We start from the raw sequence: 256,128 nt of genomic DNA on the forward strand, positions 1-256,128 counted from the left end.
CTTGTAGAGATGAAAATAGTGATAGAGTGATTATATTAATAAACCTGATTGATAGTGGTGCTGATACAATTTTCAAAAACTGGTCACAACGATACGCATGAACACACTCATTCCATTATTCTGAGACGTTCGTGTATCGTTCGCGCGTGGAGCCGCCTGGCGTATTTTGACAGCCGCTTTCAATTTTTTGGGTTGAGTTGTTTGTAAAGGGACTATACATCCATGAAACTGTATAGTGTATACTCAATTGCGTAGCTGTCCCGGTCAGATACTAGCGTCACACGGGCTGTAGGCATGGATATGCATATGTATACGCTACGCGGCAAACTCACTGATTCAATATAGTAATTATGTCTCTTGAATCACGGTTCAAATGTAGCAGCGTACGAAATTGCATTGGTGTCGGAGACGCGTGGCGAACGTTAGCTATAATAATCTAATATAATTTAATTTCTAAAATGGTTTCCTGGAAATTCTGCAGGAAAACTGTGCGAAACAAACCAAGCTTTGGTGTACAGACATTTTCCATTCTCGTTCTTACTTATGGGAAATTGGGAATGAACTGTGACTTGATATGAACTGAACTTACATGAGATCTATGATACAGTGATTCTATATATTTTCTTGATTTTCATCCACTGTTGAAATGAATTATGTGTATTATTGACGGCTCCCGTCGACAGTGCTATCTATATTATATTAGAAGTTGTTGACATTCTATATAATATTGTCATATTCACTTAGAAGAATACCGTATCATGCAAGTTGTCTTGTCACTCAATGAGTCAATATCTTTTAACAAGTCACATGTCACCTTTTTTACAGAATTACCACTTATGAATTAATGTAAATATTACCGCAGACTAACAGACCTCTCGAAAGATGGCACATCCTTACCACTACGGGATGATGCAGGGGGGCATGCAGATGATGGGCCCTCCGATGGGAATGCGGCCCCCCGGGATGCCCCAACAAGTCCCTACCGCTCCACCCCCTATGGGTGGTTTGTCTGAAGAAAAATTGCAGGTAAATAAAAGCAATGATGAATCTGGTCTGGTGTATACTTTCCAGGGTTGTAACCGAGTCGCAAGGCTCCAAGTCACAAGTCAATCGTGCTTTTTAAGTTTTGACTCGAGTCGAGTCGCTTTGAATTCAACACCGAGTCAAGTCCGAGTCACAGTACATGTATGTGGACTCTAATCCGAATTCAAGTCATAGGGTTCGCTGTTTATTATTGAGTTCAGCTTCAACTCACTTTTCACACCCTGATTTGATTGCCTCGCATTGGTAATATACGCAGTTGATGCTCATGCTGTTGTGGACAAAGTCTACACTGGACCTGACATTTCTGATCATAATCTGTGTCAGACGCCTTTCTGATTTGTGCTTACAGGAAAAAGCTCGCAAGTGGCAGCAGCTGCAGTCCAAACGTTACTCCGAAAAGAGAAAGTTTGGTTTTGTCGACGCTCAGAAGGAAGACATGCCTCCTGAGCACGTGAGGAAAATTGTGAAGGACCACGGTGACATGACCAACAGGAAATTCAGGCACGACAAAAGAGTCTATCTCGGGTATGATGCAGGAAAAATGTCTTGTCCTTACCTTGTGGCCTTCATATCAGCGGTTCTCCATCGCCAGTCCGTGCCGACCACATTTTTAATTCTCAATTGAAAAATGATACTATTTGGTTGTCCATTAATTAGAGCAAAATGAAACATCAAGCATTATCTCAAGCTAAAAATACTTTTCAAACCACATGACTGTTGATATGCAATGCTCTTGCAGACTATTACCCGTGACGAGTTATATTGATGTTGAAGTGAACCTGAAAATTCCTGGCCGACACTCGTCAGGGGTAATCGTCAGCGATTAGGAGAGAATTGAACAACAAAGTTTTTGAAATTTTATTTTCCCCAAGCTGAGAAGGTTGAGAACCACTGCTCAGGGTTTATAACCCACTGGCTCTGATAGTGGTTTTTTAGCGAGATTTTTCATTACTTGAACGTTGAAATCATAATAATAATCGGCTGCTGCATTATTTGTTTGACAGAGCTCTGAAATACATGCCGCACGCCGTGCTGAAACTGCTGGAGAACATGCCAATGCCTTGGGAGCAGATCCGTGACGTGTCTGTCATCTACCATATCACGGGAGCCATCACGTTCGTTAACGAGATACCGTGGGTGATAGAGCCGGCCTACATCGCGCAGTGGGGGTAAGTTGAATGGTCTTCTATAGAGCCCGACCCAAATCGATTTTTAGAATTGATACCGATAAAACCCGATATTGTCAGCCAATATTGAAAAAATATGGCGTCACGATTAAGGCACATTTCCAAAACTTCGGATCATTTATTTGATCATCATTACGGCGTGCGGCCATCGCTGTGCTTCGACATGAAATAAACTAGAAAGGCTGCATCTGGAAACCTTCAAGCACAGGTGTTCAGGAATAGTATGTCTACTTTACGTATTACTACTCAAAGTACTCAAGTAGGTTTTGCCTACATACACCAATTGCTCAGTTGCTACGATTTTAGGCTACATATATATTCATTTTTCTCACTCTGAACATGTTTATTCAAACAGATGAAGACAGTTTCTAGGCCTGATATACGAGTCTTGAATAAGTCGAATAGAATGTGTCGAGTCTTATGACCCGGTCCAGTCATGAGCAATTACTCGAGTACAAGGTCGAGTCATTTTCCATTTTTAAGAAAATGACTCGAGTCAAATGAAAAATTTCTACTCGAGTCGAGTCATTACAAGTTTACAACCCTGACTCGAGTCAAAGACATATTGCGTCTCTGAGTCTCTCTCGAGCTGAGTCATCACGAGAGTCATTACAACCCTGACCAGTACATAAGAAAATGAATCGAGTCAAGTTGAGTCAACTAAAAATTGCGACTCATTTTGAGTCAACCCTGGAAATCGACTCGATATTATCGCATAATGTATCTGGCTCTAGTCTTTGATTGGCTCGGTTTGTCGGAGACATTATTTGTTGCTCTGTTTCAGAACAATGTGGATTATGATGCGTCGCGAGAAGCGCGATCGTCGGCACTTCAAAAGGATGAGGTTTCCTCCTTTTGACGACGAGGAGCCTCCTTTGGATTATGCCGACAACGTACTGGACGTGGAACCTCTCGAGTCCGTTCAGTTGGATCTGGACCCGGAGGAAGATTCCGCGGTCTTGGAATGGTTTTATGACAATAAACCGCTACAGGATAATTCAAAGTAAGGGTATTGAGCATAACTGGACATTTACAAAATTTTCAGCTTTTCCAAATTAGATTACAATGATAGGTATTACAATCATTGAATTCGCGAAAACTTTGAAATTAAATTTATTTCAGAATCAGAAACAAATGCAGCAAAAATGAACTTTAGTTCATATCAAATCAGAGTTTCTTTCTCATCATCACGAGAATATCAAATGTCGGTACAGTAGGGCTGTTCAAAAATAACCTTTTTACCTGAATCTTGTTGGCTATGTGATTGAATCGTTAGGTTGCCTTAAAAAACGACGCACACCAAATTTGAATTTTCAACCAATATTCGCGGATTTCGTACAGTTTGAAAATTTTAAATTTGCCAAAAAATGCAAAAAAATTTTTTTTTTCAAATTTCACTGCCAACCCCATGAAATTGTTGCGCTGTCTTCAAAAACGATGCAAAACAAGTTTGACTCAATTCCAAGCCGTAGAAGTGGAGTTATTTCAGTTTTTCTTTCACAATTCTGGGATTATCCTTGATCGGTGGATCATCTCAGAATTATCATCGAAAAACTTGAATAATTCCGCTTCTACAGCTTGGAATTGAGTCATATTTGTTTTGCATAGTTTTTTGAAGATGGGGTTGGCAGGAAAATTTGAAAAAAAATTTTTTTGCATTTTCGGGCAAATTCAAAATTTTCAAACTGTACAAAATCCGCGAATATTGGTTGGAATGAATTCAAATTTCGTGTGCGTCGTTTTTCAAGGCAACATAACGATTAAATCACGTAGCCAGCAAGATTCAGGAAAAAAGGTCATTTTTGAACAGCCCTACTGTACAGCAAGCTTGGCTTGTTTCGCACTATACAGTTCTGCTGTAGCATTTTCAGGAAAACCAGACATTCGATTAGATTTGAAACGATAGCATAAAACATTACACAAATCAATTAGAATAGAATTAGCGCGCTGTCCAAGTCTAATTTTGAGTTTCATTATGTATCAGGTCGTAGCTGTAATCCATTTCTGCTCAAAAATTGATACAAAATGTATTCGAACGATAGCCGCCTTTGTTTTTCAGATATGTGAACGGGACGTCTTACAGAAAATGGCACCTGTCCCTGCCGATCGTGTCCACGTTGTATCGTTTGGCTAACCAGCTTCTCACGGACCTTGTCGACGACAACTATTTTTACCTCTTCGACCTGAAGGCCTTTTTCACCTCGAAAGCTCTGAATCAGGCCATTCCCGGAGGACCGAAGTTTGAGCCTCTGGTCAGAGATTCGACCATGCAGTGAGTATGAATTAGATCTGTTTGTGTTTTCTGTTTGTGACAGCGTTTCTAGCTTTTAGATTGATGATTCCCAACTTTTTTACAACGTGGTCCGTTGAGAATTTTGAAAATTCTATCGCCCCTCCCCTATATTTTTCAGCCTATCGGAAAAATTATGCTGACGAGTGTCAGCCGGAAATATTTGGGTTTCTTTCAATATCAATATAGTATTCATTTATATCGTCGCTGGAAAACCAAACTGTGCTGTGTCCATTTTCAGAAATTTTGAGTTTGACCATATAATTTGGACATGAACCAGTTATGTTTTCAATTTACCTTGAAAATTCGAGTTCATACGTCCACTAGAAATTCATAGTTGACAAGCTGGTTTATACAGTAAACAGCAATACAATAAAATTAATAAACATGATAGTCATTACATATTCAGTTATTGTGATAGCTGAGATTGTTTTTGCTCTGACAACGTATTTATTGTTGGTTTGGTGTTGGAAGACAGAAAGTTAACTCAGGAAATGACTTATCGCTGTACTAGTATTCATTTTTAGTTTACTTTTAGTTTATTTTTATTGTAGTAGAGATAGTAGAAAAAAATCCATGGCCCCCAGGTTGGGATCACACTTTTCTAGATAGTTGGGATTCATATCATTGATACGCAGGAACTTTGACGCAATTACTTTACAGAGATGAGGATTGGAACGAATTCAACGACATTAACAAGATCATCATCCGTCAGCAGATTCGAACCGAGTACAAGATCGCTTTCCCGTACCTTTACAATAACCTGCCTAAGTTTGTGCATCTGGCTTGGTGAGTTGAATCACATTATATGAAAAAGTTTTAATTCTCGGATTACGTGTGCTGCTTAGGCCTACTCAATTGGTCAGGAATGGTTTTTCGGAGCACTTCCGTTCATATTCAAAGAGCGGTATAGCATCATCAATCCTTGCTCCTGTTTCAGGTACCACACCCCGAACGTGGTCTTCATCAAGACCGAGGACCCCGATCTCCCGGCGTTCTACTTTGACCCCCTCATCAACCCCATCTCGCATCGGCACAACATCAAGATGTCGGAAATCGAGGGCGAGGAAGATCTGGAAGCTTTCGAGCTGCCGGAATTTGTGCAGCCGTTCCTGCAAGAGAGCCCTCTGTACACGGACAACACGGCTAACGGGATCGCTCTGCTGTGGGCGCCGAGGCCTTTCAACTTGAGGTCTTCTAGGACGAGGAGAGCTGTGGATGTCCCGCTTGTGAAAGCATGGTGAGATATTGGATTCGCGCAAACGTAGGCCTACCAGAAACGAATTTTCTTTGTGATGAGAAGAACACAATTACAAATTGGTATTTCTTTGTGGGCCGCATCATTTTCCTCTGTTGCTCGCATCTGTACTGTTGGGCTGAGATTACAAAGGACACTACTATATTTAAAATCGAAAACCAACCCTCGTTGAAACGCGACTAATTTAAACCTCTCATTAATTAGGGAGTCAATTCCTAAATACAATTGGCATATTGACGGCCGCCAACTCATCCTATTCGAATTGAGTGTCGACGGCCGCATAATTTCTCCACGTAAAGCTTGGTCTTTTGGGAGCCCGAAATGGTTTTTAAGCGTCTCGGTCTTGGCAGTGGTGGGTCATTGCACGTCAAGGCAATATGTCTATTCATATCGGCACATTCTTCTTCTGTGGAATGATATTACCATTGCCGAAGCCGTATAAGCTAGTGAAGAATAGTGATATTGGGCACAGGAGTATATAGCTTACTTGAACAACAACAGCAATATGTTTGAACTGAAATCAATTTCAGCATTTCAACATGCTTTACTGAGCGTTCTTCCCAAATTTCAAATCAGGGGTCGCGTGTTGGTGACCCCTACTATAAGTGTAGGAATGTGTACTCTTAGAGGGGCTACAAAGTCAACAATGACAGCTACACAATTTGGTGATCAGCAATATGCCATAGCGACCATAGGCGCCGACTTCCGAGGCTACGAGGTGGCCCAGCCACCTCGTGACCAAATTTACGCCCAAGTGATTTGTGACCAGTAATTAGTAATCAGGCGAATCGATGCGACCTCGTTAGAGATGTCTTCGATTTCGATACACGTGTGTGCCAGGCGCGTAGCCACGGGCGTTTCGGGGGTCGAACATCCCTATTTGAAACGCGAAACCCCGTCATTTTGAAATGATCGTTAACTCTAATATTCAGTTGCAATTCAATAATGGTGTAATCAGTGTTCCGCGCAGCGGATTTGCCAGAAACGTCTTGTCAATTAGCGAGAAGAATCTGTGATGATATCCCGCTGACATGGTCGCGAAATTAGGTCATTCATTCCCGTGCGCGTGGCAATGTCGCTAGCCTGATTTACCGCGTCTCGATCAAGCCTGGTGGCGCAGGCTTCAACAATCGCAGCTGCAATAGGCCCAGTTCACACTATATCATCGCTTAACTGCGCAATCGCATCTACATTGGCGGCTTCGGCCTGGAGTGCACGATATCATCGCTAGCTATAGCTTCGTGATAGGTAATCGGAGCGCGAAATTGGAGGGATTCATTTGTGCGCAGATTTGTTTCTCTAACATGGCTTTGCCAGTGACATTAATCGGGAAATGTAGCAATACAGCTTAAACACTGATATAATGAGAAAACACCGATATTATGAGAAAACAATTGTCGCGACGAAAGTTACTCAAATATGGTGTCATATTCAAAACCGATTCGAATTGTTTGAACAGGGAACCTTCTACATTCCGATAAACTTGATTGCTGGATGTACTCGTATCGAGAACAGCATTATCGAATATTAAACTATTAGGCATTAGATAGACAGTGGTTTTCTATTGGTAAGATCGCGGCATGCGTCCGGAAGTGGAATTAATTCTAGCCCAGGGGTGGCCAACCCGCGCCCTTAGAAGGAAATTTGTGCGGCCGTCAACACGTAATTCAATTAGTATGCGTTGGCGGCCATCGACATGCAGATTGAATTTACGAATTGACCGATGTACTCCCGAAATGCTTCGCGAACGTAAATCGGGAAATGCATAATGTTTTAATCATCAAACAATTGCCGCGATGCGAGTTGGTCAACGCGAAGCAAGAAACCGCAATTGACAATTGCTGATTGGCTGCGCGATTTCGCGTTTGCAATCATCATGATTGTCTGCTTGAAGCATTCGAGAGTGTTACTTGCAAGGTCAGTGCGTAGTGTATTTCGTTACTCACGCGGGGCATTGCGCGTGAATAATATTGATGCAACTGCAGATTCCGTCGTACGGACTGGTAACGCAAGTCGCAGATACACTTCAAATGATCGTACCGTTTTAAGATTTCATTAAATAACTCGATTGCATGGTTCGATATTAATGAGTGCAGGGCCGATATTAAAACGTCACGCGAATGGTTTAACTCTGCACGCACACCAGCGGCATGCAGTAAAGTGCGTTTTCGTGCGACGATGACGTCATCGTCATAAGACTTCGCCACCTCGTAAAAAAATAAAAGTCGGCGCCTATGATAGCGACCCTCGGCAATATTGCAGCTCAATCAGTGTTATACACCGGGGTTGTAACCGAGTCACAAGTCAATCTCACTTCTATAGTTTGACTCGATTCAGGTCGAGTCATTTTCAGTTCATCACCGAGTCAAGTCCAAGTCAGTGAGTAGAGGGTCGAGTCCGAGTCATAGTGTTGCGTTCACTGTTCCATTTTGAGTTCAATCCATTTCAACCCACTTTTTCAACGCTGTTCGAGTGATTTAGAATGGTTCGCATTCATAATATCATCATTTTCCTCAGTTCTTACAGTTTCTGGCTCTATTTTCCAAGTCCTCGTCCTAGTCTCGAGTCATATGAGGTGGTCCGAGTCATGCACAATAGGGCTCTTCAAAAATGACTTTTTTTCTTAAATCGCACTGGTTACTTGATAAAATTGTTAGGTTACCTAATTTAAGCCTACACACACTAAATTTGGTTCAATTCAAACCAGTAGCCGCATTGCTACAGGAGAAGAAAGTTTCTATTATACAAAAATAAATAACAAAAAATTTGAAACTTTTCTGTTGACGCCGTGAAAGTGTTAGGTTGTCTATAGAAACGATGCTCACCAAATTTGGTTCAATTCCAACCAGTGGAAGCGGAGTTATTGCCGTCGAAAAATTTGGATTGTGAATAAAATAGTATTTACGGTGACCAATTCTTTAGTTATTTATTTATTATAGTTTTGCTCACCGTAAATACTATTTTATTCAAATCAAAATTTTTCGACGGCAATAACTCCGCTTCCACTGGTTGGAATTGAACCAAATTTTGTGTGTAGGCTTAAATTAGGTAACCTAACAATTTTATCAAGTAGCCAGTGCGATTTAAGAAAAAAAGTCATTTTTGAAGAGCCCTAATGCACAATGACACGAGTAGGCCTACAAGTCGAGTCTATACACAAAATGACTCGAGTCGAGTCATTTAACAGATTTGAAAAAATGACTCCAGTCGAGTGGAGTCGCCAAAAAATCATGACTCGAGTCATTACAACCGTGCTATACACAGGAGTGTCGTTTTCATGAACGCAGGTAGCCTTGTCCCACATACAACTTGTATTTGGTGGGGTGACGCAGGCGATCACGCTTGATTTTATTACATTGTAGGAAAACTATCGCTAATGCGGAAACTTTTTTCAGGTACCGAGAACATTGTCCCGCCGGACAACCTGTCAAGGTGCGCGTGTCGTACCAAAAGCTGCTCAAATGCTACGTGCTCAACGCTCTGAAACACAGACCCCCGAAAGCGCAGAAAAAGCGGTGAGCTTGTAAAATGTCTTCTGTTTTTCCTAAATTTTGACTCGTTGTTGTGGTTGCCGTAGATATTTGTTCCGCTCGTTCAAGGCTACCAAGTTCTTCCAATCGACCAAGCTTGACTGGGTGGAAGTAGGCCTTCAAGTGGCCAGACAGGTTAGTTGAAAAGATTTCCTATTTTGTGGTCTACTTGCCGGGTAACTCCGTTTCAAATGAGCAAATTTTTATCAGACTTGCACACAAGTGATGGGTTTCTATCATGGTTGTAACCAAGTCACAAGGTTCTGAGTCGCAAGTCAGTCTCTCTTTTAGTTTTGATTCTAGTCATTTTCAATTCACCGTCGGGTAAAGTCCGAGTCAGCTGGTACCAGGTCGAGTCCGAGTCGTACTGCTTTGACTCCGAGTCCAAGTCATTATATGTTCACTATCTAGTTTTCAGTTCAATCCACTCTTTTCAACTCTGCACTAGTGATATGTAATGGCTCGCATTCATGATATATAGTAATACACATGAAGACAGTTTCTAGCCCTATTTTCAAGTATGAGGACTGACAGACGAAATACAAATCATGTGGTGACTTTACCATTCTTCGAAATTACAATAAAATGTCTGTCTCGGCTGTCCTGGTCTCGAGTCATATGTCTTGCTTCGAGTCGTGCACAATGAGTACAAGTCGAGTCAATACAAAAAATGACTCAAGTAAAGTCGAGTCATGTCTCGAGTCATTACAACCCTGGTTTCTGTAGAACTTGGCACGTCTTCTTTTATTTGAATAGTATATTCATATTGAAATGAACCCGAATATTTTCGGCTGACACTCGCCAGGGGTGATCGTCTTCAACTAGTAGAGAATTGGAGAGAACATTGTATATCGACAATCGTATCACAAAATATGACGTTACCAGCATGAAATTAGATCTCAAATAAGAGAGCGTTCAATATGAATATACTATTCAATTGTATATTGAAGTTCTATAGCTCCAAGAAGCTCTTCTTTTATCTGTATGGAGAACTTCAAAATGTATTTTCAAATTCGCCCTGACCACTGAATTATTCCCTCAAAATTGTGTTTCTAGATGTTAATATTCTGTGGTGATTTTCATAAAATCCGCATTGTTAACTACGTGAAGTCCTATGTCCTCTTACTGTACTGGGACATTCAAAATATGCGCTTCCGTTTCTCGGAAGCTGAAATTTAACGATACCTCCACAATGGGCCAAACTTTTATTGTATTTCAGGGCTACAACATGCTGAACCTGTTGATTCACCGAAAGAACCTCAACTACCTGCATTTGGATTACAATTTCAACTTGAAACCGGTCAAGACGTTGACCACCAAGGAACGTAAGAAGTCCCGTTTCGGAAACGCGTTCCATCTGTGCAGGGAGGTTCTGCGTTTGACAAAGCTGATCGTGGACAGCCACGTTCAGTTCAGGCTCGGAAACGTGGATTGCTATCAGGTTGGTGGGCTGGGACTGATTCAGGCTAGATTGTTATCTCCAGACCAGAGGCTGGTAGCAACAAAGGAATTTTGAAAGTACTCAAGTATATTTTGCGATCTTACACTACTTAAGCGTCTGTGTTTTTAGGCCATGTTTTATATTTCGTAAATTATATTATAAATTGAATTAAAAATGATAGTTTAAATCATTTTTTTTAATTACAAAAAATTTCAATCGAACCCTAAAACTTGAATTAATAAGAATAGAATTGAAGATAAATTAAATTTCGATGAACCAAATCAATTTTTGAAGGTAATAGGAAGGAATTGAATTTTAGTACTGAAGTATCTTTTTGGCTTCTTGCACTACCTGAGTGGCTGTGTTTGCAAACTACTTCCATGTCTACTTTAAGAGACAATTTTTTGTAAACAAAGCTAATTACTTGTAACATATATTTTGTATAGTAGAACTTATGTCTATGTTTTGGAAACTGTCAGACTTCATATTCCACTTCCGCCTGAAATAGTTTGAATGTTGTTTCATATTGAATATTTTCGGCTGACACTCAGGGGTGGGCCCTAAGTTCTGTGCCTCCAGGAAGCTCTTGAAATAGTTTATGTTTGCAACAGTTAAAAATGATGCCGTTAATTGTACTCGAGCACCAACGCTAACTATTTGACTACCTCTGTTTTCATGATACATTCCTACTCTGTACGTGACGCTGCATCTCCTTTTTTTTAGCTCGCCGACGGCTTGCAGTACATTTTCGCCCACGTCGGACAGCTCACGGGGATGTACCGATACAAGTACAAGCTGATGCGACAGATTCGAATGTGCAAGGACTTGAAACACGTCATCTATTATCGATTTAACACGGTGGGGGAGACGTGCGTAGATTGTTTAGAATGGATGTATTTATTTGGTACTAGGACACAATACCAGCCAGTCCCTCCCTAATTCCCAGATTCATTTGGATTTGAATGTCTTTTTAATGAATGGAACAATTAATATCTGGTTGCAATCCTGATTTGGTTTGTAATAAATACTAATCTGTGCTGAAAATCCAGAATTGGGGAGGGGCCGGTTAGTTCTGTGGCGTGCTTGAGTTTTTTTTTACGATTGTGTATTGTCGCTATGGAATCATTGTAGCTTATGTCCAATTTACATATTTTGAAAGAATTAACTTTATGTCGAATAAAGTTTATGTAAAGTTTTCATTTTCTCTCGGTAATATGTAGGGTTTAGAGCAATGTGACAAATACAAACATGGCTAGATATGGAAATACGAAAACTTTACGAAAACTCACTTTTCTATCAATTTACAATTCGTTAGTATGTTCACATTGAAATGAACCCTGACGGCTGATACTCGTCAGGGGTAATTGTCATCAACTAGTAGAGAATGGGAAAGAACATTGTATATCAACAATTGTATCAGAAAATATGACGTGACTGACTTGCTGGCTTTTACTTTCGGAACAATCGAGGCGAAGAGAGCGCTTAAGCTCATTGTAACCTACTATTTTTAGACGACACACTTCCATCCTTATTAATTGTTTTTCGCGAGACGAGATGTAATTTCTCTTTATCTTATGGCAGGGGCCTGTCGGAAAAGGGCCGGGGTGCGGTATTTGGGCCCCAGGCTGGAGAGTGTGGATCTTCTTTCTCCGCGGAATCACTCCGCTCTTGGAGCGATGGCTCGGAAACCTGCTGGCGAGACAGTTCGAAGGTCGTCACACAAAGGTGAGGGAATTGACTTTCATACAAGTTTTTGCGATTTCAGTCTTATTTTAATCTGGGTTTTGAAAATCTAATTTTGAACATAGCTATAACCCGAATTCAAAAACTATGTGCGGTTATTCTAATTCTGATCTAATTTAAAGAAGTATGTTGCTATAATTCTAATTCTAATGTAATTTTAAGAAACTCTAGCAATATAATTCCAATCTAATTTTGAAAAAAGCTGTGTAGCTATCATTCTAATCCCAATTAAATTTTGAAAAAAAATAATCGTAGTTGAGCAACTGTGCTATGTATACAGCGTCACTGACTCGAATATTCTTTTCAGGGCGTTGCCAAAACAGTCACCAAGCAGCGAGTCGAGTCGCATTTCGACCTGGAACTGCGAGCGTCGGTCATGCACGACATCATCGACATGATGCCCGAGGGCATCAAGCAGAACAAGGCCCGCGCCATACTGCAGCATCTCAGCGAGGCCTGGCGCTGCTGGAAGGCCAACATTCCGTGGAAAGTCCCGGGGCTGCCCACCCCGATCGAGAACATGATCTTGCGCTACGTCAAGGCAAAGGCGGACTGGTGGACCAACACGGCGCATTACAACAGGGAGAGAATCAGACGTGGCGCCACCGTGGACAAGACGGTTTGTAAGAAGAACTTGGGACGGCTGACCAGGCTTTATTTGAAGGCGGAACAGGAGAGGCAGCATAATTACTTGAAGGTGGGTGAAGTACAAGTTGATTTTAGGGGGCGAATGGTTATTCTGTCTTTATGTATCTTTAAACGTCATTTGTTTGTGTTTTGATCGAGATTTATACATTCATATTTTTTCAAATTTTGAGATCCATTTTTCAAATGTATAAAAAACAATTTTGTCGAATTTTCCTTTTTTTTCAGCAATATCCTGGCCATGTATATGTTTGTCACATTGTTTCGAAGTTGAACACGGCCAAGATATAATTGACATAAAAATTGATTTTCTCAAAATGTGTAAAATAATCCCGCAGAGACGATATGCTTGTTATTCTCATGCTGATAAGATAGACTGCAGATTCTCTATGAACTGTTCAAACTTCGTTTTTGTTGAATTTCTTTGCAAATTCAGTGATTCTAATTCTAATAAATTTTAGGAAAAACTATGCACGGTAAATATAAATCTAATTATAATCCAATTAGGAAAAGCTAAAAATTTTTGGAAAAGTGTTCAAACTTAGTTTCTGTTGTATTTCTTTTGCGAATTCAGTGATTCTAATTCTAACCCAAATTGGAAAAGCTGAACATTTTCTAGTTCCAGTACTTATTGTATTATGCTACATTCAATGTTGACCGTTCTATCTTCAAATGTACGCTATATAAATCCTTCAATACATCTTTGTCTTTAACCCTACTCCCGCGGTCGGCCTCGAGTCCAAATTTTAGCGCTCTTACGAAAAAGATCATAAAATCCGAACTGTGGGACTTGAATCAACACCCAATATATCGTTGCAAGCAGGAAACAGCTGCCTAACCCACTGAGCTACTTGGATTGATCAGTCGAGAGAGCTGATACCGCTATTGGAAGAAGTGTTTCAGGTTTTGAAAAATTAGAAGAGAATTTTGTTACTGAATTTCCCACTACGTCATACACAGACGCTCTCGGGGTGAAATCATCGCCTGACTGATTTCACAGCAATATCACCTTTCTAAAATGTCCTGAGTGAGCTTCACACCGTAACACAGTCGAGTGTGAAGGCCGTTTATGTAACACGTGCTCAACGTCGCGCATCTTGCAAACTAGGCTCATACACGCGGCGCGCGTTGTTTTGATAGTCTGGCCGTCACAATATCATTGTATGTAATCGGTAATCGCCTATCAATCAGTTGTACGGTTTATTGCTATGCGTTGAAATAAACCTTGCTCTTTGAACAACAACAGATGAATCCATGGTGGTTGAATTGACAGGTAGTGATAACCTGCAACACCTACCTACATGCTTCCTCAGGCACAGCTATGCCGTCAATATGGTTTATTGTGTATCGCATGCGCATCGCAGCATATATATTCAAGTAAAACGATATATTTACGCTTGGCACAATACAATATATTTCAATCACAAGTGGAATATTGACAAACTACACTGCTCAAGGATAGAATGAAGGCTTCGTATGGAAGGATGTGAAACATTGACGTCTTATATTGTTACAGAGATAGACCCCGCATACACTGCAATAAAATTTTGTCAATTTTGTTGCCAGAGTGACACCAACTTTTTTCGCCTCTTGTAGACGAACATAGCAATAGTGACACCTTCTTCTCATAGCTGCTGTGCATATCGGCATGTGCGGTAAAGACATATCGAGCCTCATTTCATTAGGACCTATCTGTGGTGGCAGGCTCCTTCTGGGTCTGATTGCTTGTGATTGGTGCGATGTAACCAGGGCATTGATCAGATTCAGCCGAAATTTGATACCATCTGATTTGGTGGCACTGACATTTTCAAACATTACGCGGGCGTTGTGGACAGAAACCTCGAGCAGATACGAAAATAGTTTACGGTACCAGACTCGTGATTTTCGGCCTACGCCGTAATATTTTCGCATCTGGTCGAATCCGTCCACGCCGCCCATGAATTTGTTATAATCTTTTATTACTTGTGGACATGGCACCTCCACCGATTGCCTTCCCGCCCCACGTCTCTTTACATTTGCCATTTCCCCTCCCGCCCCATGAATGGTAGACATAACATAGACGGGCCGATTGTCACACCAGGCATAACACAATATGCCTTCGTCTGACAATCGCCAGTCTAAGTCCCCCCTTTTTGCCTTTCTAGGGCCGGTTTTTTGCATTAGAATTTCCTTGGGAAATCCTTTACGGGATGATCGCACCGTTCCACATGCATAAACTCCCTTTTCTTTCAGGAGTTTCAATAGGGCAGGACTCGTATAGTAATTGTCCATATAGAGGTGTTTCCCTACGTGGAGGAATTCATCCATGAGGGCGAGAACTACAGCACCAGAAAGCCCATACTCTGCCGAAACGGGAGCGGAAATCGGGTCTTTACCGACATACACTTGAAAATTAGACACATAAGAAGTTGAAGACTCTGCCAATACCCAAACCTTTATTCCAAATCTAGTTCTTTTAGCCGGAAGGAATTGGCGAAAACCTACACGGCCTTTGAATGCTATCATAGATTCGTCGACTGACATATCTTGTCCAGGATTATATTTACGGAGACAGTTGTATCTAATCATCTCCATAAATGGCCGAATCTTTTTCAATTTATCGGTTTGGGTGCGGGCAGAACCTTCTCTTGCCGTCGTCTGTGCCGACGAGCAAGGGCCTTGGTCAGGTGAGGGATCGGGATCAGAGAAGTACAGATGGCGGTAAATTTGGAAAAAACGGTCACGGGACATTGTTCTTCCGAAATTCGGGCAACTTATCAAGAAGCAGGCATCGCTCCAATACATTTCCATATCGGGAAGTTTCAATATGCCCATTGCAAGTACCATTCCGATGAAACACTTCACCTCGGTAATATTGACATCTTTCCATGCTACCATATGGCTTTTTTTAGCAGGGGGCTCCCCACTGGCCGATCTCTTTCTTTGTCGCAGTGTTTCTTTCCGACGGTAGTTCTGATTTGTTTTATCCGTTATATGACGAAATACCTCTTCAGAAAATATTTCCAAAAAACACTCAATTTCAGTTGGATTTTGCCTCAACCTGCGACTCGCTACCGAAGCTGTACCAGTAAACTGTTGCCTGTTTACGGAAGGTACTGGTGAGGGCTGTCTCCAAGTAAACTGCTGTTGTTGTCTACGGGTGTTGGAATCTCGAGAAGTCCCGGGACGCGACTCCGTCCGCTGTCTAGCCGTTTGTTGCGAGGAAATAGGGTCAGGTGACGTGGCTTGAGTTGGTATGTCCTGAAGGAGTGTGGGCGTTGGCTGTCGGTCGCTCGCCTCTGAATCGTCAAGAGTGTCACCTTCAAAATCGGCACCTCTCTCCATGTCTTCAATACGCATCTCCTCTCGACTCAAAACAACATCTTCAACTCGTTCACTGTCATTTTCACCGTCACTGTCATATTCGATAACAGTGTCGTCACTTTCGGCATTCAGAACTCTATCCAACAATTCAAGCGCTGTAATATTTCTTTTTGTCATGACGCCGAATCTTTCACATCTCAGTCTACTATGAATGACACTTCGCAGATCAGGTAAAATACATCTGTTTGGATCCGCCACTCACCTGGCAAACTGCCTAAAACTATGTGTATTCGACTTGATTGATACCAGCTGCACGCGTAATTAGGCTGCAACAGGCCGATCGCAGGCTAGTTGGGTGTAATCAACAACTATTCGTGGAAAACCGCGATGTCTACAACGGCGATACAAGATTTATGTCACGGGCGTTCATTCTCGTGAACGGCACAGATTTTTCTGAACTTCACAAGCATTTTAATCGAACAATGCGATAGTGAAATATGTTATCTATAGCTCATTGTATGCGCATTGACAATACCTATTCATAAATTGCAATTGTGACCCTTTATGGCCACTAAAACGCAAGATATCTTCATATGATTGATGCGTGTTTGTAAAAAACTGAGCATGGATCCTATAGGATCCACCCGCGGCCAAAGGGTTAAAGACCACAACTATACAAGTATACAATAACAGTGTATCTCTACTAATATTCAATACTTTTGTGAACCGCATTTCGCGTGCTGCGTCTAATCAATTATTTTTGGGGGTGTGAATAAATTGTGTCTCTGTCCAGGACGGCCCATACATCACAGCGGAAGAGGCTGTCGCAGTTTACACGACCACCGTCCATTGGCTCGAGAGCCGAAGGTTTTCGCCGATACCTTTCCCGCCGCTGAGTTACAAACACGACACCAAGCTGCTCATTCTGGCTTTGGAGCGTTTGAAGGAAGCTTACAGGTGAGACCGTCTTGAATTTTTGTGACGATGAAATTCTGGACTGTCCCACTTTTCAGCGTGAAGAGTCGTCTCAACCAATCGCAACGCGAGGAACTGGGCTTGATCGAACAGGCCTACGACAATCCGCACGAAGCCTTGTCCAGAATCAAACGTCATTTGCTGACGCAAAGAGCATTCAAAGAGGTAAGGAGAAGGGATGAACAGAGCCTATAATATCGGGTCATTATTACACTTTTTTCTAATCAATTTTAAAATGCTGAAATAAATGGTCTGGAGTTTTGGAAATGTGCCTTGAAGCTAGATGCCGCATCTTTTGACTATCGGCCAAATATATCGACGATTTTAGTCAAGGTGCTAGTTATTGGCTGTATTTATGAATAGTGTCTTCTGTTATTTTAATTTTTGATTCCTATTTAAGTGCGGGATCGAATTCATGGACCTGTACAGTCATCTGGTGCCTGTCTACGATGTGGAACCACTGGAGAAAATCACAGACGCTTACCTGGACCAGTATCTGTGGTACGAATCGGACAAGCGACGGCTGTTCCCACCTTGGATCAAGCCCGCCGATACAGAACCTCCTCCGTTGTTGACATATAAGTGGTGCCAAGGTGCGGATTTTGATTCGATTAGGAACGTGTCAAATGGAAATTTTGGTCAATTTTTTATTGCTTAGAGGTGGCTAGATGCAGCCTTTCTGGGTTATTTCATCTCCAAGAGTAGCAATGATTATAAAAGCTGTCCAAATAAATGCTCTGAAGTTTTAGAAATGTGCCTTAAGCTAGATGCCATAAGTTTTGAATATCGACTGAATATATGGCTTTAAAAATAAAGTCAATCCTAGGATCTATATATAGTTATTTTGGTACAGGGACAATTTCAATCGTAAAATTGAAATTCATTGAAATGAATTCAATCCTCGGAATTATTAGAGCTTCCTGTATGTTAATCTAAATACCTAGCTGTTAGGAACAAGTTTTAGTATGCAGACTGCACTGTAGAAATTGCTGAATTAGTTGTACCTGGCCCAAGATAACTTAGTTATTGTAGCCTTGTAGGCTTCGGTTGTACCTTATATTCGTAGTACTGCTTGCCGTGTGACACCGGTTATGATTATATTTTTCATTTTCCAGGAATCAACAATCTGCAAGATGTCTGGGAAACGGGTGAAGGCGAATGCAACGTCATGATGGAGACGAGATTTGAGAAGCTGTACGAAAAGATTGACTTGACGCTGCTGAACAGGTTCGAATGAAAATAGGAATCTTTTAGATTGTTGGCGATCCTTCATTTTCAAAATATAGTCCCTGATTCTGAATTCTGATTGTGATTAGACTTTGGACCTTGGTTTCATTTATTAGGACTTCATAACAGTATGGATGATGTGGAGTAGTATCATGTACAAAGCTTCTTGGAAGTGCAGAACTTCAATACACAATTGATGATATCATATTCCCTCTGTGACAGTGTTATAGCCTTGAAATAATTTCCTTTTTCAGACTGTTGCGTTTGATTGTGGATCACAACATCGCCGATTACATGACTGCCAAGAACAACATCGTCATCAATTATAAAGACATGAATCACACCAACTCGTACGGGATCATCAGGGGATTGCAATTTTCTTCCTTCATCGTGCAGTATTACGGACTGGTGTTGGATTTACTGGTGCTGGGATTGCAGGTAGAATTTATAACTAGGCCTAGACCAATTCCTGTTTTAAATTACTTTACAAACACTATTTTTGATTGAGTCGGAATTTATGACTTGCTCTTCAACTTTAGTACTGTAATAAATATGTATACAATATTGAATTGTATTATGAGGTTCTGTACCGAAAATAAAATATGGAATTGAACAAATTCACTGTTTTGGAGAGGAATGTGTCTACGTGCTTGAAAATTTCTTCCTTTTGCAGCGAGCCAGCGAGATCGCCGGCCCCCCGCAAATGCCAAACGACTTCCTCACATTCCAAAGTACGGCGACGGAATCGAGCCATCCGATACGCCTCTATTCCAGATACGTCGACAAAATACACATGTTTTTCAGGTGAGTGAATTTCCCATTTTTTCAGCCAATTTTATTTCAGGTTTTATCACCCTATTTTCATTAAGATCTTTTTTGTCCCATTTTTGTTCCGGTTTTTAACCCCCCCATTTTCATTTCAGGTTTTCGGCGGAAGAAGCCCGGGACTTGATCCAGCGTTATCTGACGGAGCACCCGGACCCCAACAACGAGAACATTGTCGGCTATAACAACAAGAAATGCTGGCCCCGGGACGCCAGGATGAGACTGATGAAGCACGACGTCAATCTGTGAGCGCGATGAAACAGATTATATTTTTTTTTATCAACTAATTGACAATTGCTACAAGAAAGAATATGAAAATATTTGAAATTGAAATAATTAAAAGTTAGTATAATTCATTTTATCCTTGTTCAGGGGCCGGGCCGTATTTTGGGACATCAAAAACCGACTGCCGCGCTCTGTCACGACGGTGACGTGGGAGGGTTCGTTTGTGTCTGTGTACAGCAAAGACAACCCCAACCTGCTGTTCAACATGTGCGGGTTCGAATGCAGGATCCTGCCAAAGTGCAGGACCACGTTTGAGGAGTTCACCCATCGGTGGGTGGAGATTAGATGGTCATATAGTTAGATACTCTAATTAGACGCAATGATTCGCGTTGAGTAGTGACAGACTATTTTCAAGTTTTTTTAGCGAATATGGTGACTTTAAACTAATTTGGAATAAAACATTAAATAAAATTGTATTTTTGTTGAGTTTGAGAAAAGCTGGAAATTTTCTAGCCGTCTGCAAGAAACGTATAATTTCAGTAAGCCTACTCCAGAAAAACATTTCTAACTACTCTACCTAAATCATTGTACAATGTGAAAAGAAACTATCGGTTTCAATTTTGGTTACAACCCAGCCTCTATCGCGGCAAATATTGAATTTGCGCGAATTACAGCGACGGCATCTGGAATCTCCAAAACGAAATCACAAAGGAAAGAACGGCGCAGTGCTTTTTGAGAGTGGACGACGAGTCGATGCAGAGATTCCACAACAGAGTCCGGCAGATTCTCATGGCTTCCGGGTCGACCACGTTCACCAAGGTACGTGGGGGGTCGCATATTCGCTTTAAAATAATAAGAGACCTTCCGATTTCTATATACATAAAATGCGTATGATGATACTTTCAGGAAAGGTACTTTTGTTGCTGTTTCTCATTAGTCTACAGTTAATATTTGCACATGACCGATGCACGATAATTGACGTCGCTTTGCACTAAAATTGGGGGGAGGTCCGTGAAGACAAAAAGGTTGAGAACCACTGTAATAGAGGCTGTAGCAAACGTCAAAGTTGCATTTCTTTCGAACGATACCCAGCAATCGCTGTTAATGGTCCATAACAGGACTTTGCGAGCTTCGCCCTGCAGTAACTTCAATAGAGCATGAAGGCAACATGAAATGAAGTTTCCGCTATGACATTGTAGCTGCGTACATTCGTGGTAATGAAATTTAGGGTTAATTCTGAGTTATGAAGATTCAATGGTCCGCAATATTTGTTTTTAAATGGTTGAGAATCACTGGCGTAAGGCACATGCCAAACGAAAACCTCTCCGTTTTCCCCCGCAGATCGTGAACAAATGGAACACGGCGTTGATCGGTCTGATGACGTATTTCCGCGAGGCCGTCGTCAACACGCAGGAGCTCCTGGACCTGCTCGTGAAATGCGAGAACAAAATCCAGACCAGAATCAAGATCGGACTCAACTCTAAAATGCCGAGTCGATTCCCGCCCGTGGTGTTTTACACCCCGAAAGAACTGGGCGGGCTCGGCATGCTGTCCATGGGACACGTGCTCATACCTCAGTCCGATTTGAGGTGGGATGCTTTTTCCGAGCGCTCGTAGATTTAGACAGGGTTGTGACCAAGTCGGAAGGCTCCGAGTCACAAGTCAATCTCACTTTTATAGTTTTGACTCAAGTCAAGTCGAGTCATTTTCAATTCAAGTCCGAGTCAGCTAGCAGAGGGTCGAGTCCAAGTCATTGTGCAGACTGCTCAGTTTCCAGTTGAAGTCTTGTTAAACCCACTTTTTATAACTCTGTTTGGTGATATCGAATGGTTCGCATTTATAATGTGCTAATTTCCATCACATTTAGAAGTTTCTGGTCGCATTTTCAAGTACCAGTACCAATAGACCAAATCCCACTAGGGTGGTTACTTTACTAGTCTTCAAAATTACAATGATATGTCGGTCTTGCCCGTCTGAGTCTCGAGTCCTATGACTTGATTCGAGTCCAAATCGAGTCAATACGCAGATTGACTCGAGTCGGGTCATTTCCGTATTTTGAGAAAATGACTCGGGTCAAGTTGAGTCATCAGAAAATCGCGACTCGTGTCATTACAATCTTGGATTTAGACTACTTTGAGCACCTCTGTGGTCAGTAACGAGGTGCTTCAGCTTTTTCAGAGTAATTTTTATTCTATTTAACAGTTTTTTTTTTCTGTATTCGCATTACTAACTCCAGTGGTCATGATTTTAGATTATATCCACTTTTGTGCAAAACTAGACCCAGAACCACAATTGCACAAACTATCAATCTAGTTAGATGATGTTCCACAAACCAATGGTAGTTCTAGTTGTGAGACTTGAAAATCTAGTAGTTTGTACGAGTCTGCTCAGATTCCTTACCTTTTTCTTGGAAATGGCTACTTTTACTGGACAATTTTCGCATTTTTAGGCAAAACTCGTCCCAGAATACTTAACCGTTTCGCTAACTTGAAAATGGCTACTGCTACTTGGAGCAGAAGAAAAATGTCACAAATTCTGCGATCTACATAGTCCCAAAAGCGATATTCAAGTTCTGGAAGTCACCTGTTCAATAAACATTTTTCTTCAGATGGTCAAAACAGACCGACGTAGGAATCACCCATTTCCGGTCCGGAATGAGCCACGACGAAGACCAGCTCATCCCCAATCTCTACCGCTACGTCATGCCCTGGGAGAGCGAATTTATCGACTCTCAGAGAGTCTGGGCGGAATACGCGCTCAAGAGACAAGAGGCTAACGCACAAAACAGGCGTTTGACGCTGGAAGATTTGGAGGACTCTTGGGACCGCGGTATTCCGAGGATTAACACTCTGTTTCAGAAGGATAGGCACACGCTCGCTTATGATAAAGGATGGAGGGTCAGGACTGACTTTAAACAATATCAGGTGCGTGTTGAATGCTAGTTGAAAAACCGGAAAATATCAATATATATCAATAGGCTCTTGAAATTCAGTATACAATTGAATGATATATTGATTTTGAGTTATCAGGTCTGCATTGTGTAGCTTATAGGTGAGCGTTTATTTTTCACCAGGGGCCGATCAAAAAATGGGAAAATTTTGTGGCGGGCTAAAAATTTAGAACATTGATTTTTTGACTCATCACCCCCCAATTAGAAATTACAAGTCGTTGACTTGAATTGCTATGGCATTCTTTGCTATTTTAGTTTTATTTTGAATATAGATAAAGCTTATAGACATACGTAGGCTGAACAGTCTTCAATGGAAACGCATTTCTGGTTTCTTCTCTGCAGAGATGGCTTTAGTCTGCGCAGTGGCATTTGAAAATAGGTTTCCTCTTCTATGCCAAACTGTGATCTCGATTTGGCCTAGGTCCGGTGTAGTTGATGAATTGCCGTGTTTTTTTAACAGGTCTTGAAGCAGAATCCGTTCTGGTGGACCCATCAGCGTCACGACGGGAAATTATGGAATTTGAACAACTACAGGACGGACATGATTCAGGCGCTGGGCGGTGTTGAAGGAATATTGGAACATACTTTGTTTAGAGGTTGGTTATGAGCCAAGTTTTGGGTTTGAAAATGTTAAAAATACACTGTAGGCCTACTCAGGTTGGGGTGAGCTTGTTGACTGCTATAATGCCTACAATACCCTAACCTTTACCGACTTATAAACACGTGATCTCCGACTTGCATGTAGCAGGGTTGTGACCAAGTCAAGCCACAAGTTATTTTCAATTCACCACCGAGTCAAGTCCGAGTCCATAAGGTGGAGTGAAAAAAAGAAGAATTGGAAATTCAAAAAGTACCTTTGATATTTGGTCCCAAATCTCAAATGAACTACTTCTACCATGATTTCAGGTTCTTGCAGCCTCTAGCGGCCGTGCAATTTCACCGAACGGGCCGAAAATTGTTAATTTTACCATATCTAGAGAACCGCTTATGCTAGAAAGTCAGTTTTGGGCTTGATATCTGCGGAAGCAACACGTTTCTATCTCCCTTCCATAGAACTTTGTCTTGAAAATGTATAGACAAAAGTTGCAAGCAAATTATTGATTTTTCAAGTAAATGTGTAATGATCGATCTTGTGATTGTGAACCACAGTCGTCACTTACAACTGCTTTTAAAAATATACTCAACCAAATGAAGTCCCCTTTTTAGTAAGAATATAGCTGAGCTTTCTAATAGTTAGAACTGCATGTTAAAGTGATCTCTCGATCTCGATTCAACCATCAATAGACATGAGCCAATAGACTTCTTACCAGCATGTTGTGGGGTTTGTATTCACACAACTCCATATTGAAAGCACAAACCTACAATTCCATGCGTGTGTGAAACCTTGTCCACGTAGAGAAGTGCTCCCAATGACCATCGATAATCATGGCTCGCCATGATTGTGTGATCACGTGAAACATTTACGTTTTGACATGCGCATGGGAAACGCAGTTTGTGATGTTGGTGGGAAAGCGCATCGGTTTGGATTGGAAAATACTACAGAATCAGGGGCGTATTTAGGGGGGGGTAATGGGGGTCCGGTACCCCCCCGTTTCCAAGCTCGAATGTACCCCTTCCTAAATCTATTTCTATTGATCTAATATTTCTTATGGATAATCCCCGTATTGCCGCGCGGCATCAGCACGCCATCGATCGAGCAAACAATGCAGTGAGGTGATGCTTTTTTCTCGTATTGTTCTCTCGTCTACGGAAGCCCGAGAAGCGCATCGTCACATGGCTCTCTCGTCTCATCTGAATGCTATTATCAAGTTACAATAACACTCGCAGTAGACGCCATGAAATTTCGATACTGCGCGAGTTCATTATCAACAAACGTTTAGAACAAGCGTGCTAGGCTTGTATCATTAGAGATAGCAGATCCCTACAGTACCAAAACAGATTGTACCAATCAAATGTCCTATAAGAAATCTACCATGTATTGATCAAATTTGTGGTGCTTTAGTTCGGTTGCTGTCCTGTTTTAACGCGCTTGGTCAGTAGTAAAAACATTGGAGGCTAGGCCGCTCCGTGATTTGCGGCGCGTTATAGTTCTACATCAATGTGCAACGCAGGGGCGTAGCCAGCCGAGATAAAAAGGGGGTAGAACTGAATAAAGGGGGCAGAATGAGCCTCTATGCGTCATACCTTTAGCGATAGCGACTTCTGTATTCCGTACGCTTTTGAAAGCGTAACTAATTGGCGGATCTAATTACTGAAAGCAAGTTAGCAATCAACAACTTGCACGGGGATCATGTTACGATGCGCACGCGCTCATCCCGTGACAGTGTAGATCTTATTTGTATTCAAATAAGTAATCGACCTTGAAACAATACCAGAACAACATTTCACGACGAACAATCTATATCTTCATGAATTTTGACACGATTCAATTCGCATGTAAGAGTAACGTCTTCTCGGCGTTTTAATTCCATTCATTTCGAACATGGCGCATATACTAATTGTACCGGCTTGTGAATAATGACTTATTCGCAAAGCGAGGGAATCTCAAACAAGTTTCGGCGCGGCTATTGAAGGCTGAATGCGTCCCGGTGGGATACCGATCACGAAAGGCATAATCTAGTATGACGTATACATGGTCATTGAGGTCAAGACAATGCACAACAATGGCGTCAAAAATAAAATGCGAATCGAATGTATTGTGTCTTCACGCTGTTTTGGGGAACAGGCTTGAGTTCGGCAAAGCACGAATCAGATGCGATTGGTTTAAAACATGATTTCATTCAGTTATAAGTTATTATTTTCATGTTATTAATGTTCGTTATCGTTTACAATGAACTGTTGATGAGAAAACAACGCGTGAACGACGCGACAAATGTTATTATTGCTCGACGACTGCATTCAGAATAAAGGGATTAAGCTGATCGCTAACCCTCGCCAAGAGAAAAATGTAACAATGCCCCTTTCACGCTTGCACAGACGCGCTTCCATAGACGAGAGATCGACGAGAAAAAGGCATGTAATCAGCGTCGGCGATCGGCGTCGCTCGCAGCAAATTGAAATTAGGCGATAACGTGAAGAAATGTTGTTATAGCAGTAGCGTTGACTTGGGATTTTCGGGATAGAATCGAGCCTGGAAGGGGGTAGAACGTTCTTCAATTCTACCCCCCTGTCTACGCCCCTGGACTGCAACGTAATGTTGTAATAACGCGAAACTATAGTCTTTGTCTCGACAATTCGCAATTGTCACTTTTGAACCGCAAACGCATTTAGGAATGCATTTTGAATGCGAGCCTAAGCCTGCGCCGGGCCACTGTTATTCACGTGATGCAATCGCACAAGCTCAATCGTTAATTGGTCTTTAACATCTCCACACACCAAAATATTTGCAGGCAGTAGATATCATATTGATTTAGAATGAAATTATTCCAGATCGTGTGCAAAAGCAGGCTGAACAATTGATACAAACGAAAACATTCATTTGCGTATCTTCACTGTTCGAGTGTTCGTATGAGCGCAAAATGGGGAGTTCTCCCGATGTGCTGTAATATGATCTGCTCGCACTTTCCTGATAACATCCTCACTTTGGTAATTAAGGTCAAGATACCTCGCAGTCTCTCTTTATACTGTTATCTTCGCTTACGGGTTACAATGTTATGTTTAGTTGTACTTAGTTTTGTATATGCGAAAGAGGCAGTCACAAAAACGAGTGAGATTATCTGACCGTGGTAATATCTGCATTTCTGCATACATTGAAGCTGATCAATCGGTTAGAACTAGGAAAACACTCTCCTTTTAAAAACACCCCCCTATTCTAAAGGTACCCCCCCTTTTTTTTCGGCTAGATACGCCCCTGTCCAGAATCCTTTAGTCCAGCTGGTTTGACTTGACTGACGTCGGCTTTGTTCCGTAGGTACCTATTTCCCGACGTGGGAGGGACTGTTCTGGGAGAAGGCCAGCGGTTTCGAAGAGTCGATGAAATACAAAAAGCTGACCAACGCCCAGCGGTCCGGTCTCAACCAGATCCCCAACAGAAGGTTCACGCTGTGGTGGTCGCCCACCATTAACAGAGCCAACGTAAGTTCTTGCTCACAGCCCTCGTGCTCACTGATGAACTAGGCAATTCTAATCTAATTTCTGGTGTATAGCGCAAACGAGCCAAGCTTGGTGTGCAGACAGTTGCTAGACTCTTATGCTTATGTGATTTGATATGAAGTGAAATTAATTTTTGTTGTCTATCCAATTTGGAAGGGAATTCAATTTTCAATTTTAAGCGCATTCAATTCAAATCTAGTTTTGTAAAAAATTTAGCCGCAATTCTGATCTAATTTTGAATGAACTGCGTAGCTATCAGTCTAATTCTAGTCTGATTTGGATAACTGTATGTCTGTAATACTAATTCTAATCTAATTCGGAATATGCTAGCTGTCATTTTAAATCTAATATAATTTAGAAAAACTACCTGTAATTCTGATTCTAGTCTGATTTTGAAAAATTGTGTAGCTATCATTCTAATTTAGAATAAAAGTAGCTGTAATTCTAATCCAATTTTGGTATCTAATCCTCTCTGCAGGTGTACGTCGGCTTTCAAGTGCAGCTGGACTTGACGGGTATTTTCATGCACGGAAAAATTCCCACCCTGAAAATCTCGCTGATTCAGATCTTCAGAGCTCACTTGTGGCAGAAAATTCACGAGAGCGTCGTCATGGATCTCTGTCAGGTATGTCGATTTCCACGGAGAAGAATTAAATGGTGTATTGATATTGGAATGAACCCGAACCCGAAAATCTATTTTTTGCAAATTAAAGTTTCTGTTGCTGAAAATGTCGCCGCTCTCAGGTGTTTGATCAAGAACTGGACGCTTTGGAGATTGAAACCGTGCAGAAGGAGACAATTCATCCTCGTAAATCGTACAAGATGAACAGCTCTTGTGCGGATATCCTGCTTTTCGCCGCTTACAAATGGAACGTCTCCAAACCTTCGCTGCTCGCCGATTCCAAGTATGTTAGGGCTGTTAAAAATGATTTTTTTTTTCAAATTTACTGGCTACTTGATAAGATAGTTAGATTACCTAAAAAAAATGATGCACACCAATTTTTGCTGAATTCCGACCAGTGGAAGCATTCTATTTGTAATCTGATTTGAAAGGAACTGCGGAGGTATCATTCTAGTTCTAGTCTAATTTGTAAAAAACTGAAGTTATAATTCTAATCTAGTATGGAAAACCCAGGGTTGTAACCAAGTCGCTAGGCCCCGAGTCACAAGTCGATCTCCATTTTATAGTTTTGACTCGAGTCATTTTCAATTCACCACCGAGTCAAGTCCAAGTCTTCGGGCAAAGGGTCGCGTTTGAGTCATGGTATTATGACTCGAGTCCTAGTCTTGTGTTGACTGCTCAGTTTACCGTTAAATTGTTGTTCAACCCTCTTTTTATAACTCTGTTTGCTGATATCCAGTGGTTCGCATTTATAATATACTAATTTTTATCAGTTTCTGGTCTCATTTTCAAGTATCAGTACCGATGGACGATATCCCAATAGTTTGGTTACTTCACTATTCTTCGAAATTACGATGAAATGTCGGTGTTGGCCGTCTGAGTCTCGAGTTATATGACTTGGTGCAAGTCATGCGCAATGACTCGAGTCCAAGTCAAGTCATTTCCGTATTTTGAGGCAATGACTCGAGTCGTGACTCTAATCATTTCAACCCTGTCGTTTATGCATCGGCGCGTTGGGTACAATAAAGCCCTATTCTCCTCGCCCAGGGACATGATGGACAGCACGTCCACGCAAAAGTACTGGATCGACGTACAGCTTCGTTGGGGAGATTACGACAGTCACGACGTGGAACGGTACGCCCGTGCAAAGTTTCTGGACTACACGACGGACAACATGAGTATTTATCCGTCTCCCACCGGCGTGCTCATCGCTATCGATCTGGCCTACAATCTGCACAGCGCTTACGGCAACTGGTTTCCGGGTTGGTTTGGTTTTCATAAACTATATTTTTGTTACTGGTCAATAGGATTGTTCAAAAATAACATTTTCTTCAGGTTTGCGGGAATTCACTGAATAAATTGTTAGGTTGCCCATAAAAACGGTGCACACCAAATTTGGCTCGATTCCAACTGATGCGAACGCACACAAATTTGAAAATTTTGAATTTATTATGAAAATATTCAAAAATAGTTCAAATTTTGCTGTCAACCTCATGAAATTGCTGAGTTGTCTACAAAAACGATGCAATAATTATTCGATGCAATTCCGACCGGTAGAAGCTAAGTTATTTGAGTTTTTCTTTGGTAATTCTGGGATTACGCGCTGTCTAGGGTATTTTTGCGAATCCCAAATTTTCAGCTGCAATAATTTCGCTTTTGTCATTTTGAAGTAAGCAAAAATTGGGAAGCATTGTTCTCTTAGACAACTCAAACAGTTTCATGGAATTGACAGTCAAATTATTGTAAATTCAAGATTTTCAAACTCCAAACCAGTTGCAATCGACCCAAATTTGGGGTCCGATGTCACTTCTACGTAACATTGTTAAGTTTTTAGGCAAAAAGAGGCCTGTCATATTTACCTCTGCTTGTTAGAAGCCGTAAAATTCTATAACCTACGATTCCGTTTCCCAGGCAGCAAGCCTCTCATCCAGCAGGCCATGGGCAAGATCATGAAGGCCAACCCCGCGCTCTACGTGTTGCGGGAGAGAATCCGCAAAGGTCTGCAGCTGTACTCCAGCGAGCCCACCGAGCCGTATCTCTCCTCTCAGAACTACGGAGAACTGTTCAGCAATCAGATTATTTGGTTTGTGGACGACACTAATGTCTACCGGGTCACGATTCACAAGGTGAGACTTCTTTCATAGTTGTTGGCTTTGCAGGCCAGAGATGGGTAACTAGGAAATATATCTTTTCGAAATTGGATAAAATTAGAATAGAATTATAGCTACATACTTTTTCTGAATTATATTAGAACTAGAATGATAGCCACACCGTTTTTTTTCCAAATTAGATTAGTATTAGAATTGGAAATTGAATTCAATTACGAATTGGAAAGAAATACTGCAAAACACAATGTTCATTTCTCATTGTACTACACATAGGGCTATATTATGTAGCATATATATTTGCAATTATGCATATTATATAGATTTCTATTGTCATTATTATAATTATTATAGCATTAAACTCTTCTAAATGACATTCATATATATTTCTACTCTAGCATACAAGCCTCTATATATGTGTGTTATATATTCACAATTATGTTTATTACATATATGCCTATATAGTATCATCATTATATGATGAGCCCAGCTGACTTGGTAACCTAACGATTCTATGGTTGGCTACTATCGCACAGAAAAGTGTCTCTCGTTTCTTTGAAATTAGCTATTATCTGTGTTCTGGATAGTTCAATTGTTTCTGTGAAACGACTTTTTCAGACCTTTGAAGGCAACCTGACGACGAAACCGATCAACGGCGCCATTTTCATTTTCAACCCGAGGACCGGGCAGCTCTTCCTGAAGATCATCCACACGTCCGTGTGGGCCGGGCAGAAGCGTCTCGGACAGTTGGCCAAATGGAAAACGGGTGTGTTGGTTTAAAAAAGTTCAAACTTTAATCGCTTCGCTTCCCAGGTTAAAATTGAGCCAAACAGCCGACCTAACAATTTTATCGAATAGCCATTAAAGTTTGAAGGAAAAAATTACTTTTGAACAACCGCTAATGAGCGGTGAAAAATTACCTGGAGCACTGTGAAAAAGTTTTATGTGCTTTGATGCTCGCCGTCTGAATGAAATGCGGAAGTGCTGAAATGAGATTTTGAATTTCAGCCGAGGAGGTCGCGGCTTTGATCCGATCGTTGCCGGTCGAGGAACAGCCGAAACAGATCATTGTGACCCGTAAAGGCATGTTGGACCCTCTGGAGGTCCATCTGCTGGATTTTCCGAACATTGTCATCAAGGGGTCGGAACTGCAGCTGCCTTTCCAGGCTTGTCTTAAAGTGAGTGTCGTTCTACTGCTAGGCAAAACAGGCTTAAAATACTTGAAACTAGGCCTGGAATACTTGATTTTTAATTGCCTTGAAATTCCTACTTTTACTTGTTCTTAAGTAGAAATTTGCAACGTTGCTTCCTTGTATTCTGTTTTAAGACAAAACCAGGCCTATAAGCTATAACAATTTCTTCTTTACTTATAAATCACGATTTCAATTTACTTGGAGCAGCTCTGGGTTTTCAAAAGCCTCGGGAACATTGCATTGGTTTCGCATTGCTAAATTGTTTGTTACCAGGTGGAGAAACTCGGGGATCTGATTCTGAAAGCCACCGAACCGCAGATGGTTCTCTTCAACCTCTACGACGATTGGCTCAAGACAATCTCCTCCTACACCGTGAGTCTATTTTTTCTCTTTCTTTGTGCGGCAGACTTTTTGCAGTTAACTGTGTGTTCAAAATGCGCCACTTCAACTAGAACAGCTGACTAACGAACTCATATATTTTTACGTTTTTGGAATCGGAATCGCTTTCTAGACGAATGGCGGTACAAGTTTGAAATGGAATTTATCAACTAGCTTGTAGAATTTGAAGAAAATGGTGTTTTTTTAACCAGCCTATTGTACAAATGATCTAGTCAGCTGATCGTTACCGAACTACTGGTTTCTTGAGTAGTTCTAGTTCTAATTGTTGTGCTTTTAAAATGAAATAAATGGGTGTATTATTAGTTATGTTTTAGTTATTTGCGAGATCTGTTGTACAAGTCTGCTCTCTGCGGACTAATGTCGGGTGTATTGTTATTCGGCAGGCCTTTTCTCGGCTCATCCTCATCTTGCGAGCGCTGCACGTGAACCCGGACCGGACCAAAGTGATTTTGAAGCCGGACAAGACCACCATCACCGAGCCGCATCACATGTGGCCCTCGCTGGGCTTTGACGAATGGATCAAGGTGGAAGTCGCGTTGAAAGACTTGATTCTGGCTGATTACGGGAAGAAAAACAAGTGGGTTTTGAAGGTCGTGTGTTAGTGTCGGGATGACTCGAGTCAGATTTGTGTCGACACTTTTGCGTGACTTGACTATCATGTATCACTTCCAAAATTTAAGTGACACGTCCAAATATCACATGAATTGATTTGAATTAGCTCCAAAAATGGATTGGATTGACTTGACTCGTGCCACCCCAGAAATCGAGGAAATTGACTCGACTCGAGTCGCCTGCAAAAATAAAAATGGAATGACTTGAGTCGTGATTTTTTTGGTGACTCGACTCGAGTCAATTTTTGTATTGACTTGACTTGTACTCGAGTCATTGTGCATGACTCGAGACTAGGACGGCCAAGACAAACATTTCATGGTAACTTCGTCGAATAGTAAAGTCACCAGATCATTGGTATTTCGTCTGTCATTCCTGATACTCGGAAAATAGGGCCAGAAAGTGTTCGGACTGAGGAAACTAACTATAATATGAATGCGAGCCATTATATATCACTCGAGCAGAGTTGAAAAATTGGGTTGAACCGGATTGAACTCAAACTTAAACAGTGTAACTCGAACTCAACCCTCTACTCACTGACTTAGACTCGTTCTTGACTTGTTGGTAAATTAAAAATGATTCGACTTGACTCGGGTCAAAACTATAATAGTGAGATTGACTCGTGACTCAGAACCTTTTGACTTGGTTACAACCCTGGTGACTTGACTCGTTTTGCCCGCCAAAATTCAATGGCTTTGCTCGCGTGACTTGGCCGTGTCAATACACAAATTGACTCGAGTCAAATAATTTTCCACTTTTAAGAAAATGCCCCGAATCATTAAAACCTTGCTAAATGCACAATGGTTCGTATTTTCAGCGTAAACGTGGCGTCCCTGACCCAGTCCGAAATCCGCGACATTATCCTGGGTATGGAGATCAGCGCCCCGTCCCAGCAGCGGCAGCAGATAGCCGAAATCGAGAAGCAGACCAAGGAACAGTCCCAGCTCACGGCCACGCAGACCCGCACGGTCAACAAGCATGGAGACGAGATCATAACCTCGACCACTTCCAACTACGAGACGCAGACCTTTTCCAGTAAAACGGAATGGCGCGTCAGGGCGATTTCGGCGACAAACTTGCACCTGAGGACCAATCATATCTACGTGTCTTCGGACGATATCAGGGAGACGGGATTCACGTATATTCTGCCCAAGAACGTGTTGAAGAAGTTTATTTGCATTTCGGATTTGAGAGCACAGGTTTGTGGTTTTCGCGCTGTTTTTGAAATACATCAATTTCTGCTGGATTTTATGTAAAAGTATTGATGTGCAAGACATGTTAAAGCTACTTTCACTGAAAGCTCAAACAGAGATGTGCTACTGCAAGATATTCAGATTTTGCGAATTAGATTAGAATTAGTGAATCCGCAAAACTTGGTAATTGACTTCGATTTCGTGTGAGAATGGCAAATGTCTGCGCGTCGAGCTTGGCTCGTTTCGCGTTATGCAGATATCCTGTAGCATTTTCAGGAAAGTCTGACATCGCAAAACTACTTGCTGTAAAATGTAAGGTTTAGTTCTTGAAATCTGCCGAGTAGAAATGAAAGTTGTCTCAGAACGCAACCGATTGAGCAAATGGTATAGGGAGGCAAACTGTACTTGTAGTGCTCGAATAAGAATTACTTCTTTTCATCTTCGCCTCTAATTTCAGATATCCGGTTACTTGTACGGTGTCAGCCCGGCCGATAATCCACAAGTGAAAGAGATCAGATGTATTGTGATGGTGCCGCAGTGGGGCACCCATCAGACGGTTCATCTGCCAAATCAGTTGCCTCAGCACGAATATCTCAAGTATGTATGCGTTTGCGATTCTACACATTATATATCAGATTTTTCTCAGCGATACAGTATGAATATTGACGATATCATATTTGTATGAGAAGTACAAGCAGTGACAAATTTGCGTAACAGAGACCTGGAGCCACTGGGATGGGTCCACACGCAACCCAACGAATCGCCCCAACTGTCCCCGCAGGACGTCACCACGCACGCGAAGATCATGGCCGACAACGTGACTTGGGACGGAGAGAAGACGATCATCATCACTTGCAGGTGAGAATTGTGAGATTCGTCTTTGAGACTGACGTAAAATGATAAATGACGCTACTAATATGGGTGCGATCTTCGAAAAGGCATTCAGCTGCCGCGATACATGGCTGTCTCATGCTGTACTTATGACAATTTTGCACAAAAGTGTGTAAACTTGTCCCGAAGCACTTTCTGCTCTCAAAATGTAGAGCAGGTGATTTTCTTCCGAACCAGCTATGTAGTTATCGGTATCGAGTGGGTTTTGATTATTTGCCCTACACGCTCGACCGGTTTTGATCTTAGACTTTTCGCAATTCAGGATTTTCTGTTTTTAGGCATAACAAGGCCTGGAATACTTACTTTTACTTATAATTGCTACTTCTACTTAATAAGAAATGCAAGACATTGCGTCTACTTCTACTTAACTAGCAACTACTGCCACTTTGACCACTCTTTGATGCTGACCACTTTGATACCAATGCGCGAGATATAACCGCTCTGTGTTTTTTTAGTTTCACCCCGGGCTCCTGCTCTCTGACCGCGTACAAGCTGACCCCGAGCGGGTACGAGTGGGGCCGTCAGAACACGGACAAGGGTAACAACCCGAAAGGGTATCTGCCGTCGCATTACGAACGGGTTCAGATGCTGCTTTCCGACCGATTTCTTGGGTTTTTCATGGTGCCGGCGCAGGGGTCTTGGAATTACAACTTCATGGGTGAGCAACGCGTCTATTTTTATTACTACCGAGTGAGTATCACTCCTATTTACATGCTGTGGGCCAAGGTAGGCGTTAATTTTCGGCTTGTTCTAATTCTTGACAACGCACGTTTCTCAGGTGTCCGACACGACGCCAACATGAAGTACGAACTGCAGCTGGCCAATCCCAAGGAGTTCTATCACGAAGTGCACCGGCCCTCGCACTTCCTCAATTTTGCCGCGGCTGAAGACGGGGGCTGGTCCGCCATGATGGCGGATCGCGAAAATATGTTTGAATGAGAATCGCTGTCGCGCGTTTGACTTTTGCACGCCGGCTCGAACGCCTCAAACTTCGAAACTGGGACGGTTGTCTTTTATTTGATACTTGATACAAACTGAACGGAGATGATGAATAAATTTTGTACAGTGTACCGGTCTTGTAACATAGTGTGATGGAGTCAATGTCAGCTTTTTACCAGCATAGCAACACGCCGTTATGAACAGCATAATCGACGGCAAATCAGAGCTGTAATTGTTTCGAGGCAGTTAGACCCGACTTGTAACCGAGTAATTGCGCATGACTCGACACATCATATCTGACTTATATTCAAGTCTCGTAAGTCAGGACCAGAGATGGTCACAGTCCCGTTCTGGAGCCGGAGCTGGATTACATCGATTTTCAACGTAGCCGGACTGGATCTGGATTTTAAATTTGTCTTGGGGTTCGAATATTAGTCGGATTTTCTGCTGGCAAATGAAAAATTAGCAGTTTGCCCTGATTTTTTCCACGGTTGTAATGACTGGAGTCACGATTTTCTGATGACTCGACTTGACTTGAGTCATTTTCTCAAAATATGGAAATGACTCGACTCTAGTCAATCTGTGTATGGACTCGAGTCATTATGCGCATGACTCGGGCGGCCAGGACCAATATTTCATTGTAATTTCGTAGAATTGTAAAGTAACAACCCCATTGAGATTTCATCTATTGGTACTGGACTGGTACTTGAGAATGCGACCAGAAACTGCTAAAAGCGAGGGAAATTAGTATATTATAAATGCAAAACATGCGATATCACCAAACAGAGTTCTAAAAGCGAGTTAAACAAGAATTTAACTGGAAACTGAGCAGTCAACCTAACCGTTAATATCGCTGGTCAGCCCGTTTCCAACACAGATAATGCCAAATATCTCGGAGTTTTACTGGACTCGAACATGTCCTGGAAGAGTCATATTCAGTCCCTAGAAACTAAATTATCACCGAAGTGCGGCCTGTTCTACAGCCTTGGGCGCTTCATGCCAGCATGGGTTCTTCTGATACTCTTTAAATCCTTAATCCAATCGAAGTTACATTATGGCATCCTCTGTTGGGGGGCTGCCAGTAAAACTGCACTCAAGCCACTGCAGAAACTACAGCATAAAGTACTCCGAATCATAGCTAGGGCCCCAAAGGGGCCTGGCTGCCCATCCAATAAGTCGCTGCTGAAGAGATTCGGCGTCCTAAACATAGAAGATATGCGGAAACTAGAAATCGCCAAGTTTATGTATCAGTTTCACTGCGGTCGTTGCCCCGAATATTTCAATGACTTCTTTACCTCTGAATCAAAAGCGCACAAGTACAGCACACGCGCGTCCACGTCGTCCAAATATCATATGATCGACCGAAAAGATCATCGCTCCATCAAATATGCCGGACCTGATGTGTGGAACAGTATCCCGCCGGCCATCCGACAGTCGACGAGCATGTCCACATTCAAGTCGAAATACAAGCAATTATTACTAAATAAATACAGTCCATCCTCAAGATTACCGGACCACGACTGACCTATCGATCTCGCTTCCCATGACATGCCGCCCTATTTCTTGTCGCATTCTTTTTTCTATACTATCTTCTCTACTTTCATTCAGTGTGCATGCCTCCTCTTTACATCGCCTAGGCCAAGGTGGGTGTCAGATTCCATAGACTACTCCTTGTCGCTTCGACATCTTCCTGTCTTTTCATTGTATCGCATTTTTTGTGGTGTATTGAACTGATAAAATTGCTAATAAACCAATGATGATAATGATGATGACTTGGACTCGAGTCATAATGCCATGACTCGGACTCGACCCTCTGCTCGATGACTTGGACTCGGACTTGACTCGGTGGTGAATTGAAAAGGACTCGACTTGACTCGAGTCAAAACTATAAAAGTGAGATTGACTTGTGACTCGGAGCCTTGCGACTTGGTTACAACCCTGATTTTTTCGGACTCCGATTTGGAGATTAACCCGTCGGATTTTTTCAAACTCTGATTTTAAATTTCTAGACGGCTAGATTTGGATCCCGAAATTTGGGAATCTGATCATCTCTGGTTAGGACTGATTATTGAAAAATGGACCCAGAAACTGTTATTTTAAAACTAATGTTTAGGAGCAGGAGTGTCAAAAATACTGCCCGCGGGCCCAATCCGCACCGCTGCATACGGCACTCGCGATTGTGCTCTCGCCTAATTATTTGCAGTCAATGATGACCAGGACACCGGTGACGTGTGTTTGTTTGTTTGTTTTGGGGTATTCATGGCGTTTGTCGACTACTATGGTCATTTACACCAGGCCGATATTCTTCTTATTTTCCGTGTCTTGACCGGGGAACATCTGGGAGTTCTGCTCTACGCTACGGTGGAAATAACCGAAATACACGATTTTCGTGTATGGCAGCGGTTCCCCACTTTCAATTCAGTACCATCCTCCTTCGGTATACATCGTTTTGGAATGCCGATTGCATCTCTAATAGCCTATTTCTTACCGCATTTGAAATTCAGTAATTCACACATGAGTATAGTGAGTACCGCCCATCAGCGAGAATCGTCGGAACAGCGACACGCAATCTCGTGCTGAAATCCTTAAACATTTGTAGGCTACCCGAAATGGAGAGATTTGGCATCTAATGTCGAGTAGAAATCGTCAGCGGCCCGTGCTATCCTATCTGCCACGATTGTGGTACCATACTGCTTCAAGACTGGCGACCTTATAATCATGTAGAATAAAAATAACTCAGTTAAGTTTATTAATAATTATATCATTTAAATACCACAAGATTGCGATACAACGAAAAGATGAGAATGTGTGGAAACGGCTTGTAATTTATAGTCTTTCAATCGAATACCCACTTTGGCCTGCTGACATCAATAGAAGAGCATGAAATAAGAGGTGTCATCATTTTGCGATATAATGAAAAGATAGGAGGGTGCCGAAACCACTTGGAGTACAGGCTAGTCTTTTAATCAGACACCCACCCTGGCCCACAGCATGTAAATTAGAGGCGTACACACAGGATAACAGAAAGGATAACATAAAGTAAGCGACGATATTATTTAATTGTATATTGAAGTTCGGTACCTCAAATAAAATCTTCCTGTCTTCTATCACTTATTTATTTATTAAATGTAAGAAAGGATAATGTAAAAGGAAGCGACGAAGGCACGCACACTATATTTATAATATAAAAGGACAGGCAATGAAAATATAAAGTGCCATGTGTCGGTAGGCAAAATCGATATCTCAGAACCTGCCTGTATTTTGAGAGGAACGGACAAGATCCTTATACCTTGTATGATTAAAACACTAAATATTTTGAGTTGTGTTCTATTGGTCGCTAATCCAGACCCTTTACATGTCTCAGCGATGATAAGTAGAGCATATTGTAGTTTTGCAGAGGCCAAAGAGTCTATTCTTGTGGTTAGCAAGACCGACTGTGCAGTGTGCAGTGTGCAACTGTGCAATAGCGTTTTAAAGAGTTCATCAGACAGTGGCACAGTGGTTTATGATTTACAGATTACGAATATCTATATATTGTTATAGATTCACTACCGGTATTATCGATAAAATCACAGCAGTAGACTTATTATGCAACACCAGACTATAGTAAATAGATTGTTATTAGCGACATCATAGTGTCCTAATTATGGTGTAGGTGTGGAGTGTGGACTGTGGAGTGGACACAAGCAAATCTCACGGGTCAGTGAAATTGGTCTACGTCACACTTTCCATTTGGTCGAAGGCAATTTGACGGGAATTTTTGACCGGCTTGCCGAGCATTAAATATGATATAACGGGTATCAATCGAAAGCTACCGCTGATTGCGTTGCGAAAATATAAATTTTATTCTGCTCGTGGTCCTAGAACCCCCAAAATCAGCCTCGAATGTTCCATTGTAACGGAGTTTGGTATTGTGACGCAGCGATGCCGTATGGGAGCAGCTCAGGAGCAGCGCAAAACACAAACGTATTGGCCATTGTTGCGCAACCGATTGAGCATTCACACTCTCACTCGTGTGCGCACTTGCTCCTGAGCTGCTCAGACGGCATCGCTGCGTCACAATACCAAACTCCGTTACAATGTAACATTGGAGGCTGATTTTGAGCGGTTCCAGGACCACAACCGGAAGAAAATTTATATTTTTGTAATCAGTATACACTATACAGTAGGGTGGAGTGAAAATGACTTTTTTTTTTCAAATCAAAAAAGGCCTTCCTCAATCCTGACAAATGACCTAAAACTTCAATGAAAAGTGACGTCAGGCTGTTGCCCCCATTTTCCAGCCGGCAACCCCCCAATTTCTGCGCGTGGGGGGTAAAATGGCCCATCTCGGCAACCGCTGGTCGTAGAGTCATGATATATAGCTCAAAATCTGCGGAAGCATCATGTTTCTATCTGTCTTCTGAAGAAAGTTTTCTCTATTGTGAACACAAAATGAGTTATAGCCAAAAAACTATATATACGCACATTTTTGTTGAAATTCAGCATTTATTCTGACGAATTGTGATCTGTCATTAGTTTTTTTTTAAAGTAAAGTAACACACTGGCAATACCGAATATTGGGCCCATATTACAAATATATTCACAACACAGTTCTTTTAAAATCGGTTCAAAACATCATAATGAAACACTCACATTTAACGACTTATATTAAAAATGTATTCTTTTGTCAAGTTTTTTCATCAGTTTAAGAGACTTAATTTTTCGGCGAATGAGGCCATCTCGTCTTTGTAATCCCGAAACTTGCCCTGATGCTTCTGTTACGAGCTTTACATGATGTTCCATGCACTGTTTGATTGCGGCAAGGATGAAACAAAATCAGAGGCTTCTCGCGGCATTCTTCTAACTCTGCATCAGTTGAGTGCTCAATCGCTGGAGAAAGTTGTTGATATAAGGTTCAATATCAACCGACTCGTGGTATACCTTTACTTCCAAGTTCAACTTTGAGACGCAGAATAAACGAACAGGACCGCAGTTCAATTGGTTGGAACCGCTATGACTCTCAATGTCCAGTAGTGAATTTTATTCAGCGGCATGTTTTCGAATCGCCAGCACCTTGGTCACACCCAATTGAAAAAAACTACGTGGAAGTGTATCTTGTTGGCCAGTTACTCAATTCAAAAAGCTCTCGCCACCACTTATGGCCTTTCAAAAGCTCCCATAGGAAATTGTTAGTGACTTAAGTAAGGACCAGTTATATGCTTATAAATGTGCTGGGCAATTATTCAAGGAAATGCTGATGATGACCTGGCTTACTTGGAGATTGGACCACCGGTTGCGCATTCAAGATGGCTAACTTTAGGATGCAGTGCAGAGTTTTACGGTATTATGTAACAGTTAATGAACCGCCTTTAAACCTGGAGATTCTGGTTCGTTTTTGCCTTGAAGTATATTTTCCGACTTAGTTTGAGATCAAGGGAAACAAACATATAACACATGGACCCAGAAACATCTTCAACTTGATTAAACAGGTTTTGAATTTCTCTGACCGAAACGTTCGAAAAATTGCTCCGAATGTGGTGATAAGAAACGGTTATTCCGCACACCCCGAAAATATGATTGCAATGCTGGTAGATGATAATGAAGACATACTAAATAAGGGTGTGACCTAGGTGCTTGCGTTTCGAAAACATGCCGCTGAATAAAATTCACTTGTGGACATTGAAAGTCATAGCAGTTCCAACCAATTGGACTAGGGTCCTATTCGTTTATTCTGTGTCCCAAAGCCAAGGCATACTACGAATTGGTTGATATTGAACCTTTATCAACAACTTCCTCCAACGATTGAGCACTTAACTGATGCAGAGTTAGAAGAATGCCGCGAGAAGCCTCTGATTTTGTTTCATCCATGCCACAATCAGACAGTGGAACGACATGTAAAGCTCGTAACAGAAGCATCAGCACAAGTTTCGGGATTTCAAAGACGAGAAGGCCTCATTCGCCGGAAAATTAAGTCTCGTAAACTGATGAAAAAACTTGACAAAAGAATGCATTTTTAATATAAGTCGTTAAATGTGAGCGTTTCATTATGATGTTTTGAACCGATTTTAAAAGGACTGTGTTGTGAATATATTTGTAACATGGGCCCAATATTCGGTATTGCCACTGTGTTACTTTACCTTTAAAAAAAAACTAATGACAGATCACAATTCGTCAGAATAAATGCTGAATTTCAACAAAAATATGCCTATATATAGTTTTTTGGCTATAACTCATTTTGTGTTCACAATAGAGAAAACTTTCTTCAGAAGACAGATAGAAACATGATGCTTCCGCAGATTTTGAGCTATATATCATGACTCTACGACCAGCGGTTGCCGAGATGGGCCATTTTACCCCCCCCCACGCGCAGAAATTGGGGGGTTGCCGGCTGGAAAATGGGGGCAACACCCTGAAGTCACTTTTCATTGAAGTTTTAGGTCATTTGTCAGGATTGAGGAAGGCCTTTTTTGATTTGAAAAAAAAAGTCATTTTCACTCCACCCTACTATACAGCGGTAGCTTTCGATTGATACCCGTTTTATGAATAGTAATGCTCGGCAAGCCGGTCAAAAAATACCGTCAAATTGCATTTGACCAAATGGAAAGTGTGACGTAGACCAATTTCACCGAGCCGTGAGGCTCTGGCACTGGCGCGAATCGGAAAACAGCGGGAAACAGGACTATTTGGCGTCATCCGGACGGGAACTGATCTCAAACCACACAGAGAAAGCGCTTTCTCGGCATATCCAAAACGCACTGAAACTAGTGAGTGAGTGAGTAACAGTACCACCGACACCATTACAGTGACTATGTAGCAAATACAGCTGGCTACGCTAAAGTTATCTATACTACGGAGTACGGATAGATATGCAACACATGACTGCACGGTCGGGCAACTAGGCCGTAGCAATCGGCCTCATATTGCACAGCTGCTGTTGTTAGAAACAATGCCAATATACGACTTTAACCGACAATTTTGGGGTAGTCACAGTACCCTGTCCCGGTTATAATTCATATTTTCGGAATCAGCGCGACAGTAGCTTTCATTGAAGATTAATCGTTTTAAATATTGCGCTCAGGTGTAAGATCATAGTGTGCTAGAATTGGCGTGGAATTAAAAACAAATCTCACGGCTCACTGCGATTGGTCCAAGTCACACTTTTCATTTAGCTAAAGGCAATTTCACAGCAATTTTTGACCAGCTTGCCCAGTGCGATTTGATTAAATTGGTAAAAATCGAAAGCTACCGCGGTACTGATTGCGAAAATATATGTTTTATTCTGCTCGTGATCCTGGAACCCCCCAAAATCCGCCTCGAATGCTGCATTGTAACGGAGTTTGGTATTGTGACGCAACCCTGCGGTCTGGAAGCAGCGCAAACCGCAATCGTATTGACCATTGTTGCACAAGCGATTGAGCATTCACGCTCTCACTCTCGTGCGCACTTGCTCCGAGTTGCGCCGTATTATTCCAAACGGCAATTTACTGTACCGGTACCATATGTTCACGGAGACACCATAAATTGCTGTTAAGCCTCGTTGCCCAACCGTGATGTCACATGTCAACTTTTTATGTTTGACGAAGCAATAAATGTCTGTCTGTCTGTCTGTCTGTCTGTTTCGCATTTATCAGTAGCTTAGTTATCTATAGCTACATTATCCACTTCTCAGTAAATCCGCCAAACTAGGAGGCCCGGACGCTGCCGGCTGTGGCTCTGCGTCGGCCGAATTGGAAGAGTATAATATTTGAGATTGGTCCCTATTAAATCCGCCTGACTGTTGACTTTGCGAGCTAGGCGACGAAACCCCGCTGTTTTGCAGACTAGGTGGGGAAAAGAAGCTGCTTTGAGTAACAGTTCCACGATTGAAATTGTTCGGAGGCTGTGTAGGCTGACGGCTGTTCTGACTTATGACAGCGGTCGTTTTATCGCAGCCGCATACAGGCGAACGCTGATCTCTATGCACGACCAGTCTGCAGTCCTTGTCGCACAGTTTAGTGTGTCCCAGCAAGCACTTGTGATAGGTGCCGTACTCGTACAAACGTCCGTCCGATTCGCCGGCTGTTTTTATCCATACGTTCCCGTCGTGTACGGACAGAGATTCTTTCTGCAGGCATCTGGCTCGCTGGGTTATTTTATTGCGAAATATGGCGAGCGCTTCTTGTACCGTACGCAGTTTGACTTCTTTGACGGTCGGACGCCGTTTTGGAGGTGCTGTGACCACTGACAGCGGTACGCGGCCTGTGGGTAGAGAAAATGTACAGGATAAGGATTTTGGATTATAGCCGGGTTAGACAAATATCGACGACCAGATATGGTGAAGTAGTCGCTGGTGATACGGTAAAAGTGAAAGTATAGCGTCATAAATTTTCAAGTACTAGTCGAAGCAGCAACTTCAAAGTAAGCTGTTTAAAATTACAACCTCTTGAGTACACAGAAAAGTACTTCGTCCCTACCTGTCGGTTGCAAGGGATCGTTGTAATGAGTCTGTCTGTTTCCGCTCATAGAGTTCGACGGTTGGTAATTCTGCGGCTGGTGTTGCGGTACGCTGCCGGCTTGCGCGTAGCCTGTGTTCTGGCCGCCACCGTTTCGCATCTCATTCATCCATTTGTTGTACTCTTCAGGATTTTCTTGTTGATTCGGCGGCTGCCTGGGAACTGACACCACAGGATTGTTGATTTGGGGAGTTCTCATAGGTGGGGGCTGGTGGTTGTTTTGCGGCGGTGGGTCGAAGTTTGGGCTCCATCTTTTCTGTCGCAGTGATGATCTTGTTCCCCATGACCAGCCTGGAGGTAGACCCTGTAACAAAATCGATTTTATGAGCCCTGCTTGTAATTTGAGACGTTTCATTTTGTACTTCTACTCGAAGAAGTTTTGACACGTCTTGCGAATAGCTACTTTTACTTGTAATTGAGTATTCGTTTTGGACGTAACTTCTGCGTCTACTTGAGCAGAAATTGACAATTTTACTTCTATTTCTGCTTCTACAAATCAAGATCAGCAAATAGGAAGACCCTACACAACAAAACCACTGTTATGAATATCGTCTGTAAGCCGAGATAAAGTTTCTTATTACCGCTAACATCCTGGGAGGGTCGAACATGCATTCCTGTATCGACGAGACGCTTTGTCGTGAGAACAGGCCTCCGTTTCTGCTCGTGTCTGTGATATAGTGAAGGCCAGTGAGGCAGTGCAGCCTGCGAGCCATCACGTTCGTGAACGACGCGTTGAAGAAATGTCCGGTGTTGATCGCGAATCCTGTAATGCGAGTGACAGGGATTGAATGAGATTCTTGCTTTGTATTGGTTGCGGATCATATGTAGAGATCGTGGCAGAGCGACGATGTTGTCGAGTCGACATATGACTCCATTCGATTCGATTGTTCAGTTGGCGGCTACTTGCTTCATGTCACATTACCGGTTTACCACTCTTCCTACGCAGGCCACGTAAAAAAGCCTCTACATATCTGCTATTGAAGGTATAGGTATGGATGGAAAATACATATTAGCAACAGCAGCAAGGTAATGTATTCCCTTTGCACTAATACATGTTGGCCAGGGATTTCCCTGATGTTGGCCGTCGAAACTCATCGATTCATACAATCATACTACGCCGTCGGTTTACGCGTTGCGCATTGTTTAACTCTATATAATTTCACTGCGCTGCGATTGTCGGATCGTTACTTCTTAACAATCAATCAGTGCGGCAAATTCATCTGTGCCTCGCCCGGTCATTTGTTTCTCTGCGACGTTAATAACGTAACAATGTCGAATGTAAAATTCCTTTGCGATTTTGAAGGGTTCTGGCACTGCTGACATTATTAATATTTGGATTTTCGTAATCAGTGTGACAGTAGCATTCGATAAATATCAGTTATTATAAATTATGAGCTGTTTATGATGAATTGCGCTATCACAGATAGGGCTAGACTCGTCTGTGCCTCACCTCTCCGTTCGCGCTAAACAGTACAGGATCTAAATGGATCGCAACTCGATAATCCCCTAATTTCTCTACTTCGAACTGACGTGCAGATTAACTTCCATGACCACTACCACTCCAGTGACCACTAACCAGCCATGATTTATACTCAGAAGCTTTTATTGGTCAGCAACGAAGCACTGATGGTACTTTTGGGAATTAATATGCGCTGGTTCTACTTGTACTTCAATGGAAATGTACGTCATCACTTCTAAATAATGACTCTGTCCCCATCTGTTTATAGTACCTAGCGGAAGATGCCAAAGCAACATGTGGAAATTCGATTGATGCCTTTAAGTTTTCGTGGCTCCCGGTGGAGACTAGAATTCACATTCTAATCAGACTTGGTTGCGAAACATCTGGTGTCTGCCGGATATAGCGACGTAGGTAACATGTAATTTTTCTCGATGGCGGCAACAGCTCAATGATTGCTCTAGTTTCGAACCTTCTAACCGAAAAACCACACGATGAGCCGAACAGGAGGATCCTTGTCATGTTCGTATGACAAGTCGATAATATATTTTTATGGCCCGCATCAGCGTTTGTTTATCATATGACACGAAGGTTGATGGATGGCCTTTCTTGTTGAACAGGAACAGATGAGTTTATAAATATAATCAATTCTAATACAAATAATGAACGTCTACTGTGATGAATAAAATATGTACAACTGGGTTGTAGGGTGTGTACAGAAACATGCGTTGCTACAATTAAAGTCCAGGCGAAACCGGACCCACCAGTTACCGAACCTTATTACTACCGTATGACACTTTTGTAGACGGATTTCGTCTCTTATTGTTTCTATATACATGTACTCTTTTATCGTATGGAATAGTGTGAATTTCACTTTGTACTACAATAATAATTATCGTGTCGTAATTATGCGCTCGAGACAAGCAAATTATAATGCGATGTATTACGAACAGCGATCTAACATCCAACGCTGTCTACTAGAATTAGTTGTATTAATGTATAATGTAACAGCGCTCTCAATCTTTATATAACTATATCTCTATATTCTATATAATTGAATAGTATATTCGTATTGAAATAAACCCGAATATTCGATTATATAAACCCGAATATTCGGGTTTATTTCAATAAGAATATTATTTCAATTGCATACTGAAGTTTTTCATGTCCAATAGTCTCTTCATATAACTATAACCATATATACACTGCTGCACTATGTCTTTAAAATGTGAGCTAGGCCTATACGCATTGAGCGATTACATATAGAAATTTTAGTACAAAATCGAATGGCTTTATAGCATGAATTCGATTTATGTTGGCGGTACAAAATGACTTGACGAAGCTCAAACTCGCCTCTCAATCCGTCCAGCCTGAGAAGCGACTTCGCCATCTTTTCCATATTCGCTCGGACTCGCAAATAAGCTGCATTGCCCGCGTCGACATATACCCACGATCTCCCCATAACCCTGAAGAAAGAGCAATTGTAATAAAGACTTGGACAACTAGATAATTCTAGTTATCTCATTAAACTAATTAGAGCGAAATGCCGGTAATCTAATTCTAATCTGATTTGTGAAATGTTTGTATACTCTAATTTTAATTTTTAAGTTCTGGTTTCCTTATAATGCTACAGGAGAACTGTATACTGCCGGTCATCCGACAGTCGACGAGCATGTCCACATTCAGTCGAAATACAAGCAATTACTACTAAATAAATACAGTCCATCCTCAAGATTACCGGACCACGACTGACCTATCGATCTCGTTTCCCATGACATGCCGCCCTATTTCTTGTCGCTTCCTTTTTCTATACTATCTTCTTTACTTTCATTCAGTGTGCATGCCTCCTCTTTACATCGCCTAGGCCAAGGTGGGTGTCAGGTTCCACAGACTACTCCTTGTCGCTTCGACATCTTCCTGTCTTTTCATTGTATTGCATTTTTTGTGGTGTATTGAACTGATAAAATTGCTAATAAACCAATGATGATGATGATGATGTACAGTGCGTAACGATCCAAGCTTGGCGTTCGATTCTGAACTTAAATTCTAATTGAAATCCAATTTTGGAAAAATTGTGCAGCTATAAGGCTAATACCGATGTAATCTGGAAAAGCTGAGCACGTTCTAGGTCACTAGGTGTCCGACTTTGCATGGAAAGAGTATACTATTTGACTTACTTGATAATTCTTTGCGCCCGTTGATAAAACTGTTCTTTATACTTGTCGTTGAGCCAACCGTACTGCATATTGGACGTGTCGTAGCTGAACATAAGCAGGTCTGGTTCCAATACTACAACGGCAGGGATAGGAGATAGATATTTGAGGAAGGCGTTCAACTTTTTGTCGTAATCTTCCCAAGAATCGACGAGAGAACCAGGTTTGTAATGATTCCATAATTGTCCGTTGCCTGATAGTTTCATTCCTTCGGTAGGACGCATATTAATTACTATGAGTGGGGTTTTACCGTTGCACGCATCGACACGTATCATCGCAACAGTTGCCTTGTCTTCCACTTCATCTCCTGTAAGCCAGTACGCAGATTTTTGATATGTGTCACCACCATACGTTCCTACAATGCGTGTGGAGATTGTAGCTATTCCTAGAATCGCAGAGTACATGGCAGGGTCATTGTAAGTCCCAAACGATGGCTCAGTTCCGTTTATGATGGAATCGCACATCAGCATAGCTTTTTTGGGACTGGTTGGTCCGTCCGCTGACTCGATGGGCGGCTCTTCCGTCGTAGCAGCGGCTCCATCGTCGCCGCCGAAACCTTGCATTTTGAACGACACAAAAACGATGACACCAATAACGGCGCAGACGATCAAGCCCATGCTAAACACGAAGCATTTCTTCGACATTGCCATGATTTATATTAAATATTGGCATAAGCAGATCTAATGAGTTGGAATACAGAGGTTAAAGACATCATAAGTACCGGTAACGTTGTAGTAAATACTGAATATTCCAAGTCAGGGCTACTCATAACTATCGGACTTTCACATTCAGTGTTGAATCCGGACCTTAACCACGTTATAACCAAGTTTTATAGAACTAAGCAAATTTGCAACTTTTGTTACTGGTCTTTTGCTAAAAATAGTTGATTAGCTCTGTTCTAGCGATTCGACGATAATTGGATATCATCCTATTTTTCCTCATAAGATCTACTTAGTTTGAATACAGAAAAGACCAGCATGGCCTACTAAAAACGTTTTAGTGGGCCATGAAAGGACACAGGTAATGTAATGAACACTGAATATTCTACGCGATTAGCTGATATTTTTGGATCATCTTATTTTTGCCTCGGGAGATAAATCGTTATGAAGATATCGTCCACACACCCATGGCTTTATGCAGCAACTGGTTATGCACGAGCGATGCGATCCAATCAAGAACAACGAACACAACTACACAATTTCGAAGTTGGGATTCCGTAAAATACCCCCGATAAAGCTGACATACCGGGTCATTTATGATCATAATGTGCTTTATAGTTTTATAAGCGCGAGCCGGTAATGACTCGCGTCCATTTAAACTCTCGTAAAACCATAAATACACAGAATTTACCGGTTTTATCTCACTTAATCACAAAAATAACTACAATCAACTGGCGCATCAAGACCGGTTACCTATAACGAATACGCGTTCTCAAATTGTGAAATTGTATAGTCGGTTTTAAATCAATCCTCACGTAATTGTTCACAAAATATCAGATGATCTCATAATCCTGGAAAGATCTGCTTCAGAATTGCTATAACGCACTCTGTACACATCCAGCTCGAAGTACAGTTGCGCATATTTCTCGACCTTGATGCTGGCAATGATGGCGATAAAAATTGTTAACCGCTCTTTGACGACTCGCGTACATCTTTCTATTGAAATACGCCAGCGGACATCATTAATTCCCTCCAATCCTACAATATGCGACATCCAACTTCATGGATTCTGTAACCGTGTAGAGAAATGGTGACTTTGTGCGACCATTCATTTTTGCAGGCACGCAATTCATTTGTGCAATGATCTAGGCGTAGTAGTATTCCGTCATCAGCAAATTCACGCTATACCGCCTAAACCACATCCTTCTATTTCGCCTTCATATTATCGTTAATAAACCGGCATAAACAGAACATTTTGAGCTTTTCCGAATTAAATTAGAATTAAAGCTTCAGTTAATTGGATTAGAATTGGGAATACTGAATTCACAAAAGCTCGGACATTGAATTATATCCCGAAATACAACTAAAACCAAGTTCACTTTCTATCAGATCAGATTTGATGCTCATAAGCATTAGAATGGAAAATGTCTGACCACCAAGCTGTACTCGTTCCGCACTATACAGTTCTCCTGAAGCATTTTCAGGAAAACCCGAAATTAAATTAGAATAAAAGCATAGAAACATTTCATAAGTTAACTTAAGAATTAGATTATCGGCTCTAATTAGTCATATTAGACGACTAGAATTATGTATAGTTGTCAAAGACTGGCAACACAATTATACGTGGGTGAGAGACAACTGACACATAGGCTTGATACGTTTCATGATCATTCTTATATGATCGATTGTCTTCCCTGGCAAATTACGTTGCGACCCTTGTTGAGCGAATTGAAGTTCGACGTATAGTATTGGTATCGATCTACACTTCAGTTGATTGATAGTTACGTCGTCAATCAGGCTGAGATGATTGAATTGATAACGTGACAGTGGGGAGAGAGAGAAAGAGTCTTTATTTTCCTCCAACCAGAATACATAACGCATAGCAGTGATGGTGGAACAGAAAATATGCTTGCACAGTATTCGGCATTAGATAGGAATGATCGATAAGACCGTGAAGGTCATCTAGTCTGATCACACCAGCATCAAACAGGTACACTTGACTTTAAACATTCTGACTGTAAAAAATGTCAGTTAAAAAAGGAAAATATAAGAAAAATTAAACGATGGTAGCAAATGATCAATGAAGCAATGTCTAGGCGAGGTAGGGCAACATATCTTTCCTTAGCGCGATACGCTGCAGCATTTGTGTCTTGATATTACACACACAAGGAGCTAGCTTCGTGTGATAGCAACAGCTACTTATCTATACCAATGTTATCACCAGAACTGCTTCTTAACCTGCACTAACCTAGTGCGAACCCTTACGCTAATTTGCAAGCCTTTGGCGAACCCCTAAATTTTCGCCTATAGTCACAAAAACATGAATCTACTACGTTACACATCTAATACTACACATTACTACATAATGATGGCGCACAAAATGAACTGTGCACTGTGCAGTGCATCAACAACAGCGAAGAACACAACAACAGTGATTTTCACCCAACGCCGAAAGAATATAACAAATATAGACTGGATATCAGACCAGTGAGACTGGCTCAGTCAAACCAATTATGGGGTTCGTTTGATCCCCGAAAAGAACCACTGCCCTAGACGCAGTGGATATTCGGAGATAATTCGAGCTAATAAGTAATTTAATGATAATATCACAGCCAAGGTATAGCTCAGCAAAATCTTCGAATAATTATATCAAGTGCAGCTTCCGGTACGAAGTAGAGTATATAGAGAACATCTTTTAGATCATTATTATTTTCATGTTTGGAATTTAACCGCTGTGCCGTCCACCGATCGTCTACTTTCGTTAAAACTACGTAAGGCTACCCTAAGACTTGTCGATATTTGTTTTTGCAATGTTCTAATCCACTTAGTCCCATAAACCTTGATATACGCCTAACATACTGGACAGCTTTCGTGATACTGATTCAACCAAACGTTAAGCCTAATATTAGTGTAATAATTATTTGCCCGAGGCAAAATATAAATCCAGTTCAGCCATACGTTCAACGCATGCCGATGCGTTTATAGATTTGCATCTAAAGTGTTTTGGCTGGAAAAACTAGTTTCGTAGAATTTTAGTGTAGCTTGTGTTTTCATATGGATATTAAAATTAACACGTTCAATCATCAGACCAACAGGTCATATAAATATCACGACTTTATGGTATGCACATTGCACATGTGCACACAGTGTACGTACACTGTACAGATCGCTTGTGGCCGTGGGTATATCATGAGTCGACGTATATCCCGCAAAAACATTAAGGACAGAAATATATCAAGCCCAATATCGTCCTACGTACTGTAATTACGTTTTTGGAGATCATTCACATTGTTCGCCGGCTTAGCAAAACTACAGTCAGAGTGGCCAATTAGTTAAACAAGTGTCTAATTTCTCAACATGACAATCAATGGGTGCTGTATAACTCCAGCGGAGAAGCCTTTTGCGTGAATATTTGGTTACAGTTCATATCTAAAACCGATTCAGCAGGTTAAACCTAGCATAACTCAACACAAGAGCGACAATGTCGTTCAATGAATTTAGTTCCTGTGTTTGCCCATTAACGCCAACCCTATAACTGACTGACATAATTGTAATCCGCATGTACGTAGCGTTAATCTCCCCCTACAAAACGGAATTGAGTAGGATTATCGCGACTTTGCTCTTTTGAACAAATGGTCAAAGCCTCTTATGAGTCGAGTTTACCAAATGAAACACCCGTGACTCATCTAATGCCGAGTAATTCTGGAATTAGACGAGTCTCGTGTTTATAATACTTTAAATTTAAATCGACGTGTATTAAACATCTGTATCAGCTGCTTGAAATCATGCAAAGTTGTTAGAAATCATCTCAGCCTAGCGCTATTGCACCACACTAAAGCTGCTGGCCACGAAAATTTTCAATATTTCGAAAATTGATTAGAACTAGAACTATAGCTACATCGTTTCATTTTTTAAAAATTGGACCAGTGTTAGAATTATAACTACCAAGTTTTTTCCAAATTAGATCAGAATTATAGCTACATCGTTTCATTTTTCTAAATTGGACCAGTATTAAAACTATAACTACAAAGTTTTTTTTCCAAATTAGATCAGAATTATAGCTGGATAGTTTTCTCAATTACATTAACATTTGAATTACTTCATTTGCGAAAACTTGGGAATTGAATTAAGTTTAGTTCATATCAAAGCAGAGCTCATTCTCGTAAGCTTGGTAATGACAAAGGTCCGTACAGAAAGCTTTACTCGTTTCGCACTACACAGCTCACCTGTAGCATATTCGGTAAACCCATAAATTAGATTAAAATTACAGCGTAGAAACAGCTCACAAATTGGATTACCGGCATTTCGCTCTATAATTAGCCTAATCAGACAGCCATAATTATCTAGTTGTCCAAGTCTGCTCCAGACACATGAGCATAGTATGCAGTAGATGTTGTAAAAGTATTATGCAATTTCAGCCATTTTAATAATAAGGAGCATAAACCACCGAAAACGATACAATATGATTCCAGTCGCGAAGATGAAATTCGACGGCAGTTTCGTTTGTCGCGAACTGGATTTTCAACTGAAATTCGATATTGCAAATTGCGAACATTATGTAAGTCGCGCGTGTCAGGTTCGTGGCTCTCGTGAGCAAATTATGCGAGCATCGATGGAATGCGCGTGACGAAGAGAAAACGAGCTTCTCTCGTAATGGAAACAGCTGCTCCACCGATATCAAATCTTAGAGAGAGATTGAAAGTGCTGATACGGTGTCAGGACAATACCGAGAAAACCATTACCGAGAATGCCATTACCGAGAATGGACACCACCGAGAATGGACATTACCGAGAATGGACACCACAGAGAATGGACATTACCGAGAATGGACACCACCGAGAATGGACATTACCGAGAATGCAATATATGCAGCAATGCAGGCATGTTATGCATATGCACAGGTCGTGGGAGTGCATCACGGCGTTGCCACATTGGGTATCGATGCTCAGGTATACATTTCTCGGCAACATCAGTCCCAGTAAGCTATATTCTTGACATTGGCCATTCTCGGTAATGTCCATTCTCGGTGATGTCCATTCTCGGTAATGACCATTCTCGGTAATGTCCGTTCTCGGTAATGTCAATTTTCGGTAATGGCATTCTCGGTAACGTCCATTCTCGGTAATGGTTTTCTCGGTATTGGTATAGAACCTGCTGATACAAAGCCTGGCACCGTGAAGGTCGGTTTTGCCCATCAACGTGAACTCTGCAATCGAAGACACAGGGAAAACTGCACATGAGCACAATTTTATGATAGGTTGTTGGGCATGGGATAGACACAGAGTTAAATGAATCAAATTCCATCGTCCGCGTTTACAGATCTCTTGTATTTACGATTGCATTTCAAATATATGCTGTTTTAAAACACTTTGTTGAAAACATGTTTTAGAGTGTTTCAAAAATGCCTTGTAAAGAAAACCAATTATTTCCCAAAGGTTGTATAATTTTGCCGTGATTGTGCAAATATATTCGGCTACTAATAAATTTACTGCATCCACCAGTCGTATAGTCTATAGTCTATACGGACGTTTAATACTTTGTATTATTTATGCATTCTAAAGAAATAATTAATGGACCGCGTTAGCAAGTTTGTATATAGTTGCTGTTACTTCTGTGAATATGTTATCTTCCAGTGACGCAAGCAGGGCTGTGGAGTCGGAGTCGGTGGAGTCGGAGTCGGGGTAATTTTCGCTTGATGGAGTCGGAGTCGTGAAAACTATAATAGCTGGAGTCGGAGTCGGTGGGAAAATACTGACTGGAGTCGGAATCGGAGTTTGTGAGAATGACTATGACTTCGACTACAACTTCTCTATCATGAAAATATTTGCTTTCAAAGAATTTTCAATAGAATTTTTATGTACCACCAACCCCTGTTATTACTAACCCAACCATACAGATCAGGTGCGGCCAGCCCGTGGCACGCAGGACAAATTTGGTACACGAGAAGGTTAGGTGTGGCCTGCGAGAGAATTCTCGAAATTATATATGACATCAGGTACAATTGCAAGGCCAACCAAAATTTGATTAGCATGACCGCGAAATTTGATGATGACTAAAACAACAGTTCTGACGCATTGACGTATCCAGGGGTCAGCCACATATATCCCAGATCTTCGTATATGACCATGAAGTAGAATATTTCATAGCAGATTTATTTGACTTGAAATTTTTCTCGGTACTTCGCATAATTCATTTTCACTAGATTTCTTGCATTCAGTATTTGAGCCCCCTTCTGAAAATTATAAATACATATTATTCACAGAATTGAGTCTAACTATTTTCGCAATTAGGAGATACGGCTTCGCTTGTGCACTCGCAGCGAGATCGTCGACAAAACATATTTGTACAAAATGATAGAGGCATGTTCACTGATACCGTCGATTTTGCTATGTCTAAACGTCGAATAATCCTGTCCTTGCCAAACGACCCCAGTGGTATACAGATGCGACCCCCAATGTATGTTAGCGACATATTTATTGATATAGCTATAGTCTTGCAAAAAAATTTCGCGCTTCGCGCGACCAGGGCCTGATTGCGCACTGCACAGTTGCATGACATATTGCTATCAATTTTAGAGCGTATTAATATAAGTCTTGTTTGCAATGTTACCTAATTCGGTTCGCTCCCATCGACGACTAAAAAAGGGTTATCAACATTCCAGTTGCCCACGCAATGGTTCGTAAATCTCTGGTTTCCCTTTCGCCGAAAAAGTTGCCCACCCCTGATATAGATAAAATTAGACATTACTTGCAAATTACAACTCAAGGCTGCTGCACACTGGCTCTCGCGACACGACAAAGCGAGAGAATCGCGCCTGTCTGTGACAAAACCATGCACGCCGCGTTGCCAGACCACGCAACAAAGCGTCGGCGAGTGGGCTGCGCAACTCGCCGACAAAGTTGAAAAATTCCAACTTAGTCGCGAGTTGCGGGCTCAGTCGCAGTAGAAAATAAGCACGCGCTCTTATTTCGACGGTGCTGTTGCAATCTTTGCTAATCGTTCAACTTCCTAATTTAACATTCTCGTGTACCAGATGCGTAATTTATCTTGGGATTGACTCAGGGCGCTGTATGATATCCAACAAGCCCAGAAAAAGATTGATTCGACCTCAAGTTGATAACCTGAAGATGGATGAACGAAATGAAGATATATTTGATAATTAAATTACTATATGTTCACAATACAAGATGAATAACAGAGAACATGACCGCTACCCCGTCAATGCCACTGCAATGCTTGACATTACGAAAGTACCGGTAGACGAAGAAGAGTAGGTCCCGGTAGGCCTACATATTATAAAGATATCCGAGTGATGGACTATGCCAGGGTCTTTCAACGATTAGACACCTTCTTGTTTATATTCTTTGTATCTTTGGTATGTATATTGTGGATCTGCGTCTTGAGTTGAAATAATAAACTGAGTTTTCGAATTTGAGAATATCTTAGTGGCATTATGGTGTATTCTTTATCAAAATTCGGAGCATCAGCAAAATGCTGTCAGTACACATAGAAAACACATATGTGTAGGAAGTATCTTGATATGTTCTTCAATAGTAATAACCAAGAACCTATGCTGTTACGAAATCATTAAGCTGGTACAGAACAGATAGGCCTACGTTACGACTCGGTGTCCCAGTGTGCAGCGCAACGCAACTACCGCGATCGTTGGCGCGACACGATCGGGCAATTACCTGTTTTAGTCGTGTCGCAAAGCCAGTGTGCAGCAGCCTTCAGTTGCAGAGGGGAAGAAAATCGCAAGATGCGTTTTCGCGATGCAGTCAAAATTGATGCAATTTTTGGAATTATACCATGATACTGTGACAGAGAAAATGCATCGGCTCGTTTTGTAAAATTGTAAAAATTATGTAAATATGACCAAACGATGCTTCCCACTAGACAAAATTGAAAATATTTCTAGTGTAGCTTAGCTGTTTGGGTCGAACAAATGATTAGGAAAGACTGCAAGTCCCAATCCTTGAATACTTGATAACGTACATGTAGACTAGACATAGGCTATGGTCTTTGACTACTTAACTAAATTCCATTTATGACCAATGTCTATTATTCGTAGTAAGAGTGTTTGTGCTTGTAATGAGGATAGTGTGCAATGACAAAATTAGTAAGTTCAATTTCTTTATCAGTTGCTGAGTCATACACAAGAGCTACACTGGGATTTTTTATCTACATTTTTATTATACAGGATTGGATATCTGCCATATTTGAATGATTCATACATTTCAGGATATTAGAGAGTCTATGTTATAAAAACTTGAATAAGGAAGGATATTTAGCAAATCTTTATTTCATGTTGATTGCATAGTAGATAATTCGAGCTGTGCCACAAAGAAACAATTTAGCATGCCACAGTTAATCATATGTTTGCATATGTTTAATGGTTGTATGATAGTCATTCAACCGACAATGTGGCATATAATTTTCGAAGTAAATTGGTAATAATGCTGGAGTCGGAGTCGGTACGTTTAAAGACCGAGGAGTCGGAGTCGAAGTCGGTACGTTTAAAGACTAAGGAGTCGGAGTCGGTATATTGAAAATGTGTGGAGTCGGAGCCGGAGTCGGTGGTAAAATTTACCGACTCCACAGCCCTGGACGCAAGTAAATCAAGACGATTCTTTTAAAAATATGCTTACTGCTGGTAGCAACTTCATGGAGCCTGCGTTGCAAGCATTGCCAATTAGTTGGTATATGCTAGGCCTACCACATTTTGGAAATCTAAAAAGAGGACATTTTTCAGAAATTTGCAACTTGCAAAACTGGAATAGAATTCTCAAAAACCGGTGAATTTTTCCCACTTTGCGATCGGTTGACTGAAAAAAAAGGGCATCTTTTCCGCTCAGAGCTCAAAATAACGTTTTTCACTCCACACTGCCAGGTGGATGACTAAAAAAAGGTCATCTTTTCGCTCAGAGCTAAAATCACCGTTTTCCACTCCGAAATACCCGCCGGAGCGTCACTTCTGTGCTAATTTGCGGCATATCACTCGCAATTTGCTCTAAATCTGACCTAAATTTTCAAAAAAGAGGACAAAATCTCAAAAAAGAGGACAAAAGGGCGTCCTCCGAGGACACTTTCAAAAAAGTCAAAAAAGAGGACAAATCCTCTTAAAAGAGGACGTATGGTTTAAGCCTAGTATATGCACTTTCCCAGATCCGTAACTGCCGCATACCAAACCCCCAATTAAGGGGGGGGGGGGGGGGGGGGCGAGCTCGAAGGGGTCTATCACCCTATGGGGCGCCCGAAACCAATTCCTTTGAGGAGCTGACGAAGTGCTGTTTCGGTCGGACCTTCCACCGCGGTTTCAATACGTGAGCGAAAATTACGGTAACTGTTTTCGTCACCGAGGCCAACGTCACTTTGCTGTGTTCTCCACGTCCCATGCAAAATACAGTGGTATGAGAAGTCTCGGGTTTCGGGATCTCTTTTGAGCAAACCAACCAACCAACCCATATTCCTTTCCTATCGTGGATGGAGCCTCATAAATAATTACAGAAGTCAGGTTTGTCAAAAGTAGATGTTTTTTGTGATCCTCGAAGAAAAAAACTTCGCCATTACGGAACAACTGTCCCCTCTCCACGTTTGCCCTGCCAGCATTCACTCTGCAAAGGTGTCACTGTCAACTCCGAGAAAATGCACCCCAATTTGTAGCTGTGCAATGTCCGTGGAGTCGGATGATTCGTCCGATGCTAGGCTAAAGTAGCCTACGCTACGCTGCAACTTGTTTCAGCAACTGAGATAAAAGAACGACTGACATTGCGGTTACTCATTTGGACACGGTTGAATCAGACAACTGTGGCTTCAATATTGGCTAGGTGATGTTTGTTTGTTTTTTGATGTTCATATTGTTTCGATTACATTGGTCATTTTACACCAGGCCGATATTCTTTATTTTTGAGTCCGTATTTACGGACTTGTTGCACGGCCCACTTCTAGGCTTTCATAAGACACCGCTCACGCGGATCACGTGGCGAGGAAGAGCCTAGATCAGGGATTCTCAGCCCTTTCTTGGCGGTGGCCCATTTTCCGGTTTCAAAATGTGCTGTGGCCCACCTCTTATTTAAGAGTCATAATCCTGTTCAATGCATGGTAGTCGACGGCGCCGACATGTCTATTTATCTAAAACAGTGGTTCCCAACCTTTTTCGACCCATCGCCCCCTTTTTAAGGTCAACACCGATCATCGCCCCCTAAATTTTGTGTAACGAAAATTGGGCATACAAACTGTAATCACCGGTGGGTTGACTAAAAAAAGGTCTAATTTCCGGCTCGATGTCTAATTTGACACACTTTTGCAACTAAATTTCCGTGGGTTGACTAAAAAAAAAGGTCAGCCGTTTTAACGCGTCATCGCCCCCTTCGCTATTTTCGCCCCCGTCGCCCCCTTTGTCCACCATTTTCGCCCCCTGTCGCCCCCTTCGTCATTTTTGCCCCCCTAGACCGCCAAATCGCCCCCTGGGGGGCGATATCGCCTAGGTTGGGAACCACTGATCTAATATATGCGCATTTTTATCTTAATTGACTGATGATATTTAAATCTTGAGATCTAGGGTGATGAAATCGCGCCAAGCGCGACGAAAATTTTCGAGTTGAATAAATATTCTCCAACAGACAACCAACGACATAATCTTGGGTCCCTTTCGAGCTGCCCCAATTCGGGGGTTTGGGTGCGGCAGTTACGGCCCTGGTAGATCATAGGCTAAATCTCCTGTGTATATTATGATCAGGGATATATAGAACTCTAGAGTTCTATATATCCCTGATTATGATCATCCGCTGCTCCATTCGTGAAACACAATGATCAAATCCCCGCATTCACTGTGTGATTAAGGTTTTAGTTCCACTATTGTGGGGAATAATATAATCATTCTGGACATGCTTCAAACATCCAATGGGTGCGGGTTCGCGTCCGAGTTCCGATACCTAAGTGTTGGAGGTTTACCTAAGCTCCTCCTCGCCACCTCATCCGCGTCAGCGGTGTCTTACAAAAGCCTAGAGGTGAGCCGTGCTATAAGTCGGCCGTTACGGAAAATAAGAAGAAGATCGGCCTGGTGTAAATGACCATATAGTAGTCGACAAACACCATATGTATCCCGAAAACAAACAAATTCATTAATAAATGGGGTGCTAGTACTACAGCGAAGTGGAGAAAGAGTTTTTTAATATACATGCTGTACAATGTATGTCTTGTACCAAACCAACTGAAGTTGCGATGTCAGAATATTAAATCCAATGATACAATCAATTCATGTGACTATTTACATTATGTTCAATGATTTCCAGGTCGGACATTAAGCAACTCCGCTAAATCCTCAATCCATTACGATTCGTTGCGGTGGTGCAGAATGCCTTCACCAGAAGTTGCTAATATATTTCAATTATGGCTATTTTTGTCTTACAATAATACGACCTGCCGAAGTACAGAAAATCTCTACATCAATTACACTTCAATCCGAGTTTATTGCACCCCGTTTCAACGGCGTACGACATATGACCCTACCGGAATACTTGGTTACTTATTCATTACCTTGCAGTTATCATATACTTGAAATGACTTTAGTTGCTGTTAGCCGTAGGTTGTCATAGCCAGTGGAAAAAGCCGCCGCTAGCCCTCCTGTTTTCGACTTGTACCTGCTGACTCAATACATGCCACCACATCCCACCAAAGTCGGATGAAAAGTTAATGAACATATTCCCAGCGTTTACCATAACAAATATAACTAAACTTACATTAATTCTAAAATTTTCTAAATAGCTTTGTGGGCAGCCCTTCGAGAACCCCTGGCTCGATAAACCTCCAACACTTAGGTAGGAATTCTGGAGTCTACCTTGGTCGGACTCGAACCCGCAATACATCGATGTTGTAGCTGTGGATCATACCGCTACCGCTATCTCGCCACGGCTAGGTGATGCTGTCCTTGTTGCTAAAGTGCGGAAATAGTGAATTCGCACAGTCGGCTAAGGATTTCTCAAATTCCATCTCCTCAAGCTGAGTTCTCGGCTCAATCGATATTCCAAGTAATTTAGAACTATGCCTCTGTAACAACAAGTCGAAATAGGGATGGCTGGGCTACACAGTACACACTTAGCTAGCAACTCTTTTTTTCCCGAGAGGTGGATATGTATTATTGAATTCCGGATGAAACTGTCAGTGATGTCGTTTTATATTTCCTCGCTTTATTACAACTGTTCTTCGACAAATGAGACGCAACGGTTCTCCATTTATGTGTGCGAAAGCTAATTTAGTGTTCCACACAGAGTTGAAAACTCGGCTTTCGTGGTTTAATTCCCTTTCATACTCGAAGATGTTGCGGGACGCATGCGGCCAGCGTGCTTAGAACCCTTGACCTAAAATGACAACCTTGAGTCTGACTCAAGAGAAATGCAAAATAGATGATAAAAGCATAAAAATTAGACTTCAAAATGAGAAGCGATTCAAAGTGTTAAAATGGTGTTCTTGCATCAAACGAATGGTGCTTCAAGATAAACCCTGGAACCTTTCTGCCTAGCCATATTTATAAATAAGCGTCTGATTTCCTGGCCTAAAAAATTGCTCCTACGGTGGAGGGTGCGTTTATTAGCGTAACATGCATTGTGGGAATAGCACAACAAGCAGTGTACAAGTTACATATATATTCGGAGCATTACGCTACATGCGTAAATGAGAAAAAATACCGCCTGTAAAATCATGTATAGTTTCTATACAATTCGACAATTCTACTCTCAGGAAAGTGTTCAAAGACGTAAGATGGCAAGTTCCGTCCTGGATTTTCCTTTCTCCCACATCTGACGTACGTGTAATTCTCGTACGCCATCATACTATGGCTCGACGATGAGGTTTGCTTCACAAGAAGCCGTTCCCAGAGGATTCTCTGCGATTACCTGGATGAAAAATCACAACATGAGATTCTGTAACTGTTGGTACTGGATGTTGGCTCTCAAGAAAAAGGAACATCTAAAACACAGTGGATCCGCAAAACCTCCAAATTAGCAAAATGGTTGATAGCCTGATTTGTTTTTGTTTTTAAATTAGAGAAATCATCAAGTAGTTTCGCTTCATAACTGCTACAACTTCATGACTCGCAAACAGAACGGCCGTCTGATATGAAATATTCTACCGTGGAATTTTAATCGCCAAATTGCCGATAGCCTACTGATACAAACATATTGCCGTTTAGAAATGTTTTGTTGGGGATTTGAAATAAATTTGCTTGTTAAAATCCATTTTCTCCTCTGATAATACATAACCGCTATTCCAGAATAACGATATGAGCAGCTAGATAGAAATGAGTAAGCCGGACGTTATATTGGTGCCATACATGTTGCGATCATACACCAAGGTGTCGTCGGAAGTGTTGCACGTTATTATCACATTCGCCACCACTTATCTTTGCGGAAATTATTGAACTTTCGACACTCTAAGTCTGCTCAATTTCTACATATATAATATCATGTTTATGACTAGCCTACAGTTGATATTTGCACAATAATATCGCTAAATTTGAACCGAAACATGGTGGGGGTTATATCATCCACTCCAGTCAAATTTCATGATTGACAAATCTATAAATGTTTGTCTGTCTGCACTTGAAAAAAGGTACAAGTACCTTGTTAGTGATGATTTCAGAATTGACTACGGCTGCTCCATTGATGAAAAATGGAACTGGGTATTTACAGTAGATTTATGGGTCATTGCAGATATACCAACTGCTACGAACCTTGTACACTCCGGTGTGCGATTCCTGCGCATTTTTCAGCACGAGACGACACAGCCCGATCACGTTTTCCTTCCAATAATTTTTATCGTTTGTGATTTCTTTGCCGTCTTTGAACCATCTGAAAATTTGATTAGAATTAGAACGATAGCCACACATCTTTTTCCTAATTCGATTATAACTACAATTATAGCTATACAGTTTTTAGGGTTAGAATTATAGATTAGAATTATAGCTACATAGTCTTTCCTAATAAGAATATAATTATGGATGATAGCTACACAGATTGTTCCTAATTAGATCACAATTATAATTACACAGAGGTGGTCAGTAACGAAGTACTTCTACTTTTTCAAAGTACTCAAGTAGTTTTCCTCTATTTCTGATACTTATTAAGTAGATCTGATTTTCGCTACTTCTACTGCTTAAAATTTTGTTATCTACTTACTTACTTTTCGCTATTTTCAGTTTGTCAAGTAGAAGTAGTTCAATCTTCCAATCAGGAATATCGCCTGAGGAATTTCGGAGCTGTTTTCACAGAGTATTAACATTTAATTTTCATAAAAGTTTAGTAAAGCCCAGAATTTTTGTCGCGCTTGGCGCGCAGTGGATACGGAATGATCAGTATGGTTTCACGAAAGTATCGGGGAATATAATTTAGGTGGCGGGTTGGCGTGGTTCCGTTCACGCCACATTGTCGCCCTTCGCCCATATGAAATAATTCATCACATTATGTATAGCTCATCATAACGTTTGAAACTGATGTTTTGCAATCTAGCATTTTCTTGTCATATCGTAATTTAGCATGTTCATGGCGTGTCCTAATCTGGAAGAGTGGACTTTGACTTTTTTTTTAGTTTTAGAGGCTGTTTTAGCATACCACCTTTGAAACTTTCTGGACTAAAAACATTAAATACATATTCTGCTTTTAGAAGTAGTATTAATATTTCACTTTCAATTCCCAGTATCATATACTTTGAGTGATAATCAATATCAGTTCTTTTGTCTGGATAACATACATGTTGAAGTATAAAAGCAAGTGTAGTAATGCCTTTAATTTCTGGAAATAAAGCTACGCAATATGGCATTTTTACGGTCCACCCTATTTTTATTAACGTTTACTAGCAAAGTGTTTACACCGTATCCTATACAACTTCTCCGTATTGCTCTTCGACTAAACTACGGGCCTTATAATATGGGGGATGGCGCCATACCATGCTATTTTCCAAAATGTGCTCTTCGAGAAAACAGAGGATTAGCATCGCATTTCCTTATCAATACTATTATTTTCATCCCATGATGCGGACGAATGCTTATGCTATCGAAAATTGGATACCTGCTGGTATGCATCAATATGAATCAAGCTCGTCACCTATCACATAGCTCAATTTGCACCTTTTTATAATCCATCCAATCAAGATCGTTTTCACAACTACTTACTTACTTGAGTACTTTTAAAGTCAGACGATTCTACTTCTACTTCAAGTAGTTTCAGGTTGCTTATGAAAGAAGTACTTCTACTTCTACTCGTACTTGAGTAGATTTTTTCGTTGCTACTTCTACTTCTACTTGAGTAGCTTTCTTGACTACTTTGACCACCTCTGTAATTACAGCTACACCGTTTTTTTATAAAATTAGATAAGAATTAGAATTATAGCTACAGTTTTTCCTAATTGGCTTAGAATTAGAATTATAACAACACAGTTTTTCCTAAATAGAATATAATCATATCGATAGCTACACAGATTTTCTCTAATTAGATCACAATTATAACTACAGCTACACCGTTTTTTATCAAATTAGATTAGAATTATAGCTACACAGATTTTTTCTAATTAGATCACAATTATAATTACAGCTTCACCGTCGAAAAATTTGGATTATCAATAAAATAGTATTTACGGTGACCAATTCTGCAATTGTTTATTAAAGTGGTGCCCACCGTAAATACTATCAAATTCAAATTTTTCGACGGCGATAACTCCGCTTCCACTGGTTGTAATTGAACCAAATTTGGTGACCATCGTTTCTATAGACAACCTAACACTTTCATTGGGGTGAACAGAAAATTTTCAAATTTTTTGTTATTTATTTTTAGATAATAAATAAAAACTTTCTTCTCTTGTAGCAATGTGGCTACTGGCTGGAATTGAACCAAATTTTGTGTGTGACCTTAAATTAGGTAACCTAACAATTTTATCAAGTAGCCAGTACGATTTGAGAAAAAAAGGCATTTTTGAACACCCCTACTATACAGTTCTCCTGCAGCATTTTCAGTGTAACGCGAAATTAAATTAGAATTAAAACAAGAACATCGAAACATTTCACATATTAGATTAGAATCAGAACGATGAATCACTCGCCGAATCGTGGGATGCGGTTTGCCGCTGATAGAGCAGCTGAGCGTAACTTTGACGCCGGCCGGCACGCTTCTCGGTTTCATCGGGACCGTGATTTGCGGCGGGGTCCGGAGGTCTTTTTCGTCGTACTTCATTTCTTCGATTTGAACTTTGGCTGAAAAAAGCGTGTTTCACTGTCAATTTGTCGCGGCAACCAGAGACGCTCGTAAACAAGGGGTACTTTTAATTTTTCGAAGTAGATTTTGCCCATTTGCACTATTTACTCAAATGGCTATAATATTACATCACTCCCTCTTCTACCTCACAGTTTTCAGTTTTTCATACAAAACTAGGCCTAGAATACTCACATTTTTACTTACTTGATAATCGGTACTACCACTCGTACTCCCGTAAATATTTACTACAGTACTTCTACTTCCATCTTAGTACCAAAATGACTACTTAATTATCCTCTATTAACGAAATTTGAACTCCTAATGGCATACGTCATAGCATTGTAAATAACATCACACCCACCGACATGTTGCTTTATATAGACGACCGTTTTACTCTCCAACGCTTCGCTGCGACCGATTTCGTTTTCCGCGAGAACACGGAAATAATAAGACTTGGATTTTTGGATGCTGTCGACGACGTATTCGCACTTTGTCAGCTTCTGAGCGACAGTCTGCCAGTCCCTGTGGATCAGAGCATTGAGAAACAAAGGAAAAATGCATCCAGCCCTTAAATCAAGCGACCAGACTCTTATGTAAAACGAAATGATACGTTTGATGTCGGCACACGGTGAATTTGGCATTAGAAATGCGATAACTATTCTTCTTCTTAAGAAACCATCACTTGGTGAATTTGGCATTAGCAATGTTGCCTACTAACTATTATTAGTATGAGAGCCAGAGCAATGGAATAGGCATGGCCGAAAAAATACCTAACTATATTTAATGTGCTGTCGAACGCGCAATATATTCTTTGCGGTACCAGGAAAGGCACATATTTCTTTGCAGCGCTACCAATCATTGCGGCCTACTTTACGTAATCACACTTTTCAAAGCAACACTAACCTGCCGCGGGCTTCCCTCAGCTGCACGACGTAGCCTCTGATCGGTTTACCACCGTCGTATTTCGGCTTTTTCCAGGAGAGAGTGACGCCTTGGTCCGTTTCGTTCTCTACACGCAAGGGACCCTCCGGAGGGGATGGCGCGTCTACAAATTTCGACCATCAGCACGAGCAAAGCCATTATGAACATGAGGTGGTATTCACCGTTAACAAAAACTGGCACTTTCAAAGTCTCCGTCCCTGACGAGTTGTGCAGCGTGATGGAATACGTCCCGGAATGGAATCCTCGCACTTTACGAATCATCATCTGCTCGATTCCGATCGAACTGACGATCTCCACGGACTCGTCCACTTCTTCGTTGTCTTTCTTCCAAACGATGTGCGGTTTGGGCCGGCCCTGCTCACGAATGACACTTGTCGCATTGCACATTGCTTCCAATTTTAAGGGGACTAGCAAGTCAAAATTTAGAAAGAATATGAAAATTTTCAATTTTGTTTTCTTGGCTTGAAATATCGACATAGTACCTATACTCTTACCTCATGGCCTTATCTTACCAAAAATATAACTAATAACTTCATAATTTCGATTTTTATCGGCACAGGTCTAGTATCTTTTATTACTGGTAAAATGTTTATTAACGTTTTTCTCCGTTGTAAAATTTTGTTGAACAGCTTCATGGTAAATCAAAAATTTGTATGACACATATGTCGTATAGTATTCACTGAGGTTTTTTTGAAAAGCTAACATATAGACCCGTGTTATGCTAAGAGACGTTTGGCCTAGGTCGACCTCGCTCTGAATTACAGAGCTTCACAGCAAACTTTTTGAAAAAATACCTGAAATTTGAAATTTCAAAATTTCAAAATGGGATTTCTCCTAGGAGTTGCACGTATTCCTTCAAATTTTAGTGTAACACAGCACTGTCCCAGTACTTCCTAAAAAGGCGTTAGATTGAAAAAACAGGCTTCACAATATTAAGATTTTGCATTCCCCGTGTCGTTGCATTTTTTCTCCTTCAAATCCACAATCTGCAGGGTAGGACTAAACTTTTTGTTTTTTTGTATATAGCATAGCGACATCTAGCGACTGTGAAAATTTCATGGTGATGGGGGCAGGCATCTGACAGTTAGGTTTTTGACTTGCTGGTCCCCTAAAAGAGACTTTCGGAGGTACAGAACTTCAGCATGCTATCGAAAAATAAATTGATATCGAAATAAACCAGAATATCTTCGGCTGATGGTTAATCATCAGCAACTAGTCGACAATTGGGAAGAACATTGTATACCAACAATTGTATCGCCAAATATAATGCCATTTGCAAGAAATTTCAAATACCAAACGGATCGCTTAAGCTCAATTCTTGTTGTTATATTAACACTGTTGCCATGCCTCGACCAGACATTGCTTCATTGATCCTTTGCTACCAACGTTTACTTTTTCTTCTTTATTTTCCCTTTTAGACTAACATTCTTACAGCCAGACTGTATAGAGTCAAGTGTGCCTGTTTGATGCTGGTGTGATCAGACTAGATGACCTTCACGGTCGTATCGATCATTCCTATCTGATACCGAATTCTGTGCATGCCTATTTTCTGTACCACCATCATTGCCGTCTGTTGCTATGTATTTTGGTTGGATGAAAATAAAGACTCTCTCTCTTACCGTGTAAGGCACGTTAATTCTGATAGTGCTGCCGGCGTTGATGTGAAATCCATCTCTGCAACACGCTTCCAGCTCGGCAGTCATTTTGAACGATGGAGCCACTGAAGCAGAATGGAGGCACCATTACTTGCTTGACTTGTGCAAGCATGCAAATTCAGCGAGTTGACGGTCAACTAACTAATGTTTTTTTGAGTAGTTCTAGTTGCGCATTTCGAAAAGTGAGTAGTTTTAGTTCTAGTTGCGCAAATGCGCATGATGTTCTTTTGCGGCCATTGCTAGCTCAGAGTCATCAGCACTAACAGTGGCGTAGCTATTTCAAACTCGGAACCCTATCTTTTTGAAAATATTTCCCAGCTCACTTGCAATTCAGGAATTCATATCTTGGGGTGTTTTGAAAGGAAAATCATTAACAGTAAACTGAAATGATGTGAGTTGTGTTTTAGTTTGTTAGTTGCGGATTCTTAAAGTTCTAATTCTGGTTGCAAGTTCGGAAAAGTGAGTACCAGTAGTTCTAAGTCTAGCTTTGAAAATCAAGTAGTTCGTACAAGTCTTTAACAAACTTGGAAGTTTATGGTATAAAACTGGCAACGCTACATACACAAAATAAAGCAAACCAATCGCAAATTTGCAATTTATACAGAAATTCCTATTATTTTCATAAACTCGAGGTTATCGTAGGATTAGGGTGGTGGGCAAGGGTGTAATGAATGATCCTCCTACCCCAACCCAAAATCAATTACAAACCCCATAAATTTTGCCATGTTCATGTGGTGATGGTCATGTTGTTGTGGATAAGTAAACTAGAGCACGGCCAGGGAAATATATAAATTATGTCATTTTTGGATGGGAATGTTTGTAAAAATTGCCTATACTGTATTTCATGGTTGAGGAATAAAAGAAATTCTCTCTCTATATATATATACACTCGCAATGACAGTGAACATGAAATCATAACAACATAATTCGTACTCAAGATCTCCGTCGCCGTCATAATGCCCTTGTAATAATAATATTTGCTTCTGGCTCCACGGTTTACTGATCGCATGCGGACGTGATAAGAGGCGCCTTCCTTCAAACCCCGCAGGACGCACGAAGTGCCCGAGACCGCCCCGTCAGTCCATAACTGCCAGTGTTCTGAATTTTCCTGCAAATAACGAGGTTTTTGTTTTTTACAGGGTTGTAACCAAGTCACAAGTCAATCCCACTTTTATAGTTTTGACTCAAGTCAATTCGAGTCATTTTCAAATCATCACCGAGTCAAGTCCGAGTCCAAGTCAGCGATCAGAGGGTCATGTCCGAGTCATGGTCTGATGACTCGAGTCCAAGTCATTGTGTTGACTGCTCAGTTTCCAATTAAAGTCTGGTTAAACCCACTTTTTATGACTCTGTTTGGTGATATCGAATGGTTCGCATTTATAATATATTAATTTTGCTGAATTTGTGCAGTTTGTGGTCGCGCTCTCAAGTAGCAGTACCAATAGACGGAATCGCAGCAGCGTGATTACTTTACTATTCTTCGAAATTACAATGAAAGGCCGGACTTGGCCGTCTGAGTCTCGAGTCATATGACTTGGTTCGAGTCATGAGCAATGACTCGAGTCCAGGTCGAGTCAATACACAGATTAACTTGAGTCAAATCGAGTCATCAGAAAATCGTGACTCCAAGTCATTACAACCCTGGTTTTGTTATCACTTGTTCATTATTTCAACTTCAAAGAATCTCACTTCTCTAATCTCAATTTCGTATCCCAGCAATTCCGCGCCACCCTGCACTTCTGTGCCTTTCCACGATAGGGTCAGCGACGAATTTGTAGAGTCGACCACTTCCAGGTCTGAGGGTTCCCCAGGTGGGTCGACCGGGGTCCTGGCCGCAAACGCGTGAGACGGGTTGCTGGGTATTCCCTCCCCAGCGGCGTTGACGGCTATCACTCGGAATTCGTATTCTGTCTCAAAACGCAAGCCCGATGCCTGTGACCAAAAGAACACTGTATTACGTGTTATCATTACAATGGCTGAACACAGCCTGAATCTGAATCGAGTGTTGAATTGATGAAATTTTTTGCAACAACTTGAATCGAGTATCAATTGCAACGACTCTAGCTGAGCACGGAGATGCAAATCACTTCGAGTACAAAAACTATGCACCCCTTTATCAACGCCAAATCACGACTGATCCTACGACCACAACATGAGAAAGATGCAGTACGGAGCTACACATGTTTACTGCTAAAATTGTTTTTTTTGTGGTCACATAAAAGACACATATTTGAACTTACAATTAGCTTCAATTCAATTTATTAGTAGAAATTTCATCATTTCAAAACACCGCAAGACCACGATACAATGAAAGATAGGAAGCTGTCGAAGGGACTTGGAGTAGTCTTTGAAATCAGACACCCCCCTCCTGATGTAAAAAGGAGGCATGCGCACTGAATGACAAATAAAAGAAGATAACATAAAAGGACAGGTGACAAAAAGAGGTGGCTTGTGTCGGGAGGCGAGATCGATGTCAGGTCGTGGTCCGGTAAACTAGAGGGCTGACTAGTATTGATTCAGTAGAAATTGCTGTATTTCGACTTGAATGTGGACAATGGGCTGTTTCACAGTGCAGGTCCGGCATAATTGATAGAGCGATCACCTTTTACGTAGAACCTATGATGGTTGGACGAGGTTGACGCGCGCGTGTCGTACTTATTCACTTTTGATACCGAGGTAAAGAAGTCATTGAAGTTTTTGGGGCAGTGACCGCAGTTTATACTCTAGTTTAGTGTTTCTTAACCGTTTGTACCCCTCGGGCTGTTAAAAAATGTCTTGTAAGCATTTTCCATTTTCAACACAATTTATGATAGTACCCGTATTATAATCAGAATGACCATTGACGTAAAATGGTGTGTAGTGCGAAAAAAAGATTTCAGCTGAACAAATACGCCTAGAAAATAATTTTGGGCTCTAGATAGCGTATAAGCCTCATTCCACAATGCATCTCGTACCTCCTGATTTGATGCTTCGTACCCCAAGGGGTCCACGGACCCCTGGTTAAGAACCCATGCTAGTGATATTGAAATACGCGATTCGCAATCCAATCACACATTTGCTCTATTTTTCCCAACCTTACTCATAACCACATCACTTGTGCACGAGGTACTATTGAAAAATTTATTTCCACTTCCATCCCAAGATATACTAGCCCAAAGAGACCCGGACCTACCTTAAAAGATGTACCGGTACAAAGAGAATCGTTGTTACACCGACTCCAGAGGCTTTGCCCCTTTTTCCGCTTTTCCACGTAATACCCTGTGACCGGACTACCCCCGTCGTTCTGCACCTGAATCACAAAACAGAACTAGTCACTCCGCGTCAAGAGTGGTATGGTAGCCATGGCAACGAACCCCTTTCCAGGAAATGGTGATCGAATCGTCTGAGGCCGTTTCCATTTCGATTTCACCGGATATCTTCGACGGGGCATCTGAAAATCATCTCCACTATTGAATAATATATTGATATTGAAATAAACCCGAATATTTTTGGCAGACACTCGTCAGCGGCTAGAAACATCATCATCATCATTGGTTTATTAGCAATTTTATCAGATCACTACACCACAAAAAATGCGATACAATGAACAGACAGGAAGATGTCGAAGCGACAAGGAGTAGTCTATGGAATCAGACACCCACCTTGGCCTAGGCGATGTAAATAGGAGGCATGCACTCTGAATGAAAGTAAAGAAGATAGTATAGAAAAAGAAAGCGACAAGAAATAGGGCGGCATGTCAGGGGAAGCGAGATCGATAGGTCAGTCGTGGTCCGGTAATCTTGACCATAGACTGTATTTATTTAGTAGTAATTGCTTGTATTTCGACTTGAATGTGGACATGCTCGTCGACTGTCGGATGGCGGCAGGAGAATTCAAAACGACATTGTATGTCAACAACCGTACCACCAAATATTACGTCATTTGAATAAAATATTCGGGTTTAACCAATGAGTAATTATTCAAATATGACATAACACTGGAACACTGGAACTACCAGACCTTCGTACTACCTAGAAAGACCAAGTGGCCTTTTCGACACATGTGGCAATTTGTCCGATTCATTAAGTTCAACGAGAAGTTGTACTCTAACATGGGCGATGGGGCATGGTGACCACAAAAGAAACAATATTTTATAAAAGAAATACAAATACAACAAAAATATCACTTTTATACTATTTTGAACTATGAGATGCGCACGATACCTGACAACACTAAACACTAACGAATTGATATTGGGGCTAGCTAGACGCAGTACTTGCAGGAACACTATCTCCTCGTAGAGCTTGATCTCGTGGGGGAGCCACAAGTGTCTTCTAAGCGTATCAGTCTTGTCAGTGTGTTAGACATTACACGTCAATGTAATATGCCCACTTGACATAGCATATTATGAACAAAGGGCTCTTCAAAAATGACCTTTTTTCTCAAATCGTACTGGCTACTTGATAAAATTGTTAGGTTACCTAATTTAAGCCTACACACAAAATTTGGATCAATTCCAGCCAGTAACCGCTTTGCTACAGCAGAAGAAAGTTTCTATTTATTATATAAATATAAATAATAAAAAATTTGACAATTTTCTATTCACCCCATGAAAATGTTAGACTGTCTATAGAAACGATGTTAACCAAATTTGGTTCAATTCCAGCCAGTAACCGCTTTGCTACAGGAGAAGTAAGTTTCTATTTATGATATGAAAATAAATAAGAAAAAATTTGAGAATTTTCTGTGCACCCCATGAAAGTGTTAGTCTCTCTATAGAAACGATGCTCACCAAATTTGGTTCAATTCCAGCCAGTGGAAGCGGAGTTATTGCCGTCGAAGGATTTGGATTTGAATGAAATAGTATTTACGGTGACAGAATCTCTGTTTATTTATTATAGTTGTGCTCACCGTAAATACTATTTTATTCAAATCCAAATTTTTCAACGGCAATAGCTCCGCTTCCACTGGCTGGAATTGAACCAAATTTGGTGAGCATCGTTTCTATAGAGAGACTAACACTTTCATGGGGTGCACAGAAAATTCTCAAATTTTTTCTTATTTATTTTCATATCATAAATAGAAACTTACTTCTCCTGTAGCAAAGCGGTTACTGGCTGGAATTGAACCAAATTTTGTGTGTAGGCTTAAATTCGGTAACCTAACAATTTTATGAAGTAGCCAGTACGATTTGAGAAAAAAAGTCATTTTTGAAGAGCCCAAATGAACAGCAACAACAATATTTCTAAACTACCATCAATTCCAACATTTCAAACTGCTTTACCGCTCACCGAATGGGTCTTTGACGAGAACAGGTTCCGATTCGAGACATTGTCCTTCTCCGATCTCGTTGACGGCTCGCACACGGAACCGATAACTTTTGCCGCTCGGAATTCCTTTGCTTGCCGAGAAGCTGGTCGCGTCAGAACTGGTCGTTTTACCAACTGACAAACAAGCAAGGGATTTGTAAGTCGATAGAGGTGACTGGATTCTGCTACCACGACAATGCAAGCAATTCAGCTTCCTAGTAAGTTCCTGAAATGGCTGTTCAAACATGTTTGCGAGATGCACTGCATATACCTAGAGCTGGGCAGTGGGCGCAATGATTCCAGTACTGAAATATGAACTGAGCACTAATTCCAATGATTGGAGTGGAATAGTGAGAAATGTTTTTTTGAGTACTGAAATTACACGCTCATTGCCAATAAGAGTTAATTTATCACAGAGAATTATAGTTTAGATATTATTTTCCAGGGTTGTAACCAAGTCACAAGGCTCCGAGTCACACGTCAATCTCACTTTTATAGTTTTGACTCGAGTCAAGTGGAGTCATTTTCAATTCACCATCGAGTCAAGTCCGAGTTCGAGTCAGCGAGCAAAGGGTCGAGTCCGAGTCATAGTATTTTGTATTCACTGCTCAGTTTCCAGTTAAAGTCTTGTTAAATCCACTTTTTACAACTTTGTTTGGTGATATCGAATGGTTCGCATCTATAATGCACTAATTTTCATCACATTTAGCAGTTTCTGGTCGCATTTTCAAGTATCAGTACCAATAGACGAAATCCCAATAGTGTGGTGACTTTACTATTCTTCGAAATTAAAATGAAATTTTGGTCTTGGCCGTCTTAGTCTTGAGTCATATGACTTCGTTCGAGTCATGCGCAATGACTCGAGTACAAGTCGAGTCAAAACACAGACTGGCTCAAGTCGAGTCATTCCCGTGTTTTGACAAAATGACTCGATTCAAGCCGAGTCATCAGAAAATCGTGACTCGCGTTATTACAACCCTGTATAGAAGTGGCATCATTTTCTTCGAGACCGCATAAAATACATATTTGAACTTCCCACGAATCTTTCATACTGTATTAAAGTCGTTATTAATGATACACGAAATCTCGACCCAAATATTGATACTCAATTCAGAATTTAATCACCCAGCCCTATTGACGAGGACTCCTTCTTACCCGAAGTCCAGTTGCGTTTTCCCTCCTCTTTTTTCTCGATAACGTAATGATCAACCGACGCGCCCCCGTTATCCGTCGGTGCCGCCCAAGACACTGTCAACCCTTTAGAAGTGACGTTTGAGAATTCGATTGGCCCGGAAGGTGCCTGTGGTGCATCTGAAATCAAACAATTGTGACTCATGAGAGATCGCCGAACTGAAATAGGTAGCAAACATACGCAACACTGCAGAAAAAATACAGGATTCAATGCAGAACACAGAAATTATTAAAGCATCGCTATTTTAGTCGACTCGGCAATTTCTTGGCGTTAATAGTAAAATTGGAAAAGGTTTTTGTAATTTTTACTTAGTAAATTCAAAATTCTCAATCTCCTGTGTGTTCGCATCTACCAGTTAAAATCGAGCCAAATTTGGTGTACAGCCATTTTTTTGGCAACCTAACAACTTAATCAGTGAATCCCGGGAATCTGAAAAAAAGGAATTCGAACCACCCTAGTGTAGACTCACCGATGATTTCGACGTTGAGGGGAACTTCGATTTCTCCTGCTTCGTTCTTCATCTTACACGTATATCTGCCCGCGTCACTTCTCTCGCTCGAGTGGATCAGCAATTGCGTGTGGCTCGCGTCACTCGTGTCCCTGATAAATCTCCGGTCATTTTCGTCTGAACGAAGGAATGTTGAGCGATAGTTTTCGTGATAATTTGCGTACGATAAAACAATGTCATATTGTACGAGGATTAGAACTGGGATCAGTGATCAGAGAACTCGAGTCCAAACCAAGCAAGAATTGTGGAGCTTCGAGTCAGGTAGTGACGGGTTATTGCAAGGTCACAAGGTGCCGAGTCACAAGTCAATCCCAGTGTTATAGCTTTGACTCGAGTCAAGTCGAGTCATTTCCAATTCACCAACGAGTCAAGTCACCGAGCAGAGGGTCGAGTCCGACTCATGGTATTATGACTCGAGTCGAGTCCAAGTCATTGTGTTGACTGCCAAGTTTCCAGTTAAAGGCTTGTTAAACCCACTTTTTATTACTCTGTTCGGTAGTATCGAATGGTTCGCATTTATAATATTCTAATTTTCGTCATTTTTAGCAGTTTCTGGACGCATTTTCAAGTACCAGTACCAATAGACGAAATCCCAATAATGTGATTACTTAACTATTCCCCGAAATTACAATGAAACGTCGGTCTTGGCCTTCTGAGTCTCGAGTCATATGACTTGGTTCGAGTCATGCGCAATGACTCGAGTCAAGTAGAGTCACCTGAAAAGCGTGAGTCAAGTCGCGTCATGACTCGAGTCATTACAACCCTGGTGATATTGAATGCCTCTCGTACATAACATGCTCATTTTCCTCAGTCTTAACAGTTTTTGGCCCTAATTAAAAACTCGATTTGGAAATGAATCACTCAGGATTTTGCCCAGCCTTAGTGAGGGTATCAAAAACCAATCCACGTTACCCAGCGGTTTTCCATCTTTCATCCACGTCACAGTCGGAGGTGGCTGACCCGACACTGGCACTTTGAGACGCCCCGTCTGTCCCGCCTTGACTCTGATTGGAGTCTTTGTGAGCTCATCAAGGACTTTGCTGTCAATCTTCGGAGGCGCTACAAAGTTCGACAGCAGTGTTATCGACAGCCAGACGTAGAACAAAGCGGACCTGGCCGACTAGATAATACGAGTTGCCTATTTACGTTAATTAGAGCAAAATGTCAGTAATCTAATTACGACCGAATTTGTGATATATTTCTACGCTTTCAATTCTAATCTAATTTTTGGGTCTCCTGAAAATGCTATATGAGAACTGTTAGGGGTGTTCAAAAATGACTTTTCATTTCTCAAATCGTACTGGCTACTTGATAAAATTGTTAGGTTACCTAATTTAAGCCTACACGCCATATTTGGTTCAATTCCCACCAGTAGCCGCATTGCTACAGGAGAATAAAGTTATTTTATTATTATATAAAAATAAATAACAAAATATTTGAAAATGTTCTGTTCACCCCACGAAAGTGTTAGACTGCCTATAGAAACGATGGTCACCAAATTTGGTTCAATTACAACCAGTGGAAGCGGAGTTAATGGCGTGGAAAAATTTGGATTTGAATAAAATAGTATTTATGGTGGGCACCACTATAATAAATAATCAAAGAATTGGTCACCGTAAATACTATTTTATTCTTAATCAAAATTTTTCGACGGCAATAACTGCGCTTCCACTGGCTGGAATTGAACTAAATTTGGTGACCATCGTTTCTATAGACAGCCTAACACTTTGATGGGGTGAACAAGAAATTTTCAAATTTTTTGTTATTTATTTTTTTATAATAAAAAGAAACTTTATTCTTCTGTAGCAATGCGGCTACTGGTCGGAATTGAACCAAATTTGGTGTGTAGGCTTAAATTAAGTAACCTAACAATTTTATCAAGTAGCCAGTACAATCTGAGAAATAAAGTCATTTTTGAAGACCCCTACTGTATAGTGGTAAGAACCTAGTTTGCTGTTCAGACATTTTCGATACTCATGCTTATGAAGAGCTTCTTGGAGGTACAGAACTTCAATATACAATTGAATAGTATATTCATATTGAAATGAACCCGAATATTTTCGGCTGACACCCGTCAGAGGTAATCGTCAGCAACTAGTAGAGAATTGGAAAGAACATTGTACATCAACAATCGTATCACAAAGTATGATGTCACCATGACGTCATCATGCTCATGAGAACAAAATCTGATTTGTTATGAAGTGAATTTGAATTTGATGTATTTCGAACTAATTCGGATTTTAATTGCATTTCCAAGTTTTTCGAATTCGGTAATTCTAATTCGAATCTAATTTGAAAAAAAAAATTGTGTAGCTACAATTCTAATTTTAATGTAATTTGGAAAATCTCAAAATTTTGTACTTGTCCAAGCCTGCAACTAAAGAGACTTCACTCACACACTGAGGCTCCGCATGTAACTGCCGCTGTTGACACCGCGTCGCTACTGCCCCGGCTGTTTTTCGCCTTCACACGGAACACGTACGTTTCCATGGGTTTGCATTTCTCCGACGTGAACGAAGTCGTTTTCGCATCGGTTTCACCAACCTGCAATCATATCGTAGGGGAATTATTGGATGCGCAGTAACAGAGTACTTGTGAATATGTCCCAAATGCATTTTATGGACAAAGCTGATATCAGCAAAATTCATTCAAGATACAGAACTTTAACATTACAAGAAAATCAACTTGATTCACAACATTGTTGTCGAACAAATTCTTCGAATGTTTGCCTCATAGCTGATGATAACCGTGATGAGCGTGTCTGAAAAGCTTCGGGCATTAAATCTGAATATATTATTCTAATGTAACATTTGTTACAAGTAACGCAAAGATTTTTCCCAAAAGTGAAATTATGTCAAACATACCTCACTTACCTGGAAATTTGAGTTTGTGTCTATTTTTTAAATACCTTATCAAATCATACCATAGAAACATGGTGAATGAAATACCTTTTCCCATTTGTCCTTCCCTGCCACGGACCTCTCGATCTCATACCCGGTAATCGGTTGGTTTCCGGTGTCTTCCGGGGCTTCCCAGGACATGGACACCTGCTCGGGGGTGACCTTGTCCACTTTGACCGAGGCGCCGTCCTTGAACGCGGGAACGTCTGAGCAAATTGTAACAATTATTTAACCGTATCCGGCTGTCTGGACTAGACTAAAAAGAGTTCAGCTTGATGACCTCCAAAATTTCGTGAACGAAATGAAATTTTTCAATTGAGGTCCGCTAATCTATATACTGTCCGGAGGCACCTGAACACATACTGTGTAAACATTTTAATCTCACCGTTCACCACAATCTTCGCTTTGACGAGTACGCCGCCGACATTGTTGAAAATTCTCGCTTCATAATTTCCATTGTCAGTCCTGTTACATTTGAGGATCTTCAGAGTCACCGATTTCGCCGTGGACTCCTTTTTCGATCGGTGATGCTGCAACACAACCTGACTCGCTCAGATTGAAATAAATACATAGAAACATATCACAAATTAGATTAGATTTAGATTAAATAGGTATTCTTCTCTAATTAGACCAGTAAAATTGCCAAGTTGTCCAATTCTGTCTCAAACTCGCACCTTAACAGGCAATATCTCTTCTCCGTTCTGCCACCAAGAAGCACTGGGTGTCGGATTCCCGTCAACGGGAACCGTGATTGTCGCCGTCTCTCCGGCGTTGACGACAATCGGTGTCTTCTCAAGCTCGTCTAGCAGCTGAAATGTAACGATAGATATGAGATATTGGACTTGAGGTAGCTCCACTATTTGAAGTGAATTCAATTGACCTAAACCAAATGATATCAAGCTTGAAATCGGGTAAAAAACCTTGCCTTGCAGACCAGGGCATGGTATGGAATGCAATTTCAAAATGATATTATATATTTGAATAATATATTCATATTGAAATCAACAAGGATATTCACGGTTGTAATCGTCAGCAAATAGTAGAGAATTGAAATGGGAATGTGCAACCATGGTATGGAAATTTCGAGGTAGACCTACGTGATGGAAAAACATTTGAACATACTTTGATACTTTGACAGGTTTAATAGAAACATATCAAATATCCCAATTGCATCTGAGAAAGTATGAAAAACATATCAAATATGGAATGGAAGAACGTTGCTATGGTATGGGATATTGAATTTGAGTTATCGAGGCAAACAGTTGGCTCAACCTGAAATAGTACATATACCATAAGCCGTCTGTCTGTCTCAATTATTGGACATCATATTTTGTGATACAATTGTCGATTTACAATGTTCCATTCTCTGCTAGTTGCTGACGATTACCCCTGATGAGTGTCAGCCGAAAATATGCAGGTCTATTTCAATATAAATATATTATTCAATTTCATATTGAAGTTCTGCATCTCCAACAGTCTCTTTAAGTATTGAAAATTATAAGTATGGCATGAAACAAGTGGGCGGGTATGGATCATGGAATGTGATAAAGTTACATGCAATACATGCCATGCTGCACACCCACCTTTTGATCGATTTTCGGTGGCTGGTCCGGCTCCAAGGGGGTCACAAAGTCAGATTCGAGGGGTTCGCTCTGCCCCTCTTCGTTCTGAGACCTGACTCGGAACTTGTGTTTCTTCCCGGTTGCCAGACCGGTCGCTTTGAACGTGGTTTCAGACGCCGGGACTAGCGCCACCTTTGTCCAAGTATTGCTACCTTCCTCTGTAATGGAAATAGATCTTTGAATCTCAAACATGAAATGTATGACATCAGCACAGTGATGTCACAGTGTATTTTGAGTATATGCAGTTAAATATAGATTTGTTGATAATATCATGTTGCTAACACACTTTGAGAAAGAAAACAGCCATGAGAAGTAAACAATATCGCTAATTTTCATAGGATTATAATCTGTTAACTTGATGCACTAGCAATTATTGATCTATTTCTGATAGCTCACAGTTGCTCATATGCAGCCTTTCTAGTTTATTTTGCAGAACTTCTTGTAGGTACAGAAATTCGATATACAATCGAATAGTATATTCACATTGAAATGAAGCAGAAAATAGTTTATTTTGTGTTTAAACATGGGAATGGCTGTAAAGCTCTCTTTATTCGTAATCACCTTGTTTCTCGATGACATATTTCTCCAGTTCTGCCTCGTTGTTGACTGGGGCTTCCCATGACATCGACACTGATTCTTTTCCAATATCTGAAAACTTGATTTCCCCCGACGGCGGATTCGGTTTGTCTGCGAAATAACCAGGCAAACTGATTGCAAGTCATTGTCCCCAGAGGCAGGTACTAACTAAGTAGGCCTACTCAAGTACATTTTGTGTACGGTATTTGCACTATTTAGTCTACTGGCTGTTTTGAGACTAATTCCCCTAAAACTACTAACTTTTCACAGTTTGGACTTTGAAAAGCAGAAAGTATCGTAGGGACGAGTTTGACATAAAAACCAAGCTGTGTCACAGTAACTAAAGATTTACCCAAATATCGCACCTGCTTGAAATGATATCATTCAATTCATCATATTTTGCAATTTAAATAGTCATTTTGTGTTGTTACAAAGATACGTTTTTCTATCTGTAAAGTAGCCGCCTCATATAAATAATGCGGAAAGTATGCAACCTCTCGACCTTACCTACTTTTTAAAACTAAATATACTTCCCTGATTACTTTTCCGACCGCGATTTTCTTTCGTTTTCTACATACGCCTGGAGCGTTTTCGATATTTTGTGGAATTTGCTACTCTATTTGTAACTTAATAAACATTTACGACATTACTTCTGCTTCTATTGAGTAGCAATGCTGACTACTTTGACCACCATTGAGTTATCGCTACTCAACTTGAGCTGAATTTGAGTTGAGGAGTACATGTATAGTTTTGTACACAGCTATCACCTATAGGCATAAAAGTGTGCGTTGCACAACCATAGCATACCTACAATCTTGACAGGTATGTCAACTTTAATATCTCCGTTTTCGTTCTGGACGGTGAGCTCGTACGTTCCGCTGTCCGCAATTTTACAATGCTCTACTTCCACAATGGCTTCCTTAGCTGTATGCGTCATGTGATATCTTCCACGCTCTTCTAACGTGACGCGGCCGTTTGTCCATGAGACGCTGTCAGAGACACAAGCTCATTCGCTGTGTAAGTTGCGAAACACCAAGTCTCTAAGGCAATGGTAAAATTTCAGAACAAATTTTAGGCCCTAAAAAATCAAAATTAACCTAAAATGCGATTGCTACAAAAGTACGCAACTCAAAAGCAGGTATTGTGAGAAATTAGTTGTTCTTCTAAGTTGTTCTATTGAAGTTTCTGCAATGTAATGCAATGAACTGAATTCAGGTACAATTCAATACGAATATTCAACTGTGAATTGAAGTCCTGTACCTCCGAGAAGGTATTCTATTTGGGTTTTGGTTCTTAAACTACAACAAGTTGCAGTTTGCTAGCCTCTAATGTAAAATGTCGCTGAAGTGTACTGTCATAACGTGCCATTTTCTTTTAAATCTTCACATAAAATTGCTCTTGAACGAGTTGTGGGTTACTTTTAAATGGTTTTGAACAACACTTGCCGCATTGCGACCTACGTCAAGTCAAAAGTTGATCATCAACTCTACACGGTGCAGAAAAGTATGTTCCAAATTTCTGAATATACTTAAAATTTGACGTTTCACGTCTCTAATTTATGAGCGTACAAGCGTACGACCTCTAGCGTCTTGCAATCGCTCACTGCTGTAGGTGTTTGACATTTTAGAGTACGCACTTTGTCGGTTCCTTTGCAATAATCGGAATGACAATCCTTGCTTTTGAGCCGGCTTTGAATTTCAGCGGATTCTTGCGAACTTTGTCCAAAAACGCTTTGTCGACGGTCGGCGGATCTGTAACGCGAGTGTGAATAGGTGATATAAAGCAATAGCCGCATATTAGATTATTCTGTATTTGTAAGATTCTCCAACATAATAATTTTACACATATTCAAGTAGTCTGTGGTCAGTGGTCTGTGTCAACTTTCCTGGCAGTCCACTATATGCATAACAATTCCACATCTTAATTGGAAAAGGGAAAAAAGTTGGACGCTTGTACATCAGAGAAATAAAGTACCAGATTTTAAATTGATTCAGACATTAGGAAATTTATAGTTTTTTATTATTATTTTTATGCATAGTTTTGTGGTCTACTTCAGATGTAGCGTACGTCACAATGCTGTGATGTGTTAAAAAGACCTATTTTCGTTCAACATTATACATGAAAGCTAAACAGAATTTGCTAAATTTCGACGTTAGACTTGAAACATTCAACTGTATAATACAATCTAGCAAAGAGTAAAGTGGCATTTCTTTCATAAGAGACCGAGCGCTCCAAATCAAATTGGTTAGCTTACAGGAGTTTCACTAATCGAAGTTTTCAAAATTTGCTCATGAGCAATTACATTTTATATTAATTTTGAATTTTGAAGGTTCGCCGGGCCGCATAATTTGTTTTGAAATGTTACTGGCCCCTGAACAGTTTGAGAACTACCGTTCTGCGTTATTGCACTGGTCACTCACTGGTGCAGGTCAAGCTCGCGCCAAGCTTCACTCCTCGAACTTGGAACGAATAATGGCCCTCGTCTTCGTAAGAAATATTCTTCACGATCAAAACGTGTTTCCCGCGACGTTGCGTGATTTCAAACTTGTTTTTGTCCATCTGCAGTAAGAATATCGTTGAAATCAACACGACAGCTACAGGGGAGGTTGGCAGCGTGGTTGAACAATTAGAAAATGTTTAGCCTTTCTAAATTAGATTAAAATTAGACTGATAGCTACACCGTTTTTTTATATTAGATTAAAACTACTGAATTCACAAAAACTTTAAAATTGATTTAAACTCACAAATTTAAAGAACTACTACTACTACTACACCAAGCTTGGCTCGTTCCACACTATACAGATCCCCTCTAGCATCTTCAGGAAAACCTGAAATTAGATTAGAATTAAAATAAGAGCACGGAGACATTTCAGAAATTAGATTAGAACTATATTACTGGCATTCTCTCTAATTAGACAATGAAAATTATCTATTTGGTAGTTCAATCAATGCCCGACCTTGATTTCTTTGTCATCCTTGAACCATTTCACATTCTTCTGATCGGTATCGTCGATTTCACAGGAAAATTCTGCAGAGCCGCCTGTCCTGCATTTCACGTCGTCCATTTTTTTCAAGACCTTGATCGGTTTTTCTGCGAGTTTTAAAAATTCACTGTGAGCGTACTGCCTTTGGGTACGGAGCCGGGATCTAAATCTCCCCAGCCCTGTTTCGGTGATAGCCCACAAACCCGCAAACCGTTGGCCTGAACTGTCTGTAACGCCGGTTAATATCAACCAGATTTCAAAAAATACACGGCCAGTTTTAATATCATTTTACTGCGAAGTATTGTATTGTGGCTTACGTTACTTCAAAATTTGTACACAAAATATTTGTGGTGCATCTTAGCATTCGCCCACTGGATCATCAGAATCTGATCATTTAGTTGTACATCATATGAACTCTGCATTGGCACAACACTCTATGGAATATATGTGACCAAAAACTTGGAACAGTGTGCCCGAAGGTATTAAAGAACTACCGGCCATGGATTTAAAATGCAATCTTTATTATCTACTTTCTATGTACAGAATCAGTGAGCACTGAATGGGTATAATGGTAAGATATTCCATTTACTATCTCTCTGGTTACTGCTTCCAACTTCATATATTTATTGGTAATATATCACCCCAACTGCTGTTATTTATTTTACTGTTATTTCTTCTTTCCTGCTCTTTCATATGGTTTGCAGACAGAGAAAATGATGGGCCCCATACAGAAATAACAACTTGGAATCATGTGTTCCTCACGAAAGAAATTTGTTCTTGTACGTTTGGGCAATTCCAATATCTTCCCACTATACCGACAATCTTGATGGGAGGTCAAGAAATACCAGCATGCAACAAATGGCTAACAACAATTGGCCCACCAGAAGATCCGTCACCATTTATAACTTGCCCTAAATTTTAGAAAACACCCCCTCCATCAACTCTACCGGTGAATCTGATCACATGGACCGAGAAAGGATAAATGCTTGACAGGAATATGTGAAACTACTAATATTAATGACCAAATTTATTCGTGAATCTGAAAAATTTTACCACTTGGTGCGAGCATAGAGAATTCCAAGATTCATAACATGACCAGTTTCGGTGCGTGCAGTAAGCCGATATGAATAAATTAGTCTGGAGTTCTCAGGAAATGGATATGGACAGTTCAACATGGGTATTTGGCGTCAAGTTAGTTCATTAAGACTATGCCCTGGAATGCAAGCGTAGGCTGCGTGAGTAATCGAAATACGGCCGTCAATAGCAAAAAATTACTTACTTAGGCACATTTCAAATGTTACATTGTCTGACAATTATTAGTACTCCTGCATGCGCTGTCTGGATGAATTTCAGTATTATTATGCATTAATAATTTTACTTTGATATGATGATCTGTACCAGCAACCAACTGTTACTCACCGTTAACATTGAGAGTAGCATACGACATGCTGTCTCCAAATTTGACAGAGACCTTGGCGGCATTGTCAGCCAGGCCGACTTTCTCGATAAACAGAGAATGCTTCTCGCTGGTGTGAGTCACGCGGTATCTTAATTCAACAATATTGAATGAAAAGACGCGCATTGCGCAATGCGTAGAGATTCTTGGACGTACAGAACTTCGGTACACAAGTGAACAATATATTGATATTGAAATAAACCCGAATATTTTTGGACTGACACTCGTCAGGGGTAATCGTCAGCAACTAGTAGACGATAGAACATTGTATATCAACAATAGTATCTAGTTGCTGGTATATGGCATTATTTGGAGATACGATTGTTGATATACATTTTTCTTTCCAATTCTCTACTAGTTGCTGACAATTACCCCTGACGAGTGTCAGCCAAAAATATTCGGGTTCATTTCAATATGAATATAGGCTACTATTCAAAGAACACTGTATATCAACAATAATATCATCAAATATGACATTGCTATTGTTGATATGCAATATTCTTTTGAATTCTCTTTTAGTTGTTGATAATTACCCCTCACGAGTGTCAGCCAGAAATTTTGCGTTTACTTCAATATAAATTTACTGTTTAGTTGTATATTTTGACAACAGTAATGCTGTCAGTAATGAGGTATCAAAAGTTGGAACACGATACCATGTCATCGTTATTCTAATTGTGAAACGTTCACCGACTCATACCATAGTGTTGTTAACGTGTTATCTTGGGACGACAGCTGACTCCGGTATTGTGAGGTCACAGAATCCCTGGGGAGCGTGATTTCAGAACTACAACGTCCACCGTTTGTTACCTAGTCGCCTTTCAAAGAGGTTGTCAAGTACGATGTACAACGGTCAAGCGTTCATTGCAAAATAGTGACCTTTACATCAGAGGGTCTGGTGACCTATGACATTTTAAGCTATCTCTCATGTACCGGTACCAGACGAGTGATTCTTATGTTTTGCCACCCGGGAATAACGGGTCAGTTTTCTCCGAGTTAGCAGTAGATTGAGACGTTCTGAAATCTTCCAAATGAAAGTATCTTATCATAGACCACTGGTTCTCAGCCATTTAGCTTGTGGACCGGTAGAATTTGAATATAACTACCACAAAAGTGTACATTGTACAACTTGAAACAAAGAATTCGATGAGAAATGTTTTGCTGTCTTTGTCATATTACGCCGATTATGCTCGGTTCTATTTATTGACGTCCCAGAGAAACAAGGTACTGTTAAAACCAACTTCTCGATTTCGACTGTTGGGGGGCTACTTTTCAAAGGAAAACGACTTCGCTGTTTGCTACCTTCTATTACACAGCCAAATGTCGCCAATTTGAACTGCAAAATTTCATCAAATTTTGTTAGAAAGTCTTCTTCACATATTATTGTTCTCCAACGGGTTGTACGCTAAATTTAAGAAGTTTGGTACCAAACTTGTGGCAGGTATTTGAGTTTTTCATTCATAATTTTAGGATTAACCAATACCAATGCTATTTTTTCAATTCCAATATTTTCAACTGCAATAACTACTCTTGTGCCGGTTGGAATTTAGCAAAAATTGGTATGCATCGTTATTTTAGACAACTTAACAATTTCGTGGGTTGACAGAAAAATTTGAAAAAAGAAATTTCACTACGTTTATTATAAATTCAGAATTTTCAAACTCCTATAGCTTCACATTTACAATTTGGAATCGAGCCAAATTTGGCGTGCAACGTTTTTTATCCTAACTAACATTTTACTAAATAGCCGCAAAAATTTGAAAATAGAATTGTTTTCGAACGGCCCTAATGTACATGCTTGCAACCTCTTCCATTTCATGATTGAGAATGTTGAAATATGTTTGCAGGAAAGTTGAGCACCGCTGTCATAGATACCTTCCTGAAGACGTGATTTTCTTTCCATTGATGAACCACTCCGCTTCTGCCTCTCTGTTGCTGACAGAACATTCGAAGAACGCAGTTCCGTTCTCTTTCACTTCCGTGTCGACCAAACGGTTTCGGAATCGTATCGGAGCCTCTGCGGAACAAAGATTTCGATCGAATATTCTTGAAAAGGCAATGTTGACAAAAAAGCATCGTCACCTGTTACACTAAGCTCGGCGCTAGTTTCCAACTTATCCAACCGTGCAGTGTATTTGGCCGAGTCTTCTTTCTTCAGCTCCATGATTATAAGCCTGAAGAGAAACGACGTTGGATTCGGGAAATTACTTCGACAAAAATTAGGAGAGGCAGTAGTTTGAAATTATTGAGAATCTCGTGTTTAAATTTTAGGACTTGCACATAAAATTAAGATTATATCATAACCAAAAAATGCAATCACTGCAATCATAATCGGAGACAGTTAGTATCAATGTATTCGGATTTGAGTAATCAAATTATTGTGTCCAGACCTAATTATTACAATTATTATTTCCACTTCTACATATTTTCAGTTATTATAAGAGCTTCTTGGAGGTACAGAAATTCAATATACAATTGAATAGCATATTCATATTGAAATGAGCCCGAATAATCTCGGCTAACACTCATCAGGGGTAATCGTCAGCAGCTAGTAGAGAATTGGAAGGAACATTGTATATCAAAAGCCGTATCACAAAATATGACGTCACCAGCATGAAATCTCGTGTATTTTGATTGAAGTCGTCTTCATGCACAGAAATGAGACATTTCGCGTCATTGGAAGAGGCCGTTCGCACATTTATTTGTGGGCCTTGGAGTTGACTTTTGTCAAAATACACCAGCCAAGGCTGTGTCAACAAAAGGAGTTTGTGTACCATCTAAATATAGTACATTGAACGCTCTATTATTTGAAATTTCATGCTGGTGACGTCATATTTTGTGATACGATTGTTGATTGCTGACGATTACCCCTGACGAATGATAGCCGAAAATATTTGGGCTCATTTCAATATGCTATTCAATTTTCAGTAATTCATGAAAAGCAAGGCCTAGAATACTCAATTTTTAATTACTCGAAAATCGCTGCTTCTATTTGAGTAGACATTTACGACTTCTACTTCTAATTGAGTAAGAATGAGTACTACTGTGACCAACTCTACTCATAATTGGGAAGAATTTAATCGTGGAGAGTGGGACTTGGATGACACAATTGGATTAGCTAGCAGATCGCAAATGAAGAGCTATAAATGAGGAAATAAGGCAGAACAGAAAAATCATAAAAGACTCAATACTTGTGCACGCGTCCTTCGCTGACGGCTTGGAATCTCTCCTTGTCCAGTCCCCTCGACTTGATCTCTTGTTCGTTCTTCAGCCAGACCACCTTCATGTTTCGTCTGGTCACAGTACATTGGAACACACAACGCCCTTTCACTTGGCAAGTCTGACTGACTAGTTCGCTGTCAAATCCGAGCGGTCGTTCTGGGAAAAGTGTAGCTTGTAAGCTTGGCATCGTGTCAATATATTTTGTTCATAATCCTGCTACTGAAGATGCTCTTGGAAATAGAAAACTTTAATATAAAATCAAATATTACATCACTGATTATAAAGTAAACCCGAATCTTTTCGGCTGGCACTCGTCAGAGGTAATCGCCAGAGATTATTAGAGTATTGAAAGGAACATTGTATATCAAAAATCGTATCACAAAAGATGACGTCACCGGCATGAAATTTCGAATAATCAGGGCGAAGGGAGCGCTTAAAGGGGCACTGCACTCTAAAAATGATGTGGTCTCAAATTGAACGGCAAAACGAAATAGAAATTTTGGCTGCAGCCGTTTTCTTCAGAACGCCACCATAATGGAGCTGCAATTTATTGAAATTTCGATAGCAACTTCACGCTCCAGCAGTCACGCAGAGATCGAACTTTATATCGTTGTCAGCCGATGTTATGAAGGAAATATGTCGTACACGCCAAGGTGGTTTAGATACCGCGTTCAACGGAAGATGTTCAGTCAGGAGATTTATGTTAAAATCGGGCCTAGCGTATTCTGTTTCTTTATGACATAGGGCGTGTACGATATATTTCCTTCGTAGCATCGGCTGACAACTATAAAAAGTTTATTCGGAATTGAATCTAATAAATTGTACTGCAGTTGGTTAGTTGCACATTTTTAGAGGTCATTAGTAGGGCAAGTTTTTGTTGCAGTCAAATCCGTGGAAAGTTGCACTTATTTTTCGTAGAAGTCGCGGTAAAAAGTTGCATTTATTTCTCACAAAAGTTGCACTAAAAACGGTACATTTAGGGACAAGTTCCTTGAAATTGTTAAGGTATGAGACACTCCAATTGATCAGTATCAAAGGCGCTGTAGCAAAACTCAGTGTTGGTGACTTCAACAAAATCAATAGCCTGAAAATGTTGACCCAGTGGCAATATAAATTTTCCCGGTCGAGCCTGAATGTACGTCAAATCAGAAATGACTTCAAATTGAAACGACAGTGAAATAATCAAGTGATCTATTTACATATAGTGCCAAATATTTCCAGTAAAAAGTTGCATGAAAAATCGAAAACGCTGCAAAGAGTTGGTTGAAAAAATGAAGAAAAGGTGCAAAATAAGATTCCTCCAAACAGCTGAAAACACTGTAGGCTACTGCATATTTTCTGAGTATTTAGGAAGTTTCCGGAAGCTGCAAAAAAGTTTCAAAAACTTGCCCTAGTCATTACTTCTAGTTCTAGTTGCGTATTTTAAAAATCCAGTAGCCTGTACAAGTCAGGTAGCAGCACATGGTACTTTGACCTCTGGCAATAAAACGACACGCAAATTTGCACAGCATCCATCGAAAAGTATAACTTACCTTTGATGGTAAGATTCGCTGTGAATCTTTCTTTACCGACCTCCAGAGTATAGGCTCCCGCATCGTCAGGTCGCACGTTTCGAATGATCAACTGATAGACATTTCCAATCCGTCTTAATTCGTGTCGCCTATCGATTCCCGGCACTTCTACTAATTCTCCGTCTTTCAGCCATCTTTTTGCATTTGTAAAAAAACAGTTACATGAAATCTAAATCATTGAGGATCTTACATATTTTCTTATCCAAAACAACATGATCATCACTGGTGAGCGCTCCCCATGAACATGTTAAAATTGGTTTAGGGCAGGGTTGTAACTAAGTCACAAGGTTCCAAGTCACGAGTCAATTTTACTTTTCTAGTTTTGACTCGAGTCAAGTCGAGTCATTTTCAATTCCCCACCAAGTCAAGTCCGAGTCCAAGTCGGAAGTATCGGGTCGAGTCCGAGTCATAGTGTTAAGATTCGAGAGTGCGAGTCCATGTTACAGTGTACCTGGGTACCTCAATGTTATGATACCTCAACCCAACTCTAACCCCCAATCCTCATTTTACTATACCTCTACCCTAACCTAACCTATAATCCTAAACTTACTCCCAACCCCAACCCTTAAGTCTAAACTAATTATACATGGTCTGATTGGTCTGGTCATGTTGTTGAAGATAGCATATTACATTAAATCCATCATTTACCTCAGCTGTCGATCCGGGTTGGCTTGTTCCATATGGATTTCAAAGACGGCCGTCCCTTCATCATTAACTGTCACGTGGCGTAAGGCTCGTAAAACTTTACAGGCTTCAAATTCCGGAGCAGGTGCTTCTTCGCGTTTTACTTCTTTCAATTTGTGGAGAATATATCTGGGTTTGAAAGAGCGTCAGAGAGTAAATACTAGTTAGGTCTCGAGATTACCGGACTATGATTGGCACAATTATTCGAGCGATCGATGAATTTTCCAATTACTACCATACGTTCCTTGACACCAAGAAGCAATTTAGCAACGAGAATTATTGTTTCGATACTATTTTCAACTGAAGCCGCGAAACTTCAATTGGTCGTATCGCAGCATACGAAAGTAGAATAATGCTATGCAGTAAGCGCGGTAGTTGAAATACCATATCCATGAAGTCAACCCACAGCTCTGTGACAAAGTGCAATGAAATAAGAGGTGTGATCGAACAAATAGCAAAATATCTTTAATGTGGTGGCAGTATATTCTTTATCGCTATCTTGTAATGTTTTGAATTGATAAAAATACAAAATAAAGGAATGAATGATCCCAGGGATGAAAGAAAAAGTAGTACGCTAACGACTACGAGTGTACACTGCACATTACGGGTCTTCAAAAATGACTTTTTTTCTCAAATTGTACTGGCTACTTGATAAAATTGTCAGGTTACCTAATTTAATCCTACACATCAAATTTGGTTCCATTCTGGCCAGTGGCTGCATTGCTACAGGAGAAGAAAGTTTCTAGTTATTATACAAAAATAAATTACAAAAGATTTCAAAATTTTCTGTTCACCCCATGAAAGTGTTAGGTTGTCGATAGAAACAATGTTCACCAAATTTGATTCAAGTCCAACCAGTGGAAGCGGAGTTATGGCCGTCGAAAAATCTGTATTATCAATAAAATTGTATTTACGGTGACAAATTCTTTAATTATTTATTATAGGTGTGCCCACCGTAAATACTATTTTAGTCAAATCCAAATTTTTCGACGGCAATCATTCCGCTTCCACGGGTTGGAATTGGGCCAAATTTGGTGAACATCGTTTCTATCGACAACCTAACACTTTCATGGGGTGAACAGAAAATTTTGAAATTTTTGGTAATTTATTTTTATATAGTAAATAGAAACTTTGTTCTCATGTAGCAATGCGGCTACTGGCTGGAATTGAACCAAATTTGGTGTGTAGGCTTAAATTAGGTAACCCAACTATTTTATCAAGTAGCCAGTACAATTTGATAAAAAAAAAGTCATTTTTGAAGACCCCTACTGTACATTGTGCAAATACAGATACCTAAAATCGAAGAAGCCATATTCCATGCAGATTCGCTCATAATCATGGGGTTCGGCAGTCTTCAAGATTTCAATAATTTCTTTTTCCTTTTCTTCCTGTGTTTTCTTCACTGTGGTCTTGCTCCTTTGTTGTCTGAATGTAATAAAATATTTTCCGATAGTGCCAACTTCTTGAAAAATAAATTCTGTGTGAGACGCGAGTGGATCAGTTAAACTTTAGTGCATTATGGAGTTTCAATTTCTACTTTGGTATAAACTACCTTGTTGAGAAGTAGAAAAGGACATATTTGATAAGGTGATATAGTAGATTTTAACATTAAATTCTGAGGAAAATTTCCTGACATTTATTCAAGGAATATTTTCGAAGACTGAGAGTAATTTGTCTTGCAAGCCTGTGCCAGTAAAAGTTGAAATGAAGGCTACTGCAAGTAGCACTAAATGTCATGGTTGTAACCAAGTCACAAGTCAATTATGCTTTTATAGTTTTTACTCGAGTCAAGTCGAGTCATTTTCAATACACCACCGAATCAAGTCGAGTCCAAGTCAGGGTTCAAAAGTTTGAGTCTGAGTCACACTGTTGTGACTCGAGTCCAAGTTCAAGTCATCGTTCATTTTCGAGGTCAATCCTGTTCAACTCATTTTTTACAACTCTGCTTGGGTGATATTGATTCATAATATACTAATTTTCTCACTTTACACAGCGAGATAGTGTAATGGTTATGCGTCCGGCTTCTCGAGCGGTAGGTCGTGGGTTCGATCCCCGGCCGGGTCATACCAAAGGCTCGAAAAATGGTATCCGCAGCTATCCTGCTAGGCGCTCAGCAATCACGGATAGCATGGAGGAGAAAAAAAAACGGGGGCGCAGACTAGATGACCTCATGGGGCCGTATCGCAACTCCGTCGCCAAAGCATCTCGATGGTGCAGGCGAGAAAGAATATCATATCTCTCTGGCCCAGTATTGTTAAACGAAATATCAATAATTTGGTAGCTTACTATTCTTCGAAGCTACATATGTCTGTCATGGCCGTTCGAGTTTCAAGTCATATGACTCGAGTACAAGTCGAATCAATGCACAAATAGCTTCAAGTCGAGTCGAGTCATTTTCCATATTTTAGAATATGACTCAAGTCATGTAGAGTCACCAAAAAAATCGTGACTCTAGTCGAGTCATCACACGAGTTCAATAGCTATTTCTACTTGTACTGAAGTCGAAATTTACAACTTCTCTTCTACGTGAGTATCAACTCCCTCTGCTTAAGAACAGTATAGGCTACATCTCTGACCTGAGTCACAACAAAGATTCCATTCAATTTAATATATTATACTTAAACCAGAGCCGGTCAGTAGTAAGTACTCCAAGTAGAATTTCGTAAATTTTCACTATACCTACTCATTTGATTATGATGTTAGACTATTTCAACTTCTACTTGATACTTTTAAGTTTTTACCCAAAACTAGGCCTAGAATACTTAATGTGTTACTTACTTAGAAATTACTACTCCTACTTGTACTTGAGTGGAAATTTACAGAGCTACTTCTACTTCTATATGAGCAGTGAGCACTGACAATGAGTATTTTGACCACCTCTGAGTATAACCCAGCAAGTTGAGATATGTCTGATTTAATAGGCAATATCATGTATAACCCTGGCAAATTCACACAATAAATGAGGGTAGCATTTAAAGAACAGGTAGAAACGGTTCTTACGTTTTCTTCAGTTGGACATTAAATCCACCTGAGTTCTTTGCTTTTGAGTTGACTTTGATTTGGAAGAACGCTGTCACCTCTCCATAATCATTCATTGCCACCACCTTGTATTTCCCAAGATCAGATAATCTTGCTTGCTGAGAATCGTAGACCATAAGATCACGGTTTCAAGTGTGCGAAACATCATAGTTCATTACATTATTTTGACGTCTTGCTATGAGGTTGGATATCTCAAATGATTTTACGAGTTACTCAACACATATGTTCATGTGAATGTGACTTAGCATGCCCATGAACTTCCATAGTAGGCTATATGATGTGTCTTAGGCCTACAGGCATGAGTTACGCTGTAAGCATTGAATTCGCCAGTATGCAAGTACACGTCAGACATCATGATTACATTATAGTCGAAATAGTGCAGTCAAATATAAGTTGATAGGCCGGCTATACTATCCTACGAGTAGGGCTATTGCAGGGCCAGGGTTACCACGACATGGATCAAACACGAAGGATAGCCATACAAACCGTGAAATTCGTAAATTGATCACAAAGAATGTCATAATGTTCGCCTAGTCCTAATCTCGGACATATAACAAGAAACTAAGGATACCAAGTCAAAAATATGGACAAATCTGAGAAATAAGCACGGTATAGCAACCGTGTAGATGGCAGCAGTCTAATATCGCGGTACGATAATGAAGTAAGTCAATAAACACGGCAGGTGTGGCGAATCAGTGAAGTTAATGACCAGAAGGTCTCTGCTGTATGAGGAATATCTTGCAATTCGTAGTGATACAGAGGGAAAGGTCACTCACTTTGATAGTCATTGTGTAACTACCGGTTTCCGGGTCGCCCTTGACAATGTGACGGCCGCCATCGTCTATTGACAGCCAATTCCCTTTCCTCCATTGAACCTTGGGGTTAGGAATCGCTTCAATCTTCACGCGAACTTCAATACTTTCACCTGCGTTACATTGCTCCTTCTCTAGCTTCTTAGTTTCGGCACAAGTTACGCAAATGAAACGCTCAACAGATGCCTAGCAAGTACAACACGGAGGTCGAACGTAGCGCAACGTTTTACAGTAATTTTGAACATGCGGTCAAGGTTGCGTAATGCGTATACACTATACCAGTGCTTTTCAACCTGTGTGACGGTTCGCACTTGTGCGAATGAAAAAATTTGCAGTGCGAATGACGAACATGGTGCGAACGGTGCGAATGAAAATCCCGGATGAGTGCGAATGAAAATCATGAATAATAATTGCTTTTCAAATAAACATAATACGAAATTCAAGCGCAGTGTAACTTTAGTTGTTGCGACGCAATTGTAAAAACTTGTTTAACTTACGACGCACCACTAGTCGCAGCTCTCACAAGCCGTAGTGAATTGATATTTTCGCACTATAATTATTACGTAACCAAAACCCTGGTTTGGAAGCTGGTGTAGTGACAGACATATAGCAGCCCGTCAGCGGCTGGGAAAATGACGTTAAATTCACTTTCTGCTTACTTTCGCTAAACAATCATCAATACTTCCGTAGTACCTGTTCGATTACTGCTAGGCACGAGGACAGTAGTAAATACTATCATTACAGACTGCCATTTGCAAGTTACAGTAACGCAAATTTTACATTTTCAGGGGTTAATAAAGTATATACCGCAAAGGGTATAATTTTGGATCGACACTGTGCCAGGACTATCTGTCTGTTCGGCGAAGCCAGCCGAAAAAAGGGGAGGGTGGTTGAAATAAAGGGACGGGTTCGATTTTTACCGAATTTAGTAATATACAGGGCCGTAACAGCACTTCGTCAGCCCCCCACAACGTTGTTCCTGGGCCCCCATATGGTGATAAACCGAACTTCAGTGAGCCAGCGCTAAGCGCGAAAAATTTCGATAATTCATGATAAAATCGGTCAATAAGATCGGGAATTGCATATATATTGCTATAAATGTCTTGTCCTCTTTGCTCACGTAATGATGAGTTTTACCGGTAGAGCTGAGTGAGGTGTCTTTGAAACTGTACAGTGTACAGTCGAGTCGCTCAAACGTACTAGACTGAAAGATCACACGGTTTCGGATTGGTATTTCTTCAATGGCATATAATTTTTTCCTGCAGGATGGTATTTGTCTTGTGTGTTTGTCTCGCTGCGATCGTTCTGGCACACTTCTTGGAGTCGCATGTTTCATGGCCTAAAACGTTATATGTATTTGTGCTTCGTGCCGCGGTAATGGCCAACGCCGATATGCCCATTTCTATAAATCTTGCGAATTTTTTCTTGGGGGAAGAGCACCCAATAATCAAGATATTTGGCGACTTGAAATTGAGCCTAGCGCGAAATATTTTTGAAAATATTGCGTAAATTGGGTTTGGGGTGCGGCAGTTACGGTCCTGGTAATATAGCATCAATTCATTAGGGTTAAGTACATGCGTAAATAACGATTATACAACATCCTCGTGTTGACGATTATACGTGTATGATAAGCTTGTCGACGAGTCCGAAGGAGCTGTTAATTAGCGACTGCCTGATCTGTCGTGAGCAATTGAATACCCGCGCTTATCACGGCATCGAACTATAAAATGCCAAACCAATGCGTCTTACGTAGCCCCGGCCAAAGTATGGTAGGCCCAAGACGCGGTAGTTAGGCTAGCGATATCTTTCGTATACTAGGCCTATTGCAGATGCGATTGTGCAGGCCAGCGATGATATCGTGCGCACCAAGCCAATGCAGATGCGATTGTGTAGACCAGCGATGATATCGTGCACACACGGCCAACTGCAGATGTGATTATTCAAGCCAGCGGAACTAGGCCTGTTGGAGACGCGATAGATCAGGCTAGCAACGATTGCCGAGCGCGCGGCAGTAAATGACCGGATTTCGCAATCATCTCAGCGGAAGATCGTGTCGCTCGTGTCACGTACATTTGCAGTGCAATGCGCAATGACGAATCTCGCTAATTGGTATCACGCCTTCCGTTATTTGGCCGCGCGCAACACTGATAATACGACTTATTGAATTGCAACCGAGTATTAGGGTCTGAAGGGCCATTTCAAAAGGATGGGGTTTCACGTTTAAGGAGGGCGGTTCGCGTTTCTAAAGGGAGAATAGCACATTTTGAACAACGTCGACACTATTTTTAAACAGAAATGAATTTAAGTACTGGGCGTTCTTCTGAAAACAGATCCCGGGCCGCAAAATATGACATCGCGGGCCTCATGCGACCCGCCGGCCGCGTGTTGGTGACCCCTGCTTTAAGACCTGACCATCCAAGCACTAGTTAACTAGTAGAAGGCGGGTTTTAGTGAAATAGCTGAAATCAAAACGAGCGAAAATAGTAGCATTTTTCATGAGACACTTGATAGCTTAAGATACATAGTAGCCAATTTGTTGCACATCTGAGCAAATAAATGTTGTATTTTGGTCTTCTTTTTGTATATCAATATTCGGTTAGCTGGTGCGAATGAAATTTATTTTACAAAAAAAGTGCGAATGAAGCTCAAAAAGGTTGAAAAGCACTGCACTATACAATAATACATAGAATTCCGCTGTCACGTGATGAGATATAGGCAACAGCTTTTCCAAATTAGATTGGAATTGGAATTAGAAATGCAACAATAATTAAGTCCAGTTCATAGCAAATCGCTTTTCATTCTCATAAACACGCGCAAATGTCTGTGTGCACCAAGCTTGGCTCGTTTTGCATGAAAAGTTCTCCTGTAGCGTTTTCAGGAAAATACGAAATTAGATTAGCATTAGGCTATAATGAGAGTAACCTACAGAAACATTCCACAGAGCAGAGTAAAATTAGATTTCCAGCATCATTCTAATTAAAGAATTAGAATTATCTAGTTGTCCAAGTTTTCTTCGTAGGCCAGCTATCTAATAGTAGGGGCACAATGGCACATAGGCGTAGCTAGGCCTACGATTTAGGAAGCGCGGGTAAAAATTGGTGGGTGGGGATGATATTTTTTAACTATTATATGTAATGCAACAGATCTATATTGTGACATAGTAAATGAAGATAACGTAACCAACGACGCTCCCATTGGTTACGCCACTGGGCAGGGTTGTTCATTTTCATTGTTCAAATGTTCAACCATTACATCAATTGTGATAGCGAGGCATATATATGGGGTAGAACGCGGATCGAGATAGCGTACCAGTTCATGTTCTTATCAGTAGGACATCAAAAGAGAACGGCTGATATCGACCGCTTCCAGTACGAAACGATAACAATGTAGCCTTAAATTAGGCTGGTGACCTATTTTAGTCAAGGTGGGAAAGTGGAAAAATATAAAATTCAAAACTTTAGAATACAGGCAAAAATGCATAGTTTTGCAGTCCCGCTTAAATATAAATGTCAATACTAAATAGTATAGGCTACCAAATCTAATTAACCAGTATTATGCTTCTTTGCTTATTAGAATCGTACCTTCAAGACCTTCGGCATCTGATGGTTCGAGCTTGAACTCCGGCAAACAATGCCCCTCCTCATTTGGTTGCTTGAATTCTTTCTTTGAGATTTTACTCATATTTCCCCCATGCAAAGCAACGCTATTATTTTAGCGATGTCAAATCAAGCAAACCTTTATCATCGAGAGAAACTTCGTTAAATTGCCAGCAGATGAACAAATATCTATATTATATATGCAGTCGCAATAAATATACAGCCTAGAGGTTGATAAGTCAATTTATAGGCTATGCTTCGTTGGTAAGAAGCACTTTGTGAAGCTGCGCCTCAATTTGTTTGTCGTGGTCGCAATTTGAGCTGATCACAACCTATGTAGACTCAAGGGGTCGATAGGATGGTCTCTGTGCTATTCTATGCCCTTCTAAATCCAAAACGCTTGGCTCATCGCTGCTTCTATCTATAGAATGAAAATCCCCGGATCTACGCAAAGCAGTAGACCTAGTTAACGCAGTCGGCTAGGGTTCTGGTTTAAATCAGGCTGATTTAAATCAGTGTGATTTAAATCAGGTTTTTTTCGTTGATTTTTGATTTTAATTTTACCATTTTGATTTTATTGATTTTTTTGGTTTTTTCAAATTTTTGGACGAGATGCGTGAATGTGGGTATTATTATCGGACAATCATGTGCATTTTATATAAACCGGAGATAACATCTCGTCACCGGCACCGGTATAGTTCAGCTATTTGACGGACAGATGGGAAAAGAACAAAGAGCGATAGTCATACAATATGTTAGCGTTTTGCTATTGAATACTGGTTTGTTGTCTGGAACATGCTGCTGATATTTCCAAGGCACTGTTGGGATACAGCAAGCGAAGCGCAATCGGGAGTCTCTATCGAATTTGAAAATATCCCTTATCTCTGATCCAGTTTTCTGGCAGAAACCACTCCATCGATCAAGATGAATACAACTATTATGGATGGTCCCGATTAGACTCAACATGTTTCCTCGCTAACTAAGAGATCTATCGACTACTCTGGACCTATCATTTGGAATGCATTACCACCACATATCCGTGAATTGCCTTATAATAGATTCGAAAAAGCCCTACTTGAACACCTCTTGTCGTTACACTAACACTGTTGCCCTACCTCGCCCAGACATTGCTTCATTGATCATTTGCTACCATCGTTTAATTTTTCTTCTATTTTCCTTTCTTAACTAAACATTTTTTACAGTCAGACTGTTCAGAGTCAAGTGTACCTGTTTGATGCTGGTGTGATCAGACTAGATGACCTTCACGGTCTTATAGATCATTCCTATCTAATACCGAATACTGTGCACGCATATTTTCTGTACCGCCATCACTGCCGTTTGTTGTGTATTTCGGTTGGATGAAAATAATGACTCTCTCTCTCTCTCGCTACTAGAACCGATCAGTAATGATTCGCGCGACCCATCATTATCACATAGGTTTTCAGCTGTCATTACCACATATAGGTTGAACGTTTTCAGCTATCTGGATGATAATTCACTGCCCCCCATTATTAAAGTGTAAGCGTTATTCTTCATCACCTTGATTGACATGGTCGTCATTCATCCCATTTTCTTTTGTTGGTGTTGCTGTTATTATAAGTAAAAAAAACAAAAAAATCATGATTTGAATTATTTAATTGATTAAAATCGATTTTAATCAAGGGCAAAATGATTTAAACCAGAACCCCAGCAGTCGCACGGTTTCACCGCGTCGTGGACACGTGAAGATTAAATATTCTTTCGGTCACCAAATACTAAGATCGGGAATAACTATACTACTCTCTTTTTCTGCATAAATGATATATTACAATTGCGCAAATCAACAATGCGAATTCGAATGCTAACTGCGATTAGTTTTACCGGCTTGTACAGTTTAAAACTCTTTTTTTTCTGATAATTTACCCTGAAAGTGTTGGGTTATTTCGTCCGCAGAATGCGCGCTACAAAACGAATTATTCGACACAAATTTCATCTCCAAAATCCACACCAAACTATGCGCTACAAGTCACAGAAGACATCACGGCTGTCTCGTGCGCATCATCGTCGGCACGAAGGAATTCGAACAGATGGATGATGCCGCCAATTCTACCGGGATTTGTCTAAATATAACTATGACAGCCTCAGTAGTGGTAAAAGTCAATCTTTTTAAAATTTCCAGCATCCATTACCATGGATTCAGAGATGCTGAAAGCTCCCGCCAATTTATCAGGCATAGTCGGTTTGCTCGCTACATACTCAAAAGTTCTTTGCGAAATGCTCATATTCACGTCATAGTTCTTTTCGTCATTCGGAATTTTTGCAATCCACCAGAGGTTTCAAAAACGCAAGGACAGCCATGGCGTCATATCGTACCTTCTCCTGATTGTCAGATTAACTTCAAGTGCGTCATAGTAACACGACCGTAAACAAGTTCTTGAAAATGATTAGTATGGGTTCAGAAGTGTCAATTTAAAGGGTATAATGACTCGAATCCCACATCATGATTCATAGTTTTTCATGGTGCATTTTTTTATTCGTCGTGTCTTTATTATTATTATTATTAATCAGGGGTTTTAAGTGGTGCGTGTCGCCGTTTCCGGCCTTGTGCGCCACGGACAAAATATGTCATCTAATATCAGGTTTCCATGCCATTGGACATTTAGATTTATCATAAATTTCAAACTATATATACAGGTTACATGAAATAATAAACTCGGCAACTGGGGTAAATAATTGCGGCTAAGTAGCCTAAGTAAGTTAGTTCAAGTAAGCGGTATATTGAGCGTGGTATATGCGTCGGCAAGAAATGACCGGTGAAACTCATATTTTTTGCAATGCACCAGTATGTGGCCAACCATGTCGGGGACATAACACACGTTACACAGTGGGGAGTGCACGCAGCTAATTTTGAACAGATGTGCCGCCGGGCGACAGTGTCCGGTTAGGAGGCGAAACAGGATTCGCTCAACGAGGCGATTTGGGTAGGAATCTGGCGCTGCTGTTGATAGATGGTCGGAACATCCGGTAGTGGTACCCTCTCTCCTCCGCACTGAGCTCGGTCTGCTATTGGTCTCTGTAGAGCTGACTAGTGACCACTTTCGCCTCGGATAAGGTTACGGTCGGTTTACTCATCATGTGAAGATAATTGTATTTATGTAGGCATGCATGTATTATATTAGCCAGTCGAAATTTCGAAAAATAACAGGAAGAACAAAATATTGTGTATTTCATATTTATATATAATGCTTACCATATTGTCAAACCCGTAAATGATGACATCTTTTGTTTGGCGGTAAGTTAGGTATAGTTACAGTGCAAAAAGTTACAGAAACAGACAAAAACAGTAAATTTGAACGGATTAGTCGGATCGGGCAGACAGGCGGGAGGGTTGACATTTTTTCCTTTTACTTTTTTAGTTAAAGCAACGCAAAATGACGGTCGAAAAACCTGGTATCCGAGAGTGGGCTGTGTATTTGGTCATCGCTGTCTAAGAAGACATGCGAAAAAAGAGTATAGGCCATATCCAGAGGTGGTCAGTAACGAAGTACTTCTACTTTTTCGAAGTCAAGTAGTTTTTCACTACTTGTGGTACTTACTCAGGTAAATCTCATTTTCGCAACTTCTATTTCGTAATACTTTGTGATCTACTTACTTAATTTTCGCTATTTTCAGTTTGTCAAGTAGAAGTAGTGTAATCCTCCAATTCGAAAGAGAGGCCGAGGAATTTCGGGGCTGTTTTCATGGAGTACTAACATTTAGTTTTCATAAAAGTCCAGTAAAGCCCAGAAGTTTCATCACGCTTCGCGCAGAGTAGATATGGAGTGACAAGTATGTATTCACGAAAGTATTGGCGAATAGGCTACAATTTAGTTAGCTGTAGCGTGGCTCCCTTTACTCACACCGCATTGTCGCCCATCTGAAATAGTTCCTCACAACAAATATGACCCATCATAACGTTTGAAACTGGTAGTTTCACAATCAAGCATTTACCGATCATATCTTAATCTAGCAGCCCAGCATGGCGTGTCCTAGCCTGGAGAAGTGGTCTCTGACTTTTTGAGCGTGATACCTGTTTTAGCAGTGTACTGTTGAAGCGATCTGAACAAGAGACATGTAACACATTTTCCGCTTTTCAAAAGTAGTGTTAGTATTTCTCTTTTAATTCGCAGTATAATTAGTTTTAGTTCTAATTAGTTTCAGTTCCTTTATCTGGATCTGCATGAAGAACTTACATGCTGAGGTTTAAAAGCTAGTGTAGTAATGCCTCCATTTTCCGAAAATAAAATTACACTATGGCATGGCATTTTTACGTATCAGTTATAGGCTATCTTTTATTCACATATACTAATCTCGCAAAGTCTTAACACCGTAACATCTGATACAGCTTATTGGTATTGCTCTTCGACTAAACTATGAGCCTTATAATATGGGTGAGGGCTTCGCACCATGGCGTTTTTTAAAACGGGGTCGTCGGGTAAACAATGATTAGCGTTCATAGCGATTTCCATAGCGATACTATCATTTGCATCCCATGATGCGGACGAATGCTCATGCTCCCGGAAATTGATACCTCATGTGATGCATCAATATGAATCTGCACCTTCCGTATAGCTCGCTTTGCAGCTTTTGACAGTCCATGCGAACGTATTATGACCGTTTTCAAAACTACTTACTTACTTACTTGAGTAGATTTCAAGCTAGGAAATTCTACTTCTACTTCAAGTAGTTTTAGGTTACTTTTAAAAAGAAGACTTTCACTCGTACATGAGTAGATTTTGGCGTCGCTATTTCTATTTCTACTTGAGTAGCCTTCTTGACTACTTTGACCCCCTCTGGCCATATCTTCATCTTGGCGACCTCCGAAGACAATTTTCTTTTCTTGAAAAAAGGACACATGGAACCCCTATAACACAGGGGTCAACAACCTTTTTGAAACCAAGGACTACTTCTTGGGTACTGATTAATGCGACGGGCTACCAGTTACTCCCGCCGTTTATCCATGCTCATTGGATTTATTCACTTAGACATTCAGAGCACTTGGCATGGATTCCGTCCTTTACCAAGAACAGAAAACTCTCACTCACCTGGCCTCACATTAGCATCTACGGGCTCAGTGCCTTCGCTGCACTGCGCGTCGTAGCGCCAATCTCCTCTTCGAAACTCGGGAATATTAACTGGATTCCCGTTAAGCCTACGCGTGGGCGAAGACGAGCAACACCCCGATCAAAAACTGCGTTAACAGGTTCCTTAGGGTCGACTGAACGATGTTCAACTGCTGCTCATATGAAACCCATCTCCGCTTCGACTTTCAAATCTCTCATTTGAATATTTTATACTTCGACCGCGGGCGACTCATTGGTTCTCGCGGGCTACCGACAGTGGTGTTGTAGTTTCACACTATACTCACCATTAAGATCATGTTGGTGACATTGTCGAGAAAGTAATAATTGCACTTTGAATTCAGAGTTTTATCAAAATATTGGTTATTCACAGAACCGAAAACGCCAGTAAGAAACCGTTGGTTAAATGAAGAATATGATAGTTACACAAAAATATAATCAAATGTCCATGGTCACAGCAGTGCTGTTATCACTTCTGACTCATAAATTCCCCGGCGTCCAGAAAATAAACCCGTATCACGATTTGGTGATATTGAACTAAATTCCAACGTCCGCCTCTATGGTTAATCTCTTGTATATTCTTCGCAACGCTTGTACGCTGGACTAACGCCAGATTACGGCTAAAGCAAAGGAAGCATAGAAATGCGCCAACTTATATCGCCATTAGAGCAACTGTTTTAGCGGTTTTTAACTGTATTAAAACGGCCAATTATCGTAGTTTTGCCAATTATGTTGTTTTCAAATAACGGTGTTGCTAAAATAAAACCACTATTGATCCGAAATATAATTGAATGATTTATGCCTCAATCCATCATGTCGCAAGCGTAGCGAGAAACAGTAACAGCATAGCAAAGACTGCTATTATTTGAAGGACATGAAGCAATTTACCCATGCAACATGTACGATCTTAGTCACAGAATATTTCGTGATTTAATCGGCAGTCGCACCGCGTCAGATATAAATTGGTGATATTACCAAACGTATTGTTACATTAGAAGCACTTCTTTACTGACCATGCTAACACATTATATATTATTTTAATATTATTATACTTTCGCGAATTTTCATTCCGATCACGACGATTCAAACATCACGCACGAGGGAACTACCAGACGCCTTCGAATTAAGAGGCATAAGTGTTACTTTAGGTTAAAAAGCACCGTAATATTTTATTCATGTTCATTAATGTTTAGTGGTGCGTCAGACCAAGAACTTTCCAAAATTCGTTCTTTAATGACCATCCTGATATTGTGTTTTTGAGTCACGTCACATGTTTGAAATCGATCCCTCTTTTCATTCCATTGTGTTCGTATTTTGCTTTTTCATAATTTTCTGCGGAACTTCATCTCCGAGAGTCGCATGCGGTTGGAGTTACTCAGCCACCAAATTCCTCTGTAGCCTGTTTTGTTGAAGTTTCCATTCAGATTGCTGGTGCTGCAGTCGCCATACCACCAGGCTCCTTCGCGGAGAGAAGCGCAATTGTCAAGCGAATCATCGCGGTCCGCGTCTTTCGTTGAGAATGGACGATTGTTGCTGTATGCGAGACCATCTCCGGTTGCATTCCCGGAGAATCCGGATACGTGCAGTCTGTAGTTGTCGGATCCGGGTCCGATACGGAACGAGCTGGGAATTGTAATTGTAATTATAATTGTGTCGTCGGTATCGGATGTTGTCACAAAGACGACTCAACTGAGGATCACATCACGTCATTCGTTCCGGATTTTTCGAACGCCATCATAAATAATGTTTTCAAAACATAAATTGGGAACGATGTAATTGATTTTTGATTTCGAAATAATAATAAAAAACGCTCGAAGCGTTAAAAAACGATTACGCAATATTGATAAATAAGATGCGAATTAAGTTAGAGTTGCTTTTGACTGAGTCATGTCCCTCTTACTCAGATTATTTCATGTTTTATGCTGTTTTACTTTCACGTAGCTGTTATATCTATGGTTAATACTTAGCTTATTCTACCACTATTGGCTACGAATGAATAGGCTGGGCTCATTGAAAAGTCTGCCGTTACTCAATTTTGACGTTTTCGACGATGTTTCGGCCGTTATCGTCATCAGCGGTAACTTGATATTGGGTCACGAGAACCGTTGCTTCAAGCTTGCCTGTATTTTGCCACCCAATGCATTCCTTTATCTTTTGTGATCATGTTGATTTCCAATGCCATATCTCCTTCCTTTGTCATGTTATGCAATTCCTCGAGCCCTGGAGACAAACGTGACGACATTAATGGAATGAATCAATCTACTTTGTCAGAATCAGCTTTACTACTTATACTTACCTACTTTAATTACTTACTTACTTACCTACTTTAATTACTTACTTACTTACTTACTTACTTACTTACTTACTTACTTACTTACTTACTTACTTATTCAGCTTTCCTTATCATTCCTTTATCTTCATTTATACTTTATCTCCCATTAGGACACTTAATCCTATATATTCCCGGATTTTATGTTACATGATAAAACACCCAACCTTTGATTTCTTGTCGGTATAGGGTCAAGTCCCTCTATGACAGCTTACGGAGGAAGATCCTTCATAAAGCATCAGAATGTCTTGTTTACTAAATTCCTACCAACAATGTCAATATATATATCCTAAATATATATGTAGCCGATGTGTGTCTAAAACATAAACGACCTGACGGGCGAACTATTAGTTTTTCTCGCTATGCTGCCCTCGGCAGCTTATCACTTGCACAAAGGTGAGAAGATAGGATCGATGAAATCCTACAACTTGAGGGAATCAAATCAAAATCTTCCTACCAAGCCACAAATCTCCTTCACAATCCCCGAATCCTTTTCTGTAATCATCCCAACCTCGGTAAAAATCCACGTTTCCGCTTTTTCGTCGCTGGAAAACCTGCGATGGAATTTAGCAAATAATCAAAGTGTTAGAAATGCCACGAATCAGACTTTATTTCCAAGTTTGAAGTTCGGTTCACCATTTAAGCAAGTTGGCTCATGGCGTTGCATAAGAAAGATTTGACATTCTACTCACAGTCCATTTCTTATCTGCAATCGGTTTCTTCTCATCTTCTGCTCTAAGTTGAAGTACCTTCTGCATCTCCGACATCCTTCCAGGGCCCTTAATGAAAAGTACGCATAATAGAACCTTCAGAGGTGACTTCAATCTACTCGTATACCGACACCACAATCCCCCTTCGAGATCCATTTGCCGTTGACGAATCTTCTCACGCAAAGTTGCGCTGTAAAAGAGAAAATATAATGCGATTGAAATTGGAACGGAATTTCTTCGTACCTGACGAACGGAGATAGATCGCGAATCCGCACATGAAAAGAATCCAAATCTTTAGCAGCGACATTTTCATAATGAATTTGCCATTTATAGTATCGGCAGCCAGGACGTTGTGTATCCTATTGAACTTGATAGGATGGTAGGCAGAGGTGGTCAAAGTAGTCAAGAAAGCTACTCAAGTAGAAGTAGAAGTAGCGACGAAAAAACCTACTCAAGTACGAGTAGAAGTACTTCTTCCATAAGCAACCTAAAACTACTTGAAGTAGAAGTAGAATTTACTGACTTTAAATCTACTCAAGTAAGTAAGTAGTTATGAAAACGAGCGTAATTCGTTCGCATGGATTGTCAAAAGGTGCAAATTGACCTATATGCGAAAGGTGCCGAGCTTGATTCATATTGACGCATACCAGGCGGTATCCAATGTTCGACATCATAAGCATTCGTCCGCATCATGGAATGCAAATGATAGTATTGATATGGAAATGCGATTCTAATCCTCTGTTTACTCGAACAGCACGTTTTAAAAAAATATCAGGGTATGGCGCACTCCCCCATATTATAAAGCCCCTAGTTTAGTCAAAGAGTAATATGGAGTTGTATAAGATACGGTGTAAACACTTTGCGCGATTAGTATAAGCATTAATAAAAATATGGGGGATCGTAAAAATGCCATATTGTGTAGCTTTATTTCCGGAAATTAAAGTCATGACGACACTTGCTTTTATACTTCAACATGTATGTTATCCAGACAAAATAACTGATATTAATTAGAACTCAAAGTATATGAAACTGGGAATTGAAAGTGAAATATAAATACTACTTCTAAAGCGGAAAATGTATTTCATGTCTTCAGTCAGACATTTTCAAAGATGGTATGCTAAAACAGCACTAAAACTAAAAAGAAGTCAGAGTCCACTTTCCTAGATTTGGACACGCCATGGACTGCTAGATTACGATATGATAAGTAAATGTTAGATAGCAAAACATCAGTTTCAAACGTTATGATGAGCCATATATACTGTGATGAAATATTTCATATGGGCGAAGGGCGACAATGCGTTGTGAACGGAACCACGTCAACCCGCTACTTAAATTATATTCACCGATGCTTTCGTGAATTCATACAGGTTACTCCGTATCCACAGAGCGCGAAGCGCGACGAAAATTCTGGACTTTACTCAACTTTTATGAAAATTAAATGTTGATACTCCGTGACAACAGCCCCGAAATTCCTCCGGATATCATCCTGATTAGAGGATTAAACTACTTCTACTTGACAAACTGAAAATAGCGAAAAGTAAGTAAGTAGATCACAAAATATTACGAAGTAGAAGTAGAAGTAGCGAAAATCAGATCTACTTGAGTAAGTACCAGAAGTAGAGGGAAACTACTTGAGTACTTCGAAAAAGTATAGAAGTACTTCGTTACTGACCACCTCTGATGGTAGGTGGTAGTAGATGAATGTATATTGTATAGGATCACAACTTATGTGACCGACTTGAGCTGAGTCAAAAATGCAATGCCTTTCTTAGTTCCGTGTTCTCAGCCTTAGTGCGGATATCAAGTGATGTCAGTTCATTGAGTAGGTATTACCGGCCGTTTATGACATACACGTAAGAGATTACCATGTTTAAAGATTGCATTGTTCGATACAAAACCAGACAATTACGTGACAATGACGCAAACCAATGACGAATAACCATCGAGATCTCAGCCTTTTGTTGAAAATTGTCGGTTGCTATGATACAACAAAAGAGTCGGTCGTCTCTAGTCTGCGACATGTAAAGGTGGTGAAAGTATTCAAGAATGCTAGTCTAGTAGAAGTGGAAGTAGTGCTTTTCGAAGCAGCCCAAAACTACTTCAAGTAGAAGTTTAATTCTCTGCTGTCTTTGAAAACCACTGCCGTGAGTAGTGAAAAGCATGTCACAAATTGGCTTTCATCGACCGTCAAAACCTGAAAACTGACATATGCGGAGTGTGCGGAGAGGTGGGTTTGTGTTGCTACATCGCATTCAAGAGATTGTTTCCTTTTCCATCCCAGTGTCCGATGAGCGATATGGATAAGTTGTACCGGATACTATAGCGTACATTGACGTTCTGACCGCTGGAGGGCCTGGCAAGACCATACTGTTGTTTTTAGTGGATATTGTTTCAGTTTAAAGTCCACTACTAATATATAATGGTCACAAGGGTTCTATTTTATCTTTTCAATAGACCACAAAATGGCGATACAATGAAAAGATAGGAAGGTGTCGATACGACTTGGAGTAATCTTTGAAATCAGACACCCACATTGGTATAGACCGGAGGTCTCAAACACGCGGACCGCGAGAGCATTTTGTGCGGCCCGCGACGGCATTCTGAAATTTCAACTATTCAACAATATATTCAAGTGCCATATTTTTTTTTTAGATATAAGAACTTAAATTTCACCCTAAAACTACTATAAAAATCACCGCAATCTCAACAAACTTCACTGTCACATTAGTTTTAAAAGCTACCATGCGGCAGAAGATCAGCTATTATGTCACATTTCTGGTACATGATAATAAAACATGAACCGTTGATGATTCGTGACTGAAAATTGTGATTTGATGTATGGAAGAATGTATGACGTAACCCAAATGCAGCGTTCGCTCTCGCTGTGTCCACACCATATACGACTCTATGGTGCGACTTTCTCGTAAAATTACTCGATTTTGGATTGACTGGGTGATTGAATAAAAATGAGTTGAATCAAACGTTAAAATCAGAGAATAAGTACTTGCGACTCCGAACGTCGACATGATAACCCTACGGATACAACAATCTATGAAGCTGTAGTCCTGTATCAAAAGGTCGTAGCTTGCGTTGCGTAGGGTAGCTATCTAATCAGGTCAGTATGGCAACCATTGGCATTCTGTGACCCCCGCGACGTAGGCTATAGAGAGAGAGAGATATGATATTCTTTTTCGCCTGCACCATCGAGATGCTTTGTTGCGATAAGGCCCTCTAGTCTGCGCCCTTGTTTTTTTCTCCTCCGTGCTGTCCGTGATTGCTGAGCGCCTAGCAGGAAAGCTGCGGATACCAATTTTCGAGTCTTTGATACGACCCGGCCGGAGATCGAACCCACGACCTACCGATCGAAAAGCCGGGCGCATAACCATTACACTACCTCGCTCGGTAGTTGGTTACATGCTGGGTGTTGTTTCGTCTCTTTATCCATGTTATTATCGGTGGCGAGTAAGGTAGTAGGACGCTCTACAGCTGTAATACCGATGAATTCTTCGCCGACTGGACATTTCTGTTCCAGGGGTTCGATCTTAACCATGCAGGGTCCGTAGATCCCTTCGGGGTACGAAGCACCACATCAGGGTGTACGAAATGCATTGTGGAATTAGGCCTATATGCGGTGGAATATCTTCTTGGCCAATTTATTCAATTGGAAAATAGTCTCCGCGCTACGCGCGATTTTATGTGAATGGGCTTTCCGATACTATCAGATATTATGTTGAAAATGGACATTGGACAGGGGCTTCGAGAAATCTCATTGAAGTACGATGGTTACGGTCGCTAAAAAGGTTAAGAAGAAATGCTATTACTATGGCTCAATAATAATATTTAGGCCTATATCTAAGATGTTATTGATATGTCCAATAATAATCGAAGGCAAAATCTAACGCTGATTTAATTTGACTTTGGCAATGACAGTAATAATAGCCTATACTTATCACGACTATATTTTAAAATATTCTACATAAAATTGTGGCACGTCAAAGGTCCGCTAGCTGCAATATTATATCCCGACAGTTTTACGGTGTCATGATGCATCCTCTCGCATGATGTCTATAACTCATTAATTAAAAAAAACTATGCCCGGCACAAAAACAATTTTATTCAAATATTTGAAAATGTGATTAACGAATACCCAATTGTGACGTCGTAGCCGATTGGCATTGACAATTCAATATATAGGGATGATATAGCTCCTTTGACGAAATATCTGTACTATTACTGTTGAATCGCAGGGTTGTAATGACTCGAGTCCGACTCGAGTCACGATTTTCTGATGACTTGACTTGACTTGAGTCATTTATTCAAAATACGGAAAGGACTCGACTCGAGTCATTCTGTGTATTGACTCGACTTGGACTCGAGTCATGACGCATGACTCGAACCAAGTCATTGACTCGAGACTCAGTCGGCCAAGACCGACATTTCATTGTAATTCCGAAGCCAACACACTGTTGGGATTTCGTATGTTGGTACTGGTACTTGAAAATGCGACCATAAACTGCTAAAAGTGAGGAAAATTGGTATATCATAAATGCGAACCATTCGATATCACCAAACAAAGTTATAAAAAGTGGGTTTACCAAGACTTCAACTGGAAACCGAGCAGTCAACACAATGACTTGGAGTCGGACTCGAGTCATAATTCCATGACTCGGACTCGGCACTCTGTTCGCTGACTTGACTCGGTTGTGAATTGAAATGACTCGACTTGACTCGAGTCAAAACTATAAAAGTGAGATTGACTTGTGATTCGGAGCCTTGTGACTTGGTTACAACCCTGTTGAACCGACTATCTTGAGGGTTCCGACCATCCCATATCGATATGCGTCGGCTATATCGGGTGGTTATTGTTTCATACAACATATATTTTTGGAAAGTATTTACACAAGTATGTCATAATTCTACAAGCTAAAAAAAACATTTTTTTTTTGTTTTTAAAAACACCGTTTGTTTCAAGTGCAACCCTACTGGTGGAAAACCTCCACAATTACAGCTTTCCTTGGGATTGTGATAACGGGTAGGCAATGGCTCTTTTGGATTCATCGATGGCGAATCAACACATCGTTTACAACTGTAAGGTCTCTTAGTTATTCCGTAGCAAGTCCCAAGAAACGATATTGAATGAAAATGCTACATAAATAACATTATACCATTGACTTCTTATAGCGTCTTCTCTCACAGACCAGTCAGCAATCATAGCTTTCGGTTTTAACGTGACAAATATTGTTGATTCTTGAGGAGCGATTCGATGGCATACATACATGATATTTTAGCATCATCGCAGGCAGATTTTGAGTGATGTGATATGTCGCTCCCTTGTGAAGAATATAGGTAGGCTACGGGGCATGATTATGTGGGTTAATGATACGTCGTTTCTCTCTGACCTACATATTAGCAACCAGCAGCAGCTCAATAGCGATAAGACATAACGCTTTTGTTGTGATCATGAATTTAAAATGTCCACCAACGGCCGTCTGCATTTGATACGTTGAGTTCAGTAACTGTGCTACGTTTACACTACGATTGCGTCTCAGTGCTAGCCGTTCTTGCTGGTTTGATTATTGCTTGATTACGTGTTCGTTGATTGCTAGATGGACCTGGCTTATATACCCTCGCTAAACTATACCAGTCGTTTGACTACGCTGGTAATGCTGGTGAAGTTGCGGTTGTCTCGTATAAACGGGATAGGCTCTTTGATACCATGATATTGAGGCTATCCAGAGCGGCTTGTGGGATGGAAGTGCTTTATCAGCACACTGCCCTCGGTATAGCCATGGCGGTGTTGAATTTTTTTTCTGTCGTTGTTCCAGTTGAGATTAATGTAACCTCCTTGTTCAGGTGTTGGTAGTTGGTTATTTTTCTCGTTGTTCGTTTGGGTTTGAGTTGTCAAGTGAAGAATGCGGATTTCGATATGGTGCGTTGCTTTGTACGCTTTGATATCAATAGTGTCTAAAACGCGACTGCTTTTTACAGGGTGCTTTGCTGCGTGGCTGGGATCGTAGCAGGTGAGTTACAGTGAAATGTGTTTGGAAGCTCTCATATTCCGTACATTTCGGTCATACTTTGTTGCAATATACCTGTGCTTGAATTGTGGACTTGGCAGGTGACACGGAACAAGTGACGAGCTCAACGGCTACTCTTGACGCTGTGGGGTTGACGTCGAGCCCGGGAATTGATGGATCCGATCTTCGTGGAGGCGATACAGAGTCGCCATCTACCGGAACAGGCAACTCTGCTACTGACCGCAAATATGTCGATAGTACAGTTTCGGAAGCGCCTGATCGCAGAACAACCCTCGACCGCGAGGAACAGGGGTTAGCCGACTTCATGAAGCGTAATAAGGAACTCCGCATTCAACTGCTGCATAACGCCATAAATTTAGTTAGACATGTGTCTACCTCAAACCTTTTATCTACTACGACGGATGCACGCTACAAGCATACGCTAGTGAGCGATGAAGATGTTCGCGAAGACCTCCCGAACCTGGCTGACACCAACCAAGAAAACGATGCTTCTACGTCCAATTACGCTATTACCGTCGACTTTGATCATCCAGAAATCGATGACAGAATGGACGCAGGTTCTGACACTACGTTGAAAGGCCCTGCGACTTCCCACAACACTACGATAGATCATGATGCAAGAGAAGCCCACGAGTTCCCAAACCAACCAGTTACCGCGCAAACGAATCAGACGCACATTATGTCCTTCGACATCGATGCCAAAACCTACAATGCTGAGAAAATGGACGGAGGCTCTGACGTTACTTTGAAAGGCCCTGCGACTTCACAAAACACTATGATAGATTATGAAGAGAGGGAGGCCCAAGAGTTCCAAAACAACCCAGTTACCTCGCAAGCGAATCAGATGCACACCGTGTCCTTCGCTATAGAAGCAAAACTACACAATGCTCAAACTGAGCTTCCAACGACCGTAATTCATGAAGAAGGCAGTTCTAACTCTGCAGTTGGTGAAATCAAAATTGATGAACTGGACTCGAACACGCAGCAGATGGTCGTGATCCCTCCTGGCTCAGCTTCGAATTCAAGCGAGACCAAAGCATCAAATTCGAATGACGACAGCTCGACAGCTACTGCTGAGGTCAAGATTGACGAACGATCGAACGGAACCCAGGTTGTATTGAATGTGGAATTGCAACTGCAAGATGTAGTTCATAAAAAGAACTACTCTATTGAGTCCGTCACTGGCAGTCTTGTGAATTTGACATCGCACTACGGCGAGGTTAAAGAGGGTCTTTCCGTAGCTGACCTAACTTACGTCACTGATATGAGCAACGATTCGTACTACGAGATGCAAGGAAACTTGACAGGCTACGAATCGGAAAACGTTTCGTATAACATCGCCGGTCGCATTATGGGCAGGCAAGGTTTCTACAACGCCTGTAACTCTGATCCTCCTCCGTGTCAGCCGGGCGACGCTTGTAGGGTTGTCAGGTATGTGCGATTGCGGCGTTCGATCTTTTCATCACGTGGTACCGGTATCGTTCTGTCTTAGAGGCAAAGTAGCTTGCTACTGGAACCATTGCTTGGGCGTGGACTGCAGCGGACGTGGAATATGCATAGAACAGATGTACGGACACAGGTTTGAATTCTCGTTGATTTATGAGTTGAAATGTTAAGTTGTAATCGAACTTAATCTCGCACAGGTGCGTTTGTGAGCTTGGCTTTGAAGGCGAAAGTTGCGAAGATGAAGTTACCGTGGAATTGGGACCCTGCTCTCCGAGCCCCTGTCAAGGGAACTGTACCTGCGTGGAGTCTTGTAAACACGAGTACGGCTATTACTGCGCCAGTGCCGGCGGGTTTACCGGGAAGAATTGCACTGTCCGTAAGCTGCATTAGTTTTCACTCCTGAAAATAGTACCAGGATGACGAGTAGGCCACGAATTCTGCTATTATCAAAAAATTAATGGAACATTCTACTTTTTCCAAAAATATGATTATTAATGGTGTGTGTTTTCGGATCGTTTGTGTATCGTTACTACAACACCACTCTTGTCTACCAAAGATGAGCGTGGATTTCAATTTGGACTTCAATTCAATTGATATGATTTTAGTCGGGATTTGGTTATGGGTTAGTGATTAATTTGAAGCTATAGATGCGGACTTGAACTTGAAATTTCGAATTTCGAATTTAAGCAAACACCGAATCGTGTTTTTTAAATTATCCTACTGACATTTATTTCCAGCTGTCCCTAAAGTGACGTGTGGCGAGAAGGACATCGTGATCGACATATCTAATGAGCTATACGAAGAGTTTGACGGCGGACTAGGAAACACCGTTTTCTACACGGCTCCCGATTCTAGAAGCAGAGCCGCGGGCTGCCAAGGTTGGTTACGGTGATTGGTCAGCTACACTTGATGTTCTACTTGGGTTATTTCAGTGTTCTCTGTAATATATTTTTAGGCAGAACTATTTTGTAAAGGATAAGTAGTCCGGCGAAATGCCAGCCTCGCGTGTGAAAATTTGTCATCACAACCGAACCCCCGTATCGCTGAAGCTTGACAGAATTTCGAAAATTGGCACGTCGATTGAGTCGATAGTCGTTGGATGTGAATAGGTGTTGTTTAATTTCGAGTTGCCGTTTCGGTTAACTGATCGAGCACTACTTTTTAAAACTATTTACTTGTAGTATAGGTTTTCGTCTCTTGGAAATCACCACTTGTATATCTGGAATTGCTACTTATTCCTAATCGAATTTTATCATGTTTTTGCTATGGATAACTCACTTAGTTACTCTTCACACCTCAGCTTCCATCTCTGCTTCATCTAGTTTTGACGCGCCTTTCAAATTGATATACTTCTACTTGTCTTATCAACTGAGCGGCAACGCTGACTATTGCTTATGACTATGTTGACCACCTGCTGTGTCTTCTTAATATCTAGGAAGACTGCAGTGCAATTGCGTTCATTCGGTACAACTTTTAGCCACAACGAATTGATTTTGTTCCAGCCGTGTCTTCGAGAAACGGCCTCCAGATCACCATACCTCTCCCGTTCTCAAACTGTGGTTCTAGAACTGACGTAAACGGACCGACGTTCGTCGTAGGCAACCGCGTGATAGCGGATCGTGAAAACGCTGCTTTTAGCGTCGAGACTCCGATCGTCGACTTCCAATGCATTTACCAACGTCAGTACAAGCTCATAACTTCCATGAAGCCTGTGTAAGTGAAGCGTTGCGTGTTAGGGCTCTGTGTTACCCAGGTATATCTAGAACTAGATATCCCTGATGTTTACTACAAGGACTCCGAGTGCTGATTCCGATGCTTCGAGCCGAGCAGTGAGACAATTATTTCGATTACTGAAATCATACGTGCACTACCACTAAAAGTTGATTCCACTGGGAGTGTTGAAACATCGATTTGTCGTACCGCAGAGAGCGAACTTAGTACTAAACTTACTGATGTCGTAATCAATTCACGACATTGTCGCAAGATGCAGTGAAATAGATATGGTCGACACGATACGAAACTGAATATATTGTGATCTAGAACTGGCATACTTGTGGTCGTCTAAAATAACTAAACTTGTGCTTTTATGATGTCGTAATGACTGATACTCGAAATCAGACTCGAATAGCTCGAGCACTAGATTTTCCACAGCCTTGGTTAGTAATTACGTTGGAAAGCGTGCGTAAACTATCATTTATTTCAGTGTCGCAGAACCGGTTAGCAAGCGCGGTTACGGAAAGTTCACCCCGACAGTCGAGCTGTGCAAGACCACGTCTTGTCCGGCCGTGTGTCCGCTCGAATTCAGCGTGTCTAACGGCGCTATCTACACTGTGGGAGAAGTAATTCACATGTCGGTTTCGGTTCTTCCCGCGGTAGGTTGAGAGTTGTGTTCATGCATAGTAAGTTCTTTTGGAAGTTCTGCCAGTTGCTGACGATTACCAGCCGAAAATATTCATGTTCGTTTCAACATCAATATATTTTTATTCAATTGTGTTCAAATTATATAATCGCGTCTCTTTCCAAAATATGTTATCGCTTTCATTCAGGACGCTTTCTTCGATTTCGTGACGGTGATCAGCGCGATGTATTTGTCATGCGAAGACGATTCGTCGACTGGGATGACGCTGGTTGAGGGCGGGTTAGTGAATAGTTGGCGGCTGGGTTCGTGCTAACTTGCCAAAAGTACTTGGTAGTAAAATGTTCATGTGAACTTGGTTAGCGAGTCAAATCCATAGTAAGGGATGCAAGCATATATGAAGTATACTTTCTACTTTGCACCAAATCCGCATCTACCTTTTGACCGAATAGATTTTTTGTAAAAATGAGTTAGTTACCCGATGTGTGTAAGTGAAGAGTAGTCGAATTCATAACTATCGAGGTAGTACTATGCTGGAGTATTCCGAAAAACCAAAAGGACCTAATCACTGACCGCCTCTGATATCTTTCAGGTGTCCGGCGCAGGACGAGTTATACGTGAGCGCTTCGACAGGTCGAGTTGCGTGCGTGTCGATGCAAACTCCGCGATCCGACTGCCCGACTTTCTACATCCACCTGCACCTTACTATGTGTCCCGAAACGGAGCTCACGGTACGCGATAACTGAAACCCTACCGATTTCTGATTTTTGAGACTATACCGCTAACCAACGCCGCTTATAACCCTGATGTATCCAACCGATATTCAAAAGATACGGCGTCCAAGGCGCGTTTCCAAAACTTGAAGCCATCTATTTGAACTGCTTCGTAGGCATTGCTATGCTTGTGCATGAAATGAACGAGAAAAGCTGCAACTATACATCCATAATCTATAAGAAATGGATCACTATATTCCCAGCCTAGCACTCGCAAACTTATAGTTCTGACTCGCTACTGCCACGCTGTGATGTCACGAATTGTCGATATGTTTTACCGATACCTAAATTTATTTTTAAGATGCTATCGGCGAACCAATATAAGGAGTCGTGCTCTTAATACAACAGACTCTCGAACATCTCGAATATAATTCAAGTTGTCTAATCAAACTACCGACATCGCGCTCTTGAGTTGGTGAATTTGTGAAATGTTTCTAGGCACCAATTTTAATTCAGATATTAATTGTGGTTTTCTGGTTCTCCTTAGCCAAGCTTGGTGTACTTGCATTTGCCATTCTCGTGGCTATGAGACAGAACTCTGTGATTTGAGGTAATAATATTTACTGAACTTCATTTTTGTCGGAATTTCATGAATTTCGCAGTTCTTGCGAAAGCAGCCTAGCTAGCACATTCTACTTCTAAACTAATTTGGAAAAGCTCTGCTCTAGTAATAGTGTTTGAATTTCATGTCAGGCTTGCCCCTCTGGTGGCAAATTGAGATGCTCGAGCGGTCGTGTCGTGCGTTCTGTGCGTCTGTCTGAGAACACTGTTGACACGATGGTCGGCCCGATCACCGTGATCCACGGCGTCGCCGGTATCGAAGAGATCGAACTCTACCCCGGAGCCTCGAACGAATCATTTCTGATCTTCAATCCAAACAAGGGTGAGATTGCTAGTTGCCTCGGGTAGCTATCAACGTTTTGAAGCTATTGGCAGAGATTGCGTTAGCCCACGACAGCTGGAAGCGAATATCGTTCCGGTACCGAAGCACAACTTAGTGGAAAATAGTATTATTCTAACGAAATACTACTTTTAGGGGGTCCTAAAGTAGGGATTTTGGAACGTGGACAGAATTTTGATGTTTCGGCGACACCATTACCAAATCCAATTTTTAAACAAATGCTAAATTTTCATCCGTTGATAGATTTTGTGAAGTAGAGAATCGATTTTGGGATTGGATAGGCAAAGATACTCGAGTAGTGAATTCCATATTACCATATTCCAACTATACTTGAGCATCTTCAGACGTCCATATTCTGTTTCTACATGGCGTAGTCTTCCGAGTAATTGGTAGTTATTATATCTTTAGTTAGAATTCACGGCATTAGCTGTGCTTTTACGTGTGTAGAAAGACCGACTATAATTGTCACCTCTATACAGAGCTATGAAAAACCACGGGCTGCTAATAGATAAGATTGATGGGGGCCACATGACCAAATACTTGAAACTACTCGCTCGGTGCCATTCCGACATTTTATTTCTCAACTTGTACATGGGTACAGTTTCAGCGTGTTTACAAGATCGCAACTTCTAATTGTGTTGGAATTTACGGCATTTATTCTACATACCATTTTCTACTGTGATGCATATTGATTGTCTCTTGAATAGCTCTGAACCCGTTACTTGACAAATCCTCTTTACAGTCGAAAATCACCCCGCCGAAGACGACATTTTGGAAAACATTCTACTGGAAGTGACTGTTCCGTTGATTTTTCTCGTCCTGTGCGTAACGCTCGCTGCGCTTATCTGCTGTAGACGTACTGCAGCCGCGTCTCCGCCGAAGAGCTACTCTAGATCGTCTTGCGATATGCTGAAACTGCCGCGCTACTCGGATGAATACGTCAAAACCCCTCTGTACGTTTCGAGCGAAGTGGAATCGTCTAGATGTGAAAACGTCTACACGAATGCTGATCTGCAGGTCGGCGACGAGGAGATGCTTAGCGACTTTGATAAAACTGCGCGGCTCTCTATCAAGGAATAGACATGATTTGACAAATTTGAAATAAATGCTCTCAATCTCCGCATCGGACGTTCATTACTCGTGTTTACATTTGTCCTTCAGCCAGCGTTATAACTAAAGAACTAACTTACAGTCTTACACTGCCTATAATGGACATTGTTTAATTATATAGATTATAACCTTTGCAAAATTCGGTAAGTGAATTGAATTAGCAGATGTCTGTACACCGACCTTCGTTCGTTTCGCAGTATACACTCAGGGGCGTATCCAGAGCGCGAAAAAGGGGGGAGGTTTGCATTACGAAATTGGCTATTATGACGTCATCATTAGGATCACTCGTCTCCACGCCATGGCGAATATTTACGATATTGTATAGTTTAATAATAAAAAGAGATTTGCGGTGAGTGGGAGATGTACGAATACGATACAGACATTGCCTGAAAATCGCGTTTCTTTCACGGTATGATTGAAAGAAATTCGTAATTGCTCACATTTAGTCATGAGCCAGCAAACGCCGCCCGTCTCCAAGCGCCTAGTTCCGGCCAGAGATGAGCGATTTTGTTGGGTTTTGACGATATTATGCGCACGGTCGGTAGTATCGCAGCGGACGAACAAGCGCGGAATAAGGCGGTAGCATAAACGAGGGCGATCGCAATCGCCACAGAGAGGTGTGGTGTGAACAGTGTACGTCGTACACGAATGTGTGCTTTTCGATGGCTTTACTAGCCGTACGGCTGAATGTGTAGTACCCGCGAAGGTAATTAGACCTTAATTGCAAGTACGCAAGTCAGTCAATTAATACAGAGTACACACTGGGATAATAACTTGATCGGCAGAGAAACTTGTCAGCCGATATAATTAGGTTAACTTTACTACTAGGCCAACTCAATTCTCCCGTTCAGCGACAACACAGGCCTGTATTTGGACGCCAGCAAGCCACCTAACAATCGGGAACGTGGATTGCTAGGCTTGTATTTTGAAATGTGAATGTCAATCGTAGACCATTTCTCGCCAATAATCGCGAAGACAATGTGGATTTGAGAATAGCATTGTCGTACTGGTGCCGCCGTGTCTGCGTCTCGCTGATCAATCAACACGCCGTGCAATTCTTAATTAGGATTTCAAGGCGAGCAGGTGCAGCGAATTCGCGGGCGATGTTGATTGCCGACAACTTCGTCTTTGCAATGGGGCATTTCCACTTCACTTTGAACACTAGGGGCGATAAAGATAACTCGACCCAAAACTGTTTTGTTGCTATATGCTTTACTATGGGACTGGACTAAACATGGACCTAATTTCGTCTCTTGAAGTACAACGAGGATGGTGAAAGTAGCAATATCAATATGAATCATCCATATGGATATCAAATAGCTGGTACCGACGAAAATGATGCTATTTCTTGGCGTCTTGTCATCGTGATGGACATAGACATCCTGCCAGCTTACATTGCTGTTAATTTTCGAGAGTCGTATGATATGGCTGTGCTCATTGTGCAAGGATGATGGTCATTTGATCTCAAAAGATGCATCAATTGGAAATAGAAAGTTATCGTGAGGATGGTTCCGTTTACAAAGTAGAGGTATGGATGCCTGGTCCTGGAAAAGTTGTCTGCAGAATATCATTTCACCAACATAATTTATCCTGCTTATCTTGCAGTAAATCAGCTCCCCCATGAGCATTGTGTGCGTTATGGAAAATCATGCAATCTGCAGTTGCTGCTGTGTGGTCCTACAACCTATAAAAATCATGCGTTTGAATTACAATGAAGCTGATGAAACTTCAATATTGGAAGCATGACGTCATTTTTGTACTGCCGACTGAAAGACATGGAAATTATGCTTACTTGTAAGACAGTGAAGCAAACGATCACATATGGCCTCGACAAAACAGGATACCCGATGAAAGAGCGCACTTGCAAGAATGGAAAAAGCAAGAAAGAGCTGTGGAAAAGAGACTGACATGGAAAAAAGGAGCTGTGACATCGGGCACTAGGCCGAGGTGGATGCCAGAGACCGCAACTGCAATCGCAACTGGTCGTTCGGCATCCTCCTATCTGCTCATTGCATCGCATTGTACATTGCGTGTGCGTTGTTCAGATGAAAGTATAATCTGACGATTATCGACTATTGTAGGCTGCTCGGTACAGGGACTCTTATTATATGTATCTGATACATTATGTTGGTAGCGCAACGAACTTGGTAGCGCAACGAACTTTGCTAAAACCTTCAAGATTTTCAAGTACAACTAACTAGATGATGAAGAATGACCAATGCTTGCGAGCTCATTTTTGTGTTACAATCTGCAAGTTTCTCATTATCATTCTCGTTGATTATTCTTGGATATGGTGAAGCTATTTGTATCAATTGAGTTTCCACCGTAGTATTTTGCTTTGTGTCTTAGAGCAGTAGGGAAGTCCCATAGGTTTCTCAAATAGCGGGTTGACATTCCTTCAACCAAGTTTATAATTATTATGTAACCGAGTAACGATATGACCATGAATAATACGTTACTTAGAAAGTTTACGTGCTTACTATACAATTTATTTCCTGTGTCGGGCAAAAAAATATTCGAGATACTCTGCTTGTTCAAGATAACTGCAACAATACAGCTGGTACATCATTTAATTGTCAATCATCAGAGAGGATGAGATCTATTTGGTATTAATTAGTATTATAACTGCAACAATACATGGTACATGGTTCATCCTTCAATTGTCAATCATCAGAGAGGATGAAATCTAGTTGGTATTGTTATAGTATTTTATCATTTAAAAACACCAACAGATAGTGATGAGATTAAAGGATAGGAAGGTATTGAAATACATGAAGTCTTTCAATCAGACAGCTATTTGGCCAAGGTCATAATACATCTAGAAAGGGTTTGTGTTGAATCCAGTCCATCTGGTGTAGTTATGAGTGCTAAATGGGGAATATAAACCAATACAGTTGGTGATAAGGATATAATCATAATTTCAGCACTTCCAAGACAGGACAAGACGCCAAGAAATAGCAGCTTTTTCATCGATAACAGCTATTTGATATCCATATAGATGATTTATATTGATGTGGATATTTTCACCATCCTTATTGTACTTCAGGAGACGAAATTAGGTCCATGTTTAGTCCAGTCCCATAGTAAAGCATATAGCAACAAAACAGTTTTGGGTCGAGTTATCTTTATCGCCCCTAGTGTTCAAAATGAAGTGGAAATGCCCCATTACGTATCGCGTCGGCCAATAGACACTTACGTGACCTTTGACACGAACCAATCAGGTTGCAGCAGGATGTAAACAAAGAACAAGGCCGGGCAAGCTTACTATGAGCTCTTATGGAAAAAGGTTGAAAAGTGAAGGTTTTAAGCAAAATTACGTTGAATTGGGATGACTGGCCTTAATGAATACTAATAGCGTAGAGCTAGTATGTAGTTGCAGCTTTCAGTCTAGGATGAACAATTGAACATGAATGGTGGCAAGTACGCATCAGCGTGCTGTGTCCAAATGAATGGATTTTTGACAACTTTTCGGATTAAGCAACGATTGCTGTATACTATACTATAGGATTGTGGTAATGCATATGTTGACGATTTCATAGGCTCCAGGTCTGGAGCGAAATTTTCAAGCATATCTCATGTTCAGAAATATATGCTATAAAATACAGCTTCTGCCACACATCACAATTTTAGTGTATTGATTATGAAACTTGAAAGCTATGGAGATTCTATCGAATTTCTGGATTTGAGTGGAACAGCATCTTCTTCTAACACCGCGGAGAAAGCTACGAAGTATTTCATGGAGCGCTATGCACACGACTTTGGGAGAAAGATTGAGGAGACAATTCACTCTTTGTTGAAGGGTTATTCTAGTGAACAGCCAATGTTATCGCAACTTGCGGAAAAGAGAGATATCACACTCAATGGAAATACACATTCTCATAAAATCCGTTATTGATTCGGGTTGCACTTGTAAGACAGGGTAAGTAAGGAAAAAGACATTTTGTCAGAGACTCCTGCAATAGATATTGTAACCATGATTTATTTTCACATTAGGTTCTGATATATGCTCTCATGCATATGCATTAAGACAATCCAGCACCTAAAGCTACAAGGACTGCATTGTGATTTGCATCAGCATCAGTGAGCTCGATCGTGATTGACAAACCATCTCTCGACCATACTCGCAACCGATCAACTCCTGCCTCAAGGTAGATTTTGGTGCGTATCTGGTGTCTTCAGTTTTATAACATTCCACCAAACACAAATAATCCTGGAACATTTTCACCTGGCATCTAAATGAGCTTCAATGCGCACCACTGGAATATAGTATGAATAGACATGCACTGTTGGTAGACATAGACCATGGCACCGCACAATTACGATCCATAGCATGCTATTAGGCATTACGATATTCATAATGGAACTGAATTTTCACCATTGCTGAATATGCTGTATCATTCATTTTTAATTTTCAATCTTGAATTAGAGTAAGCAATTAGTCAATATTTGGTTAGTTGATACACAATGCTGCATAGTATGACACCAGACAAAATTTTATACTTGTTGATTCTTCCGATCAGCTGTTCAATATGAATACGCTGTCTCACCATCTTTCTTGTTGTGGAATAGTCTGGCTCAGGCATACAAATCATGTGCAGGAATATTTAAATCTAGATTCAATTGAGAAATCATGAATGAATGCAAATGGTGCATTTTTAAGAACCACATATCTACATGGCCAAATCGAAATTTAATGAAGCAGTTACATACGGTTTAATACTATGCTTACAGCAATACTATAAATTTGATGTCAGTAGGATAAGTCGCACAATTCAGAAATAATTCATTGTAGTCTAGCATGAAATTTCAGCTTCTCCGCATCTTTTGACATTATGATGCTCCTCTGAGAACTGAACTTCACTAGCAATAACTGTCCGTCAATTTGTAATTTTCCTGGACGAGTTTACTGTTTTGTGCTTCTACTTCTTCCAGAAATTTGATTTTCTTGCGTTTTATCCATCGACTTCCTCTTTCTGCAGCTTCATTAAAGATATCCATCAAGCCTGCACAAAATATATAATATGTTTATTTTACAGAGCAACACTGCTGTGCAGGCACCTATCAAGGCGTACTCGTCAGACTCATGCAACGTATCACCGCTACCAATTTCAACTATTCATCTCATTATTGAATAGGCTATATTGCTCTCATCAATTTCAACCCACACCATCATGCAGCAAAACTGTGGAATAAAACGAGACACACACCAAGTCGATTGTGTGGCGTCAAGTGTGACTGCATTTCAGATTAGACTCATTCTGAAATACAGAATTATTTCATCTTAATTATGTCACGATTCAATATTTTTGGTACAATAATAGATATGTCATTTTATTAATAAAATGAGAATTCAGATGACTACAAGGAAGTCCACATGCCTTTATCCAGATTTTACATTCTTCCATGCATGTTATTGGCTCTGGGAAAGGTACAAGCGCACACCAGGAACGGTCTGAGTAGTCATCTCCAAGTTACACAGGCTATTAGCACAGCGTGTTTATCCGGCATTTGTCCTGATTGATTCAATACACGAGCTAGAACAAAAAAAATGACAATTTCAGCTGGGAACGGATCATATTGCCTATCATATTAATATGATCATTGAATATGCAGACAAGTATCCAGTGTAACAGTAATTTTCTACATAATGACGCAGACTGTAGACTGTACTATATACGATTCCATAAATAGAACGCAGATAACGCAAAGCCCACATAATGAATACCCCACATATCCTCACTCAAGATTAATCTAATACATGCTATTCGGTACGACAGTCCTATAGTATACGACTAAGGATAATACAGCAATAGTTGCTTCATCCGAAAAGTTGTCAGAAATCCATTTATTTGGACATACCATGCTGACGAGTGCTTGCCACCATTCACGTTTATTTTGGGTTAGAACACTGCAAATACATACCAGTTCTACGTTATTACAATTCACCAAAGTCAGCTATTCCCAATTCAATGTCATTTTGCTAAAAACCTTCATTTTTCAACCCTTTTCCATAAGCGCTCATAGTAAGCATGCCCGGCCTCGTTCTTTGTTTACATCCTGCTGCAACCTGATTGGTTCGTGTCAAAGGTCACGTAAGTGTCTATTAGATTAGATTTTCCTAAAATGCGTCTCTCGTTTTAGCAAGGCGAGAGAGAAATCGAGGGAAGAAAGTTGATAACGTCAGCAACTACCGCTGAAATGTAGCTGAACAAGCGCAGAATTCGTATGGAATTAGCGAAATATAATGACCTATTTTATCCTTTCGACTAATTCGGCGCATGATTCCAAGATTTGGTAGGGGTTTTAGTCCCCTTAAATAACATTAACACGTCATATTCGCCTTCTCATACGTAAAAACGAATATGTTAACTTAGTAAATTAGCAAATATTAGAGGCTATATTTTACATCAATTTTTAGGATTTTGAAAAGGGGGGGTTCCGACCCCCTAAACCCCCCCCCTGGATACGCCACTGTATACACTTGCTATAGCATCTTCAGGATTCATATAGGTTATCATCTGATTACCCGCATCCCGCGATGCGATGTTTGGAGTAGTTGCAGTGCCCTGAGGAGATTTTAGACAAGCCAATTGGGGTACAATACTTCAGAATAACGCGTTATCCTGAGAAGAATATAATACATGTTTGCAGAATCCGTGCGACAGTAGCTTCCGTTCAAGTCTAGTTTGATGAATTTTGTGCTCGTAACGTAAGATATATTTGCTTATACCGTTATACCACATCTGTTACGAAGCTGCGAGAAATTAATAGCTCTCTCTGGTTGCTTAGCCGTGCACACTTGCTTCGAATTTATCCGTGGGCTAGTTACCCATACTATAGTAGAACAGTACTGGTAGATGCAAATTAAAATAACGGCAGCTATAGATCTAGTATAGATCACTGGCGAACTCGGAAATACACGACCAGTCATATGCCTCGTGAGGTTATCCCGTCATTGCTCGGCCAAGATACACGTCACTTTCTATCCATATCTCTGACATGGCACATTACAATGGTCGCGACCGCTGTGTTTCGCGCCATCTGCTTGTCTTTGATCTTCTTCTCGTCCCAATCACCTTTTGCTTCGAACCCGCAATCTTCCGCGACCAGAGACAGAACTGTTCCATCGCCACCTAAAGCTTCGGCGACCTGATATAGGAAGGAAGGTGAGATTTGTTTTTCATGAAACGGGCGGACATATTGTTATCTATCAACAAATGAAGATCTCGTGTCGTTGGCGGACCATAGGTGGTCACTGGTCACTGGTCAGACACGAAGCACAAGCACATGCACTTTTTTCGAAGCACCCAAATATGTTTAGTTGTTTACCTTCCTTCTCATAGTTACTACTACTTCTTCTTGAGTGTAGCAGCGTGGCCAACCTTATAAAATTAGGCCTATAGTCAGCTCTCAAGTTTATTCCCGAACACGATCCAATACATCGATCTCGCATACCAACAGTCCGACACATATCACATTCCCTTTCATTACTTGTCCTTTCATGTTATCCTCTATTAGTTTTCATGCCGAGTGCATGCCTTTACATGCTCCAGGTCAAAATTCTTGTCTAATTAGGCACCCTTCTATCTTTTCATTATATCGCAATCTTGCTGTGTTTTGATTTGATGAAAATAATATTATAGTAACTGACTTACCTGAAAAATGTCATCTCTTAGTTGTCGATTTTCATCGAGTAAGAGCGAAACCTTTTTTCGGATGATTTCGTTTTCATCAACTGCCTTTTCCAGCTTCTTCCTCGTCGTCATATTCGCTCTCCTCCACTTTTCGTTCGAACGCTCCAGACCCACCTGTAGCGCGATGATGGTTCGTTTTCAGTTCGAGGGCTGCACACTACGGCACCAATTACAAGAGGACACAGCTCTCTATCAAGTACGATGAACCTCTACTTTGTATGTCACGAATAGTAGTAGGCCTTGGCTGTTGCGAGTAACGACTATCTGGGCTGGAAACAGTAGGCTAATTTGAGTTACTCTAATTTGAATTCAGCAATTACTGATAATGTAAAGAGAGTTGATGCGCTCCTTCTGATCATACGGCCCAGTGTTGGGATCAAGTCACTGCCTTCGAGTCACGAGTCATCTCGAGTCATTGCACATTTTGACTCGAGTCAAGTCAAGTCAATCGATTTTCAAAGGTGACTCGAGTCAAGTCAAGTCACTCGTTTTTTGGAGGTGACTCGAGTCAAGTCGAGTCAAGTCAAGTCAAGTCACGAGTCAAGTCAGAATTCAAGTCAGGTCGAATTTTCGAAGTATGAGTGATGATGCAAAGTCATTACATTTTGCTAACAGGGTGAAGGACAGAATAATTGGCCATTTATCTTTAATCAAATAACTATTATAAAGTTAAATATATATGTAAAAAGGTGTTGTATCGCTCACGCAAACGAAGAACTGCTAATAAAATACGTGAGTACCTGTAAAGCTACATACTACAGTCTGTTATCATCAGCCAATATAGCGGATCGAATACGAAGCCTCGAGAAGTTGAACAAATTGATATGTTACCCGCATCCACACATCCGGGAGAATAGAAACACATAAACTATATTCGTTCGATTTAAAATTAAATCATGCAAGAGTGTAGGCATAGGCGCCGAGTTACGGGGTTGCGGGGTGGCGCAGCCACTCCATGAAACATATATGGGTGGCGGCCACCCCATACAATAACATTAAACGCCCGCCGTCTGCGATTCCAAACCATCAGCGCTGTCAATTAGCGAGTCCGTGATAGCGCGTAAAGGTCAACTACCATTAACCGATACGCGCGCGAATAATAATTGAATACGCCGCTTCGTTGGCGACGACGAACTAGTGCTTCAAACGCCCCAATAAATTGTAATCCGTGACTAGTAATCAGACGTCGATTTCGACACGCTTGCTCTGAGAAACACCATCTTCTCTCGACCAGACGAGCGAATTCAAGTTGTCCATCTCTTAATTAAATTGTATTTGCGCCTATATTCGTTTACAAAATAATTCTTGTGTTAGTTCCGTGGTAGTCTCTTTAATTGGAGGCTTGGATCGGGAAATAGGACAGTGTGTTTGTGCATGCCTGCGAATTGAAAGTCATTCCTGCGCAAAGTGCGCAATTGAATAGTATATTCATATTAAAATGAACCCGAATATTTTCGGCTGACACTCGTCAGGGGTAATCGTCAGCAACTAGTAGAGAATTCGAAAGAACAGCGTATATCAACAATCGTAACACAAAATATGACGTCACCAGTACGAAATGTCGAATACGAGAGCGTTCAATGTACTATTTTTAGATGATACACGAACTCTTTTTGTTGACACAGCCTTGGCTGGTGTATTTTGATAAAAGTCGACTCCAAGGCGCACAAATGAAAGTGTGAGCGACCCTTTCCGAGTATGCGAAATCTGTCGTCTCGATAATTTTTCGCACAGGCGGGATTATCCAACAAGTGTTTGCCAATTGCAGAATTTATGGCCTTTGATTGTTCCGCATCAATCTTGAGCGGGTGAGTTAAGGGTGAGCTTTTCATCGAGCGTGTTCTAATGAATCTAGGGACATGCTGATTTATGCGTTCCTGCAATCGCTTTGACGTTCTTCCCACGTAGCCACAATCACAGTGACACTTAAATTCGTAAACTACATTGCTTTGCTGAAGTGCGGGTAGCACGTCTTTACTAGGGCTGGACACAATGATTCGAGTACTCGAATCTGAATCGAGTATTAATTTTGATGATTCGAGTCGAGTAGTAAAAGACGATTTTTTCGAGTACTGAAATTATACGTTCCTCGCAACTGAAAGTTAATTTACTAACGAGAGTTATAGTTTTGGTAATATTTTCCAATGAGGAAGCCTTAAAACCTTGATTGGCGGCATCTCAGCAAACGAGACATAGTACAAAGCTAGGAACGTTACTGGAAATAACACATTTCCTAAGTCATGATCATCCCACCACATTGTCAAGAAGTGCAATGAAATCGGGATGGTCGAGAAAATACCAGAGTATCTGTAATGTGACGGATAAGAGGCATTATGTTCTTCGTGGTGGCATAAAAGGTACATATTGTAACTTTGACACAGTAGATTCAGTTGTGACGTCATAATGAGTGATACTCGAATACTCGACTCGACTCGAAGCATTTAACGTGATTCAGAATCGAATCACCCAGGCACTCGATTTTGCCCAGCCCTAGTCTTTACGTGTTGCGTGGAGCAGTTGCGTTGTCGTGAAAATCACGTTGGTCTTCACTGTGTCGTAACACTTATTGACCGCTGAAATCAATTGCTTTTCAAAGCGGGTGGAAATAGGCCCTATCCAAGGTAGATGGATGTAAACATCTTTGGTTGTTCGTTCGGTAGGCTCTGTTGACTTTTCTGCATTGAATTGCGTTACTTTCCTCTCTATGCCACGGTTGATGACATGTTCAGGGTAACCGTTATCAAGTAAGATTTTCCGGATATTGTCAAGTTCTGAGTGTGAGTGAAAGTGCGCAATGCGCATACTCAATACTCTAACAAAGCTCTGCCAACTTTTATCGGGAAATGCAACAATGCAGCTCAAACGTCGTTATTAATGAGATGAGCAAACAATTGTCGAGCTGTCAGACCTCATTGTGCTGTACGCAAGTTGAGGAAATACTAATTAGATGCGCGTCTTTAATATCATCTGTGGGCCACTAATTCTTTTCTTCTTTATACACTCGTATTACCTCGGTGTCACGTGACTGTGTTTGATTTATTATTAATACTGCGCATTGTGCAGTGCACGGCGTTAAATTACGTTGTCAAAAATTGATGCAACACAAGATTCTCGGTGGCGCAAATTCTGAATTTATTCGATTAGTTTGAACGCGAACCTTCTATGTTTCAATAAACTTCATTGCAGGACGGAATCTATCGAGCGCAACCATATCGCGGATCGAATTTCAAACCTTTGGGATATGTATTTCTATTGATAAGGTTGCGCCATGCGTCCATATTCCTCTTACCGCAATAACATGTGGATAATTAAAAGCCCGTCATTTTACAATCAAATTCGACTGGCCGATCGGGGCCTACGTAGGCCGTAGGCCCAGGGCTGATGTAAACCAGCGCGTTGTCGGCATAAAAACCCCAGGTGCGTAGCCAGGGAGTTTCTCATTTGTAACTGGAAATCCCGTCCTTTTTAAATGCCAATTCACTAATTCATATTGTTGACGCTGCGTACTGAAAATTAGCGAGAATCATTTGTATGCGAAATGGGTCATCGATATGTCATGTGCACTATCGTCGGTGGCTTGATTTATCGCGTCCGCAATTCCGCATGCAGGCGTGCTACCGTCCGCAGAAACACTTTCGTCAAACAGTAAAAATCTCTGAGTGTAATATTGTTTGTGTTTCTGTATCTTTTTGATTAAAACTTATGCCAGTGTCTGAACAAATTGTGCTCGTTGCCATTGCCGAATCTGGGTATTAAGGTATGACTAGGTACCCTGTAATTGCGCAGTCCGATAAAATTGATCACTACGATGTAATTTGCACAGCATCCTGATGCTGATTTCAGCAAACTAACGATCCTAATTAAATGTACAAATTCGACCCCATCCTAGATTCCATCGCGCGCTCTGAGAAACACCATCTCTTATCGCGATTTGACGACCAAATATGCGTTCACCTTCTACTAATTTAAGTGCATTATTTGCATCGATGAGGGTCGCAAGGCGCGTTTAAAATATTTTGTGAACCATTTTTGTGATAAATATTCTCGGAGCGCAAAGTTGAACAGTGTTTTATTGTGTGTGCCTGCTAGTTGGAATGTATTCCAGTGCCCATAACATTAATCCAATTATGCTTTGCGAACATAAATCGGGAAATGCAGTAATGGAGTCAAAATCGATGTTTTAATCAGCAACCAATTGTCGCGATGCGAGCTACTCAAAAACCCATTGTGTTGGCGTTAAGGGGTAATTACTGATTGGCCGCACGCGTTTGTAATCATCATTCTTGTCTGTCTTTCATGTTACAGAATTGTCATGCTGTGTTACTGCAAAGCCCGGCGACGACTGCGGAGCAATCAATGACCTAATATCGCAGTCACCTCAGCGGGAGATCGCGCTGCGTTGTGCGATGCGATATGCGTTCACAGATGAATCTCGCTAATTGGTCGCGGCCCCGCATAACACTTGTTGAATTGCAACTGAATATTAGCGTCAGAATGGTCATTTCAAAATGACGGGGTTTTGATACCCCCTGGCTATGCGCCTGTCGCCACCCCATGCAAAAATAAAAATCGGCGCCTATGAGTGTAGGTAAAGGTGAGCACTGCGCAATGTAAGCAATGAGCCGTCTAATAAACAACGATACGTTTCTAATTGATTAATCTATTGCTACTACGACAACGTCAGCTGTGATCGTTTTGTTTGCGGTCAATTTATTTGTGATGTAACAATGGAGGGTCAGTGAAACATGCAATCAGTGAATGACTGGTTGCTCTCACAAGTGAAGTGACACCGACGTATCGCGAACGTATCGGGTGATTTAATCGACACCGTTTATTTAATGACTTGAAATTGACTCGTAAATTTTATACCGAGTCACGAGTCAATCCACATTTTTGAAGCACCGAGTCAAGTCAAGTTATTTTTGCAAAGTGACTCGAGTCAAGTCAAGTCATACGAAAAAGTTGACTCGAGTCTGACTCGAGTCATCCCAACACTGTCATACGCTCCTTGTAATTGGAATCATATTTTGAGTACTATTTTCTAGGGATGGGGTGAACCTCTGAAAGGTTCAGGTTCGTGTGAACGCGAACCTTTTTGAAAGGTTCTGTGTGAACGCGAACGTGAACCTCATGACGTCACGTGACTTCATATTGCTAATTCCAACCCTAAATTTCAGTGAAGTGATAGCCTATATCAGTGGTTCCCAACCTTTTTCGACCCATCGCCCCCTTTTCAAGGTCAACACCTATCATCGCCCCCCAAATTTTGTGTACCGAAAATCGGGCATACATAAACAGGTCAAATTTTTGCCTCGATGTCCAATTTGACACCCTTTTGTAACTAAATTTCCGTGGGTTGACTAAAAAAAAAGGTCAGCCGTTTTGACGCGTCATCGCCCCCCTATCTCCCCCTTCGCTAATTTCGCCCCCCGTCGCCCCCTTTGTCCATTTTCGCCCCCCTGTCGCCCCCTTCGTCATTTTCGCCCCCCTAGACCGCCAAATCGCCCCCTGGGGGCGATATCGCCCACGTTGGGAACCACTGGCCTATATTAATGTACACGATACCTAGCGACGCCGCGCGCCACGTAGGCCTAATGCTACTATGCTGAAGTGCATATTGACATTTTAAACGTCGCCAAATGTATTAACTGGGGCGATCAACTGATATAATAATCCCATAAAGTCAACATTTTTCGTCCCTATGCCTACAATTTCAACAAGGAGTTGCAAGGGAATATAAGCTTATGTGGTAACGGTCTAGGTCACTCTGGACAATGTACTCGGAGTTTGAGTATTGCGAGTTGCGACGTTGATATTGAGCAGAGTGTAAAACGGAGAGTTTCTATACTTGCTGCCGATATCACCCCATTAAAAAGTTGGAGCTGTAGCCAACACGCCAATTGCACGGATTTTTTTATATGACACAATAAACATATGAAGTCAACATTGACCCCGTACACCTATTAGATTTTTGACATCAGACAACGATATCAATTCCGTTGATTGATTGAAAAAGCATCATTCGTTGACTACAGCTGACTACTATACTGATTTTTTATGCTGCCAGCGCCATGCATAGAGTGGCCAGCCGTTGAAATGCCACAAATTTCAATCAAAGACGTTATAATGAAGTGAAAATTGTATTATAAGACAAAGGTTCACAGTGCAGAACCTTCCAAGGTTCGTTTGTGAACATGAACCTCTAAATATCCGAGGTTCACACACAGAACGCGGACGTGAACCTCACGTTCACACCATCCCTACTATTTTCCACCGTGGAAACCTGCATTGGCCGTAATGAAGTATACGAAACATTTATTAATTCTTAATAATCTTAACTGTTAACCTTCGTTTTCATCAATTCGGCGACTTCGTTCAACGTTTCACTGTATTTTTTCAATCTCTCTTCAGCGAGCGATTTCCATTTCGATTCTGCTTCTTCTTTATCTTGGATGTATCGTACCATGACCTCGTTTTGTTTCGTGTTTAAATCCTGTAGCAATGGAATCGGAGTCGTTGTCACTGATAACAACTAAAAGTATCTAGATCCACGAGATATTAATGCGCAGATATACGCCAAAGATTTTTTTAATAAGGAATGCGGATTTTTTTCCAACCTGTTTTCGTTCCATGTCTTCCATCTTGGCCGCCATAGTGCCCTGGAAAGAAAATGGTTTATCCTAATCAAAATGCAGGCGCCAAAGTCAACTTTCAAAAGCCACGACGAAGCTTGTGACATCGAGCACTTGTGCGATGCCAGATAAAGAGACTGCAACTAACTCAGTAACTAGCAGTGATGAGCGGATAGTACTTTTCGAGACTCCGAATCCCTCCGACAACTTTAGTGTCTGAGGAAAACTCCCTCCGAATCCGAAGAGCTCAATCCCAGACTCCGAGATACTCCGGTGAATCTCGTCAAGTATCCGAAATTGTGGCAAGCATGGTACACGGTACACATGGTACAACATGGTACATGTTATAATATGGTTGGCCTCATAGTATTGTTTACTCTCCAGTCCCCAATTGCAGTTCAGATGGCTGATTTTTATGCACTTGGCAATCATTTTTGCATGTTACCCTTCATATTACAACTTTACAAGGTGTCAACTGTCTGTGTTTTGGTTTGTAATCATAATCAATAGTGTATTCTGGTCAGAGCTATCCAAAGATATCGGAGACAAAATTTACATTACTCCGAAATTATCCGATAAAATATCTGTAGTAAACTCCGACTCCGCTCCGACTGTCACAAAATCGGCAAAACTCCGCTCCGAATCCACTCCGACTCCGCTCCGATGCTCATTACTGCTAACTAGTCATTTCGACATCCTCCCATGTGTTCATTACATCGAGTTGTGTCTCGTGTATCGCATCATACATTGTTTGTCTTGATTGGATGAAAATGTTATCAGATGATTGGTGAATTATTGAATCAACTGTTCACAATGTTACCTGTTGGCACACACATATCATTGGTTGGACAAATGGACATGCATGAATAATTGCCCGCGCTCAGCTCGCTACTTTGACACTCTGCGGCTTCATATATTCCCGGACTTTGCGTCTCTTCGCCGCAGTAATTTCTGCCAAGCTTCAATTTGTTCTATCGCAATACTTTCATTGTCAGAATTGTTTTTGTTATGCTCCATAGTGTATGTAGTTAGTAGCTATATTTGGTACAGGCTACCGTACGACTATCGAGAGACTATCAAGCAATAAAAAATGATCTCCGGAGGAACCACTTCCGCGTCTGCCGTCTGGGCTCCTCTTCCCCCGCCGTTACCGTTCTTACGGCGACAAAAAAGCCCAGTAAAAAGACCCGACGAAAGAAAGCACTCACAAGGAATGGGAAGAACTAGTAGAAAGGGACCCGGCTTCAAAAAAAGATCAACATCGAAAAAGAACTGTGACATTGGGCACTCTAGGCCGAGGTGGATGTTAGAGTAAAGGATCGCTACTGATGCGTGTCGTTCGACATCCTCCTATCTGTTCATGACATCGCATTGTGTCTTATCGCATTGTACATTGTGTGTTGGTTTTTGTGGTATTGTGGTATTCATGGTGTTTGTCGACTACTATGGTCATTTACACCAGGCCGATATTCTTTTTATTTTCCGTAACTGCCGACTTATAGCACGGCCCACCTCTAGGCTTTTGTAAGACACCGCTGACGCGGATGATGTGGCGAGGAGGAGCCTAGGTAAACCTCCAACACTTAGGTATCGGAATTCGGAAGTCGACCTCGGTCGGACTCGAACCCGCACCCATTGGTGTTGCAGCCGCGGATTATACCACTGCGCTATCTCGCCACAAATACATTGTGTGTGACTTGTTCAGATAAAAATAATAACCCAACAATGTTATGTTATGCTCAGACCATATGCATATTGTCAGTAGGCTACTCCACACCGGGGTGATCAGAACTTATCAGCGTTCCTGTAGAAGACGATAGCTAAGCGAATATAATAGGCTTGGGTATGGCTTGGCTGCTTAACTTGGGTCACTTGACGCTTGTGAGATCTTCATCCCACGGATATACCGGTACTCAATACATACGAAGTATATATTCATACGTTCAAGGTAGCGGATAAAATGAGTCTCGCGAATTGAGGCGAGTGCGTCTTTTTATACTAAAGCAATACGATAGAATGTTAAGTCGGATAATACATTGCGTAATTTAATATGTAGCCAAGGTAAGTTATGCTCTTCATGGATAATAATTGGGTTTTAGAGCACTTACATCACACAAGGTGTTCTGTTCTCACCATTTGCTTGTCGAATTTTTTCGCCATTCCTTCGAAACCCCTCAGTAATTTCTGGACATCGCTTTCTCTCCTTCGGACTTCTTGACCGCGGTTTCCGCGCCGAGGATCGAGGTTTCCGCGCCGAGGGCCATCGTTACGCTGATTCCTTCCCACCCCACCGACGTACATTCTGCCGTAGTAATTCTATACTGTCTTACGCCGCGGAAATACGGATGTAAATACTAAAATCAATACAAATACCAGAAAAGTGTCAAATCGAGTTATCCCTCCACTCACCAAAATATAGAATAGGTGTCAATTTGTTCACGTAGCGAGTCGAAGCCCCTAAACAATTCAGCGGACTCGCAACAATAACCATCGCGCGTAAACTTTTTCAACTTTATGCGACCCGATTAGCAGTTTTTATTCACATGATTAGCATTCTCCCGGATCAGCTAACTTTATTATCTCCGCCCTTAGCCTGAAAACATGATTTAGTGACCCAAGATGTAACTAATAGATTGCCAATGGTTGCCATAACTACTTGCTTAGTAAGCGAAATACCAAGCTGCGACCTTCTGGTCTATTACTATTCCCATGACTCCGTGTCTGCTAAGGTCATCTTCATTTGGCCGTCGAGTCAGCCAGAGTCCGAGTAATTCTAGTAAGGTCGCGTCCAAGTCTAATTCACAAATTCAGTCACGAATCGTTTAAGCATAGTGCTGTAAACGACTATCGTCTAAGGGTCAGGATTTATCATCATGAATTGGAAATGTAGCGAAATAGTGATTCTTCTATTGCATGGACGGCATGGACGCGGATAGTGAAGTTTGATAAATAGTTTCAGGCTTTCGGAGCAATTTAAGAGCGAATTTTTACTTTAAAACTTGAAAAGATATATGTGCCACTTATATATTGTAAAATTAATGAAAATCTAAAATGTCGTCACGGGCCGCACAAAATGAACTGGCGGCCCGCGTGTTTGAGACCTCTGCTCTATATGCTCTAATTTATGTTTTATTCTAATTTATTGTTTTCCTGAAAATGCCTCTTTGTCCGAGGCATTTTGCAGCGAGTTAACAAGAATATCCCTCTCGAGCAGGGAAATCCAGTGCCAAGCCGCCATCGCTTTACACCGTGCAGTCATAGTATAGTTATTGTGACGAATTTTAATAAGCTGCTATGGTAGCTTGCAGTCTGCGAACAACATTCTAGTTTCTGAAATTTCATGTTGGTACAACGCCGTGCTGACTAACATGTGGGTGATGCTCATGGTTGCCACAAAAGAAGTAATATTTTATGAAGTAGTACAAGTAATGCAACAAGAAATATCATGATCAACGCTTTCCAACGACTTATGAATCGATATTGAGACTAGCAAGACATGTTACTATAGCTAATAAAGGACTATCTCATCCTAAAGATTGATCCTGTGGGGACATCCTATGCAGTTTTCTAAGCGTCTCTGTCTTGGCGGTGCCGGGGAAATTGTACGCCAAGGCAATATGCTTATGCTTATTGATATCAGCATTACTCTCCGTCGATGAAATGCTGTTTCCCTCTTCGAAGCCGTTTCAGCTAGTGCGAAATAGTGTTGTTGCCTTGTTGGGGACAGACGAATAGCTTATTTTGAAACAACAATAATTTGAAACCGAAATCAATTTTAGCTTTATTTGGCGTATTTCCAAAATCTCAAATCAGTTCGCCAGCGGCGATTGCGGTGACCGCTGGTATGGTAAAAACGATCCAAGCTTGGTGTACAGACATTAACCATTCTCATGGTTATGGGACTGCACTGTGAATTGATATGAACTGTTTTTTGCTGTATTCATTTCCCATTCACAATTTCATTCCATTTCGATGTTTTTGCGAATTCAACAATTCGAATCTAATTTGAAAAAAAACTGTATCTCTAATTGTAATATAATCTAATTTCGAAAACAACTGTATAGCTCTAATTCTAATCTAATTCGGAAAAGCTGAAAATTTTATTGTTGTCCAAGTCTGCCTGATGGTTGTCTGATTTCAAAGACCACTCCAAGTCGTTTCGATAACATCCTTTTTTCCCATTGTATCGCAATCTGGTGGCGCTTTGAAATGATGGAAGTCCTAATAAACTGAACTGAGCTGACATCAAGTCTGGGCCAAACTATATATCTGACATGTCGCATCTTCGTGAAATCGGATGATATTAGTACAAACACTCGATCTATATATGCTCTAATAAATTCGCAGTACTCCTCTACAATATACCGATTGAAGTGTGTGTCAACAGATCCTACGACGCGAACGTGACTGACTCTCAACAACACTCAAGTTATAGCATTATTTTTAACGAAAGTAAATCTTTAACGATTGCACCATCATCTCAATAAGCGTTCTCACTTTTGAGTTCCTGACCTACTACAAGATTTAGAAAACTAGAAATATCTATAGTCTAATTACAACGAAACGCCGTAATCTAATTCTGATATAATATGCGAAATGTTTCTAACTCTCATTTTCATTTTATTCAAATTTCTGGTTTGCCCGAAAATGCTACTAGAGAACAGTAATATAACGTGAAACGAGCAAAGCTTGCTGTATACAATATACATTTGATATTAACGGAACTTCATTCAAGTAATCGCGAATTCAGTAATTCTAATTCTAATCTAATAATTTGGAAAAAATGTGTAGCTCTAATTCTAATTCCACTGTAATTTGTAAAACTTATTAATATGACTAAGGGATATATAGAACTCGACACTCTATATATCCCTGATCTGACTAATTTGTAAAATGTTTAATGTTCTCATTTTCATTCCAATCTGATTTCTGGTTTTCCTGAAAATGCTAAGTAGCCTAAGGAAGAACTGTATCGTACCATACAAACCAAGCTTGCTGCACAGACATATGCAATTCTGCATATTATGCAATGAACTCTGAGATCTAGAACTGAACTTGTCTTTTGTTGTATTTCCTCCTACTTCGAAATTTCATTCGATTCCCATGTTTCTGCGAATTCATTAATAGGAAAAAACTGCGTAGCTATCACGATAATTTTCTAGTCGCTCAATTCTGATGCAAGCCACTTTCGCCAAAACATTCTCTACTGACGATTACCCCTGACGAGTGTCAGCCGAAAATATTCGGGTTCATTTCAATGTGAATATACTATTTAATTGTATATTGAAGTTTTGTAACACTCGTTATAACGTCATAACAGTAAGAAAGATGTGGAAAGTTGAAATATGTATCTTCTATCTATGCGAAGAACATAATGCCCTTTATACACGACAAAGAGAATTTGTAGCTAAAATGCAGGGGAGGGCAACTTCTGAAGTAGGCGGGCCTGATATGGGCTAAAGTAGCCTACTTGGCGGGCCGGATTCCTGAATCGATACATCAATCGCGGATTTATCCACATATACTTGATGTCAACTTTAAGGTTAAAGCATACAGACCAACAGTATTCAAAGAATTTATTGCAATATGCTTCTATAGCTGTTGAAGTCAATGAGACGTCTGTGGTCGATTAAAATCGTCAACAAGTTCTTTGAACTCTGGATGCATGTCAAACGTACCAAGTCGTAGTGAATACTGCACGTCAACATCAGTAAGTTTGAAACGCAGCCGGGGCTTACGACGCAACTTTGTGTTGTTAATGCTTTTGGTCGAAAATGTTTGCACGCAAATCTATGCAGACCAGAATAGAACAAGTGGTTTCACGTCACACTTTCTCAGGCTGGCAAACTTGGATTCATTCAGAACCGCACAGCACAAAGGAAACAAAGAACTAAGGAATAACCTACAGTCTCTATAGTTAGACGTATTAAGAAAGTAGTGTGGGGTTGCGGCAGACTTTGACCACCTCTTATTGAAAGTGGCGAACTCGGAAACACACGAGATGATCTCGTCATTCGTTCGCCAAGATCAACGTTACTTCCTTTCCATATCTCGGACGTAGCACATGACGATGGTTGCGACCGCGGTGTTTCGCGCCATCTGTTTGTCTTTGATTCTCTTTTCGTCCCATTCTCCTTCTGCTTCGAACCCGCAATCTTCAGCCACGAGAGACAGAACGATTCCATCGCCACCAAGAGCTTCGGCGACCTGAAACCGTATGTTCGAGTGAGATTAGTTAAAGCTATGGAGAAGGACGAATTGCCTAACGTGAGGACATTTGGCCGTCCTCGGAGGACAAATCCTCCTAAAATAGGGTGTGTGGTATGGTAACCCTAGCCTAGCCGAGGTAAATAAGGGGCATGTACACTGTACAGACACCATGGAAATATATAATAATGTATAACATAAAACGAAATCTATATGCCAGTTTGCGGCCTGCAAATCACGAGCGCTTGCTAGCATTTATCGTCAACGGACTCACTTGAAAAACGGCGTCCCGCAGCTGTCGGTTTTCATCCAGCAAAAGAGAAACTTTTTTTCTGATGCTTTCGTTTTCGTCGACTGCATTTTCCAACTTCTTCCTCACCGTCATATTCGCCCTTTTCCACTTTTCGTTCGTATGCTCAAGGTCCGTCTGCAATGTAATGTGTGGTATAAATTCTCAAGACACTGCAGGAAATGGACTTGTGGAAAGTGGATAGTTCTAGTAGCCTGGTCAGACTTATTAGATCGAAATGTCGGTAATCTAATTCTATTCTGATTTGTGAAGTGTTTCTATGCTCCCATTTTAATTTTAATTCTGATTTAGTTCATGTTATTCCTGAAAATACTATAGGATAGCTGTTTAGTATGAAACGAGACAAGCTCGCTGTATATAGACATTTTCGATTCTCTTGCGTATGAGAAATGAACTCTGATTCGATATGAAATGAGCTTTACTTTTGTATTTCTTTCTAGTTCGGAATTGAATTCATTCGATAATTTCCATTCTAATCGAATGTGGAAAAACTGTGTTACTATTATTCTAATTATAACCTAATTTGGAAAAACTGTGTAGCTATTATTATAATTATAATCTAATTTGGAAAAACTGAAATTTTTCAGTTGTCCAACTAGCTCTGAGAAGAACTGAACTGGAAACCTTCATTTTCATCAATTCCGCGACTTCGTTCAACGTGTCGCTATATCTTCTTAATCTTTCTTCGGCGAGTGATTTCCATTTCGATTCGGCTTCTTCTTTGTCTCGGATGTAACGAATCATGATCTCGTTTTGCTGCATGTTGAGATCCTGTATTAATGCAATCGTGGATTTAAATACTTATAAAGGCTGTGAGTCTAATTCGCAGATGCAGGCCAACGGAGCTTTGTAATTATAATGTACAGCTCACTAACCTGCTTTCGTTCCATGTCTTCCATTTTGGCCGCCATATCGCCCTGAAAATGAAATGATTTGTCCAAATAGATGTATCAATAAAAACATTACTACAAAATATTCCGAATATTTATCCCTGTGCCCCGCTTATATACCCAATATAACGCACTGTTTGAAATCCACAGCCAAGTTTGACGTGGTTAAAAAGGTTTGGCGCGCGCACCCGTGTCCAATGCACAGTAGGGCTCTTCAAAAATGTCTTCTTTTCTCAAATCGTACTGGCTTCTTGATAAAATTGTTAGGTTACCTAATTTAAGCCTACATACCAAGTTTGGTTCAATTCCAACCAGTGGCCGCATTGCTACAGGAGAAGAAAGTTTCTATTTATTATGTAAAAATATATAGCAAAAAATTTGAAAATTTTCAGTTCACCCCATGAAAGTGTTAGGTTGTGTATAGAAACGATGTTCACAAAATTTGGTTCAATTTCAACCAGTGGAAGCGGATTTATGGCCGTCGAAAAATTTGGATTTGAATAAAATGGTATTTACGGCAATAATTATTTATTATAGTGGTGCCCACCGTAAATACTATGATATCCAAATCCAAATTTTTCGACGGCAATAGCTCCGCTTCCGCTGGTTGAAATTGAACCAATTTGGTGAACATCGTTTCTATACACAGCCTAACACTTTCATGGGGTGAACAGAAAATTTTCAATTTTTTTTCGATTTATTTTTACATAATAAATAGAAACTTTCTTCTCCTGTAGCAATGGGGCTACAAGTTGGAATTGAACCAAATTTGGTGTGTAGGCTTAAATTAGGTAACCTAACAATTTTATCAAGTAGCCAGTACGATTTGAGAAAAAATAGTCATTTTTGAAGAGCCCTATTGCACAGCACATCTTCAGGATGCCCCCTGAACGTACGACAAATCAGCTTTAGACATGAGCATTTGGGTCGCTACGTCTGGGCGAGTGTTACGTTATGTTTAGTTTTGTCGCTTTGGATTAGTACTAGGGTTGGGGTTGGATTAGTGTTAGGATGAGGTCTTGTTTTAATCGTGTCGCCAGCTTTAATGTCAGTTAACTATTCCGGATATATAAGATATGAAGCAATGTTACGCCATCGAGTGTTCACAGCTGTAACTTTTGTCGAAATTGATGCTCACATGAATTTGAGGCTGCTACCTTACACAAAGGGTGCAGGAATCAAGTTGGTTTAGAAATAAAAAATCTATTCATCACATACATCAAGTTCACTCCTACGCTGGTGCAAAAGCTCTCACCATTTGTTTCTCAAATCGTTTCGACATTCCCTCGAAACCCCTTAGTAATTTCTGGTAATCGCTCTCTTTCCTTTTGCTATCTGACGGAAGGTTTCCGCGACGAGAGGTGTCGTTTCGCCGATTCCGTCCCATCTGACCGACGTACATCTTGTTGGAATTATTTTATGAGGGCTTGGACCCGTCTATGTTGTAAAAACTGGAAATATATACCAGTATAATACCACGAAATTCAATAGGTGTGCTAAATCTAGTTAGCGTTCAACTCGTGAAGATGTCGAATATGTAGGCTTGCCATCGACATGGATGACAACATATGGAAGGACATCAAACAAACCGCTAAATTAGTAAGCTGACTAATATACAAAATGTTAATACACTTTTCACCCAAGTCTAATATCACTTGTTTTGGTAAGATGATGACCAAAAAGGTCATGACGGCCTGATTGCCTAAAATATGGAAACACTTCACCCTACAAAATAAAGTTACAAGTCAAATGTATAAGGACAAATTAGAGAAATCAGGACAAAGTAGTTTTATCATACATCGTCCTTCAAAACAAAAACTAATCTGAGCAACGAGGCCGGAATGGCAACCCTGTCAATTAGAAGATATATATTCTGGATATCAAGTTGTAATCATGACTCTAAGCCGGACTAAAGACCTGAAATATCGAATATTCTAAAAATCGTATGAATTCAATAAATACAGCACTCGATCTGGATATGCTCAAAGAAATTGACGACCGTCGTCGAAAATATACTAATCAAGGTCGGTATCAGCCAATCACGATAAGAGGACGTGAACTGACTATCGACAACACCTAGACTAGTTTATACCAAAGAGCAAATCCTAAAGATTGCACCATTTATCTTGACACGCACCGAGTGTCAGCTCTGAGTTGCTCCACGGTCCCTACACTACAAAGCATGTTTGGTAAATCGGGCTGTCAATTCTGTTACGTGACTTTTTGACCCTGCACACGAGCGATGAATTGTCGAGTCTATTTCTAAACAATAAACAACTCGCACGCGACGACTCGGTTCTTCCTTGACACGAATCAGATTTCACTCGCATCCGGTGACGACACATACTACCGCTCTTTGCAAACGTGTTCCCTAAGTTTATACGTCGCTATTCTTACGGCCACATAGAGAGAGTTCATATATTTCGTCGACAATGACATACCGAAAGGGGTGTTAAAACCACTAGGGATAGCTAGATATCCCTGTAAAACCACGCAAGTCATAACATGAGAGAAAGATTAATGAAAAAGAGCAAGGAACACGTCTACGCATAACGGAGCCTCGGTGATTATACAACAGGCACTCTGAGCAAAATGAGTGTCTATTCACACCTTAAAGGTGGCGCACGAAAACACAACCTAAGTCAGAATTACATCGCGGTTATATACCTTCCTACTTCCCCACGTACAAGCGTCATCTGGATTCAATTTGGATTTGATTTATACCGTGATGTAAGTCGGAGGTATAAGTTCTGGTGTACCCGTGTGTGAATGTGAATACAATTGAATAGTATATTGAAGTTCTGTACCTCCAAGAAGCTCTTCGAATACACGCTTTTTCGTTAAGAGTGTATGTAGCATACAAAGTAATTTCCAAAGAAATGAGACCAAGACAGCGCTAATTACACAATATACATGTACCAAGTTGCAATGATATTGTATCGAAAGTTTATAAAAAAAAATTAGACCAAGACAGAGATAATTACGCATTACCCACGTAGCAATGAGAGTCTGTGCTGCTGCATCATGTGAAGTAATTACTAAAGAAATGGGAAGAATACTGAGGTGGCGACCATAAAGTGCGGTCGTGAAGAAACGTGTAACAGAAATTTAGGAAAGGATTAAGAGTAGATGACGTACATCCACGATACCACAGAGATAGCTAGAGTGAAATGGGACTACTTGTGAAAATCTGTTAGCTGCTTTGCTAATATAGTGGCTTTCGCAAAAAATGATTGCTGTCGATCATGTTTTACCACTGTTAACTTCAATTTGATATCTCATTATACTTACAGCGCAGTGTCCCTTCGATGTCTTTGAAGAGACTCTTTATTTAATATACAGAACTTCAATATGCAATTAAATAATATCTTGATACTGAAATGAACCCGAATATTTTCGGCTGGCACTCGTCAGGGGTAATCGTCAGCAACTAGTAGAGAATTGAAAAGAACTTTGTATATCAACAATTGTATCACAAATTATGATCGGCACGAAAATGTACTATTTTTAGATGACACACGAACTCCTTCTGTTGGCCCAAACTCTAGGTCGACGAATTTTGATGAAATTCAATTCCTTTAATGTTTTTTTAATATATTTGAATATTAGAGTCTTTTACTGGAATAAAATCATAATATTAATAAACAGATTTTCATTTTTCGTCTATAGCTTCATTGTTTCGTGTTGCTTGCGACATAAGCGAGCACCATCGCCGCTTTGATAGTCGCCCTGCGGTCTCGAGCACGTTGCTCATCTTCATCGTAACCATCTTCGTCTATGATGCTCTGGAAGTTGTCTGCGATGGCCGACTTCTCGGCTAACTGAATAAAACACAATTTCGAAAGACAGAGTCACCAACTTTAACTTGCATGTTGAGGTATATCCGTCATTTTGACATCGCTTCGATAAGGATAACTCAAATTCTTACCGAACTAGAGTTACCAAATTATTGAACTATCAAAATAATAACAACTAACAAACAAATTATCAAGCCCAACTTGTCAAATTTTCGAACGGGAATCAAAGATTCTAGCGATGTGTGATCGCATGGCGTACCAAGGCGTAAGCTACTATGTATCGTAGCACTTCTAGTTTGTTAGCGTACTCGAGTACTTTTGTCTACTTCCAATATTTATTGCAGTGGTTATGTTTTATAGCACTTTCTCTTTTATACGTAACAGTTCTCTAAAGGCTGCTGCACACTGGCTTTGCGACACGACTAAAACAGGTAATTCCCCGATCATGTCGCGCTCAAGATCGCGGTAGTTGCGTTCTGCTGCACACTGGGACACCGAGTCGTAACGTATCATTATCTGTTCTGTACCAACTTGATGATTTCGTAACAGTATAGGTTCTTGGTTATTACTATTGAAGAACACATCGAGATACTTCCTACACATATGTGTTTTCTATGTGTACTGACAGCATTTTGCTGATGCTCTGAATTTTGATAAGGAATACACCATAATGCCACTAAGATATTCGAAAACTCAGTTTAATATTTCAACTCAAGACGCAGATGCACAATATACAGTACCCAAGATACAAAGAATATAAACAAGGTGTCTGATCGTTGAAACGTCCTGACAAAGTCCATCAATCAGATATCTTTATATTATATATGCCTACTCTTCTTGGCCTACCGGTACTTTCGTAATGTCAAGCATATCAGTGGCATTGGCGGGCTAGCGGTCATGTTCTCTGTTATTCATCTTTTATTGTGAACATATAGTAATCTAATTATCAAATATATCTTCATTTCGTTCTTCCAACTTTAACTTATTAACTTGAGGTTGAATCATTCTTTTTCTGGGCTTGTTGGATACTATGTTGGATACAGTGGTCAATCCCACACAGCCTTCACCATGTAATCCAAGATAAATTACGCATCTGGTACACGAGAATGTTAAATTAGGAAGTTTAACGATCGAAAAGATTGCAACAGCACCGTCGAAATAAGAGCGCGTGCCTATTTTTTACTGCGACTGAGCCCGCAACTCGCCGACGCTTTGTTGCGTAGTCTGGCGACGCGGTGTGCATGGTTTTGTCACAGACAGGCGCGATTCTCTCGTTTTGTCGTGTCGCGAGAGCCAGTGTGCAGCAGCCTTAAGCTTACTTTCAAAACTTTTTACGCCTTTGTAAAGTAGGCAGTGGTTTTTTTTCACTTTAATGAATAAGAATTTGCATTCCAACCTGGTAAAATATCCCCAGTATCACGGTGACTTTATAAAAGTGTATATTTTCGAAAACTGCACCTATTTGTAGCGCCATAGTGATTTCGCATTGGTCGCGAAACTTATTTTGCGATTTCTAACGCATACGTCACCGATTAGCTGCTAAACGTATGCGATCGCATCGACTGAATCTCCCTTTTGAAACAACTTTCTTGAGTAGTTTTGGTATGGTGTGGAATTCGTCGCTTATACTTGCAATCGAGTATTACTTCAATTTTTGCTAGAGTTCTAACGTTTACTTTATACTATGTCCACGTGTGACGACGCCATCAGAGACTAAATTGTCGACGCTACTCACTTTTATCAGGTCGCTTCTTAGGTCAGCGTGTTCTGTTATGAGAACCTTGATGCCATTTTCGAATATCTTGTTCCGATCGATCAGGATTCTCATTCTTTCGTCAAAATCGATTCTCGATCGCTGTAGCGCGTCGTTCTGGTCGCGTAGTTCGTTCTGACAAGTAAACATAAATATATTAATCGATTATTTTATTTCATAGGCTTTTGGATGTACAAAACTTCAATATTGCATGTTGGTATTGTCAAAATTATTCCACTCGAAGCTTTTTCTCTGACTCTTACAACGAGCGGACGTAACTATATGCGGTTAACCAAATTCGAAACATAGGAACTAGGGATGGTGTGAACGTGAGGTTCACGTTCGCGTTCTGTGGGTGAACCTCAGAAATTTAGAGGTTCGCGTTCACAAACGAACCTTGGTAGGTTCTGCACTGTGAACCCTTTTCATAGATTACAATTTTTCACGTCATTATATAACATCTTCGGTCGAAATTCTTTGCATTTCAACTTCGCACCACTCTATGCATGGCGCTGGTAGCATATAAAAATCAACACCAACCGGGCATGCACCTGCCAATCTCAAACATTTTGCTTGCTTTGTTACAAAAGTTTACTCGAAATATCTAGCTTTCCGTTTGTGAATATTTAGTGACTCTCTGCTGCGAGTTTGACCCGCAACCACACAACATCAATAGCGAAATACACTACATGTAAGTAGTCAGCGCATGATGCTTATTCAATCAATCAATCAATGAAATTGATGTTGTTGTCTGTTGCAAAAAATCTAGCAAGAGCATGGGGTCCAACTCGATTTCATATGTCTATTGTATCATAAAAACCAAATCCGGGCGATTGGAGTGTTGGCTACTGCTGTATAACTTGTTAATAGGGTAAAACCACTGAGCTATATAAATACCCGTTTTACACTCTGCTCAATATCAACGTAGCAATTCTCAGGCACCGAATACATTGTCCGGTCTGTCCTAGACCGTTAAGGCGTAACTTATATTCCCTTTCAAGTCCTCGTCAAAATTGTTGGCAAAACGACGGAAGATATTGATTTTATGGGATTATTTATAGGATATTTATTATCATTTGATTGCCCCAGTTGATACATTTGGCGACGTTTAAAACGTCAATATGTACTTCGATCAGCATTGTGGCACTATGTGGCCATTCATACAAGCTATCACTTCACTGAAAAGTAGGGTTGGAATTTGCAATATGACGTCACGAGGTTCACGTTCGCGTTCACACAGAACCTTTCAAAAAGGTTCGCGTTCACACGAACCTGAACCTTTCAGAGGTTCACACCATCCCTAATAGGAACCATACATGATACCTTTATATTTTGTCGACTACGCCTATCTCATTGCAGTGCGTTGACCACGACATCGCAGAAATTTAATTTCCTCTAACTTGCGTAGCTTTGTGCTACATGTTCGTATGCTGCGATACGACCAATGGAGGTTTACCTATACAGCCTATCACAGTTGAAAATGGTATCGAAACTATAATTCTCGTTGACAGATTAACTCTTAGTGGCACGGTGCGTACAATTTTAGTACTCGTAAAATATCATCTCTTACTACTGGACTGGAATCATCGAGTCCAGGACTAATTGTTTGTCACAATCCATTGTTGGGTCAACAAATCGATTGCATTGTTCGATTTAAATCACTCACGTTGTTTTCGATCAACTTCACGACTTTTGCCAAAGCTTGCTTGTACTTTTCCATCCGTTCTTCCGCCTTAGCTTTCCAAGCGATCGCAGATTCCCTGTGGAGCTCAACGTTTTCGGCCAAGTTCCTGTTTTGTTGTAACACCAGTTCCTGTACAAACGACCGCCTGATAATTCCCAACTGTTGCCGTACGATGAGTTATGATACTCACATTTTTCATTTCCATGATTGACATTCGACTGCTCATATCGCCCTGGCAAGTGGAAATGTGATGTAAATTCTGTGCGTTTAAGTGAATTTAACAATTGCACAATCCACACGTATGGTAGATATCGATGTTCGAACAGGACAAATGATTCGAAGATGAGAGAGAGAGAGAGAGAGAACCTTTATTTGTATACATTACATATCAACATAACACTACAAAAATGTAACAGTGAAATGCGACATGCAAGGTAGACGGGAGGCTCGATATGACATAGTCTTCAGACCCGAGCCACCCGGGACAGGAGCAATTTTCACGGTCGATAAGTAATGAAAAAAACAACTAAAATAAACTAACGAACGAAAGGAAAAATAAGACACAGTATCATGGACCAATTTGAAATACAACGCAAATACAATTTAGCGGTAGTTAGAGATAAGAGAATGAAAAAATTGTTTTTTAAAAGCACAAGAGTCTAAATTGCGGAGATTAGGTGGCAGCTTATTCCAAACATTGACACCAATAAAACTGATTGAATTTTGCACTAGACTGGTAGAGTGGTGTTGCACAGACAGAGACAAGTTAGAAGAAAATCTGGTATGATGTTGGTGGGTATCTGAAGGTATCTTGAACAGATTATCAAAATATAGTGGCAGTTCACCTTGATGATAGCTATGCATAAATTTCATTACCTCAAATTTGAAAATGTCTTCCTGCACTTTCAATATTCTAACGCTACGATACATGCTATTACAATTCTCATATCTAGATTTCGACAGAGAATTCGTATGGCTCGGTTTTGCAAGACTTGCAATTTCTGCAGATGTTTTTTCGCAGCAGGTCCCCAAACTAGGATCCCATAAATGAGATAGCAGTGAATTAAGGCATAGTAGACTGATCTGAGAGTTTGATGAGTAATTAAATTTTTAAGGCGATAGAGAGCCCCGACACCACGCGAGATTTTAGTTTTTATATTGTTGATATGATCAGACCATCCGAGTTTATCATCAATGATAATGCCAAGATATCTAACAGTTTTATGTGTATCAAGATGTAACACATTTACTCGTGTATTCAAACTGTTGTTCTGTTCACAAGCCTGGCGAACCCCCAATTTTCAACTAGTCCCAGAAAATCTACCACATTAGGCCTACATATCTAATACATTACAATATAATACTGGCACACGAAAAAGAACTGTGCCTCAACAAGTGTCAAACAAATGTGATTTTCACGTAAAACAAAAATATAATGAATGTTTCACTGCAAATCAGTGTGACTTATGCGGTATGTCTTGACCACTGATTCATATAGCTTAGTAGACTAGTTTTCAAAGTTCATCGCGATAGACAGCTGAAGCATAGGACCAACATTATTACCTCTATCTAGAAATTGAATATTGTATTCATATTAACATAAACCCGAATATTTTCGGCTGACACTAGTCACGACTGGCTCAGGAGTAATCGTCAGCTATAGGCTACTTGTGCAGAATTGGAAAGAACATTGCATATCAATAATCGTAATCAACCGCTATATATCATTGCACGAGACTTACCATTTCTTTCTTGAATAGTTCCGACAATTTGTCAATTCCCTGCAGGATCGCAGATTGCTCACAATCTGATTGATGGTTTGCTTTCTGAGGCTTCAAGTTCTGTCTCATTTGTGTCCTTTGGTGATTTCCATTCAAGCCTTGCTGGCTTTTATACCGATTTCGGTGATTATGTCCGCTTATGTACATGATTGTCCGAATTATATAGCCACCACCAGTAATTCAAGCACACCTGCTAAGATTTTACAATTCTTTCCAAAATGGAGTTAGCGTTACGTCGATATATCAAGTTAAAAATTAGTCTATCGACTACTGTATAGCATTACCAAACTGCTAGGCGTTTGAAACTTCTCTTAAGCTAAAGGTTCCAAGCAGACAGGAGTATAACTCAAGTAAGAAGACGCAATTATCGGAACTATATTGCAATGAATATGATAACATGTGGTAGAGTTACACACGATTGTGTTTTGGACGCACGTCGTAATGGATCGGATGCGTCACAATGGATGAAATTTGATGCCTATTACAATTACGCCACTATGTTACTGAAATTAATGTAACCTTACAAGAGTATTCTGTGCTATTTATATACACGAAGGGTGGATAGCATTCTGTTTGATTGTGATCAACCGAAATTTTACATAAGGATTGCAGATTATCATCACACATGATGTCATAATTCAAGTCATTAAGCAGCGTTATTAAGATGAAGACTACAAATAAGGAATGCTGTAGGTGTATTTACCCGATTGCAACCATAACCTGGGGTGTTAAATCTGGCGACACCTTCTTTTATCAAATCTTCTTTCACATTATCGCGAAAATCTGGTAGATACGCCTATTTTCCACCCATGTATCTGATTTGCACCCTACGCAATGGTAGAAATACACCTATTTTACACCCATGTATGTATACTTGACCTACAACCTACGCTACAAATAAAATAAAATGCGCTTACTTTCAGGCAGGTATTCAACTGATTTACGCCCTACGATACGGTGGATATCTAGTAAACACACCTAGTTCACACACGTGTATTTGGGGCGTGACAGCATCAGATCGATCTTTTATTACGTATGCAATATTTGTTGAGTGTTTCAAAATATTCTTGGCGCTGCGCGCGATTTTCTGTGTATGGTTTGGTCACTGTTGGCTGCTATATAGCCAATCAGAGAAGTCGTCACTACAGAATGACTTGATTAAGGTGGGTACCTGATCTTAAAGGCTACTGCAAGTCGTTTCGACACCTTCCTATCTTTTCATTGTATCGCAGTTTTGTGGTGCATGGAAACGATGAAGATATTAATAAAACTGACTGATTCAAGAAAATATGCCGACGTTTGAATTAGCCAAATTGGTTAGAATTCATAATAAGATTTGTACAACATTGGTTTATCTAGGAAAGCCCTCGGGGATGGTTGGGATGCTTTAGTGTACGGACGTGCAAAGACTGGGTGCGTGTCTATGAGAACAGGCGTTTCGACGCCAACTCCTTCCTTGCCGGGACACATGGAGTGCGGTGCCAAAGGGATCGATAAGACCTTGGATAAAAAATACTGTCACTGGTCGCCCCAAGCCTTCGATATTGATAAGTCCGGTCGTCATCAAATAGTCCCGTCCTTACAATCCGAGTAGACAGCAGTGCAATGCGACGAGCAGAATAAAAAAATGCACCCCAATTTGAAATCACCTGTGCCACACATATTTCATAGAGCTGCGTTACGCAGGCCTACAACTGTTGTCTGCGCCTTTCCTATCTCATGCATGCCCGTAAAACGCAACATACTAATATTAGAAATGCAATCCTTTTGATGTGTGAGTCTTGCGGGTCTCGAGATGCCACTTAAACCCAGATATGGATCGCTGCTTAAAAAGTTTAGGAACATCTGATTAACAGTGTTGGTTGTCCCGGTCTCTCGATTGAAACGAAACATAAGATTTTCAACAGAAACACGCCTAGAAGATATTCAGCTTTTCCAAATTAAAATGTTAGCAACAGTTTTTTGGAAAACAGATTAGAATAGGAATTATTGAATTCTTATAAACTTGGAATTTGACTTCTGTGCTGAATTAGAAAGAACTACAGCGAAGATCCATTCCAGTTCATATCAAATGTCTGTACAACGAGCTTGGCTCATTTTGAACTATTCAGTTTTCCTGTAGCATTTTCAGCAAATCCAGAAATAGAAGCATTTAGCTCTCCAAGTCTGCAGACGTGCACCGATTTGCGCAAGTAAACACGCTCGTGTCATTGCAACCATTTAATCCATGAAGAATACAATAACGCAAAGTACGCAATATATCAAATCGTAATGTCAAGATTCGGCGATTTGAATTTACGACCGCACGGCGTAACCATTATTCATTCATAATACTAAGCAAAATCGGGTACCTGAGTGTATCTAGGACTAAGAGCTTTCCAAAATCTGCTCAAAATTACTCAAAAACCGTTAGTTGGTAGACAGACAATTAACTGAAAGAGTAGTTTGTACAAGTCTGCTGTGGGTTGATAGATCACTAACGTGTATACCTTTGTATTACGTTTCGTATGCTGTATCACAACCAATCGAGGTTTCAAAGCTTCCACAGAGTAAAATAATAACCGAAACTGTAATTTCAGTTTATAACATGAACTCGTAGCGGTGAGTCTGGCGACAAGCATAGAATTCCACTACTCAAGTCGTTGTAGAGGCCTGTTCATTCGTTATCAGGCGGTACATGAACAGTAACTGGTGCGAGCATAAAGCCACCTTGCTGTTGAGAATCACGAATCTGCAAGGCACGGTTGTTTGTTGCTTCTGGATCTCGATTATTTTCTGCGCTTTCTCTGGAGGTGCTAGCGGCATCTGACTGCCTGTCTTGCTCGTTACGTTCTGACTCGTCGCAGCTTTCAATTTCCGCGAGATATTCGCGCTTGATTCTGGCGCAGAAGTAGAAGTTATACAGCGAAAGTCTACTCGATTACAAGTAAAGGTTATGATTTTTGAGACATGTCCAAACTACTTGGGCGTGAGTAGTTTTGGTTGATAATACGCATAAATTTAGTGTTATTGAATAGTATACCATATTGAAATGAACCCAACAATTTTTGGCTGACACTCGTCAGAGGTAATTGTCACCAACTAATAAAAAATTACGAAATCATCCTATATCAACAGTCAAAGTGTTCAAAATGTATGTAGTTTTGCCTACAAATTGTACTGGTAGAAGTTAAAGTAATCTTAAAGCATAACTCGAGTAAGTGGTAGAAAAACGTACTTGACTATTCAGAGATAGTAGAAGTTTTGTTACTGAACAGTGAACACTGGGGCAAGTATCTGTCGCAATAAAATCGCGAGAACGTTGCACTCAATTTTATCAAACGACATAGAAGATCATACCACATAAATTCTGAGTATTTAGGAAGCTGCCGAAAGCTGTCAAAAATGTTGTAAAAACTTGCCCTAGTGACAACATAACATTGGATATTCACTTTTCTGGGATATCACACTCAGACTAACAAGTCGCAACAAAGATTGAACTTACTTTTTGAGAAGTTCCTGCAGCGCCAACCCTTCCAAATCGCAATTTCTGGAAATCTGAAGCAAACGATGCGCCAGCCTGGAGCAAATTGCGCGAAAAAAGTGGTTTCATGAATGCGAGACAAGAAGTGGTCAAAGTAGTCAGCATTGCCACTCATGTAGAAGTAAAAACGTAAATTTCAGCTCCATTACAAGTAGAAGTAGCTATTTCTAAGACATGCCCAAAACTACTTCAATGGAAGTAGAAGATGTCTGATATCACAATTCTATTATCTAGGTCTCCAAGCCTGACTGTGTGAGGTGAAGCTTCAAAGCAGATGGGGGGCCAATTTTCTGCTTGGGATTGACTGGTCGTGATGATTGCGATGCAGAGAATACATTTAACATCGAAATAACAGGTAAAAATGTCAACAAGGCACCTGTACTTCGCTTTTTCACGACGATACTGCCCGGCCATGGCCGAGTTCACCTGTTCTTTTCCGCGTTCCAGAGATGCCGCGATTTCTGAAGATTTATCCATCACGCACTTTGGCAATCTGAAGTATTCGGCAAGTTTCAGGCCTGAACACAAAACAAATGGGTTATTAGTAGGGTGAATTTATTCAAAATTGTATCATTAAAACAAAAAATTGTTATAACTGTTCACAGAATCAACATTTTTTACAAACCTCATTTTGTTGGCGTCAAAGAGGTTGTCGTATTAGAGAGAAATGCCGGTAATCTAAATCGAATCTAATTTGTGAAATGTTTCTATGTTCTCATTTTAATTTTAATCTTATTTCTGGTTTTTACTGTAACTGCTACATGAGAACTGTATAATAGGGCTCTTCAAAAATGACTTTTTTCTCAAATCGTACTGGCTACTTGATAAAATTGGTAGGTTACCTAATTCAAGCCTACACACAAAATTTGGTTCAATTCCAATCAGTGGACGCGGAGTTATTGCCGTCGAAAAATTTGGACCCATTCTTTGTTTATTTAGTATAGTTGTGCTCACCGTAAATACTATTTTATTCAAATGCAAATTTTTCGACAGTAATAAGTCCGCTTCCACTGGTTGTAATTGAACCAAATTTGGTGAGCATCGTTTCTCTAGACAGCCTAACACTTTCAGGGGGTGAACAGAAAATTTTCAAATTTTTTATCATTCATTTTTATATAATAAATAGAAACTTTCTTCTTCTGTAGCAAAGCGGTTACTGGCTGGAATTGAACCAAATTTTGTGTGTAGGATTAAATAAGGTAACCTAACAATTTTATCAAGTAGCCAGTACGATTTGAGAAAAAACGTCATTTTTGAAGAGCCCTACTGTATAATGCGAAACGAGCCAAACTTGCTGTACATTTGCTATTCTTATCCTCATATTAATGAACTATGATTTGATATGAATGGCGCTTGCCTTGATATCCTTGTTTTCAAGTTTTCAGTGATTCTAATTCTAATCTAATTTTGGAAAAAAACTATGTGGCTGTAGTTCTAATCCTACTCGAATTTGAAAAAGCTGAAAATTTGCATTTATGGACAAGTTCCTTGACATTATTAAGGTATGAGATGCTCGAATAGATCAGTATGCAAGGCACTGTAGTAAAACTCGGTGTTTGCGACTTCAACAAAATCAACAGCCTGAAAAAATCGACCCAGTTGAAATATAATTTTCGGCGGTCTAGCCTGAACGTACGTCAAATCAGAAAGGACCTCAAATTTAAACGGCAGTGAAATAATCAAGCGATCTGTTTACATAAAGTGCCAAATATCTCCTGAAAAAAGTTGTCATCCTGAAAAATCGAAAAAAATTGGCAACAGTTGCATGAAAATCGAAAGGAAAGGACGTAGTTTATTTTTGTCCTTGATGTTTTTGCGGCATATACACCGACTCATCATACACACACATACAATCTGCGCATATGCATACCATGAAAAAGCTGCAAATAGTTGCTTGAAAACAAATGGAGAAAAGTTGCAAAAACTTACCCTAGGTATTATGTTGTGTAGGCTATGAGAGCATACTCACCATAATGCTTTTCGTCACAGTGGCCTTTTGTCAGCAAGTAAGTGTAAATGATTTTGCGCAAAGACCCGCTCATGGTCGTGACGTGATCAATCTGGATGAAACACAGTACATCGGGGTTGTAGCCAAGTCACAAGTCAATATGACTGATATCGTTTTGACTCAAATCCGAGCCCAAGTCAGGGAGCAGGTGGTGAATTGAAAATCATTCGACTTGACTCGAGTCAATACTACAAAAATCAAATTGACTGGTGACTTGGCTACAGCACTGCGATAATTATATACAACACTGAGATCAAATACAACGGCAAAGAATTACCTTGAAATAATTGTTCTCAACATTGGGATAAAGCGATTCCAATCGACACAGCTCAAGAAAATGCGTCGCGAAAAACGTAAACGCCTGAAAAAACAATTTCTATCAATTCCGACCACCGACCACCGGGCCAGTCCACGGAACCTTCTGGCTGAGCAGGAATTCGGCGATGGCCCAACAAAGTCCCACACCTTCTTCGCTGGACGTGCCGCGGCCGAGTTCGTCGATAATGACCAGACTGTTGTCGGTGACGTTTTGAATGATGTAGTTGATCTGGAGTGTAGGTGAAAAATAATTCTAGTTTTCGAATCAAACTAATTAGTGCGGCACACTGGTATTCTAATTCTAATCTAATATCTGGTTTTCCTCAAAATGCTACAGGAGAACTGTATAGTGCGAAACAAGGCAACCTTGCTGTACAGACATTTGCCATCCTCGTGTTTATTGGGATGAACCTTGATTTGATATGAACTGCGCTTAATTTTCATTGTTTCTTTATAATTTGGAATTGAATTCAATTTTATTTTTGCTATTTCATTCTGATTCTAATTTACTAGTCAGCCCTCAAGATAACCGGACCTGAATCTGACATCAACCTCGCCTGTCAACATATGTGTCACTCATTTTCATCACTATCCCTTTTATGTTATCCCTTATTTCTTCCCATCCAGTGTGCATGCTTCTTGTTTACATCGCCTAGGCCCGGGTGGGTGTCAAGACCGGGTGATTTCAAAGACTGCTCCAAATCGTTTCGACAAGTTCCTATCTTTTCATTGTATCGCAAGAGTGTTTTGAAATGATGAAATTATTAAAGGGGCACTGCACTCTAAAAGTGATGCGGTCTCAGAATGGAGGGTAGAACGAACAAAAAATTTTGGCTGCAACCGTTTTCTTCAGAACGCCACAGTAATGGAGATGCAATTCATTGAAATTTCCACAAAAACTTCATGCTCCAGCAGCCACGCAGTGAATGAACTTTATATGCTTGTTAGCGGATGTTATGAAGGAAATACCGTTATGTTGTACGCGCAAGGTGGTTTAGATGCCGCGTTCAACGGAAGATGTTCAGTCAGGAGATTAATGTCAAAATCAAGCCTGGTGTATTCTATTTCTTTAGGACAGAAATAGATCATGTCTGTCCTAAAGAAATAGAATTCACCAGGCTTGATTTTGACATTAATCTCCTGACTGAACATCTTCCGTTGAACGCGGTGTATAAACAACCTTGCGCGTACAACATAACGGTATTTCCTTCATAACATCGGCCGACAACTATACAAAGTTCGATCTTTGCGTGACTGCTGAAGTGTGAAGTTTTTGTGGAAATTTCAATACATTGCAGCTCCATTACGGTGGCGTTCTGAAGAAAACGGATGCGGCCAAATTTTTTTTCCGTTCTACCCTTCAATTGGAGACCCCATCATTTTTAAAGGGCAGTGCTCCTTTATTAAAATTGATGCTGATCAAATAAAGAAAATGACAATATTTTCTAGTCGTACAAATCTGGTAGACGACAATGACCACTATGACTACCTCTGGTGTCATAACGAAATATACTCGACTAAAATCTTGATACTTGACCCAATCACAAGCCAAATTCTGACATCGCCATGACCACGACTTACTTCCTTCATCTCCACAGTGAACGAAGAAGAATTTGTCATCAGATCATCGTCACTGCCCACTCTTGAGAATATCTGGTCTGCGATACGGAAAGACGCAAACTCGGCTGGTACGAACGACCCGATCTGAGCCATGATCTGTCACGAAGGTGAACAGTAGCGCTGAATATTGCAGCAGCAGCCAAGTTGATGAATTTAAGATGAAGCAGGCTAAAATACCTTTTTCAAATCTCAAATTAGCTTTGTAGATTTTTATGTATGTATTCGTTGTATTGACCTTCTGTATTATTGTTTTCGTATAGTATAGCAGTAACCTTGTTTGTTGTCGTAACCACATTACGAATTACACGGATTGTGAATTTAATAGTTACGGCATACTATTGGCTGTATTTTGAAACTGGATTATGTATACACCATACATAGGCTACGTTTGCACCATACACAAATAAACATGCTTCAGAGTAAACGAATTTCTTGTTTAGTTCATACAACTTACAGTTTAAGTCAGACCAGTTCAAACTACTGGATTTTCAAAATACGCGACTAGAACTAGAACTAGCTTCTTGGAGGCACAGAACTTCAATATACAACTGAATATTATATTCAATTATAACTATAACTACTCACTATCCCAAACTAGCAGCTAGAAATACTTATTGTTCAGAACTCACCAGAACTAGAACTAATAAACTTGAAAAATCTGCAACTAATGACTCTGAGCTAGCAATGGCTGCAGCTGCAATTAGAACATCACACAAAAGTGTGATTCACGCCAAACAACGACATACGTTTTCTAGCCATTCGGCAACACTCTTTTTTAATGCGCAACTAGAACTAGAACTATCATTTTTCAAAATCCACAACTAGAACTGGAGCTTCTCAAAACTTGGTAATTGATTAACGGTCAACTAAATACATTGGTAGTTTGTACGAGTCTGGTTTTAATCCACATGTTACCATTCAAAAGTAGAATATGTTTTCTATATCGGGCCCCGGGCTGTAAATTCAAATACCAGGTTCTGATCTATTGGCAATGCCCCGCACCTGCAACAAGGCAATTTGTTTCAACAACGTCGACTTGCCGCTCATGTTGGGTCCGGTCAGGAACAGAAAATTTGTCTCTTCAGACGCGTAGATGTCGTTGGGCACGGCTTTGTTTTGGAGTTTGATTTTTTCCAAGATGGGGTGACGTCCTTGTTTTATCGCCAGCGTGTCCGTGAATTGGGGCCGTACTGTAAATTCAATTCACGATGTCAGGTCCCGCTTTTTTTGTGGGGTTATCCGTCAATGGGTGTTGATCGTCATCACTAGGGCGATTTTTTTTGACATGTCAAAATAAGTCAAAATTTTGTCAAGATTGTAGCGTCAGGTAAAAAAATTGTTTACAAAGTCAAATTTTTTGGCAACCTGCATTTCGTTTGTTTTGTAGATGTTTGCACTGTCGTTGGAATTAACATTTGACATTGTACAGCTTGTAACCTACTTTGTGGGCCTGCCGTTGTAGGTTGACATGGTGTTATGCTCAACGTACCGCAATATCCTAACGGAAGCAAGGCTGCGAGGGCATTGGTTCTTATATCAAGAAGAGCATGATGAAAAATCGTGATATAGAAAACATTGTCAGAATGAAGCAACACGGAGTACGCACAACTTCAGTGTTGTCAGCCAGCAGCTCCTACTGTTGATGGTTCTTACTCTATTCCTGACAAGCTACTTAGTAAGGACAGACGCTTTCTACCCTTAAATGTAGGGAAGTATCTTTCGTTGTACTACAACAAATTTTTATTTATTTCTACCGTAACGCGTGATGTCACTACTGGAATTCTTCATAGGTCCAGATTTCGTTAAAATAAAGTTTTTTCATGTGAAAATTTGTCAGTTTTTAAGTAAAAAAAGTTTTGTCAGGCCAAACTACTTCGTAAGGACGGACAGTTCCAACAAGAAATGAAGATAAGTAGCACAATTCTAACATTTTGTGGGAAAACACCTATTTTACATACGTGAGGTTAAAATTAGGTTTTTCAACGTCAAAAATGTCAATGTCAAGTTTGGTGTGCAGACATATGCCATTTAATTTGGATAAACCTGTGTATAGTTATAATTCTAATTCTAGTCTTAAGTTGAAGAATGACGCAATGATATTCTCAACTAAACTCTGTTAAAACCATGGATTTCCAAATACTAATGCAAATCAGCGAGATACCCGAGTGACACTCACCATAGTTTGACATCGCCGCAACTTGAGTCAGAGAAACCAAGACGTCCAACATGGAAATAATCTCAGACAGCTTGTACAGACAACCGACCATCCCTCGCACTTCTGCCAGCAAATCCGATACCACTCTGGAAGAACGATGTGCCGTCAACTATAGTCTCAGATTTATCGAATATCTCTCACATTTCAAACTTCCGTGACTCAGATCGAGTTGCACATTTAAAACAACTAGAAACAACAAACAACTAAAAAACACATGTCGCGTTCCACTTTACACAAATTACAGTAGATACCAATAACAATACCATTCTAATACCAATGCATACTCGTTGGCCATCTCGTAGATGCGTGTTACCGCCGTTTTGATTTTTCCATTCATGCAGATCAAGTCGTCGGTGGTGCAACTTATCAGACTCCTGCTGCTGGTCACCTGGAATCACAGGTTTTGCTCACTATTCCACCGAAAAACCAGCTCAAAATTGGAGCTCGACCGATTATGGTCGGTTCGGTGATATTGCACTATGACAAAAAATCTGTATCTGCCGTAGGAGATGAAAAATATCGGAAATTTTCACGACACAGCATGATAGTAGGGAGTCTGTAATGATTTAACATGAAGTGAATTTACAAGTTTTGCGAATCCAGTGAGTCTAAGTCTAATCTTATTTGGAAAAAACATATGTAGCTATATTTCTAATTTAGTTATAGTCTAATTAAAAAAAAGCTATAATTCTCATTCTAATCTAAGCTAGAAAAGCTCAAAATTTCCTAGTTTTCAAAGTCCTATAAGCACTTCGTTATGGACCAGCTCTGCTGATTAGATGCAACCTTTCTAGTTAATTTCATGCCCAAGAATAACAATGGCTGCAAAGCTGCTCAAATAAATGCTGAGAACTTTGGGAAATTCGCCTAGCTAGCTAGATGTCATGTCTTTTTAATATATCGGGGTCATTGGTAAAGGTGCTAGTTTTGTCGGTTTTATCGGTATTGGCTCAAAAATCCGATATCGGTCGGGCTCTAGTGTAAATACCTTCATAAATATCGCTGGAAGACGAGGTGGATTTTTGCCCTTCTCCGGAATGGGCATTTGGATGAAAAAACCACGCGACGCATTGTACGCTGACTTCAGGGGCAGGTTGTGAAGTTCAGCCAGCTGATTCGTCAACTCTACAGAGTAACAATTGATTCTATAAAATGGCTGCAGATTGATTTCATCACAGCATCCCTTGGAAAAATACATTTATTACGACTCAAAGACAGCTACTGGCAACTGGGGCTACTGGCACCTGGGGCAAGAGATGATTACTTTAGTACTGAAATTATACCGTGCCATTGAGAGTTATTATACCAACGAAAATTATGGTTTCAATACTATTTTCCGCTGTGAAAGCATTGAAACCCCGCTTGTTTGCATCAGTGTCAGTTTATTAATATTTTCATAATTTCAAAACACCACAAAACTGCGATACAAAGATAGGAAGGTGTCGAAACGACTCGGAGTAGTCTTTGAGATCAGACACCCACCTTGGCCTAGGCCTAGGCGAAGTAAAGAAGAGGCATGCCCCGCATGCGCAATACGGCTCTTCAAAAATGACTTTTTTTCTCAAATCGTACTGGTTACTTGATAAAATTGTTAGGTTACCTAATTTAAGCCTACACACATAATTTGGTTCAATTCCAGCCAGTAACCGCGTTGCTACAGGAAAATAAAGTTTCTATATTATTATTATAGAAACGATGCTTACCAAATTTGGTTCAATTCCAACCAGTGGAAGCGGAGTTATTACCGTCGAAAAATTTTGATTTGAATAAAATAGTATTTACGGCGACCGATTCTTTGTCATTTATTATAGTTGTGCTCACCGTAAATACTATTTTATTCAAATCAAAATTTTTCGACGGCAATAACTCCGCTTCCACTGGTTGGAATTGAACCAAATTTGGTGAGCATCGTTTCTATAGACAGCCTAACACTTTCATGGGGTGAACAGAAAATATTCAAATTTTTTATTTTTATATAATAAATAGAAAATTTCTTTTCCTGCAGCAAAGCGGTTACTGGCTGGAATTGAACCAAATTTTGTGTGTAGGCTTAAATTCGGTAACCTAACAATTTTATCAAGTAGCCAGTACGATTTGAGAAAAACAGTCATTTTTGAAGAGCCCTAATGCGCACTGATTGAAAAGTAAAGCAGGGAATATAAAAGGCAAGCGACAAAATGAGGTGGCATGTGGCGGAAGGCAAGATCGATATGTTAGGTCGTAGTCCGATAATCCTGAAAGCTGAGTAGCATTAAGTGTATTTCGACATGAATGCGGACATGGTCGACGGCTGTCGCATAGCCGGCGAGATGCTGTTCCACAATTGGGGTCCGGCATACTTGATAGAGCAATGCCTATCTCAGCATACGAAATATGTACCTAATAGTACTGACACTAGTAGAAATGACGTATCTGTCGTGAGCAACCCACAACATTGTCACAATGAGCAAGTAGGTTTGGCTGAAAAATTACCAAATAATCTTAAATGTGATTTAGAACTTGCATTATATTATTTCTCGTTACATAAAAGTTACATATTTAAACATTCCAAACCATCCGTACCGTTGTGATACTGGAATATCCGACTCAAAGACCGATATTCGATTCGGACTCGAATCACTCAGTTACTCGATTTTGCCAAGCACTACGGGTGTCTACTCTCCAAATTGCAATACACTTTGAAAAATTCAAATCGTAAAAAGTCATCACTTGAGTAAGTGGCGTGAGTAGGCAAATCCTGCTGGAGTACGCCCCATTAGCAAGAATCGTAAAGAAAAACAGACAAAGACCTCCGTTTCGATTTTTAGAAGGGTTATAATGACTCGATTCGAGTCAGACTCAATTTACGCTGACTAGACTCGATACATTTTCACAAAAATCGAAATTGCCTCGACACAACCTGAGTCCATTTGTGTATTTACTCGACTTGTACCCGAGTCATTGTGCATGACTCGACACATTGCATATGACTTGACTCAAGTCTTGTGTATCAGCATCAAAAATTGAAAAATAGACCCAGAAACTGTCATTTATCTGTTTGAATAAACATGTTCAGACTGAGAAAATGAGCATATTATGAATGTGGGTCCTTCGATATCACTCAAAAGTTTCAAAAAAGATCTATGAAGCTGACTTGAATTGATAAAGAACAGGAACACTAGGACTTGAACTTGTACCGGTGGTGTAATGAAAATGACTAGACTTGGTTACGACCCTGGTATCACGATTCACCAAATATGAATAAGAAATGGTTGAATGTACTATGTTCAATACGATTCTTGATATGCAGTTTTCTTTTCAATACTCTACTAGTTGCTGACGAATACCCCTGACGAGTTTCAGCTGAAAATATTCGGGTTCATTTCAATATCAATATACTATTCTATTGCATATTGAAGTTCTGCACCCCCAGCAGTCTATGGGAAGAGCGAAAATACCTTGCAACATTACTCCACTAATCGCTACAAATTACCAGTGACATCTTCTATCAATTCCGAGTACGTTCTCCGAGCAGCATCCAAAAACCCGTTGATTCCGTCGCGAACTGCGAAACATTTTTGATTTCTCATGTTCAGGTGGCCTTTTTGATATTTCGCCCCTTCTTGGATGACGCGAACAATTTTCTCCAAGAGAGAGCCTGCAAAATTAGTATTAATAGGACTGCGGGAGTATTGGCAGTAGATTTAGACTACAAGAAAATATCAAGCTTCTCAATATTAGATTAGAATTAGAATTACAGCAACTCAGTTTTTTTCAAATAGAATAACCAAATTCGCAAACTTGGACATTGAATTCACTTTCACGAGAATGACAAATGCCTGTACACCGAGCTTGGCTCGTTTCGAACGATACTGTTCTTCTGTAGCATTTTAGGGAAAACCAGAAATTAGATTAAAATTAAAATGAGAAACATTTCACAAATTACAGTAGAAACTAGAATTAGATCACTGGTATTTTGCTGGAATCAGTCTAATTACGAAATCGCCATAAAAATTGCTCTGAGATTACCTTGTATCATGGTAGCTGAATATATTTTGCAAAATTCCATCTATTTGTAGCGTTATTAGTAGGGCTGGATACAATGATTTGAGAACTTGAATCTGAATCGAGTAGTAAAAGACAATTTATTTGAGTAGTGAAATACATGGCTGTAACCAAGTCACAGGATCCCGAGTCACAAATCAATCTGACTTTTATAGTTTTGACTCGAGTCAAGTCGATTGATTTTCAATTCACCACCGAATCAAGTTCGAGTTTACATACTCGTTTTACATTCGTTCACGTTCGTTTTACATACTACCTTCGGCTATGATGTCATATTGAGTGATACTCGAATACTCGAAGCATAATACCTGATTCAGAATCAAGTCAATCGGGTAATCGAATTTACCCAACCCTAGTTATTAGCACTATTCACCAAATCTCGCGTCTTGCAATTGAGTCGTGTAGGCTCTGAATAGTTGAGAATCTCCGTCGCATAAAATGTTCTAAAAAATAAAACCGTGATTATGCACAGTAATAGACTTGTACAAAGTACCAATTAAGTTAATTGACAGTCAGCTAACTACTGTTTTTTGAGAATTTCCAGTTCCAGTCACATGTTTTGAAAGGCAGGTAGTTTTGGTTTACATGTCGTTGTATGGCCACTTGGCCAGTACCGGTGTTCTGATGCGTATTTTGAAAAGTGAGTAGTTCTAGTTGTTTGATTTGCGAAATGAGTACTTCTACTTCTAGTTGCGGATTTTTAAAAGTGTGCAGTTCTACTTCTAGTTGCAAGTTTCTGAAACGTGAGTAGTTCTACTTCTAGTTGCGGATTTTTAAGAGTGAGTAGTTCTAGTTCTGGATGCGAGTTTTTAACAGTGAGTAGTTTTAGTTCTAGTTGCGTATTCTGAAAAGTGAGTAGTTCTAGTTGTGTGATTTGTGAACTGAGCACTTCTAGTTCTGGTTGCGAGTTTTTAAATACGAGTAGTTCTACTTCTGGGTTTTGAAATGTGAGTAATTCCACTTCTAGTTCTGGTTGTGTGTTTTTAAGAGTGTGTAGTTCTAGTTGCTAGTTTTGAAGTTGAGCGGTTTTCGTTCTAGTTGCGTGTTTTGAAAAGCCAATAGTTCTAGATCAGTGGTTCCCAACATGGGCGAAAATGACGAAGGGGGCGATAGGGGGGAGAAAATGGACAAAGGGGCGACAGGGGGCGCAATTAGCGAAGGGGGCGATGACCAGAGATGGCCAGAGTCCGGTTCAGGAGCCGGATTTCATTGATTTTTTACCTGGCCGGACTGGATCCGGATTCTGAATTTGCGGTGACGGTCGGATTTTAGCCGGATTTTTTTGAAGCAATATGAGTAATTAGCATTGTTCTGGTAGGATGTTTTCGGATTCTGAACTGGACCTTCACCAGCCGGATTTTTTCGGACTCTGAATTTCCACTTGCCAACCGGAGCCGGATAGATTCGGATCCCGAAATTTGGGAATCCGCCCATCTCTGGCGATGACGCGTTAAAACGGCAATATTGTAGTCAAGTCGGAGAAATGACCTTTTTTTTAGTCAACTCACGGAAATTTAGTTGCAAAAGTGTAAAATTTGACAACGTGCCGAAAAGTTGATCTTTTTTTTTCTAGTCAACCAGCCGATGATTACAGATTGTACACCGATTTTTCGGTTCGCAAAATCTGGGGGGCGATGATTGGCGTTGAGCTTGAAAAGGGGGTGATGATTCGAAAAAGGTTGGGAACCACTGTTCTAGATCAAGTTGCTCATATTGAGAAGTTTGTAGTTCTAGTTCTAGTTGTTAATTTTGAAAAAAAAGTGTGTTGTTCTAGTTTTAGTTCTAGTTGCGAGTTTCAAAATGTGAGTGGTTCTAGTTCTAGTTTCACATTTTGAAAATCCATTACTTGTAAAAGCCGTGTGAAGCATACATGTAAGGGTTTACCTCGACAACAGGAATCAACTGCAAGATGTGTTTCAGCAGAATGCAAGATGTTATCTTGCCTTCAATAATTTTATCCGTGTCGCGTTTTGGTATGGTGACGATGGAGGTCAGAAGAGAGTCCAGATCAAAGTCAAAACGTGCGAGGCATTCTTTCAGGCTTGAAAAATAGCAAGATTTCTGATGTAAAATATCCGATACCTGGTTTGGAGCAGAGTTGGGTGTATTGGTAGCAGATTTAGACGGGAAAATTTCTAGCTTTTCAATGTTAGATCACAATTAGAATTCGCAAAAAATTACGAAAATTCAATTCAATTCCGAAAAAAGACAGCAAAAATAAAGTTCGTTCTCATCATCAGCACGAGAATAGCAAATGTCTGTTCACCGAGATTGCCACGCTTCACACTATACAGTTCTCCTATAGTATTTTCTCGAAAACTATAAATTACATTAAGATCAAAATGATAGCACAGACACAATTCATAAATTAGACCAGAATTATCGGATTACGTGGAAAAGCGCACCCAAAAAAGAGTTCTTTGTTCGCAGTCAATTCGTCGATGCTGTCCTGTCGCACAGTAATTGTTGCAATTCCATTCGGAGGCTGCAAGATGTTGCTACGAAGGCATCTGGCCCCGCCCAAAGTTTGTGTGCGATTCAGCAATCCATACAAAGAGTCAGTGCTCCTAAAAATGTGTATCGGTAGTGTTTTATTTAAATTCGAAGTATTTCATACTAGGGTTGCAACCCAACCGAGGTTCCGAGTCACAATTCAATTTGACTTTCACAGTTTCGACTCGAGTCAAGTCGAGTCATTTTGCGACTCGCCACTGAGTCAAAGTCATATTGTTTACTGCTCATTATCGAGTTCAAGTCAGGTTTAATTTGGTTCTGTGAAACTCTTGGGTGATATCAAAGGCCTCGAATTCATAATAAACTCATTTTTCTCACTCTAAACTTGTTTATTCAAACAGATAAAGGGCAGTTTATGGGACTATTCTTCAATTATCGGTCCTAATATACGAGACTTGAATACGTCATACAGAATGTGTCGAGTCATGTGTCTTGGTCGAGTTATGTGTAATAAATTGAATACAAGTCAAGTCAATTGACAAATTGACTTGGGTCGAGTCGAAAAAATTGCGATTTGAGTCATTAAAATCTGCTTGATACAGCACAACACAAAATTAGTAAGCCAAAGAAAAATTACACATCCGTGCTCCTAGATTGATGATGAGTAGGGCGAGTTTTATTGACAAGTCAAAAAAAGTAAAAATTCTGTCAAAATTGTAGCGTTAAGGTCGAAAAATGTCAGAAATTGTCACAAAGTTAAATATTTTTGCAACCTGCATTTCGTTTGTATCTTAGATTTTGCACTGTCATTGAACTTATCATTTGACATTCAACATTCCATCTTGAATTTCAGGTATAGCATTGTGATATACCTGACGGACCAGCAGGAAGACCGTCGCGGACCGGCGATTGAGAACCACTGATGTAGACACCATTGCCAGAATGAAGCAACACGGTTTGTCATCAGCAGTGTATGCACAACTTCAGTGATGTCAGCCAGCAACTGCTGCTGTTGAACGGTTTTTTCTCCATTCTTGGCAAGCTACTTAGTAAAGACAGACACTTTCTAAAAGACATTCACTTTATGTAGAAGAGCATCTTTTGTTGTACTACAATTTTTTTAAATAATTTCTACAATAATGCGTCATGTAACTATTGCAATTCTTCACAGGGCCAAATTTCTTTAAAATAAAGTTTTTTCACATAAAATTTGTCAGTTTTTGAGGTAAAAAAGTTTTTTTTCAGGTCAAACTACTTCGAAAGGACACACAGTTCCAACCAGAAATGAAGATAAGTAGTACAATTCTAACATTATGTGGAAAAACACCTAATTTGCATTCGTTAGGTCAAATTTGGTGAAAATTAAGATTAAGCTCATATCACCAAATATGTCACAGGTGAAAAATCTGAACGTTTGGTGGTTTTCCAATATAGCCACTATCGCAGTGCACTTATATTCATGGACTACGTTATCTTGTTGAAATGCGTGCTCTAACATGAAAAAGATCTTACCTTGGATCTTGTGCGTTGATGACCAGCTCTAAAATCGCAGCTGTCTTTGAATCGATCGAGGTTGTCTGGTCACTGCCTCGGTAAACCATCTTGAGCGAGTGGCTTGCGAACATTGTGTTTTCGATATACTCCACGTATTTGATGAGGGCCGCAGTGGCAGCGAGACAGTAATATCTGAACCAAGGAGTTGCTGTGAATTATCATAAGAGACTACGGAGGCAGGCTTGGACAACTACAAAATTTGCGGCTTTTCCAAATTAGAATAAAATTAGAAATTAAAAATTAGAATTACAGTAGGATTAGAATGATATAGCTACACAGTTATTTCCAAATTATATTAAAATTATAATTACGACGGCACAGTTTTTCTATATTAGCTGAGAATTAAAATTACAGCTACAAAGCTTTTTCCGAATTAGAGTAGAATTAGAATGATAGTTAGTTATTTCCAAATTAGCTTAAAATAAAATGATAGGTACACAGTTTTTTCCAATGAGATCAGAAGTGGAAGTAAAGCTACAAAGTTCTTTCCTAATTAGAGTAGAATTAGAATGATAGGTACACACTTGTTTCCAAATGAGATCATCAGAAATACAACAACTTGGTATTTTTCCAAATTAGATTAGAATAACTGAATTTGCAAAAACTTACACATTGAATCAAGGTAATATAAAATTAAAGTTCATTCTTATGAGCATGAGAATAGCAAATGTCTGTACCGCAAGTTTGGCTTGTTTTGCACTATACACAGTTCTCCTGTAGCATTTACAGGAAAGCATTATCTAGTTGTCCATGTTTGCGACGTACAGAGCTTACAATATACAATTGAATAGTGTATGTATATTTATATAGAAATGGACCCAAATATTTTCGGCTGACACTCGTCAGGGGTAATCGTCAGCAACTAGTAGAGAATTGAACAGAATATTGTATATCAACAATCGTATCACAAAATATGACACATAAAAATCGAATAATTGATGTAAACAGATAGCAGATTTACCAACTGTTGACAGATATTTCCACTCACTTCCTCTGTACATCCATCTCGACCGAGTTATGTTCCTTGAGAGAGAGATTTTTGATGAACTCCATTCCTATCGATTCGTTGAAATATTGACGCTGTATTCTCATGATCTTTGTGTCCTAAAATTGTTCAACCAGTGGTATCATTCTAATTGAAATTAGACTAATTAGGCTACAGTAAAATGGCAGTAATATTGATTCTAATCTATTTTGTGAAATGTTTCTATGATCTTATTTTAATTCCAATCTAATTTCTAGTTTTCCTAAAAATGCTGCAGAAGATCTGTATTTTGCGAAATGGGCCAAGCACGCAACACAAACATTTGCCATTCTCACGCTCATGCTCATGAAGTCTGATTTGACATGAAAGTAATTTGATTTTTGTCGTATTTCTTTCCAATTCAGAATTTTATTGAATTTCAATGCTTTCTGCAAATTCAGTAGAAGTCTCATATAATTCAGAAAAAACTGTAGCTATAATTCTAATTCCAAACTAATTAGGAAGACTGAGAATTTCCCAACTGTGCTACTCCACACCGATGTCAATACATTGCGTTTACTTTGACAAAAGTTACCTGGAAGTTATTGGACACAACGCTGAACAACTTCACCATATTCCCAACGTCACACATCGTGTTGGGGAATAGAATTTCCACTGGCGCTAGAACCGTTAGTTCGGAAAGTGTTTTCACATACGTCTGCGAGTCTGCAAACTGAGATATTTCAACCACTGGATGTTTTAAGTCGATGGATGCCATCCCAATATCCCCCCTGAAGAAAAAAATAGAGGCCTCCATTAGACATAGGCTCTCGCATAGGACGAATGTTGGTGAAATGGTGTTCAAGATGTAACATGGCCGAATATGTTACAAATGAGGCAAAATAAAGAATGAAACTTGGCTGTGGTATGTATTTCAAATGAAATGCTGCAGGTTTTCATTTGGGGAACATTTCTTTTCAGCTCATATATTGCATTGCTTCCATATCATATCCAGAGCCCGGCAGGTTTCGGAATTTGAACCTGATACTGATAAAAACCAGAAACTAGCACCTTAACAGAATAATTTGTGTACAAAAATGACTCGAGTAGTGGGGGATAATTTTTTCAAGTCCTGATTCCTGAAATTAAACGCTCCTTGCAACTAACAGTTACATAATCAACGAAAATTACAATTGGGATAATATTTTTCACAGTGGAGGCCATTGGTTGTATCGCAACATATGAAATATGTAGTAAAAACTACTCACGTCAATAGGAATTACATTCTTTGCAGTCGTGATCAATCTACCTCATTGTTACAAATTGCAATGAAACATGCGAGGTCGAAAAATACCAAATTATCTTTAATGTGATGTAGATCTGGTGTTATATTCAGGTCAGCCCCGAATCATATCTCAGTTACAGTTGCAATAAAACCTAATTGGTTAAAATTGATTTACATAACAACCTCCAATTCTGAAATTCATGATATTGATATGAATCATTCGATGGAAATCATAATACGTACTTGGCTTGCCCCCTCCCTTCTACAATAGAAACGATATTGGCAGTCTCGACTCCTCTTGGTGTGTCTGTCACGTCCGATCTACAACTTCTTGGGGTCTTTTTTGCAGACTTTCCCATTCTACGAGATCAAATAACATTCAAAGAAAATACGGTATTTGGTGATTAATGCATATCAATTCAGAACAACATGTAACATGGTAATTAGTAGGTAAGTGCTGGAAAATACCCTTGTACTAGTGCCAGGCTTGGACTAATTAGTGCGAAAAGCCAGTAATCTAATTCTTGTCTATTATGTGAAAAGTTTGTATGCTCTCGTTTGAATTCTGATTTAATTTCTGTTTTTCCTGAAAATGCTACCGAACTGTATAGTGCGAAACGAGCCGAGCTTGCTGTATGAACATTTGCCATCCTCATACTTATGAGAATAAGCTCTGGTTTGATAAGAACCGATTTTGATATTTGTAGTGTGCCTATACCTTGTTGTTTCGGAAGTTAATTCAATTTCCAAGTTTTTGTGAATCCAGTGATTCTAATTCTGATCAGATTTGGAAAAACTGCGTGGATATAATTCTAATTCTAATCTAACTTGGAAACGTTGAAAATTTTCTAATTGTTCAACTCTGACTAGTACTATGAATCTAAGCATATTGTAACCACATTCAATTCAATTCAATTTATTGATACCAATTTCATCATCTTGATACACCGCAAGACTGTAATACAATGAAGGATCGGAAGGTGTTGAACCGACTTGCAATGTAAAGAGGAGACAAGGCATGCACATTGCACACTGAATGAGGATGCACGATATGAGGAAGCTAGAAATTGTCAAGTTTATTTATCAGTTCCATTACGGTCAATGTCCCCCAAATTTCAACTACTACTTCACCTCGGAGTCAAAAGCGAGCAAGTACAGCACACGCGCGTCAACGAAGAACAACTACCATGTGATCAGGGCTGAATACAAAAAAAACGCATTGCTCTATCAAGTATGCGGACCCCAATTGTGGAACAGCATCTCGCCGGCTATCCGACAGTCGTCGAGCATGTCCGCATTCAAGTCGTAATACAAGCAATTTCTTCTGAATCAATACTAGCCAGTCTTCAGGAATCCTGAATCAGGATTACCGGACCACGACCTAATATCAACCTCGCCTTCCGCCACTTGCCTTCTCATTTTGTCGTTTGCGTCTTATATTCTCTGCATTACTTTTCATTCAGTGTGCATGCCTCTTATTTACTTCGCCTAGGCTAATGTGGGTGTCTGATCTTAAAGGCTACTTAAAGTTGTTTCGACACCTTCCTATCTTTTCATTGTATCGTAGCCTTGTGATGTTTTGAAATGATGAAAATATGAATAAAAACTGATCGATCGTATAGTGAAATAAGATAATATTAGGGGGCAGGCGACAAAAAAGGTGGCATGTGTCAGAAGGCGAGATCGATATGTCAGGTCGTGGCCCGGTAAACTAGAGGACTGACAGATATTTGGCTCTAAATGGTACCTGGATCCCGCAGAAGAGATGCTTGTAGTTTTAGATCTGGGAGTGCTTTGTATTCTTGCAATAGGCAGAGACCTCGGTGTTTTTCTTGGTGGTGGGGCGGTCGGCATTTGAAAAACTGTACGAGCATGCAGAGCTGGTTAGTAAAAAAGTAATTCTACTTTTTCCGAGTACTGAGGTCACAGATGTAACCTATTTTCACTATAACTTCAAGATGTTATTTTCGCTGACTATTTTCACTTCACAGTCAATTTTTATGCGAACTACTGACTTTTTACATTTTTGATTTTTTAAATTAGAAATTAGATTTGGGATGTTTTCATCATGATCTACTCGAGTACTGACCGCTACTTGACCACCTCAGCAAATATGAGGTATCAAATACTTACATCATCAATATATAATTGAATGGTATATTGATGTTGAAATAAACCCAAATAATTTGGCACTTCTTTGTTATTCCCCACACATCGGAAAAATGATCCCCATGACACCAATAAATGTTTCCCCATGAACATAAACAGAAAAATTTACAAACGTCAAAAGGAATTGTTTTTCGCGTTGGGGTGGGATAGACGGATATTAGGGATGGGGGAGGGGGATATTAGGATGGGTTGGGGTTAGGATATCCTAAGATTAGGGTCTGGAGATATTAGGGATGGGGAAGGAGATATTAGGAAAGGGGATATTAGGGTGGGTTAATATCCTAACCCCTTTCCCCAACCCTAATATCTCCAACCTGACCCTAATATTCCCCCAGCCTTAATGCCGGCGCGAAAAACAATATATTTTGACGTTAAGAAATTTTCACATGTTCATGGGAATCATTTATTGGTTTCTTGGTGATCACTTCTAGATGTGTGGGGAATAACGAAGAAGTGCCAATAATTTTGGCTGACACTCGTCTGGGGTAGATCTATTCTTCAGCAACTAGTGGAGAATTGGAAACAACAATGTATATCAAAAAACGTATCATAAAATATGACATCACCGCCATGAAATTTCGAATAATCAGGATCCCTTAAACTCAATGTACTATTTTTAGATGGCTCATATTTCAGCAAACCATGAGATGTGCTTCCGCCGGCTCCAATGGTAGTTCTCGGTGTTCCATGTTGCAATGTGATATCGTGTGTGCTATCCTCGCCAGATGCAAAGATGGTGTCAGAAGTGTATGTTCTTTCAGTGCTCTGCGCCCGTTGCCCACCGGCGATCGAACTGATATGTGAAATATTTGTCACATCTGGGGATGGCGCTGAAATGTGATTGATCTGCTTTACAGGGTTGAAACCAAGTCACAAGGTTCCGAGTCACAAGTCAATCTTACTTGTATAGTTTTGACTCAAGTCATTGTTAATTCACCACTGAGTCAAGTCCGAGTTTAAGTCAGGTTGCAAAGGGTAGAGTCCGAGTCATAGTGTCATGACTCGAGCCCGAGTCCAAGTGATTGTCACTGTTTAGTTTCGAGTTTGAGTCCTGTTCTAGGCACTTTTTTAGAGCTCTGCTTGGGTGATATAAAATACCTCGCATTCATAATATAGAAATTTTTCTCATTTCTGGCCCTATTTTAAAAGTATCACTACTGGTAGTCGAATTACCTATAATGTGATAACTCACTACTATTGGTTAAAGTTACAATGAAACGCTTGCCTTGGACGTCCGAGTCTCGAGTCGTATGACTTGGTAGAGTCATGCGCAATGACTGGAGTACAAGTCGAGACAACACACAAATTGGCCGCAGTAAAATCGAGTCATTTTCCATATTTTTAAAAATGACGCGGGTCAAGTCGATTCAATACACAAATTGGCCGAAGTTCAAATTAATTTTTTTTGTACATCAAAAAAATGACCCGGGTCAAGTCAAGTCAATACACAAATTGACATGTCGAGTCACCGAAAAATTGTGACACAAGTCATTACAGCCCTTACTGTGTTTATGACGGTTTCGAAGAGTAATGTTTTGTACCCACCTGCAACATTTGTGCGGAATGCATTTGTAGACGGAATTTTTGCGCCAGAGATGCTGCTAGAGGTATTTCCATCGTTTTGAGAACCGGTTTCAATAACAGAATGGGTTGTTGCAAGCTCGTTACCGCTGCTTGAGAAATACGAAGTCATTGGAGATTCCAGTAAGCCGTAAATATACTTTGGTGTCCTTGGTTTAGCCATTATTAAACCTGCACATGTGCAAAATAACAAAACAAGATGCCGCAGAAAAAGACATTATAATGAACCATCTAACAAGGGTCAACAACACTAAAATATACATTTATGCCGACTTTGCATGTGAATATTGTTGACAAAATATATTCAATAAATAGAAAAATCGTGTACCGTACAGTACCTCTGACTACAAGTATAGTAGTTAATTTCATGTCCACAAGGATGGCAATGGCAATATAAAGCTCTGGGATTTTGAAGATAGTCTTTTTTAGCTATCTTTGTTATCGGCTGCATATATTGAGGTTGGTTAGATAGCTATCGGTTTTACAGGTATTGACTCCAAAATTTGACATCGGACGGGCTCTAGTTATGGATGTCCGATATAGAATTTCAATAAGTCTCGCCATCGCCGTTACTACTTATTAATAAGATGACGGGCATTGTAATTTCGTAAGAGTCTATGTGCGGTCCCATCACGTTATTTATATCCGTGTGTCAAAAAGGTTAAACAGAGCACGACTGTTTTTAGCCTTCAAAGATACCAGCGGTGCAAACCAGAAGCCTTAGTTCCATTTGAGGCTGGCCGGGACTCTGAATTACTTCCCAGGAGAACATCTGGAATAGAGATTCTTAGACACCCTAACATCATAGCAATTTACAACGTAGCTACGCAGTAAATTGCTGTACTGACAGTCCTTCTACCTAACATCCTCCTACGCTATTGGAGAAATAAACAAAACGAATGGCGCGAAATGCTAAACAGCAGCCAAGCATGAAATGATGCATTTAGTGACGTCACAATTTACCTCTGCTTTGTTGCGCCGATAGCAGACGGTACATATAAACGTAGGACCTTGGTAGCTTTCACACTCTATTTAAAGGTCAACTGCATCTTAAAGACAACTTCGCCTAATCATGTTCAGAATATTTTTTCATACCGAAATTGCCGACTTTCCGTATTTCAAACTAATCGGAAATTGCCGTAATTTGGACTGAAAGTCCCAATATTGGTATGTTTACAGAAAAAGTGAAATGTTCATTGTGACGTCATGTAGTTGACATCTCTTCTGGCCACTGCGGATGTATGCTATAGGGCTGGTGCTTTTGCAGTAGCAGGGCGATTATATTAGTTAGTTATCGCGGTTTCGCTTGTAATGGATGCACCAAGTGAGTCCGAGTACTCAGATGACGAATGTAAGTAGGCTATGCTTTTTGCCCTTACTTACGAAAGTAATGTTTAAACTGGACACGTATCAAGTGTTGATGTGCTCAATCCCATATCAGTGGAACTCCTTGCTGCTCCGAAAACGAGGGGTCGTTTGAGTATGATTATTGATGAATAACCAGTAACCAGGTTAGTAATATATAGTATGATCAGCCTAGCTTGTTCGGCTTAAGCCGCTTGTCTAGACCAAATGAAATACACCGGTATGTGTAATTTGGTGGAGTACCTCGTTTCAGTTATTAATCTTGGTATTATCAATTACAGGATAGAGGTTATTGCCAACTTATGCAAACTACTAGCGGGACAGCAACTAACGAATTATTAGTGCATCACAGCATTTCAATCAGTATTGAAGATGTCTAATTATACTATCTAGTTCGATGCATGAGCGAATGAGTCTCATTCACATGAAACGTTGAGTCGGGTGCCAAGTAATTACCAGTTTTATAACACAACAATTATGCTTTTCAGGAAGCTGAGAAAAACTGTGTACGGAAATTTCGTTTGCCGGCCATTGGGATTCTGCAACACAAACCAACGAGAAATCCTGTCCGTGCATCCGATCAAGATTCACATCTAGTACTTTCAAAGGATTTCAATTTTGCAATGCTTCGCGAAGGAATAATTGTATTGAAAATAATAAATGCAACATAACCAATCCATCAACAGTACAACTGTGTCAGGGAGAGAAATATAGAGTTTTGTGTCCAACAATAGCTTCTTTTGTCCAGCAATAGCTTCAACTAATTTTCACGATGCTGCTAGTTGAATGAGGATGAGCCATCGCAATAGACTTGGTCGACACCGCCGTATCTGGTCTTGCTTGAATGCATGCGTCAACTTCTTCATTGCAGGAATCTAGAGCAGGTGTAAAAACATTGCAGAGTTTTATAACAAAGCCGAATCAAAGGCAGTATACCAAATGCTGTTCCGAAGTATCATAAAAATGAAGGATTGCCAACTGCATCCTACCTAACTTTTAGACTGTTATGGTGATAGTGATACGTTTTCATCTTTTACTGAGCTGTCAATATGTTGAGAGGTTTGGTCACTGATATCTGACACTCCTCATTCAGTAACTTAAGTAACTAATATGATTATATGACTACATATGTACACAAACAGAAGTTCATTTTCAAAAGTAATAGCAACTCTTCCATTAAAATCAGGTCTGCGACATAGTCATTATAGATCATATGAAGTCAGCAGGTTGCAGACTCCTATTAACTAATGCCTTTATACATCTTTTTGCTTGATTGATTTTCAAGTGGCTTTATTTCAGACTACGTACACTTCTACTCAAAGTTTTTCAAGGCATACTTATTTCAGTTATTTGCACATGCACATGAGTGTAAACAATAACTATACTTTGATGACTACCGTACCACAGTCAATACTACTATAAACGGTTAGTTACACTCTTACAATACTAGATGACACAGTACATTTTCACTTACCGATTTTGGACACCTTGTATAGCTTTAGTAGTGCGTTCCTCAGCCATTACCACAATTTCACTGGTGAGTGAAAATAAAGTATGAACGGCACTACTGCAGTACGTCGGCACTACGTGTGAGAGTTTCCGTGGTCAGCAGTCAACTTTATTGCGCGTTGCGTGTTACTGTAGGCATTTCATGTTAATCTTGGGGGGTTCAATAATTTAGGAGCCATACTTGTATTCGCTAGATGGCGTAGGCTTGACGATACTTCCTGGTCTGGTCTAAGGGAATATTCTGGATATAGCTGTGATAGGGTACAGTTTGTCAATAGTAATTGGCCCACCGGACGTTCCCCCACTGTATTTACCGATCTTGTTGGGACAATATCTTATTCGTGCTACTACTGTGTCGTATTATAATTTGGATATAAGGAAATTCGATCAATTGGAACTTCAAGCAATATACTTTTCTACCGTACTTCAAGATCGCGTATATTTACATCGGGAAACTTATAGGACTTTGCGGCGCTGTAAGTTCAAGGGAAGACAGCTTACACAGAATCACATAGGCAGTTCAGCGACCGCAACAGTAAATACAGCTAAAGGTCCGGTCGTGGAGTAAATACGATCAAAGGTCCGTTTGTGGAGTATTGGAATATACAGTGCAACGCCTGGAAGCGGAACTAAACAAAGGACAGGACGGCTATCGGTACATAAGGAAAGGACAATTCCATACTGTGTGGATTGGTGCCGGTAATAGGACTTGCTTCATTTATACTAATATTGGAGAAAAGGACACACTTCTGTTGAAGAAAACACTAAGTTGGTGTACTCTGGTTTCATAATGACTCCTGGAAGAAATAAGAAGAAGTCTGGAAAGGCTTCAGGTGGTGGCCGAAATGGTACTAATTCAAGGAATTCTACTTTGGTGGGTGAAGATAACGTAGATTCGGATCCTAATAGAATCATGGCCGAGGATTACAAGCATGGCCACACCGTGATATCGGACAGGAGAACTAGAGGAACCTCCGCTTATATTGAAAACATGAAGCAAGAGTTTGACTTCCATGTCAAAGAGGTATTGCGACAGTGCAAATGTTTGAATGACCTACTAGAGTCACGGGACGGTCGGGAATATGTTTCAAAAGCATATTTAGATATGCGAAAGAAGTTTGCTCTACTACAAGATTTTTGGATTGATCTTGAGCCTCGTCTTAGGCCAGAGGAATCGGAAGCAATTTCTTGTTCATTCAAGGATATACAAGATCGGGTAGAAGAGACTGGCTACAACGCAAAGGATTATTTGGATGAGTACAATGGCGAAACGAAGGCTAAGTTCTCTGAGCCCACTGCGAGACGAAATAGGCTTGTTGTACTAGAAGATTCAAACTCTCCTGATAGAGAGACTGCTCTGCTGCTTGAACAGAACCAACGAGACTACGAGCAGAAGATGAAGGACCTGTCGGCTCAGAATCAACGAGACATACAAAGGCTAATGGATAGAGGGCGGAAGTCGAAACCGAGTAGTGTACTGGATAACACCGAAAATGTAATGGATAGAGCTCCTAATAACGATGGTGCTCATGGGATATATCATGTTAATGCAAATCTGGATCAGGTTTTGAAGGAATTGGCTGTTTCGAATGCTATGTTGGCACGATCCTGTGGTCTACCAGAAATTAAGGTTGGTGTTTTTGATGGCAATATTCTTGAATATTTAGCCTGGGAAACTTCGTTTGATGCATTGATTCAATCGAAGACATGCAATGTGCATGAGCTCTTGAACTATCTAGAGTCGCATCTATCTGGTGAGCCTAAGGAAATGATAAAGGGTTTACTGCTCTTGCAGAATAGAGATGCCTATGAAAGAGCACGTAAGAGATTGAAAACTAGATACGGCAACGACAATGTAATTGGAAATGCATTTTTGAATCGACTATCCTCTTGGCCAAAAATCAATGTCAAAGATGGGATTGGTCTAAGAAAATTTGCAGACTTTTTGGATCAAATAGCGGCAGCTGAGCAGAAAATACCTGCGCTTGGTGTTTTGAACTATGCCATTGAGAGTAATAAAATCATTGGAAAACTACCGCAATTTCTGAGAGGTAAATGGCGGGATGAAGTTTACAAATGGCAAAGTAAATATGGTGAGGCGTCATATCCACCATTGAAAGAAGTGGCAGGATTTGTCGATGTCTGTGCCGAAAAGATGAATATTCCAGAATTGGATGATCTGGATTCGCCAAATGATAAAGGGAAAATTGGCTCTCCTGAAGTAGTGAGCTATAAAGACTCTTATAAAGGAAAATTTAAGGTCACATCGTTCTCGACAGAATGTCAGGACGACACGAGTGCTACAAGGACATAGTGTTATTTTTGTGAAGAACTACATCACATTGATGATTGTGAAGGCTTTGGAAAGCTATCCCATATGGAGAAACGGGAATTTATAATGAAACGAGGACTATGTTTTGGTTGTGGCTCATCGCAAGACCACATGGCCAAGTTCTGCACAGCAAGAATAACTTGCAGGATATGTAAAAGGAGGCATATGACATCGCTGCATATAGAAACTGATGAGGTGGACTCGAAATGTACGCAAGTGTGCTCCAAGGAAGGACAGAAGGGAGGTAAGCAAAATACTATGATCGTTCCGGTTTATGTGAGTACTGCTGCCAATCCATCCAAGAAGGTCAAATGTTATTGTGCGCTAGATGGTCAATGTAATCGGACTTTCATGGTTGATGATCTGAAGGAAAGTTTAGGACTGGAATCTGTCAATACTAAGTTGCAGATGTCCACATTGTACAAATCTGGTGCAGTCATTAACTCAAGCAGGATCACTGGAATTATAGTTTCAAGTATCGATGAAACTTCTTCTGTCACTATTCCTCAAGTGTACACAAGAGCAGAAATTCCAGTTGAAATTTCACAAATCCCCAAACCTCAGGTTGCAAGAGAGTGGGCTCATCTTCGGAGCATTGCGGATAAAATTATGCCCTACGACCCATCTATGAAGGTTGGAATATTAATTGGTGCTGATGTTCCCAACGCGTTACGTCCTCGTGAGATTGTAGCCGGTGGTGATTCGGATCCATATGGTCAACTATCTATGTTTGGTTGGGGAATCGTTGGTAATGTTTGTAAAGACTTGACGGGTGAATCACCTAGCGTGGTATCGCATCATACTTTTGTGAGAGATGCACAAATGGAAGAAGGCTTTGGAACTTCAGAAGTTGTTGCTGACGGGAATACCGCCTTTGTATACATGTCAAAGGCGAAGGAAGTTATGTGTCCACAGAATATCAATCATTTGCTAGAAATGGATTTCATCGAACATAGGAATTTGGAAGCTTCTTTGTCGGTTGAGGACAAGCGTTTTATGGACATCCTCTCAAAAGGTGTTGCAAGGAGAGAGGATGGGCATTACGAATTCCCTCTGCCATTGAAATACGACAATGTTAGAGTGCCAAACAACAGAGCTTTGGCTGCGAAAAGAGCGGAGCAGGTCAAAAGAAGATTGAGTAAAAACCAGAATCTTCATGAGGAGTATAAGGATCAAATGAATCTGACTATTGAAAAGTATGCGGAAAAGGTTCCAGAAGACATACTTGATTTAAAGAATGGTCGTATCAACTACATACCTCATTCTCCTGTTTTTCATAACAAGAAAGGAAGTCTTCGTATTGTAAATGATATGAGTGCCAAGTACGGTGGTCTGTGCATTAATGACGTACTATTGAGTGGACCAAATTTGATGGACAATACGACTGGAATCTTGTTGAGATTCAGAAAGAACGAAGTAGCCATCATGGCGGACATTGAAAAAATGTTTTTTCAATTTTATGTCAATGAAAAGGATCGTGATATGCTGAGATTTCTGTGGTGGAAAGATGGAGATATTTCAAGGGAACTTTTAGAGTATCGTATGAAGGTATTTCCCTTTGGAAGTGTCTCATCGCCAGGCGCGGCCATGTATGGCATGAAGTTGGCCGCTGATGATGGAGAGCAAGAGTTCGGCTCAAAGGCTGCAGAATTTGTTCGATCCAATTTCTACGTGGATGATGGATTAACCTCGGTAGAAAATGTGGATGAAGCTGTTGAATTGGTGAAAAACAGCGTGGGTATATGTGGAAAGGCTGGATTGAGACTGCATAAATTTGTGTCGAACAAAATGCAAGTATTGGAATCGATTGATAAATCGGAAAGGGCGAAGGGATTGCAGGACATTGACTTCGATACTATGTCATCGTTGACAGAGAGGTCTTTGGGAATTTTATGGAATCCATCATTGGATGTGTTTCGGTTCCACAGGGAATTGGTGGATAAACCAGTAACAAGACGAACAGTACCCAGCAAACACTAGATGTCTTTTGAACCTGTCAGGATATCTTTTTCTTGTCCAGCCAGGTTCAAATGATATCTTGTGCATGCTTTGTGCTGAAGCACGACTTAAATATATCTTTTTCATCTCCAGTCATGTTCAAATCATATCTTTGTGCAAACCTTGTGCTGAAGCACGACTTAAATATATCTTGTTCTTGTCCAGTCAAGTCCAAATCGTATCTTGTCCATACCTTATGCTGAAGCACGAATTAACTATATCTTTTTCTGGTCCAGTCAAGTCCAAATCATATCTTGTCCATACCTTGTGTGCTGAAGCACGACATCAATATATCTTGTTCTTGTCCAGTCAAGTCCAAATCATATCTTGTCCATACCTTGTGCTGAAGCACGGCTTAAATATATCTTGTTCTTGTCCAGTCAAGTCCAAATCATATCTTGTCCATACCTTGTGCTGAAGCACGGCTTAAATATATCTAGTTCTTGTCCAGTCAAGTCCAAATCATATCCTGTGCATACCATAGCAATTTGTAACGTAGCTACGTTGTAAATTGCTATGTGCATACCTTGTGCTGAACCACAACTTTTCTTGGCCAAATTTTGTCGAATGCTGAAAATATATTTGTTAGGAATATCAAATTCGATTATTGCTTCCTACTATGGTAGAGTGGTGTTTATAAATGTACAGTAGATTATATTGAACTTTTACTCTCATGGGGCGATTAATCACCTGTGTCACTACCGTATGTTCCACCTAGTGTCACGCTCTTTCTTGCAATTTTGCAGACTAAAATTAAATATCATATTAGCCCGCATCCTCGCGCTCCGCCACCTCCGCTGCTTTCGGTGGTTGGGTTGTATTTGATTGGAATTGGTCGGTTCCCAAATTTTGGAAGGAAATTTGAAAGTCCGCAGAATCCGACTGGAGAATTTCCGGTTCTGCGTCCAAAAAAATTCTGCCAAAATCATGATGTCGTATTTAAGATTATAATTAAGAATGTTGCCAAAATCCGACTGTCGAAATAAATTCAGAATCCGCATCCAGTCCTGCTGAAATCCTGCTACGACTCCGGCTTCTGATCCGGAGTGTAAACGAGAGGCCATTTCTCCCTTGCGAGTTCACATAAGTTTCGGCGCGAAATACTGTCAGACGAGACGAAGCGCTCTCGTAATGGAGGCTTACAGCTACGCAGTCATATGTTAGGTTTAGTTGCGTTCTGGAATTAATCGTGGTAAATTAAGGCTCAACCAACCATATTCCTTCAGAGGATTACTGAAAACTGAACTGTAGATGGTAATTTATATATGCTTGATACGAAACATAGGTATATAGTGAGGTATAATGTCACAAAGTATAGAACTTGGTTTGCACTTTTGCGAATATCGTATAAGTTATTGTGACAGTGCTGGATTATATAATATCATCAGATGGTGGTCGCTAAAATCATTCATTGTGATCGAATGTTCTTGTACTTTTGTCTATAATAGTGTAGTGGGAGCTCACCTACAACGTGGTAATGCCCAGATATAAAATAAGACGGGGGAAGCACAGACGTAGGCAATACCAGAAAGAGTGGCTACGGTTCAAGCGAGCTAGAACTGCCGATTTGACGGGACGGATCGTTTCATCATCGTCAAGTGAAATATGACACGGGCAATTGGACTCTGTACAAAATACGTATCAAATGCTCATCCGGTAAGTCAACTCATAATTTGTGAAGGTTTACCGTTACTCAGTACCAGTGTTGGGATGACTTGAATCATGACAAAAATGAGACTGTAGCATGTAGCTATACCAGTGATTCCCAACCGCGGCCTCGAGCTAGCCGTCTTGCGTCCCCCACAAAAATTTAAAGAAATCGATTTATGATATAAAATTTATATTTATAAAATTCACTTGCTTAGCTTGGAGTCAGGAGTTGTTAATTAGGATTGCAGAAAAGTTCTGAGTAGAGTGCTAACGTTATGTCACTACTGTATATAGGTATTGATAACTAATCTACGAATAGATGTACAACACGTGACTCACGGTTGAATACGCTGAGGCAAAACCCAGCAGCAGTTCTCCTCGATTTTACTCTATTTTGTGAACTTTTTATTGATCTAAAGCAGTCACGAATTCGTGCGGCCCCAACTATATACTCTGAAATTCTAAATTTGGCCCTGACACCGAAAAAGGTTGGGAACCACTAAGCTATATATATAGTTACTTGCGTACAGTATTTCATTAGCAGTTCTATGTTTGCGTGTGCGATACAATATCGTTTTTTCAAGTTTGTGCGAGTTTTCAAATTTGAGTAATTCTAGATCTAGTTGCGCTGTTTACAAATCCAGTAGTTTGATAAATCTGGAAACTTACCATCTATCTTATCCATCTGTTTTAGATTTATGGGTCAAGGCCTTTCGTGATGTGAGGGCAGTTGCAGACAATAGTAGCTTGCCCTCCGCTTCATAAGGACCTACAACGGCCTAACCGAAAACGTCAGCCGCCAAAAGATTTTTAGGCAAGTCCATGTCATCTGATAATCAAGGTATAGCCTACACTGTTATTCTGCCTAATATGTTATACGCAGAAGTGACATATGTATAACTTTCATACTTTGTAGATGATGCTGTTCCTTCAAAGAAAATACGTAACCCAAGTATTCAGACACAAGGCATGCCTATACCAACTCCAAGAGTGCGGTCACCTCCTGATTCTGGCGAGAAGTGTGACAAGCAAAAGTGCTCTTGTTAATGATGCTTCAAATGCAAGTTTGCCATCATCAAGTGAGGAGAGTGTTCAAGAACAGCATGATCCCAACATTGAATGTGGCGGCCAGTTGCAGGGAATCAACCAATGCAGTAAGCTCCTAACACTTTGATTCATTCTCGAATTTAAGCAATAGAGTCGCTCTATTTTCCAGACGATCCTTCATTTGTAAGCAATGTTGAACTGCAAAATTCTGACTGTCAACAACAAGGCCTATCACAAAGTAATGGTAAGTTTATCGCATATGATCAATCCAGTTTTCTTGAATTCAAATAATTTTTTAGCTCCTCCATGTTCTTCATCAACTCCAACATCTGCACACAGTGACCACTCTATATATTTCTCTGATGCGTAAAGACATCAAAGACATCAAGTTGCAGATGAACCAGATGATGGACCTCTGCTCCAAGCAGATGAACCAGATGATGGATCTAAGTAAAGGTCACATCATCGACGACTCAAAAAATAAACACAGTACAACAGCCCCAATCTTGCTTGAAGATCTTATTGAAAACCCCTGTCAAACCGTATCTCAGCTGGAACAACTGGAAAAGAACTTGACTGACGGCGATTGCAAGAAATCTGAACTGGTATGATTTTGTCGATTAGAGCAAACTTAGCCGGATTATCTAACCCAGGGGCAGGCAGCATACGGCCCGTGAAGTGATTTTGTCCGGCCCGCCGACAGTTTTCTGTCCTACATGATAATGCCCCGCCCCAGTTTGCCGAGATTCCCCACTAATTCCTTACTACGTCAAATTTTAGTGACTATGTTATTATATTATACGTGTATGCGCAGCGTTGCGAGAGTGGAGCTTACGCGTAAGTTCGTTGAAGCGAGAAGACTTGCATTATCGGCATTGACGATGCAATCAAACCTAATGTGGTCTGTGTGTGGTAATCATGATTTTTGTCGACTTCAATGGTCAGCAGGCTGATATTTCCTATTTTTGAGTCCGTAACCGCCGACTTGTAGCACGGCACACTTCTAGGTTTTTGTAAGGCACCGCTTATGCCAGGGGCGCCAACTCAAAATGGGTTGTAGGCCACTTTTTGAATTTGGTAGAGGACGCAGGCCGCATGAATTCAGTATCGAGATTGCCTACATGACAATGTTATTCTCAAATCCACATTGTATTCTCCATTATCGGCGAGAAATGGCTTTGAAGTGACATTGCTGTCGTTAAAATACATTCATTAGATACGATATATTCCTTGTAGATAAATGGACGAATAATGCATCGATTCAGCAATCCGGTGCCCAAGTACTTAATTTTCCTATATCCGGCCTGCCGACTGGAGAAGTTGCCCACCCTGATCTAACCTCTCGTCAAGATCAACGTTCCATCAAGTTATTTGATGTTTATGCAGGCGCGTAGCCAGAGGGGGGTTTGGGGGTATAATCGTCATTTATGCATGTACTTTGCCATGATGAATTGATGCTATATTAGTGAATTCGAAAAATATCGAAACCCTACTTATTTTTTGGGCTGATCTAGTTATTTTTCATTCTGGTACACACCACTATCGTAAGGCAGAGCCATTTGTATTTTGTACTACAGATATCTGCTTTGAAAGGACTTCACGGTGAACAATTGGCTTCAACGGTCAGAAATATCATGACAAGCATATCTGTAAAAGATGTGTGGCAATTGTTCAGCCTAAAAGGTCAAAGAAGCAAAAATGGACAAAAAAGAAGTTTTCAAAATTTTACTCTTTACAAGACTATTACACGTAAGTTGTTACTGATATTACAATCGAGAGCATTTATACAGAGTTAAAGTATTTTGCTTTCCCTTCTTGTGAAAGATCATCGCAGCTAAATTGCAAATCGTTGCTGACCACACAGCCTTATAAGCCCTCGTTTGAAGTCATCTTCCACTGACATTGCCGACATGGCAAAATCACAAACAAGTGCGTTGATTGCGCAACTCGGTGTTGAGTCTGGAATGTTTTGAAATACCAATTTTGACACTATGGGGTGATCACATTCGAGAGAGATTGTTACCGCTGGCGGAGATTCCGATTTGCCGCATTGTTTTGTAATGCAGCCCCTGATCTACTTATATTATCTTTGAAGGAGCATGTAAAGTGGCTCATCCTACGGCCGAGAGTACAACAATTACAACCAAAGTGGGACGATTTCTAACTGTTATTGGAGCTTGCAAGGTAATTTTGTTTATGAATCTGACGTCTGTGTGACAGCTGCGTTCTTTATCATATCATTTGACAGTAAGTGAATCGTTGCTACCTCCAGGGCCGCTTCCATTCATCTTCAGAACACTATACCAGTGGTTCCCAAACTTTGACGTGATATAATTTAAAAAAAATTTATAGTCATTTAATTTTGTCAAAATTGTTGGTCTTGCTTGCATAAATTTTTGATCATCTCGTTACACTTGCTCAGATTTAGCGGTGGAACCACGAACCAATGTCTCCAAAACTTTTTTGCCAATATTCCGTCACTCATTTCAAACTCCTTTCAATTCACATTTCTACACGGGAAGCAAGCTCATCCTCAACTGGTCGCATTCGTACCGCGTGGGGGGCTCAGATTGCTATTGCCTGACCCATGTTCCCTCTAAGCTGCACTGCGCACGTGCGCAATTGCACAGTGCTTAGTTGGTCTCTGCGCACAGAAAAAATCTGAAGTGATGTCATTTTTTTTAGTCGTTATGCACTACTGTGAGTTGGTGAGTGTGTGCAGACTCGTCAAAAATTAGAGGGAGCATTGGGTCGGCTATTTCGGTGGCGAACAAGATGCATGGCAAATATGGCTCAATTCCAACGTGTAGAAGTCAAATCATTGAGATACAAAATTAGGGATTTGAAACTTCGCTGGTATATATATTAGGTACATTTTACAGCTAGCTACAGTATCCCGTTCACCAAAGAGATGTTTGAAGCTGGCCCAGAACGATAACGATGAGTTATACGATCTTCCAGGGCCGTCACACTCCAAACACCCAATTAGGGGAGCTCGACTGAACCCAAAATTACTTTGTTGGTCGTTTGTTGAAGTAGATTTTTGTCGTGCTTTGCGCAATTTTTTGTCCCTGTAGGTCTACATTTAAATATGATTAGTAAGATAAAAAGGTGCTTATAATAGAGAAATATGCAAATTGGTGATGGCGATTACCACACATTGAAAAGGACTACGACGCTACTCTGTGGTAAGAGATGGGTCTCAAGAACATTTTCAAACCCGAAAATGGGCCACGCCCAAAAGATGGCTGAGAACCCCTGGTTTATTGGCTTCTATATGTTGGAATTAAGCCAAATTTGGCGCGCAGAGTTAAATCGACAATGTCGTCGAAGTAGATGGTAAAGTTTGACTTGGCTGTCACACTCCACCAAGTTCGTCGTGACTTCCTAAAGACGGTTCGGAATCCTTGGATGAATGTGACTTGACATGACCGTCCCGCATTACTCTCACAAACAAACACATATAATGACTATTGCTCTACTGCTAATCAATCAAAGTAATCAATTCATTTATGTTATAGGACGACGATAAAGGAGAAAACATAAGCAAGACTGGAGGAGGCAGAAGTATTGGCTGAAGTGATTGCACAGTTCTGTATCAAGGCCTAATTCTTGCTAACGTATTTTCTTCATCCATGTTTTTTTCGTGTTTTGTACTGATTTCATACAGAACAGAAAGCCATATACATTAGGGTTGTTCAAAAAAAACTTTTTTTTCCAAATCTCACTCGCCTACTGACTAAATCGTCAGGTTGTCCAAGAAAACGATGCACACCAAATTTGACTCAATTCCAACCAGTAACGGCCGTGCAATCTTGAATTGAAATTTTGTGGAATTATCAACGAAAAACTCAAATGGTTCCGCTTCTACCAGCCGAAATTGACTCAAATTTGTTTTGCATCGTCTTTGAAGACAGCTCAACAATTTCATGGGGTTGACAGAAAAATTTGAGAATTTTTATTTTTTTATTTTTAATAATAATTTTAAAATTTCAATTCAAGATTGCACGGCCGTTACTGGTTGGAATTGAGTCAAATTTGGTGTGCATCGTTTTCTTGGACAACCTGACGATTTAGTCACTAGGCGAGTGCGATTTGGAAAAAAAAGTTATTTTTTGAACAACCCTAATATACATGCTGATTTTTAAAATTGGCAATTAGTTTTCCTTCTGAACAAAAAGGCCTACTTCTTGCTAACGTATGTTATGTCAGGGACTATTATTTTACCTGCATTCTTCATCCATTTTTATTCCAATTTTTCGTCCAGGTCTAGTCAAATGCATGTTTTAGTATTTTGAACTGGTGCAATACAGAACAAAAAGCCATACATGATTTGTAAAACTGAGGATTCGTATTCGTTCATGTGTGAAGTGCAGCATATAGCAGGTTTAGCCAACCATGGTTCAGGGTCACACAGGGTCGAATTGTACAAAAAATATCTTATAGGATATCGTTGAGGATGTTTATCAGGATATCTTTGAGGATGTCTATCAGGATATCTTTGAGGATGTCCTACAGGACATCTTATATATATCCATTTCTGTCGACAAATGTATATATTTTGCACTTCATTGAAGGACATCTTTTGAACTCATGGAAGATGTTTAAAAAATATCTTTAATAAGTTTTGTGTTTGCTGGGTATTGAGTGTCGTATCGTCTATCTTTGATCCGATGGGTTTTCTAGCCCCTGTTCTGCTGGTTGGAAAGGTATTATTGCAAGAATTGTGCAAAATGAAACTTGATTGGGACACTGCGCTACCAGAAAGTTATGCTCGTAGATGGGAAGATTGGTTAAATGATTTGAACAATTTGGATAAAATTCAAATCAAAAGATGTGTGAAACCTGATGAATTCGGCACCGTTGAGGAAGTGGAGCTTCACCATTTTTCCGACGCATGTGAGTATGGATACGGGCAATGCTCATATCTCCGCTTGGTTGATGATAAAGGAAAAGTGCATTGCACTCTCATTATGTCAAAATCGAGAGTTGCACCCTTGAAGCAAGTGTCAATTCCTAGGATGGAACTGACTGCGGCTGTGGTATCAGCCAAGATGAGCAAATTTCTCAACACAGAGTTGCGGTATGAAAATTTGAAAGAGTATTTTTGGACTGACAGCAATGTTGTTTTGGGATATATAAATAACGTAGCGAGGCGATTTCATGTTTTCGTGGCAAACAGAGTTCAACTGATACATGATTTGACAGACTCTTCTGCATGGATGCATGTGGCAGGACATGATAATCCAAGTGACATTGCAAGCAGAGGTACGTCGCTGGAAAAACTTTTATCACTTTCGTTATGGTGGGATGGACCGCAATTCTTGTGGAAAGAGGGAAGATTTGAAATACCAAAGGACGCTCATCCATCAGGCGAAGCTGTGGATGACTTGGTAGATGTGGAAGTCAGAAAGGCTGTGTCACTCAGTACAACTTCCAATGAAAATTCGGGATCTAAATCTTGGAATACAAACTTGAAACAGTTTTCGTCGTGGTTCAAGGCAAAACGGGCTGTTGCAAACTGCCTGCAATTCAAAGACAGATTGAAGGGTTTGCCCATAAACAGTTCTCTCACTATTGAAAGGTTATCAGTAGCAGAAAGGATCATCTTGAAAGACTTACAGAGTGAATTCTTTCCTGATGACATGGAACGTCTTGATCCTGCATCAAAGTCGAAGAGTTCTTCTGTAAAGAAAGGCAGTCCTTTGTACAAACTAGATCCATTTGTGGACAGAGATGGCTTGATAAGAGTTGGCGGAAGAATCCGTAATAGCTCTTTGTCTTCTGAAGTAAAGAATCCAATTTTGCTGCCTCGGAAATCTCACGTAACGGACTTGATTATTCGCCATTTTCATGGAAAGGTCAATCATATGGGACGTGGAATCACGCACAATGAGATACGTCAACATGGATATTGGATTATAGGTGGTGTGAGCGCTGTCTCTCAGCACATCCACCAATGCATAACTTGTCGGAAATTACGGAAACCATTATCGGCACAAAAGATGTGCGAATTACCAGAGTCGAGAATGGCTGAGCAAGGTCCATTCACATTTTGCTCGTGCGATTTCTTCGGGCCATTTGAAATCAAAGAAAGGCGATCCGTATTGAAAAGGTACGGAGTTATTTTCTCTTGTTTGTCATCCAGAGCTATACACTTGGAGACAACAAACTCTATGGACTTGGATTCATTTATTAATGCATTGAGAAGATTTCTTGCAAGGAGAGGACCGATAAAATCACTGTTGAGTGATTGCGGAAGCAACATCATTGGGGGAAAGAATGCTTTCCAAAAGGCGATGGGTGAGATGAATCAGAAAAAGGTCAGAGATTATCTATTGTCTGAAAATTGTGATCTGATAGAATTCAACTTTCACGTGCCAAAGCTAGTCATATGAATGGGAATGTCGAACGCCAAATTCTTACGGTGCGTCGTGTTTTGGAACCATTGCTTTGTCAAATAGGTTCACATTTGGATGATGAATCACTCAGAACCTTTTTCGCAGAAGTGGAAAATGTGGTAAATTCAAGACCACTAACTGTTATCAATTTGGGTGATGTCAATGCGCCAGAACCATTGACACCAAATCATCTGTTAACGATGAAACCAAAAATTTTGTTGTCACCTCCAGGGGAATTTGGCAAGCCAGATCTCTATGCAAGAAGGCGCTGGAGAAGAACCCAATACGCTGTGAATCAATTTTGGTTCAGATGGAGAAGGGAGTTTTTACCTGGCATGCAACAACGCACTAAATGGAGCAAAGTTAGTCGAAATGTTCGAGTGGGAGATATTGTTATCGTTCATGATGATGACCTTCCGCGAAACTCTTGGAAATTGGGAATCGTACACTCGGTTTCGAATTCGACAGATGGGCTGGTGCGAAAGGCTAAGATACGCATCGCCGACCGTACTATTGATCAGTACGGAAGAAGAATCAACGATGTGCAGTTTTTGGAGCGACCTATCCACAAATTGGTCGTGCTTCTCGCTGCAGAGGAAGTTACCGAGGATTCCACCGACGAGGAGCCACTAATGGACTAATGTTTTACTTAATTTGCAAAAAAGTTCTTTGTCATTTTATAACTTTTTTGGGGGGGTATGTTACTGTAGGCATTTCATGTTAATCTTGGGGGGTTCAATAATTTAGGAGCCATACTTGTATTCGCTAGATGGCGTAGGCTTGACGATACTTCCTGGTCTGGTCTAAGGGAATATTCTGGATATAGCTGTGATAGGGTACAGTTTGTCAATAGTAATTGGCCCACCGGACGTTCCCCCACTGTATTTACCGATCTTGTTGGGACAATATCTTATTCGTGCTACTACTGTGTCGTATTATAATTTGGATATAAGGAAATTCGATCAATTGGAACTTCAAGCAATATACTTTTCTACCGTACTTCAAGATCGCGTATATTTACATCGGGAAACTTATAGGACTTTGCGGCGCTGTAAGTTCAAGGGAAGACAGCTTACACAGAATCACATAGGCAGTTCAGCGACCGCAACATTGCGTATCTCGGATACATCATTGAAAATGTCTCTGCCTTTGGTTGTCTATAAGTCCGCACTTTTGGTCTTGACGGCGTCCGGTCGCCTGACGGTATATGGATGGATTTTGGCAGCGATGTAAAGACATTGTAGGCACGGCATATTGCGTATTGGAGCAACCATACGCGACATAACATCTGACTCTATGAATCATCTCCTTCGCAGCCTTCATGATCTCAGTCAATGACCAAAATCCACAGCAAATCTAAGCAATGAATCCCACCTAACAGCCAACAGGAATAATAAGGATATTTGTTGTGTCAACTACTTGACGTCATTTCACGGCTGGATGATTTCGGGTCCGTTTTTCGGAATTTCGATTTGTAATTCAAATTACTTGAAAACTATCACGTAATTTTCATTTTCATTATTTTTTTCTTATTCCTAACCACATAATCTACGAAATAAGCAAAAGTCTTTTCGAACATGCAGTTGACCTTTAACGTCCACTTGCGAATGAATATAACTTTATTAGTTACACGAGCTTTCGGAGCGCCGCTCCTTCATCAGGTGTTAAAGCGAAATTCACTTCTTGCAATTCTGATATTACCCTATACTAGGCTTACCATATTTTGAAAATCAAAAAAGAGGACACTTTTTCAGAAATTTGCAACTTGCAAAACCGGAGTGAAATTCTCAAAAACCGGTTAATTTTTCCCACTTTGTGATCGGTTGACTAAAAAAAAAGGTCATCTTTTCCGCTCAGAGCTCATAATACCCTTTTTCTCTCCACATTGCCAGGTGGATGACTAAAAAAAAAAGGTCATCACTTCTACTCAGAGCTCAAAATAACGTTTTTTACTCCACATTGCCGGGTGGATAACTAAAAAAAAAAAAAAGAAGGTCATCTTTTCGCTCAGAGCTAAAATCACCGTTTTTCACTCCGAAATACCCGCCGGAGCTTCACTTCTGTGATAATATGCGGCATATCACTCGCAATTTGCTCTGAATCTGCCTAAATTTTCAAAAAAAAAAGGACAAAATCTCAAAAAAGAGGACAAAAGGGCGTCCTCCTAGGACACTTTCAAAATGGTCAAAAAAGAGGACTAATCCTCTTAAAAGAGGACGCATGGTAAGCCTACCCGCCTATACGCCTACATTTTATTCCATCCTGAATGCACATCACAGTCACTACATTAAATGAAATCTGCAGTTAATTCTCCATGGCTGATATGTATCCGTTCTCTTTCTCATTTGAAGGTCCTGAAATCTGTGATCAAAAAGCATCTTGGAATAGTTTCCTGATGTTGTGTTTTAGTTTTCGGGTATTTACAATCGATTATGTAGGCTACTTATCGTGTACCGTTACTACCATATTGCACTGGATCTTTTTTTCGTTATAAGTAAGTCACACTATCGAATGTCACACAGACAAATTATTTCCTACATTTCAAATTTGATTCCTCGCTTTACTGACATTCGCTACGGATGAGGGTGGTCGAAACACTCGAAACGCAAAGTGTTTACATGTCAGATAAACACTATACCTGTTACAATATCATTACAGAGTGCAGTTTATGTTTCGTCTGTCGCGCCCTATATCTGTTTCAATAATTCAGTTTTATATGCTGCGCTTCATTCATATTTTCAACACATACAGTGCCGGACGAGGAACTGCTTCACAGCCAATGCACAGCTTGGTGGCGTTAGAGAGAGCCCAGCGATCCTCCTGGTCCAAAAGACCAATGATAAAGTCGACCTCTGTCACATCGCAAATATTCTGTCATCCAATATTGTCCTTCGTAAAACACTGGGCAGCATCTTGCGATCGGAGGTGCCGCACAAAAGATTTGTCTTCTGCAATATTGATGAGCACTTAAACACGAGACAGATTTTCACCGATTTCGTAATTTTAGAAACTGAGCTTTTAACGGGTTTCAAATTACTTATTTCGTGAGGCAATTTTCGAAGTGGTGCTTAGAAGAAAAGCAATCTGTTAAGCGGTCGCCGTTGAATAGCCAGCAAAATGCATAAACGAAAAGATTGAGGATTTGACATGAATGAAAATCTTTCACAAATTGAATCCCAAGCATTTCAGACTCGCACCTAAGTGTGGAAAAGTCCCTAGTGAAACGAAATTCATAAGTTTGAAATACATAAAGATAACCAGACAGTATGTGTCACATTTTATTCAGAATACACACTAAAATACTACCTAGTTATATAGAGATCCAGAAGTATATCAGATAGCCTAATATAGCCTATATAGTCTTCCTTTATGTATAATTGTATATGTAGCAGTAGCGTAGATATTGGCCCGACATTTATGCGATACAATGAAAATCGACAGTTCATGAAGCGACACATCTAGGGTTGCATTGAAAACAAATGGTTATTTAAAATACTTTGTTTAAAACGTGTTTTAAGCAGTTTTAAACAAAGGCCTTTTAATAAAATATTTTAAGGTTGTAAATAATTATGCTATAATTGTGTAAACACTTTCCCAGAAACATGTTGTATGAGCCTACGGACGATTACCACCCGCTATAGCCGACGAATACGATATTCAACCCTCGAAATAGTCGGTTCAACAGCTATATTATGTAGTGGTGCGGAATGAAGGTTCTGATGATGATGACCGCCGACAGTAAAATTGCTGCATGACGTTGCAGTCCTGGTTAAAGATTTTTTGGTACGTATATTATATGACAGGGGTTGGAAGCCTAATTCGTCAAAGGAGCCATATTAACCTATATTTTCAGTTGTCATTGTCCATCCACTATGACGTCACAATTGAATATTCATGGCGTCACGGCTTTAAAGAAACATGTTTTGAACATGTTTGTTTTAAATGCAACCCTAGACACATCTATGGAGAATTTGGTCGTTTTTCTCCCCATCTCGTTCACTGTCACTTCTAATCTCACTTCTGTAGTATACATTGAGTTAATCAGGTCAGGACTTGGTTCAAAACGGGCAACCGGGTTGTAGTGATGTAGCCTATGAAAGTCTTTGCTTCTGACAAGTACCAGGTTCAATATATCCCATCACTATCGGATAGTAATAAGTCTCATTGATTCTTTAAAGGCATCCGTAATTTTATAGCAACACGCTTACGCCTAACCTGTAATCACACCCTTTCAGAAATCTATTCCATTTATCACAGATACATTCTAATCAAATATTCATGACAAATAGTTGATTTGACATCTGTATTATGAAGGCTAACTGTAACCATTTTAAAATTTAATGTTCAACGCTTTGTTCGGCGGCTCTGTTAAAACCCAATGTGAATTATCAGACGACACGCGGTGGTCGTTATAATAATTAGCGCCAGTCTCAGTCAGTTACTTTATGTTGGGTACATTCTGATGATGATCCGTAGCAGAAAAATAGAGTATTTCAATTCGTCATTATATCCATGTTGAGCATATTGGCTTACCTCATTGAATTCAGTCATCGACTTGTATTAGGGATTTTCAATCGTAATATATATCTATATGAATTCCTGTGATAACACAAAAGATTAGAATGACAACGCCCACCCCACACCTACTTAATGGGAATGTCACCCAGGATCTGATCTCGACCACCCTATATTAGAGAAAAGAGTGTGCATTCACACCCGTTTACCACCCGTGATATACGGGTTTGAATAAACACCCGTGATACACAAAACTAGATCCTACCTCAACTTACACCACGTTATAAATCAAACAATCATAGGGCCGTACGATTTATAAACGCGATATAATTCTAATACAGGTTCTGGTGTCGTGCATCACCTTATGGGTGTGAATGCACACTCTTTTCGCTAAAATTGTGCGATCCCCACCCCCACCATTTCCAGAGGTGGTCATGGTCAGTGACGAAGTAATTCTATTTGCGGAGTAGTAAAGTAGGTTTTGTCTTCTTTCACTGCATGCGCGAGTGGTTCTGTTTTTATACTACTTCCACGTCCAGTTTTTCGGCAACACTACTTATACTTTTACACCTTGGATTCGTAAAGTAGGATATAGAATTGAGAGAAGTTTGTACAGATTTCATGAGAGAAATCGCCATAACAACTGCGTGAAATGGCCTCTGCGTAACGTTAACTGAATATGATTTCGAAAATTACTTATATTGTAGTGTCGTTTGTGTTTATGCGTTAGCCGAAAAGAGACACAATGCGATTTTGAAAGTATAGCCGTACTTCCGATTAACAGCTAGATCAGGAGCGGGCAACTTCTCCAGTCGGCGGGCCGGATATAGGAAAATGAAGTACTTGGCGGGCCGGATGGACAAATCGATACCGTAGTCGTGTATTCATCAACCCATACAAGGTTTACCTATACCAGGGGTGGCAAACCTTTTTCCTATTCACGACCGCATTCCGACTACGCATGTAGCCTGCGGCCGCATTTAGGGGCATAGTCGTAATGAACTAACTGGACGCTAAATACCCACGTTAAACTGTAAATGTCCATTTCCGGTGTACGTCGGGATAATCTATTCAATGATATCGGCGTAATATACGCACCGAAATCGCGAGTGGTCCTGGTATGAAAATTGTTTTTTTTTTCAGATTCACTAGTGCAGTGGTTCCCAACCTTTTTCCACCCACGTACCACTTCGAGGTTTTATGCAGTGCTCGCGTACCACCTACATAAGTTACGAACGAAGTTGGCGGTCAAAATGTTTCCACCATTTATGACGTCATAATCACGTATTCGACCTAGGTGGGGTGTAATAACTATGGCGATTTTTTTGACCTTAAAAACGGAAGATTTTGACCTTAAAAATCAAATTTTTGACATTTTTTACCTTAAAAAAGCTTAATTTTGACCAAATTTTGACCTCAAATTAAGTGTTTTCGCACCTGATGATAAAATTGTAGAAATTATATTCATTTCTGGTTGGGTTTGTTTGTCCTTACAAAGTAGTTTGGCCTGAAAACGCGTTTTTTACTTTATAACTGAAAATTTTTATATGATAAAACTACTATATCTGGCCGTATGAAGAATTCCAGTAGGTACACCACGTATTATGGTAGGGTTAATTAAAATTTGTTGTAGTACAACGAAAGATAATCTCCTGCATTCCCGGGTAGAAAATGTCTGTCCTTAGTAGTAGCTTGCCAAGAATGGAGAAAGAACGTTCAACAGCAGCATTTGTTGGCTGACAACACTGAAGTTGCGCGTACACTGCTGTAGACACACCGTGCTGGGTCATTCTGACAATATTGTATACTTCAAAATTTTTCATCATGCGTTTCTTGATATAAGTACCATGCAATGCCCAAGCAGTCCTACTTCAGATAGCGGTTCGTTGACCACAACATCATGTCAATTGTCAACCTATTTGTTTCGTTTGACCGTTTATGATTCACGATGAGCAGACAATGGGCCCTCCACAACGGTAGGCCTATAAAGTAGGCTACAAGCTGTAAAATATCAAATAATAAGCTCACCGACAGTGCAAAATCTACGATACAAACGAAATAGAGGGTCAAATTGACAATTTCTTGACCTAACGCTTAAATTTTGACAAAATTTTGATATATTTTTGACATGTCAAAAAATCGCCCTAGTAATAACAAATTATATTAAACTTGACATTATCAACCAGGGTTGATGGGATGCATGGAACTGTTCTAGTCACTAGTCAAAAATCTTCAAAAAATACAAAATTAACCGCACCTGAACTAATAACGCCCTTCGGCCGAATAAAACAACAGAATCTACTCGCGTACCACCTAGAAGACCTTCGCGTACCACTAGTGGTACGCGTACCACAGGTTGGGAACCACTGCACTAGTTAATTTCGTCATTAATATTGATGGTTTAACATATTACTATTATACATTTATCGTTTATCAGCCCATGTGATCAGATTCACCGGTACCATTGATGGAGAGGGTGTTTTCGAAAATTTGGGGCAAGCTATAAATGATGCATCTTGGTTGGGTCATTTGTTATTAACCACTTCGTTTCACGCGGTTATTTCTTGGCCCCCATCAGGATTGTCGGTATAGTGGGGAACAAATGCTTTTGAGTTTGTATTTCTATATGGGGGCATCATTTTCCTCTGCTGTTCGCATCTGTACTATGGGTCTCAGATTGCAAAGGGGGTTACTATAATAAAATCGAAAAATGAAGTCGCATTGAAGAAAATTTCAAGATATAATAAAATCTCTCTTAAATTAGAGAGTCAATTCGTAAATTGAAATGGCATGTCGATGGCCGCCAACACATGCTAATTGAAATACGTGTCAACGGTTGCACAAATTTCCTTCTACGGCCACAGGTTGGCCACCCCTGACCTATACCTATATACAATATTTTATACACCTATAAAATCGTATATATTGTGAATTTTATGTTGAAACCACAGAGGCCCAAAACAGTAGGCCTATTGAATGAATTTATTAACGTAATATACTTCAATAGCTGTTGAAGTGAATGAGATCTGTGGTCGATCAAAGTTGCCGACCAGTTCTTTGAACTCTGGTGGCATATGACACGAGAAGCCATTGGTAAAGGCTGCACGTAAGCATCAGTTAGATAGGAACTCAGCTTTGTCTGTATATTTTCTTTGTCGGAAATGTTTGTTCGCAAATGTATGTTGACCTGAACACCACAAGTAGTTTCATGGCCACCTTTCTCCGACCGCATTATTATGTAAGACCGGAAAGCCTCCGCGGGCCGTATCCGGCACGCGGGCGGTATGTTGCCAGCCCTTGAGCTAGATGGAGGCTATATATACGACCCCGCGACCAAATCTACATTTTGAAACTTACTTACTCGAGTACTTTGGATTTGAAAAAAATCATTTTTACCTCCACTTGAAGCAGTTTTGTCAGGTCGTGGTAATCGTTGCTTGAGATTCTGGACTACCCATCCAAGCAATCGGATGTTCACTACACATGTATGTGGTACGCAAAATGAATTGCTTGTCTGTAATACAGTTCTGATCCAACCTGCCATTTGTTCTGATTTAGGGCATGCCATGCTCGCAACACATGGTAGTGTATTCACTGATTTGTTTCTGGTCGCATCGTAAATGTGCCCAATCAGGCACCCACTACATTCGAAGGTTACGCAGGTCACAATCGAAGGTTACGCAGGTCGTATGCTGTGTTGAAAAATCGCAAGTCCAATTTCACCAGGTCGAATGTTATTACAAATTTGATTGACAAATCGGACATCTTTCATATGCTGCTCCCGCGAGACACCCATATGTTTAGTGCAACAATAGAATCGAATATCATACGTCTTACGCGACGATAATGAACATCTATCCTCGGCAGTACTTGAGCCTTAGATTACATTGTGTCAAATTTAATATCGGCAATGTGAATTATTAATAATAACGATGTTTGTATACGCTCGACAGTTACACGATTATCGCTGATGACGCGTTGCGCAAATAACAGGTTGAGTGGCTCGTGCCGAACATTTGTCGAGGCCTGTAATCAACGGTATAGCGCTCGCTTCAAAGATTACCTCGTTTTATCGTGCAAGATCTGTTCAACAGGCTGGTATATACGTCAGACATCTTCAAGAAAGTGTCTACCCAGAGTCTGCTCCCCCTGTCCCGTAGAGTCACAACGCTCGATGCCATCTGATCTTGCCTACAGCCTGGACGCGAAGATTCTTAAACCGTTGCAGTCTCTTACCGCGATTTATGTATTGTGCATTGTACACTTGTACAGTCTTAGCGAAATGAATGTGTAGGCTATTCCCACTCAAAAGGTGGTACGCGTAACCGAACATAACACCTCAAAATTATAAAACCCAGTTCTCGGGGTGTCGATCGAATAGTAAGCGACTGAATACTGAATAGCAGGGTTGTAACCAAGTCACAAGTCAATCTCACTTTTAAATTTTTTACTCGAGTCAAGTCATTTTCAATTTCCACCGAGTCAAGTCCGAGTCCAAGTCAGCGAACAGTGGATCGAGTCCGAGTCAAGGTATTATGACTTGAGTCCGAGTCCAAGTCATTGTGTTGACTGCTCAGTTTCCAGTTGAAGTCTTCCTAAACCCACTTTTTAACTCTGTTTGGTGATATTGAATGGTTCGCATTTATAATATATCCATTTTCCTCACTTTTAGCAGTTTCTGGTCGCATTTTCAAGCACCAGTACCATTGAACGAAATCCCAATAGTGTGTTGACTTCGAAATTACAATGAAATGTCGGTCTTCGCCGTCTGAATCTCGAGTCAATGACTTGCTTCGAGTCATGCGCAATGACCCGAGTCCAAGTCGAGTCAATACACAGATTGACTCGAGTCGAGTCGAGTCATTTCTGTATTTTGAGAAAATAACTCGAGTCGAGTCGAGTCATTCGAAAATCGTGACTCGAGTCCGACTCGAGTCGAGTCATGACTCGAGTCATTACAACCCTGCTGAATAGTATTTCCTTCTTTGTGTATTTCGACTTAATTATTGAAAGGTTCGAGTCAATCATCATTATCAGTCGCCGTTTTTCTTTCTCTTTATATATTGAATCGCTGGCTTTGTTTTATTGAATACTTAGCGAAATAAACGGCTCTGGTTGATTCAGGGTGTAAATTATATTTATAAATTCTACGTGCATACCTTCCTGGGTCCATCGGTCCTCCATTTGTGGCTATTCTAAATTTCCAAGCATCCTTTAGATGTAGATTTAAATGTTGTGTTCGATTTATATCGTGGTGTAGGTCTGAGGTATAGGCACTATTATCGTGTCCCACCTTTTGGGTGTTGGGTTTGAGTGTTGGAGTTTTATCTAGGCTCCTCCTCGCCATCTCATCCGCGTACGCGGTATTTCATGAAAAGCCTATAAGTGGGCCGTACTACAAGTCGACAGCTACGGAGTAAAGTTGAAGAATATCGCCCTGATGTAAATAACCATAGTAGTTGACAAAACACCACGAGGGCGCAAACAAACAAACGATGGGTACGAAGGTACATTCTTTTACTAAAATCGTATAGCCTGGTCTGTTTCCAGTTTTAATTCAGTTTATCAATAATTTTCATCGTTTCAAAACGCCTCAAGGAATCGGCAAAATAACTATAGAAGAAAGTCGCAACGACTTTTAGTAGTATTTCAGTGAGACGCCCACTTCGGCCAAGAACAGTGGTTCCCAACGTGGGCGCTATTTCCCCCAGTGGGCGATTTTGAGAAACAAGGCCGGGCGAAAATGTTAGCACATCCAGTGCGATATATTTTAAATGAGACGGCCAAAAAATGCACGTGAAGATGGCATATTCTGCATATGACGCGATAATAATGTCAACTCAAAAGTAGACGCGGGTTTGATAAGTCGAGTGTGATAAGGGGCGATGAGTCGAAAAAGGTTGGGAACCACTGACCTAGAACATGCAGAAAAGAGGCATGTACAATGCACACTGAATTGAAAGTCAAAAGAAGATTACATAAGAGGACAAGCGACGAAAATAAAGTGGTACGTGAAGGTAGACGAGGCCGATAAGTCAAATCGTGGTCCGTTAATCTCGAGCGCTGACATCGTATACATCGAATAAACCTTTTGTAAACACCACCGCAATTCCGGCAGTCGTTGTGTGCAGCATTTCCTAAACGACTTGAAACACAGTCGTCATACTTTCGCACTCGCAATGACATCTGTTAAGGCTTCTTCACGGAGTATATTGGTAATTCTAAAGAGGCATAATGTATATTTGCACATAGATGCAGTGACGGAAATGCGGGACGCGGGTCATATGGCCCTGGATGTCAAAGTATGACAGGTGTGTTTGTTCGTTGTACAGTGACAACTAAGAAGTGGCGTGCGTCGTCTTTTCAGGCCGAATGATGAATTTCCGCCGCGCACTTGAAGCTTATCGCAACTCTCGGAGCGCAGATGCCGTTTAGTAGAGCGATTACGAATTAATGATGGCGGAAGTTAAACTTGTTGCGAGAAGGACAAACATCGGATCACGTGACCTCGTTCGAGAGCCGAGTTCAGCTTCGGGTTCAGATAAATCCGGTCGCCTAATCAGACTAGGGCGAAATTCCGGGAATCTAATTATATTCTAATTTGTGAAACGTTTCTATTCTCTCATTCCAATTCTAATGTCAATTCTGGTTTTACCGAAAATGCTACATGAGAACTGTATTGTGCTAAACGAGTTAAACCAGGTGTACAGACATTTACTATTCTCGGGTTTATGAGAAGAAACTCCGATTTGATATAAACTTAACTTAACTTTCTTTCTATTGTATTTTTTATGCTTCGGAATTCAATTTCCAATCTAATTTGGGGAGAAAACTGAGTAACTATAATTCTTGTTCTATGGTCTGATTTGAAAAAGTATAAAATTTCCAGGATCAACCGACAATTTGGCAGAAAGGAATTTTTATGCGTTTGTAAACCTAAACTGGCTTTAACCTTATTATTGAATGCAAAAAAAAAACACTCGTTGGCTTCCCACGCTTGAAAGGCGGCTTCTTAATACCAGCGGATTACAAATTCATTTTCCGCGATATCGATGATATCGCCGAATTGAAAACGTTTCGCGTTTGTTTGGATACAAAGTGCATTACGCCGTATTGCCGCTGAATAATTGAACGTCAATCAAGTGCGTGCATCAATTTTTAACGTAATCTTCCGTTTGATTAAACTGCGGACTATATGAAAATTCATTTTCAGTGGAATCCTCGATATAAGGTTCAAAATGGGAAAGGATTGAAATTGCTTCGTTTTTCTTCCGTGAAATCAACATGACAGTGAAGTGGATATCCGTTTTATTAATGTTTTTTCTTTCCCTTTCCTAAGACGAAATCGGATGAAGATATGTACGCAACTATACGTAGCAAACAAGCTTCCAATTTTAATATGTTTCTATCAGCACTGTGTGTACTTTGGTCAAATCGCTAATGTCTGCTTACTCAAGATTACAGTGTTAGCAACCGAATATATTCCTTTATTTTAGTGTCGCTCTGATATAACTTCTTGGTTTTGTGTTTCCTTTTATTTTGCGAATTAAATGAGAGAAGAAATTGATTTCTACATCCAAATATGTATGGGTGACCCCACCTTGAAGACTTAATTCATTTCGGTGTCCCTGTCAATACCATCTAATGCAGCGGTTCTTGACCGGAGTTCACTGACACAGCCTCAGGAGTTCGCCGGAGGTCAGGAAAAACCCTACTTAAACAGTCTCACACGGATTTGCACGAAATTTTCATTCTATTTTGTTTGTTTTTCGTATGAAAATCATGTTTAGTGGTTTTCTTCATATAACATTGTAGTTGATGCACACTTGCACAGTTCATTTTCTGTACCTGTATTGGATGTGTAAATGTGGTAAAGTTTTGGTTTTGCGACCCGGAGGAAATTTGGGGTTACGGATTAGCGTAGTGTTGGTCAACTTGGTAAAGGTTAGAACCACTGATCTAATATCAGTTTGGTAATTGAAAACGATTTCATTTGATGACTTGTATGAGTATTAACAATGCCGTGTGTAGTTCATGGTTGAATAACATATGACTCTCTCTCTCCCCCCCTCTCTCTCTCTCTCTCTGCAGACAATGCTGGCACAGGTAATAACAATTCAAGTCATAAGATCAAGCGCAGTGGCACACGCTCCTATTAACGATGCATTTATCGGCCATGACACCTGAACGCCAATCAAAAGAGATCGCATAAAATTTTCATGGCAATCTTGTATTTGATTAAATTCGCGGGAAACGCATCCCGGACCATCTAATATTCATGGCGGCACAAAGTGGACGCGAGACACAACATTTCATTCACAAAATGGAATACTTCAATTTTTAATGCGCAGTTTAAAATCCGGGAAACTTATAGCGCCCGTGCTCCGCATCTGCCCAGCAAGGCGAGTGATTTGCAACACTTGTTTGGGGCGAATATGCTCTTTCTCGGAGGTACAGAACTGCAATGTAAGATTGAATAATACATTCATATCGAATTATCCCGAATAAACACTCGCCAGGGGTAATCGTCAGCAACTAGTAGAGAATTGAAAAGATTGATATGCAATTTTATTTGAATTCGCTACTAGTCGCTGACGATTATCCCTAACCAGAGTCAGTCGAAAGTATTCTAGTTTATATCCATGTGAATATATTATACAATTGAATATGCTCTTTGAACCAAATATAATTCACCACACTTCACCTAATATCTTGATAAATCACGGTTAAGAGTAAATAAAATTTTGTTGTCATTAAATTTCGTGACCCAAGTACGAGGACAATATGACGTCAGTTATCGGATTGACTCATAAATGTTGTTTGCAGTTCATAGAGCCGTTCACACTTTTGTCAATCATTGGTCAAAGGGAATAGTACGTGGGATAATTTACATAGTCGGACAGATGCAAGACTGCGTAGCTGTATATGTGCATGGCGTAACCAGGGTTAGGTCGTTTGGAATTTTTCTGGGATTAGGACAAATTCATAGTTTCCGCTATGAGTGAGGAAATTATTATTTGGTTGTAAATTGGAATCATTTTAAAATTACCGAATCAGAGTTGTCACCATCAGTATGAATATCATTTTCAAAATATCAGCCTCAGCAAATAGTTTTAGTAATATTTAGTTGGACTGAGCAGTATGAAATTAGTAAATAAATATGAATCAAGTATGAATTACGATGATTTCAGTCGAGTAGTCAGAGTCGTCTTTCTACTAAGAGTTGTATTATATCAACGGGAATTCTAGTTTCTATACTTTTAACCCTTAAAAACTCAATTAGTCTTATTGCAGCATCCAAAGCATGTATCAAAGATATACGCACGTTAGTGGAAATGGGATTTCTGCGAAGTCGTTATCAACCCATGGCATTGTCAGAAAGTGTGTGATCAAATATGTACTGTCGAAAAAATTCCAAATTATCTTCAATTGGCTTAGATGAGCGTATCATATCATCCCTACTCAGTCAAAATGAGTGATAGTCGAAGCGTAATACAGTACTCGATTACGAATCGAATCACCGAGCTAACCTACTCGATATTGTTCTTCGTCGAGAGAAGCCAACACATCAATGATTGGCGTCGCTATTTGGCCCCGCCAATTTATTTTTATTCCTTGTGTATGAAAAGAAAAACAGCCGAAAAGCTTTAGAATCAAAATGGCGGACGGGTTCTCTCGCACAGCGGATTGAAAATGCCGGGCGAGGTTCATCCTTTCATCAGTCATCTTGTAGCTCCGAGGGTGTAAGATTATAAGTCAGTGATACACAGGAGGTTAGTTATCCAAAGGTCAGAGGGGCTCTTGGTATCGTTAATTAATTGAGATCAGTTCTTATCGTATTTTTATGATCATGCCTGCAGAGATGGAGGTGAACTGTTTAAAATCTTGTTTCCTAAATGACGCAAAATAATTCAAAACCAAATCATCATATAACGACATATTCACGGAAACATAACAGCCCTATCGTTTCCCTCCAATACAATAAAACCTAATCAAAGGAAAATACAATTTGTAAAATTTCTAGGAATTTTAGTGAATATCAACAGAAATCTTTGCCTTGGCTTCGTTTTGAATGCATATTAGTTGTCATGTATGACGTGTGTGTATCAAAATTTGTTTGGTTTGTCATCCCAGTGAATACTGTTTTTTTGGTATTGTTTTGGGTCAGCACAAGGCAAGATAATGTACCAAGGTATGTATTGCGTGGTCATGTGACCAAATCATACTGAGAATTGACAGACATAAAGATAAGTTGAACTCAGAGCCCTTGTTTTCCTGCAACGTGGAAAGTAAATCGCAGATAGCGGGAGCAATCCACCTGCTGCTCTCTCACAATACCAATCGTGTTCTAAGATTATCACGTCACAAACAAACATATCATCCGTTGTTCGACTGAGAGTGCGATCAGCTGTTTATAGCCTGATTGGGGCGATAACACGAGTGTTGGATCATGGCACCTTTTTGAAGTAGAAACTGTGTTTTGAAAAGCTACTATATTGCGCTGGGCACATATATAAGTGGATGACGCTGTTCAAGCAATTAAAGACTAATTTGTCGCTTTTTTATACCCAGCACAACAGATTAATAGAGAAGTTACATAGCTATGAGACCCATGGAAAAATCGATTTCAACAAAAGGTAAGTCTCGTTACTCTTGACCTTCTGGACAGTGCAGCGAATCTTAGATTATCAAATTATATCCATTTCGAGCTAATATCTCTGTTTACCTGAATATTTTATTTGTAGTAAAACCAGAACACTCGAATCGCACGCTTCAAGAGTGGGGGGAACTTCGAGAAAAGTTTTACGAAACTCAAAAAATGGAAAATGCATCGCGCGAGCTCTGGAGGCCTCCGGTGGAAGCTCTCGAGTGCAGCAAACGTGAGTTGTGATTTATTTAACAAAACTGTGCAACATGCAATGACGATCAAGTCACAAATGGCGATTACACGATATGCGAATGTTAATAGAAATTCAACAACGTGATGATAGAGTTTTGTTCATCAACATCACATTGCACATTATGTGTCTTGAGCGGAGGTAAATATATAATCTGACGAATATTATTATACTGCAAAGGTCAGTGAGCAAATTGTAAACATAAAATTCACTTTTATTTGAACAAACGTGTGTGGAATATAGTCGGCGAATTCCGAGCAGGTTGCGGCCATCCAATTCGTGAGCTATACCCTATACGTGTTCAATGTTCAGTGCATAAGCACTGCGGTGAGAACTCACCTATGTCATGATGCTAGGAGTATTCAATGAGTAAACGTGGCTAGAACAGTAGGTGAATTTCAGACCGGCTGTATCCATTCAATTTGTGAGCTATATACGTGTTCATGTTCACTATTGATGTTCAGTGTATCAGCACTCTATTAAAGGTATTGCAGACTCACCATATATTTGTCATGACATAGGCCTATCGACGACGTATGCAGTCTTCGGAAACGTATTGTATATATCGTTATTTCTGACAAGAATGAATTCATTTTCTTTGCAGGGTCCACACACGGTATGGAATCAACGTTTCCATTCGATTTACCGCAGTGGGCGCCTTTTGGCCCAGCGCTTCCTTGGAACGTTCTACTGGGTAATATAAATAAATCATCAAACGATCCTCATCGTCTTCTACAATGTTGGCCTTCGCGTTTCAGGTAAAATAGCGACAGATTTGCGGCTACCAGCTTACTGCTCTGCGCTAATGAATGCGAACGCGCTACTGCAACAGAGATTCCGAGCTAACGGCGGTCAAGGTAACGCATAACATATGACGCTGACATAGTGACGTCACAGCCGTCGCAAGAATCAGTCCTCAATCGACTCCCGTTGTGTCGTTAGCAGACTTTGACAGCTAGATAGTCATACAATATCTACAGTCATACTTGTCTATAATTAGACTAATTAGAGGTACTCTAATCTAATCTAATTTGTGAAATGTTTCTATACTCTCATTTCAACTTAATTCTACTCTTACTTCTTGTTATCCTGAAAATGGTACAGGAGGACCGTGTATTGCGAAAGCCTGGTATACAGACATTTGCCATTCTTGTGCTCGTGCGAATGAAATCTGATTTGATATGAGCTGAATTTGATTTGTGTTTTATATCTTTCTAATTAGGAATGCATTGAATTTTCAAGTTTTTGCGAATTCACTCGTTCTAATTGTAGCCTAATTTTCAGAAATGACAACGCAAGACGAAGGCGTTTCGTCACTTCTACGTTTTCTGCCGTTGTATCAACTGGGCGGCTCTTTTGGCTATCCACCGTCCACCTTGGAAGAGATGAGGGCTAGACTGATGGCGTCGCAACTCGCAATATCTTCACAAAGATCATCACCCATTGCGGGGATGTATAACTTCCCTCGGCATACCGCACCGAGCCAGGTTAACCACAGCCCGCAGCATGACCTCATCAACACTTCCCTGAGTTGCCAGGAAGATATGAACTCCTCAAACGGTTTGGAGGTGAGTTTCAGTGAAAAAAAAAACCTTCCTGAAATGACGAATTCTTTCATTCTTGAGCGAATGTTTGATTGTTCAAAGTCATTGCCAGACTCGTACAATGCGCAACTAGAACTAGAACTAGAACTAGAAATAAGACGGTTGAAAATCCGCAACTAACCAATTAAAACACAACTAACTAGATTCCGCAGCAACTCATTAATTTTTGTTTTATCGGAATCGGAGGAGTTTCCACATGTAGGCTTACTGAAATGAACAATAAACAGGAAATGGGAGGGCTTTCTAATACAAAATCCCTTCCCTTGGCTACACCATTAATAGTAGTGATACTTCTGAGCTAGCGATGACTGGAAGAATATCACACAACAGAACACCGGTATCTCCCGCCAAATTAATTCGGCAACTGTGCAACTGTTCGGCAACTAATTTTTCTATATGCACAAACATAACTATAACTACTCACTTATCAGAATTAGCAACTAGAACTATATCCACTCCAAAAACTAGTATTTAGTTGCCCGCCAACTACATAGATTTGTAGTTTGTACAAGTCTGGCCATATAGTTGATCGAAGAGTTTAGATGCGGATCCGTAAAGCCATGATTATGAGATCTATTTCCTTAATTTCAGATTCACGTCCGGGCGAGCCGGCCTCCGTTCAGTTGCGAGATTTGCCACAAAAGCTTCGGCCATGCTGCGTCGCTAGGCCAACATCGCAGCACTCACGGCAAGGATAAAGTAAGCGAACCTATTGGTTGTATTGAACTCAAGCGTAGGGTCCACTAGTAGGAACTAGTAGGAAGCATTCATCGTTGGTGCTCAATTAGAATTAGAAGTAACGTAGTTAAATTCTACTCAAGTACAAGTAGAAGTTAGTAATCTGCTGCTAGTTTAACCTAAAACAATGAAAACTTTGGCTTAGAAGAACTATAAAATCATGACTAATTGAGAAAGTTGAGCATGTAGTAGTAGTAGAAGTAACAAGTACAAGTAGTGATTTCAAAGCAAGTACAAAAGAATCTACTAAAAGTATTTAGGCGTAGTTTTGCCAGAAAACGGAAATTTGTGAAGTAGACGTCGGCTGAAATCTAGCTTCTGGAGCAATTATAGTGCAAAGTGTGCAAAAATAGTGAATTTAGAAAAAAATGTGTAGTAATCATCCTAATTATTATTAAATTTGAAAAGCTGAATTTTTTCTAGTTTCCTATCTCGGCATTCTGTATGTTGATCTGATGGAAATATTAGAAATCCCGATTATTAATATTAGAAAGCCTTCATGACATAACTACTTTCATATTCCAGGCGTTTGAATGTCACATCTGCCACAAAACCTTCAAGAGATCATCAACTTTGTCGACTCATTTGCTGATACACAGCGACACGCGTCCGTTCCCGTGCCCTTACTGCGGGAAACGATTTCATCAGAAGTCGGATATGAAAAAACACACTTTTATTCACACAGGTATAAGCTTTGCCACTCTCCGCCCTGCTTATCAGGGATATCTCTATAGATTCGATTCTATCAGTTAACGCACTGTTTATTAGGGAGATATCTATACTAGAATATCTTTATATTTCTAAACAAATAGAGCCAGTTATAATGGAATCTTCCCCGGAGGTAATCAAAGTAATCCGCTTTGCTACTCAAGTATATGAAACAGCAACCCCTAAATGTACACTCAATTACAAGAAGAATTAGCGATTTCAAAGACATGTCAAAATTATATCATGCGTAAGTACAAAATGTAGGCTACGCTCTCAAAGTACTCGAGTAAATAGTTTCAAAAAGTAAGTCCTATATTTTTAGAAATTAATCAGAATTGGCTACTTTTGTAATTGCAAGACCAACCCAAAATGACTATTAGCACCACACATAGGTAGAATGTTCGAATATATATGCAGTTATAGTGAAACAAGTTCTGTTTTACGCGGTTACTATTAGAATTTTAATTGTTCAATTTATGCTAACTTGTCCCTAAGGTATTTTCCTACTGTTCAAAATCCAAATGGCAAAAACGAGTGGATTTGTCAAAAAAAACTGATAACTGGAAGTGGAATTAGTCTGAAGTCACAATCACGGTTGATTCAGCATTGCAAGTTAGCCAAACCGACTTCAGTACTCCGAAAAAGTAGTAGTTGGCCTACTTCGTGACGGAACCCCTCTGTTTTTCACTTACCCCATTGCCGACCTCATATTGCAGGTGAGAAGCCTCACAAATGCCGCATCTGTCAAAAGGCTTTCAGTCAAAGCTCCAATCTGATAACGCACATGAGAAAACACACAGGATTCAAGCCGTTCGCCTGCACTCTATGCGACCGGGCGTTTCAAAGGAAAGTAGACTTGCGACGTCACAAAGAGGCGCAGCACGGTGTCAAATGAAGTGTTGTCAATATCTGTAGTGTCTAAAAATGTATAATAATTTCGTCAACTTCAAAAAGTGCCTTGCTGGATTATTGCTGCATCAATTTCCTGATCTTCTAATTCCGCGATCAACTTGTTTTGTGATGGTTTAGCCTACTTACAGTTCTGCTCAATGCTAATTAGGTCTGGGCATAACGACCGGAGTGTTCGAGTCTGAATCGAGCATTAATTCTTATGGTTCGAGTCGAGTTGTGAGAGACGATATTTTCGAGTAACGAAATTATAAGATCCTTGCCACTATAAGAGTTAATTTACCGCCGAGAATGATAGTTTCGATAGTATTTTCCATTGTGGAAAGCTGTAAATCTCGGTTGGTCGAATCGCAGCATACGAAACATGTAGTATAAATCTAAGCACGTTTGTGGAAATGACATATCTGAGAAGTCGTAATCAATTTACAGTATTGTGGTAACGTGCAATGAAATAGGCATGGTCTAAAAATACCAAATGATGTAGAACTGGTATTAGATTAGAAAGGCACATATTTTTTCTTTCCAGAATTTTCATACCGATGTGACGTGATAACGAACGATGATCGAAAATTCGACACGATTCAAAGTCAAATACTCGATTCATAATCGAATCACTGAGGTATACTCGATTTTGCCTACCCGACTGTTATTATATCAAGAGATTCAAAGCATTTTCTTCAAACTGTCATGACTGTGAAGTTAACCTACCGATCAGCGTGATGTCGTATCAGACCCAAATATTGATTTATTTTATTCTTCAGATTTTGTTCTATAATTCATTGTTGAAAATAAAGAATCGTGTTTGCTTCTCTGTTCAAGGCTGTTAATTGAAGGAGAGAAAGAGATTATAAAATAATGCCGAAGAATATTTAAATGTGATACATTCGTAATCCTGGTAATTGTGATTCGCGTGACGTCTTCCGATGTTCATATGGGTGTTGATGAGGATTTTATAAATTATGGTGATTGGTTACTCCAACGAATACATTCTTTGGGTCATGTCTTTGGGTATCAATGCATTCATCCCCTACACCAGCAGTGCTCTTCAACCGCCAAATTCTCCTACAGGAGGACATGAGGTATAACCAATGTTCCCTCCAATTTTTGACAAGTCAGCGCACACCCGCCAGCTCACTGCGCAGGACCTTGGACAACAGTGCGTAACGACTAAGAAAAAGGTCATCACTTCGGATATTTTGTGCGTAACTTTGATTTTCTGTGCGCAGAGACAGTGCCAGCGCTGCGCATTTGTGCACGTGCGCAGCTTAGAGGGAACATTGGGTATCACCCTAACCAGGAACAAAGGGTGCACATGGATGCCTGAAAAACATTGCACTTTACACCAGAGGTTTATATCCTGCGGGTGAAACTCGCAGAGGTGGTCAAAGTAGTCACCGTCGCTACTCAAGTAGAAGTAGAAGTAACGCCGGAATTTCTACTCAAGTAGAAGTAGGAGTGGTGGTTCACAAGTAAGTAAGTAAGTAGGTAGGTATTCTACGCTTATTCTTGCCTACAAAACTGAAAACTGTCAAGTAGAAGTAGAAGTAGTCTAAAATCATAACTACTTAAAAAGTAGTGTGAGTAGGCAAAATCTACTTCAAGTACTTCAAAAAGTAGAAGCACTTCGTTACTGACCACCTCTGGAAACTCGTGACTTTGTGGACCTAATTTTAGTAATCAGCCTTGTAATGTAATTCGTATGTGGTTGCCAGAAAAAAGTGTCGACCTTTTTTCAGTCGGTACACCTATATTAAGCAGTAGGGCTGTTCAAAATTAACCTTTTTTCGTTAGGTTGCCTTACAAAACGACGCACACCAAATTTGAATTCATTCCAACCAATATTCGCGGGTTTCATAGAGTTTGAAAATTTTGAATTTGCCCAAAAACTCAAAAAAAATATTTTTTCAAATTTCTCTGCCAACCCCATGAAATTGTTGGGCTGTCTTCAAAAAATATGCAAAACAAATTTGACTCAATTCCAAGCCGTAGAAGCGGAGTTATTTCAGTTTTTCTTTGATAATTCTGAGATTGTCCTTGATCGGTGGATAATCCAACCATTTATCATCGAAAAACTAGAATAACTCCGCTTCTACGGCTTGGAATTAAGTCAAATTTGGTTTGCATAGTTTTTGAAGACAGCTCAACAATTTCATGGGGCTGGCAGAAAGATTTGAAAAAATATTTTTTTTGCGTATTTGGGCAAATTCAAAATTTTCAAACTCTACGAAACCCGCGAATATTGGTTGGAATGAATTCAAATTTGGTGTGCGCCGTTTTTTAAGGCAACCTAACGATTTAATCACGTAGCCAGCAAGATTCAGGAAAAAAGGTTATTTTTGAACAGCCCTAATGTACACCGATATCTTACAATTTGACTGATAGCCGAAACTGATAATTTTTTTTAAGTTGACAGACCAGGGATATATAAGATTTATAGTTCTATACATCCCTGTGGCAGACGCAGGTTATTTAGTTTGACATGAAAGGAAGAGAGAGAGAGTCTTTATATTTCATCCAACAAATACATAACACACGGCAGTGATGGTGGTACTACAGAAAATATGCATGCCCTCATTGCACAGTGTTCGGTATTGGATAGGAATGATCGATAAGACCGTGAAGGTCATCTAGTCTGATCACACCAGCATCAAACAGGTACACTTGACTCTAAACAGTCTGGCTTTAAAAAATGTTAGTTAAAAAGGAAAATGAAAGAAAAATTAGACGATGGTAGCAAATGATCAATGAAGCAATGTCTGGGCGAGATAGGGTAACAGTGTAAGTGTAGCGACAAAAGGTGATCAAGAAGGTCTTTTTTGAATCTATTATAAGGCAATTCACGGATATGTGGTGATAATGCATTCCAGATGACAGGGGGAATATGAGTCAGAGCTACTAATTTCGAAGGATGCTCCACAACAAAAAAGGTTGAAGAGCACTGTGATGGAGAACCATTTCAGATTCCGTACAAAAGAACCCAAAGCACACGAATGACGATGTATTTTCACTGAGCGTAAACAACTGTCTTGAGGAAAAGCATGCCCCGTGGCTACACCACTGTTAGTAGTGATGACTCTGAGCTAGCAATGGCTGAAAACTCATCACACAACAGAACACCGGTATCACGAATCACTCCAAACGACGACACGTGCTTTCTAGTTGTTCGGCAACTATTTTTTCTCAATGCGCAACGATAACTAGAGCTATGTACTGTTCAAAATCTGCAACTATAACTAGAACTATTTATAAACCCCTAATAGACCGTGAATTAACCATGGGTTGTTCGTACAAGTGTATTCGCCACTGCTGCCCTTACAAGGTCTATGAGAGACATCATGTGGTGTTATGAGCAGGGCTGTGGAGTCGGAGTCGGAGTTTGGCTAATTTTTGCTTGATGGAGTCGGAGTCGGAGTTGTGAAAATTGTAGTGGCTGGAGTCGGAGTCGGAGTCGTGTAAAAAATACTGACTGGAGTCGGAGTTTGTGAAAATGACCCTTACTTCGGCTCCGACTTCTTGATCATGAAAACAATTGCTTCCATAGGTAGGCCTATCTTAAATTACTAATAATAACTATAATATAGTTTTTATGTACCGTCAATCACTGTTATTAGTAACGATCCAGATCAGGGGCGGCCAAACCGTGCCCCGCAGGCCAAATGTGACCTGCGAGAAGGTTTTGTGTGGTCTGCGAGGTAATTCTCGAAATTAGATAAAACATCAGGTAAAATTGTAAGGCCAACCAAAATTTGATTAGCCTAACCGCGAAATTTGATGATGACTAAAGCATCAGTTTCGACGCATTGGCGCAACTAGGGGCCAGCCACATTTATCGCTGAGCTTCGTATATGACCATAAAGTAGAATATTCCGTAGCAGATTTATTTGACTTGAAATTTTTCTTAGCACTTCGCATGATTTATTGTCACATTTCTTGCATTTAGTATTGGAACCTCTCCTGTAACTTATAAATACGTGTAATTTACTGCATTGAGTCCAACTATATATTCGCAATTAGGAGATAACGTGTCGTCCAACATGCGACTTCGCTTGTGCGCTCGAAGCGAGATCGTCGGCGATGTAACATTTGCACAAAAATGACTGAGGCATGTTCATCGAAACCTTCGAATTTGTTATGTCTAATCGTGTCATTGCCAAATGAGTCCATTGCTATACAGAGGAGACAACCAATATATGCAAGTAATATATTTATCCATAGAATTCCTTCATTACCTTTGAAAAAAATTCGTGCTTCGCGCGACCAGAACATGACTGCACACTGCACAGCACACTGTACAGTTGCACACGAAGTTTTCATGACATAATTGTTATCAATTTTGAAGTGTTTTCATCGAATTAACAACATACAATAAAGTAATTATACCAACATACCAGACGTTATAATTATGAATTACGTGCTCAGCTCTACTGGTAAATCTGACCTTCCGGGCTGAGAGAGGATTAGAAATGAATAGTAGCGTAATGCAATTATCAATATACTATCATTGACAACATTCGTGAGGTAACATTGGGCCTGGAGTACATGCCCGATTCAATTTGAAGTTCAAGCCGTCTCCTTTGACGACATGCGAGCGACAAGTATACGAGCTGACTCGCTAAACCGCGCAGTTTGCACGATCATTCGTTTTCGATTCATTCATTTTGCGGATAACCCCGTATCGCTATTGCCAGGTGTTTTCGTGCGGCGTATTGCATTCATATTACGTCTGGTGGTAGTGGGAAATGATTAGGTAACACGACACAGTGCTTGGTTCAGCGTTGGGATCAAGTCACTACATTCACAAATCAATTCATGCCATTCCACATTCTGACTCGCGTCAAGTCAAGTCACGAGTCAAGTAACAAATCATGTCGAATTTACGAAGTTCGAGGCATGAGTCAAGCCATTTCGTTTTGCGAGATGATTGAAGCACGGATTGATTCAGCATGAAATAGGAATCGAGTAACGAATATCGAGTTAATTATACATTAAGGTTGTTCAAAAATACCTCTTTTTTTCTGGATTGCGTCACTGAATAAATTGTCAGGTTACTCTAAAACGCTGCACACCAAATTTGGTTCAATTCTAACAAGTAAAAGCCGCCGCACGCAGAGCCGATTAAATTTTTTAATTATTACCAAAAATTGAAAAAAAATCAAATTCATTTGTCAACCCCATGAAATTGTCGAGTTGTCTTCGAAAACGATGCAAAACAAATTTGACTCAATTCCAACCAGTAGAGGCGGAGTTAATTGAGTTTTCGTGGACGATTCTTGGATTATCCTCGGATTATCAACGAAAAACTCAAATAACTCTGCTGAGTAAAACCAGGTTGCGCAATCGTTGAATGGCTGGTTGCTCACATATTATATCAGCGTGTCGAGAGCACGTACGTACAGTACGTCAAGTCAAAATTGTAGCAATAAATTGAATTGAATTGTATACGTAATTGAATGCATTTTATTAAATTGAGGTTTAACCTGCGAAACCGGGGAAATGCATGTACATTGTACACTTACATTTTTGCAATCATGAAAGAGCAGCAATGAAAATGGCTCGGACAGGCGCAGTTTGCAAAGGTATGGACGGGAGACCCGATACAACAGTCATCAACGTCGAGCCTCCCAGACAGGAGCTAAGATAATGCAGCTAAGCAAAGATAGATTTAGTAATAAAAAGAAATGAAGATATACAGACTCATAAAAACAACAACATGTAAAAGTTATAAATCGATTGAACAAAAGTAGGTTGCAATCACAATTGACATCCAAGCCGTAGCGTGCAGGCATCAGAACTCCGACACATCATGTTTGTATTGTTATCTGACTGCCAATCGCGACTTCAGTATTGAGAGGGAGCGTAACGGGTGGTAAAGAATCCGTAGATTACTGACCCAAAACCTACGGATAGACACGCAACTCCCGTCGTTACGCTGAGCCTGAAATATCGGCATTGTTCGAACAATCGGAGAGTCGCAACGGGTTATTGTTATGGCCATTGTATTGCGTGTACCCGATTGTTCTGCACAATGGCGATATTTCAGACTTGGAGGCCGGATTCTAGTCGGTGGATCAGTGCCTGATCATTATTTTAATTTATATTTTCGGAGTTGATGCAACAACAGCTTCCGTCATCCGATCCACTCGATTTCCCTGCTGGAAATCTCGCGAGACAATTTGCCCGACAGATTTCCGGACAAATTTACGTCGTCCTAAGTCGAGTAAGTTATCGACATGAAGTCAAGCCTTCAGTCAAGCCTACAGACTTTCACAGATCATCGGGAAAGTCCATTCCGCGAGATGTCGCTCTTTTCAGGTCCTTTTGTGAACCTTCATCTCCGAGCAGTACAGGTTGTGACCAATGACGTCATCCACCCACCGGACTCCCCTCCAGTCTGCTCTGTTGAAGTCTCCGTTCAGGTTGTTGTAGCCGCACCCCTACCCGTACCACCAACCTGCTCCGGAACCAGAGGCGCAACTCAATGACGTACCGTCGTGGTCCGCGTCGTTCGTTGAGAATTGCGCATTGTTATTGTATGTGAGACCATCTCCGGCGTTCCCGGAGTATCCGGATACGTACAATCTGTACTTGTCGGAGTCTTTTTGAACGGAAAACTGCTTCTTGCCTTTGGCCTTGGGAAAGTAGTGTCCGAATCCGACTATTTGACCCGAATATCGACGAATTAGACATATTTGTTTTTACCTTTTTGGACAATTCAAAAAATAATCGCCCTGCTCATGACATACTTTCCTACTCAAACAAACCAAGCCCGTAGTAGCCAAATGTTTTTTTCGATCTGCGCTTCAATTTCAGACCGCATCATTTTTAAAGCGCAGTTCCCCTTTAACCTGGGGCCAATTTCATAACTTTTGCGCTTCATTTTCAAATTTGTGTATATATCGGCACGTTCGACTACACCTCACCTGTATTTCGCCCACAGATGGTCTTTCTTATCTTTCGTCATCATATTGATTTCCAAAGACATGTCATCTCCCTTAGTCAATCGATGCAATGCCTCGAGCCCTGGAGACAAAACGTTGCGACGTGATAAAACGCGTGGCACACAATCAAGTTATTTGTTGCTCGGATTATAACCGAGTGACGATGAACAACATCCTACCATTTGACGGAATCAAATTTAAATCGAAACCTTCCTACCGAGCCACAAGTCTCCATTGAAGCCCCCGAATCCGTTCACGTAATCGTCCCAGCCCCGGTCGAAACTCACGTTTCCGTATTTTCTTCGCTGGAAAACCTGAGACGGAAATCGGCAAAAAATCAAAGTCGCAGAAATCTCACGAATTCATTTCTCCGAGTCTGCGTTTGAGGTTATGGGACAAAATTTTGTGTCGCTTAGACACGATTTAAACTTTTGCACATCTTAAACCGATCTTCATCTCTGACAGATTCACAATCCTACTCACAGTCCATTTATCCTGTGCAGCATATCTTTTGTGTTTGTAAAACTTCATCTCGGAGTAGCCTAGGAAGTGGGCATGGTGGACATCCTGATCAGGAACATTTCCCCGCCACCAAATTCCCTTCCTGTCTGTAATGTTGAAGTTTCCATTCAGATTGCTTTCGCTGCAGTTCCCGTACCACCAGCCTCCTTCGTAGACAGAAGCGCAATCCGCTGACGAACCGTCGTGATCCGCGTCTTTCGTTGAGAATTGAAGATTGTTGTGATATGAGAGAGCGTCGTAGGTTGCATTCGCGGAGTATCCGGATACGTGAAGTGTGTAGTTCTCGGATCCGGGTCCGATGCTGAAGTTGCTGAAAATGAGAATTGAGTTTCTGAAAATGACCTTCAGCGTCTTCATTCGTAAGACGCACACGATTCCAACTTGGTATTTGTTCATGAGGTGCATCATTTTCTTCTGCACTCTAAGCTAAAAGAGAGTGTATTCACACCAAACGGGCCGAAATGGGCACAACTCACCCTGAATCGAGCTAAGCGCGAAGAAAATTTTTAAATTGAATTAAAATCTCTCAAAGATTTGGGAAACAATTTGTTAATTCAAATTATATATTGACGGCCGCAAACAGGCGCTAATTTTTCTCAAATTGTAGCGGCTACTTGATAAAATTGTTAGGTTACTCAATTAAAGGCTGCGCACCAAATTTGGTTCAATTCCAACCAATAGCCGTATTGCTACGAGAGAACCCCGTGAATTGTTCGGTTGTCTATAGAAACGATGCTCACCCAATATGGTTCAATTCCAACTAGTGGAAGCAGATTTATTGTAGTTGAAAAATTCGGATTTGAATAAAATAGTATTTACGGTGGCAAATTCTTAAATACTGATCCCTCGCATATTCCGTGTTTGAATAAGCCCGTATGACGTTAACGGACTATATTTTCGAAAAGTTTTACTAATTATAATTTATAAATAATTTGAAAGAATGCTCTTGAGATATATCCTGACCTCTGTCATATGCCGAGTGAAATAAGTTTGTATTACGTTAACGGAATAACTGCAAGCTGCTTTCAATGGATATCAGGAATCCGAACGAAGAGATGGGGAATCGATGCGGCAAAGTGAGATCTTTCTGCTCTCACGGATTTCAATAAAGCAATGTTGTTGGAATTTGGTTTGTTTCAAATTGATCTGAGCCGACTAATATTCATTTTTTTCAATGAACTATGTCTATTACGGCACCATGCAGAAAATACGATCCATACTTATAAATCAATTTACGATTTTATGTTTTATTTTTCTAATTAATGAACAAGCGTCCAAATTCTTGCATTTTGGAATCGAAATAAAAAATTCTAGTTCATTTGGCGGACGACCGGGAGGAAACTTGCCACGGACCGGCGATATAAACAATGAGAAATTTTCACCCTAAAATTTTCACGGGAAGAAATAACTTATTTTGGCAAAATGTAAACAATTTGTGGCTAACGCTCCAAGTTTGACTATTTTTTACTTCATTTATGCAATTTAAAAAAAAACCACCCTAGTCATGACGTGAGATAAATAAATAATTGATGCATTCGATTACAGCTTACCTGTATCTAGCCCAGGAATGTTCTTTTTTATCTTTCGACATCATGCTGATTTCCAACGACATGTCATTTTCCTTTGTCGCTTGATGCAACGCCTCGAGTCCTGGAGACAAAACGTTGTGAAATGATAAAACGATTTGGTCTTCAATCGATTATTTTTCAACGCAAAAATGCCATAAACTGCTACACGAAGTATAGACTGATTTTAGTCATCAAAGTATTAGGGTTGTAATGAGTCCAGTCGATTTGACTCGAGTCATTGTAATTGATCCAACTCTGATCCGATACAACTTCTCCGTATTGCTCTTCGTGGTTCCTAACCTTTTTCGACTCATCGCCCCCTTTTGAAGCTCCACACCGATCATCGCCCCCTAATATTGGGAACCGAAAAATAGGTATACAAACTGGGATCACCGGCGAGTCGACTAATAGTAAAAAAGGTCAAGTTTTCGGCTCGACCTCGAAATCACTCTTTTACAGCTAAATTTTTGTGGGTTGACTAAAAAAGATCATTTCTCCAACTTGACTCCAATCAGGACCGTAACAGAACTTCGTCATCGCCCCCATAGGGGGATAAACCAAACCCCAGACCCCCCTCAGCCAGTGGGCTTTTTGTCGCTACATATCAGCTATATCCTATTTCATGTACTGTTTGGTGGGTCACCGTATTTCGTCTAAGCGCGCGAAGCGCGACAAATTTATATAATTCATGTTTGAATCGGTCAATATGGTCGGGAATTGCATATATATTGCTATCAATTTTTTATCCTCTCTCTGCTCACGTAATCACATTTACTGGTAGAGCTGAGTGTGGTGTGTTGGAAAAGGTAGGACCCCTAAATAATATTTAAACATCTTCGGGAGGACCCGTTGTTATATTGACTTCGTTGCATGATGCTTTTTCGTGACCTCCTATATCTGCTATGTCATGATATATGAAAATCGCCAAAACGTACCAAACTAAAAGACGCACATGATTTCCAATTGGTATTTCTTAACTGGCAAATAATTTTTCTCTGCGGGATGGGATTGGTCCTGTAGGGTTCAGATTGCCAGTACAGGAACATTCGACGCCAGCCATTGAGGCGCCTATGGACAATTAAACATAATATGCATATCTATCGAAGTTTTCGGTCAGCACAAGGGCATTCCTTTTCGGCGAAGGTCTTCTCGCTGCTGATCGTTCTGGCATACTTCTCGGAGTCGTATGTTACATGGCCTATAACTGCATATGTCTTGGTGTTGGGGGAAGGGTACCCCCAAATCAAGATATATGACAGCATTAAATCGCTCAAAAATTACTCGATAATTTATGTTAATTCACGAAATAATTTTGGGCACCCTTCAAGTTCACCCCCCCCCCAATTGGGGGATTTGAGGTGAGGCAATTACGGTCCTGAATCCATATAGCCTTTTTAACGCGCCATCGCCCCCCTATACGGTTTTATGCGACGCCGTTTTGGGCCCATTATAGTTAACGAAGACGTAAAGCCATTTTTTATGGATTGCCCAGCACCAGGACTGGAACAGCGGCGACGGATACTAAGAACCAATGCACAGCGACAGAGAATCCCATTCAACTTGGACAACTTACTGACTGACATCAATATCTTACAATACGTAATCGAATTTGTAGCTTTATCAGGATGACGTATATAATTATTGACAACCTCGGTAGAAATCCTCGGTAGAAATCCACGTTTCCGTATTTTCTTCGCTGGAAAACCTGAGACGGAATTCGGCAAACAATCAAATTTTCAGGAATCTCACGAATTCTCTTCTCCGAGTCCGTGTTTGAGGTTATGGGGCAATCGAAGAGTATATCGAGATTGAATCCAAATAACTGGAACACACTGGCTTGTGGTTCGAAGCAGTGAATGACAGATCGTACATTGCCAAGGCGAACGACCCACGACGCAACAGAACGTTTATTCGAACAACTCGCCCGCATGTTGCATTTGACTTTGACGACATTTCTATTGGCAAACCAGCAGTAGTGAACAGCGCCATTAATGGATCGTTGTCTGGTTGCAGTCGCAGCATACTTGCGATTTGATGCGGCTTGACCGCTTTTTCTCATATCTGGATGATGGCAAATGTGCAGCAAGAAACAAAGTATAGAGTTCACGTTCCATGGTCTACTTTGTTTAAAACTCGCCTAACACGCAATAATTTGGAATAGGATTTTACTCACAGTCCATTTCTTGTGTGCAGCGCATCGTTTGTAAATCTTCATCTCCGAGTAGCGTAGGAGGCGAGGGGAGGGATCTCGATCATAAAAGTCCAACCACCACCAGATTCCCTTCCATTCTGTTCCGTTGAAGTTTCCGTTAGGGGAGCGAGTGAGGAGCGCGAGCAATCGGCCACGCCAGACGGCACTGTTGCGTCACAATGAACAACTCCGTTACAATACACCGCCGCCGCCGCCGATTTTTTTGGGAAATGATTTTGTTGACAAAATTTGCGGCTGATTTCGAATTATTTTAAAGCGCCAATTCCCAAAATAATCAGCCTAGTCACGATGTCAATGAATTGACGCATTAGAACACAGCTCACTTGTATCTCGCCACCAAATGATCTTTTCCATATTTCCGCTTCATGTTGATTTCCAGCGACATGTCATCTCCTTTTGTCAGTTCATGCAATTTCTCGAGCCCTGGAAACAATACGTTGTCACATTAGTTGATATCATGGAATAGTTGGCTACTATATAATTTATTTGCTGTTCACCAATATAACTGGCAACCTTCGTTGCGAGTTACTTTCAAATAGTAAGCTAAAACTCGTTTCAGACGGATAATAAATGCGTGAACTGCGCATATCCACAGGGTCGTTGTCAAATGATAAAACGCGACGGCTTTCAATCGATTTCTTTTCAACGTAAAAATGGCATAAACCGCTGCACGACATAGAATATTTAGTGACAGGATCAGAGTTGAGACGACTTGAGTCATGACTCGAAACATTCTCTTAGGGTGGAGATCTTAAAGTTTCCTCACGCTTAACTTAAGTAACCGTCGAAAAATTGCCGTCGAAAAATTTGGATTTGAATAAAATAGTATTTACGGTGGGCACCATTATAATAAATAATTAAAGATTTGGTCCACGTAAATACTATTTTATTCATAATCCTAATTTTTCGACGGCAATAATACCGCTTCCACTGTTTGGAATTGAACCAAATTTGGTGAACATCGTTTTTATTGACAACCTAACACTTTCATGGGGTGAACAGAAAATTTTCAAATTTTTTGTTATTTATTTTTATATAATAAATATAAACTTGCTTCTTCTGTAGCAATGCGGCTGCTGGTTGGAATTGAACCAAATTTGGAGTGTAGGCTTAAATTAGGTAACCTAACAATTTTATCAAGTGGCCAGTACGAATTGAGAAAAAAGTCATTTTTGAAGAGCCCTATTGACCAACTGTAACGTCTGAGCTCTCACTGTACCAAAAAAGCTACCTGCCACGCACTTAAGTTAGCACTACACGTAACTTAAGTTACGGACGTTTTGAGTGCCGTTAAAAACTCATTTTAGGTCTGAGGATACTTTATGATCCGCAATTGAGTATTACTCAGTACTAAAGCATGCGTTACTTGGTAACCGGAACTTAAGTAACCTCTATGATCTCCCCCTTTAATCACGGAAAATAATCCGACTCGACTTGGGTCAATTTGTGTGTTGGCTCGACCTGTACTCGAGTCCGACTTGGACAGCCAAGACAGACGTTTTATTGTAACTTCGATGAAAAAAGTAATGGAAATGTTAAGATCGAGGAAAATCATGAATGCGAGTCATTCGATATCGCCCAAGCAGAATTGGAAAAACTTGGGCTGAGCATGATTTGAACCTACAAACTGAGCAGTGAACACAAAGTCTCAACACTGCGACTCGACCCGCTGCTCTCGGACTTGGACTAGGACTTGACTCAAAACTATAAACGTATCAAGATTGACTTGTGACTCGGACACTTGTGACATTGCTGACAACCCTGCATAGAAGCAAGTTATTTATTACTCAGATAAGAAGAAATTACAACCTTCCTACCGAGCCAGAAATCTCCATCACAATCCCCGAAACCGTTCACGTAGTCATCCCAACCTCTGAAGAAATCCACGTTTCCGTATTTTCTTCGCTGGAAAACCTGCAACGGAACTCAGCAATAAACAATCATAGTTGCTGAAATCTCGAGAATTGTATTTTTTTTCCGGGTCCGCGTTCGAGGTTATGGCTCAAAATTTTGTGTCGCCACGACCCGATTTCAACTGTTGTACATCTTAAATTGACCTTCATGTCTGAAACCTTCCGAATCCTACTCACAGTCCATTTCTCGTGTGCAGCACATGTCTTCTTCTCATCTTCTGCTCTGATTTGAAGGGGGTAATTCACGAATCCCAATATCAAAACAAGCCACATCTTGAGCGACATTTTCAAAAGCAACTTGTTAATCAATATATCAGCTCCCCCTGGATGCTATCGGCTGCCAATTTCTGGAAAATATGTGCTTCATTTTGTAAGTTGTACCTTCCAGGGATGCGAACCCAGTGATCTACATACCGTTCGACTCAAAGTTCAGTTCAGTTCAGCGAGTAACCAATAATGCCAATCAGATCAACGTGAGGTTGTTGTCTGGCCACGTCCAGAGCTGATTAGTGCGATTTATATAACGTGATAATAACGCGTCTGAAGTTTAGATTTTATATTATAAACTTTTAAATGTAAATTTGCAGGTACAATCTGGTTAACGATGCATACCCTACTGAACGTAAGATACATGACGGTGGGCGGATTAATTCTAGGCGCACAAGACCTATTTCAACTGAACCCTACAAACAAGTGGATTGTTAACCAATTGCATACGCTCTACACCAGTGGTTCTCAACTGCCGGTCCGCGACGACATTCCCGCCGGTCCGCCAGGTATATTACAATTTTATACCTTCATTTCAATATGCAATGTTGAAGGCTTGTCCATTGATAAAATAAATAAAAAATCAAATTTTAAACTGATTCAAAACTGCGTGAGGTAACATTAGGGCTGGAAACATGCTCGATTTGACTTATAGTTCAAGCCGTGTCATTTGACGACATGTGAGCGACAAGTACAGAGCAGATACGAGCTGACTCATCGCTAAACAGCGCAGTTTGCGCGATCATTCGTTTTCGATTCATTCATTTTATGCATGGCCGTAACTGGGGCACCCCAAACCGCCTAATTGGATGGGGGCAAAGCTTGAAAAGAGCCTAAAATTATTTTGCAAATTAACATAACACATAGCGTATTTTTTGGAAACTATTTCCTACTTTTTTTTCAATTTCTTTTCGCGCTTTGCGCGATTTAGTGTCACTAAATGTCTTGCTCATTAGATGCCCGTCTCCAAGAAATACGCATTATTTATAGAAATAGGCCTTTCGGCGTCAGCCATTACCACGCCACGACGCACCAACAGTCCAATACATAATGAAGTTTCGGCTAACATGGGACTCCGAAAGGTGTGCCAAAAATTCCGCAGCGAGAAAACCAATTCAGTCATGAATGAGCGCTAATTTTCGCTTGGCGCGATTAAGCTGCATAAACTCTCTGCTTACACTGAGTAGAATGAATGTGCTCATTAGTACAGGTGAAAACATCCACCCAACTCTAGGGTCTAGGGGCGAAGCCCTCGGAAGTTTGGCTTATCGCCCTGTGTGGGCCCAAGACCAACGTATTTGGGGGTGGGCTGACAAAGTGCTTTTTCGGCCCGCATTAGCGGATGGCCGGTATAGTTGCTGTACGCGGCACGCATTGTATTCGTAGTTGCCAGAGTAGCCTATGCGTCTGGTGGCAGTGGGCAATGAGCAAGGTAGCCCGACAAGGTGCTTGGTTTGACTCCGAAACGCTTCTTCTCACGATATTGTGGAAGAAAAGAATATTATTCGAGTTGGCATGGTTGGTTAAACCCACGGCCTTCGGCGCGAAAGACTGTCGACTCTCGGCTGTACCACGTTTGTCTGGTCAAAGCAATTTTACCTCGACTCAGCAGACTGACTACCATAAAATAACGTGGATGTCATCATGTAGATAATTAATTACGATAAACCCTCTAAATGTCACTCTCTAGCACCATATAATTGCAAAATACGGTTACATACGACACGTTCTGGCTTCAGTTCAGTTTTGAAAGTTCACCGGTCCGCCAGACATTTTTTGAAATTTTACTGGTCCGCGAGGTGAAATAGGTTGAGAACCACTGCTCTACACAACCAACTCTCACAATACGTTTGCAATGACAATTCGCTGCGCTGACTGCCATTTTGAGGAAGACGGCTTCCTGATATCGTTTAGGAAATTCTTTGAACCGCGTTTCATAAGAAGCTCACGCGATCAAGCGTCAGATCAGAAAAGAAGATTTTTTTGCGGAAAAAATAAGAAGTTGGCGACATGCTATTACTCGTTTAGAGAGGTGTCTCAAACCCAAATGTGCTCGCGGGCCAATTTCCCAGTTCTTGATGACGCCGCGGGCCGCAGCATCAATAATAGGGGTAGGCTATTCAATGTCTTTCCAAGTAGGCCTTATTTGAAGGGATAAAATGGTCCGATGGGAATTGAGCCGACCAAATGGGATTTACCACTATATAGCAATTTACGCGAGCACTAAAACATCACATTTGATAAAATTGTGAAAATTATGAGATATATAGACATCATGCGAGAGGACAAATGCATCATGTCACAATAAAAGCTGTCGCGTTATGATGATGCAGCTAATAGCGGATATTTGACGTGCCACAACAATAGATAAAATATTTTAGAATTTAATAATGATTAATATGATGGATATCACAGCATTTGAGCTAATGCAGGTTTTTAAGTATACTCCTGATAAAGTCTATTGATCATATCATTGCCTATTGAGTCAAATCAAAACAGCGTTAGATTTCCCTTCTAATGTTGGAACCCATAAATAACAACGTAAATATAATATAATTTCTGGTTCTCACGCGTCAGGTTCCTCAGCCCAATCTGATATTTCTTACTATCACCAAAATAGTGAACTCAGACAATGTTTGGCGTAGCCCACTGTAAAATGCACTGCTTATATGATACACATGGGTTCAATTTTCGAAAATGGAAGTCTCCCCCACATCCCTATATCTTGCACATTTCCAAGAAGCATTACAATACGTAAGTAAATCTGATGAAATTGTTGTTTGGCTTCATATTTCTATTGTTAGCTGATTCCAAAATTATCGTTCAATATATACCATTAGCTATCATCGATCATTAACCCGCTGTACAGGCCCATGGTTATGAGGCGGTGGGGTTAGGGCTAAACTATATGTAGGCTACTTCATAATGAATAGTTAAGTTAGCGCTGTGTTGGTTCCTGTTTCGTACACACAGAGTCCGAGAAGCGAAGAGAGTCCGAATCTCAGTTCATTCATTAATGTTGCAGTGTTGCAGTCTCCTTTCTTCTTGCCAGACTATATTCATTGCACACAGCATAACAAAACAATTAGTATCAAGTTAGCGTTGTTGAGCTGTTGGTTCCTGTTTCCTGTACACAGAGTCCGGGAAGCGAAAGGAGTCCGAATCTCAGATAACTCATTATGTTGCAATCTCCATTCACTAGAAGACTTTACGTGTGTCCCTTTCCAAAAGTGACATCATACCTGGTATAATTGATTTTCATTTGAATATCAGCTTATACGTTGCGTTATTATACCGTTATATCCAGGGTTGCCCTACCGTCCTTATTTCTAAGATTTGTCCTTATTTTTAAGGGCAACGTCTTAGAAAACTCGACTGTCCTTATTTCTAAGATATGTTCTTCTTTTCGACTTGCGTCCTTATTTTGTCTTATTTTCAACAACTACAATACTTCGATCGTTTTCCTCGGGTATCTGTGCTGCATAATATTCTAAAATTATGCTTTTGCGTCGAGATTTTATGACATCATAAATGAAAGGAACACCTATGGCGTACACATCACAGGATTTGACTTTTAAGTGGTGAGATAGCTTCATAGCTATAGGGCAATGAGTGGTATGGTAGTTTCGGCTGTACCAAGCTATCACAGTGGACGTCATTTTAGTATAGTAAACAGCAGCACCACGTTTCTGCCGTCAAGTCAGCAGATTAAGCTGCGTGGAAGGCAGCATTTAATGCGTACTGGAAAAGGGCGCAGTGCAGTCGATACTTGGGTTAAAAAGTAGTAGAGCTATTAATCATTGATAAATTTATCTAAATTATATTGCACATATAGTTTCCGCAACTAATTATGCTATGTCTGTGTAGTTAAAATGAGCAGGCGTAAAAACTTTTTTCGTGAGGATTATCAGAGAGAATTCAAAGGTATCAAATGAAGCTTGAAGGGCGAGTGTTTCGCTAGAATTACTCACTTTTTCAGAACTAACAACTAGAACTAGAACTAGAACTACTCACTTTTCAAAACTAGCAACTAGAACTAGATTTACTCACTTTTCAAAACTAGCAACTAGAACTAGAACTATACTCCCTTTTCAGAACTAACAACTAGAACTAGAACTAGAACTACTCACTTTTCAAAACTAGCAACTAGAACTAGAACTACTCACTTTTTAAAACGAACAACTAGAACTAGAACTACTCACTTTTCAAAACTTACAACTAGAACTAGAACTGGAACTAGAACTAGCACTACTCAATTTTCAAAACTTCCAACTAAAACTAGAACTACTCACTTTGTAAAACGAACAACTAGCACTAGAATTACTCACTTTTCAAAACCTACAACTAGAACTACTCAATTTTTCAAACTAACAACTAGAACTAGAACTACTCACTTTGTAAAACGAACAACTAGCACTAGAATTACTCACTTTTCAAAACTTACAACTAGAACTACTCAATTTTTAAAACTAACAACTAGAACTAGAATTACTTACTTTTCAAAACTTCCAACTAGAACTGGAACTGCTCACTTTTCAAAATGCGCAACTAGAACTAGAACTGGAATTACTCACTTTTCAAAACTTACAACTAGAACTACTCAATTTTTAAAACTAACAACTAGAACTAGAATTACTTACTTTTCAAAACTTCCAACTAGAACTAGAACTGGAACTGGAACTAGCACTACTCAATTTTCAAAACTTCCAACTAGAACTAGCACTAGAATTACTCACTTTTCAAAACTTACAACTAGAACTACTCAATTTTTAAAACTAACAACTAAAACTAGAACTACTCACTTTGTAAAACGAACAACTAGCACTAGAATTACTCACTTTTCAAAACTTACAACTAGAACTACTCAATTTTTAAAACTAACAACTAGAACTAGAACTACTCACTTTGTAAAACGAACAACTAGCACTAGAATTACTCACTTTTCAAAACTTACAACTAGAACTAGAGCTGGAACTAGAACTAGCACTACTCAATTTTCAAAACTTCCAACTAGAACTAGAACTAGAACTACTCACTTTTCAAAACTAGCAACTAAAACTAGAACTACTCACTTTGTAAAACGAACAACTAGCACTAGAATTACTCACTTTTCAAAACTTACAACTAGAACTACTCAATTTTTAAAACTAACAACTAGAACTAGAATTACTTACTTTTCAAAACTTCCAACTAGAACTGGCACTGCTCACTTTTCAAAATGCGCAACTAGAACTAGAACTGGAATTACTCACTTTTCAAAACTTACAACTAGAACTACTCAATTTTTAAAACTAACAACTAGAACTAGAATTACTTACTTTTCAAAACTTCCAACTAGAACTAGAACTGGAACTAGAACTAGCACTACTCAATTTTCAAAACTTCCAACTAGAACTAGCACTAGAATTACTCACTTTTCAAAACTTACAACTAGAACTACTCAATTTTTAAAACTAACAACTAAAACTAGAACTACTCACTTTGTGAAACGAACAACTAGCACTAGAATTACTCACTTTTCAAAACTTACAACTAGAACTACTCAATTTTTAAAACTAACAACTAGAACTAGAACTAGAACTACTCACTTTTCAAAACTAGCAACTAAAACTAGAACTACTCACTTTGTAAAACGAACAACTAGCACTAGAATTACTCACTTTTCAAAACTTACAACTAGAACTACTCAATTTTTAAAACTAACAACTAGAACTAGAACTACTCACTTTGTAAAACGAACAACTAGCACTAGAATTACTCACTTTTCAAAACTTACAACTAGAACTACTCAATTTTTAAAACTAACAACTAGAACTAGAACTACTCACTTTGTAAAACGAACAACTAGCACTAGAATTACTCACTTTTCAAAACTTACAACTAGAACTACTCAATTTTTAAAACTAACAACTAGAACTAGAATTACTTACTTTTCAAAACTTCCAACTAGAACTAGAACTGGAACTAGAACTAGCACTACTCAATTTTCAAAACTTCCAACTAGAACTAGAACTAGAATTACTCACTTTTCAAAACTTACAACTAGAACTACTCAATTTTTAAAACTAACAACTAGAACTAGAACTACTCACTTTGTAAAACGAACAACTAGCACTAGAATTACTCACTTTTCAAAACTTACAACTAGAACTACTCAATTTTTAAAACTAACAACTAGAACTAGAACTACTCACTTTGTAAAACGAACAACTAGCACTAGAATTACTCACTTTTCAAAACTTACAACTAGAACTACTCAATTTTTAAAACTAACAACTAGAACTAGAACTACTCACTTTGTAAAACGAACAACTAGCACTAGAATTACTCACTTTTCAAAACTAGCAACTAGAACTAGATTTACTCACTTTTCAAAACTAGCAACTAGAACTAGAACTATACTCCCTTTTCAGAACTAACAACCAGACATGGGGTAATCGTGATTAGTAATCGTAATCGATTACGACGATTACAGCATTTCCAAGTAATCGTAATCGCAATCGATTACATTCGAAAAATATCCGAAGTAATCGTAATCGTAATCGACTACTTCACATATCTAATCGATTTCTTTGTGAAAGAACGATTACTTTTCATTTGTGCAATGCCCATGACATAAACTGAACTATGAACATTCATGAGCAACGAAGAGTATGATTTAAAACAGGATTTGGATAGCAGAAATGTCGGGTTTTCAAACGCCTCTATACTCATTATTGCGTCACAAGTATTAGCTTGGTTCTTGATTGCGTAACGAATTATCCGCACGTAGTAAATAGATATTCGATGTAAATAATGTAGTACTGTGATTGTAAGAACACCCGCTGTGGATTATGTCACTGCACTGATCATTACACACTGCACATGCAACTACCTCGCAGCAGGATAATAATCACCACACGGCCTAGTTTCGAATAGTAACGTATATGTACAAATTGTACATTGTACATTGTACAATGTATAGATGTTTTGTTATGATTAGGTAAACGCAATCTGACCGTAGCTGATTGGCGAGCGGTAGGCCTGTTTACGTATACAATGGACAACGATTTGAAATTTTGTACCCGTCAAATTAAACATGACAATTTCTACATCGAAGCATTAAAAACCAGGCTGCTGATAAAAAAAATCATAACCGAGCCGTTATTTTCCGTTACTCGTATAACGGCAGATCGAAACATATGTATTAAGTGGATTGCAGTCAGAAGTTGATATTTACCTTATCATATTCTCATACGGCCCTACTTAAAACGGGCAACAATTGTTATTTCGCAATTTTATACTCATCATTCGGATATGCCACTAGCCATCCGCTTACACACCATGTTAGCGTGGATTTCAGCTAGAATCAGTATCGAAACAGCACTTCGCCACCGCCATTCTCACAAATGGTGATCTTGTGCTCCCCATAAGGCGATCAATAAAGCTTGTGGCGGGCGAAGTCCCCCATAACCCCCTTAAAGGGCGGGCTTTTCACAAGAACTGGAAAACACGATTTGATGCGATGGATCCGCTGTGAATTTGCTGTCAAGTCGCGCCAGGCGCGAATATTTAGGCACATAATTTACGACTATAACTTTATTGAATGTTGTTAACTCGTGACCTCCTGTCTGCTATATAGCCAGCAGATATTGGAGTCGCCCAAACGTAGCGGACGAAAAGAAAACTAAACGGAAAACTTTTGTGAGACGCACCAAAAATGGTCATTTATGCACGTGGTTCATCATTTTCCTCAGTGAGTGCCCCCGGTGGCATTTGTATTGTGGGGCTTAGATTGAGACCATCCAGCGCGGCTATGGAAAATGGACAAATACACAATGTTTCGGCCAATGTAGCATGTTTTGTTGTGTTGCGGCGCGGTATTGGCTGGCACCGAAATGCCTATTTCTGTGTGAATCATGCCATGGTATATTATGTCATACACAGGAAATGACGTCATTATATCTCATTTAAAAATAAAGACCTTTTCTCATAAGGCCTTTTCATCGCATTGTTGTCCTCCAAAGATAACTTCTCAGAAGCAAAATGAATGTAATAGTGAGTAATCGTGATTACTTTTCCAAAGTAATCGTAATCGTAATCGACTATTCGCGGATTTTGCTGTAATCGTAATCGTAATCGTAATCGCGTGATTCATAAGTAATCGTAATCGCAATCGATTACATTCATGAAGTAATCACCCCATGTCTGCTAACAACTAGAACTAGAACTAGAACTACTCACTTTTCAAAACTAGCAACTAGAACTAGAACTACTCACTTTTTAAAACGAACAACTAGAACTAGAACTACTCACTTTTCAAAACTTACAACTAGAACTAGAACTGGAACTAGAACTAGCACTACTCAATTTTCAAAACTTCCAACTAAAACTAGAACTACTCACTTTGTAAAACGAACAACTAGCACTAGAATTACTCACTTTTCAAAACCTACAACTAGAACTACTCAATTTTTAAAACTAACAACTAGAACTAGAACTACTCACTTTGTAAAACGAACAACTAGCACTAGAATTACTCACCAGAACTAGAACCTTTCAAAACTTTTCAGTAGAACTAGAATTACTAAAAAAAAACAGTCGCTAATCGACAATCAACTATCTTAATTGGTAGTTTGTTCAAGTCTGCAACGAAAAAAATTCTACTGCCAAATTTGAGTTCGTAACAAAACGAATTCGATCTCACCGAGAACCTACCGCGTCTAGTCGTTGATAAAGTCCAGCGGCAGCCGCACGAGTTTCGCGACGTTTCAGTCCAGCCTCGGTTCTATGCAGATTCCTTGCAGACATTCGACCCCTTTCTCTTTCAACAGCATTTCCTGATACTTTTCACCTGCAGATCACAAGTGATATTCGCAAATGGCAACATAACTAGGGCTGAGCCAAATCCAGTACCTGAGCGATTCGATTCTGAATCGAGTATCAAAGTACCACTTGTTGCAACATCATAAGAGTACTGATGATGGGGAAAGTTGAATCATGCGGCCGCAAACAATATACCGCCAGTTTTACATCACATTAAAGAGTAGTTGCTATTTTTCGACCATATGTCAGCAAACTTTGTGACAATGCTGTGTGGTGATCATGACTTCACAGATATGTCATTTCCACTCGCGTTCGTCAGACATGGACTATTAGATAATTCTATTCGCGAAATCTTTCCATACTCTCGTTTTAATTTCAATCTAAATTTTGGTTTTCCTAAAATTGCTACAGGAGAACTGTGTCGTGGGAAATGAGCCAAGCTTGGTGAACAGACATTTGCCATTTTCAAGCTTATGAGATTCAAACCTGATTCGATATGAAGCGAACTTGATTCGATTTCAAAGTTTTCGCAAAATTCAGTAATTCCAATATAATCTAGAAAACCTGTGAAGCTATCAGTCTAATTCTAATCTACTTTGGAAAATCTGTGTGGCAATCATTTTAAATATAAAAATATTTTGGAAAAAACTGTATTGCTATCATTTTTATTCCAATCACAGGGTTCTCAACGTTTATTTTGCGGCCCGCGACATCTTTAATTACGAGCGCAATTATTACTGGCACAGTTTTTGTTACATATGAATTTAGCTACTTAGCTCTCTTGTCGCACCGTGTCTGTTTCGTTTGATTACCCATTTTTGTTGTGTTCTGGTTTCCTTATATACTCTCGAGTTTAGATTATGACACTACCCATTGATAGAATATTCGTAAATTATATTCAGTTACAGTGATTCAGGGGTTGTTTCAAGCAGTTCTAACGACAATTTTACTCATGAGATTGCTACAATCTCATCAATAATCTACATTCCACTAGTCAAAATCCTATTTGCAAAAGTAAAAAGTTTAGCCAAAATACTGTTCAGGTAGAAAGGGAAGTAGGTACCGCAAGTAGGCAAAATCTACTTGAGTACCCAGAAAAAGTGGCAATTATCTACCTATATATTATCTCAAAAACGTGATGTGATAGAGCAAAAAAACTCCAGATTCGGATTCAGCGCCCCCAAATCAGCTCAAAATGATTCAAACAAATCTTGGCGCAAAAACAGTGTAGAGCAGTGTTATTGATTCCTCTGCGTCTATATATGGTGACTCATTGCGAACCTATTGGTCGTATTGAACTAAAGTACAGGGTCCAAAAGTAGGAATTCAACTGAGGTGGTTCAAGTATTCATCGTTGATTCCCAAGTACAAGTAGAGGTAGGTCAGAGATGGTCAATGTGGTCATCGTTCGTACTCGAGTAGAAGTAGAAGTAGAGATATCCAAGTAAGTAATAAAGTATGTACTAAAAGTAGGGTAGGCGTAGTTTCGCCTTTAAAATTGATAACTGTGAAGCAGAAGTCGTCCGAGATCTAGCTTCTTGAGAAAGTAGTGCCAAGTATGCAAAAGTAGTGTAATTTGGAAAAAAATTCCAATTCCAATTCCTATCTAATTTGGAAAAGCTGAAATTTTATAGTTGTCCGCCTCTGTCTGCATCGTGTGTCTTTAGCGGATGAATGGGATAGAACCACTGATTATTACTTTTAAATACCACTCGTGACGTCTCTAATTTCCTGTTCCCAGGAGTTTGAATGTCACATCCGCCACAAAACGTTCACGACATCTTCAACTTTGTCGACTCATTTGCTGATACACAGCGACACGCGTCAGTTCCCGCGCCCTTACTGCGGGAAACGGTCTCATCAGAAGTCAGACATGAAAAAGCAAACTTTCATTCACAAAGGTATTATCTTTGCTAGTCTCCGCCCTGTTTATCAGAGATATCTAAATCAGATTCTATCAGTTAACGCACTGTCTATTAGGGATATCTAAACCAGACTATCGATCTATTCCTAAACAAATAGAAAACAGTTCTAATGGAGTCTTCCCCAGAGCTGGTCAAAGTGTTCCGCGTTGCTACTCAAGTATATGTAAAGCGACCTTTACATTTACACTAAATTACAAGTACAGTTACCGATTTCCAATACATGTAAAAATTATATCATGCCTAAGTAAAACATGTACGCTCTCGAAGTACTCGAGTAAATAGTTTCAAAAAGTAAGTAAGGTCGAATTGTCCTATATATTTTTAGAAATTAATCAGAATTGGCTAATTTTGAAATTGCAACACGTCTCTTCACGACTAACCCAAATAACTATTATCACCACAAATATAGGTAGAATATTCGAAAATAGATATGCAGTTACACTGATACAGGGTTTGTTTTACGCGGTTTCCATGATAATTTAACTCGATAAAGTGATGCTAACTTGTACCAAAGGTATTTTTTTACTGTTCAAAATCCAAATGGTAAAACTTCAAGTAGTTTTGTCAAAACACTGATAACTAGAAGTGGAATTAGTCTGAAGTCACAGCCAAGCTTGCATAAGCATTGCAAGTTAGCGCAATCGACTTCAGTACTCCGAAAAGTAGTAGTTGGCCTACTTCGTGACTGAACCCCTCTGCTTTTCACTTACCCCATTTCACTACCTCATATTGCAGGATAGAAGCCTCATAAATGCCGCATCTGTCAGAAGGCTTTCAATCACAGTTCCAATCTGATAACACACATGAGAAAGCACACAGCATTCAAGCCGTTCAAAAATCCGATATCTGTCGGGCTATAATTTGTTTATTGATTATTTTGTTCCGACAAGATGGATGTCCACTCGAGTCACTGGCATTGTTTCCGTGTGGCGTAACACTCTCGGTAGCCGGTATCTGGGGCGCAGGAAATCCTATTTAATCCCCAATGTCGGTGATTCAGGAATAAAACGCTGATTCACAATCGATGACACAAAACGCCGGCGATTTTAATTGGCAGTGTTAATTACAATTAATTACAATCACATTTCATATACAATCAGTGTGAGTAGTCATTGTTCCGTGACAACATTGGAGGCCGACGCCTAAATTAAAATTACAATTACAATTACAATCACATTTTAAAATTACAATTCCAAAAGTGCAATTCTCATTATCTTAATTTTTAGACTGCACGTATCCGGATTCTCCGGGAATGCAAGCGGAGATGGTCTCTATTACAACAAGAACCAACAATTCTCATCGAAAGGCGCAGATCACGATGGTACTTCGTCATATAATTGCGCTTCTCAATTCGAATCAGGCTGGCGGTATAGCGTCTGCACCAGTAGCAATCTGAACGGAAACTTCAACAAAGCAGACAGCAATATAAGGGATTTTGGTTGAGTGGGGACTTCCTGCGCTTCTCAGAGATAAAGTTCCACAAAACATTATGAAAAGAACATGAAACACCAACTCAGGGATAAGTGACGTCACGTCCGATACATTGTACACAAATTAGACTTGCACTATAAAATATGTTCATGACATTCTAATCAGACGTAATCTATCTGCATATATTGAAACGATCTTATTTGAATGTCATGAACATATTATATATGGGACTCATTTGTTTCGATATTTTTGCTCGCGCTATCGGACGGCGCTATCGGACGTCTACGTCGAACGGGGATAACTACATGGAGCAGGACGAATTGAACTGTGATTAAACTTCAAAGGACAGAGCACGTGTTTCGTAGCTCGTTATGATAAACATGTATAGGTGGTGTATATCTAAAAATTTGCATCAAAAAACCTAAATCCGCTTTTCACTTAGATTACAAAATCTAAATTTAACAACTAAGTGGTTTGCATGGGCTAGTTTGCAGGGGCTATTTCACACGTTGGATACAGGGATTTTATATCCGCTCATCTCTGGCTTGACAATAACCTTTTATCGAAACCAGGCCAAAATCATCAAATCAGATTTATTTTCAAATCCAAATCCATGTTCAAATCGCCCATCTCAGACTTCCAAACATAAAATTTACATCCAAGTCCATCCTGTCCAAATCAAAAGTCGGACCAAATCCTGTTTTTCAAATCGAAATCCCATTCCTATGTCCACATATAGCAGCTCCCTGTAACCAATGATGGCCAAGACGCTCACTCAACTCATATATATGATTTGCGATGGTGCGCCCGCCTTGGCCATCATTGGTTACAGGCAATTTGGACCAATCAGCAGTCGAATTGGGACTCTTGTGATTACACGTCGTATGCAGTGGCGAAAGCTGAAGATGTTTGGATTCGAATCGAAAGCGCACGCCACAAAAATGAACAATTCTGTACGAAAGTCGCAGACCACGTTGGTTATCCGTCAAGGAATTGCGCACCTGGCCTCCAAAGAGGCTAGTGTTATAGGAACAGAGGCGCCTGGAGCAATCTGAATGGAAACTTCAACAAAATAGTCCACACGGGAATGTGGTGATGTGATAGATGGGTTGGTTCCTACAGACTACTGCGATTCTCGAAGATGAGGTTTCGCAAAATATCACGAAACCCACAGAAAATACGCGACGCCTGAAAAAATTGTGTGCCTTCTGACTTCTGGTTATTCTTGACTTTTCCGCGATTTGTAATTCCATATTTTTACGTAGTCGTGATGCGTGACGATATGTTTGAACCTATCCGCAGCGATAGAAATAAAAATTCGCGAAATTAAATAATAGAATAATGTGTTAACACCATGAGACAGCGATTTAAGTAATTCTAATGTAATAGTACGTTTGATAATATGGCCAATGTATATGCGACCCAGACATTCGGTGCGACTGCCGATCAAACCACGATCTAATCTCTGAGCTTGAGATCGTACATCTTGTGTAAATTGCTTCATCCAATTCAAATAATAGCAGACATCGCCACGCTGTTGCATGTGGCACAAATCATTCAAATATTTTAGCATATACCACTTTTGATCAGCGCTTAGACATATTGCCGTTGCGATTCACAAATATTACAATATGTAGTTGAATATGTTACATTGACAGGCAGATAAGAATATATTCCGTTCATCAGGGAGCCAGATATCCCTGGTGTTTATACGCATCTTTATAGTCTGATGTTAATGACACATCTGTAAATTTCCTTTAGCGTTAATTTATCTCGGTCTCAGGCCCACAAGCCTTTAGATGTGATAGAGTGCCACTCCCTTCACTGTAATTATGGTAATATCATTAATCATTGATTAGGGTTACCATATTTTGGAATCGGGAAAGGAGGAGACTTTTACAAAATGAGAAAAGTTATTTGATCAAGAGTGAAAACAGCCGATTTCGCTATTTTTGCTCTAAAATTTGGTGAGTTGACTAATAAAAAGGTCGTCACTTTCGACAGAACCACTAATTTACAGCTCGAACGTCTGTTTTCGCTATTTAGCGTCATCTATGCCCATTTTCACTCGAATCTGTCCATTATCTTTGCTGAAAAAACTGTGAAGGGGGACGAATTGCCAAAAAAGAGGACATTTAGGCGTCCTCGGAGGACATTTTCAAAAAACTGAAAAAGGAGGACAAATGTAACCCTACATTAGGGTTGCCATACGTCCGGAATTTCCCGGACATGTCCGGAATTTCACTGAAAAATCTGCGTCCGGGCGGAATTTCTAAAATATGCCTAAATGTCCGGAATTTTGAAGGCTTCAAGCAGGCTCAATTTTTTTTCGTAAATCAACATAAACAGTATTATTTTCAAGCAGATTTACGCTATTTAAAATTTTTCTTCGCGCTGCGCGCGAATTAATGAAATGTATGATGATATTAGTATGGGCACCTGGCACTACTCTCGCCGAAAATGCAATCAAAATAAATATAAATAACCATCACTTATTGAAATAAGTCTGATTGTAACCGCAATTATAAGATATAACGGTATATTTCTAGAGTTGGTTAAGGTCGATTGGATGCTTATCGGTCACAGACAGGGGTTCCAAATCTTGCGGTCGTCCGCCTTTATCTGGGGATCGCGATGATGTTGGACGTAATCGGCTTCCTAGGCCGTTAGATAAGTTTGGGCAAGCTGAATTTTTTTAGCAATCCGCTTACCAAGTCTTGAGCTTTGCCACGGAACATTTTCAAATGGGAAATGAGGTCGCGACCATACAAGGCTGGAAATCACCGGATGTGCAACCTGTTGCTGCATTTTACAATGGCCTAATATATGGAAGAATCGATATTATTAAGAGAATTCACACATAAAATTTAACAGCCAAATGCATATAGTAAGTGCCCAACAAGTAACATCGACTACCCTATGGTGGCCCCAAGATCAGTACTTTTCTGGACGGAAGGGGGGAGGGGAGAAAATGTTCTTTCGGACCTGATTAAAACACTTAAACAGATAACCGCACCAACCGCAGGGCTCGCAAACGCAACCCTGACAGGCCAGACACGGCCCGCCAGATGATATCATCCGGCCCGTGGAGGAATCTATTGTACACCCCAGCAAGTAGCAATCACCAGAACCCACACTACAGATGGCCCAATTCATGACCTATGTTTCACTCCTTTCCTGTAGGGTGTATACAGTCGATGGGTAATGGTTTGCCATTGTGACGTCATATTGACGGTCAATGTAGTACACCTCATTTTAAAATCCGCTAGTGGGCGCTAAAGAGTGTCCGGAATTTGCTTCACAAAAATATTTTAACCCTACCCTACATTGATATTACGCAGGCCAATGTTACGCAAGCCAGATAGCGAGTGTACACAATTGAACGTTTGGAATTATTAATTGACGAGCCAGTAACAGTCGAGTTCGTGAAATCTAGTAAAGAAAAGAAAATTCGAAAAATCCAATAAAACACGTAACAACGCCATCTAGCGAATATTACCATTAGGGATGATGCTGAAAGGTTCGTGTGAAGTTTGAAAGGTTCTGTGTGAACGCGAACATATGACGTCACGTGACGTCATATTGCTAATTCCAACCCTACATTTCAGTGAAGAGATATAGTAATGTACACGACACCTAGCGACGACCCGGGCACATTTTGTAGGGTTAACATACGTCCTCTTAAGAGGATTTGTCCTCTTTTTTCGATAAGCTGACAGTGTCGTCGGAGGACGCCTGAATGTCCTCTTTTATGGGGATGTATCAACTGAAGCAATTTATTGCCAACGGAAGGCTGCATCTTAACGATCTAGACCAGCCCCGGCAATGTATTCTGCGTCTGACTATTGTTACATTGATATTGAGCAGAGTGTAAAACGGGTTTCTATACTTTTTACCCATATTATTTCCACTCTCACCTGCAATATGGAATCATAGTGTGGGGAAATGCATGCACAACATTTTTGTGCAGAATTCGAACCCTGCAAAACCGTGCGATACGGCTGATCTCATCTGTACCTTTACGTACCAATTTATCGCTTTACTACCGTAAGCATCGAATTTTGCGAGTTTATGAACTATATCGCTTCGAAGTATTAAAAGTTTTTCACAAATATTTTTCCAATAGTCTGCCTCCTGTGTTTGATGACTTTTTCATACCTGTTAAAAATGTCCATTTCCATTACACGAGATCCTCGTCAAAAGGAAATAGCTACTTACCCCCACCCAATAGCAACCTAACTAAGAGATCTATCGACTACTCGGGACCTATCATCTGGAATGCATTACCACCACATATCCGTGAATTGCCTTATAATAGATTCAAAAAAGACCTACTTGATCACCCCATGTCGTTATACCACTAACACTGTTGCCCTACCTCGCCCAGACATTGCTTCATTGATCATTTGCTACCATCGTTTAATTTTTCTTCTTTCCTTTTTTAACTAAACACTTTTACAGCCAGACTGTTCAGAGTCAAGTGTACCTTTTGTTCGGGAACTAGCGTTACCGTGGTGAAAAGTTTCTATAATGACCTCTGTTGGAGGTGAAATGTGTGCGTACTCTGCCGGTTTTGGCCACTACCGGTAACATGGCTTAATATTTAATGACAAAACCGATGTACCAGTGTGCTTACGTGATGAACATTGTGATATGAGGTGGTCTCGTAGTAACAAATAACGGTAGATACTTCATAGTACGAGGTAGAGTTGGGATCAGGTCACTATCTTCGAGTCGTAGTAGCAGGTATGAAAAAGTCATCAAACACAGGAGGCAGACTATTGGAGAAATATTTGTGAACAACTTTTGATACTTCGAAGCGATATAGTTCATCAACTCGCAAATTTCGATGCTTACGGTAGTAAGGCGATAAATTGGTACGTAAAGGTACAGATTCCATAGACTACTCCTTGTCGCTTCGACATCTTCCTGTCTTTTCATTGTATCGCATTTTTTGTGGTGTATTGAACTGATAAAATTGCTAATAAACCAATGATGATGATGATGATGATGATGATGAGATCAGCCGTATCGCACGGTTTTGCAGGGTTCGAATTCTGCACAAAAATGTTGTGCATGCATTTCCCCATACTACGATTCCATATTGCAGATGAGAGTGGAAAAGAGAGAAGTAGATGGTTCGTAGCACTGATCTGGAAACCAAAGATTGGAGACGGGTCATTATTCCCACACACCGAGCTAGTTTTGATATTGTGCATTCAATATGCTGCTTCCAAGACAATTTGCAGCAAGTATTTGTGAAAAGCAGTCTGAAACTCTGTCAACAAAAGGAGTTCGTGTATCACCTAAAAATAGTACATTGAGCGCTCTCTCATTCGAAATTTCATGCTGGTGACGTCATATTTTGTGATACGATTGTTGATATACAATGTTCTTTCCAATTCTCTACTAGTTGCTGACGATTACCCCTGACGAGTGTCAGCCGAAAATATTCGGGTTCATTTCAATATGAATATACTATTTAATTATGTATATTGAAGTTCTGTACCTCCAAGAAGCTCTTCAGTCTGAAATAAGGTTTCATGGACCGTCAAAACCTGTAAACTGACATATGAGGATTGTGCAGAGAGGTGGGTTTGAAGGAGAAGGCGTGAAGAAGCATTGTGCGGCAACTGACGTAAGCCTATGCTTAGTGCACAAAAGATTGATCGAGAAGATTAACCAATTGACTCTGTAAAGGCGGGGGACCTTTTGGTGCATCATATCCTTTGATCACTATGTAACTTACATATCAATGACGGTTTGCATTGGCTTATTTCTCTAAATTAAACCTCTGTAGGCCTACTGCATGTACACTTTTGTACCTTTTACCTTGTTGCCTTAGGAATGGTGCGATTGCGAGGTTCATTTTGGCGTCCTGTGTGTGCACCTCCCAATTTCGAAAATTTTATTTGCCGTCTTCGAAAAGTTTAAATGAAATATTCGGTTTGTGAATATGTAAGACACTCTACGACAGAGTTGTTCAAAAATAACTTTTACCGGATTCCAGTGATTCACTGAATAATTTGTCAGGTTACCCTAAAAACGCTGCACATCAAATCTGGTTCAATTCTAACAAATTCCAAGATGACGGTACTTTGCAACGACCGCACCATTCGATATTTTCCGGAACCGGATCTGGAGCTAATTTATGATATTAGAGCAGTTTAAAATTGACGAAGTACACTGCTGGTTATAAGGCATCGAAACTGGTAGCGAGGCTTCAAGTTGCTTTTCAGGAAGGAAATGATCGCGCTTTCAAGCTCGTATAAGAATTGACTCTCTATTCGCATGTATAGTGGTCTTGCTTGTATTCTTGCTCTACGTGACATCGTAGGTCGACATCGTAGATTCTCGAATTTAACTGCGAATTCGTAACTTGCACAATGGCGATAACATTTGGCAATCCTGTTTTATACTGCTTTATCATTGTGGCAGCTGTTGGTATATTTGTCGCAGTGGAAGGAAAAGTCATCGGTAAGTTCCTTTCGATCTTTATTTCAAAGAACAAAATTGGCATACAGTGTTATAATGTTCTTTCCAATCCTCTAATTCTGATAGTTTCTGGCAATTGCCTCTGACGAGTGTCAGGGTGTCAGCCGAAAATATTCGGTTCATTTCGAAATTAATACGATATTCAATTGTAAATTGTAAATTGAAGTTCTGTTCCTCCGAGAAGCTCTTCAAAATTGGCAATATACCGTGAGAACACTTATTGCTATAAATGTAATGCGGGTAACCTCATCTCGTCAATATTCTTCTGATCGGGAAAATTTACGCTAGTGGATTTAGGCTACAATCCTATCTGCAAGTGTCTTAAAAACATATAATTTCTCGTTTCATATGATAGGTCTGGCTCAAGTTTAGCGTATGTGCTGACACTTTGGTAAAATTCATACCACATTCTTGCAGTAGCCTTAGCAACAACACGAAATTCTACCGCCCACAAATTATGCATCTTACTTTGAAATCAACTCAGCCCATGAAAAAAAAAATTGCGGAAATCTAAACTTGTGAATATCAATTACTTTCTCAGTGTGCTCTACCTCAGCGGACTGTCCAGGCGCTCTGTATTGCTACAATCAATGGTGCCGATATCCCATAGTAGACATGGGGTTTTTGTAAGAGGTGATTAGCTGGATTCCAAGAGATAATGTGAGCGCATAAAGGTTTTATCATATTTTCATCAGCAACGACCGCTTAAAAGCAGGAAGATCGTCGGAGAAGCGAGGATTTGCACACTTTCGGATTCTACGAATAAATGGCAATTGAACATTGTCGATGCTGAGAATGGATGAACGCAGGCAAACCTTTTGAGCGAGGGTAGATAGTCAGTAGACACACTTTGGCCATGTCGACTTTAAAGATACTCAGTGAAAGAGATAGATTTCATATATCCAGACGCAAAACTACTACATGTTAATTGAGGTTAGTTGATAAGTCTTAAGAAAACAAAAGTTATTCAATGGGGCCAAGTATAACGATCGACTCTAAAATCAAAATGGCCGATAAATAAATCGAAGTTATCGATGAATTAGAGCAATCTACATTTCCAAGATTCCCATAACAACGTTATTATGGTCATCCAATGCTTTCCTCAAATGATGTCTCGTCTTAATGATAATAGCGAAGTTTTCATTATCCAGCAAGTCAAAAGCAATCTTTACCTTCGCGCTATGCAATTAAAGACAATATGAATACTAGGGATGGTGTGAACCTCCGAAAGGTTCAGGTTCGTGTGAACGCGAACCTTTTTGAAAGGTTCTGTGTGAACGCGAACGTGAACCTCATGACGTCACGTGACGTCATATTGCTAGTTTCAACCTTGAATTTCAATGAAGTGATTGCCTATATTAATGTAGGCTATAGGCCTACTGTACACGATACCTAGCGACGAATAGGGCCACATAATGCCACAATGCCGAAGTAGCCTATATATTTATGTTTTAAACGTCGCCAAATGTATCAACCGAGGCAATCAAATGACATAATAATTCCCTAAAATCAATATATTCCGTCGTATTGCCTACAATTTCCACAAGGACTTGCAAGGGAAGATAAGCTTACGCCTTAACACTAGGCCAGGCCGGACAATGTATTTGGCTTCTGAGTATTGCTACATGGATATTGAACTGCGCGGAAAACGGGTTTCTACTTGCTACAGATATTACCCCATTACCAAGTTATACAGCAGTAGCCAACACGCCAGTCGCACGGATTTGGTTTTATGATACAGGTATACATATGAAGTCAAGATTGACCCCGTACGCCTGCTAGAGAAACCTATATCAATTCATCAATCTCATTGATTGGTTGAAGAAGCATCTTTCGCTGACTACATGTTTGCTCTCGATGTTGTGTGATTGCGGGTCAAGCTCACAGCAGAAAGTCACTAAATATTCACAAACGGAAACTGAATATTTCGAACAATTTTTTGTAAGAAAGCTAGTAAAATTTTTGAGATTGTCAAGGTGCATGCTCGTTTAGTGTTGATTGTTTATGCTGCCAGCGCGATGCATAGAGTTGAAATGCAATAAATTTGAACCAAAGATGTTATAATGAAGTGAAAATTGCTATACGAAAAAAGGTTCACAGTGCAGAACCTACCAAGGTTCTGTTGTGAACGTGAACCTCAAAACTTCCTAGGTTCACACACAGAACACGAACGTGAACCTCACGTTCACACCATCCCTAATGAATACATAGATGGGCTGGATTCTTAGATCAGTATTTGTATGATGAAACATCATTATAATTGAATGTCATGAGGTTGTTGGGCCAACAAGTACAGTATTACAGCGATCAGCGATTACAGCGATTTAAGATCTTACCTGAGCAATAGGTTTCAATGTGTCGATGCCGGTGGTTACAACTCGTCGCTTAGCGCCACATAATGCGGCTTCGCTCAAGGGTATATTCTTAGTTTGATGTTGTTCTTGATATATATCAACGACCAAGCTACATCCGCATCGCTGGAAACCATCCTGTTTGCTGATGACGCGCAGCTCTTTACCTCCCCAGATATAGATATGACTATAGGGGTCGCGGCATTCTTCAATATCACAAAGGGGGCGCGTGTAAAAAGTTTGAGAACCACTGCTGTAGACGATCCCTTCTATAATAGCTGATCCCAACATTTGGAACAGCATACCCGTCATTATTCGAGACCGAAGCTTCAGTCGAATTTAAACAATCTCTGATGGATTATCTTCTAGACACTATGTACTAGTGCGAAGCGCATCGACAAATTCTCTGGTCCTACTCCGATCCTGTTTTTTAAAACTCTGGTCCGACTCCGGTCCGACTTCTATGCCGGATTCTAGAAATGAGCGTGATCCAGCCGAAAAACTCCGTTAGTAATTATCTACTCACAGGATGGTGTTGAATATTAATTGAAACGAAACAATGCAGTCAGGAAATTAACATCTCAAAGATCAAGCCCAACTGTTATCTGAAGTAATTATGCCAACTTGGACTTGGCATGTGGTTTATTTCCATGAACGTTTCACTCTAGCTATTGATTCGAGGGTGGAAGAGGGTAAGGCTGCCCTATTGTTAGTAAGAAGTACTTATCCGGCTCCGATCCGACTTGAACGTTTCACTCTAGCTATTGATTCGAGGGTGGAAGAGGGTAAGGCTGCCCTATTGTTAGTAAGAAGTACTTATCCGGCTCCGATCCGACTTCGGGCGTATCAGAAAAAGTACTAATCCGGCTCCGAACAGGCTCCGTCCAAAAATGAGAAAATACGGCCAATGGAGACCCAATCCGGCTCCGGTCCATGCCTTGCTCTACTATACTCTAAACCAGGGTGGGCCAACTCCAAATGGGTCGTGGGCCACTTGTCAAATTTCGTAGAGGCCGCGGGTCGCATGACCTCAATATCGAGATAAAAATAGGCAACGTGGTTTAGCAGCCACGTTTTGATAACTCTACGTCAGTACAACGCTGTGCTCTCTAACATGGGCCACGGGCATAGTTACCACAAAAGAAATAATAATTTATTGAAGAAATGCAAATACAACAAAAATATCACGATCATCACTTTCATTCTATTTTGAACTATGAGCTGTGCACGATGCCTGACAAACACTCTTCGGCAACTAAAGCAGGGAGCAACGTGTTTTGCTATTCACGTCCGCATTTCGATAACTTAAGTAGCCCACGCCCGCATTCCATAGTCGTTATGAATTAACTGCTGTTGGTCAAATACCCACGTTGAACAGTCCATGTCCGTTGTCGGTGAACTCCGGACTAATCTATTTACTCATATCACCTTACTCTGGGCATCGAAGTCGTGAGTAGCCGTGTTATGAATAGGCACAGGGATGCATGTTCTAGTCACGCCAAGCGCGATTTTTTTTTTCATATTCATGAGTGCATTTCGTCATTATTATTAGTATAGTTTCACATATAACTATTAAATATTTATCCTTTCTCAGCCCATGTGATCAGATTTACCGGTAGAGTTGATGCACCGGGTGTCTTCGAAAACTTCAGGAAAGATATTAATGCTGTGGTGCATCTTTAGTCCCCTTTGTTGCATGCTGTTATTTCTTGACCTCCCATCAGGATTGTCGATATAGTGGAAATATATCGGATACGCCCAAACGTAAGCCTCCTTTATAGTTAGTGACATCTTGGGTCTCTCTATCCATGTTATTATCGCTAATTAAAGAAAGCGAGAAACGAAGTGGTACGCTCGACAGCTCTAACACCAATGGATTATTAGGCGATTAGAAATTTCACTACTATGACACATTAAGTTTATATTTATGTTGTTATTTATCTGTTCCAGTATTCGAAGGTAAATCTTCCGCTGATTAATTTGACTTTGGTAATGACATGATCAATACTAATACTTATCGAGAGGGAAAAACGCCTACCATAAGTGCGAAATGCCATGACATCCACCGAACTAGTCGACATCATCTGGGAAGTCCAAGTAGCAATAATCATATGTAAAAGTATCATTTATGTATGTCCGTCAATTTCACGTTTTGCTACACGTGTGAGGCAAAACGCCTACATTGGCTTTTCACCCCGTTATACCATACTAAATACCGCTTGCCACTCAGTAACCGCTTCATTTTTAATCCCTAAACAACCCTATATACATGCTTTTCTGCCTCATCATGGCGAAACGGATCTTCTTAAATCAAATTTCATCCCGAATACCAACTGATTATGATAAGTCAAAAAATAAAGTCGGACGGAAGTACTTAAAATGTATATTGTTTTGTCAGAATGATCGCCTTTATTCGCTAGCTGATCGCAATTTTGATAGAAATTGCGTTCTCCGAGAGTGCATTTGATGAACCCATAAATGTATACTCAATTCATATTTAGTGAACTTCAAGGGGGTAGTGGCGTAGCAGCTACTTGGCGATTATGGCTCTGCGCCCGGGGCGGCAGGCTCCAAGGAGGCGGCAAAATGAGGCTACACAGTGTACACAGTCGGATAAAAGCAGCGTGTAAATGGTAGTCCTATAGCTGGCGATCCAAGAGCTCAAATTTAACCAACTGGTCTCTATCGAGATCTAGTGTCGCACAGCTTCCGAAAACACAACTTAAAATGTGAGCATGGCAATGGAACCACTCCGAATTAGCCGTCAAAACCGATTGTTTCAAACAATCGGAGCGCCGCAACACAATAACCAATTGACCATGATCATGGAAATTGTATCGTGCGATTATCCGGAGCAATGCCGATTTTCAGACAAAACGGCAATGTCGGGGTGGTTCGGTTATTCTGACCAGCTTATAAATTGTGCTTCCGGAATCAGGGCGGCAGCAATAGATTTGGATTAAGATCAGTATTTTTAAATTGGAGTTAGCTCCGGAAATTGACAGATTTAAGAGGCTGGTGCGGAGCAGTGAAACCATGTTTAATCGTAATGCAAAAGCGTTTGATGTTTTACAGTGGCTAGTTAAATCACGCCTTTTTGATTCGACACCATATTTATGCTCGTGTCTGAAACCTTGTCTGGCCCGCGGTGATATCTAGAACGTCTATAAGTCTAGAAGTTCTAGATATCCCTGGTCTGACCATTGCTGTTTCAATTGCGTACTGTGAGAGGAGCTTCTCAAAGCTCAAAATGATAAAGTCTTATTTAAGTTCTACCATCAATGATGATCGGCCATCAGCTCGACCAATTCTTAATATAGAAAGGGACTACGTTTAAAAACTTGATTTTGAGGATATTGTCGCTAATTTCGCTTCGGCGAAAGCCTGAAAAGTTCAGTTTTGAGGCGGCTATTGATTTTTCATTTGCCTAATACAGGGGGCCAACCTTTTCGGCCAAAAAAACACATGAGATTTGCGAATCATTGCGCGGGGCACTTGGATGTTGAATGTTGATGACCTTTCATTAGTCGTCCGATGGGAGCGAACCGTACTCATGAACTAACCGCGCAAAGCGCTAACATTTTTCAAAGTTAATGAATGAGTTCGGCCAATATTATTGCCACTTGCATATATTGCGGGTCGCCTCTGTATGCCGCTCTGCTCAATTGACAAGGACAGGATTATACGGCCCTTGGGCATATAAATTTCGAAGATTCCGCTGTCGATGCGTCTATAATTTTGTGCAGAGGTTTCATTGCCTACCATCTTTCTGCAAGTACAGATACGAATTCGGATGTTGGACGACACGTTCTCTCATAATTGCAAGTATTTTCAGACTCAATTCGGTAAATTTTCAGGAGGGGGTACTAAAAGCAAAAAATTGAGCAACAACAAATCGCGCTAAGTGATAATAAAAATATCAAGTCAAATAAATCTACCACGAAATATCCTACGTTATGGTCATATATACGAACATCTACGAAAAATGTGGCTAGCGTCTGGCGATGCCAATGCGTCGGAACTGATGAATAAGTCATCATCAACAACCCAAATTTCCCGCTCAAGCTAATCAAATTTCTGGTTGGCTTTGCAAATTCACAATAAATTACATACTTTGTTGCGCCGATAGCACACGATAGACCATAATAAATTACATGGATTATTTATTATTTGATATTACAGCTAATTTCCGGAATTATGTCGCGAGCTACTCAAAATCTTCACGCGGGCGACGGGTTGGCCGCCCCTCGCGGGGGGAGGAGGCATTTTCAGCGAAAGCCATGGGCGGCAGCCCATGCTGCTACGCCACGGAGGGGGTAAAGCGGGTGGGTGAAGCGTTTTAGCCTCGAGGTCGCCAATGTTTATAAACCACTTACCGGGTGGTTAGTGCGTGAATTCGCCTTCGGAATGTGGCCTAAATCCAACTACACGCAGTGAAATCATTAACAGAACTGGAAAACTCTCCCTAGCATCCGTTAAATATGGCATTTCGCTTGTTTGTAAAGGCTCTCTTTTCGTAAGAATATGGGTAAAAGTCATAAATAAAATGTTACAAATCTTAATTCGGTCGTGTAAATCAGAGTGACAGTTTCCTCTGATCATTAAGCGATGTGGGGATACTGTAACGCATTCAATGCTCGCTTTGTTCTGTCAAATTGACGATTGGCGTTCTAGTTGGAAATACAGCCGCTATTATTGATGCTGCGGCTCGAGGCGTCATCAAAAACTAAGGAAACGGCACATTTCAGTTTCATACCCCTGTGATCTTTTACGTCGACCATACGATAGTTGAACGATGTGCTGGACGCGCGTGAGTTGTACTTTTGATACCGAGGTAAAGCAGTGGTAGGCGTAGCCTAGTGACCACGGGCGGTAGCTGATAGTTAACAATTTCCAGTTTACGCATATCTTTTATGTTTAGGACACCGAATCTTTTGAACAGTGATTCGTTGGACGCAAATCCTGACGCTTTTGGGGCCCGGGCTATGATACGAAGGAGCTGATGAAGTAGTTTTTGCAGTGATTTCAGTGCGCTCACACTGGCAGCGTGCCACCACCGCAAGCAGATGGTGGTATATTGTAACTTTGTTTAGAATAAAGATTATCAGAAGGTCTCAGATTGGCATGTATTCTCAAAGGCTGTAGCACAGACCACAGTTCCGTGATAATTATTTTTTTTAGGCTGGGTATGACTATTGCAGGACATGTCCGAGTCCAGCAAAACCCCCATGCAGGTATGTCGCATTTTCCGAGTTGGAAATGATTTTGGCCTGGTTTGGATTTACGATGCAATACGACAGATGAGTTGATTTAAAATTCCTGTACCCAACGTGCGAAATAGCCCCGCAAACTTGCCCACGCAAACTGATTACTTTTTGAATTTAGATTTTGGTAAGTAGCCTACCGTAATTTTCCATGTATAATGCGAAAAATTTTACCGATTTTTTTACCTAAAATAAGGGGGTGCGCAGTGGCGGCTCGTGACAATATCGGGTGGTGGGGCAAGGGGTGCATGCGATTTTGATAATCTAAATGACGTCACAATAGTGTATTCCGACGTGAAAATGTGCCTTCGTAGTCGTCACACACAGTTTGTATGGTCCGTGTATAGACATTAGGCATGGTTAACTAGGCTTACGAATTTCAAATTTTAATAATATATTCATGACAGAAATATATTAAAACCCGAAGCTTTTCGAGCTGACACTCTTCAAATTATTCGGAAGAAAATATGAAGTACAGTCGTTCATACCTGCATATTTTAACGTTTGTATCAGTAGGCGTATTGCGCGAGGCGTAATTTCATAGTTGCAAAATGTTCATTGACGAATTCATTGAAATTTGGAATACCCATAATGACAGCGCTGAGAATCCTGAGCACATCTACTATAACTCATCTAGCTTATATCTTTACACATCCCGATTCTAAGAGAAGTCTCGTTGCGTTTTAATGTGCTGAAACCACGCTTGGCTTCTGCGGATGAAATCGTTGTGGTCAATATGATATAAAAAAAAAACTCGTCACTGCAGCAAAGTTGTTAGAAAGCGATTTTTCAACTATAGGAATTTTGAAAGTTCACCACTTCATGGTTACTACTTCGAAAAAAAGATGCATTGGAAGTCAACTCTAACCGAGTAATGTCGACGATCGGGTAATATCGAGACACCGTTTGCAGTAGAGACCACATGATTCAGATCACGATACCCAATTTTGTTCCAACTAGATACACTGCCTCTGGCACCAGCAGTGTAAAAGTGTGTAACGAGGCGTCCTTATCCTCACTTATACCTCAGCTATTCATATTTATCGAAATATGTAGGGAAAAAGCTAAGAGTGCGCATTCCTCCCGCGTACGATTAGATCAATGGACAATTTATAGACTGATAAGGACCGAGTCTCTTTACCTCTAATTATTGCTCTAAAGCAGACCTGGGCAAAGTGCGGCCCGCGGGCCAAATGCGCCCCGCGAAGCTATTCTGTATGGCCCGCGAAAGGTTATTTGCAATTCAAAACATAAAACTAGCTTTTTGAATGACTACTACCTCAACTGAGCAAGAAATTCGTTTACTTTGAAGCCTATTCATTAATGTTTAGGCTGCCTATACGTACCTCGCATGCGTAATCCAGATTCAAAATAAGGGCAATGTGGAAAAGTATGAGTAGCAAATAAAGTGACAAGAAGTCACTTCTTCCATATAGTTAAGTTCAAAGCTTGTTTGTTGCCATTGTCACATTTCGCTTTATACGTTATGTGTTTGAAATTGCTACGTGATACGTTTCCAAATCCCTAAAACAAGTCAATCAGTGCTCGCTATTACTATATGACTGGTCATATCTATCACCCATAATGGATTGTCAAAAAAAGAAAACCTAAAACTGAAATTCAAAGAAGGTTTAGAGAACTAAATATTTGCATACTGGAGTCAGGGGTAAACCCGTCTTTATAGTTTTTTCCGAGGATGCCACCGAGATTAAGGATTTTAATTAATATGGATCTTATGAAGAATAAAACCCGAAACACTCGGTAAAGGGAAGGCGAATTTGAGAAGAACTGCAACCTTCGCTCAACATCAAGGCTATCTAACCTGTACAGTGTACACTGCTCGGAAGGCAGCGACCAAGACATTAAGCTTTGTACTATCGCATATACATTTCACTGTGGTTCAGTGGTTCTAGAAGTGGGGGCGTGCAAGCATCTGAAAGGGGGTGCGAAGCCGCAGTTTTACGATTTTTTTTTCGCGCTAGGCGCGATCTACCCTCAGATCATTCTTGTTACTATGTGTTTTGTCCGACTTTTATATTTCATAATTCTCTCATCAACAGCCATAACCTTCCATGCCATCCAACTATCCGTTGGGATAGCTAGCATTCTGGTTGCACTTTCTATTATATTGTGCTTTCATGATCATGGACGCGGAATTTTTCTTTATCTAAAAAAGTTTCAAAACCACTGTTTTAGAGTCTTAATAGAAGAACGTGGATACGGGTTTGATGAGCGTTAGAAATGTATCATGTTAACATTGTTTCGAATCATGACAGCAAATAGGTATTTTTTTAATAACTGTCACCTTCTCATTATCCTACATAACATCAACACATTCACTGAACAGCATTTAATATCAATGTAATTTAGAAATAAAATTAAAACAAGTTAAAGAATATTGCTAAAATTTTTCATTCTGCCCGCCAACGTATTTTTGACTTCTCATTTGGCCCACAGAGGTTGGGCCTGTTATATTGAATCCAACACATCATTTTAAATTTGAAGAAGTAAGACGAAAGCAGCCTCGCAATTTCGGTCTCGGAACAACATAGGAGATTTTGGCCTTGAAACTGGAGACTGTGACATAACACAAATGACTAACCATCTAGAAGTCTGCTGTTAAATCGGCATCGGAAAATATATTACCGAATAAATACGTGAATGAAAGCCGTAAACTTAGTACACTGTTATGACATCATCGAGAAGTAGCCTCATGACATTTTCGGTATGGTACTGTCAAAATTAATACCAACAGCCTGTTCAGAACAGACCAACACCGAATCTTGCGTAAAATTTACTGAGGAATAGGCTGATCAACTGATCAGCTGTTAGCCGTCATCGAAAACGAAACAGCTATCGCGCTTGACAGGGGGTTGTAATTGTAAGCAAATGGCCTGAAGGCTACAATTTCACCGTGAAATTGGCATTGGAGAATATAAAATAAAAGTAAATATTTGAATGCAAACCGAGAATGTTGGTAAAGTGTTTCATGATATCATCATCTCATCACCTATCTCAGTATGGAATACAGTTAGCGTTAACACAGATACGCCGGCTTTTGCGTGAAATCCGCAATGCGTTAGGTAGGCCAAGTGTCAGATCAGCGCACATCTTTACCATACTCGACCTTGATAACCAAATTGCTGCCCTAATCATTGAGTGCCAACCTTGAGACTTGGCACAGCGTTCGATACTAAAATCAAGACATACCATGCAAAAGCTCATGACGGATCTAGGTAAGGAGCATCGTTAAAATCAATGGAGATCAATACCGGCTTTGCGTAAAATATGTTTGCGATAAATTACGAGTCAGCTCTCTCTCGACTTAGGAAACGAAATTACCACTACATAGTTCAGTGACAAACTTGAAACTTGGTACAGCGTTCGATACTAACATTACCGTACCAAATGTCATGACCGATCTCGGTATGGATCATCGTCAAAATCAATGGATACCAATACCGGCTTTTGAGTAAAATCTGTTTGCGATATAGAACGGATCAGCACACACTCAACTTCGGAAACGGAATTACTACCCTAAACTTTAAGTAGAAACCCTGAAATTTGGGACAGTGTTAAATACCACCATCACGACATGACATACCAAGTTTCAATAATTATCATGGTGTGAAACACCATCAAAATCGACCTATACCAGCAAAGGTCGACTAAACGCATATGACGGTACCCGACTTCAGATATAGATACGATTGTTACATGACACCTTAAGGGCGACCAGGCTATGTTGCCCCACCTGCTCGGTAATTTTATGAATAGGAGAGACTAAATCAGTGTTTCTTTATTGTGCGCGGCTTTGAGAGAATAGACAGTGAAAGCTTGTTATGAGCGCTACCGGGGCATGCCCCGGCTAGGCATTCGCAACGCGAAAACACGAAGACAATTCGATTTTTGCAGAGACTTCGCTATATATGGGCATTTACAAGCGAAATGACAAGAAGTATACGATTTTCGCTATATGATTTCGGTATATAAAGATTGCTGTGCGTCTATAAATGGTAAAGAAGTGTTATTGAACAGAATTTTAGGCGGGGCAATGCCCCAGTTGCCCTATAGGACGAGCCGCCACTGGGGGTGCGTATTATACATGGGTACAGCAAGCCTTGAAAAAAATCTCCCTCGATCACAAACTTGAAATCACACCTTTCTTGGTGTTTGTTTCCAATCGCGCATCACCTCTAGCCGTCGTACCCCGCAATTCGTATTATAGAGTGTAACGCGTAATTCGTATTATAGAGCAGTGGTTCTCAACCTTTTTCACCTCGCGGACCGGTAAAATTTCAGAAAATATTCGGCGGACCGGTGAACCTCCAAAATTGAAATTAACCCAAAATGTAACTTATGTCACCGTTTTGTTGCAAGTATATGGTGCTAGGGATTGACAGTTTGACGGTTCTGATCATCATTAATTATGATAAAGATGGCATCCCTGTGATTTTACGGTAGTGGGCCTGCCGATTCGATGTAAAATTGCCTCGCCCTGGGAAAGTGCTACCGCCGACAGTCGTCCACGGTCTTTCGTGTCGAAGGTCGTGGATGAAACCTACCACGCTATCTCGAATAATATTATTATATTCGGCAATATCGAGAGATGAAGCGTTTCGGAGTCTAACAAAGCACCTTTTCGTGCAACCTTGCTCATCATTGCCCACTACCACCAGACGTATAGGCCACTCTGGCTACTACGCATACAATGCTCCGCACGAAAGCACATGAATTATCAAAATTATCAGGTTTCCCGGTAGAGCTAATTGAAGTGTCGTCTTTGAAAATTTAGGACAAGTTAATTAAACATATTCGGGCTGGCCTGTTGGAATAATTACTTCGTTGCGTTGCATGTCATTATTTCGTGACTTATACTGTCTGGTAGGCTATGTAGTGAGTATATATTGAATTCGCCTAAACGTACTAAACCAAAAGACGGACACGATTCCAAATTGGTATTTCTTCACTGGCAAATAATTTGTCTCTGTGGTATGGTATTTTTCCTATGGGTACGTATTGCCAGGACAACGAGATTCGTGCCCAGCCATTTAAGCGCCTATGGACCATTAGACATATGTAGATCGAAGTTTTCGGTCAACAAATGGCAGTCTCTTTCGGCCAAGGTTTTCTCGCTGCCGAATTCTTTGGCACACTTTTCGGAGTTCCATGTTAGCTCAAACTTCATTGTGTGTTGGTGCGTCGTGGCGCGGAAATGGCTGACGTCAAATGCCTATTTCTATAAATCATGCGTATTTCTTGGAGAAAGGGCACCCAATAATCAAGACATTCAGTGACAGTAAATCGCGCAATGCGCGAAAAATGAATATTGAAAAAAGTTCGATAAATTTTCAAAAAAATACTCAATAATTTATGCTCATACACAAAATAATTTTGGGCCCCTTCAAGCTCAGCCCCGCTCCAATTGGGGGCTTGGGGCACGCCAGTTACGGTTCTGCGCAAGATTAATGAATCGAAAACGGATGATCGCACACACGGTTTGGTGAATCAGCTTTTACTTGTCGCTAGCACATCGTCAAATGACACGGCTTGAGCTTCAAGTCAAATTAAACATGTTACCTCACGAAGTTCTGGATCGGTTTAAAATTTGATGATTTTTTATTTTACGAATAGACAAGCCTTCAACATATTGCATCTTGAAATTATGATTAAAATTGTAAATTACCTCGCGAACCGGCAGGAAAGTCGTCGCGGACCGGCACCGGTCCGCGGACCGGCGGTTGAGAACCACTGTTATAGAGTGTAACGCGCTGCCAAATAGAGAAGCGTGTTTCCAATTACCGAAAAGCGTGTTGCCAATTAACGAGAGTGTCTGCACAGCACGCGGTCTCCTGCTGAGCTAGTTTGCCGTTTGTACGCGAGCGAAATTAGGTCGCTGATTGCTACAAGCGTTCGCGTGAACGACAGGCCTTAACAATCGCATATACAAGAGGCCATGTGCGTAAGATATATTCGCTTGCGTAATCAGTCGCTTCTTCAGCAGGACTGGTGCGCCCGACATAACCGTTGACCTGAGCAATCGCATCAGTAATTTTAATAGGGTAGGCCTCGTGAGCAAGATGTCGTATATGTCGCTAGCCTGAATTATCGCGTCGCCGGCATCGCAGGCTTTGGCTACTATCTACCCTCGTTTAGAGACAATGCCTTTAATTGTATTATGATTAGCGATGTTTTACTTTATGTCATGATTGTTCGACAGTGACATCGCAAAACAGAACAACATCGTGTAGTATAACACAACTATTCATGTACTGCGAATGCAGGATGCGTACAATACATGGGTACAGGCTTTTCCCCAGAATTTAGACGCCATTTTAAGAGTGCCTATTATACATGGGGGCGCACTATATTCGGAAAATTACGGGTAAGTGAAAAGAGGATTTATGAATTTTAATGCGAAACACCGCCTACAAAACACCAACACGTGCACTGTCCCTCGAAGTTTATTCACAGTTTAATTCCTGTTGATATCCCTGTTTTCGAAGTAGACAAGTGAATTCAAATATCGACACAAATTATCGCCAAGTTAAATGGGACTAAATCTGTCTGCGTATTATGAAAAGATGTGGTCTGAGAACATGTCTTTTGACGGTCGGGGAGGGGATGTTGATATCTGCAGAATTTCATTCCAATGAGTTTGTGATTATTTTGTGTCCTTCTTTTCACGATCTTTTGCGAAATTTCATCTCCGAGAAGCGCAGGAGGTTGGCGGTCCGATACCACCAAATCCCCTTGTTGCCTGTTTTGTTGAAGTTTCCATTCAGATTGCTCCAGCCGCAGCTCTGATACCACCAGCCTCCTTCGCGTTCAGAAGCGCAATTCCCTGGCAAATCATCGTGATCTGCGTCTTTCGTTGAGAATTGTCGATTGTTGTGAGGTGAGAAACCATCTCCGGTTGCATTACTGGAGTATCCGGATACGTGGAGTCGGTACTTGTCGGATCCGGGTCCGATGCGGAAGTCACTGTAAATTGTAAAATGAAATGGTATAATTAGAATTGTGTCGTCGGCGTCGAATGTTGTCACGTAACAAATACGGCTCAACTCGGAGATCACATTATTAGACCTAATATAATCGACTGCGTGTTGTTGCGGATTTTTTTAATGCGTTTCACATTCGAAATAAAAAAACGCTGAAATCGTTGCTTCAAAACAGGGGTTTCTAGAAATTCTAGAAATCCATGCTTTCAAACTTGCCTGTATATTGTATGAAAATGTAATTATGCCGGTCGTGCCGGTAAATATCAATAATAATCGTTCAAGGTTTCACAATTTTCCTTTACTCACTGCTGCGCTTGCCTCCCCTGACCACACGTCACTGGTGCAAACCCATACCGGAAGTCGTTGTCGGAAGCGTTATGCGTTACCATTACGTTCGCCTCAAACCTGTCTTGGTGATAGTGGATTTTGTTATCTCGTTTGTGTCAAATCGAAAGAGCGGATTTCCTCAAACAGGGCCGTGTATTTTATTGATTTCTTTTGACAAGCAGCTACAGAAATCACATGAAATGATTCAGCTTTAGACAAATATGGCAGGTGACTGGCGCAGTGTGTAATACTGCGCTAACTAATGGTGGCTGGTTCGAACCCCAGTTCGGGCAAGTTTCTAAGTGTCGAAGATTTACCTGAGCTGCTCATTGTCGACCCCGCTGTACTAACAGTGTCTTTAAAAAAAACAGAAGAATAGTAAGCCAAGCGTGCACGCTGTAAGAAGTCGGCCCCAGAGAGCCAAAGTTGGATGCATGCGACAGAGACTGTGGCCTAAGTGAAAGTAAACGATTGAAGCGATCCAAGCGAATGAAGAAGGATACGAAAGACACAAATATTGATGGATACAAAGTCATTGGAACTGATCTATATACCATATCGATGTCGCGTCGCACAAAGCCCAAAAGGGCTATATATGCGTCCACAGCGTGCGGTCCATATTGCGTAGAAGACGGTTGCATGCAGAATATATGAGCTAAATTTGAACTTAAGTTTGAAAGTTCTTTGACGGACAAATATTTTGAGAACCATAAAGAATGTTTTCAAAACAGACAAGAGACAATATGTCACGAGAACAGTTGCTTCAAACTTGCCTGTACTTAGCCATCCAATGAATTCCTGTGTCTTTCGTGATCATGTTGATTTCCAATTCCATATTTCCTTCCTTTGTACTTTCATGCAATTCCTCGAGTCCTGGAGACAAAGGTTGTGAGATGCAAGGAGTCGTTGGTTTTGAATCAAGCTACTTTGCCAGGATAAGCTTTAATACAAGGGTCATATCCATGACAAGATCGACTAAATCCTGGAATCAAATCAAAACCTTCCTACCGAGCCACAAATCTCCTTCACAATCCCCGAATCCGTTCACGTAATGGTCCCAATCTCGGTAGAAATCCACGTTTTCGTTTATTCGTCGCTGGAAAACCTGCAACGGAATTCAGCTAATAATATCAGTTTCAGAAATTTCATGAATCATATTTTCTGAATTTGTTTAAGAATGTGGCACAGGCCAGGGTTGTAACCATAAGTCACAAGACCCCGAGTCACAAGCCAATCTCACTTTTATAGTTTTGACTTGAGTCAAGTCTAGTCACCTGAAAGTCGTGACTCGAATCATTAGAACCCTGAGTCAAGTCTTATTTTGACATAAAACAAGTTGGCTTATAGCGTTGCAAAATAAATATTTGAAATGCTACTCACAGTCCATTCCTTATCGACAATGCATTTCTTCTTATCATCTTTAATTTTGCGTTGAAGTTCTTTCTGCATCCCCAAAATCCTCCCCGGGCCCTTTGTGAAAAATACACATAATTGAACCGTCAGCGGGGACGTCAATCGACTCGTATACCAACCCCACAGTCCCCCTTCGTGATCCATTCGCCGCTAACGAATCTTCTCATGCAAAATTGCGCTGGAAAAGAAAAAATATAGAATCCGATTGAAATTGGAACACAAATTCTTCGTACCTGACGAACGAATGTAGATTGCGAATCCGAACATCAAAAGAATCCATATGTTGAGCGACATTTTCAGAAGGAAATTGCTGTTAAGTATCAGCTGCCGTAGCGTTGTATATTCTATTGAACTCAATAAGATGGTAGCTGGTAGTAGATGAATGGGTTCAGAAGTTATGCGACTGACTTCAGCTGAGTCACAAAAGCAAATAACTTTCTTAGTTTAGTGTTTTAAGCTCCGGATATCAAGTAAAGTTAGTTCATTGAGTGGATAGTATCGACCGACATAAACGAAAAAGATAACCATTTTTAAAAAATGCATTGTTCTATACACAGCCAAACAATTACGTGACAATGAAGCAAACCAATTACAAACAACTAGTCACATTCGACACTATCATATAACTAATAGGGCTGGGCAAAATCGAGTACCTGAGTGATTCGATTCTGAATCACGTAAAATGCTTCGAGTCGAGTCGAGTATTCGAGTATCACCCATTATGACGTCACAACAGAATGTACTATGTCAAAGTTCAAAGATGTACCTTTTATGCCACCGAGAAGAACATAATGCCTGTTACCCGTCACATTAATGATACTTCGGTATGTTTTCGACCATACCGACTTCATTGCACTTCTTGACAATGTTGTGGAACGATCATGACTTCGGAAATGTGTTATTTCCAGTAACGTGCGTAGCTTTGTACTATGTCTATCATGCTACGACACGGCCAATCAAGGTTTCAAGGCTTCCTCAGTGGGAAATATTATCAAAACTGTAA

The 256,128-nt window shown here is 40.3% G+C and overlaps 16 protein-coding genes and 1 long non-coding RNA gene across 22 annotated transcripts; 8 read left to right on the top strand and 9 right to left on the bottom strand.

The window, feature by feature from the left end:
- The first annotated feature begins 798 nt into the window (after positions 1–798).
- Positions 799–34,817, top strand: LOC145437741 (pre-mRNA-processing-splicing factor 8). Its single transcript, XM_080315026.1, has 39 exons — positions 799–1,026; positions 1,394–1,569; positions 2,049–2,213; positions 3,016–3,234; positions 4,291–4,503; positions 5,185–5,310; positions 5,462–5,761; positions 9,175–9,294; positions 9,357–9,444; positions 10,529–10,750; positions 11,474–11,608; positions 12,332–12,475; positions 12,801–13,190; positions 17,235–17,398; positions 17,455–17,581; positions 17,817–18,009; positions 18,532–18,643; positions 18,898–19,081; positions 19,317–19,447; positions 19,567–19,713; positions 19,841–20,023; positions 20,368–20,512; positions 21,035–21,282; positions 22,302–22,617; positions 23,104–23,239; positions 26,554–26,717; positions 27,214–27,360; positions 27,480–27,640; positions 28,405–28,619; positions 29,269–29,483; positions 30,081–30,228; positions 30,471–30,640; positions 30,929–31,027; positions 31,438–31,631; positions 32,481–32,862; positions 33,314–33,453; positions 33,574–33,714; positions 34,203–34,405; positions 34,526–34,817. The coding sequence occupies exons 1-39, from the start codon at positions 883–885 to the stop codon at positions 34,684–34,686; spliced, it is 7,068 nt and encodes a 2,355-aa protein (XP_080171152.1). The 5' UTR covers positions 799–882; the 3' UTR covers positions 34,687–34,817.
- Positions 34,818–42,288: 7,471 nt separating this feature from the next.
- On the bottom strand, positions 42,289–47,991 carry LOC145437743 (uncharacterized). The gene is made up of 5 exons (XM_080315030.1): positions 46,794–47,991; positions 45,970–46,082; positions 43,742–43,923; positions 43,122–43,464; positions 42,289–42,906 (listed from the first exon to the last, which is right to left on the bottom strand). Exons 1-5 carry the CDS (start codon positions 47,477–47,479, stop codon positions 42,323–42,325), a joined length of 1,908 nt encoding a protein of 635 aa, XP_080171156.1. The 5' UTR covers positions 47,480–47,991; the 3' UTR covers positions 42,289–42,322.
- Positions 47,992–60,057: 12,066 nt separating this feature from the next.
- On the bottom strand, positions 60,058–95,945 carry LOC145437744 (twitchin-like). The gene is made up of 35 exons (XM_080315031.1): positions 95,760–95,945; positions 92,143–92,291; positions 91,328–91,464; positions 89,621–89,752; positions 88,292–88,456; positions 87,605–87,777; positions 86,042–86,228; positions 84,933–85,024; positions 84,726–84,867; positions 82,817–82,944; positions 81,371–81,504; positions 80,834–80,972; positions 80,050–80,164; positions 79,221–79,402; positions 78,399–78,524; positions 77,799–77,995; positions 76,890–77,024; positions 76,601–76,745; positions 76,264–76,421; positions 75,712–75,859; positions 74,228–74,374; positions 73,277–73,432; positions 72,771–72,926; positions 71,598–71,750; positions 69,681–69,757; positions 69,500–69,616; positions 68,017–68,259; positions 67,261–67,435; positions 66,292–66,392; positions 64,834–65,026; positions 64,634–64,775; positions 64,092–64,252; positions 63,579–63,729; positions 61,219–61,336; positions 60,058–60,382 (listed from the first exon to the last, which is right to left on the bottom strand). Exons 1-35 carry the CDS (start codon positions 95,857–95,859, stop codon positions 60,320–60,322), a joined length of 5,037 nt encoding a protein of 1,678 aa, XP_080171157.1. The 5' UTR covers positions 95,860–95,945; the 3' UTR covers positions 60,058–60,319.
- A 6,250-nt stretch (positions 95,946–102,195) lies between these two features.
- On the bottom strand, positions 102,196–224,718 carry LOC145438036 (uncharacterized). Its single transcript, XM_080315398.1, has 7 exons — positions 220,024–224,718; positions 219,751–219,847; positions 215,704–215,803; positions 214,115–214,463; positions 213,849–213,945; positions 213,614–213,713; positions 102,196–102,496 (listed from the first exon to the last, which is right to left on the bottom strand). The coding sequence occupies exons 1-7, from the start codon at positions 220,129–220,131 to the stop codon at positions 102,196–102,198; spliced, it is 1,152 nt and encodes a 383-aa protein (XP_080171524.1). The 5' UTR covers positions 220,132–224,718.
- Positions 102,972–104,290, bottom strand: LOC145437760 (uncharacterized). The gene is made up of 5 exons (XM_080315053.1): positions 104,156–104,290; positions 104,044–104,102; positions 103,895–103,981; positions 103,660–103,756; positions 102,972–103,093 (listed from the first exon to the last, which is right to left on the bottom strand). Exons 1-5 carry the CDS (start codon positions 104,223–104,225, stop codon positions 102,984–102,986), a joined length of 423 nt encoding a protein of 140 aa, XP_080171179.1. The 5' UTR covers positions 104,226–104,290; the 3' UTR covers positions 102,972–102,983.
- LOC145437746 (uncharacterized) lies at positions 109,713–116,549 on the top strand. The gene is made up of 12 exons (XM_080315032.1): positions 109,713–109,841; positions 109,901–109,932; positions 110,031–111,381; positions 111,443–111,529; positions 111,594–111,772; positions 112,134–112,274; positions 112,899–113,109; positions 113,600–113,768; positions 113,943–114,034; positions 114,345–114,483; positions 115,219–115,408; positions 116,169–116,549. The coding sequence occupies exons 1-12, from the start codon at positions 109,825–109,827 to the stop codon at positions 116,504–116,506; spliced, it is 2,946 nt and encodes a 981-aa protein (XP_080171158.1). The 5' UTR covers positions 109,713–109,824; the 3' UTR covers positions 116,507–116,549.
- LOC145437755 (uncharacterized) lies at positions 123,313–133,346 on the bottom strand. Its single transcript, XM_080315044.1, has 5 exons — positions 132,996–133,346; positions 130,848–130,889; positions 130,577–130,723; positions 124,192–124,344; positions 123,313–123,685 (listed from the first exon to the last, which is right to left on the bottom strand). The coding sequence occupies exons 1-5, from the start codon at positions 133,161–133,163 to the stop codon at positions 123,512–123,514; spliced, it is 684 nt and encodes a 227-aa protein (XP_080171170.1). The 5' UTR covers positions 133,164–133,346; the 3' UTR covers positions 123,313–123,511.
- On the bottom strand, positions 136,085–140,583 carry LOC145437758 (uncharacterized). The gene is made up of 5 exons (XM_080315051.1): positions 139,525–140,583; positions 138,255–138,296; positions 138,004–138,150; positions 137,344–137,496; positions 136,085–137,069 (listed from the first exon to the last, which is right to left on the bottom strand). The coding sequence occupies exons 1-5, from the start codon at positions 139,669–139,671 to the stop codon at positions 136,896–136,898; spliced, it is 663 nt and encodes a 220-aa protein (XP_080171177.1). The 5' UTR covers positions 139,672–140,583; the 3' UTR covers positions 136,085–136,895.
- On the bottom strand, positions 141,572–147,590 carry LOC145437757 (uncharacterized). The gene is made up of 5 exons (XM_080315050.1): positions 147,246–147,590; positions 145,694–145,735; positions 145,486–145,632; positions 143,802–143,954; positions 141,572–142,090 (listed from the first exon to the last, which is right to left on the bottom strand). Exons 1-5 carry the CDS (start codon positions 147,429–147,431, stop codon positions 141,941–141,943), a joined length of 678 nt encoding a protein of 225 aa, XP_080171176.1. The 5' UTR covers positions 147,432–147,590; the 3' UTR covers positions 141,572–141,940.
- On the bottom strand, positions 149,492–171,899 carry LOC145437751 (mutS protein homolog 4-like). Of its 2 annotated transcripts, XM_080315042.1 has the most exons (22): positions 170,984–171,898; positions 170,080–170,268; positions 169,017–169,131; positions 167,513–167,629; positions 166,580–166,775; positions 166,009–166,124; positions 164,979–165,152; positions 163,418–163,579; positions 162,897–163,053; positions 161,386–161,455; positions 160,441–160,605; positions 157,957–158,093; positions 157,253–157,356; positions 156,930–157,054; positions 155,756–155,943; positions 154,715–154,849; positions 153,234–153,362; positions 153,093–153,176; positions 152,777–152,867; positions 151,184–151,325; positions 150,769–150,843; positions 149,492–150,163 (listed from the first exon to the last, which is right to left on the bottom strand). In XM_080315042.1, the coding sequence occupies exons 1-22, from the start codon at positions 171,180–171,182 to the stop codon at positions 149,941–149,943; spliced, it is 3,093 nt and encodes a 1,030-aa protein (XP_080171168.1). In that variant the 5' UTR covers positions 171,183–171,898; the 3' UTR covers positions 149,492–149,940. The 2 variants fall into 2 exon arrangements, 1 of the variants encoding a protein (XP_080171168.1); XR_013914730.1 differs by lacking the exon at positions 149,492–150,163 and having other exon boundaries at positions 151,184–151,300; positions 170,984–171,899.
- LOC145437967 (uncharacterized) lies at positions 176,212–178,205 on the top strand. The gene is made up of 2 exons (XM_080315336.1): positions 176,212–176,469; positions 177,160–178,205. The coding sequence occupies exons 1-2, from the start codon at positions 176,271–176,273 to the stop codon at positions 178,203–178,205; spliced, it is 1,245 nt and encodes a 414-aa protein (XP_080171462.1). The 5' UTR covers positions 176,212–176,270.
- On the top strand, positions 179,361–185,246 carry LOC145437756 (uncharacterized). Of its 4 annotated transcripts, none has more exons than XM_080315047.1 (8): positions 179,361–179,879; positions 180,568–180,714; positions 180,790–181,027; positions 181,090–181,158; positions 181,220–181,525; positions 182,498–182,669; positions 183,016–183,104; positions 184,442–185,246. In XM_080315047.1, exons 4-8 carry the CDS (start codon positions 181,111–181,113, stop codon positions 184,496–184,498), a joined length of 672 nt encoding a protein of 223 aa, XP_080171173.1. In that variant the 5' UTR covers positions 179,361–179,879; positions 180,568–180,714; positions 180,790–181,027; positions 181,090–181,110; the 3' UTR covers positions 184,499–185,246. The 4 variants fall into 4 exon arrangements, with proteins under 4 accessions (XP_080171173.1, XP_080171171.1, XP_080171172.1 ...); XM_080315045.1 differs by having other exon boundaries at positions 179,364–179,879; positions 181,090–181,164; XM_080315046.1 differs by having other exon boundaries at positions 179,364–179,879; positions 180,568–181,027; positions 181,090–181,164.
- LOC145437759 (uncharacterized) lies at positions 187,309–188,326 on the top strand. Its single transcript, XM_080315052.1, has one exon. It carries the CDS (start codon positions 187,315–187,317, stop codon positions 187,960–187,962), a length of 648 nt encoding a protein of 215 aa, XP_080171178.1. The 5' UTR covers positions 187,309–187,314; the 3' UTR covers positions 187,963–188,326.
- Positions 201,549–207,004, top strand: LOC145437752 (zinc finger protein Gfi-1-like). Its single transcript, XM_080315043.1, has 8 exons — positions 201,549–202,473; positions 202,582–202,716; positions 203,339–203,428; positions 203,493–203,591; positions 204,019–204,302; positions 204,930–205,037; positions 205,602–205,761; positions 206,501–207,004. The coding sequence occupies exons 1-8, from the start codon at positions 202,440–202,442 to the stop codon at positions 206,677–206,679; spliced, it is 1,089 nt and encodes a 362-aa protein (XP_080171169.1). The 5' UTR covers positions 201,549–202,439; the 3' UTR covers positions 206,680–207,004.
- Positions 224,719–230,431: 5,713 nt separating the features above from the next.
- Positions 230,432–233,512, top strand: LOC145437761 (techylectin-like protein). Of its 2 annotated transcripts, none has more exons than XR_013914731.1 (2): positions 230,432–230,819; positions 231,579–231,677. XR_013914731.1 is itself a non-coding variant. In XM_080315054.1 (2 exons), the coding sequence occupies exons 1-2, from the start codon at positions 230,668–230,670 to the stop codon at positions 232,284–232,286; spliced, it is 369 nt and encodes a 122-aa protein (XP_080171180.1). In that variant the 5' UTR covers positions 230,432–230,667; the 3' UTR covers positions 232,287–233,512. The 2 variants fall into 2 exon arrangements, 1 of the variants encoding a protein (XP_080171180.1); XM_080315054.1 differs by lacking the exon at positions 231,579–231,677 and adding an exon at positions 232,070–233,512.
- Positions 233,513–238,545: 5,033 nt separating this feature from the next.
- LOC145437747 (uncharacterized) lies at positions 238,546–239,565 on the top strand. The gene is made up of 3 exons (XR_013914729.1): positions 238,546–238,751; positions 239,311–239,402; positions 239,465–239,565. It is a non-coding gene; the product is annotated as an uncharacterized LOC145437747 (long non-coding RNA).
- A 14,793-nt stretch (positions 239,566–254,358) lies between these two features.
- On the bottom strand, positions 254,359–255,323 carry LOC145436800 (ficolin-2-like). Its single transcript, XM_080314024.1, has 3 exons — positions 255,093–255,323; positions 254,721–254,817; positions 254,359–254,585 (listed from the first exon to the last, which is right to left on the bottom strand). The coding sequence occupies exons 1-3, from the start codon at positions 255,267–255,269 to the stop codon at positions 254,476–254,478; spliced, it is 384 nt and encodes a 127-aa protein (XP_080170150.1). The 5' UTR covers positions 255,270–255,323; the 3' UTR covers positions 254,359–254,475.
- Positions 255,324–256,128: the final 805 nt, after the last annotated feature.

The sequence above is a fragment of the Botryllus schlosseri genome, chromosome 4 (genome assembly GCF_051294905.1).
Source record: "Botryllus schlosseri isolate E-star chromosome 4, Bs_hap1, whole genome shotgun sequence".
NCBI classification, from domain to species: Eukaryota; Metazoa; Chordata; class Ascidiacea; order Stolidobranchia; family Styelidae; genus Botryllus; species Botryllus schlosseri.

Coding starts and splice junctions, on each gene's coding strand:
- LOC145437741 (XM_080315026.1), top strand. CDS start 883: ATGGCACATCCTTACCACTACGGGATGATGCAGGGGGGCATGCAGATG. Junction 17,399..17,454: donor CGTTTGAAGGAAGCTTACAG/GTGAGACCGTCT, acceptor CCCACTTTTCAG/CGTGAAGAGTCGTCTCAACC. Junction 32,863..33,313: donor TTTCGGATTTGAGAGCACAG/GTTTGTGGTTTT, acceptor CTCTAATTTCAG/ATATCCGGTTACTTGTACGG.
- LOC145437743 (XM_080315030.1), bottom strand. CDS start 47,479: ATGGCAATGTCGAAGAAATGCTTCGTGTTTAGCATGGGCTTGATCGTC. Junction 46,083..46,793: donor CGGGCGCAAAGAATTATCAA/GTAAGTCAAATA, acceptor CTCTTTCTTCAG/GGTTATGGGGAGATCGTGGG. Junction 43,465..43,741: donor ACCCTCCCAGGATGTTAGCG/GTAATAAGAAAC, acceptor ATTTTGTTACAG/GGTCTACCTCCAGGCTGGTC.
- LOC145437744 (XM_080315031.1), bottom strand. CDS start 95,859: ATGAGTAAAATCTCAAAGAAAGAATTCAAGCAACCAAATGAGGAGGGG. Junction 85,025..86,041: donor AGCGAAGGACGCGTGCACAA/GTATTGAGTCTT, acceptor GTTTCTCTTCAG/GCTTATAATCATGGAGCTGA. Junction 66,393..67,260: donor GACGGCGACGGAGATCTTGA/GTACGAATTATG, acceptor ATTCTGCTTCAG/TGGCTCCATCGTTCAAAATG.
- LOC145437760 (XM_080315053.1), bottom strand. CDS start 104,225: ATGAAAATGTCGCTGCTAAAGATTTGGATTCTTTTCATGTGCGGATTC. Junction 103,982..104,043: donor TCTCGAAGGGGGATTGTGGT/GTCGGTATACGA, acceptor CTTTTCATTAAG/GGCCCTGGAAGGATGTCGGA. Junction 103,757..103,894: donor TTGCAGATAAGAAATGGACT/GTGAGTAGAATG, acceptor ATTCCATCGCAG/GTTTTCCAGCGACGAAAAAG.
- LOC145437746 (XM_080315032.1), top strand. Junction 113,110..113,599: donor ATAACTTCCATGAAGCCTGT/GTAAGTGAAGCG, acceptor CATTTATTTCAG/TGTCGCAGAACCGGTTAGCA. Junction 115,409..116,168: donor GATCTTCAATCCAAACAAGG/GTGAGATTGCTA, acceptor TCCTCTTTACAG/TCGAAAATCACCCCGCCGAA.
- LOC145437755 (XM_080315044.1), bottom strand. CDS start 133,163: ATGTACGTCGGTGGGGTGGGAAGGAATCAGCGTAACGATGGCCCTCGG. Junction 124,345..130,576: donor CCGAATTGATGAAAACGAAG/GTTAACAGTTAA, acceptor ATCGCGCTACAG/GTGGGTCTGGAGCGTTCGAA. Junction 123,686..124,191: donor TAAGAGATGACATTTTTCAG/GTAAGTCAGTTA, acceptor TTCCTATATCAG/GTCGCCGAAGCTTTAGGTGG.
- LOC145437758 (XM_080315051.1), bottom strand. CDS start 139,671: ATGTACGTCGGTCAGATGGGACGGAATCGGCGAAACGACACCTCTCGT. Junction 138,151..138,254: donor AAGACATGGAACGAAAGCAG/GTTAGTGAGCTG, acceptor GCATTAATACAG/GATCTCAACATGCAGCAAAA. Junction 137,497..138,003: donor CGGAATTGATGAAAATGAAG/GTTTCCAGTTCA, acceptor ATTACATTGCAG/ACGGACCTTGAGCATACGAA.
- LOC145437757 (XM_080315050.1), bottom strand. CDS start 147,431: ATGTACATAAGCGGACATAATCACCGAAATCGGTATAAAAGCCAGCAA. Junction 143,955..145,485: donor TGAAGTTGATCGAAAACAAC/GTGAGTGATTTA, acceptor TTTACTTGTCAG/AACGAACTACGCGACCAGAA. Junction 142,091..143,801: donor TAAGAAGCGACCTGATAAAA/GTGAGTAGCGTC, acceptor TGTTTTATTCAG/TTAGCCGAGAAGTCGGCCAT.
- LOC145437751 (XM_080315042.1), bottom strand. CDS start 171,182: ATGGCTAAACCAAGGACACCAAAGTATATTTACGGCTTACTGGAATCT. Junction 166,776..167,512: donor GAAGGGAGGGGGCAAGCCAA/GTACGTATTATG, acceptor TTTTTTCTTCAG/GGGGGATATTGGGATGGCAT. Junction 160,606..161,385: donor ATTGCAAGACGCGAGATTTG/GTGAATAGTGCT, acceptor CTAATTTTGCAG/GCTCTCTCTTGGAGAAAATT.
- LOC145437967 (XM_080315336.1), top strand. CDS start 176,271: ATGGAGAAACGGGAATTTATAATGAAACGAGGACTATGTTTTGGTTGT. Junction 176,470..177,159: donor CAAGGAAGGACAGAAGGGAG/GTAAGCAAAATA, acceptor ATCATTTGCTAG/AAATGGATTTCATCGAACAT.
- LOC145437756 (XM_080315046.1), top strand. CDS start 181,111: ATGTTGAACTGCAAAATTCTGACTGTCAACAACAAGGCCTATCACAAA. Junction 181,165..181,219: donor AGGCCTATCACAAAGTAATG/GTAAGTTTATCG, acceptor ATAATTTTTTAG/CTCCTCCATGTTCTTCATCA. Junction 183,105..184,441: donor CTGTTATTGGAGCTTGCAAG/GTAATTTTGTTT, acceptor TTTATGTTATAG/GACGACGATAAAGGAGAAAA.
- LOC145437759 (XM_080315052.1), top strand. CDS start 187,315: ATGAATGGGAATGTCGAACGCCAAATTCTTACGGTGCGTCGTGTTTTG.
- LOC145437752 (XM_080315043.1), top strand. CDS start 202,440: ATGAGACCCATGGAAAAATCGATTTCAACAAAAG. Junction 204,303..204,929: donor ACTCCTCAAACGGTTTGGAG/GTGAGTTTCAGT, acceptor CCTTAATTTCAG/ATTCACGTCCGGGCGAGCCG. Junction 205,762..206,500: donor ACACACTTTTATTCACACAG/GTATAAGCTTTG, acceptor CTCATATTGCAG/GTGAGAAGCCTCACAAATGC.
- LOC145438036 (XM_080315398.1), bottom strand. CDS start 220,131: ATGTCGCTCAAGATGTGGCTTGTTTTGATATTGGGATTCGTGAATTAC. Junction 219,848..220,023: donor CTGCACACGAGAAATGGACT/GTGAGTAGGATT, acceptor GTTCCGTTGCAG/GTTTTCCAGCGAAGAAAATA. Junction 213,946..214,114: donor CTGCACAGGATAAATGGACT/GTGAGTAGGATT, acceptor TTTCCGTCTCAG/GTTTTCCAGCGAAGAAAATA.
- LOC145437761 (XM_080315054.1), top strand. CDS start 230,668: ATGTCACATCCGCCACAAAACGTTCACGACATCTTCAACTTTGTCGAC. Junction 230,820..232,069: donor GCAAACTTTCATTCACAAAG/GTATTATCTTTG, acceptor CTTAATTTTTAG/ACTGCACGTATCCGGATTCT.
- LOC145436800 (XM_080314024.1), bottom strand. CDS start 255,269: ATGGATCACGAAGGGGGACTGTGGGGTTGGTATACGAGTCGATTGACG. Junction 254,818..255,092: donor TTGTCGATAAGGAATGGACT/GTGAGTAGCATT, acceptor ATTCCGTTGCAG/GTTTTCCAGCGACGAATAAA. Junction 254,586..254,720: donor TGAAGGAGATTTGTGGCTCG/GTAGGAAGGTTT, acceptor CTTTGTCTCCAG/GACTCGAGGAATTGCATGAA.